This window comes from Anguilla anguilla, chromosome 6 (assembly GCF_013347855.1).
Source record: "Anguilla anguilla isolate fAngAng1 chromosome 6, fAngAng1.pri, whole genome shotgun sequence".
NCBI lineage: Eukaryota > Metazoa > Chordata > Actinopteri > Anguilliformes > Anguillidae > Anguilla > Anguilla anguilla.
Genome location: NC_049206.1, coordinates 12947101 through 13185249, shown reverse-complemented (window position 1 = coordinate 13185249; position 238149 = coordinate 12947101). Strand labels below are relative to the sequence as shown.

At 46.0% G+C, this 238149-nt stretch overlaps 3 protein-coding genes and 4 non-coding genes across 15 annotated transcripts; 2 read left to right on the top strand and 5 right to left on the bottom strand.

Moving 5' to 3' along the window:
- Window positions 1-5212: 5212 nt before the first annotated feature.
- Window positions 5213-72464, bottom strand: LOC118230656 (glypican-1-like). Its single transcript, XM_035423864.1, has 9 exons — window positions 71633-72464; window positions 37045-37203; window positions 22198-22589; window positions 10481-10646; window positions 9625-9755; window positions 8310-8450; window positions 7519-7652; window positions 6421-6596; window positions 5213-5484 (listed from the first exon to the last, which is right to left on the bottom strand). Exons 1-9 carry the CDS (start codon window positions 71784-71786, stop codon window positions 5282-5284), a joined length of 1656 nt encoding a protein of 551 aa, XP_035279755.1. The 5' UTR covers window positions 71787-72464; the 3' UTR covers window positions 5213-5281.
- An 18921-nt stretch (window positions 72465-91385) lies between these two features.
- LOC118230602 (glypican-5-like) lies at window positions 91386-204155 on the bottom strand. 2 transcript variants are annotated; one of them, XM_035423743.1, is made up of 9 exons: window positions 203634-204155; window positions 195061-195222; window positions 180113-180807; window positions 165248-165390; window positions 163486-163545; window positions 162342-162470; window positions 135632-135752; window positions 119871-120006; window positions 91387-91979 (listed from the first exon to the last, which is right to left on the bottom strand). In XM_035423743.1, the coding sequence occupies exons 1-9, from the start codon at window positions 203800-203802 to the stop codon at window positions 91780-91782; spliced, it is 1815 nt and encodes a 604-aa protein (XP_035279634.1). In that variant the 5' UTR covers window positions 203803-204155; the 3' UTR covers window positions 91387-91779. The 2 variants fall into 2 exon arrangements, with proteins under 2 accessions (XP_035279635.1, XP_035279634.1); XM_035423744.1 differs by lacking the exon at window positions 163486-163545 and having other exon boundaries at window positions 91386-91979.
- A 3431-nt stretch (window positions 204156-207586) lies between these two features.
- trnag-ucc lies at window positions 207587-207658 on the bottom strand. The gene has a single exon. It is a non-coding gene; the product is annotated as a tRNA-Gly (tRNA).
- A 1691-nt stretch (window positions 207659-209349) lies between these two features.
- trnai-aau lies at window positions 209350-209423 on the bottom strand. Its single transcript has one exon. It is a non-coding gene; the product is annotated as a tRNA-Ile (tRNA).
- Window positions 209424-209519: 96 nt separating this feature from the next.
- Window positions 209520-209591, top strand: trnaw-cca. Its single transcript has one exon. It is a non-coding gene; the product is annotated as a tRNA-Trp (tRNA).
- A 285-nt stretch (window positions 209592-209876) lies between these two features.
- Window positions 209877-209948, bottom strand: trnap-agg. Its single transcript has one exon. It is a non-coding gene; the product is annotated as a tRNA-Pro (tRNA).
- A 400-nt stretch (window positions 209949-210348) lies between these two features.
- Window positions 210349-231783, top strand: LOC118230231 (GRB10-interacting GYF protein 2-like). 8 transcript variants are annotated; one of them, XM_035423053.1, is made up of 29 exons: window positions 210349-210422; window positions 212208-212259; window positions 212710-212866; window positions 213365-213460; window positions 213835-213943; window positions 214258-214366; window positions 214863-214902; window positions 215128-215167; window positions 215593-215775; window positions 215886-216106; window positions 217137-217275; window positions 217587-217814; window positions 217903-218072; window positions 218314-218458; window positions 220395-220561; window positions 221265-221359; window positions 221726-221848; window positions 222301-222434; window positions 222998-223101; window positions 223565-223705; window positions 224146-224292; window positions 224456-224653; window positions 225738-225866; window positions 226898-227131; window positions 228371-228585; window positions 228757-228905; window positions 229168-229394; window positions 229811-229958; window positions 230607-231783. In XM_035423053.1, the coding sequence occupies exons 2-29, from the start codon at window positions 212222-212224 to the stop codon at window positions 230672-230674; spliced, it is 3954 nt and encodes a 1317-aa protein (XP_035278944.1). In that variant the 5' UTR covers window positions 210349-210422; window positions 212208-212221; the 3' UTR covers window positions 230675-231783. The 8 variants fall into 8 exon arrangements, with proteins under 8 accessions (XP_035278944.1, XP_035278943.1, XP_035278941.1 ...); XM_035423052.1 differs by having other exon boundaries at window positions 215590-215775; window positions 217140-217275; XM_035423050.1 differs by having other exon boundaries at window positions 215590-215775.
- The last annotated feature ends 6366 nt before the right edge of the window (window positions 231784-238149 follow it).

Here is a 238149-nt window from a genome sequence, read left to right as displayed (position 1 = left end):
TATCAGAACTGATTAGTGCACACCCCCTTTTGATCGACACTACCATACATTTTTGCTGGAAGCTCCACCTTTCCACACAGATTCATTGGAGTTGAGATTTCAGGTGGAATCATCGTTAATTGTTATAATGTACAATTTTAAAATAATTTTATATTTAATAATGCATAACTAATGATTGACTATAGAAACCATTTCAGAACAATGAAAACAATATGAATTAATAATAAGCACAGCATAACTTTCATGTTGAGGATGGGTGACCTCATGTTTTTTGCTGCCACTGAAATACTTCATTTCAGGGAATTCAGAGGCTAAAGAATTCCATGCCAAGCAAGGTTCTAATCACGAATAAATTAAAGGCCTTGCAAGAGGCAAAAACAATCCTTTTCAGTTTTTATCTCCTAAAAAATAAAAAATCTACAACTCTGGTGCAAAAAGAAAGGGACGTGTCCAGGCTCTCGGCCAATACCAGGAGTTGTATTCCTGTCACAAAGAGAAACCGTGTGAAGATTCAAACAGATTGGTGCCCCTGAGAAAGGGCACTCAATGGCACTTGGATGAGGTACAATAAAGATGCAAGACTTGTAGTGAACAGACATCTGGTTAGAAGAGGCACCAAGGACAGCAGGGCAAGGACGAGTTAGATGGACTTTGCCCTCCTCGCACTCCACTGCAAGCAAATTAAGAATTTGCATTCCAGTCTACTTAATAATTTGAATGTTTAACACATAATTATTTAAAATAATGAGGCTATTTTAGATAGCGTTCATGGGCCATACTCCTGGTCGTTGAAAATAATGTGCACAAAAACCACAAGGTGAGGAGTTAATGATTAACGCACATTTCCCCCCTCGCACTGAATAAGGAACGCTTGCATTTTCGTGGCCTAAAGGTACGCAGGGTAACCCAGCGAAGCCAACGTCCTTCGTTAGGACGCGTCTCTGAAATAGCAACTAGCTCGTGCCTCTTATTCCGTCCGCGCTGTGCCCAAAGGTCAGGAGACGCAATCATCAATCTCCTCAATTAGAATGTCGAAGCCGGTGTACGGCAGTCATCCCTCTGACATTTAGATTACCATTTCGTTGTGACGTGGTGTGTTTCCTCAATACGAGCTGCCGTACGCTATTTTCGAACTGGAGAGAGCGGAGGGGGGGCGATCTATACTTTGGGGGTCGATGACGAAGAGGATGGATTCGGTCCCGTGTTGGATTTGCTCGAAACGAAAGGGGGGCTTCTCCGGAAGGCTACGGTGAATCAACAAACTGCCTTTGCCCCGCAAAAAAAAAAAGGCCCAGGTTCAGTGGCACAGTATCCATCACAGAAAATTCTAGAAAGATCAATGCGTAACCTGCAATGGAAACATTGCTCCTCTTAGGAGGAGGGCTGTTGAATGTGACATCACCAATACAATCAGCTTTGTTTGGCCATCAAAATGAGGTCATGTTGTACTATACTGTATATAAATGTTATTACGCAAATGAAAGTCTAATTGACAAAAAACTTTAAAGCAGTCAAAAGAATCAATAGCCCTAAAGGTTACCCTAGAGAGCCCTAAAGCAACATACTGTATAAACAACAACACAAAATTTACTCAAGCATGAACATTCATCTCAAAATGTGAAGTGAAACAAAATGCAAAACTCACTTTTGATCGCCTGACTTCACACCGGTGTCCTGTCCATTGAGAAAAAGCAGTTCAGTTGCCTCAGAAGTGGCTTCTCTTTGTTTTTCTCTTCTCTCAGAAAATACTGCAGGAATGCTATATGAATTCATTCAATATAGTAAAATAATCTCACAAGTTTATTTAGGGCCAGAACAATAAAGTTTACACCTGAGTTGGAGCAATATGGCCGTCTAAAACTAAGACAGAGTAGCGCATTGCATGGTGATACTCCGTGTACCCTTGATGAAGCAGGGACACAAGGCTTGTGTGGTACAGTGCACACAATACAGAAATGACAACAGACTTGGACACAGAGAGAAGTTAGCCCACAGTTACGGCTTTACTGAGAAATAGATTTATTTACATCACACAATTAGAAACATACTGATGGGTTTCTCGGTTGTTGAAAATCAATTGTGTACTGTGTTGTGACATGAAACACCCTTCTCTGCAAATCACAGTTTTGTCAGTGCAGAGGATTTCTGGTGTGGACTGCTAGGAGAGCAGGATGAAGAGCAAGAGAGAGAAAAAGAAAGGGATGAGGGAGAGAGCAGTCTATTGATCGTGTCAGATTTGTTCCATTCCTCAGCAGCTTAAATTTGGAGCAAAGAAATATTCTCATTAGCAAAAAAGACTGTCTTCCTACATGTTCATCCTCAATTTCATCCTCACTAAACATGTGTCTGACATAACTGACAGATGAAAACATGTATTATTTCTCCAAATGAATTCAATCAGACACCTGAAATATGAACAAAGTCAAAAGGTAACCACTGCATCAAGACGAACAAAACAAACTACCTGATTTTGTATTTGCATGTACACACAATCTCTACGTGAGGGATCAGGTTGTTTTTACTGTCTTTTAAAAAAAATGTTTATTGTAAATGTGCATACATGCTATGCTAACGTTTCCCAGCTATTACGGTGAAGAGGGTTTTTTTTGTGGAAATTTCTCTTTACAAGGAAAGAATGAGAGTAAAAAGCATTAGTGCTTTGTGTGAGATTGTGAATGAGTGGTCCTTGATAAATGTGATTTAATGAATCGCAGAGGTGAATATTGAATTTCAGAGAGAAGAGGCAGAGACAGAGGAAGAGTGACTGGAATTAATCTCCATCTCTTCAGGGTTTGGCAGCGTCTTTTGTCCACCAGGGCCACTGACGATAGAAAAACCTTGGAATGGTTACACAGACATCTTAAAAATCTTATCACATACTCTATATTAATCAACACAAGGTTCCAGGTACAAACAACAGCAATTGATACACGTTTCAATCAAATCTCCATCTCTCCTAGTGCTGCTCTTTGCAGCCATGAAACTGAAATTAAGGTTTTTTTAAAGTCATATTTCAATGACACCAGCCACATTCATGGTTTGACAGCGTCAGTCCAAGGGCCCTTGATTTATGTCTATTAATTTTCCATTTTAATTAATTTGCTTTAAAACTGTCCACCTCCATCAGCATCGGGGATCCAAAACCTCATCAATCGTGACTCGGAGCAGGCGACTCCCAAGTATTGTACATTTCCATCTGTGTCCACAGTCCAAGTCCTCATCAGTCACCACTCGTGACAGTCCCCAGTACTGGTCTTCATCATTCCGTTTTGTTCTAACCATCCATCCATCCGTGAAGGCCAACCACACTGCACGCAAAAGCGTTTGTAAGGAAGAACACAGCCTTGATAAAGGAGGATAAAAAGCTGAGCGGAGGTGTGGAGCTGTGGGGGTGTCGAGTAAGGGCGGGGGGAAGCTGTTCAGACGTAAGGCAAGTCCAATCTATTAGCGCAGGTCATGAACTCATCTCATGTCACTGTAGCGTGAGTAACCCTACAGGTGCTTTGGGCAAACAAACATCATCAGACATGTACAGGGGTATGTCACTGCATTGTGATAGGGACAAAACAATCATTGACATACACTTGGGCATTCAAACATACAAGCACCCCACCCCTGTTTTGTTTGTTCCAACCACCAAGTGTCACCATGGCAACAATAACAACAACCAATTATTTTACACCCCCTTCTGTCCCCCTCCCCGCATTATCACACACTGCCAATCCCGCGAAAACTGTCATCAGTAGCATCCTCTCCAACCCTCCTACAACAATTCTTTATTTTTTTTTAAATTCACATACTGTATATATTACTTCTCCAGTATCCTGTCTGAATTCTGACTGGCACGCATATTTCTGTGAAGCTAAGGTGTGGTGTTACAGCTAGTTATGTCACCACGACATCAACAGCAGTGTTGGCTCTAAAACATATATGCATCGTGGAAATGGACTGAGAGGCTTGTACACAATATATTTCATTAAAAGTGGATATATGGCGCAGCACTGGCTAATCTGGGGCTCAGAGACAGAATTGTACCTCCATTTTACATCCAAGTCTTTCATATCCATCCCTCACTGCCAAAGTTACCAAAAAGCCCAAACATAAAAAAAATTCTGTTTGTGTGTCAAAAACGATAAGAATCCCCCCAAAAAACTGGCGCCAAATCTAACCTCCCCACTTTCACAGCCACTGCTACTAGAATGTGTACTGTATGTGGTAAGTACAGTCATTCTTAAGAGTGTGCCAGTTTGGCCATCTCTAATGGGGAAAGCTGAGCAGACACTTTAGGTTTTCAAAACCCTTCCTATTGTTGATATCTCTTTGCCAGCACGGAGAGAGAGAGAGAGAGAGAGAGAGAGAGTGAGAGAGAGAGAGAAAGTGAGAGTGAGAGTAAGAGAGAGAGAGAGAGAGAGACAGAGAGAAGAAGAGAGAGAGGCCATTAGATATGCAGCACTGCCTCTACCAAAGATAAGTCTCTCCATGTAGAGTTTACTGCATCCAGCACTTACTCAGTGGGTACTGATCTATAAAACTGCAGTCTCATCTTTATTTTTCCGTTTTTCTCAATGTAATGTTTGCGCTAATGTAGCTTTTATGGGTTTTGCTGTAGCCAAGAAGGTCATTATAATCTTCCTCAAAATCCATCAACTGGCATTTGTTGCAAGTGTAAGATTCGCACACTTTGGACAAGAAAATAAATGAGTCAGTAATTTACCCAGCCTTCCTAATGCTCCTAATTTATTATTCTTTGTTATAATAAATAAATACCTAATTTAATAGAGAAAAAATATAAGTTTGGCTCAGCACTACTGTAAAGCCAGCTCCCTCTGTGCAGACACAACTTTCATATATAGATATACTGTATATATATAAATATATAAATATATATATATATATATATATATATATATATATATATGTGTGTGTGTGTGTGTATTTATATATATATATATATATCTGTAGATTTTCTTTTGACATTTCTTAGGTACAGAATTTCCAGAGAACCCAAACACCAGAAACAAGAAGATGCGCAAAACCAGCTCTAATCGTGCCATATATTAAAAATAATAACAAAGAAACAGAAAAAAGGAGTAATCATTATTCCATTTTTTTTTCTTCTCCAGGATGAAAGGCAGTCCATTCATTTATTCTTGAATTTCTTTTTTGTTTTTGGCAAAGTTACTAGCCCAGCCATTTTCTCCCTCCCTCCCTCCCTCTCTCCCTCCCTCCCCTACCACAGCCCGTCCCACACACAGTCCCAATTGGTGCTGGAGCCTGCAGATTATCGCCTTAACAGCAGCATGGCCAATGAGAGGAGGAGAAGGGCGCTGCAGGGGCGGAGCCGGCTGCCCGTGGCTTTCACCTTCTTTTCGGAAGGGGAGGCAATCAGTATGGGCTGGACTGTGTCGGGGGTGATGTCATGGGGTCCGCGGGGACACAATTCATCCGCACACATCCCACTTCCTGACCCGCTGACATCATCACCTGCAGGGGAAAAGACAGCTGATGACTCATGAAGCCTAGACAACCTAGCCTAGAGTGGCTGTCCCTTCACAAGAAGGCTGCAGGTTCAACCAAACCATTCAAAAAAAAAATCAATCTTCTTCCTGACTGACCAAAACATTGATGCAGGGGTGGATTCAACCAATATCCCTGCACTGGAGTTCTCTCAAGGCAAGCTGCTGTAATCATAGCCTGTTAAATTGCAATTAAAATAAACTTGGACCCTGCTAGCCCTAAATCCTCTCAACGGCAGCTAAATACAAACGGGTGAAGATGTTAACTATTAGTCATTGTATGTTTTTAATTGGTACTGCCATCAAAGACCTCAAGGGGGTGCTCATGTTCTCAGGCAAAGCATAAAATCCCATCTTGGCACCAGACATAAATATGTGATTTTAATCTTGGCCTTAATTGGTCCCGGCTTTAATAATAAGTGCTATCGGCCCCCCAGAGACAATACTCTAGCTCAAAGAGATAAGACCAAGATGAAAAGGGTTTCAGAGCGACTAAGAATCACATAGGATCACAGTAAGACTTTTGTTGCCTTTCTGGTATTTATTATTAAACTAGCATCATTAGCCAGGAGAAATTCCATCTTCCTTCGGTTCACATCAATGTCGAGAGGAGTTATTTTAATGCCTTACTTTTTAAGTTCTGTGTACATGCCAGTAGGTATCTTTGACTTAGTAGTCTGAAATACATCGTAGGTTTCCTCACTGGTTTTAACTGTGGTTTTAACTGAACAATGTATACATTAAAAAGCAAGCTGAGATTTTTAAAAAGAATTTTAAAAAGACCAACTAGTCCAGTCCAAGTGTATAAGTCCCAGCTGTACACATGTTACATGATCTGCAATTAGTAAACAGTCAGTACTGATTAGCGACATGCCTAGCCACTAGAGGGCGCTGCGCCACTCACTGGTGTCCTGGAAATCAACATCGTTGCCATTGAAGGCGTTCTTCAGGCGATTTGTCATGATCTTGAGCTGCATGATCTGCTGGCGGATGATCATGTCGGGCTTGGTGATGTCGATCTCCACTTCGGGGTTGTTGATCTGACTGGCCAGACCGTCCCCCATAACCTCAGGAAGATAACTGTGAAAGAGGACAGAGTCAGGCGTAAGCACCCTGGTTTTCAACATACAAACAGGCAAGCACAAGGCAAAGGTTCCCTTTGGCTGGAACATCCCATAACCTAATATTCTTGTGTTGGTGTGGAAACGTGTAGGCGCCTAGTTTCTCTTTCTAGTTCACACAGCATTTTTCACAAGAATAACTCTCCTTCTGTGTATCTCTGTGTATTAAATCACATTGTGTTCTACCTGCCAGTACATTGCTACTTACACCACCCAGGCTGGCCTACTTACGACAGAAGTAAACCTTTACAATCTTCAGGTTATTTCATTATATATTTGCTTGGCAGAGGCATTAATCTCTATCTCCCATATGACAGATCAACTGTTCACATTGTTGGATACTGCCCACAGCAATTTGAGCTAAGCGCCTTCTGTAAGGATACAACAGCAAAAAGAAACCCACCAGAGACTCAAACCTGCAACCTTTTGGATTACAGGTCATCTTTGTAGAGATGAGGCAAACAATAGCAATAATGGGAGGAGAGTATGGCAGAGTAGGAAGCATAGAAAGATGTGCATAGAAAGGATTTAGGACTATAAGCAACAGGTGAGTTTCCTCCGGGTACTCCGGTCATCTCCCACAGTCCAAAGACATGCAGATAGGCTAACTGGAGACTCTAAATTGCCCATAGTGAATGGTGTGTGTGACCTGCGATAGGTTGATGGCCTGTCCAGTGTGTATTCCTGCCTCTCACCCAATGCACGCTGGGATAGGCTCCAGCACCCCCCCGCGACCCTGCTCAGGATAAGCGGGTATAGATAATGGATGGATGGAGTAATAACAAAGGTGCTGAAAAATAGAATATATATTTGTGACCAGAAACCCAATTAGAATGAAATTCCCGAAGCGCTAATCCGCGCTGCACCCTGGTCAGACTCACCTGGCCCTCGTCATGCCGTTCCAGCACTTGTCCTCATTGGCCGGCCCGGCCACCACCTTGTCGCTGCAGAGGGTACCGGGCAGCTGGACCCAGTACTGCTGCACGTCCTTCAGCTTCGCTGTCACATTAAAGACCTACGGAGAAGGCAAGCCCACGCGGTCACATCGTAGCGCTAGCAAAGCGCGTGGGCTTCAAGGCCCACGCACCCCTCTCTCTCTGCTTCAGGGTAAAAAGCTGGCCAGCAGATCCCACATTCATTCATTCATTCATTCAGATTCTGTGCACTCCTCTAATTGGTATTCTGTTTTTCAACATCGGTTTCTTTTGATAGTGCCAGGCCTTTAGACGGGCTCTTCAATTAAGCCTTTCTTGTGGGTCCTACTGTAGTTTATCACAGAGATGTCAGATTTCAGTCCTGAAGGGCTGCACTGTCTGCTGGTTTTTTTTAGTCCGTTTTAGCATTTGTGTGTTTCATTCAAACCATTGATTGGGCTAAGAGGCCATGTACTTTGTTTCCAAGGCCTATATTGGCTGCCGATCAAAAGGAAATCTTGAAAAAACACTCAGGCCCTCCAGGATTTGAGTCTGACACTCAGTTTATCACAGAAACATAGGAAAATGAATCTTTCCTATTGGACTCTAAACTAGGGTTAAATGTAGCCCTCTTTCAGAGGAAGCAGACCACGTCCAAACAGCACATTAGGCTTAAAGACTTGGAGGCACTGGAGAGGTTATGAATGGCCAACATATTTGCTGTACTGGGGGATGAGGAGAGAGAGGATGACACTGACCAGCTTTTCCAGCCTGGCTCCAGTGGTGCTGCTGGTGGTGAAGGCAGTCCTGTCCTCTGTGATTTTCTCTCTCTTCTGGATCTCTTCGGTCGCTGAGCTATGAGTTCCAGCCATCCTGGGATTCCCACAAGCCTGGAACACCTAGAGAGAGATGAAAAATGATCTCACGTCAGACGCACCTGCAGGCCGTCAGACGCACCGGGAGACCAAGACACGCCTGGAAGCCAAGACGCACATAGAGACTAATAGACACACCTGGAGGCTGGCAGACACTCCCAGACATGAAGTCACACCAAGAGACTCGCCATCACTCCTAGAGACTTAACAGCTGGAGACTATAATGGGTGCAAATTAGTCAAATGCGAGCTGGCTGAGTCAGTCAGATTGCAATGTAAACAGCAGAAATCCCACTGAGGGTACGATAAATAATGATGGGTGATCCATTAGATTCATCCATTACCACCCTGATAGTCCAATAATGGGTCTTCGGCAAACAGCAATTCCACCTCGCAGAATGAAATATTTTACTCCCCGATGGTTCCCAACACAATTTTCACCAGCAGTTCCAATAATTGCGCTCTCCAAAAAAGTATAATGCTACATGATTGTGTGTTCAATCCTGGTCTGTTAGCAAAACCTGAAACTGTTGTAAAAGCTGGTCTCTTAGCAAATTCAGTTTGGATACAGTACAGAAATGTATAACTGCCCAAATCGTGGTTCAGCCATGGATTCACTGAAAACACAGAGGGCCTCCAGGGAACCGTCACTGATTTCTACACGCACAAACACCTTGTTTCCCAGTTTAAGGTGTGGGGGGTGAGGAACAGGACAGAGAAGTCTTTGTTATCTGGTCTTATTCTTTGGAGTGTTCTGCCTTTCATTTCATAAAAATGTTTCATTGCTCTTGAAGCCTTTTAAAATGATGCAATAAAGCTCCAGTCCCACACAATAAAATTCAAGTGCCGTGTGGAGTGAAGGACATTTCGTTATTGCTGCATGAAGTATGTAAACCGTAAATATGAGGCATTAGAGCTTTTTACACAATGAGAACATCTCTTATGATAATAATGCTTTCAGAAAAAAGTGGGCACATACATTGCACACACACACGCACACATCCGCACATACACATACGCACACACGCACACACACACGCACACACTCACACAAGCACAGACACGCGCACATGCACACACACGCACAGACACACACGCAATAGTTACATTGCGAGGGGAAGCTCATGAGTATCTATAACCTACGAATGAGATGGGAGGCGGAGCATGAGGATGTGGGGCTGGCCATTGGTTGAGCTTACCTTGCTTGTAAAGGCCTCTAAATTCTCCTGCATGGTCATAATGGCTTCTGAAATACGAGTGGGAAAAGAGGCCATGACCATGTCTATGCTGGCTGGCCCTTTAAACCGTTCGGCAACCTGCAACATGGCGTCTGCAATGTGGAGTGGCAGTCAGGGTCAGAGGGAGGGAGATGGAGACAGAGAAAGAGAGAAAGAGTTTTCAGAGGTATTCTTCACAGGAAAGTGACACCGTACCTTTCAATTTATTCAAAATTTATAACCAGACACAGATCTTTGTGTTGCTGAGCATGAAACACATTTTGACAATACACTTACGATATATCAAATATTAAAAACAGTGCCTGCATTTCAAAATCATACATCCTGCTGCTATTTTGGGACACTCAAGCCATAATATAATACCATGGGTGCGTACCACCTTCTCTTTGTTAAAATCTAGTGTGTCTGTACAGTATGTACTGTACATTTGGCTGTGTTTGTGTACAAGTGAGCGTGCGTGCACGCATGTGTACGTACTGTATGTATGTACGTATGTTTGGCTGTGTTTGTGTACAAGTGAGCATGCGTGCACGCATGTGTACGTACTGTATGTACGTATGTTTGGCTGTGTTTGTGTATAAGTGAGCGTGCGTGCATGCGTGTGTACGTACTGTATGTAGGTATGTCTGGCTGTGTTTGTGTATAAGTGAGCGTGCGTGCATGCGTGTGTATGTACTGTATGTAGGTATGTCTGGCTGTGTTTGTGTATAAGTGAGCGTGCGTGCATGCGTGTGTATGTGCTCATGCATGTGAGAGAGACCCGCTCTCCTCCTCCCGTACAGCAGTACGGTCGCCCGATGCAGAAGGCTTCACTCACCGACCAGGTTCCTCCACTCGGTGTCCAGGTCGGCCTGGTTGGCCAGGCAGCCCTTCATCACGTTCCGGCAGTAGTTGGCGCAGGGTTTGGCGGAGCCCATTCCGCGGCAGTGCGGGCAGTACGTCAGCTTCATGATGGCCCGCATGCACTCCGGGCTCAGGGGAACCTGGCACAGGGGAACCACAGAGATATGTGCAAACAGTAATTAGAGCACAGAGTTGGAGCAGTGCTAGTGATGAAGGTAAATGTAGAAGACGAAAGACCCAAAGCAGGCCAGTGATGAACCACACTATATGCACACACAGTAAAGGCTGGGATGTTCTTGCTAACAATGACCGTTTCTGTTACGTTCCCTAGATCTGTGGGCAACAAGGGATCTATAAACCACAGCGTGTCTCACAAATTTATTTAGTGTATAAATCAAGCAAAAAGATCTAAAAGAAAAAAGAAGAAGAAAGTTAGGAGCCTGCATGTATATTTTTAGACTCCCCTACTTTAAGCTGAGGAACACTACACTAGAGCATTAACCACTGCAGGGATGAGCTCTCCTTCAGCACCACGGACAGCGAACAGCAGCACCTGTATAAGACATGAAAACTGAGCCTCATCCTTCCACAGTGACAACCCCCTTTCTCACATGTATGACAGCGTTATTCAGTTTGAAAATGCTGAAAATTTGAGAGGTTTTTCGGTTTTAGTGTTCCTGATATACACTAATATGAAAGTGCAAAACTTCATTTCTTATTTTGGTTTTAAAATCGCAGTTTGGTATTCTGCTACAAATTCTAATTCATTCTGTTTTTGTCATTGTGGCTGATGATACGTTAAGTATTCGGTGCTGTAAATTGTTCGTAACTCAATCATTTGTTTTAAAACCCCATTATTTGCACATCCAGAGAATTCCTGCCACATAGTTACAACTTCCATTTAATGGGTATACCTAATGGTACTACGGCATTTTCTAGAGAAAGAGTGAATACTTGGGAACATTGTCAGCTGGGTACACTTAAATAAGTACACACCGAGTCAATGGGTCTTAAAAGCCGGTTATAAATGCATGTACATCCAACAGATTCCCAGGGTTTTATTTCCTTGTCCAAGCACGCCGAGCGCCTTTTAAAGGTGTTCTGAGTCACACGTTCAGATTGATGGGTCTGTGGCTTTCTCCAGAGCTGGCTCTGCGTGCCCGGTTGTCAGGGTAGAGCCATGGCGATAAGCCTGGCAGATTGCTAGACAGGCCCTGTGGTATCCACGCCAACATCCCGCCGACGACCTCGCATTAGCCGCCCGCCAGGTGCCAAGAGTACAGATGTCACCTTCACCTCAGATCTCTCCGGCAGCCAATTAAAAGCATGAAGCTTTACCTCAAACCAGACTCCCCCAAATATGCAAACGGAGCCAAGCAGGTTATCCAACTCCACTGCCTTGGGAAAAAGAGAGACTTTTTCTTCCCCCACATTTTTCAGTGGATCCACAAAACCTGCTTCGCCAATGTGCGCCAACTTACTTTCACACATGCTTCAAACAATCAAGCAGTGGACCAGCTAAACAAAGATAAGTCCAAAAGTCTTCATTTTTTGGGGGAAATGGATCCTGTTTAAAGATGTATGTGCATATTTGAGGTTTCAGATGATCCATCTCTCTCAAAATCAAAATATCTGTCTCTTTGTTGTCATTACAGAAATTGAGTACATTTGCCAGTTTTAGCTGGACACATCCAACTCTCTGCAAACAGGTAACCAACTGAGATACCTTTTCTCAGTGCCGTGATGCATGCGACATTGCGACTCAACTCAAGACTGTGGAAGGAGTCTCCCGGAAGACACATTAGCATTGACAACTGGCACCACTGCTGCCCTGGGAAAGTGTGTTTCAGGCAGCAGGGTATCACCCACCTCACATTTCGACACCGACTCCTCTGGCCTCTCAGGGGCCAGCTTTTGATGACTACGTAAATTGCACAGTGCTCCAGCACAGTGACAGCACAGCTCAGCCTAAAGGCTGCAGTGTACCTTCCGGAATGGGTAGAAGAATGAGGCGGCAAAAAGAAGATGAGATCACAAATATGTGATTAGAACTGAACGTTCTAATGCTGGTGTAACAATCACTACTGGTAACTGAAAACAACTGAGTTCTAGAACCCTGGCTTAGAATATTGAAGAAAAAAAAACATTCCTTCAAGGGGATAAACTGGGAACGAAGCTAGTCTACTGTTCACAGACATTTCTGAATAATGGAAAATTATTCTAAAATATCTGTGAACAGTAGCCTTGAACGTCTCCTAGGTAAACATTATCATATAAATAATATATGCAGTGAAGCATGAATCACTCTGATGCAGCGCGTGATATTCTGCAAATAACTGAGCACAACTAAGCACAGGGGAGGGTAATGGCGGCCACCTCCATTTCAAAGTGTCCCTCGAACAGGGCTGGAAGAGAAGGAGACAGATAAAACACTGCAAAATAATACCGCAAAAATCGAATCATGGATCTACATCTGAGTTGGTTTATTTTAGCCCTTTAGATTAAATTATTATATTATTTGGGGAAAAAAGCCATACACTCAAAAAGGGGGAGAAAATGCAAAACTAAACGTAATTGTGGCCGAGCTATTTCTGGAACCCATTTCAGTGGAAAGCAAACACCATCTGTGTTTATCGAATACGCAACCAAAAAAAAGAAGAAAAAAAAAACTGTGAAAACAAACTGGGGATCCCTGGTCTCCGGCGCGCTTGTTGGTTTTACCCCGCAGACGCGCTCGCTATCTCAGAACAGCTGTCTGATTTCCCAGCCTGATGTGGCCGACAGGGCGGAGGGATCTCATTGGGCGAAGAGTCCCCACATCAAAGCGAGGGGAGCCTCAGTGGCTCATTATAACCCAGCAGGCCCAGGCGAGAGGCCTGGAGCGACTCAGCTCTAATGTGAGGGGACTACAGAGCCCTCGTATAAAATGCCCCCCTCACCTAGCACAGTAGAGCCCCGCCCACCTGGCCACAGATTGGATGGTGTACCGTGCTAGGGGCCTGTCAAAATGGAGGGGGACGGGGCTGGGGGTGTGGCTACCATCGGCGACATCACCACTGTCACCATCGCAGCAATCAGATCATGGTGCTCCAGAGCAGTCAGTTAGCCATGGGTAATCAGGGGACATTTCTGAGAGATTCAGAGCACCACTGCCCTGTGGAGTAACAGAATTGCAACAGAGGATGGGCGGGGCTTCTATGCAATGAGCAGCGAGAGAGATGCACAAGGAAATGACAGAAGAGCACAAATAATACTTTTCGATATTCCATTATCGAGGGAATGGTACATGACTCAAACAGTGTCATTTTCACAGCTGGGTGTTCACTTAAGTAACGCAGCGATAGGTGTCGCTTTCTTTAAACAGCATGCTTTGCACACCTCTGCTTGCTTATACTTAACACTTAATTGCACCCTTTGGGAAATCTGTATTGTGGCATCAAGGAAACACAATAACACAAACAAAAAAACAGCACATAATACACAGTTCTGTGGACTAGCCCGCTGGGACTTTAATCAGGAAGAAAAGTCTATAAAATGAACTACAAGTTCACTGAATTTAAATGATCTGGAATTGTAGTTTCAACAATTTCGGATCCCACTATTCCAGCACGTTCCAGTTTCTTTCCTAAAGTGACTCTTGGATGCTGAGGTCAAATTGTCAGTCGGCCTATTTAAAATACCCCTACAGATATTCAATAAAGCCTTAATATTCTATATTGAACAATAATTTGTTTAAGAAGGTTTTTTCACCAAAAGAATTTTCAGTAAACTGAAAACTAATGAAAATGGCTTAGTAGCAACTCTATACCTGTATCCTCATTGAGAATAAAGGTATAGAATCTATGAATGTGCAAATTGCCAACGCTTGCTGTGGTCCTGAAATATGTAGTACAGGCACTGCATCCGGATTCGAAATCAATTTCTTTACTGAACCCATCAACTTCTACATGCGGTTCTGGAAGCAGTCGTCTGTAAATTGTGCACTACAAACACAGATTCCCTCTATGCTGTCAAATACATCTATGCGATTTTTATAGACAAATTCCACCCATTTTTGTTTTAGAATGGGCTCCTTTGGTAATGAGTGGAACAAAGTTCCTACCTCGGGATTGCATCCTAAAGCTGTGTAGTCTGCCATGTTCAACACACCGACTGTCACAACAATGTCACTAACTAGTCAGTTATCTGTGCGCTGAGGTTTCAGTTTACCACTGCTCTCCTGCAATTTGCATATTTTTGCATAGTGGGCCATTATTGGTTTGAAATATTTGTGACATCACAAATTTTGCATGTACATACGCGTTTCCAACTCAGTGAACAGGGAAGTATGGAAAAGCTCTCCATCTACAGTGGGCCAATGTAATAAAGGCGCCCTGGTGACAATTTCTGCACAACAAAAATCTACCTGTATAGAGAAAGTCAAGCTTCCAAGAGAAGTTGACCATTAAAAAAACACGTTTTTGTATAGAGGGGCAGTAAAAATGATAGACACTACCCTTGTGTCCCATTTCCAGCTGTTACTGCAGTCATCGTAATGACATTGCATTTATACTTATTTATGCTGATTACGGCAATGGGAAAGATAGGCGCTGCACGCCGGGACAACAGACCCTTTGTCATTAGAAACTGCTCCACAGCTCCGATTGTGTGAGATTCCCTCTGAAGACTCACTGCATTCTCAAGTGGCACGGCCAACAAAGCAAGCCAATGTTCCTTCTAAATTAAGACCGACAACACCATCCGCGACTGCACTGTAGCGAGGCCAGCTGCGTTAGCGCAAACAGCCGTTAAAACCACCAGATACGCTCCTCTCTCTCTCTCTCTCTCTCTCTCTCTCTCTCTCTCTCCCCGCAAAAGGAAAAACGGCCGTAAATGGAAGCGGGCTGTCTGAAGTGGAACGTGCAGAGAGGAACAGGATAAAGGTCTAAAACTGGTGGCCGATGTTACAGGCGGAGCAGAATCAATCTCGCGCGTGTCGGCCCTTGTGGATGCCGCTTGTTTGAAAGTGCCACTTAAGAGATCTCTCCAGGAATCAAAGGAAGCAGGCTGTTCACATTGATCTGGCATGTGTGCGTGTAATCCTCTTACTGGGGTACGGGTGAGGATTGTGGGGGGATATCCACGTTCCAGAAGCGAGATTAGCTGACATATTTTAATACATGCTGACTAAAGATTCTGGGGAGAAAAACAAGCAACTGTTATGGCAGGAATTTAGACCATTCCCCTCTTATTCTGTGGTGCATGTCGAAATCTCTGCTGGACCTTTGTGTGCTAGTGTGTGTGTGTGTGTGTGTGTTCGTGACTCTTCGTCTAACATCTGTGTATGTCAGATTCCTATGTAAGTGCTTGCACTCCTGTTTTTACCATGTTTTTCATTTAAAAGGGGAACATTGCTCTTGCTATTTTATGTTCTGTTGTTTCTTGGTCTTGTCTCTCCCTGTGATAGTGCGCAGATGATGTGAGGAGGTCAGCAGAGGCTAGAGAAGACTGCGAAGCCCTGCTTCTCCTCCTCCTCCAAACCTCCAGCCCTGAAAGAGTAAGTACGTGGCGCGTGGCCTACTTATAACAGCTCGCCCCCCTGGGACAGGAATGTTCCGGAGAGGTAAAGGACACTGGCAACTGGTGCAGTCAGAGCGGGAATCAGCAGCCACCGCTAATAGATCTCTCTACTTCTCTCTTCTTCTTTTCCTCTCAGTTGATTTCTCTCCCCCTTCTTTCCCCTTTCAATGATTCCCTCAATCTTTATCAACATTCTACCCCCATTCTCCCCCTCTCTTGCTTTCCCGCTTTCACTGTCCCCATCTTTCTTGTCTTTCTCTCCCTTGGTTATCTCCGTCTCAGCCAGATTATGTTTTTTAATGGCCAGAATGTCCCCTCAGCTCATCCAAGTGAAATGGATTTTGTTTATTTCTGTCACATCTACTGTGTCCAAACCATTGCCTGGGACGCATCAGGCGCTGAACGATTTACAGCTGTGAGAGAATCAGTATTTAAACAGAGGGACTGAGGTCATTAAGCAGTTTATTCCAAAGGGAGAAGAAAAATTCAGATCATTCAGTGCATTCAGCCTGGAAAAAGCCCATCACCACTTGTAAATCTCCTTTACAAGCATCTTAAGGAGTCGCAGTATCTTTTAAATCATAAAGAATACCCAAATTCCACCAAACCACAATGCAATTCTCCTCAACGCTGAATAGTGAATGAGTCATTTTTTCCACATTTTGCTCACAAAATTAATCTTTTCACCAGCAAACTTGTGTTGTTGAGGTCTTGATGGGAGAAGTGACTGCTTGCTTGAATAGGTCACTTAATGACAAAGCGCATTGCGGTTAGACTGATACGGGCCCTAACGTGAACATAAAAGGGAACTGAGGTTTGTTATGGACCTGCAGAGCTATCAGCCTTTATTTGTTCAGTTCTGGCTGCAGACTATGGCCCACTCCACAATGAGGGGCAGATTTCCACATTGTGAGGCAAACACTCTCGGTCACCTCCCCATTAATGACCTATAAATAGGGCTGCTCAACTCTTCACAAAGCAATCAATTCCAGATTAAATTACTGCGTAAGCAGGGACATGAAAATAATTCACTCTTCCCTGCCAACAAAATAAAAGCAAGAACAAAAGAGAAAAACAGCACCTGACCTACAAATGATCCCGGCAACAAGCACAGGGACAGCGCGAGCGTTCTAACAAGCAAACCATCAGACCAGAAACTGTTGTGCTGCTGGAAGTTTATTGGACAGTTGGGAATAGAACATTTCAACTGAATGTTTTGATGCATATGTTGAGGAGGGTTTTATGTGAGTTGTGTGTGCCTGCATGTGTAAATTATTGTTATACCGTGAATTATTATGCAGTCGGGACAGGCGCAGAGGGCTGGGAGGATGTGTTCGGAGCCCATGTTAATAAGACGGATATGCCAGACTATTTTGTAATACAAATGAAAATGAAGCATGGAAGTTATATTAAAACAAGGAAGCAGTCCGCGTACCACGGAACACTCCACAATGACTGCATTTCACCTCCGCGAGAACAAACGAGTTTTATATCCACCCTTCCTTCAAGCCCAAACAACGCCAATCAGTAACAATCGTTACAGCTGCTGAAAAATATCACTACTCGCAATATCCGAAGTATGAATTCTCTGAATGGTTTTAAGACAAAATGCCCTTTAGGCTAATTTCACCATCGTGTCTTTTTTCAGAACACCATAAATGTAATACATTTATACATTCACAAGTCTGATTTTTTCCCCAACTAGTCAAACTTTTCAAACGGACGGCTGTCAGTCAGAATCAAATTACTATGTTGTATGAGTAGACTACTCAGTATTTTGACTGATTAGTGATGATTGCCACACATTTGTAGAAAGTTTTTGAGAAACTCAGATGTACAAATGGGCTAAAGGACCGCAGCTTTGGGTAGGTATCTTATGTACTAGGACACTTTCTGAGTACAGTCTGGTCACTTAAAAGAAATTTGTAAAACCTAATCACTATTTAAATTAAAAAAAAACATCAATGCTGGAGACAGAAAATGCCCAGTAGCAATATTACAGAATTGGTAATCAAATCAAACTGAGCTTATTGGTGCTGCAGTGTAGCTTGATCTGCCCTGATTCCATTGGTTGTTACATAAAGCTGTACGTACATAAATGTAAAGGGACATTATAGACTATATCGCTACATAATGGATAATGGAGCAACTTCATAACTGGAATACTTTTTACAGGATTGCTCAGGGACAGTAAACAACTGCATCCACAGTTCAATTAGTGTTAAACAGGTGCATAAAATGTCCCCGGGTGCAGACCAAAGTGCAGACGAGTGCCTCTTTAGTTTGAATTCACTCTAAATTTAATAATTCATCATCGGAGTGTACCGTGGTCTAACCTCCAAAAAGGCCTTAAAATGCATCAACGGACTATAAAACGACCCACAAATTAATTTATCCCGTTCTCCATGGAAACAACACCGCACAGTGCTATAACATTTAAAAGGTCATTTTCGGTAATGTGGAATATTTCTAGCTATAAAACTGTACTTTCAAACTCAAAACAATCTACTCCCAGAAATCTTCACAATCATTTGCTCAATGCTAAATAGATCAATAAGACATCAACATAATACTATCCCCAACTTCGGAAATGATGAAAGGAATACATTCTTCAGTCATAATACTACCATCTGGAACTTGCTAACTTTAAATTAGTTGTTTTCCAACACCTCTTCAAATAACAAGCCCTAATAATCAAATGCTCTAATTGTTTTTCCCAAATAAGGTTTTCTCCCATTAAAAACTTTCCAGATAGCATTCCTGGAAATGCATTTTCTTCTTGTGACTCTAACTTTTCTCTCACCGGAGGACAATAATATCCCATTGGTGTGGCCTAATGCAAATGTTTCTTCTCAATATACACAAGTATTTTCTCTGTATATATAAATAAATAAAAGTCAGGTGAGCAATTAATCATGCCACTATGGAAACAACACCAGTGAGGACAGAGCTAGGTCAGTCGCACCAGAAACCGACCCGCGCATGGCTAACGCAACGCTACGAAAACAGCGGGAGGACCCGCCCACCCGCCGCTGAATTAGGAGCTCGGCCCCGCCCCGCACTTTCATCTGGCGAAAAGAATCATTAGATCGGCTGATCTTGACCTTACCAAAGAAGGTCATCCGCACACACAGGCGGTCCCCCCCACCGTCCTCTGAGAAAGCTACGGCTCGCGGTGGGGGAGTGGCCTGTCAGCACGGCATGACAAAGTGCCCCTTCTTAACATGCAGAACGCATTCAGGTAAAGGGTGGTCCAGGGTCGATGAAGAGGTAGCAAGCGCAACCAGGAAAAGATGAAGGCCCCCCAGCCCACCGATCTGATGTTTGTAAATGTTTGTAACGTCCCTTTACATTTATGTACGTACAAGCACTCCCCCTTAAAAAAGATGACTACAGGGTGGTTGGGTTAATGTGCCACTCCTAAGCTTATGTGTGGCAAGGGTGGTTAATTGGCACCTAAGTGCACCAATATCCTATGAAAAGAGTAGTAGCCAAGCGTGTTCAAAGTTCAGCATTGTAACTTAGATTGGAACCATGTGTTATGGTCAGATGAGGCCAAAATTGGGGGTTTTTTTGGCCGTGCAAACCATCAGTGGGTTGAGCATTGGAAGAAGGACACTAACGCTAAAAAGAATGTCATTCTTATGGTGAAATGTGGTGTTGGATTTTTGATGTTAGGGGGATACTTTCATCTTGGGTCTTTCGTTAAGGTCAATGGAATAATGAATTCCAGCAAGGAAAAAAATAGAGTATTCCCCCCAGGAATCCAAAACCTGGCATGACCCCAAGCATACCTCAAAATCAATCAAGAAATGGTAAACCGACAACAGAATTCCTGTTTTTCCATGTTTTTCCAATTTCATCTAAGATAAAAATAAGTGGTTTCAACTGAAGAGGGAATCTGAAGGGTTTTCAATTTAAACCCCCTATTTTTATCAGGTTCAGGTTTAGAGACTGAGACAACCATGGCCGCAGTGTTATTTCATATAGCCATTTTTATATCTTTGTCAAGGGTGCCAATAATTCTGAACCTGAGTGCACATATATGCATATGAAGTTTACTTTAACGTGGGAAGTAGGGTGGCTCTATTATTATACCACTGAACATTATCAGAGCAGATGACCATATGCGACAGCAGTGTGTGGGAGCTTCACGGGCTCTAACAGACCAGCAGTGGCCAGTCCCTACTGCCAGCGAATCAGAGAAGTTCTGCGGGAAAAGCTACCCTAATCACAGACAGGCTTTCAGCCGCTCTTCCCCAATTTACTGAAAACAGATTTCAGCTGGCCTCGGAGCGTAAGTCATGAAGCACACAGAGCGGGAAGGGGAGGGGAAGTCAGCGGCTGGAGGCGCTGTAGCGCGTTTCCTTAATGCGCCGCACCCCGGGCGTGCTGGCAGCCAGCGGACCGTGCGGGGGGGGGGGGGGTCGGAGAGCCGCTTAGGGGACGCTACGGGGATGAGCTGGCAGGAGCGGCAGAAGAGGTGTCAGCTCCACACACCTTCCCCCGGTATCTGCCATTGACTTGGCGCCACGCGTCGGGGGAAGATCTACGGTCCCGCTCTAATTGATTCCGAGGCCCCCTGCTCGGCTGCTGGGGGCTCCGTGTCCCCGCTCTCGCGGCTGTCTGCGGGAAGGGCGCGGACATCCCTCACTGCAGGGAGACACTGACCGCCATCCCGGTGACAAGCCGGCCCTGTACCAAGGCCACCGCGCTTTCACTCGACCCGCTTGCTTCCGGCAGCAACGGTAACGCGCTGTACTGGTTATCATTCGCAAGTGTGTGAAAGTCTGCACCTGTGCCTCTGTGTGTGTGTGTGTGCGTATGCGTGTGTGTGTGTGTGTGCGCATGTGTGCGTGTGTGTATGTGTGTGTGTGTGTGTGTGCGCGTGCGTGTGTGTGTTGGCGCATACATAGTTTCCGTATGAATAATTTTAAAGGGCTTGTTTCCTCAATTTTACTGTACTCACTATATTTAGTTCCCTGACTTAAATTGTTAAATAAATTGCTGTACATTTGCATTACATTCATATTTAATACATGCATAATTATGCAGAATGGAGGAAATAAAATGGGCAAAAAAAAACTTCTATTACCAAAGCATGTGCCCCCCAAAAAAGGTGCTGATGGAGATTATTAACCTCTTTATTAGGTTAATAAATTATTTTAATATTCAGAACCCACTGGTCACCCAGCAGAGAAAGCAGAGTAGAAATGTGGGACACTGGAACAATAGGAGTGGTGGAGAGAGGTCAGGAACACTAATGCGAATGCTGTAGGCACTCCAGTAAAATACGATTACTATGGGAATAAAATACATATGAGGCAATGTTTTTGTGCCAGAGGTACAATACGTTCTAAGATGGATGTTCTCACAGAGAAACAAAGACCTTTTCATTGAGCAAACATTCGAGCGTATGTGCGTACGCTGGGAGCTTTTATAGACAATCAATTCTGGAAAGCGAGCACGAACTGTACTTTCTCCTCACAAACCTTATGCCTTCTCCCTGAAACCCTGAAGATGACTTCACCGCTGTCTTCGATGGGAATGCTGCTGACATCTGCAGCTCCTTCAAAATGGTATCTCCCTCTGACATGCCGATTAGTGCCATCCACAGGCTCTACTCCTCCTCTCCTCCTCTTACCTCTTTCAACTCCTGCTATCCCGCCATCCAACTCTCTGTCCTTTACAAACAGACTTGCCTCATCCCCCTATTCAAGAAACCAACTCTTGATGTCTCTGTCATCCAGAACTAGTTTTCCATCTCTCTTCAGAACTTCAGCTCTCTGCTTTTTTCACTTAAAACGACTCCCTAGAGCCCCTAAAGCCTAAATTCAGGGCTGAGCGCTCAACAGAGGCGGGCCTCCGTGCAGTCAGGGAGGAAACTCCACTCTGCAAAGGCAAATTCCATCTCCTCCACACCAATCCTCCTCAAGCTCTCTGATGCATTTGACTTAGCTGAAGACCACCTCTCACTGTCTACCCACACTACCCCTGGGATCTGCAGCACAGCTCACAACTGGTTCGCTTCCTACCTCAAAGGTGAGAAAATGAACCTGCATTTAAGTATCAAGTCAAAGTTAAGGGCCGAGGCCACAGAGGCAGACAGCAGTAGAGGGACAGAGAGCGTACCAGGGACACCTTGCGCACCACCTCCCCGCTGACCACCAGGCCCTGGACGAAGGAGCGGGCGGCGACGAAGGCGTGCGTGACCTTGAGCTTGAGGTCGCGGGGCGTGTCCCCGAAGGGCCGCAGCGTCTCCGCCTGCTTGACGGCGCACTCCAGGTACTCGTCCCCGATGGTGTACTGCGGGTTGGAGTCTTTGAACAGCCGCTCCAGCAGGCGGGCCCAGAAGTCGTTGAGCGCCTCCTCCAGGTTGACGGCGGAGCCGCGGTAGTAGCGGCGGAGGTCGCCGTACAGGTCGTGGAAGACGCGCACGTTCCGGGTGTAGAGTGAGCCGTAGGCGACCCGGAAGAACTCCGGCAGGGAGCTCTCAGAACGGTTCATCAAGTCCACAAAGTGACCTGCAATGACAGAAAGGGGGATTTTAACTCTACACTCTGCTTCATACCACATTCAATCAGACTGGTGGCATTTCACTGGGGAGTGATTATGAAAGTTTTATTTGTCCAAGAACATTCGAAATGTTCAAGGAAATTGAGTGAAATGAACGATGAAAACGTCACATTCGCTTTGGAAAAAACATTTCCTTTGTCTTTTTTAAAAGCTAAAATACTGAGGTGGTACAGGCACAACTGAGGCCACCCGTAATGCGTTTCTTTAATCACAGTTCCAGCTGAAAAGCAGTCCTGTCTCAGTAATTTGCTCCTCTCTGAGTCGATGCCACACTTAATTTCAGTCATCATTACGTTTGAGGTTTTGGGAGCAAACATGAAAAGACTGGGAAAAGAATGATTTTCTTATTTTTTAATCCCAGTAGTGACAACAGTATTATTGCACAGGAAATGAGTCGCAGTCTGTATTATAATTCCCTGTTACCCACAGTAATTTATCAGTGAAAAATATTGTGTTCGGCACTGATGCTTCTATCACACCTGTGAAATATATTGCAGAAGTTAATTTTTTCTTGTAATGCAGTGTTTCAAACAGAAAAAAAACATAAAAAGTGCTCTAGCAGAAAATATGCATATAAACACAAAGACAACCAAAATCAAGGTGCAGACATGCAAGCTAACATCTACACTGTCCCAGATAGGATTGTAACCTTGGACAAATGGATCAGTGTAGACCTCATCTCTGTCAATGCAAGGGCTTAGCTTGTTTTGAGGATATCTTGTCTCTCCGTAAATGACACCTCATATGGCTGGATCAGGAGTTCTGGATCACTGATTCACCCTCCTACCCTCCTGCCCCCCCCATGTGCACGCGCACACACACACACACACACACAGCCCCTGAGGAAATGAGTAGGGAACGAGTTGCGTAACATGTTAATAACATAAGCCTGCCATGACCCAGCTGCAAAAAATTATTCCTGGATAGCCTCACCCAATATCTGTCACAGATCAAGCACCTTCTGCTTCTTCCTTATCAAAACACAACCGCACACTGATATGGAGTCAACATGGAGCCAACTGACGAAACACAGAGGCCATGTGACAGCCACTAAGCCTATGGGATGTCACTCTGACAGTGTGAATTTGCTATTTCCAGTGCTTCCTGGAATTACTTGTGTTTCCCATCATCTTGGTGGTGAGGTGGCGCATGTAGTCCAGAAGCACAGTCACAGACTTCGACTGTCAACACAATAGGCTCCATCTCTCTTTAATTATGCACAGCTAGGTGAGGCGCTTCTGTCACCATGGTGTCCAAGAAGAGTATCATTCAAAGCAACGTTCCCCTATTTTTAATACAATATCAGGGCTCTCATTTCACAGGAAAATGATACTGAACAGAAGCTTGGCAACTTGAGCTCGTAAATTGCTTTACATTCATTTATAGTCAGGCTTTTATCCAGCAGCTTGCCTCGCTAATCACTCATTACATCACAGCATTTACTTAACGGATGTCCCTCTGTGTGTTACGTGCACAGATTCGGGAAAGCAGTGACCTTTCTTCGGGACTGCCTGGAACTTTCCGATACACTGATGATGCACAACACAGCAGTTTTTCAAAAGCGAACGGGTACGCTTTCCAGAGGGGACTGAAAAGCCAGAATACTCTTAGCTAATTGGGCAATTCTCTCACCGGAAGAAAGAGCAGCCATGCAATGCACAAGGCAAAAGAGAAAAGACATAAATTCAGAAAATGTAGAACAGGCACATACAGTTCTGGAACAGTTTGGGTCCAAACATATAAACTGGGTTACTGAGACCAGTGGGCAAAGCTTTAATGTCCCTGCATTATGATGAAAAAACGATCGCCAGAACAGCACGGCCTTCGGGTCGTCTGACTGACTGGTGCACTGACCCCACAAGTCTTCCCCTCAAAGCCAGTTCCTGCAAGACGCCGAGTACACAGAACGAGTCTGCCACACGGTAGGAGTGTCAAAACCCCAGGGAGGTCACAGTGCAGCTGGGTTTTACAGGTTCCTTTCAATCACCAGGCAATTTAAGCCTCGGAAACAAGATGTGTGGGCTCTAACCAATCAGCGGCTTACATTAATCACTGAAGTGCTGAAACGCACCAAACCCTCCAGACACTGTGGCCCCTGAAGGCTGGAGTCGGACACCCCCGACTAAGAGGAGCAGGTGCATGGATCACTTAAGCCAGACATCGCTCAGCACAGACTGGGACCAGTGTGCACCACTCCCCCCCCCCCCCCCAATTGATCGGGGAAGATGGATCTGGACCACTGCAGAATGAATACCGCACGGCTCTTTGGGGGGATACACATAAAAGTTTATTGCGACAATAAAGCTGACATGAACGCAGATACCGGTTTCAGCAGTGCGTGAAAGTGTAATACTGGGAGTTTTTATGGTCGATTTGGCATTACCTGTCGCAGACCAAAACGCGCCTATTCAAGAACTTGCATTAATAAAAGCGCGGCACAAAGCACGGCGTCGCTCGCGTTCGGCCGTCGGCAGCGCCGGGCCTCGGGCGAGCAGCGAGTCGGGTGCGATGCTGGTGAAGGGGTGCAAATATTCTGTTTCAGGGTGCCGGTGCAAAACCAGCTCACTGGAGTGCTCTCGGGTGTCTTTTGCGAACACAGACATGGACCCCGGAGAATTCTTTTACACAATGCCATCTTCAAAGATAACAAAAAAAACAGCACACCTGAAACTAGGTACATTGTGTCAAATGAGCAGTACAGTCCATTCAGAGCTGTGATTAAAACCCCACAGCCAGAAAAATCAATCCCCATCACAGCAGGGGAAAATTAAGGGAAAAATCTATTTTTATTTTACAGGCAGTAATATATCTGTGAGAGAAGTGGGCTTGTCATTGTGGGTTCTCTGCTGAACCGAGAGAGGACAACACATTTACACACACATAGGCATAGATATTCACACACCAACACACATCGAGAAACACAAGCATTCCCATAGTAAAAGGTATATAAGGAAACATCCAACACAATCGGCAACCATACTCGATTTACATCTTCATACAGCTGGATCTTTGCCGCAGCAACTGCTTCAAGTTACCTTGTTCAGCAATGCCACAGCAGTGGTCCACTTGGGATTTGAACCTGCAACTTTCTAATTGAGTCTGACGCTTTCACCACAGCTTCAAACTTCTGCCTTGATCAACCAATACTGAATTAGGATCAAGCACAATGGAGCAACCCTAACCAGAATGCTTTGCAGGATGACTAAAAGCACTGTTTTTTAAAATCACTTCTGGACATTTTTGATAAGGTCTACAGCTGGTATACAGTCAAGGCTGTACCACACAGCTCCACTACTCCATTATACTGGAGGAAGACACGGTTCAGTGCATTACAGTGACCGTGCCTCCACAACACTTCTGTGGGAACTGCAGAGAAAGCATTTCTGTCAACACTCAGAAATGTGAAGACCACATTTTTTTTGATCTGCTTAATCAACAATGTTAACGGAGCAAATGAGCAGCTTCTCCTTTTTCTGCAACCCCCGCATGCACATGCACATGCACACCCACAAGCTTTCGCAGATAAGCTTGATGACTTTTTCCAATGGGGAGAGACTCAATGATTTCACTTGTAATTATGCTGAGCAACAGGACCAAGCCAGCGAGAAAGTATCAAATTCGAACGACTTTAACAATGATATTGAAATGAGCAAAAGCATTGTAAATGTACTCTGCAACTCCCACTGACTGTGACTCTCTCTGATTTAAAATGCAAACTAGCTACCCTTCAATTAGAGCTCTGCTTTCCCAACCTCCATTCCCTGTTCAGCATCCTGTCCTCTGCTCTTTAACCCTGTGAGTGATTTCACTGTGTAACACTCCAAGTGTAAAGAATGCATCCTCTCAGTGTGTTCACAGCAGACAAGACCGTTACCCAGCAGACAGCAGACCCGGCTGAGAGAAAGAAACATCCAATCAAAGAATGCTTCTTTTTTTCTGAACTGAGACAGGCCGGACACACGTACAAAGGCAAACTGCAAGACATACGGACACACACAAACGAAGGAAGAGGCAGACCCACAGACTGAGAGGTACACAGAAACTGTACTTAAATTATTCAATGTGGCGCTGAACTATCTTTGGACCCCTGCCTATAAAAGTGGAATATAATAGACACCGATCATTAGAGGCATCTGTAAACCGCAGCAATCTAGGGAATATTTTCAGTTTAGCTTGTTAAAACTGTATTCCAACATTTGAACTCTGTCAAATGAAGCTTTGACATTTGTAGCAAGCCTGAAGTGGGAAATATCTAGCAAGCACTTACAAGTGTGACTGTGACTTAATGTTGTGACTTCAGTTTAGAAACCGTTTAACATACAGCCATAAACAGGTTATGCCTTCGTAAGTGCAATGTCTACACACAGTAATTAAACTGTAAATGCTGTAGTTTCAGTGCAATTAAACAGGTATTATAACCCCCTAATGTGAAGAGGGACGTATTCTGTAGTATTCTGAACAGAGAAATACAGTGTCTCGAGTCAAGGCCAAATTAGTTTTATTCAAAATCACCTCCGTACTGAGCATGTTTACAACCTACCTGTGGTGAAAAATAGACCCTTCCACAAAGCAAAATATCTCTCTGTGCCTCTGAATGTGAATTCAAAGGATAAAGAGCGTGTGGTGACCATGCATTATGCACACATCCTCTCACTTTTCTGAAAGCACTGCAATTATTTTCTGTGATTTCTGTGAAATATTTATTAGCCACTCGTCACATTGCTGTTTATCAAGTTTATGGACAACGCCGCTTGGCGCTACGCTTGGAGGTTGATCATTGACCCTGGCAGTGTTGCATGCTCTATCCTGATGCTGTACTATGTAAGTCGCTTTGGATAAGAGTATCCGCTAAACACCAAATTGCAATTGTAAACACTGCTATTTAAGTGTGGCACATCAGCTGATTTTATGGACCAATGTCACGTTTATTGATGAGTGACAAGCGCTTTAACGATGGGCTAATGGACGGCTCTGTTTAAATGTCATCCAGAGGCCTCGCTAATTAACGGTGCTGGAGGACTCTCTGTGTCGCCGGCACTTCTCATTACAGCCCATGCCAGTGTTACACCAGCCTCGTAATCCCCCCCCCCCCCCGTCATTGGAGCATAAATATTTGAGATGTGTACATTTGTCCCCATGTGAAAAGGAGCACGGTTTCTCTTGGTGCAGCATGGTCTCTCCCGCGGTCCATGCAGGACTGGGGTCATGTTTTAAGTTTGCTTAGCAGTCCTCCTGGCTTAAGCTGCCAGGTTCACTCCTATGTATTTACAGCTGTGACATATTGCAATACCTGGACTCTCAGCTCTGACTGTAGCACTAGAATGACTCTTGACAGTCTTGGCTGGTTGATGCCGTCCCAGAGTCCTGATATCAGGATGACTGTTGAATCTATGTATATGACGGTGGATTAACCCAGGATTAACTCAATGTGTCTATCCTAAATATATTCATTTGTGCTCACATGGAAACTACTCGATTCCTCAGTAGCTTCTGTGTGCATAGATCTCTATTAAGACTGAGTAAGAGCTGAATTCAGTCGAACCAAGTCTCAATTAATTCCACAAGGTTTGATTCTCCTTTGCACTTTGAAACCCTCAGAGGATATAGTGTTCCAGCTCAAGAGAGGAAGCCCATGTCTGTCTGAGACGTGTGAACAGAGCCCTTCTCTGACACTTAGAGAGGAGAAAACCGATGAAACGGAACCTGCAACGGAGAGAGAAATGCAGGGGTGTGATTCCTGCTGCAGCCTCCCTCTCTACCTCCTTCTGCTCCCCCCATCGCCCCCCCTTCCCCCTCCCCTCCACTGCACATGCTCACCAGCCCATCGCTCTCTCTGACAGATGTGGAGACGTAATGACATTAATGGCCTTGTAACAGGATTGGCCCTGCTGTTAATTTGTGATAGGACGAGAGAGAGAGGGGGTGGATGCAAGAAGGAGAACGAGGAGATGGAGATAGATTCAGAGAGAGTAGGAAAAGATGGAGAGAGTGAGGGAGAGAGAAAGAAGCAAAGGAAAGATCAATTCGGAGTGTGGAAGAGACAGAGGAAAATATAAAATGAGGAAGAGTAGGACAAGAGATCAAGAGTCAAAATGAGAGAAAGGAGGAAAATAATGGGGAGATCCTGAAAAGAGAGAGAGAGAGACACAAAGTTAGAGTGACAGGGAAGATGTCTTGGAAGAGCTGAGGTAAACTCTGCCATCTCAGGAAATGGATCAGACACCACTGGTCGGTACTTGTAGATTTTGATGCGACCGGAAGAGATAGTAGTAACAAAATGCGCAGGGGTCACTGAAGGTCAGGCAGAGCCTGCTTACTGCCGCTCCCCCGTCCGGTCCTGCTGACGTGGGCGTCCGCAGGCTATCGGCTCGTCTCCGCGGGAACGCGGCTTTGATGGACAGCAGCAGATGGCCCTTTTGTCTTTTCATTTCCACTGCTTCTTCCCCCTTCCGCCTTCAGTTTCTCTTCCATGGGGCACAGGCACTTTGCACAACCTGCTACAAATCCCATCCCGACAGGTAATAAAGGTATCACACAGAGGCTTTTTTCTAATTTAGCTAGTATCAACTGCCCAGCCAGGGAAGAGGAAGGTTTATGCACACAGTTAGAGATAGAATCTCACAGTAACTTATTCTGACATTTGAAACGTTCCACACTTGCACAAACCCCTGGCTGCAGACGCAATGTGGCGATTGGTCAGACAGCTTTGCTGCCTCAGTCACTAATAGGCCTCAGTCACCACTGTCGTACCACATCTGCCAACCAGTGAAGTACCAAACCATGCACAACACACAAAATGTCTTGTGAGGACTTAATGTGATTTACAGTGATCAGAGCACCCGACTCCAGAGTATTACCGTTTGAATTCCAGTGTAAACTAAAGAAGCAAAACTGGGTAAGGTAAGATACATTTAGTACTCCATTAAAGCAATGTTAAAATGGTCTATAGAATGCCTAACGTGTAAGGTGCCAGGGTTTAAAACAAGTTAATAAACCTGTGTAATATTATGGAAATTGTCCTTTAAGACATCAGTGTCTGCAGACCATTTAACAGTAAAAAAATAAAGTTAAATCAGAATCCACCAGTAATGAATACAGTAGCACCGAGGTGAATGAGATGGCACCTGTGCTTGGAAACATGAAGACTCTGAAGTGTGCATTTGTCACAGGAAACTGTGCATCCATCAGAACGCTTATCAGACCTCCCTCTTCGCCAGAAGACTCGTTGAAAGCCTTAAGAAGCATTTAGATGCCATTAAAATCCCTGTATATTAAAAAAGCAGACGTATCGGACGACAACTAGGGATGATTCATCGCGCGTCACTCCTCCACTAATGTCCCTCTCTCCCTCTCTCTTTCTCCCTCTCCCCGTCATAAAAGGCAAGTGCGCACACTGAGTAATTCCACAGGCATAATTGCACCGGTGTTGAAATCCAACCTCATTTGCATGTGTGCCAAAACGACTGCATAATGGCACAGATGTCCTTGTTACTAATGACACAATCAGAGGTGACCCTGCGTCAGGTGTCCCATCTCTAATGAGATGCACGCATCTTCACATATGAATTTCTTCCCGTGAAAATCCGCCATCTATCTACATCGGTTCCCATATCCCTCTACTGCACAATGCTGCCCTCAGTCAACAGAAAAAACTTCCTGCCCAAATACCTATTTCATTTCATTTTTTAAACACAGTAGCGTTTGTTGCTGACATGTCTGCAATCAATCCAATGAGGTGCTGAAGACAGGGAGTGCTATGCGTCTATGACCAATTTAGGGGACAGTGCTGCAGTTCCCCCCTTTTTTAGCCATATAAACGAGTCAGTTTTCAAAAAGAGCGCTCTGCACTCGTATCTGTAGTCTCTGTGAAGAAAGAAATGTGAACGAATCTGAACAGCGGCTTTTAATAACAAGCCCAACCATCTGAAAATGAAGTGCTCTGTCAGCCAGCAGTGGTGATCAAATCCAATTAAACTCACTGACAAGTGATTCGCATCTCCTCCAATACAGACCTACGAGAGCAGTACATCTGATTTCTCCACGGCTGGCACAGGAGATGCTGCAGTCTGATACACAAAAGTTAATGGACAGAAACACAAATTCTCTCACATGCACACACACACACACTCACATCTACACCTACACACTACCACATGCACTCACGCACCCACACACACATTCACACATTCACTCACGCACACACACCTACACACACACACGGCAACAGTGTAGCATAATGGTTACGGAACACAAACACACACACACACATATACACACCTACACACACACACGCAGGCACATATGCATGCACGCACACACGCATTCACACACACACACACACGGCAGCAGTGTACCATAATGGTTAGGGAGCTAGGACTCCGGGACACTCCAAGGTTGTGGGTTCGATTCCCAGGTGGGGCACTGCTGTTGCACCCTTGAGGTACTTGAATTGCCAAAGGCACGTAAAAGAATGCAAGCTCCGCATAAGCAGCTGCTGAATGTAAAAATGTACATGCACACGCCACACGCTGCACAGGCATTCACAGCACACACAGAGCGGCGCGTCATTCAGACACCCTGAATGGCATACGCACTGCGCAGTGTCTGCCTGAGTGAATCCAGACGTGGGACTCAACACTGTGAACCTGGCTGCCACCTGTCTGACAAACAGCACCTTCTGGCTGGAACACCTGTCTGTGGGCTGGCTCCAAACTGCAAACATCCAGCATACACATCACACACACACACACACACACACACACTACTCCATCCATCATACATGCTACACATGCACACTATATATGCACATATGTACACACATGCACACTGCACATGCACATATAAACATACATACACACTGCACATACACATATGCACACACATACCCACTGTGCATACACATATGCACACACATACACACTGTGCATACACATATACAGTACACATACACACAACTACACATTGCATACACACTACACATATACCTAAACATACCTTTGACCCCACCTAGCATACACATACAAGTATGCATACATATACACACTACTCCCTCCAGCATGCAGTGCACATACTGTAGACACTCAGACGTCCGAGACAATTCTGTGCTTTTCAACTCAAGCACATTTACTTAAGTCCAACAGATACAAAATGTACTCAAGTGCTACAAGTACATTCAGAGTAGATATTACAAAGAACATTTCGCTGTGTATGTTCCCTCTACCAGCATCACACTCTCACACGCACACACCTACGCACACAAACGCAGACACACACACACACACACACACAGACAGACGCTCAAATGTACCCAGTTTGCGCTGCCAACAGGGCGTGAGTCTAAAATAGCCACGCGAGGGAAGAGGCTGGCACGCGTAGTGTGGCACAGTGGGAAGGAATCTGCTCTCGTAACTAAAGGTCGGCAGGTAGAAATCCCAGAGTGCCGCTGACATACCCTCGAGCCGAGTACTTAACCTGAATTTTTCCACTATTAAAACACAACACGTGAGAGCCAGCGCCGTGTAAGTCACCCTGAATGAAGGGCGTCAGCTAGGCAAATAAATAATTAAACATAAATAAATAATGAATAGAGAGAGAGAGCAGTGTGCAGGAGACATTGCCAGCAGGGTCTCCTATTTGCCCAATAATTCCGCTGGCTTATTTAAATATTTGGTGGATAACCACTCGTCTGTTTTGCAGCATCAATCACAAACACCTTAAAAGCACTGCCAATCAACACGGCGTGACACAGAGGTGCAGCCGGCGGTATCCGCTAATATAAGCTCAAAAAAAAACGCCTGTCAGGATAACAGGATGACTGTCTGGAGAGAGGCACGTTCTGTCTCCTACAGCAGGAAGACGTCAGGAGATTTTGCGCACGCTGTGATGTGAATATAGGAACGTCTAAAGAACGCATAGACAAAAAGATGTGGGCTGCCTTTTTTTTTTTTTCACCGGATGCCACTCAGTTGACCGATAACTCCGGTGCAAATCGAGCCCTCCAGGGGAGGATGTTTGTTTAAGGAACCGGATGTGTACTGGATCCTCTGAGAAGGTTAAACTGCCAGAATTATGCAAATCGCCAAATTCTGTAACTGACCTGACAGGAGTGGAAAACAAAGGCTGCTATGGCTGGCATTCCACCTCCAGCCACAAATACACAGAATGCTGAACCTTGTGAAGCGCAAAGGTTTCCACTGAAGAGACCTGTCATTCTCTCGGGTGAATCCAGTACGCTTGAATGGAGTGTTTAAACAGGGTTGATGGGGAATGCAAAAGGAGAGAAGGGGGCAGGGCCAAAAATCAAAAGGGACCAGGCAGGAGACTCTGCCTGGCAGGCTGCTGTCAACGCTACGACACGGCGCTGAGGTAGACTGGGCGTGTGCGGCGTGGCTCGACGTTTTCTTCCCGTCCCATAAATCACCAAGCCACATCAGTCACCCGCGCTAAAAAGCCCCGCCCTCCACATCTCCTTTCCTGCTGTGATAAATCAGATTCCCCCATCCGCTACAAAAGCACAACGAGGGAAAAAAACAGGGCTCCTTCAGACCACAAAAACACAACACGAGCCTTTTCCCATGACAACCCCTGTCCTATATAGGGATTATGCTGGAGCAGAGCGACAGGGCTGAATCTCTACACCGCCTCACAGGGTTTATCCTGCATTTGGACCCAGCTTACAGCAGGACACAGTGTGGTCGGTACCTGCCAGCTTCCCTTGACGTCTACAGACACAGCCGAGAATCCTAAGGTTTTCAATTCTGTCTCACTCTCTTTGTGTCCCTCTCTCACTTTCTCAGTCTCTCTCTCGCTCTCACTCTCTCTCTCTCAGTACTATAAGCACATTCTAAAACATTTATGTTCTGAAATGTAGAAAAAAAAAAACATTTCTGAATGTGCCTTCCAGTAATTCAAATACACTACAATATTCTGTGTCTCTCTGGATAAGAGCGTCTTCTAATTGCCGAAATTTAATGTAACGTAACGAAAGCCTAGAGGTATTCAATTCCAGGCTCGACAGGTTGTTAAATACTTTAATAGCGGAATGGATTATTCCAAACAAACATTCCTATAAGAGAATATCATTACGTTCTTACAAACATAACAGTTGCGGGAGGGGAAAAGTCAGCATATCTCTGACCTCGGCAAACCTTTAATTCTCGGATTGCGAGGGCTAAACACTGGCAGAGTCCTATTTGCTGTGGTGGGGGAGTGATTTTGGATTCTCTGTATTCTGGATCGACTGGCTGGGTTTGTTTGCATGGCCGGAGCACAGCCTGAATGACTCCCTATGACCTTGAAGATGACGATAGTATTTGGCGCATTGTTGTGGTGTAAAGATGTCCAGGACACAGGGACTGTTTCTGGGATTTCCTAACGTGTGGTTTGCCCCCTTTGCCTTTGTGCGGTTTGGCGGCACCGGCTCCTGGCCAGACGGCGGCATCGCGGGCAGCGGTGGGGGAAATCACAGGCGGTGGGGAGTGCCAGGACGTTTAGTACCATCGCAGAGCTGTTTATCACCACAAGGACAGAGGGCCAGGCTGATAAATGGATCACAGATGCGCAGAGCAGGCACCCAGACACACCAGAGCAGGGGGACCAAAAGCATCACAGACACGCAGATCAGACGGACGAAACACATCACAGACACCCAGACAGGTCTTATCAAAGACAGACAGAGCAGACAGCAGGCACATCACAGACACACAAACCAGAGGCAGAGAAATTGATAACCGGTCTGGTATTAGTACTACGACAGGAAAACTGATCATTAACGGGCAAACTGCGGGTGTCAAAAGAGTGAAGAGCTAGGAAACTAAAAGTGGCAGCAAAGACCACAAATAAAATGTGTCTGTCATCACATCGTTCCATTAAATTCCCCCAGCACTAATGTACCAACATCCAGTTAATAACTGCAGGCGGCAATTAAATGATAATATGCACATTAACGCTCTAATTATCACAGTGGCTGATTGTTAAGATCTGCGGGTTGTCTCACTATCACTCTCTGGTGGAATAAGGTACCGGTGACCACAAATAAACACAAATGAAATATATGGCTGAAAGAATAACCTTTATGTTCACAAGCCTCCTCAGGCATAAGGCCATTCATCAAAGGTACATGACCAAGCAAAACCTGTGCTGTGAGAGTTTGCGTATGTATGTGCGTGCATGCAGGGCTTGCATATAATTATGACAGTGTGTGTGTGTGTGTGTGTGTGTGTGTGCGTGTGTGTGCATTCTTCAAGCATTTCCAACATCATTTTCATCCAAGTGTGTTTTCATCCATAGTCATGCGTGCACACGTGAGAGTGTTTGCATCTCATGTGTGGGTGCGTGTGTGTGTGTGTCTGCGTGTGTGTGTGTGTGCCTGCGCGTGTGTGTGCATTCTTCAAGCATTTCCAACATCATTTTCATCCAAGTGTGTGTGTGTGTGTGTGTGTGTGTGTCTCCATTCTTCTAGGAACTCCAACATTATTTTCATCCAAGTCTCCAACTGGTGCCAAGTGGTGCCAGAATTCAAAGAGTGGACTGCTGTGAAGCCTTTTTTTACACTTCAGAAGGTCTCAGCCTTTTCTGTTGTTGATGGCATTGTTAAAACCCCATGCCCCACAGGGAAATCATCATTAGAAAAGTGTACCACCGCAGAATTTTCCAGCGTTTGTAATTTCATCTCCCCCAGGTCTTCTCCCCAGCAGAACACTCTGAGCATCTCAGTGTTATTTAAGCCGTGGGTTCTTCTGAGATGAAGATGGACTGCAAGGCGTTAACATTCGTAAGCCATCATGTCATCCTTCGCAATGCCACTCTCTGTGCAGCACATGCTGTGGAATGCTAGGGTAGCTATTCGCTCAATACAGTAATATTTTCAGTGGTACTGTAATTCTGCTCTAAACTCCATCAGTGTTTAATATGTATTCTATATGAGCTGAGTTTACACAGTGCTTTTGCTGTCTAACCACTATAATGCTTTGTCTTTAAATTAGAGTAATACATTTGAGCCGCTTTTACGTTTTTATTCATACACAATATTTTAGTCCCAAGTGAACTTATGAGGATGAGCAAGAATCAAATTATTAAAATATCACTTGCTTATATTCATACTCTGTGTTCACTGAAGACAGATTTAATACCGCCCAGGGTTTTTTTTTTGTCAAAAGAGTATTTAGGAGCCAACAGAAGTGTGCCTTGCTTTGTTGATGACAGGAACATGACTGATGTAGTGTGGGCTGTTTAAACAGGAGATGAAACTGGGAGTAAAACAACTGATAATGAGAAGGGCTGTTCATTTGAAGGATGGAGAGAAACACACATATTACTCACTGCACACAAAATAAAGAGCCACTCAGCCCTGCTGCCTGGCAACAAACACTTCATTCTGACACGGACAGGTATGGATGTATGTACGCACCCCCAGTGCAATTTGTGTAACTGCTTAATTTGCTCCACTGATTTAAAACCTTCTTCCAACAGGAAAAAGTAATAATTCAAAATTGAAAACACACAAACTGAATGAATTGCTATGAATAAAATTCATTAGCAAACATAACTGTCAAATTAAGAGACAAGGAACAGAAAGATTTTATAGTGTGTGAGTGTGAGTGTGTGTGTGTGTGTGTGTGTGTGCGCGTGCGTGTGTGTGTATGTGTGTGCGTGTATGTATGTGGGTGGGTGTGTGTGTGTGTGTGGTTGGGTGTGTGTGCGTCACTCCTCATCTTTCAATCTGACAGCTTTAAGAAGAGAGATGCCCATGCACTGAGCAATAGGGCGGAAAGAGAACTGCTGTTCCAAGCAGTTTATATTACAGTGTCAAAACATGAAGTTTACTGAGTGTGACAGAGCAGACAAATGAATGCAGCTATATTAGGGAGAAAATATGCCATACCGTCAACAAGGCCAGAACTCTGTTAGTGGTCATGGTAACAGCTCCATACACACAGAGATACAGGGATACAGACACATACAGACACATGCACACACACACAGAAACTCAAGCACGCACACACACACACACACACAGAAACTCAAACACACACACATGCACACACACAGAAACTCAAGCACGCACACACACACACACACATAAACTCAAACACACACACACACGTGTCCATATGCAGGTATTGTCACACTGTGAGTGTGGCAGGGTGTGTGAGCAAGTCTTTAACTCTGAAGGTCATAGGTTTAATTCCCAGATGGGACCCTCTGACTGTGCACCCTTGGAAGAAGTTCTTCATATGAATTGAGACACTGATCCAACAGTAGAAAAGTAAAATGTATAAAAATATGACTTACGCAGGCGTCCACGTACAGCAGCATCTGCTACATTAAGAAATGATGCATCACGTGGGGGTTTGGTTTTCAGAACCAGCCCCTCTGGGTGTAATATGCTTCAGGATCACTGACCTTCGAAGCTCTTGTACTGGCCGCTGAGGGAGATCTGGAGCGACCGGCCCGCCTCCTTGACCAGCCCCTCCACCTCCCGCTGGCCCAGGCCGGCCAGCTCATCCTCCATCACGCTGGTGCAGCAGGTGTATCCCTGGGAGCAGATCCGCAGGTGCTCGCCTGGGGAGGGGAACGACACGGAACCCAGGTTAGCGCACGGATTGGGCGGCCCCGCCCGGTAACCACGGCGCCCACGCGGACAGCCGACAGAGGCGGGCGGAACCGAGGCTGTTATCGTCCCGTTCTCAAGAGACCGCCAGCGTCTTCAAGAGCGGCTTACCCAGAGCCAAAGATAATATGAAATAAGAACAAGAACATCTTAACATTTAAAAAGAGACTGACATTTGGTAATGTGCTGATATTTTGTTAAGTGCGGTCACTAAGAATAATGCCATTTGTTTGCTAAATTCAAGAGCCAGTTTGTAACATGAGCCAATGAGGGGCTTTCAGTTGTGACTACAGAATATACATTGCCTTACAGCACGCGTCCTGTGCACTATTTAAGACTGATTTTTGTAATCCAATGAAAACACCTGCACTGAGCTGCATCGTTTTAATGATGTTTCTAAATTATGCACATGCTGTGTCAAAGAATGAGCTTTACAGAGTGTGACGGACTAGAAAAGTGAACGAAGCCGTATTTCTGCAAATTCATCCTCTGCTGGGAAAGAAAGAAGACCAGCGATCTAATTAGTAATTACAATGCCTATTACGCACACATGCACAAGCACAAGCACGCAGCACGAGCATGTGTGTTCATGTGCATGAGCAGAGCATGTGTGAATGCACATGCTCACAGCAGGGACACATGGGGACAATGGCAGCAGGTGAACTGGTGTGTGAAAGAACACAGTTTCCATGCATTTTGAATAATCTCTTCTGAGTAAAAGAGAGAAAGAGCAGAAAAATAATCAGAAATGTTGCCTGTTGAGGCTGCTGGGTGGCTTATTCTATTAAGGCACTGTTCTAGTGCATGGATAGGCCCCATGGCATGATATGAATGAATGGACCACATGCAAATCCTGGTATCTGGTCCAAATCTGAGAACAATTACATGTAGAGTAGGGATGTTCAGCCTAAATACACCAAAAAAGGCTGAACATCCCAACCATCTTTTTATATTTTCATAAGCCACTTATGCCACTATGGCTATTATATCACATTATTTTAGTCCATATTATAAAGAAATAATAAGCAAATACATAAACTGTTGAATTCTTGGGTACACCAATTTTCAGTGTGAGATTTGGACGGATTCTCTCTTTCTTTTTATTTGACAATGTGTGCAGACCTTTTGTATAACATTTGCTATTTAAAATGTTAAGAACATTTGTTTGAAATTATGATCTGGAGTTTTATGATCTACCTATCTAAAATAAAGCTGTAAAATGAACAATGAGGAGATGGAGGGAGAAATAGGCTCCCGTCTCTTGAAATTTCAAATCCCCTCTGTCCCACTGGAAACACCACTATCCACCCATTTTACAATTCAATGCGTATTCGTTGACTTATTATATGTCTGCTTTCGAACAGTGTTAGTAATTCAAGCGAGCCTTTGTTTGCGTGGTCTGATTTACACTGCGGAACATGGTCGAACAGGAACACGTAAGAGGAACATGGTCGAACAGGAACACGTAAGAGGTGTGATGCACCGAGATCATTTTGCGCATTGGTGTCTCTCTTGCACCTCGATGACCTCATTTGCCATCTCATCAAAACCGACCTATGCGCAGAGATTCACGCACCAGCTCAGGATGGTCATGAGCAACAGGCGAGCGAGCAAGCGTGATTCGGGCCTGCATCCGTGCCAGCTGTCGGCCAGCCAGCATTCCGTGAACCAGCAACAGAACGGGCTGCTAGCAGTAGGACTGTTTTATTTGCGTTCTCTCAATAGCTGATCCTCATCTCAACTGCCTCCGCTCAACCGTCCACTGGCGGACCTTTTGTAGCACCTATCTGTAAAACTCTGGCAGACAGACAGCAGTGCCAGCCATGCGTTACTAGTGGACCGCAGTATATTTGCAAGCTAGGTACCACGAGGCTGCTGATCGCGCGTCAATGAATATACTTTGGCTGCCAAAGGGAGCCTGCTATACCGACTGACAGAGTGATGGAGAGAGAGACAGGTAACCAGGCCTACAAATAGATATGCAAGCAGACAGAGAGAGAAACAGGCAGGCAGAAAAAAGAGGTACAAAGACTGACAGGCAAATCGACAAACAGGGAAAGATATAGACATCAAAGCAGACATACAGACAGACAGACAGACAGACAGGTATACAATGACAGTACAGTTTTGTTTCTGTTGGAAATCTTCAATCTATTTTATGTTATGTTATAGGCTTATGACAACTGGTTTCCTGTTCTTTTCAAAGAAAATAAGAAAGTATATGCCTTTTCTGTGAGCAACTTTCCTTCTTCTGACAGCCAATTGAATATTGATCTGGGAGACAACATGAAAAAAATGAGGCAGCACAACTTTTTGCTGCCAATACTGTTGAGCAAACGTACACCTCAACACACCCAGGGTGTTGACAAAGAGCCTTTTTAACTTTCCATAAATCAATTCCTCTGTGTATCGGTAATGAAGCATTACCCATTAACCTCTGCACAGAGACAGGGGGATTAAATCACACTTAGGTTTATGATCCATACACGGAATAACCACATTTGATCTGTAGGGGGGGGAGGGCATAAATGAAATCAAATCAAGACCTAGCCCATTATGCCACACACACTTACTGCCCCCCTCTCCATCCCACCCCACACACAAACACACACATTCCACACCTTTTACACCTGTATCACACTTGCCTGAACTCAAATGACCTGCACAATTCTTAAGGGTCAAAATACTCCCCCACCCTCACCCCCCGCCTTGGCCCAGGGCCAAGGAAGCCAAAGCCCAGCAGGGGGGGGGCAGCCGAACAGACCGTGACCGCCGAGGGCGCAGCCGTCTCCACAGGAGGCCTGAGCCGCATCGATCGGAACGCGAGCGATCGATCGAGCGGACGAGAGCGTGCGAGACCGCGCGCCTGCGTTCACCTCGACCGCAAAATCCCTCTTCGTAACAGCATCCCGCCAGCTGCAGAGGAGTGGGGAAAGAGAAATAAAGCCGGCGAGCGCTCAGTTGCCCTCGGACCGTCAAAGGTATGACTTATAGATAAAATGGACAGATAGACAGACCATTTAGACTGAAGATTAAGAGTCTAATCCTGAGTAGGGTAACTGTCCAGACTGATTGCATTTGTTTAACTGACTGCACTGTGCAGACACATCTGGGAGACTCTATTTTGGCTCTGTCCATGTCAACAGCAGCCTCAGCCTCTCTCAGGGACAAACAGTAGGCTGGCCAAAGCAGTCACTCTACGCTGACAGGGACATCCAACGTTTGGCCTCCACTCTATTCTGTCACTGAATGTCAAGGATAATCTCTCGCACTCTCTCTCTCTCTCTCTCTCTCTTTGCAATCTGTCACCCACAGGACAGTTACTCTAAACAGCTGGGACCCAGGCCATCACGCCACCATGTCCCACAATATCAGGCTGGAGGACGTCTGAGGTGAGCTGGCATTCTGTCACGTCTGGGGACAAACGAGATAGCAGACAGCCGCCCCCCCCCCCCCCCCCCCCCGGCCCGACCCATCTCCACCTTGAACGCGTGTGTCTGAGTGTCTGCTCATTTCCATGCCAAAGGAAGCATGGAAGGACTGACCTGTTACGTGCCATTACAGTATTACATCATGCACTTATATAGGGAATAGACCTATATACAGCATCCAGATAAATAAGAAGTGAGTACTAGCAGATCCCCATGTGCTAAAGCATTTAAACTCGCTCTTAAACCTGGTTAACAGGCAGTCGCCTGATTACTGTGACACGCTGACACCCAGATGACATGCCGGCGGTCTCCCAAAGACCGGTGAAAATCGTCCTAATAAATTATAGAGGGCACTGGATAAACCGCTGCGTGTCATTTTCATATTAGAGGAGACACTCCTTTGCTCTCTCTCCAGCACTGGTTAGAAACGACATGGGGCTGGGTCAGGCATTAAGGGCATTTGCCACGGGTGCAGGCTCAGTCCCGATGAAGGCACTGCTACCTCACCCTATCGAGGGATCTGTCACACAGTAAAGGTAAAGGAATCTGCGAGCCGATCGCGGGGCGTCGCACGTCACCATGGCACCAGCCTCGCTGATCCCGCTGTCTCCACCTCACCGAGGAGCTGCCCTCCTTAATTAAACAGGAGACCTGTAAAAGCAGGAGAGGAGCCCCGCGCCTCCCCGGACCGTCACCGCGGATTACCCACGCTCCCCTGGACCAACATGCCGTGCAGAATGAGGCGGAGCTGCGCAGACGCGAATGAGAAACGTATGTTGCGCAGCCGATGCGCAGCGCTAGGCAGACCTGCTATGCACAGACATTAATTGTATCAATGCATCCGGATCACATGCAGTAAATGCACAGCATATAGACCTGCTCTGCACGCAGATACATTTGTGAACACAGGCAGCCCCTTAAGACAGTGGCTCCCAAATCTGGACCTGCAGACTCACTGTGTGCGCAGGCTTTTGTTACAGCCAGCCTCCTAATTAAATTAAAATGAAGCATTGTTATTACTCAGTTAGAGAACAGGAATGAAAACATTTGGAATACCAATGCTGTTCACATAAATTAGTAAACCAGAGCTAATTGCTACCTCTGAGCTTGATAGTGTGTGCATAAACTGCACAGAAGCCAATCTCTACATCGCTGCAATAAATTTTTATTTAGCTTCTGTTTTTTACCTCATAAATTTTTACTTGTTGAAACGGACTGTGCTGCTGCTGTTGAATCACTCCACTGCGGAATAAATCTATAAACGCTGCTCGTCTCCTTTATGGCTTTTATTTGGCTCCATCATTATGCAGAGGTTAGCAGGAAACAGGCTGGGGAGTGTGATGGAGGATCAGCTGAATGCAAACTGTCAAGGCAAACACGGAAAATATTCATCAAATGTCAAAACATGCCACCTGCATTCCTCGGGTTCCAATGACATGAAACAAGCTAATCATTCTCAGCTATTACCACTTCTGTGCATGTCGAAGTTGACCAAAATGTATGTGCCATAAAGGTACGCTCTCCAGACACACTGAGATACAGGTGAAAACAGGGTCTCAAAAGTAGATTGAGTACCAAATGGCAGGTGGACAAAGTTGAAAAAAAGGGGCGATGTAAAACCACAAAAATCTAAGCTGTATATATCACATGTGTACATCTCCACCCCCACACCATTCACCATTTACCACACCATTCACACACCAACCCCCTCAATATAGGCAGGAACACAGGAACAGTTCCATTGAGGGTGGTGTAGAGGTTAAGGACTTCAACCTATCTTGATGGACATAGGCTCAAATCATGAAAGAGAGCCTTTTTTTAGTTCTGGGCCAGTCATAAACTGCACAGCATTAGTAAAGAGGCTGATCTAGGCGAAGGAGCAGCCCTAGACAAGAGCATCATCCTCTAAACTAAATTTTACAGCATCTAGACCGTCATCAATCGACAATGTAACCCTGCGTTTGGGCGAAGGGTAAGCCGTAGGATTCGGCGATTGGGTGGCCTTTGAAACGTGTAATGATCCAGTCTGACCACAACACGCCTGACGCGCGTAAGCTAACGAAAAGGTTTCGAGGTGGCCGTGTCTCTTTTTCTCCCGGCTGGAAAGAGGGTTTTCTGCACCTACGTTCTCTATTTTAAGCTCTTACCCGCTTTGATTGACGGGAGCAACCCTCTGCCCATTAGCTCATCAAAAGACTCTGGGGATGGAGCCTTCCATTAAAGTGCGATCGAGAGAAGTGGAATTAGAACTGCGCTCCTGTAAAGCCCACAAGCGGGAGGCATTTACGCTCCTGGAGGATTAAGGAAGGAGAGGCCGTAATTACACGCCGGGCAAGGCGGCGGGTTTTCTCTCAGCGCTGTTTCTCAGGGCGTAGCGGACGCCCCAGCCTGCACAGAGGGCCCGTGCCTCACAGGGAAATTCAACAAGACGCATAGCTCAGGACGGTAACGGCCCACCATCGGCATAGCGATGGCACTGCCCCCCCTCCCCCCCCCCATTCGGAGAATTATCCATGAAAGCTTGCAGAAGCAAACTATTTATTTCTAATTTTTAAACCCAATAGATACATTCCATGTCTTCTGCAAAATTAACAAGGGAGAAAAATTTAAAAATGAAAAACCTTTTTAAGAGACGCCACCGTGAAAGGTATAAAAGAGAACATTTAAAAAGGAGCCATCCGCTTTGCTGGCCTTAGAGAGAGAGAGAGAGAGAGAGAGAGAGAGAGAGAGAGAGAGAGAGAGAGAGAGAGAGAGAGAGAGAGAGAGAGAGAGAGAGAGAGAGAGAGAGAGAGAGAGAGAGAGAGAGAGAGAGAGAGAGAGAGAGAGAGAGAGAGAGAGAGAGAGAGAGAGAGACAGAGTCATTTCCAGTATGCATTTTACCAGCAGAAACTCTTGAAATTCAATTCATGACTATTGACCTTATTTTTCAAACAGAGTCAGGGTTTCAGTTAATAAAAGAAATCTGTTTCCAAGTAAGCAGCAGTCTCAGATACTCATCTCCTGATAATGACCTTTGGTTTTCAGTGAATTAAAACCTTATCTCCCCCTCGCTTTGATTTCTGTAATTTCTCATCCTGTGGATTTCCATTAAGGCCCTCCACTGCACAGCTTACAGCCTTGATCTGCAGGTCCTCTCGCACAGACCAAGTCGACTTTTCTTTTTAACTTTCTCTATTCTTTTCAACTCACTTACTCCCCCCCCCCCCACAGCGTTTGATTTTTTTGTGGGAGAATGCAGAAGAAAAAAAAGAGAGAGAAAAAGAAGCCCTGTTCCAGACACCCTGGCTGACCCCGGAGACCCGGGACAAGTGCAAGGTCATGGGCACAGCGCTGTGGCGGGTGGAGAGCACTCAGCTGATTGTCCCCGGTAGGTAACTGCTCAACGCCACAGAGAAGGCGTTAGCGCTGGCACCGCGGGCGCGGCCCAATCGGCCCAGAGGTCCCTAATCCTAATCCCCGCGCAGATGGGCGGATTACCAGCGGGCGATCGGGCCCAGAGGAGGCGTGACCGGACGGATCGCCGGTGCTGACGCAGTTTGTGTCCGGTCCTGCTGTTGCCCAATCACAAACATCGATATGATCAGCAGAAGGAAACGGTTTGACTGTGCACACAAAACGCATAATGAGACAGCGTGTTTGTGCGTTAGCTGGCGGGGACACAGCGTGGAGTCGTGCTCAGAGCGCCCGACTCTGGAAAACACTCAGGGAAGCACAGTGTAATCATTTTAAAAGAGGAGAGACACTGTTGTTATTGCCTTGAGGCTTTGCTTCAATGCTTCTGTTGAAAAATCCACTTCAGTAAATGTAACGTATAAAATTATCTTGAGAACTATGGGTCTCCATGGATGAGGTAGCTGGATTGTTAAGTTTTAATAGTTTAGAGAATACTTTCATGCTATTATTATATTTTCCCATGCTACACACACACACACACACACACACATGCACACACACACACACACAGGAACAGATATCCACGCACATGCACACATACACACACACAGATATGCACGCACTCACAAACTCATACTGTACAAGCATACTGTATGCGCACGTTAGTGCACATGCACCACACGAGAGACGTACAGAAGAGCCTGGGCAGCTGACAGTGCCAGCAGCGAGAGGACATCTTTAGAAAATGAGATAACTGATATGGCACATTAATAGCCTCCTGAAGCCCTTCCAAATGTGCTATAACCTGAACCTGCAACGGTTCCAGCGAATGACCTTCGAGGTATGCTCTCCCAGTCTAACCCAAATCCCAAACTGGTGCCTTCCTTAATAACTACTGCACCTCCAGCCCTTCCATCCCACCATTCCTGCTTCCCAAGGTTGGTCCAGGGACCGCTCATGTAATGCTGCCATTAGCTGCTGTTAATCAGTTAAGGCTGGCGAACACAAACAACCGTTTTCCTTAATTTGTTTTAATTTGAATTCTTCATTTTCCCTAAATTGATTCATTTCAGCAACCTGGTTTCTACAATTTGAGCATTTAGCACCACCGATTTCAGTTCTCAGCCTCAGAACTGCTCTGACTAATTACATGCCCTGAAATCTGAATATGGGACGTTCGTGCTTTATGGCATGCCTACTGCAGCTATTTCTGTCTGAATGTGGCCTTAAGAGAGAGATTTATTCCTCAACAGAAATTAAGAAATGAAGTGTCTAATTGAGAGCGATTAACAGCGTGCAACAATTGAGCAATTGCAATTATGGATAGAATGACAATCGGCATACGGGTGGGGTGGTGGTGGTGGGAGTGGGGTGGGAGGTTGGGGGGGGGGGGGGGGGTAGAGTACTGAGTTTGGGAATTTGTGCCCTGCCAGTACTCTGTGAAACATTAGAGTGTGAGTTTCATCGGCACTGCTGCTTGAACTCGCCGTTCACACTAAAACGGCTGCAGCGGGCTTGAGTTGACAGCAGCAAACAGCACTCAGTGTTCGCAAAGAGCTCTGTCAGTCCTCAGAGGAGGCGGAGAGTTATCAGGAGCATGACGGATTACATGCATTCTCCAATTAAGTTGCCAAAGCTTTCAAAAAAAAAAAAAAGGGTGGCCAACGTCCACAACAGGCAATGTGCCACGTGGATAAGAAAATCCAGCTGGCCATTTCCACAACACAAATCATCATCACACAGCTTATCAGCCACCGCCACGGTTAACGTAGAAACCACAAACCCTCTCCAGCACATTCCTGGTGCCAAAACCACGGCACTGGAAATCCAGCGCCAGGTGTGTTTTGGTAGACGCAGGTAGTCTTTCACAAACTCCACTTTAATTCCTGAAGCGCTTATATTCAACTCACTGCACTTCACAAGGCTCTCGATTTCTGCACCGACCGACGCAAGCGCAAGGAATTCAAATTGATTTTCAAATGTAACTTTAAAGCTAATGTCAGGCACCGATGAATAATGGCACCTTAACAGCTGCCTGCCAAGCCAAGCCTAGCCCAGTTTTTACTGTCTATAAATACACTGTCGGTGTGCTAATCTTACTGATGGGTGATGGTGGTGGGGGGGGGGTTACAGTCCTGGAACCATTCCACCTTGGTATTTATATTAATGAGCAGTGAGGGTTGACCAGATCTTAGAGAAAACTGAATGTCTGTGTTTTAAAACTGCCCTATATAGCTTGAAGCTCCTGGCTGTCAACAAGACATGGCAGAGTTTTCAAAACAAAGCCCAGAGATGAGTGCATTAAACAACCGCAGACCTCTTTAGCACAACAGAGCAGAGTGTCAGCGCTTAGTCTGGCTCTCCCCCTGTACGGTAAACACTGTTTATTGACGGTGCGAGGCGTCCTTGCAGACGGCTCAGGGGTCGGGTCAGTGTCAGACCCGACCGGAGTGCGGAGTCTGGGTGGGTCGGTCGGTCACCTCTGGGGTCGCTGCAGGACGTGCCGGCCCTCGTTTGTGAGGTCATTAGACCTGCACTGGCAGGGAGGGGCAGATTTAGAAATGATGGCCTCTCTCACTCCACCCCGCCTCCGCACCCACATCAACTTAAAATAGGACTATATTGAGGCTATTACAGTATTTCTATCTGAGCGGCTGATAAAAAAGAAAATAAATTGTGCATTGATTTTACATTTGTTACTGTTAAATCTCTTTGAAGGAAGAAAAGAATTATATCCATACAATTATATACAGCCGTCTCTTCAGTAATTGAGTGACACTCCGCAAAGTCATGTATTCATTCAGTTCACATAAATGCAGCGTATAAATCATTTGTAAAATTGAATTAATTATGAGTTAAAAAATGAATGGTACGCATATCAATTTGTGGTGATCGATACAGTGCAATACATCAAAGTGTGACATGGAGGCTGTAAAATGTAAAACTCAGAGAGTAAAATTGATGTGCCAGAGTAAAAGAGATTGTACAAGTAACGTCCTTTCAAAAGGAGACTAAAGATTTAAAAAAAGGGATTTAAATCAGAGGACACACTCTAGTCTTGCGTCTGTTCAGGCTGTCCTCCGGGCTTTCAACGGTGTCTCCAGCCATCAATCACCGCAAGTCTGTGACTTTCTTCTGACATCGTCCTAAAATGGACCAGTGCTCAACTGAGACGCCAACCATTTCTTGTCAGATCAAAGTAAAGAAAACTCTTTTTCTCTCCCTCCCTCCTCACCCCCATCACCTCGAGGTCGTAATCTCTTCTTAAAACACTCCCGGCTCCAACAAGTTACCATTTCTCATACGTCCGAGTCGTTGAATGCCCATTTGTTTATGTCTTAGCCCTTCATCCACCTCAGGTTGAAAAGACTGCCATTGATGCTCAGTGGCAATCATCTAGCACTTCCCTCTTTAAGTTGTTTTCACATGGTGCTGAAGCCGTTCTCAAAGGATATTTATGTCTTTTGTTGGCAGTGTGAATGCTAGCCTGGGGGCTCACTACATTTCCCCCAAGGTCTGAATAGATTGGTGGAAAATTCCTTCTGTACAAAAAAAAGTGGCGACATTGCACATTCAGACCTCGGCCATGTCATTAACTAACAGTCCCCAACGGTAGGACACAACTGGCTTCAATCCCACCTGGGGCTGGGTAGTTAAAAGCACCGAGGGCTTTTTGGGTAACCGCTGTATTTGCTTTGCCCACATTTGTCCTGCAGAATGCTGACTGTAGTGTGCAAATGTCACTAGCTGCCACTGGCTTGCTGGAACCAGGTTCAACTGCACTGCCCATTGAAAAAGTACACATTGCACAGTTGCATGACTGGAAAGGTAATTCCAAATGAGAGAGGAAAAGGGGCAAAAATAAAATCCAACTCCCCTGGTAAGAGAGACCTGCTGGGGTGGATCTCTGTAAGACCCTGAGAACTGAGACAGGTCTAATTACAGCAAATCCCAGCCAAAATCTCAGAAACAGACTAAAATAACATGGGAGACTCATGTTCAAGGATGAAGGATGTGCTTTACAATGAAGTGATTTACAACGTGAAGAGTTAGCAAGATTAATTGAAGTAATTTTGCTTAATGGGGACATCTCACAATCTAAATGTCTAATAATTTTCTTCCTAATGCTGAAACCTTAAGGCATGAGCCATTCCAGGCTGAGGTTCTGAACATATTCAGCTCATATACTGCTAAACTAGAATAACTAATCGATTTTTATTATAAATTTGTTGCTATACACGTTTACTATGCAGCAGATGAAAGTACGGGCAGGTCAAGAGAGAACAAAAGTGTCACGTGTTCACCACAATGAGACTAAATGATGCAAAGAAGCCCTTTATCAGCCAAAAAAGACCGTGCATCACTTTGTTCAACATTGTCAACAGGAAGTGATGTAACCTGCAGTGTTAAGGTCATGTGGCGTGGGTGAGTTTTTCAGTGAAAGGCAAGAGTTCAGTGGTGAAAGGGCCTGTGTCTTGCAGCAGTCCCAGGTCAAATTGCTTTACAGGGCCTACTGAGAAGTTGAGTCATCTGACCTTTAAGATGTTTTTTGAAGGGGAGCTTGGCTATGACTTAAGCTAACAGTGTCTGATTGTTGGGATTCTGAGTACACGCGATGGTGACAGTGTAAGGTCAGTGTGAGTTACGGGGAAATCCAGATGCTCAGCTCTCTCACCCATTTCTTTTCTCCTACCCCTGAAGTAAAAGCAAACGTGAGGACATTTGATAGCAGTGGAGCGTATTATGTTTTAGAGACCATTCTCATGTTTTCCCCATTAATGCAGATGAGAATTGAGTTGTTACACTACATGTTTAAATAAAGGCACATAAAAAAAATTTTCTGAGGACCCACCGATCAATCTCACATATACATCCATAACTCATTTATGAAGCCATTCTGACTGCACGATTCCTCGATGTCCACAGAGCGTTGGTCAAAACACCAATCTCTAGCAGCCTAGGAAGGCATCTGGTAAACAAGAGCTGCATACACATATGTATATAAAAATTTCCCTCCCTCACCAAGTCGGCTTAGCCCTTCTTGTGCATTTGTTTGGTCTGCCACTTGTCAGCAGTCTTTTGAGAGCGTTAAGGCGCTCTTGCGTAGCACTCTTGTGCTTGCTGCTCCTGACTTCACACTGCTGTTTTAAGCTTGAGGTGGATGTTAGTGCTGCCGGGTGTCAGAGCAGTGCTGCAGCAGGTGGATGAAAACGAGCCTGATCATCCCATGTGATACTTTTCCAGGAACATCAGTTGAATGACTCCGGCATCAAACAGGAAACACTGGCACTGTTACGGGCGCTTCTGAATTTTGAGGAGTATCTCGGGTCGAGTCCTCAGCCTATTATTGCATACGCCAACCATAACCCTTTGATGTTTTGGCCCACCTGTGCGAAACCAATGGATGATGAGGTGGAACTTGTTGGTGCAGAATTACCACCAAGACATTTAGAAGGGCTCAGAAAATGTGTTGGCAGACACCCTGTCACATACGTAATTATTATTTTTTGTAACAAACATTAATGGATGCTTGACTTGGGTGGGGGTATTACGTGCCAGTGCCTGTTTTTCCCTGTCTTTGTATTCTCTCTCTTTAAACTCAGGCATACAGCTCACCACATGATTGGTGGAGCAGGAGGAATGAGGGCTGCTTCTGCCCAATCATGTTCCGTTCCGAGTTCTGCTGTGTACCGATTCTGGACTTGATTCTAGAATTCATATTACTGGGTCTGTGTATTGGGCTTGTTTGCCGGTTGCTACCGGGGAAAAAGGCGGGGAAGTCAGATAAAGTCTTTATTTATTATATAGATGTATTTATTGTATAGTGAGGTAGTGGGTACCACCCTTTGTTTCTTTTCTGGTAATGTCCATTGTTTCCCCTTCTGTTTTATGGTGTTCCTTGTTTCTTTAAACTCATTGTTGTAAATTAATAACCAGCTTCAGTCTGAAACCTTTGCAGTTATCTTAATCACTAATAATTAGTACTTTTTGTTACAGCCTTGTACCCCTAGACCACCAGGGGACATACCACACACACACACACACACACACACAGGGGTATACTGTATACTCTGCAGTATTAATGTATGGGAATACTTAACAGGAGATGGTTGTGAGGCACATATGAATACTCGGGACAAAAAAAAGGCAGGTTCAAAAGACACCCACGTGAAACGGGGCTTTCTCAAATTCTCTGACGGATAAGTACACAAGGTGCGCAGAAGAATGCGAGGCACCGCTTCCGTCTAATCCCCTCTCGACAAAGCGCTGAAAGACAGCTTTTCATTGATATTCCTTTGAAAAAATGAACATTCAACAGACCTGAACTTACTCTGAACTACAGTACAGCACAATACCCTGTCAGTTCAGAGCTGGCTTTGTCTGTCTGCCTTTTCTTTTTGCCCTCAGCATCTGTCCCTCAACCTTTCTCCCACTTTCATTCCATACCTCTCCCTCTCCCTAAATCCCTCTCTAAAGCACACTCCCCATTCCTCCCTTTCAATTCCTTTCTCCTTGACTTTTACTCCACCCGTCTTTCTGTTCCTTGCACTCTGTAAATCCCTAACTCTTTCTTCATAGCACTGCCCCCTCTATACTTTTCTCATACACTCTCTCCCCCCACCCGGCTCAGTAGGGAACCCCTGCTTGTCACATGACTCTCAGCCCCCTCTAACTGAGTCAGCACTCAACAGTAGTTGAATGTGTGACACAATATGTGTGCCTTTACAGGTTTGGTCGCTTGTTTAGCTACCCCAACCTTGATGCCCCCTACAAAGACAACCTGCTTGGCTAACCAAGATTATTATCAAGAGAAAGTCCATCAAAGTGAGCCTGGTATGTGCCATAAAAGGTGTAAACCTGCAGCTTAATTTATTTCTTTCTTTCTTTCTTAACTGCCAGTCCCTGCTGGCTCAGTAAATGAGCATATCAGTTAAGTGCCCTTCACACTTAGGGGAGGGGCCCCCAGCTTCCCTCTCTTAGACCCAGTGGTGGGCCCGGTACTCCACATGTGTAACTGATTTGGAATTCATACGCCCTGTCTCAGTGATTATGTTTTTTTTCTGAAGTACCCAAACATGTCAGAAACCGTGATCTCCAGCAGGGGGAACTATACAGAAACAATGCACCAAATTAAACCCAAAAAGTTAAGCCTCTTTACATATACGATACCTCTCAACAAAACAATTTCTCTCTCACAAAGAAAGAATGGCTTCAAAGGACTCCTTGACTGTGATATTGCTTGGCAAACAGTGGGTCTTAAATATTCCAATCGCTTTGAAATCTGAAACACACAAAATTAGGACATGCTTCCTCCTCAATAATGAGAAAATATGAATCTATTTATAAAGTAGAGGGACAGAGAGAACACTAAAATGAAACAAAGGGATTCATTGCAAGTAAAAAAGCCTGTTAATGGAATGGTCACAAAGAGGGAATATAAGGTACATGGCTCAGTGATAAATACTTTGTTAAATCACTTGCAACAGTTTTTTACAAATATGACAGGGACCACATGCAGTGTGTCTGAGTGAAAAGTACTTGATCAGAGTTCAGTTTACATTGAACATTTTGTTGTGTGTATGAAAGTGGCTAAATCTATTCAGAAGAACACAGCCGAGATACAGTATGCATCCCGAATGACCTTAGTATTAAAGCAAAAGTCATTTCTTATTTAGCATGACATACTGAAGCATATTTATCATCTGTCACCACCTCAGGCTGAAAAGACAGGCCACCAGTTGAGCCAAGGATTTCTTCATATTGGAAAATTGTTACAGTAGTGTCAGTCCAAGGCAAAATACCGAGTAAACCAAATGGCGATGCTTCAGCTTAATAGCTAAATAGAAAGTATTGATTTTTTTCCAGCGTAAATGGCAGTTTATCCTTGAGAAAAACATTTCATTTCAGGGTGTAAAAAGGACTGATAAAAAACAGTAAAAATCAACATTGTGAATTACTTTTCCATTAGGTTTACGTTTTATACAGTTTAACAGTGGCTTCTGTACCGAATGTAAGTATTTTTAAATTCTAGCAATATTTGTGCCGTATAATTTAAAAATATATTTTGACATTATTTTATAGTTATTCCTTAGCACTCCCACCAGAAAATCTAATTCTATTTCTTGTAATCATCTATGTACAATTGTGAACACCACTGAAGAAAACCTTATTTCATGCACATCTGCAAATACATGTCACAGCTTGGTGTGGAGGCTAACCACAGCCCGTTTCGACATGTAATTTAAGTCTGTATAATTTTATCAGCAGTTCCAGCCATTTCAGGAATGAGCCAACTAGCATTTTATCCTCTGCCTTGTTTCATGTGCCATAAAATGGGCGTGTGCAGCCAAGAAGGACCCTGGGTGTCAGCTTCAGCACTGCCAGACTGCAGTCTGGATATTTTTAGTCCTACAGACATTAGCTGCTGCACATTTCTGCACACACTAACTGTCTAGCTGCATGTGGAGTCATATCTGAAGCCCAGGAAAGGCACAGCTATATTGAGGTGCTAGACTGTATACAGTATGACAGCGTTGTCTCAGTTACGCACCTCAATGTACCAAATGGGAGTAGGCACAGAAAATATATTTGGTGACTGCTAAAGGACCCCATTTTAGATATGTGGGAAAGGTTGGATTCAACTGTCGGTTGAGCTTTAGCACAACCTATGGAAAAATTGGAGTGCTCCACAGCGCCCCCTGGACTTCTCTTAAGGCCCTGCAGTGCCATGCCAGTGAATAAACATACTATTTGCTTGTTAAATAACATGTCCTCCGCACAGCATGTTTAAATAAATCCAACTTTTCACACACTCGTCATGCAGTACTTCTCAGCAAGCTCACTCAATTTCGAATGCACCGCGCTCCCACAGGACAAAGACGGTATTAGGAGCTGTCGTTACACCGATCAAAACCCTCATTAGAGCGATGCGGCAGCCTCTCGGGGAGGCGATGGTTATCGCCGTACGCATGCCAGCCAGCCAGAGTCGAGTCAGACCTTCGGCCCTGGCGTCTATCCCTCAGTCTGCTATCTGCAGCTCAGATGAAGGTAATAAATGGGTCGTTGATTGGCGGTGTCTTCGTCCGAGGGCAGGGGCCTCTTGATCCCGGGCTGTCTGGGAGCGCAAGTAACACTGGCATGATAGGAGTGTGGGGGGAGGGAGGAGGGGGGTGGGGGGGCGGTTTGTGTGGTAACAGCCAGCACTCATCTGACGTTATCTCACCCCTGGCCCTCGACACAGTCACCACAATGGCCCCCTTTGTGCGACCCCCCCGACCCCTCCCCACCCCAGCCCAGCCCTCCCCGGCCATCCCTGCCCCGGGTGAAGTGAATGGACAAAAAGACTCATTTTTCAATTGACTGGAGGTCCGTCAGCCAGCGCCGCTACCCGCGAAGAGATCTTGTCAAATCGTGCAGCTTTTGATCTTTACAGAGAACGGGATTTTCCCTCGATTTCCTTTCCTTTACATAAGAACAAATACCATGGGAAAGGGTTGAAAATGAAACGATAAAAATCACATATTACACTTCCTATACGCAGATTCTCTCCACCATATATCTCGGTCCCTCTCTCTTTCCCTATCTGACTCGCTCCTTCACAGTTTTGGCTCTCTGTATCTATCTCTATTCGTATTTATTCGGTGGCAGTCCCTGTTTAGTTTTTTACTTCAAAAGCCGTGATCCTGCGTGTTCCAGATGGTATCGGATGGCAGAGTTTGGTCTTTATGTTCTCCACAGGAGAAGGCAGAGTCGTGATCAACATGTGTTAATGGAACTGCCCTCCCTGTGGTGGTATTGTAAATTGTGTAACTGAGTCGTGATGCATGTCAGTACGCCTTTTATCTTTAGAGCAAAGACGAACCCATTAAATGCATTTTTAAGTATTTATGCACCTTGTCAATTAGACTCCCAGGATACAACTTAAATGGGATAATAGCCTTTCATATGCAATTTATTTGAATCAGGTCATAAACAAGCAAGCTAGTGGTTAACTATACTTAATGCCAGCACAAACGCTGGTGTATGTTTAAGACATTTTTACATTTTTCAATAAAATCAGAAAACTGTTTTGCAAGCCGAATGAAATGAGCAAACTGAAATGATCAATTTTCTTAAACATGACTGAATCTTTTTGCACATGAAATGTCCATCTGAGCACAGATTGCATGCAAGCAGAACATTCTGCAGGTGCATGTGTGTAGGAGGGCTCCAGTAATCGGCTATTTATGACAGTGATAACGCAGGTGAGGAGTAACAAGCCTTAAAATACACGCCCATTTCAACGCTGTGCCAACACACCTGGAGGCCAGCTACGGGCACTTGCACACTGAGAAAGTGAAAAACACAGGGTGCCATGGAAACCGCTTCAGGGGTCACGAAACCTGAAAAGCACGCGCACCTGCACCAAACCACGCCGACTCGCTGGCGCATTGAGATCAGAGTCCGCTAATCGCAGCGCCGGGCCCAGGTGACACACCTGCAGGCCCACGGCGGCCTGTGGAGGACCGCAGGTGTTTAATAATGGCGGCAGGCACAAAAATATGACGAGCAATCTAAACACAGAGGAACCCAACTGCGGTTCCCATGAATCTCTGGGTCTGGTCAGATGAAAGCCACAGCAAGTTCCGGGGATGGCATCACACTGGTTCCCATAACAACAGTACACCGTTAGTCATACATGCTAACCACCACCCCACACACAGACCCTGTTCCTGGCCCTGACCCTGCCTCTTCCCCCACTCTGCCCCGCCCCAGTGGATTTGAGCCATGGCCCACAGTTTGAGTTTTCCAGACACGCGCTCGGAGGCCACGAATCGCACCGTACGAGGCCTGGTCGAACATTACACTCTCTCACTTTTATAGATTTGTCCTTGTGAGAGGATGCGTTCCTCAATGAGGAGAAAGTGACATCAGTCATCTCCTTCCTGGAGGGCACTGCCCCCCTCTTCTCAATCTATTCTCATTGCTTGTGCTGGCCATGACTTCAGGCCCAGTGTTCTATATGAATCCCCAAGTGTACTTGTGTTGGCTGGGATGGTATACTGTTCTACGACAACCATCAGCTAAAAATCAAAAAATACTTTGAAAAAGAAATTGCATTTCTTTCATGTCGTCAGAACACAACAACATTGAACTGAAGAGAGCCGTTATGCAAAGGACATGTTCCTCCCACATCGCATATCAAGACAAAGAGAGATGGGTTGAACGAAAGTTGGTGGTCCTGAAACAGAAAGAAATATGGAAGCATTTACTTGAAAAAAAATTGTTTAAATCAGAAACATCGATGCGATTCGACCATTTTCAGTGCCTTGATTTGGTGGTACTGAGAAAAAAAAAAAACATAAAATAAATCAACAACGCAACTCCAGGGAACTCCAAACCCAGGGAAATATTATTTATGCAGAAATACCTACATATCTTAGCTGCGACACTTGGGCCAACTGGCAGCATGACAAACTCTACAGAAACGCTGTGAGAAGGAGCAGGGAGAGAGCACCACACGCTAACAGAAAGAGCAAAGTGCTGCGACTTCCCAAGAGAAAACATATACTGTATATATCTTTTTCATTTTGTTTGTTTTACTATTATACTTATGTAGCCTATAATACAGCACAGCACAGAGGATAATCTCATTATCATGTACAATCAGAAAAACTGATTATTGAACCCTTGTAATATTGAAAAAGGTTATATCTCTCAGCCTAACAATGCCAATGGTTCCCAGGTTTTCAGTGTATGTCATGATTGTTCCATATAAGTGTTATTTTTTTGGCACATTCAGTACACTGAGGAAGGCTTAGGCCAAAATGTTTGTGCATATCGTGCCCTCATACATGGATGCAACAGAACAATAGTGTATTGTATTCTCGTGAGTGCTGTCCGTTTTTCTCTTTCATTCTGTCTATCTAGCCACGCAGTCACTTAGAGCTTGTGATGCACTATATGACCAAAAGTATGTGGACACTCCTTGGTCTGGGGCTGTTCTTCATGGTTTGGGCTTGGCCCCTTAGTTCCAGTGAAGGCAAACCTTAATGCTGCAGCATACAATCACATTCTGTAGGATTCTGTGCTTCCCCAACAGTTCAGGGAAGGCCCCTCCCTGTTTCAGTATGACAATACCCCCGGGCACACAGCGATGTCCATATAAAATGATTTTGTCGAGAACGGTGCAGAAGAACTTGACTGGCCTGCACAGAGCCCTGACCTCAACCCCATCCAACACCTTTGGGATCAGTTGGAAAGCCAACTGCAAGCCAGGTCTAATTGCCCAATCAGTGCTCGACCTCTTCTGGCTGAACGGAAGCAAAACCCTGCAGCAATGCTCCAACATCTAGTATAAAGCCTGTTATAGCAGCAATGGGTGGACCAACTCCATGTCAATGCCCATAATTTTGGATGAGATGTTGGATGTCAGGTGTCCACATACTTTTGGCCATGTAGTACAGATCTCTAGACTCTTAACTTGAAGATTCAGGGTTTCAAGCCCATTGTAACCAAATCACACCAGCATTGTTCAAATAACAGTTACAGTTACATGAAAAATGGTGGTGTTTATTAATCAGTGTGTTAAAAAAAAATGCTTTTCAGGTTGCTCTAGATAAAGGACCGCAAAAAATACCGTCACATGATGTTTTCAATAGATGCATTTGTGTCTCCTGAAAATGCTAATGCGCTGAGGATAATATTTTTTGTAGCATGACAGAAATGCTGCCCTATATCTTCAGTATTTCTTTACAAGAAAAAGAAATATAATTACAAGGCTTCACTGTCCTAGAAATATAATAAGCCTAAGCCAGTCACGGCTAAATCCAGGGAAGGCTGCCCCAGGCGTGGTTAATGAAAGCGTTTCACTTTAGAAAGGTCTGGGGGGAACATTCTACTTAGAGAGGGATTATGACCTTGACATTCCTGGGAAATGCAATTTCTTAAAGACGTCCAAATCCCAAGGTAAACACAGTTACCAGGCCGTATTAATGACATAATCTTTAGCCCCTCCCTGTCTCCCATATACCCCCCAGCCCCGCACCCTACTGCCTCCACAGCTGTGCAGACCTTATGAAACCTAATTAGGGTACAATCCATTAAATTATTTCCATTAGAGCCCCATTATACTGTACTTTATATACTCCAAAATGAATCAATTATTGTGTGTGCTACTTTATACGCTGTAATATAATATTGTGGAATATATCATACTTTTTCATTGTTCTCTTGCATATCTTAGGCTTGCCATTTCTACACTGATATCTAGAATGCTTCAAACGCAAGAAGCCGAAGGAATAGGGCACGGGGACTTGTCCTCTCCTCAGAGGGCCACGGCCAGTGCAATAAGGCTTCACTGCATTTACAGGGCCTTCTCAATCAGCCGTGGACTGGCCCAATGCGGAGGGGGTCCGCTCGTGCTCTAAGGTTCTGAATGAGACTTTACAAAACCGGATTAAATCAAGGATACTCACAATCCCCTGCTGGCCTTAGGCAGCCACTGTGTGGGACTGCTGCATTCTGCAATCAGCCCTTCCTGTTAAATTAAATCTCATCCCATAGTTCATTTCCTGTTACATCACATTTTCTGAAAAAAAAAGTACTTACAGTACATATGTTGACACATATTGAACCTACTCAGAGAGCTGATCGCTAGTTGAAATGAAGAGATTCTACCTCTCTAAGCTCTAAGCTCTTTCTTATACCGTGAGCTTAAAGCACTGAATTCAAACAAATGCCTTCAAGGGCACCCGGGGCTGTTATTTTACCTTAAGCTCTACATCTACACACTTCGTGCAGTTGTCGCAGTATGGGGTCCTTAGTCCTTGCGAATGAGGTGAAAAGGGCTGACTATTTTCAAGCTTCGACAGGAATTACTATTCCAAATACTGAGTCTTCAGACAGACATTCGATTGAACATGAACATGCTTGTTTGTGGGTTGTCATGTTTGAGCTATAAATTAGCCATGAAATTTCAGCCTAGCTGAATTTACATTCTTATGAAGATCCAACAGAAAGAGAGATGGAGTACTAGGGTGGTACAAGCAAATACTACCGAATAAATATAACTCTGCCCACCACTTTACAGCAGGTGTTCATGAGCCTGGAGACTGAGCTGGACTTCATAGCCTCTACTTCATGAATATTAATGCAAAAAAAGTAACTGCCTTTTTCTTTGTCTCTTTTTAACAAATGTTGCATACATACCACAGTAATTGACTACTGATGTCATATTAAACATTAAAATCAGTAACCAAATCATGGTCAAGTATTCACATGATCAAATAACCAGCTTTCTTCATTTTCTACAGTCCTTCAGTGAACTATAGTAGAGTAGAGCCAGAGAGGAGCACAGACTGCCAGTATTTATATGAAAGGAAAAATATTATATAATAATCTTTTAAAAAAAAAGACATTAACAACCCACTCGCTCTTTGGTATTTATGGTACAGTAATGGAACGTTAGCACTTAGCTGATCAGCGAGAGCAAGTATAATACCTGACACAGCTGCAATCGAATGCGGTTTAGAGGATGGGTCCCCCCAAGCCAGTCAGGAGCAATATCCATCTTCGTTTGTTACAAACACGAAATTCATATCAGGGCACGGGTGGGATGAAGGTGCGGTATGTTTCAAAGGGCTGCAGAACCATAGGATTCCTTCAACGGAAATACGCCAGTCCCCAGGTTCATCAAGCACCTGATTCAAGAGATTTTTCGAAACCTTGTTTTTTTTCTAATGTATTCAGTAGGTTATCTTTCAATGCAATGCACCTCATCGCTAAAACTTCCTGTGAAGCACATGCTAAAATCCAAATCTGGAAACCTAACTATGCCCCATTGAAACAAATGCCAAATTACAACTAATTGCAGTGCTCAGGTGGATGTCACACATTGAGGGTTAGAAGGTGAATTCCTGTACCTCACTGTATAGTCATTATCCAGACCATAAAGTTCCTTGGAGGATCAAATCGAGGGGAATTAGGTACCTCATTACACCGGTCTAAAAAGATTATGACCCTCCAACCTCTTGAATCTAATGAAGTGTGCCAGTATTGATTTGGCATCAGCCTGATAAGTCCCGCCCTCTCATTCCAAATAGCCAATCAGACACCGCAGGCAGAACCGGCATGCGAGATGGCATGAGAATGGGAAACCCTATGTCTGAATACGGCTCACAGTCTTCTGTTCACCTGGGTCAGCTTTGGCCTCACTCTAAACTCCCTACTGCAGGGAGCTGTCAATTGGCCGAACGTACATTCAGTATTTCAGAGCAGCGTTTGAACATTAAAACATTAAAATTAGAACAGTAAAAATTTGGCCAATTTATAAGCAAGGAACTCATTTGATATCAGGTAAAAATCAATAGGGAGGTGCAACAGAGAGTGAGTTCACACAGCTACGTGATACAGTAAGAGGGTGGTGCGGTGCTGAGTGACGCACGCAGCAGCTGCAGTCAGCCAAGCGTGGTCAAGGGGAGACAGGAAAGACTGAGGCGGCAGGAGAGACTGAGGCGGCAAGCCGAACAACCCATCCGCTCATTAAAACCACAGGAAGGAGAACCATGTCGACAGGCACCTCTTTTTCTGGGTGAATCCGGTCAACCTCTTCTCCTCTGTTTGACGTCATGGCTGACTCACATTCCAGCCCCCCATCACCCCCATCCCCCGCCCCCCCAAAATCCTCCATGCTGCCTAATTTCGTGGAGGGACGCGCTCCAGTCTGAGCAGGATGCCACAACCTTGTTTCACGGCCAGGAACCAATTCAATTTGCAGGCTGGCCGAATCTCAGACCGTCTCAGTTTTTCCTCTGGTTATTTATTCATTTCTTTCTTTTTTTATTTAAACATCTATGCAATTCTATTTCTCAAATATTATCGGTCTGACTACATTTGATTGTGAAGACAAAGTCCAGTGACCCAGGTGACAAATCCAGCCCACAGCCCACACACCATGGAGAAGATGAAAATACCTCCTTTCACAGAAGGCCTCATTGTGCTCTGCTCTTTGTTGATTTCTATTGGATTTCTGTTGGTTCTATTCTAGCATCAAACTGCCTCTTTTTTCTAGCTTTTGAGAATTTTTCATTAGGGAAACAGTATTTTACCACCTCATTAAAACAACCAGAGAACTGTCTGACAATAATTTGCACCCACGATAATAATAATAATACCCATTATGCCTCAATGAAACAACATCGTATCACAAACTACATTGAGTAAATTGCCAGTTTGGAGGCTGGATGCATTTTAATGCCTCTGGATCTGGAGCAGAAGAGTCTGAGGCCACAGAGAGAAAAGCAGAGACAGAGGGATCTACAGAAAGAGGGACTGCAGATCTAAAGACAGCAGAGATGGATAGATGGAATAATAATAGAATAAAATAAAATGGGGGACAAGAATGTGTCAGAGGACCATCAGTATACTCAGATGATCGGAAATTGGGAGTGAAACAGGAGGAGAAAAAATGAGGGGTTAAAATATGGAAAGAACTAAAGAACTAGAGAGGATTAGACAGACATTAACAGCAAGAGAGAGAATTGAAAAGCGGTAGATATATATAGAGAAAGAGAGATAGAGAGAGAGACAATAAAAGAGAAAGAGTGAGAAGACTTGGAAGCTGTCTGGCCTCCTTCGTCCCAACAACAGGAGCCTTTCCCTGAGGATGAAGGCTTCAGACTGCATGAATGATTTATGGTGAGGGGCTTTTAAACCCACACTTCCTGCACATCATCCCAAGCCTCCACCCCCATCAAAATGCAGGCCTGTTACCCAACACCAACCTCCCAAATCCAAATTTTTAAACACCCCAATCCCAAGCGCAGGCCCACTATCAATCTCAGATCACCGCCCACCCCCCCCCACCCCAAACCCAACCCAGCTCACCCCAGGTAAGACCTATGCAGCATGACTACCAGAACTGCACAGGCATGCAAACACAGAAACGTACACTTACACGCCGCCCAACACAATGCTGGGTTTGTTTGGGCATTGTGAAATATTCATGAGGGCAGACGCCACAGGAGTATGGAAAGAGCAAGAAAAAGAGAAAGTGAAAGAGACAGGAGGAAAATAAAGATGCAGAGAGAGCTGCTCCTTTTACCATCTGAACACACAAACACAAAAACAAACCCAGTCCAGTCACTGCGCCTCACATAGATTCTATGCTAACAGTTCTTCTGTATGCATGTTAGGTACGTCTCCCAACATCTCCTGATGCTCGCATCCTCGCTCGCGCTGACCAATCATGTCACGCCAACCAGATCTCATCAGACTCTGCAGTATCACTGTTGAAGAGCAGTATTCTATTCATTGGAGGACCAGGCTGCAGTATCAGAGAGGGAGTGTTCCTACTCATTTGGATGTGCTCCTGTTCTCCATCACAGTCCCAGTGAGTCAAACCCACATGCACAAAAATAAAACCACGCCTTGAAAAAAAAAAAAAAAAAGAAAACAACAATGGCTAATGCTCTGTCGGGCTTCGGCTTAACCTGTGCAGACTGCCCTACGTCACCCACAGGGCAACATTACAGCAGGTGCAGCCAAAGCACAGGCTTAGGACCGATGTCTGCATTCCTCTGACATTTCCTTTAATGGTAGTGCTTTACTCCGTCTCAGACAGGCCCCTCAGTGACGGGGGAGCATTAGGCCTGATCTACTTTCTGCTTTCTTTTCCTTTCAGCCAAAAAGACACCGAGAAGACACCGCTGGAAATCGGGCAGATGACTTCTTTTTGCCGTTTGATTTACTTTTTAATTACAGCAACGGTGGGGGGTGGGGGTGGGGGGGAAGAGAGCCGCAGCCGAATTTACAGAGCCGCCAGCTACCGCCACCGACCCGCAGGAGACGAGTCTCGCGCCCTCGCCAGACAGATCGACACCCGGGAAGCGCTTCGCGCCTTCGCTCCCGCGCTCGAAACCGCGGCTCTCGCTAATCACCTTGAAGTGTTACGCCCGTACGCGCCTTAGCGACGCGGGTGCCAGGGCTCCACCGAGAGTCGCTTAGCACGGAGGAAACCGCCGGGGTGCCAAGGAAAAACTTTATCATCCGCGCTGTGGTTTTCAGCTCCACGTAAATCAGTGTTTTAATCTGACAGGACGCGCGGTCGCTAATTTGCGAGTTGCTTTGCATTTGGAATTTCTGGCCTACAGAGCGCAAAAATGAAAATGTGATGAATTTCACAACAGGACATTTAAAAAAAATCACATGGTTTAAGACATCTTAATCTTTCTTTATCCCAGTCTATTTTCTCAGTTACTGGACAGCCACAATTTTCATATTTCATATAAGGGTCATATTCTCTACTCCACACAGTATGAAAGGCATGTTTTGACTTTCAGTAAATAACACTTTCGTTCTTATTCACACATGTAATTAGAATTGCCAATCATCAGCTTAACTGAGACAATTCATATGCTGAGATAGCCTAATGTGTGATAAATTTGTGGTAAAGAAATCCTTTGGCATTTTAATTACTTGGCTACACAGAAACCAAACACTTTTTTATTATCATACCAGTAGATATCACATCATATGAATGACCTTAAAGTGCTGTCTAAAATTAGGGAATGCCACTAATGTGGGTGAGCTGTTCAGTTTCAGTGTGTGTGTGTGTATGTATGTGCTTATGTGTGATTGCAGTTTTGATTATGTGTGTGTGTGTGTGCATGTGTGTGCGCTTATTTTGTGTGAGAGGTAAGAGAGCAGCTCACAGCCCCTGTGTGGCCTATAGTCTCCCACACTTCCTGTAGTGACTGATGAGACGCAGGGCTGTAGTCGTCCCATGGGTGTGCTGTATCCGGCAGCTGGACAGCGGCTCCGCCCCCCTCTCTCCTCCCCACAGCCTGGCTCACCCCAAACGCTCACCCAGCTGCCCCTCCCCTCCCACAGTCCGCCCGCCGTCCGCGTGCGTTTAGGGAGCCTTCCTGCGCGTCTGAGCGTATCGAAGCGGAGAGGAGGGGCTGCACAAAGCCCACGCTGCGAGGAGGGTTCGCCGCGCTCAGGGGAACGGCACGCGCACCCCATCTCCCCCCCCCCCCCCTCCCTCCCCCGCAGCGCGCCTGCGCGGGCTTCGTTTGCGACCCCGCGCACGTCTGACTGATCGCCTCCTCTCCCGCTGTTTGCCCAGCACGTGTGCTTTCATCTGCTACAAGATAAAAATAACTCCCCGGGATGAAAGGCAGCGACGAGGCAAAGTCCCCCATCTCTATCACAGGCAAAGCGCCACTTTGACTGACTACCTGCGATGTACGCCTTGTCCCATTTGCATGCTCCTCTGGCACGCGGCATGCCACTCACTGCATGTCAGAGTGGGCGCAGAGGAGCCGGTTTACAATGTCACCTCTGTACCAAAATGCTCAAGCAGTATTCCCTTATTGAATCCCTGAACTGAATGTAGAGTATGTGCTGCAACATAAGATTCCTGCATAAGATGTATGCATATGCAGAATCTGTCAGAGCATTAGAATTCTCATCCCTCCCTCGATGATGCACAGAAACGGAATCCTGCAGTGGATTAGACGGGATCTTTGCGGTGTTGTGCCCATCCTCGGTGAAGCGCATTATCATGCTTGGGTCGTCCCTGGAGGTGGAGGCAGGGTGCTTCGTCAGCACCATCCCCCGGCCCCCCTCGCTGGGCAGACACACGGAGACGGAGAGAACACGTTCCGGTCTGGAGGCCTGATTAAGAGAGCTCGGGAGGAGAGGGAGCTAGATGGGCTTTCTGCACGTGTGTGAGTGTACAAGAGCATGTGTGTGTGTGTGTGTGTGTGTGTGTGTGTGTGTGTGAAAGAGAGGGTTAATATGTGCAAAGCAGAGGGACCTCCTAGCTCTGAAAACCACATGCACTGAGATCAGGGTTTTGGCAGGAATGTGGGCTGTGGGTGGTGGGTGGGTGCAGTGGGCACAGCGAACGGTGGATGGTGGAGGGTGTTTAGCAGTGGGCGTGGCCCACGTCCGGGGGCTTGCCTCAAGGTCTTTTGTCTGGGAGGGAGGGCACGGCTGCTATGGTAACAGCGAGCCCAGCACAAGCCCCGTCCAAACCCGCCCAGCCCAGTCTAGCCAGAGCCCGCGCGGTATTTATGGAGCCGGAGACAGGGGGCTAGCGCTAACGAGGCCCCGTGAGCTCTGAGAAGCGCGAGGGTCCGAGCCGACGGACGCCGGCGCACTCCTGACACGGCGAGACCGCTCCGCGCGCCTGACGAACGCTGCCGACACCCTCTCCCCGGCTCGATTCCAACGGGCGGGTCAGAGGCGGGGGGGCTGAGAAAGCCGGCCTGTCACCGCGCGCGAGACGGCCAGACCGGGGGAACACACTCGCGGCTCTTCGACGACGGTCATTCGCGCCGTTCAGAAAGGTCACAGATCAGCACTCAGTATCCGCTTCTGCAGATCCGTCAGCGCGCTTGGGACTCCAGCTGAAGAGTGAACGCTCCTAACGCGGCGAAGAATGCACTGGAGTGAGTAGCTCAGAGACCACGTCTCCCCCCCCCCCCCCAACCGCTCATCCCACCGGCCTCTCCTCGCAACCCCACCCCCCCACACCCGGCCCCACACACATTTTCAGTCTGCAAGATAACAGCTGCCTCTCTGTTGCTGTAATTTTACATAATTTCTACCTTCGATCAGAGCTTTTAAAAAAAATAAAATAAAAAAAATAAACATTTTCAGGTAATTGAGCCCACCTCCGAACAGAAAAAGAGAACAGAGGCGCTGCCAAGCGCCGGAGAGCTAATGAGAACGGCGCTCAGACGGGCGAAACGCTGATACCGTAGCGATCGCTGCCGATACCAACCGGCGCGGCGTTATTTATCCACGCTCATCCATCTCCCCGCTCCCCGCAGAAGTAGACGATTTCTCGGTAATCCGGGGGAAGGCAAATGTGATTAAAATTCATACATATTTAAACAAGGCAGGTAAGCAGCTCACTGTGTTCAGAGCCTGCAGTCACAAAATCACCAACCAACAGCTTCCAATATCACTGCCGTGCGATGGGCAGACCATTTCCCCGTTTAAGGCCAAAAGGAAGTAGAGTGGGAGTTGAACACCACTGTTGCTGCCATTTACTCACTATATTAACAAAAACCTTTTTAAAAAATGCCAGGGGGAAAACTGTGAAACAGTTCTTGGAGGATGGGATTTTGCATTCCAAAGCTTCTGTGGGTTTTGACTTTAAAAGACCGATCCTTAAGCTCGATTGGTAAGGACTGCTGGCCTATCAACCGCACTGCCCACAAATAATGAAGTGTGGCTGCACCACAAGGGCACGGCAGGCATTCCTCAGCACTGGGGCCTACATATTTTACAATGGAAAATGAATTAGCGCTGGTGTTAATGGATAAGGCCCCCGGAGTGCATTTCATTTCATTACTGGACATCTGCCACGCCTTAAGACATTGGTTGCAGAAAACAGTAGTTTGCGGTTTATCCTCTGTAATCCTTTAATTCTGTTGACAGCGTAACCAAACAGTTCAGGCTATGTTAATGACCGTTCTTGCTTTCTGCTGAATTCTGAACATTCTTTTGGAACCGTTGTAACTGCACATAAACCGAGCACAGCCATGGTACTTTGACACAGATGAGCCATACTTCAGCCTCACAGAGACACTGTGAGCTCTGTGTGTTTACTGTCTGTACTGTGGATTAGACAGAATGTGACACACCAAACTTCAAACCATGGACAATGAGATCAATCAATTGCTTGGATTGGTATGCAAATTCTTTTCAATTAACAAAAAATATATAAAGTGAAATGGACCATTTTATTCCTTATTATCAGTATTCATTAAGGAAGCCAAAGAACCTAGTGCAAACTAATTAGCTAAATATAATTAATCAATATTTTCCATTTGCATGCCTGATAGTGTCAGTAAATGCAAATCTCTGCAGTGAGTCATTGTTTATACAGACAGGACACACATACACACGCACTGTTTGGAGGGAAAAGTTTGCATCAAGTTAAATAAATATTCAACCTTGGGAGCCAGAGAATATTTGAATATCAAAGTTATTTAAATGTGCATCTCTAATTTGCGTACGCACAGTATCGACCTCAAATCAAAGCACAGCTATTCATGCGTCAAAGACACGGTGTCTGAGGTAACGGGGTAGCGATGGTAGCACAACTCACTGGAAAGTTTATTTAACCAGCTCCAAGGACTGATGGGACATGTAGTCTGGGCCGACTCAGGACCAACAAGACTCAAATCGGTTAACAAAAGCTTTCAAGCAGGCTCGGGAATGCGCAGCGACTTCAGGTCTTGTACAACAGCAGAGCAGCACAAGTGGACAGTGAGACAGCCATGGCCAGCTTGTGGTGGGTCTGTGTAACCAGGGGCTGTAGTTAGGCATCTACTATCACCACCGTCACAGAGAGCGTCCTCCATCGCCTCTCGAAAGCCTCGGCACAGAGGGCCGCGTGGGCGGGGGTTAGACAGTCTGAGCGCCCCTCTTATCTGCAAAGCCCTGATAAATGTGCAGCGGGGGGCCGGACAGATTCGCTCTCATCACGTCGGCTGCTTCTCAGCCCTCGTGAGTCATGTGCTTACCGATCATATCGCGCCATAACTCCAATTAACACTAATTAGAGGCCGCGCTGATCTGCGGCCCCGCTGCGATGACTTTCGGCCGCTCTCTCTCTCTCCGTTTCTGCTCCTCTGTTCCTTTTTCTCTACCCTTTTTCTCAACTGAAAGGCAATCAAACCCCCGGGTCTTTTAGGTGCGTGGAGGTGAAGCACAAAACCGCTTCAATGTCACTGCTTTTTTTTTTTTTTTTTTTTTTTAAAAGCATTATAAGCGTACTGCCCACCCATAATCGCGGTAGAACAGGGTACAGAAAAGACATCAGAGGTGCTGGATGGGAGACGGGAGCACTGTAGTTCAAATCAAGGGGTCAATTTTTGGGGCGAAGCTAGTGCTGTTTTTGGAATTTGGCTATACTCCACAGGAAGCACCAGTTAGCCAAGTCATGTGATCTGTGTCCGTGTTCAGAGTGACTACCTGGGCACTGATACAACTAGTGTGCACTGTGTTGATTCTCAAACATGCACAGGCTCAAATGCTCTTGACTGGCTATAGCTGGACCACAGTGAGACCTCCTCAAAAACCTCACACGGGGGAAGACCATTTTCAGTTCATTCACTGCTGTATAATGTAGTTATATTTAATTCTGGATTTGTTACCAACAGTGTATCTGCATGGCAGTTTGGACAATCGTTTGATCATCTCATTTAAGAACATCTGAATGCCAGTAGAAGGGAAAGAAGTTTTCAAAACCACATGCAAGTACATAAATAAAAGCTAGCAAAGAAGATTTAAAGAACAGAATTGGTCATTTAAAAAAAAGGAAAAATGATTTTATAACGAACAGAACGATGGTGGTCCCACCTCCACCAGTCTCCAACCACATAATCCCTCATATTTCTGGCCAATTATAATTTGCTGAACCACAGTTCTGTTATATAGATTGCTAGCCATTCCGCAGCCTTCTCCGTTTCATGCTAACAGCCCTGTGGTAACAGCAGCTCCTGAGATGAATAACCAAATAGAGACCCAGGCTAATGGATTTCAAATTGACATCTCCTTATCCAGCACACTTCCCCTCTCTCGTCCAATCAACTATGAAACTTGGTGACATCACAGCACCGGAACAAGTAGGGTACAAGAACAAAGGTGTGAATAACTGTGAACAAAGTCAGGGACTTCACTGACATCAGCGTTCACAAATTTTTTGCACAGTACATTTTAAGTGCAAATACTGTACAATATGGCAAGAGTATTGTGGATTATTACAAAAACCGAGGATTCCTAACTTCCATTTCAAAATTGAGGGATCACATTCATTAAGTTCACATCAAAAATGTACAGACGCAGGCCTACGTGTCACTCAGAAATACTTTTGCGCCTGGACAAATGCACAAAGTGCTTAATACTGAAGCGTTTTACGCGTCTGACAGCCAATGAACCACTCTCCTTTAAAAAAATCAATATTGGCTAATCACTGCCAAGACGGCCTGATAAAAAGAGAAAGGAGGAAAGACAATCTCGATAGCGAAGCGAGGAGGTGTCTTATCAGGAAAACTAATTTAGGCAACGGTCACGTGCCTTGGCTGAGCAACAAAACGGCCCAAAATGCTCCTGCGGGACGGACATCTGTTTGGCAGACCGCAGGATACCAGCAGCGATGAATTAGTGACATTTGGCTCAAATGGGAGCTCAATAGCTGTGTAATATCAGCTGGTTATCATTGATTGACAAAACAATCTCCCTCGCTGCAAAATGGCTAACCTTTGATGTGAACTCGCATGCAGACAGCAGGCACTGCAGAGTCCTTTATTAGGAAAAGGGGAAGGGGGGGTGAAATATAGGTGTGTTTTCAGACTTCTCTGACTCAGAGGAGACAGTGTGGGGATTTTTTTTTTCTAAAGCCCTGTTTACAAGCACCATGGAGGAGAGCCCAAGGGCACAGACATTTCAAACCAAGGGCTGCAAGGCTAAACATAAATGGAGGTTTACAAACACAGGGCTGCAGAATAAGTCTTGTGCCTCTGGATGGTACTGCTCCCCAAGTACTCATCTAGGATGACCCGAATCCTAACCCCAACAATTCTGCACATAAACCTGGTACCGATCCATGTTTCAGTATTTCTCGGCACTACACAATTCCACCAGTGTTATCTATAACAAGGAGGCTGTACACACAGTAAAGACATGCCATTTATGACACTATGTAAATGTCCAATTCAAGCAGGCTGTGAGGAGTCAGATACAGTACGGAGGAAAGTTACATAGAGAGAAATATAGAGGAAAAAAAAGAGACAGACAGCAGGAGAGCAGGACAGAGAGGCATAACCGAGAGGAAATGAGAGAGAAAGAGAGGGGTGGAAGGACATGGAAAACGAAAGGCAGTGATGGGGGAAAGTGAGTGAAAAAAAAACCAAAAGAGAGTGAAAGGGCAAACAGCATGCTATTCCTGCCCCCTGTCCGGTGTGACATCACCTAGGATGTATGGCCATGCCAACACACCAGCAGTCTGTTCACAGAGCCAGCGAATGAAATGGGGGAAAAGGTGTGCTATGAGTTCATTCTCAGTCACCTGACAACATGCCCAGCAGCAGATAAATGACTCACTATTGCTGTGGGGAAATGAAGTGTATGGAAATACATTGGATGAATAAATAATTATTATTATATAATGCATTATATAATAACAATGATAATAATAATAATAATAATAATAATAATACTAATAATAATATCTGAGTGTAACAGAATGTGATTCAAAATATGAATTTAGTGCCAGTGGTGCACAATGCACTGTTATGGTCATGAATAAGATATGACAGGGCCTCTGAATGATTTACTAGAATGGACTCTTCATCGCATCCTGCATATGTTGGCTTCCACTGTGTTACTGAGAAAGAATAGAATGACCTTCCCAGCCTCTACCTCGTCAACTTGCAATCTTCTATGTCCTTGGCATCGCAATCAAGCCACTTCCATCCGTGCAGAAATAACTACGCTCTCATCCAGATCTGAATCCCTCTAGTGTGCCAACTGCAGCAGAAATTGAGCTTACAGGTGTATATATAACCCGTGGCACACATTCTAACTGAATAAGAAATTGTTATATAAATACACCACAAACCATCACACATGTTGCAAGGGTTGTGGAGTCATCTTTGTGCAGCCATCTGTGAACAACCAATCACAGACTGGCAATCTTTTTTTTTTTAGGTTTTGCATTTAATTTTTCAAACTCAAGTAACATTCTGGAATGTCTCACTTGAGACATTTTACTCTCAAAATAATAAATTGGGAAACTAAGACATTAAAAGATCTAACTACAGCAGTAAAATAAAGCCAATGAATAACACACAACTGATTCAAGACAATCCCAACAAATGATTGATGTTCTATGGTTTACCAATAGTTTTAACAGTGCTGCAATTCTGAAGCAGCTGCTTTAAAAATATAGCGTAGATAAGTCAGATCAATAATTAGTTTCACTGAATGACAGTCTGTTGGCACCAATGGTGCAGGTTTTTTTTTTTTTTTTTTTTTGCTCAAATATAAATTAGAATTTGGTCAGAATAGACACTGCAGCTTTGCAGAATCCCAGACATGATAAATTCTGACATTCACAGGACCACTTATCAGTCCGTTCAGACTGTTAAAATGATAAGGTAGGTTCGGATGAGTCACCTTTTCACACAGAATGTTGTGCGAAATGATCATTAAGATCATTCTGTGTCATTACAATGGGTGTGTTCAGCATGACGGCTCTCCCGTTTCAGTGGCTTCTTTGCACCGGTGAGAAAGTTATTCTAAGAAATGAGGGAATTGCATGAGATGACAGCAGGTGATCTGCGGTAAATCCTTGTTTGTGAATCAATTCCCTGAAAGCAGACACTGAGACCTGCGCTGACGTCACATCTGTGAAGTTCTCGTGCATTGAAGCAGCCTGAAAACGTGTCTTGGCCGGTCTGGAAATAAAGGAGGACCAAAAAAAAAACGCAGATATCTCATGGCTAGTGGAACTTTTTGTAAATGCGCTGTAAAATCCACAGTTCACAGAACCCTCAGAATTGATCTCAGACTCATTTCTGCTCAAATGAATTAGCCGCGAGCCAGTGTGAATAACCCTCGGAACGTATCCGATCAGGACACAAAAGTGTGAAAATCGTGATTTTCTAATAGCTTCTTCAATCCAACTGTATTTTGTCTGTTGTCATTGGCAATGTGCAAAATGTCCTGGAGAATTCACATTTTATTAACTGGATTGGTAGCCTATGTAAAGAGTTTATATTTTAAAAGTGACCAAGAAGACTGTCATGACAACTACCAGAGACCTTTTTGTATGCAAGCCGTGAAAGACCAGAGGCCCCACGGGGTAATATACTGGGAGAGAGAATGAGAGGGAACTGCCTTGATGTGCAAATATGTGATCATGAGCACAAGTGGTCTGTGCCTTCCCTGACAATAATTGCAATAAGTCTCATAGCAGTGCTATGGCGGAGGTGCCAATCGTATATCAAATACATCTCGGCTCAATCACTCGTCTCATGCGACAAAAAAAAAAAAAAAAAAGATTGACGCCGATTTATTACTTTCATTTTTTAATTACAACGTCATCATCATTATGAGCAGAAGCAATATTACGATTCCTGCTTGTATTAGCGTTATTTGGATGCCTCAAAAGTCGAGAGTAGCCTAAAGCATGCGTCACACTGAGTTGAACAATGTTTTGAAAATGTGTCTCGGGTAATAATTTCATTTTAACAATCCTGAAAAGTTTGAGTGGGAGCTGTTGGTGCACCTACGAGACAAGCTGAGGTGATGCAAAAACAGTTTTCCTGGATGCTGTGCCTATAGCAAGATTCAGAAAAAAATCAGATTGATAAACGAATGAGATATAGCACACTAAAGCACACATACTAATACATTATGGGCATGTCATACAAGCAAATGTTATTGGCTGCGACGCTATTAAAATATATAGCCTAACTAAGCAAAAAATAAATAAAAAATCCAAACTGTACGGGAAAAATATTGATTTCAGAATGAAAATTTCTCTTACCAGATATTTCGGCCTGAGGAACTCCGCTCAGGCTAAAACCCTTGCCGTTGTAGAACTGCCTGACATCCGAACAGCTGCGGGCTTTGCTGCTCACATTGTCCCCGAAAACCGGACCGATGAAGACGCAAAAAAGAAAAGCCCACAGTATATCCATTTTACAGGGGGGCGAAATGACCACCACACGGTTAAGTGCAAATCCGAGAACAAGTGAGAGTAATATTGAAAAGTCCTAAACTGCGAGAGGCATCCGCTCGGCTGACTGTCCGGTAACGGGGTGGTAAGCGCTGCAGCACGCCTCTAGCTAGCGGTGGTCGAGGACATGTAATACCAGCCTGTTCTTCTGAAATCTGAAACGAATTGCAAGTGTATCCGGAGACTGACTGCAAGAGTTTCAATCCTTCCAAAGGCAGTTTTGCTTCCGCACTCTATACAAATGAATCAGGTTACTCAAATGCGTCAGTTGCAATGAATCATGCCAGTATACAGACAACAATTTTGTTATTTTGGAGAGGACGTGAAATAGCCTAAGCGAAGAGGGGGAAATAATTATGTAAAACGAAATGCATATACAATTCAACAGAAAAAAACGAGCCAATACAACATCAAATTAAACGGGTTTTGATATTAAACGAGAAAGAGCAATCCAACACAGAAATACGATATTCTGCTGCAGTTAAGGTATTTGGGTGCACGTGCCAGAGCGCAAGGAGTGAGTGTAGTTGCGTTTTCCAGTCGGCTTTATTGCGGAGATGCTCTCGCGGCACTGCCTTGTGGACAAGTGAAGGAGAAGGGAAGACACCACCTGCAGGGCATGGAGTTCGTGTTTCTGCGCGAGGCTTTCTGAGGAGCTTCCCTGCAGGAAATTGAATCAAACCAGCGGGTCGGCCAATAGAGGGGGTTATTTTTTGCCACTACTCAATGGGGTTTTAAGGTTGGGGCTGTTTTCAGGGTGTTCTGCCGACCTGTCTATTCACTGACTCTACATAGGCTACAGTGCCTTGAGAAAGAAGCCTATTTGCCCCCTTCCGTATTTCCTTATTGCTTATTTGTCACACTGAATGGTTTCATATCTTCAGACAAAACGTAATATTAGACAAAGGTTATAAAACACCCAAAACCGCGTGAAAAAGTAATTGCTTCCTTAATCCTAATAACTGATTGCACCTTTAGCAGCAATAACTGCAACCAAACGCTTCCTATAATTTCAATCTTTCCCATCGTTATGGTTTTTGAGCATGAACTGCTCGTTTCAGTTCCTGCCACAGCATCTCTATTGGGTTCAAGTTGGAGATAACGGCTCTCACTGTGGTTTGGTGGAGTCCCATAGCCTTAGAAATGGCTTTGTAGCCCTTTCCAGACTGAAATATTTAAACAAATTTTCTCATCTTTTCTGGAATTTCCTTTGATCATGGCATAGTGTGCTTGTAGAAACTTTGTGGTGACTAGCTCACTCTGATGATAAGATGTTATATGACTGAGATTTAGATTAACCAGGGCTGGCTGCAATCAAGCCTGGCTGTTCAGTCAGCTGAATCAAATGATCAATTAAATTTGTTTAATTGGTTGATTGAGTACCTAAGGGATAATGACATTTTCACATGGGTGATATGGGTGTTTGTTATCTTTTTTCATTAAATAGATTAAATAATTTTAACTTGTTTAAGCTGAAATGTGTTTTTGTGTTTACTCCATTTCCATTTTGTCTAATATTAAATTTTGTCTAAAGATTTAAAACCATTCAGTGTGACAAATATGCAATAATAGAGTCAATCAGGAAGGCGGCAAATCCAACCATTATATAAATTCCACAAATTAAACAAAACTAGCAGCACACAACTAGACACCCCAACAAACGTTTCTCTTACCTCTGTCTTTATTTATTAACTGTAAGATAAATAACTACGGTTCATTGCCAGTATTAGCAATTGTAACAAAATAAAGCAACTCAAGAGACTTTAAATTGATTGCACTCACCATATGTTACAAGTAAAACGAGTTGCTAGCAGAAACAGCTTTATAAATTAATTTTTAAAAGAGCTTGCCTATCCTAAACTCGCCAGGCTGCATGCACATACATTTTTCCTCCGAACCGTATATTTTTCAGGAAAACTATGAAATTCAAAGTAGCATATGGTTGCTTTCTTCAAGAAATAGTGCACTGAGGCATAGATAAAGTCCACTTTGGGGAAAAATTCAGCCACCGTTTGACCCACCACAAAAAAACTTTCAGTTCTGTGAGAAATGACCAAGAGTTGAACTGGCTCCGCATCCACTCAAGCGTTCCTGGAAGTGTGAAACAGGCTAATTGGGCACTTTAAAAAAATTCACGCCTGCAGGATACTGGGTGCATGTGTGTGTGTGAGAGAGAGCATGTGTGTGTGTGTGTGTGTGTGTCAAAGAATGTATATATCCCTGTTTCAGATAGGGGAAGTAAGAGTTTTAACCGGATGCACTACTGTCACAGAAATTATTTAGTGTGTAACATTACATTGACATAAGTACACATTTCAGTGAACGTTGTCGTGAATACTGGGGGGCAGTGCCCCTTAATTATTGAGGGGCCATCGACCTGGCTTTGACCCCTCTCACCAATATCCACAAATGGCACGCTTTTTAAAATTAATGCTCAATTCATCTAAGGTATATTTGCATCATCATAATCATATATTGCATGGCTCTACATGTGACCCAATATTCTGGTTATTTAAAATGTTGTTTATGGAAGTTTTTGTATGTTCTCCTGTCACATATCAAAGGAAACAATATAAATGATATTACAATATTTCATGGTTTAAATATCATTTGCGATCTATAAACTGGTATGCGGCAGTAACAACAGCCACCATATTATGAGTCAGCGTGAGACATTTCTGTATTTAAAGAACTGTTGAGCCACATTCACAGCAGCCCCTGAATAACCCTGAAACTCACATCAAATTTTAGAGGAAGACCATTGGGAAAATATATGACATGACTTAGACCCACACCAGCAATACAAATAAGTAAAATAAGACATGCTAACTCCCTGTACACAGCACAACTGGCAATCATAGTAGGTAATGTGACAGATAATATGATTAACCATCAAAATCTGACAGTGATCTAGACTTTCTTTCACATGAGTGTGACATGTAATCATGGAGTGGCCAGGAAGTGATCCTCAGATCTACATTATACATGTGTATAGGCGTGCTAGTGCAGTATGGGCATATATCTTTCTTTGGCTGCTGGCCTATTGCACTGTTCTGTGCATGCGAGTAGTGTAGATTTTATTTCACCCTTGTTAACCACCTGCGTCAGTGAGTATGTGTATCTGGGGAAAGTTTTCCTGGTGCTGCAAATGCAGTGCAAGTTTTTACTCGTTCAATGCCCTTTGTCCTCCCGTCTTTGTGAAAGAATCAATCCTCACCACAGACACAGCTGTGATTGTACTTCAGAATCACGCCAACCACAAGCTTTTTTTTTTTTACTCTGCACAGAAACATCTACAGTGCAGCTTCTCCCACCGGGCTTTCCCTCCATTCTTTACATATATGATGTAAAGGTATGTAACAGGTACTGTATTTGAATTAATTGAATACATTACCATGAAAAATTGTTCCAAATGTTAATCAACAACATTCACTTATTTAATCAGAATGGTATGTACAATATTTATTTATGGTTTAAAATTAATCTTAATTAAAAAGAATGATAAAGTTGACAAAAGCAATAGGGTAGTTTCGATGCTTGTCCCCCCCCCCCCCCCCCCCCCTCCCCCCCCAACCAGAAAGAACCAACAAAACAATGTAAATACCTGAAACATTGGTATATATTATATTCCATAAACCACATTTTCCAGTTTGCATTTCCCTTGTCTGCCATATTAGATTTCTTGCCATTTTCTTATCAGTAAAGTGATGCTTCTTCTCATTTGCATGGAACATGGTGCAAAATAATGTATGCAATGAAGCTATCAAGCATAATTTGTTAAAATTAAATATTTAAATAAAACAGGACTGTTGAAATATGCAAATGTGTGAATCTCATCCACTGTCAAACCTTCTGAAAATAGGAATGTAGGTGTTATTTACAGTACCTTATTACAATGTATGGCAGTGCGAGTGACAAGCACTGATGAGCGCATGAGCTAAAATGTTTACTTTACTGCTTTGACAACCACAGAGCACTTTCTACATCTTTCAGTTTAGTACTTATGCAAGAATACGTGAGGATACTGGCAATTTGACTTCAGTCCATTTCTGCAGGAGTGTGTGGACAGCGTTCTTTTCGATTTTCAGTGCCTTATCACTGCACCACATTTGAAACAAATCCCATAAAATGCATGTTTCATTTATTTATTTAGTTAGTTATCAAATATTTGATATTAAAGCTAGTGCTTCTCACAGGCTCACCAGCGTGAATGACATTTAGCATGCATGATCATTGTATTAGAAGTTTGCCAATAAAGCATATGTCACCACAGCCAATAAAATTGCATATGTAGCCAAAAGCTCATAATTCTCAACAAATATTTAGAAATATGAACTTTTTGAGTGAGGAGAAGACTTATATTGCACAGCAATTTTCAAGAAATTAAAAATAACTAGTACATTGCAATAAACTACTGGAAATGGCATAGTAGCATCTATGTAACAGAATCTTTGAATATGCAAATTGACAACGCTTGCCACTATGTGTCCTGGAATATGTAGTATCGGCTCGGAATCTGAATTCAAAATCAATTTCTTTACTGAACCCATAGACTTCTGAATATGGTTCTGGAAGCAGTCATCTGTAAATTGTGCACTACAAACACAGATTCCCTCTATGCTGTCAAATACATCTATGTGATTTTTATAAACAAATTCCACCCATTTTTGTTTTAGAATGGCCTCCTTTGGTAACAAGTGGAATGAAGTTCCGACTTCCGGGTTGCATCCTTAAAACTCCGTAGTCTGCCATGTTTAACACACCATCTGTCACAACAATGTCAGTAACAAGTTAGCTTTCTGCGCGCTAACCGTACAGCTACACTGGTGCATTTGCGTTGTGTTCGCGTTGCGTTTGCCATCAGTGCTGGATCCATGTCCCGTTATACCTGCTCCACAGCGCTTTCTGAGCGCGTTGCAATTCAATGTTTTGAAAAAGGGAGCACCGGGGAAATGGCTGCAAACTGTTCCATACAGTTCCATTTGCATATTTATGCATGGTGGACCATGATAGGTTCAACATATTTGTGACATCACAAATTTTGCTTGTACATGCAAGCTTCCAACTCAGATTTCAGGGAAGTGCAGTGAAGCTAATTCATCTACAGTGGACCAATGTGAAAAAGGCACTAACCTAATACTCTATTGATCCCAAAACGTGTCACTTCATGATTCAGTGACATTACAGCTCTGATTTTGCTGCAGAATTTTTGATTTTTCCTTCCAAAAATTGCAACAACCACTCATAAAATCTTATGTTTGGCCCCCGGTTATTGCTCCTTCCAGTTATATTTATACAGAAGCATGGTGGTGTTTCCACCTCTTGGAAATGCTCTGTCATTAAAATGTCCAGTACAGACAGGAAAAAGTGTAAGTTGAGGGAATATTAATACACTGCATTTCTCCTTCCCTCACATGAGCAGTTCAAACGCAGAGCATTTTCAAGCTTTGATTTCAATGCATTCCTTACTACATGGCACAGCAAGCCATTCTGAGGCAGCTGACAGGGTGCTCTGTTTGGAGTGTAACTAATGCAGATCCTGACAGAGTCCCACGGTCTCTGAGCGAGTCCGTTTATCTGCTGTCTGTGTGCTTACACTCTGCCCTCTCGTGCCAAAATGTCTCAGTGTATCATTAAGGTGCCCAGTGCCAGCCCCCGCCTCCCCCCCACCACCCCTCCACCCGGTCAAATAAACTGACCTGCCTCAGCTGTCAGTATCTAGGAAACTGTGTGTGTGTGTGTGTGTGTGTGTGTGTGTGTGTTTTAGTGTGTGAGAGATTTTGTATGTACAATTGCATGTGCATATGCATGTATTTGTTTGTGTCTGTGCCGGCAGTGCCAATTTAGCCTTGTATGGAAGAAACTTTTGTTTAAAAAATACGTTTGAAGCTCACTCACTGACATAAAGCAATCAAAATGAATAACTGTATATTTGTCTGAACATTGTTGTACATTTTTCTTCAATTGTTCATTGTTTTTCTTTTTACAATTATTTCAAAATTGATGATTATGTCATGTTTGCACACTCCCAGGAGGGACAGCTTCAGCCCACAGCATCTCCCGCATTACTCAATAGCACCTCCTCTGGTCAATCCAATCCCTGCACTCTCCTTGACAGACCCATTTGGCACAATGACTGCATTGTGGAGCTGATGGATTGCACAGGTGGCTGGCAGTTACGGGACATTCCTCTAATTGCAGTGGCACATTTCAAATTAGGGGAGAAAAAAGGAAATGTGGGGCTGTCATATTTTTCCAACAGACCAATCCAGTATCATGATATGAGCACTCAGAATTTCTCTTGCTTCGCTTTTGCTGAATGTACTCGGGCAGTAGTCATATTTTGAAACGAATATATTTTGGTAATGACAACATATAGTGTGAACCTGAGGTAAAGCCACCTTACATGGTGCACTAGTTTTTGGGATCTCTTTCTGTTCCTGGAAGATGAAAGTGAGGCCCCACTGTGGCTGGAATCAGAAGGGGTGTGATGGGTATAAATATTGTGTGGGGAGTGTTTTCAGACTGGGTGGAAACTGTCCCCAGTTGGGCTATTTTTTATGTTATTGTGTGGGGGGAAATGGCTTTTGGTGGTTTGTCATAATTTGGGCTATTTTCTTTTGTATTGCTTGGGCCTTTTATCTCCCTCCTTCAATGAATCATTCACAATAATCAGTGAAGTTTGTTTCACCTCTGCCTATTCCTTGATTGGTATTCTACCTGAAGCCTGTCAATGGGCCTCACAAGTAGTGTTGTCATTCTCTTTGATTTTGCTACCATTTTCAAGACTTCCAGTTTAAAAAAATAGACTGCCTGTGGGAGAAATGAATTGTGTCTTCCTCATTCCTCTCAAAATAGTTTATGACATTACAATGTTTAATTGTATTTGAAAAATAAAAATAATAATTTGTATATGATAAATAATCTGTGCAATTTTAAAAAGCAAATAGCTAACAGCTAAGTGGTTAGTATTTTTAACTGTTAACTCCATAATTTAGAGAACTGTGATTGCATATTCTAGACAGTTATATAACTTGCTAATTTGCTAGAAATAAACAAATCTGTGATTACCACAGATTCTATACAGTTACATAACTTGTTAACGTGCTAACAGTAAACAAAAGACTTGACAAGCTAGCCAGTGTTAGCTAGGGTGGCTTGCCAGCTTGCACTCACTTGCCCCCTCAGCTACAGTACCAGTTCAAGTAGAGTCTCACAATCTCATGTCGGGTAGCATTAGCCGATGCTATATGACATTCACTCACTGTTATCCTGTATCTAGCAAGTTTACTAGCTTGCTTAGATAATCAATGCTGGTTTGCTAACAGCAGATTAGTGTACTTGGTGACAATCAACTGCACGTGCCTTACAAAAGCAGACCAGCATCACATGAACCCAATTCTCTTTAGGCACCTTTAAAGGTGGCGTTCTTGTCATCAGTATATACATAATGAACCAACTGGCATTCAGTAGGCATTTAGAAATTTAGAAATTTGACTTGCCTATCAGGCTATTGTTCCTCATATCAGAACCATGTGATACACTCACCACTGGGGAGTCAGTGAACAGAATTTCCAGCTCTGTATAAATGACTGCTGTATATGGTCTACGTATGGGCATTTCAATACAATAGTCTGTTCATAGGGTACAACAGAAGCACTGCATGATTCGTCTCTGGAAATGTTCAGACCCAGAATCTATGGTACAATAGTGCATGTGAACTCCATGCCTGGAAATCAATTCTCAGGATGTTTTTCTGCAGAAATCAAGTGGCAGCATTGCAGACAGAATGACTGTGACCAGAGACCACATCTCGGTTTCCACCCTCCCATCTGTCCAAAGCACCCCAGTGTTTTCACACAGACAATGTTCACACTCTCATTTCATTTGCATATTCATATTAGTCCACTTTATAATATGGGATCATCGGTTTTATGAGGATAGTTAGGAATTTAGACGTTTATCCTATTTTCTACCTACCCAAGATGTTGTCGATTGATAAATATTGCAACGGTGGCCCACTCACCAGGTCCCTGACCCTGTAATTTGCACCTGTTCTGTTGGTTAGCAACATGTATGGTAGCCACCTTCAGCTACCTCCAGCTACTAACTGTTAGCTGACCTTGTAGAAATTGTAATCTGATGGGATATTGTAATCAGAGTAATGTGAGCAATTTTACTAGCCTATTTGCTGCTACATAAAGAAAGACAGTCAGCAAAATGGCTGCCACAAACAAAAAGGTCACATGACTGAGACAGATTGATTTCCTGTAGATGGGGTGACATCACAGTATGTATCTGCCTAGCAGATTCATGTACCAACATGCTACATTTTTGTTCTTATTTTGTATTTAAATAAGAGTGATTGAGAGAAAAGAACCCAAAGGTTGGGTCTAACCAAAGATTGAAACCTATAACCTTTCCATGCTTCACTGAAGGGTGTTCTTGATGACTTGTGTACGGACACCAAGGTGACATTGTGAGTCAGTCCTGCCAGTATAGGAGATATTTTATGTATAATACACAACAGGCACGCTCCACTCCTCTGAGTTCATGGTGGATCCTAATGTGCTACATGCTCATTGAGTCCAGTAGTGCAACAATTGACCAGTAATGAATTGCATTACCAGTATTTCAGAAACTTACTGAGACAATCAGTTTTTAAAACATTCCTGTACAAATAAGCTTGTGGCGAGGTGGACAACACTAACAACAAAAACTGCCTCAAAAGAATTTTAAAAGGTTCAAATGAACAACAACAACAATCTGAAAACGGTCAAATCCTTTCTTAGCTTTTCTTAAGTTTTGTCAGATTGTTAAAGGGGAAGAGTTACCTTTGCTCAGCCCTTTGACAGGAGCTCACCAGCAAATGTCAGCGGGACACCTCATTGTTATTGTCCGCATACAGTAAGCCTGCACAAAAGAACAGCGCTACGGCAAACAGGCGTTGAACCACACTGTGACCTATCAATAAATTAAACCGGCAGAGATCAAGACCTTTCGCAGATTTCCTTTTTCAAATAAGAGTAATCACAATGAAAGAAGCGCAGCTCTACCAGGAGGAGATTGAAAACATATGGTGAGCATTTAAAAAAAACTGGATGGATTTCCGACTGTGGAATCAGCTGTGCTACATCGCATTTTCATGGTCGATTGTGAGCTTGTTCCTGCACAGTGGCCACATATTTCTGGGTAACACTGAAAGCCAACCGGGGTGACTAGGCAGCACATGCATTCCTTTCCCAGGGTTCGCCATGGTTGGGCTTAATGGGAAGCCATTGTTGGGATAAAAATGCACTTGGGACTGAATAGCATTTTGTCAGCTATTCATCCGCAACGTGTTTCTTGGAACCGTCTCTTACGTAATCACAAATCTAAGCACACTCTCGCTGTCTAAATACTAGGAATTTGTAAGTAATCTTTTGTAAGTTTCTAATCAATCACCACAACTTCTGGTAAACACAGAAGACATAGGTCTACACAACAAGAAGAGAGAGAGAGAGAAACAGGGAGGAAGGCAAATAAAACAGGCAGGAAAAACATGGAGGGAGTTATATAGAGAGGAAAGAGAATGAGGAGACTGGTAAAAAAAACCGCTGGTAGATGATGTTTCTTGTCAAACTGAGGTCAGACTGCTCTCCAGCTACATTGTTGCATACATCATTATGCAATCGTTCCCTTCTCTCTCGTGCACGCAGTTATCTTCCAAATGTCACTTTCCTTCCTCGTTATGAAAACACAATTATAAGTATCGAAAGCGGATTAAGACACGAGTCCGTGGAGGAAAATGTAGCGTCTCCCTCGCAATGTCTCGGGGAGTGTGATTGACGGAGTGCCTGTATTAACGCCACGAATTTCAACCATTTCGCTTTTTGTGTAAAGACGAAACGGGGGCCGTCTGTGCTGTGAATGTGGCGGGGACTCGGGGAGACCCCCTGGTGGAATTTGAGCCAGGCGTCTTTTTCTCTCCGGGATCGGTCACAGTGAAATAACTGCAAAAGCGTAAACTCCGCTCACACCTGCGGGTCACCTCACCACCGCGAAACCACCGCGTGGAACGGGAACACGTTTAGCGCTCGGCTCGTGCATATTGCCGGTTCCTCCTCTGTTCTCAGCTATTATTTTTTCACAGCTTCTTAAGGCTCTGAGTACCCGTGAGTGACAGCTCTCCGTCCTAGCGATTTTATTCACCAGACATTTAAAATATTACGTTCATTTAGTAGACACTCAAATCCAGAGCAATTTACAATATAGGAGAAACATAACTAGCCTACGTTCATCTGTTTAAATGCAATTACAGGCAGATCATCATCTATTAATTACTTAGTGTTTCTTAATTTTTCTTTATTTTAATTTGCTAATTTGCTGTGTCTTTCTCTCTTTCATGACAAATTAACTGTTGATTGATGTCATTGCAGTTTCTACACATGGATCACACAGGCTACCTTAAATGCCATTAATGGGAATTTGACCAAGACACACATTTCATTTAACAACCTAGTGTACATGCACAACAAACCTCATAGGAATGTTCTTGTAGGTCAGTTAAGAAATTCATCAATGTTTACCATAATTCTTGATTGTTCAATGTTTTTCACTGTCGACTAATATATTATCTTAAGTGTTGCTAAAATGTAAATGTATAAAATCTATGAAATGCAAGTAAACAAAATCTATTGAAAATAATAAATGACACAGCACTAAATATAAAATATTAAGAAGCTGTGATGTGACAAAATAAGCCCATATATGGTATTGTGAAATTATGCAATAAATTATTCAAAACATGCATACAATGACATGAAATGTGTGTGCATTGTACGTATATAACTGTAATGAATAAGTTATGCAGTAATGGCACACGAGTTCAACAGATGTCAGAAATATATCCCTGATATTTTCACGTTTCCATAGAAACACATGAACACGCATGAATTTTGCATTAATGCCTATTCTGTGGCAGAGCAACTGGACCTTTTCCAGAGGAATCCTGTCCCTGCGTCCCGCTATCCCATAAAGGCTTAGAGTAAGTGCTGTTTTAAATTTCACAGAGATTCCATGCACGAGTGTAAGCCTCCTACATCATTGATTTCCTATCATCACCACCCCTGCTATGTGACACCCTGGCAAGATGTACTGAATTTTCAATTGCTCTTGATCAATGAGCTCCTGTTTAGTTAGGATAGCCCACCAGAATCCCCCCCCTCCCCATCCCATAATGAGAGAGAGAGAGAGAAAGAGCGGATAAATGTTCTGTTCTTCGTTTGTCGGTGGGGGGGGGGGGTTGTTAATACCGTCTGTGTATCAAATGAAAACTGGATAGATAAAGTGAGAAAGGAGGGGAAAATGAGAAAGTAACAGAAGAAAAGGGGAGAAAGAAGGGAGGGAGAAAGGGAAGCTGCATGAGAGAGGGACTGGGAGGTGGGTGGATAGAGTAGGTGGAGGTGGGGGGCGGGGGGGGGGGGATAGAGCAATGACAAAGGAGACCCGGTAGGCTCATGAAGGGTCAGCAAAGCAGCCTATCACTGAATCTCCTCATACGATTACTGTGACATCTATCCTGTCTCAAAAACAGCACAAACCACCCCCCCACCCCCCCCTCCCCCACACACACACACGCTCTCTCTCTCTAATCCACACCTTCAAACCAGACAGCTCCCAGGATACACTGCATTTTCAATCTGCCTTCTCTACCAAGACGGTATCACCCAGGAGACACGCAACCTAGCACGGAGCCCGCGTCGGGCTACCAATCGGATCCAGCGCGAGACGTCCTCCGATGCATTTTCAATCTCTCAGCGCTGCTCGGCGGCGCGTGACAAGCCTCGCGCAGGTGACGGCTGAGCGCCGAGCCAGATTTAATGTACGCTTCCAGATTAAACTCTCATACGTTTATTGCAAAAAAATCAATGGGCGGGTCTGGATTTAGCGGAAGAGAGAGGGGTAGTAAAGGAGAGACAGAGTGTGATAACGGGAACGGCGGCGGCGGGACGCGCGGGGATGTTTTGGAGAAAAGAAATGATCGCTCCCAGTGGGATCCACAGAAGAGTGAATCGGAGAACGCTTGTCATAGGCGGGAAAGAATCGGCCATCTTTACTGTATTCAGCCGCATCCCCCGGGACTCAATGGTCAGGACGAACCAGATAAAGCCTTCTCAACAAAAGGGCTGTGGGGTGCCTTAGTCATTTGGTTTCGCATGTAATTGCAACGGGCTGAATGGTACGTCCTGCTCAGAGCTGTGCAGACCAAGTTTAAGTAACGCTGAAGGCCATTCAAAGACCTCAATGCCCTTGAGAGAAGCTGGAGGTTCGCTAGTGTCCGGATTAAGACGCCAACCTGGCATTCTAAATCTGGCCATCGTTACATCCCCAGTTTCCTTGGCTAAATAAAACCTTTAATCTTCACCTCAGCTGGTGAGCGTTCCGGTGCAAAACGGTTCCTGTGCGTCACGCAGGTTGAGGGGTGGGTGAGGTGAGCCGGTTACCCTTCACAAAAAAAATAAATAAACAGATCATGATTACAGCCACTATGTAAAAGAAGTTTATTATGATTATTTTAGCATTACTACATTACATGTCACAATAAACTCCTGTTTTTCTTACATTCACCTCTGTCCACATTGATCCTCTAAGGCTGTAGCTTGTAGCTTTTGCTGACTGGTGTAATCAAACATCAAAATGGCCACATTCATAAACTGTTGCGCAATATTTTTTTATACTTCTTTTAACTCATAACCAGGGTTATATGCTGAAAATAACTCCTCATTTAGGAGACGACTTATGCAATTTCTGAAAAAGACGCGCTTAAACAGCAACAGAAAGTAAGAATTTGGCATTTGTATTTTAATGTATCAATGTGAATCATTTATCCTGGTATGCTGCAGTGTAAATACTGCAACAGGATTTAGCAAGTGTATAGGCCCAGTGTCATTAGAAGGATCTGTGTCTCATCATAATTCAGTTGTTACAAGAGACAGAGTCATAACAGAGTGCTGTGCCTCCTCATCAACCAATGGGATGTCTTCAGGACCTTGGAGAGAAGCAGCATGTGAAGCTACATTCCCCCAAACCTCAGAACAACAAAAGAGGAGCCATTTAAATTGTCTTTGTCCCAAATTGTGGAAAGGGTTCGACCAACATCATGTTTAAATAAATCTGTGAACATGCGTGGTGCAGTGACAAGTGTGGCAGTGTCTCTGTTCTATTTTGAGAGCTCCATATAAATATGGAGCCCGGCTGATGTAGCAAGTGCATTTTATCCCATAGCAATAAAGTACCACTAGTCATGACAAAGCAGCAGTGTTTGCTTTGTGGTCAGAAGTTCTCTTCCCCCTCTTTCTCCTGCCACAGGCTTAACTCACCAGTAAAGTAATTTCCAGATTCCTGTCTTTGGATATGAGGTCTTACTACCACTCTGTTTTCATTTAATAATGCAAAAATGGCCTTGAATTCCACAGAGATTTTGAATTATTATGAATCTTAGCTGTTTATCTGAAGGAGGCTGTTGTCATATTTCTTTACAGGAGGCCATTGTAAATTTACCAGGGGATACTGCTGCATATTGTACATGATGATGCATTTGTGTGATCTGACGATGCACACACAAAACACGCATGCACATACACATACAAACATTCATGCACGCTCAATATATCTGCTGAAATATCTACAGATACTAGAATCCTGACAAAGAACAGTGGAGGATAAAAAACAAAAAGGGAACTGGGGAAAGAAAATGAATTTAATGCTGGCAAAACACTTTTTTCTGCCACTTGCCTCACTTTGAGAATGTGGACACCCCTAATGTGGCTTGTATCAGCATCCTCCTGTCCCAGATTTGCTCCTGAGCAGGTGGTCTCTCCTCTTCTGTTCGCACCCGGGAAGCCGCCAGTCACACCATTTGTCCGCAGCCAGCGGTTGGCCAGTGCGAACGGATGGAGGGTGAAGTGTGGTGACGCAGCTCTCACGAAGCAAGGAATCTCTGCTATTTATGGAAAATAATTGCCGAGCAGTGCCTACCAGAAATAAAACTAAAAAAAAAATGAACTGGCCCAGCTTCGCTCTAGACTCCAGCCACCGGACAGGAATTCCAGCCAGCCCAGGGTTGTGTGTCCTTGTCAGAGTTCAGAACAGCAGCCAGTTGACAGCAATGTGTGCGTCATCATGCCCCCCTCCTCCCATCAGCTATTCTGTATTAGCATCCTGTATTAGCATCGAAGGCTGCTTGAAGGTCTGATATGTGAACAATTGTTTTGATTATATGTTAGCTATGTATTGACTTACGTGGATTTAAAACGATTTGAAAAATTAAGTTCTGTTCAACGAAATCCCTAAATACCAGATAGTTTCTCACACAGATGTGCGCACACACACACACCTCCCAACACACTTACCGTCACAATGACTCACTGCTGAATGAAATGTAGCTATTGACCTCCGCCATTCTTGTTGTATTCACTATGGCTATGTGAATCAGATCTCCACAGCTGAATTTTCTGTTGTACAAATCGGAGAGCCAACAGCACAAGTTCCACAGCAGAGCTGAGGTCCTGGGCCTCAGTGTAGAGCAAAGCAGGAGCCACTGCTTGGAGCTGAGAACATGAACCCTCCATGCAGCAGACTGTATGTGTCCAAGAGTACAACAGAGATAATTAGCTCCATTGTGGAGCAGAGTATAAGCCCCAGTGTGCAGCAGAGAGCATGAGCCCCATTGTGGAGCAGAGTATGAGCCCTGTTGTGGAGCACAGGGAATGAGGCCCATTGTGGAGCAGAGCACCTGAGACCATAAAAAATTGTATTTGATAAGAAACAAGGCACTTCTACCCAGACTGGACATGAGCAGGGAGCCAGTGTCATAACAGCTGTCTGTTTTCAGAGCTATTTTAAAATCCTCCTTGCCTCAGCATTTTGGGAATGGCACCGGCTGCTCTTCAATTAGCTCCTGTTCCTGTCTAAGCTGATCTGGCACAGTGGCGTACAGTCTGGACTGTCAGCAGTTTGGGGGCGGGGTTTTTTTTTACAGAAATGACAGGTCCAGTGATTGACACTCCTTTTCTGCTGGGGGAGGGGAGGGGGGGGGCAGAGTGAAAGAGGAAGATGGGGAAAGAGCTAGCCATTTGCAGCATGATCATTTCACAGGATAAAGTATAATGTGCTACAGCAATTTAAAGTGTAATTTGCCCTGTTTTATTGTAGGTTTCCTTTTAATGTCAGGCCAAAATTAATTTGACTCAACAATTCTCCCATGGTTTTTCATATGATGCCAGTCTAGCTTGACCACATCATTTTGAAACAATAAGCTGCTATGTAGAGATAAGCGCGATACTGTTTGAAAGTTGCATACAACTGGAATGGACCATCAAGCTGAATTGCTTTGGGTAAATATCCAGCTTTGTGAATGAATAACAGAGAAATGAATACCATACACTCCGAATAAGAGTCTGCCAAGCAAAGCATTGTAATCATCATCAGTGGCGCACAAACGCAGAACACAAAACAAACACAGAGACAGTTCGGTGTTGGAGAAATTGAGTGGATTGTGAGACTGAGCAGCAGCATGTATTGTGTATTTTTCCCTGTGACCTGTGCTCACTAGCTGGCAGCTGCTTTCAGGTTTAGGGAGAAAATCAAAAGACAAAGACTCCGGTACAGTACACGGCCAAGCAGACCCTTATACATTTATTGAAGTATCAACTGAAGTCTAGTAATAAATGTTTCATCCATTCCACTCGAGGGACAGTGGCATTTCAATCTTTTGCTTGAGTGAAAAGACTCATTACAGGTAAGGCTTTTTAAAGATCGGACTCCTCCGTACTTTTGTAGTGGAGGCTGAGGTGTACCCCCTGCCCCTCCCCCTCCCCCCCCCACCCCAGCCCCATTTCTGTTGAAGATGCCATTCTGACTATCACATTGTGTATACCAATGGTACAAATTCATAACATTGTGGGAACATTAATCAAGCTGGAAGACGTTCTCCTAGTCCAGCGGTGGTTGGCTGATTCAGGCTTGGCACATTCAGCTTCCCCTATCAACAGTCTCAGTTATTTCAGTTACAAATTGAACAACTGCAGATCCAGCAGCTACTGTGGCTCTCGTCTGTAAACCCCGGACCTGCCCCAGCCTGTTGGTTATGTGATGGGTGAGAAGCTGGGCTTGTAGCCCACAGACCCCTGGTGGAACACTGCCATTGTTCTCTTGAACAAGATACTAAAGCACTAATAATCCAGACCTACAAAGGTATGATGGTATGCAACATGTAGCCAGTCATCCTAGATATAGGAAACTTCTAGCATAAGTAAATCAATAAAGCCATGCAAAAACATCAGATCTGAGGGCCCTGGATGTTCACATTGGCAGCAACACAAGAGTCTTCTGGGTTCTGCAGTTGTGTAAATAAAGCAAGTGTCCATAATTTCAGCTAGCCAGGTGAAGCTAATATTGCTCAGGTTAGACAACACACTGGCCGTTGTGTATGTCTAAAACACAGAATGCTCACTCATCTTATACACAGATAAGAGACAGATGCCTGGGACCTGTCAATCCCGCTGCTCTCCTTGAAGCTAAAAGTTGATGATCACAAAGTCAAATTAAAAAGACAAAACAGAATCAGCTGCAGTATTACCATGTACAAAGCAAAAATATGGGGCCTGCAACGGCACAAAAGCTGACCAAGAAGCGAGTTATTAAATATTTTTAAAAAACGCTATTTTTCAAACTGAGACAGTGAGATTTGTGTTCAATGCATATTAAAACAGAAATTTTGAATCTATCACCCTGTGCACAGTTCAGTATGGACAAAAATGTAACTTAATCATGTTTTGTGCAGTGTGATGACAGTCATTTTTCAACTTTAATATAGTGTTAAGTGACGTACCATGGATGAAAAAACTCCAATAAAAAGTCATTTCTTATTATAGGGGATACTTAAGTAAGGTAGAAAAATCAATGTTTTCATTTTACACAAAGGAGATTTTCTGGAAAAAAGACCAAGTGCACCCTTAAAAAGCCTTACCAAGCTACACTTACCCACACTTAAAACTCAGCATTAAAAAAGAAAGCAAAGAAGAAAAAAAGTGATGTAAAATATATACATTTATACACATGCTATATGAGAGTTCTTTGTGCATTTGATGCAAGTTAAGGATGCCAACAAAAACAGACAGGGATAGGAAAGAGATGTCATGGTATAATCTACTGAGCACACTCAGCAAGGACAAATTGTGTTGCAAAAAAGCAAAAAACCCATACATTGCTATAATATCCTAAGCATTGTACGTTCTGCTAGTACTGCACCTTACCCAAGTCTAAACCCTGTCAGTACAAACATATATAAGATCCTGTTTACATTCGCTTACAATACTAAGTCACAAGCACTCCACAAGCTCTGATGCTGAAGAAAAACATTCAGTCCTTATCAACAATTCAAATACACTTTCATGCATTCACATTCACTAATATGAACATATTTGTATGATACACACACGGTTGTGTGTAACCATGGCAACAGTTTATGACAGTTGATTCACAAAACCAATAGCTAAGGTTAAATATGCAAGTAATTTCATATATGTGTTTCATATACGTATATATGAAACATATTACAAGACTGAAAAGAATTACAGTTGGCAAAGCTAATTGTTAACTGAGCTTTTCTCCAGACATTTGTGAAGAAAGTAAACATTTGAAAAAGTTAAATGGTTTTGAAGTGCAAGAGCTTGCTAACATAAACACAGCACCTGTTCAGTGATCTTGATAGGCAAGAAGATAGGAACTGGTATTATCCTGTTATGGGGATGTGAACATAATATTAACAGGAACCACCACAGCAAGTCTGGTCTGGAGTGTTTGAAGAAACAGAGAGACAGACAGTGACAGAGGAAGAAAAGACAACAGAAAGAGTGATGTGTGCTTGTATGTGTGAATTTTACAACAGCACCAAAATGGCAAAAGAGGCCAAAAAAAAGCAGAAAAGTTTGCACAACAAAAATGTACAGACAGGGTTTGACATCGGTTCCCTTGTAGAAAAAAAACAAATCTCAACAAAAATGAAAATATTACATCCACAAGTGGCAATAAGTGTATTTCTGCAATATTATATCAATATTGGCATGTTTTTTGGCATTATGTCAAGAATATTTATCCTATCTGCTGGATGCTATGTTGTAATATATACTGCTTTCTCAGGGGGTGAACACTGTCTCTCACAAACTATTCCAAAGATACTGTCACTTGAGGACCCATCAGCTCAGTGTGAAGTCTAGAGGACACGCAGTCAATGTAGGATCCATAATGCAGACCTTCACATTACTCTGGCAACCAACCATTACTGTGTACCAATAACAATCCTACATCTGAAGTGCGCTGCTACCAGCTACCGAAGTGGAAACATTTACAGGGTCGACCAGTGGATGTCAACTTTTTTTAACCTTGGTTTTGACCAGATAAGTATCCATCTTTTATGCTGCAGTGCTTTGTAGCCTACAGAAGTGCCTGTGGAGAGAACTGCAGTAAGAATTCACAGTGATGGGTGGCTGTTGATTTCTCCTGACAACAGTGGACTCTACCCGGGTAAACCCTACCTCACACATTCACAGAACCAACCCAAATACAGACACAACACAATCAACAGCACACCAGCAGTAGCCTGTCCTCGTTTGCCGTACATTACGTATTCATACTAGGCTAAGCACTAAATAAGCAGACAAGAACGGCAGACAAATTTGTCTTTCCTTCCCCTGTTAAAATGTGCTGGGCTCACACTGTTTAAGGTCGAGTGAATGGGGGGGGGGGGTTGAAGCAGTGAGAGAGGTGCCTCTTTCGCTAGGAATCAACTCTAGGCAAAGATAAGACACAGAATCTGAATTCTGTGTGTACATGTGTACAGGTGTACATGAGAGTGTATGTATGTGGTTTGTGTGTGCGTGTACGTGATGTATGTGTGCATGATGTGCACGTCTGCCATGTACTGTGTGTGCATACGTAAGTATGCACGTGTCTACATGCGTATGTGTGTACAAGTTAAAGAAGACTCACAATCCTCACTGTTGAGCATCCCTTCTCTGTTGTATTGAAGCTTTCAGAATCCAAACTCTTGTTTTGCGTTTTTTACACACATATTGTGCATACCATTCAATCCTCTGCCATCAGCATGAAATAAGCCCAAAAACATGCAAGAGTTTTATAAAAAGCTGTGGTTGAAAAGGCAGGATCAAATTATATTTGTATGGCCTCATTCGGTGATTGTTTAAAAAATATATTAGGGATTCCACGAGTTTGAAAATACATTTCACAAATCTATAAAACTTCCTGGATTAAAATGGAACTGATTCACTGCCATGCAGGCAGCCAGTGCAAAGGTCAAAGCTTTGGGCCAGTGCAGTATGCGGTGGCGGTGGATCTTGAATACATACACCTGTGCGAGCTAGTGCGTGTGTGTATGTAAGTGTGTATGTGTAGGTGTGTGTGCATGTATATATGTGTGTGTGTGTGTGTGAGTGCATGTGTGTGTGTGCATGTGTGTGTGTGTGTGTGTGTGAGTGCATGTGTATGTGAATGTGTGTGTGTATATGTGTGTGTGTGTGTGTATGTGTGTGTGTGTGTGTGTGTGTGTGTGTGTGTGTGTGCGTATGTGTGCGCTGAGGGGGACAGATGCAGTCCATTACAGTGAGGAATTACAGTACAGCAGCTGAAGAGCAAACAATAGGCCTTAAATCAGCCCGAGAGGCACTGAGTTCCCAAGCTAACGCAGAACAGCCCAAAGAGAAGTAGCGGGATAAGAGCCAACCGGCCTCTGGAGCTCACGCACACTGCAGCACGACCCACAGTCTGTCCCGTAAGCGACCGCTCCCCCACCCATCCTCCTGTTCCTCGTCCCCCTCCAGTCCAGTCCCGTGCTCTGGAGGCGTGGCCCACACTGCGTGTGGAGGGGAGTGGCCTGGGGTTCAGGGGGGAGGGGCTTAGAGCAGGGTCCACTGCGACCCCAGGGTGGACAGAAGGAGGAGGAGGAGCAGGACCAGGGCGGGCGGTGCCATGCAGGTCGCGGGGGCACTGCCCTTCGCATTGGGGATGAGCTGCCGAGGGGGGTTGGGCGTGGACCGGCGTGGGGGCTCCTGCTCCTGAGAGACCCCTTTACTGGAGACAATCTGCTCCTCACGGGCTGAGAGAGAGAGAGAGAGAGAGAGAGGGGAGAGGGAGAGAGAGAGGGAGAAAGAGAGAGAGAGAGAGAGAGAGAGAGAGAGAGAGAGAGAGAGAGAGAGAGAGAGAGAGAGAAACATTGATAAAGCAATGGGACTCCCAACTACCTGAGGAGGGCTTTGAACAAGGTAACCAAGTTATTATATAAAATCCATAACAATCACAAGCCCATAATGGCAGAGAATAATGAGAATGTTTGATCAAATAATGAGACAGGAACTGACCAGATGGAGATAAGAATCTGTGACCGTGAGATGACACTGGATCATTTTAAAACCACAGTACATCATATGCTACATACAGAAAGAATGATATTTTTAAATGGAAGTAATGCATTTAACTGCATGTTCTTAGCATAACTTTAAAAATGCCCCAAACTGGACTCCAAAGCTGGTTTTTTCTTACTTAATTTGTAACAAAATCAAATATGCACACACACATACACACGCACACACACTCACACACAACATACCCTGTCTCAGTTTTATTTTAAATTGACAGTTTCTTAAGCAGTTGCCAACATTCTGCCAAGTATAAGAGGCTTTTTTGAGGCCTTTGCCACTATAATTAAAGCGCTCTATAAGGAGCCTGTCATCGCCCTAACAGGGGTCCGTTTGACAACTTCCAAGCATTATTACCGTCAATCACAGAATAACCGCGCTAACAGGGTGTGCGGATTGAAAGCCTCCCGGTCTCCGGGTCTCCCCGGTTCTGCCAGTGTGCAGACCGAAGTGCGCTCGGTGAATTAAGAGCTTACTCGGGTGCCCGCAGCCCCGCGGCCCGCCCTGTCAGCGCGGCGGATGCTTTAAATCAGCCCGATCGAACCGCGTTAGCGCTCCACCCAGGCCCGCGACTGAAGCCCTCTCTTCATCTGCCCAAACAGTGGATTAGGGGAGATTACTCCGGAGCCCCAGAGAGTCCTCCTCTGCAGCCCCCTCCGAACCTTCCTCTCTGATCCCGGGTCAGCCCTGGAGACAAGTCAGCCGTATGCTCTACTGGCGTCCAGCGACTACTCCGTTTCATGGGTTCTAGTTTTGGGGGAATGTGTGATGTTTCAGCACTTTTGAAAAGGCCACTATTTAGGAAAGTTAAAAAAAACAACGATAATACTGTGATGTTCTGGGTTGTACACATAGCATCGATAGCTTCTGTTACCAAAACCCAGTTAGCAAAAGCCGGACATCTACAGCAATCTAGGTGGAGAGACACTTTGACATAGATGGACGTGGATATCCTCAATATAACTCAGGTTTTACCCGTATATAGCCTGTCTACATCCTAGTTTGCAAAAAAAAAAACCTCCCAAATTTCTCCTGAATACCTAGGCATTTCACTGACAAAAAATGTTCACAGATAATCTCCTGTTGTTACATAGGAGACAGGATGAGGAATGCAGGAAATGAACATATGGTTAGCCTATAGAACCTGTGGTGCTATCAGCCTGTTCCTATATGGCAATTAAACCGCACTGCATCATGGAAAATTGAGTTTAAAATCATACAGAAAGTGCATCCTGATCCTGACATCTATTTCTATTTGGGTATATCTGTGAAAGCAGGTAAGAATAAGTCTTTAACATATCTATAACATGTCTGTATTAAGAGCCAGAATGGTCACAGGAATGCATGTAATAGCACAGATAAAATTCAATCAAAGTCACAAGGATGTCACATTGTCAGCTTTTACATATGAAGGGCAGGACACTGTCACTGTCATATTCTCATATTTCATGAGATGTGTCAATCAAAGCTTGTAATTACCATCATCCAGCCAAGAACATTTTTGTAGCAAGACATCAATCATGTGCAGAGCTGGATACACCAGTTATCCAATCAGATGCATCAGCCTTTTGCCCTCAATGGTACTGATTCCAAACATCAAAATCCACTGTAGAATGGTGTCTCGATTTTTGGTGACTTCTGTTCCCAATTCACTGATTACAGTGATTACACTGATTATCAGTTTAAACTGCATTGTTCTGATCTGAGAAGGACCCGTGGGTTCAAACATGCTTTGTGTGTGGTGACATTAAGCACTCAGGCTCTGCTGCTGATGTGGGGAAAACAGGCAAACCTAGCGGGGCTGTAATCTGCTCCCACATCACAATGGACGTGTGTTCCTAGAGAGCAGCAGACAAAGGTCTCACTGATCTCCAGTCCAGATGGGGTCATTGTGTATGCCACGATCACAAATCTGACTTAAACCAAACAGAGTTCTGAATCCTTTGATACTTTTACAAGGTTGCATTGCCTCCCCCCCCCACTGTATTTCAGGTCTTCCTTTCTGTTTTTACCCACATTTGCATTCCCCGGTTTGTTCTTAATAATGTAGGTCAGGTGCACCCCTGCAGTATCTTCCCTCAGCGTGTGATGGACCGCACTTGCACATACATCCTCTGAAACGCACTGCAGCCAGCCACCATGCCTCCTCCAGCACAGCTGGAGTCGCTACAGCGGAGAGCTGCGCTAATGGTGCTCACTAGTGCAGGTTAATGGACCAGAGGGGCCGCTACTGTGCACTGATGCTGGAAATAGCCTGCTGAGTGAAACCCCGCCTCCCTGGGCAATGCTACTGCAAGCTATGCATCACGCTGCAGGGCTTCCAGCTACAGCCAGGATCGCCATTACAATACTAATAACAAGTACCTTAGCAAGATACACCGACCGACAGCTCCCCTCTCTTTATGGTAGTTGTTTTTTTTGTCTTTTTCTGTTTTGGGAGGTGAGAGCACTTGTGCCAGAGTGTGTTTATAAAGACTTCTGTGATGTGATTATGACTGATATACACATGCACCCTTCAACTACTAGCTCATTACATACAATTCACATTTGCGATATAGTGGCAAGCAGATGGGCCGAATGGCACCATTTATGTGAAGCTTTATGACAGGATGGACAGTTTCTCATGCGCTGTCCCTTTAAGAGATTTTGCAGAAGAGAGAGAGAATAAGCCAGTCTGCAGGTTAACAGAGTCCATTTTACACCAGGAAATCTATGTACAGAGTGTATGTGCCAGTCCAGGGGTAACTCACTTTCCTATGGGCTTCTATATGCATTAGTCTGTCTTCCCAGAAACTGTGCTTGCTTAATGCGGTATAATTGTCCAATTATCTGCTTATGCTGACAGAGCAGCATTTTCCAAAAAAGAACAATCTGCAGGAAGTGAAGAGGTTGCAGCAAGCCCAGCCCACACATGGCCCTCAAATAACTTGACTCACTAGGGTTAATCTCTTAAACAGAGTAGAAGCGGAAATGTGCCTATGTCCAGAAGACAGCGTAAATTAAGACGTGGTCACAAATGTATTTATTTTCCAAAGAGTGAAGGCACTCTTGACTGAAGAAAGACACTTTGAAGCTTAAAAAGCTTCTTAAAGTTGTTAGGCACATCCATCGATACATTAAAAGAGACAAACATCAATTAAAAAAATTACAGGGTAGCAAGCTTTAGCTTAGTAATGGAATGGAAATACATTAGCCAATGCTAGCACAGCACCACAGGTTTTCAGTCTACTCTAGCCTGCCTGGAAGCATGGCAAAATTGTGTTACTTAAGCACACACATGCACAAACACATCAATTAATCGCACTTTCATTTTAATTAATTTTTGCCTTTACATAGTCTAGTTGTGTGAATCCTGGTTGCTTTATAATATTTTCAAGGTGAAAATCCTGCATAGTATGTCTTTAAACACCATGGGAATATACAGATCATTCTGTCATTTTTTCCTCAAGGTTTTTATGTCACTTGAAAAAATTAACAAAGGACAGATTGAGACAGTCATTTTTTTTGATAGTGACTTCAATCAAAATCCATGCTTTTTCCTCATACTGTACATGCTAATCAATACGAGCAACAGCACAAAATAAAACTGAAAGAGTCTGATGCGTCTGGCCATGATGAATTGCCTTTATTTTTATCCTGTGCATCACAAGTGCAGCTCTTCTGAAGTTCACAAAAAAGGTTATCAGTGGGTACCGTCCATCTGGGCCCTGCGTTTAGAGGGGCTGTATGAAGGCAGCCTCTAAAAACCTGCCATTTTAGTCAAAGAGGCAGATGGTAGTGCAGAAAGAGACAATCCAGAATGACAATCTTTCATTCTGAGCTTTTTTCCGGAAGCATCCGCACTCACACGGGAGACTCCTCGGCATCAATCGGTGGGCGTGTGTGTACCTCTCAGCTGTCTGCGCGCCGAAACCTCTGGGACGAGGGGGCGGGGAATAAATTGCCGTGCATCGCAAATGGCCGACAAGCGCCAAACATAGCCTTACGGGACCCCTATAAAATCCATGAATCAAAAGTTGGAGAGATATCGACTTCTAAAGTGAGATTCGCAGCCAGATCAGCCATCACAGGAACATTAACAGCCAAGATGATCCTCTTTGTAGTAGAGGATTGCAGAGTTGCACCACTGCAACTCTGCAACCCCCCATTGCCCCCCCCCCCCCCCCCCCCCCCCCGCCCCAAAAAAAGAAAAAAAAACAAAAAAACAAATCGTTTCATGCCATCCAGTCCTCAGGGCCTTTACCTCCATATCAAGTCGTTTCATACCTTCCTGTCACAGACATAATTACAAGACAAGCTCTGACCGCTGTGCGACATCCAGGTTTGGACGTCCCCGCCACTCAGATTCAACCCGAATTCATTACCGGCGCTTTGAGCCATTCAAGGAGTCTGTTTGTGAAGACGTTCCAATTTGGCTGACATTTCCGCTTTATCTGAAAAGGCAATCATTTACGAAGGCCGCGGCTATGGGAGGCGATTGGCGGCCCGGGGTAATTGAATTTCAGATTGGAGACGGTAATTCCCCGGTTTGACGTTTATTCTGCCCGCAGCGCACGCAATGGCGGTTGGAGGTCGGTCAACTTGCGGTCCTCCCCGCAGATACTGTAGATTCAAGGCACGCTCCACCCTGCTTGTCTTCTCCATAGAGCTCTGTGGTTTTTCTCGTGCTCGGGACCCCCTCCTCTATGCTCAGAGGTGATTCTGAACATCCTGGTTCGCTAGAAGGGAGGGGACAGAGCCGAGCTCCCACAGACACAGGCACCGGCCTAAGGCTCAGCCAACCTGGGTGTGGCGTGCGAGAGGCCGCTCTGGTGCTCCTTCCATCCAAACCCACCGGATCAATAATTAATGTAGCTGACCATCCCCCTGGATTCAATCAAGATGGTTCAATTGTGAGGGGAAAAGCAATTCAATCAAAAATTTAAACAGATTTACAACAAAGTGACTGCTTGCCTAAAGATGTGGTATTGACTGATTAACTGGACAGCTGTATTGAAATACTGCGGCAGATTAATCTGGGAGGGGTAATTATCCTTCATGAAATGGCATTTTCCTTTAAAAATGACCCTGCCAGTTCTAATTGATTCCAGGGGCTCATGGTGAAGGTCTTCTGCGTTTTGTTCAGGAAGTCTCCGGGAACATTAGAGAAAACAGAACAGAACTGAACGACACAGATAACCGAAGCAGCAGGATGCTTCACTTTCATTTTTCTTAAAGCAACTTACTTTATGCCATTTTTAAATACACTCTGATGCACCGTAGGCAGCGGTAACATACAGCCAGCTTTGATGGTGACTGACAGTTAATAACTAATAAAATGAAAGTACTAACTTGCAGGGACTGTGGTTTTGAGTGTCTGATTTAAGACTTTATAGATTTAACTTCAGCTCTGATCCTGGGTAGTGTATTTAGCCAGATAAATACGGCATAGAACAAAGAGGCTGTAGCTCTTGCCGCTCATGGTCTATGAGTCATCGCACTCTATAAAGGGCTGAGGCATCTCTTCGTCTCTCCGCGGAAATGGACCTGACCCTATTAGTGGGTGTTAGGAAGAGAAAGAGTCATAAAATCTGGATTCTCAGGTTCCCCGAGACGCTGGCGAACTGCTAGGGATGCAGCTGGACCGTTGGTCTCGGCCCAGTTCTCTCCTAACGAGGATCGGGGTGGCGGCCCGGCCTAGCCCGGCCCAACATTTACGAGGCCTGCCCACACCCTCTCATTTCAACACGGTGACTAAGACTTAGTCATGCGCTTGAGAGGGAGAGGGAGTGAGCGTGTGCGCCATAACGAACACGCAACGTACTGAAAATAGACCGAAATAAAATATATGTCTTCAAGACATCGCAACACTTCACAATATACAGGCAACTGCACAAATTATTACCACTTTCAGATACTGCAATATATGTTTGTCTACAATATATAGTGTGTGCAGCAGCACAGTAGCGGGAGTCTGTGCTATGTAAGATTGATACAGCAGTGTGGGGGGGTGGGGTGGGGTGGGGCTACAGAGCCCCATCGATACTGTGAGTGGCAGGGCAGATCAGTCACTGTCCTGTAAAGGCCACGGCATTGGCCAAAAGCCTGCCCCCCACCTCACCGGCCCCCACATTACTCAACTATTCATCCCCTCTCAAGGATGCCCCCCCCCCCCCCCACCAGCCCCAGCCAAACACACTGTTATTCCCTTTCACAAGGGCCCCCCCGTCCCTTTTTTTCTTTTCACCAGGAGTCTTTCGGACCCGAAGGCCAGAGGCATCAAAAACACAAGGCATCCCCACCCTGCTTCCCCCCCCAGGAGCAGTGACAGCCATGGCTGTAACCCCCCCTCCCCCCCTCCCCTGGGGCACTGAGTCTCACAGCACACGACAGCAGCAGAGGAAAATTAATTCAACACAATTATGCGCCGCGCCGCTGACAAAATGATGACATGAGCGTCTGACACGGCGCGTCGGGGGAGACGGAGAGACGTGTGCGGACTCCGGCGGCCCGATATCGGCTTATTACGGCTTTCCGCCGTGCCGCCGGGGTGACGGCGGCGGCGGCTGAGGGGCTGATTCGCCACCCTGAAGATTAAACCTCTGGAATACAAAATACAAGCGCAGGTGTGGGGAGAGGAAGCGCTTTTAATTTCTCCCACAACCGAAAGTGCCTCTGTAGGAAAAATGACAGGAACTGCCGGGCCTGCGGACGGCTGGGTGACCGCAGAGAGGTCAGAACTGTGCGGATATTGCACTGGCCCTGGATCAGTCACCGGCTTTAATGCATAACGCGGGGTGCAATGCGTTAAAGCCAAGATTCTCATTAGGGTTGAGTCAGGTGATCCTGGATCAGTTTTTTTTTTATGGTTATGAAGTTTCCAAAGCTCCAAATGGCCGAGTGTGGAACAGCGGGTAATAAAAAAAAACATGAGGTGATCTCCTTTGTCTGATCCATCCCTTTGTGGGAATGCAGTTCAGTCCCAAGCTTAAAACGGAGCTGGCTAATCACAAAGTGTCCATATGAGCATCGCATGGCTTCTCTCCATCTCTCACTTCTCTCTCCCTCCTCCCCCTCTCTTTTTTCTCTCTCACTCACTCACCTTCAAATTTCACCATTCACCATCTCTCTTTGATTCTCCCCTCTATCTCCATCTTCTTTTTCTCCATCTCCCTTTAATCCCTCTCTTCCCTTCTCTCTTCCTCTCTCTCACCCCTCCCCCTCACTCCTTCTCTTCTATCACTCTGCTTAGTCCGTCCAGTTTAGAAAATACAGAACACAGTACAGTGAGAAAATCACTATTACATTACAAACAATTGCCACAGATGAGAGAATACACACGTGTGTATGCAGTGCCGTGTTTGCCCGTGGTTGCCCGTGGTTCAATTTTGGCCGATCAAGTACACATTTTGGGGTAACAAATCAGGGAGGTCTGGTAGGTGTGTGAGTACTGATGATCTTTTGAAAATATAACAGGTCTGCACTTTTAGCCGCCCTACAGGCTAGCACCAAGGTTTTGCATTTTATGTGAGCTTATATAGGCAGTCAGATGAGAGTGACATGTCTGGAATGATTAGAAGTATTCAGATATTGCACAGCCCTGTGTTGTGCTATTCGGTATTAATTTGATAGTGGTCTCAGTTCTGTCAAAATTTGTCTTTAACTATGTTTTGCAAATAACAGCACTCTAAGTGTTCAATTTTCACAGTTTACTCGGCCTGGTAAATTCAATAATCACCTAAATTAATCTGTCTTAACCATTCAAGAAGAAAAATCAATCCTGCATTTATTCGTTGGTCACGATCGCGGATAAACATCGACTGAATTCACGCCAGTGGCAAACCATTTTTTATCTCTGCTCTATAATATCGTTCTATCACCAATCCGAGATAACACCCTGTTATCTACCAGCATATAAATCATCTTAATTTGATTGTGAAATACTTCATTCAATAGAAATCACTTCACTTGCTTTGAAAAGAGGTCTGCAAATCACATTCTGGAGGACACATTTCATAATGAGTTTTGATTGATTTAAGGATTGATTTATTGAGTCACTGACAATCTGCTGTGGAGTCGATGTGGCGTGTTGAAGGCCTTTGGGTCTATTAAACACACCCCTATATCCACGCCTACAGAAACACACATTTAAATTAATCATTTGAAACTGTACCTAAATATACAACAAAGGGCACTATATGTTTAAATGTCAAGGATGTCAAGACCTTGTAGATACTCCATGCATTTAATATTTGTCCATGCATTTAATATTTTTCAAAAAAATTATAAAATAATAAGTACCTCAGATCAGTCATTTTATATAAAGCAATGCTTACTCCAGACTGAGCAATGCTTACTCTGTGCCCACAAAAGCTGAAACAGAGCAGCACACACACATGCACAAACAGACACACGTACGCGTACACACAGGCACACACACACACACACACATTGCATGAAGTGAGCTCTCACCATATACAATGTCATATCATGTTATATTAATTCATCTTTAAATCAAAAAAGGCAAGTTTTCCCAACAATTTGGAAATTCATGAGGACATCTATAAATGCCATCTTCAGTAACCGTGCTCTCAGTACCCTTGTTAACACGTATGGGCAGAACATTTGAGCAAAACCCCAGTCCATAAGCTTCCATAAAGGCAGCACGGCACAGGGGCGGAGCTCCAGCTCCTTCAATCACTTTGACTGACACCTCCTCATTAGTCACAACCCCTGAAGAGCAACCTGGGAAGTCCCTTGGGAACGAGACAAAATGGCAGCAATCTCGCAAGGCAGCCAGAGCACGCTGACATCAATCAAATTCTCATTCGTTTTTCGGTTCAGAAAAATGGCCGTTTTCAGAAAAAGAATGAAACATAACAGCAGAGTAATCCCACGATGAGGAAGTGAATCTCCTGATTGGCGTCCTAAAGGATTTACCACTATTGGTTTAACAAGGTGTTCCTGCATGTATTGTTCTTGTCGGAAACCACTTTATTGCTTCAAGAACCTCTGAGGGCCTTCTTTTAATCACTGGCAATTATGTTTCCGCTGTTGACTGACACTGGAACACACTAAATGAAATGCATACAGGCCCCCTGGGCACTCTGCGAATATTCTGCATACCGCCTGAATGAGCACCAGGTGAAACTGTCACCTGGGATTACAGATTATTAAACGGGGAAGATAAAAGCATTCAGTTCAATGCAAGGAGGCAGGCTGGTAGGGTCCCTCAAAGCACGAGCGGTTTTCAAAGGCATGCCCCTTTCAAAGGCATACATGCTGATGTAGGCGTTTGAGCCTGCCTCTTTAGACACATGCACACACACACATACACACACATACGCACACATACACGCGCATACACACACACACGCGCGCGCATACACACACACCCACACACATATATATATATATGTGACATGCATGTACAGTTCACATAAGCGCAAACACACAGAGCCAGGCTATGGATAATAAACATGCAGAATTCAAAGGCGTGCTGATGAGCTGAGCTCTCTGGTGGTGTAAGAGAGGGTGTGAGAAAGGCCATAGAAAGAGCCGGAACAATACGCTGATAAATGAGTACCCCACGCTCTCAAAACGACAACCTTAAACCTCAGAGATCTGCACTGACTTTGCCTTAAGCGTCACACTTCCTGTTTCGTGACTGTTCGGGTTTCTCATTATTGCCTCACACCTGTAGCACCGAGTCCTCAGGAAAGAAAGATTCGGCCTTGGTGAGAACATGACGTCAACCGCAATCAGCTAATGAAGCATATTTATATCCTGGGCCTTTGTGTGCTGATAGCAGCACGCTGGCTGCAGATGACATAGATGGCAAGTCCACCTTCTGCTCTGCCGCCAGTCCTTTGTGCTGCACTAAAGATACTGCACTACAGATTAAACGCAGAAGTCATTTCCTGCGATGCAGAACGACCGCGGCGTCTGCAGGCTCCACGATGCAGGGGACACGCCGGCGAGAGAAAAGGCCTATTTTTGTTTTTAATTAAGAAGGTCACGGACATTAATGGCCGCAAACGCAGACACAATTAATCTAGTCACCATGTCGCTGAGCCAGCAAGCCAGGGGCGACCACCTTCCCCCTTTCCTTCTCCCTCTGTCAGGTGTGACAGATAAATATGTTTTTGCTCATTTTCTTTGCCTGGTTGTTGGACATGACTGTATTGTCGGTGTGGTACGGAGGAGCTAGCTGCAATAGCATGCTAATTACTGGAGGGGGCGCCAGTCCACATTGGGGGTGTTTCCCTTCCACATCCATCTCTGTCACAAAGAGTCCAGCAGACCACATTTATAGATATCTCCCATGAATATTCACATTTCTGTGAACACTCACCATTTTTAACATGAGCCCAGGCCCTAACTCGTGGAACAACCTGACAGTTTTCTCTTACAAAAAAAAAAAAGGTTAACGCACACAAGGTCAGGTGACTTTGTTCACAATACCACCAAGGACACAATGCAGAAAGGAGGCCTTGATTGGGCTTATGTATAATGAGGAGCGAGCTGCCCTTTCCTCCACGTGTGCCGGGCAAGGCTGGGAAACACAATCAAGCGCATAATTGCGCACGTGAAGCCCGGGCCACCCTTTCAGAGCTTGAATGAGTGATAAGGCCCTTTTTGAGCAGCCAGCGAGGGGTTGATTGGGCCCTTCTGAGGCCGCGGTGTGAACGCGCGGCGCGGTTCGGACCCCGGCGGCGTACCCGTTCGGGCAGGCGTGGTGCTCGCTGCCAGGCCCTCTCTTACAGGGCATCTTAATTACAGCGGGGCCCAAAGACACCTTTTTTTTACTTTGGCAGAATGAGCTGCTGCCAACTGCCTTAGGAACTGACTTCAAGATATAAGAGAGAAGTGTGTGTGTGTGTGTGTGTGTGTGTGTGTGTGAGAGAGAGAAAGAGAGAGAGAGAGAGAGAGAGAGAGAGAGCCTGTGTGTGTGTGTGTGTGTGTGTGTGAGAGAGAGAGAGAGAGCCTGTGTGTGTGTGAGCCTGTACGTGTGTGTGTGTGTGTGTGTGCGTATACGTGTGCGTGTGAGAGAGAGCCTATTTGTGTGTGTGTGTGTGAGCCTGTTTGTGTGTGCGTGCATGTATGTGTGTGTGTGAGCCTGAGAGCGCGCGGGCATGCATGCCTTTGTGTGAGGTTAGGGTTGCATTTTCTATTCTACGGGGATTTCCGGGGAGATTTCAAGGAGAGGATGGCCATTTCAGAGAGATCCTGTCAGGAGATAAACAGGCAGTATTCTCCTAAGGACTCTTTTGGATTTGTTTTTGCCTCAGGTTATTTTTATTGAGTTTAGAAAAAAAAGATGCAGCGAACCATCAGGTTTTATTAGTATGTCATAAACAGAGTTTGGCATAACTGTTCTAAAAATAAAGTGAAAACCCCATTCAATAAATGCACACGCAGGGATTGAATGGCTTCTTATGTTATTGGCCAACAAAAATTCCCTCATAAATCACTGATTAATTTCTCAGCACGATACTATGCTTATTTTTAAATAGTATTGTTTTTTCTCATTATAAAACCCGTTTTATCTCGAAAAAATCATCTCTCATCAAGAATTAATACCTCACCATGCTGTGCACTCTATCATAATCAAGTAATTGCCGCCAAACTGGAAAGATCCAACTGCGACTACAAACTGCAAAACAGAATAATGAACCGTGTGTGTAAAAGAAACAGGTATCATGAATTTTTTAAAACATTCTGTAAAAATATTTGATAGAATGGTTGATACTTTAAATTCAAGCCTGTGTTGCAGTAGGAAACATAGGGTATGCAGTGCTGTGACAAATGGTACTGTATGCTGTGGTCCCAGCACAGGAGACAATAAGAGAAACTGAGAACGCACAGCTTAACATCAGCTTTAGGGTATCAGCAGTCGCAGTGGTAAACACAGAAATACACCTCAGACCCTTTATCAAGTGGCATCTTCCTTTCTCCCAGTGAAACAGACACTCTCTTAGAGCCATTCAGCTTATTCACGCGGCACACAAAACGGTTATTAAATACAATATGCAGTAGCTGCTTATGGCTGCACTTCCGAAAGGTCCACTCTTTTCAATATCTAATTGGTTCGTTAACATTCAGCATGTTTGCGTAATGTCTTCATTTAAAAAGAGCCACGCAATGTATTTTCTATTTATATCTGGAGAGGGAATAATGGACCAGAAGCCTTTTGCTGGAGGCATGGGGGGCTGTTGGGGAAAACAGTCTGTTTTCAAGAAAAAAGCTGCTGTTGGTCTGTCCAATCAGATCTCAGCGTATTGTCACATCAAAAGGTTTTTCTGTATCAGGCAAAAAAAAAAAAAAAAACAGCCTTCAAAGAAGTTTTGCCAATTAGGAATGTACACAGTCTTTTTTTAACAGCAAAAAAAGATGCTGTTGTGCTGTTGTGCTGTCCAGTTTAATCTCAGTGCATTGGCATGTGAAGACCATAAGCTTTACTGTATCAGGCAAAAAAAGTCCCTTCATTACACAGAGATTATCTGCTGAAACAATACTCCCAGGATATGGATATGACCATCACTTAACACAAAAATATTCTTATTTCAATGCTTATTAATGTCTTTATACTCACATTAGTTTCATTTAAAAGTATAGACAGTAACTCATTAGCTCAATGTACGTATGTCAGTACACTTGAGACTTAAATAACCACCAGCATCAACAGGTGACAATCAGTGGTTCACAAGAGAAAAGACTGAAATATGACCAGAAACAGCCCTGGTTACTATCTCAAATGTGCTCTCTCACAATCTGTCTTCTCTTCGCTGTCTCTTCTTTCTCTTTCCATATTTACCTCATTTGCACTCTCTCTTTTTTACTTTGTATTTACTTTGTAAGTACATTGAAAGCATTTTCTTTTGTTTTTGTGAAGACTGTTGTTTTTTAAAAAAGGTTTTAAGTGATCTCATGCTGAAGCCTAATAGACATATTTTCATACGTGCTTGTACGTTTCTAAAATGCCAATGCCTATTACCTTCTGGGTCCTGCTAAGGTAGCAATAATGTGGCATAAAATATCTGTTGTGTCAATGCCTAATATTTTTTCAAATACAATTAAAGCTGCAGTGGATTTGAACTTTCGCAAAATAACTCCCAAAAATTGCATGTCAGTGGAGTGCTGTGCTTGCCAAGATTAAGAGCTATCCATTTAATCTCCCATTTAGAGCTGCCAGGAATATATCAACCCTGCGACTGAGCTGTTTGATCAGTAAAGTTCAAAAGCAAAGGAAAATTTCCAATAATACTCCCTCAAGGAAAATTTCCTCCATCAGCTAATACTGCCTAGGATGTAGAGCTAACCACATGACTGGGGTAGATTCACCAGCACTCCAGAGTAGGCAATGAGATAATTCAGCGACAGTCATAGAATAATACAAAAGGGTTCCCAAGTGCATTACAAACCACATATGGAATCGAGGTCTGGCAAAACGTCTTCATGTCCTACTGTCATATTTGTGTCACAGCGACAAGGTCGGTCGAGAGGCAGAACTGGGATACGGTATTCACGGCTGCCACCTCCCCCCCCCCCAGCCCCCACCCTCCACCCTCCCAGAGGCGGCTTCGCTGAGCGCAGATTAAACAGAAGCCCATTTGGAACCGAACAAAAATAAACAAACCGAATGGCCCACGGAAGCCTTAGCAACGTGGCGGGCATGTAAAATAAATCAGGCGCCCGTCTCCGTGGAAGCCCGAAACGGCACGGCGCGGCGCGGCTGGGGCGCCTGGCAACGGGCCGGCCCGCGCGGCGTACGGTGACCCCGCTCCGGAGTTAGCGGGATTAGGGTGCCGCGCCGCGCGCGCTGGAGAGGCCGCTGCCGCAGCACGCACCTGGCTTTCAAACGGAGAAGCGGGACGCGAGAGAGCCTGGCAGACGACGGCCCCGCCCGAGCCGATGACCCCCCCCCCCCCCCAGCCTTGCGGCCGAAGCGGGAATTGTGGGTCGGCGCTGATATTACGGTCAGAGCCGCTGATTTCCTGTCTCATCGCGTTCGGGCGTGGCGAGGCGGTTCGTGCCTCGTGGCCCGGGACTGGCTCAAAATAATTATTTTCATAATCAAAAAAGCTGCAACGAGCGAATGTTGTTTTTTCCAGTCGCAAACAGCAATGGCAACTTCAATCTCAGTTCAGTCTGACACCACTGAAAACTGACTTGATCCTTACCTGCGCACTGCGGTCTGTGGTGCTCTGTTTCCGCTTGTGCAGAATAAGAAAGTCATCATTATTTTGTGAGCTCTGAGACTTGTTAGGATTGGGTTCTTTGATTTGATACATAATTGAAACATTCTCTTGAGATGGCAATATGATCACAGGGTCAAGGTAGATTAGCAGGAAACCTCCTAATGCAAATGCTCATGCTAATTTCTTTTGAAAAAGAGTCTCTTTAGTCAGTGTGAAACATAGATCAAGGGGTTTTTTTTTGTAACTTGGCAGCATTTTGATACCAATTATTTTGTAGGCAGTGCAATTTCAGCAATATAACCAACTACAGTGTTTGTTTTGTATATGCAAGCAAATGGGTTTTGCAACATTAAAAACATTTTGTTGTTAGATTTGAGCTGGCAGAGTGGTGTATTAATTAAAGAACTGGGCATATACTTATGTAATTATGTACTAATTATTGGGGTACTGCTACTATACCTATAACCAAGGTAAAAGATTCTGCTGTATTAATGGATTTTGTATTTAAAAAAAAAAAAAAACAATGTACATCACTCTGGGTAATGTTCAAATAAAATAATTATTTATTTTCCTGCTGAGTAAAAGCATTGTTATGCGTATCTACTAACAGATGTTGGCTCAATTTTTCACATGGTCCCAGAAGAAGCTGCCCCAAATACTGGCAGCGAAACAAAGAGAAGGCTCTCTCCCACTCCTGCTGAACTCCACAAAATAGAACAGGCTACATGTCTCTCCTCAATTTCTCGAAACTGCTAATCCCCAGTTATTATGATCAGCGGTATTTTACGACTCCTCAAGGCCACTAATCAGCAGAGGATTTTGGGCGGATTAGCACATTCAGAAACGCCCTTTTTTACTGGACGAACGCCACGCTAACGCTATTCGTGGCGTAAAGATCATCGGGAGCTGAAAACGTTTCGCCGTTTCTCAGTTTCTTCCTCTCCTGTCTGGTTTACTGCTTTCACCTCAGAAATGCAGAGATTGTTTCCGCTAAGGCTCTCAGAACACAACCTCTCCGTAAACCAGGTCATTAAGCCTGACAGATTTACATTGCAAGCAGCATTTTAATTGGATTTAAAAACAGCTTTACGATTCGCAGACAGCCGCCATGCCCCCACCGTAGGCCCCACCTCATCGTGCGGGATGGCTGAAGCAAAGCGGGGTTAGGCTTTTTAAAAAAATGCTTCAATGGGAGGCCTCCTGGGAAAGATTTGTTACTGCTGTGTGTTGTGTTGGTGGGTCAGTTGGGAGTGGTCTTCCATCCGGACAGTGAAGGCCAACGCCCCAATAGAGTGACAGGGACATTCAGCTGAATAATGCTGCCTTTTCAGATGAGACTGAGTTTCCTAATCATTGATTGTCATTAACAATCCTCAGCACTTGTCAAAATCATTAGTTGCAGGTACTGAAATTATCTACACCTGGCATCATCCTCCTAAAAGTTGACTTATGATGCTGTGACTCGCATCCTCCACCCATTTTGTTTCCAATGACACACAATAAATGGGAAATCACCTCTCAGCTTGTCTTGTCTAGTTCAATCAATGGTTATTATTATTATTATTATTATGATTATTATTATTATTATTATTATTCACTATGTTCAAATCTTATTTTTGCTATACTTTTTGTGCAAAATGCAAAATATGGCACACAGCTGGTTAGCTGTGGAAAGTAGTTCTGTAAGGGAAATAACATGAGAAATAACATCTGGCATTACTGAGACAATATTCTATTGTGTCCACCTAATTTGAATGACTTTCCCACACACACAGCTCATCAGCTAAAAGGCCCTGCCCTTGGAGAAGTATTTAGCCTCAATCATTAAGCGATCTTTCTTTCAGCTCCACGGATGAGTTATGCAAGTCACATGCTTGCTCCTCTTGGCCCTAAGCTCCGCCCATGTCTCCGGGCGAAATTCATCGATCGCAGGCCATTAAGGGCAGAACTGACTACCACCAATAAACCATGAGGAGTTCCAAAACAACTCCTCCATTCAGAGGAGCAGGGCAGGGACGAGCAAGGGCACACATTAAAATGTTCACTTCGAATTAAACTCAAACTCGGTTTATGTGAATGCAAATGGTATGAAAAAGAACTCTGTCAAAGCTGATTTAGCCCTGAAAACCTGCGCAATATGAAAAATAAAAGTGAAATAATCGCTCGGTACACATGACACTGCAACCGTGCCCCTCTACAGCTATCAATGCCTCCGCACCCTCCCTTAAATTCCTCCCCATCAGCACCACAACGTTACTGCGTCCTCCATAGGTAACATATTGCATGACAGAAAGAGTAGTGACAGTAGTACTACAGCATTGCTATAAATACGTTCTTCCTGTCAGAGACAGAAGGGCTAAAATCAGGTGTCTTGTCTCTAAACTCCACCATACTCCCGTCACACGCTGGTCAAGCTGGAGAAAGGCTGGAGAAAGGTTGGAGAAAGGCGACTAAGGTTCACCCCACTCGCTATACAGCTGAGCCGCCAGCGGGGGCCCTCGGATTCCAGAACGAAGGCCAGCAGTGGGCGTTAGACACTCGCCGTTATGAACACAGGGGCGGTTATTAACACAGGGGCGGTTATTAACACAGGGGCGGTTATGAACACAGGGGCTGTTATTAACACAGGGGCCGTTATTAACACAGGGGCCGTTATTAACACAGGGGCTGTTATTAACACAGGGGCCGTTATTAACACACAGGCTGTTATTAACACAGGGGCTGTTATTAACACAGGGGCCGTTATTAACACAGGGGCTGTTATTAACACAGGGGCTGTTATTAACACAGGGGCTGTTATTAGCACAGGGGCCGTTATTAACACACGGGCTGTTATTAACACACGGGCTGTTATTAACACAGGGGCCGTTATTAACACAGGGGCTGTTATTAACACACAGGGGCTGTTATGAACACAGGGGCTGTTATTAACACAGGGGCTGTTATTAACACACAGGCTGTTATTAACACAGGGGCCGTTATTAACACAGGGGCTGTTATGAACACAGGGGCTGTTATTAACACACAGGGGCTGTTATGAACACAGGGGCTGTTATTAACACAGGGGCTGTTATTAACACACAGGCTGTTATTAACACACAGGCTGTTATTAACACAGGGGCTGTTATTAACACGCAGGCTGTTATTAACACAGGGGCCATTATTAACACAGGGGCTGTTATGAACACAGGGGCTGTTATTAACACAGGGGCTGTTATTAACACACAAGCTGTTATTAACACAGGGGCCATTATTAACACAGGGGCTGTTATGAACACAGGGGCTGTTATTAACACAGGGGCTGTTATTAACACACAGGCTGTTATTAACACAGGGGCCGTTATTAACACAGGGGCCGTTACTAACACAGGGGCTGTTATTAACACACAGGCTGTTATTAACACAGGGGCTGTTATTAACACACAGGCTGTTATTAACACAGGGACCGTTATTAACACAGGGGCCGTTACTAACACACGGGCTGTTATTAACACAGGGGCCGTTACTAACACAGGGGCTGTTATTAACACAGGGGCTGTTATTAACACACAGGGGCTGTTATGAACACAGGGGCTGTTAGTAACACACACGGGCTGTTATTAACACAGGAGCCGTTATTAACACAGGACAAACGCTGTCAGGAGCACCAGGCCTTCAGAGCCGGTTATTATCAAACCATCGGTGCTCGCGAGGAGAGAAGGCAGAGGCTGCCGTTATCACAGTCAGCGCTGTCAGGCGCCAGGCATCAGATACACGGACCAAACAGGACATTTGACCCCCGTCCTTTAGCCCGCTTGCCCCTCTCACCCATTATACGGTCTCCGGTCAGTGGAGGCCCTGCACTGTGCAGGCCCTTGCTAATTAGCCTCTGATCAGGAGTGCTGTCATCCCAACGGTACTCAATCACCAGCGATTAGCATCAACGTCATGCCACGTCTTCAAAAAGCACCTCAGAGTGCGTTTCCCCTGTCAAAATCGTGACCTTGTCCTTGAAGAGCCGAGACCAATCAGAAACCAACACTCCTACCCGTGAGATACTTTATGAATAACCTCTTGTGCTGCCAGCAGAGAAAAATATATATTTTTTGTTGACATAATACAAGTGTCTTGAATGGAAAAAAACACGTTGCAGTGAAAATATATCCGAAAATATTTTTGTTGAGTGTCCCTTGTAGTGTTGTTTCAGCAGAGTAGAACATTTAGTTCATGACTCCTGTCCCCTTGAGGAGACAAAAAACGAATTGCCGGGTCTTAGGAGAATTTGGGCCCAGGTCTCTTTTTCAACTCCATAACATAGTTTTCGTAACAGATGGCTGCTTGTTACTTGTTACTAATTTTTTTTTTTTTGAATGGTCAGGAGCTTTCGATATTTTAGGATAACCGTGCAAAGTGAAGCACACAAATTTGCGTGCTTGGAATTTTACATGGTACTTTCTGGCCAGGCTGAAAGTAATTCATTTAGCATTACTAATTCTCTGGTTAGAGTCCCATTGCCTTGGATACCGGATGTCCGGCATTAGATGTATCAATCCTGACTCCCAGGGGATTCTGGGAGCATAGTCCCCTGAGTTGGTATGCCAGTTCAGCGCTGCTATTCCTCCAATTACTTTATAAGCAAAGAAAACATTCCTTCAATATTAAGAAATACATTGTCCAAACACAGGGGGCTCAAGATCCACTTTGGCAGATCCCAGAACTCATTAAAAAAGAGAGATAAAGATATTCAGTGGTTTTAGAAAGTTGATTTCTCCCCAAGCACAGCCTCTTTCAGACAGAGCCTCAAACCAGCCTTTCAGCACCAACAAAGCGGGAGCAAGACACACAAACAAGCAAAGAAGAAACAAAGCTCTTTTCAGAGCTGCTCAATGTGGATCGCATACAATAAATACAGAATCACAGGGCCAGGCAGTGTGTTGTTTTACTGCCAGGGTGCTACAGTGTGTTGTTTTAGACCCAGGCTGCAGTGTGTTGTTTTACAGCCAGGGTGCTACAGTGTGTTGTTTTAGACCAAGGGTGCTACAGTGTGTTGTTTTAGAGCCAGGCTACAGTGTGTTGTTTTACAGCCAGGGTGCTACAGTGTGTTGTTTTAGACCAAGGGTGCTACAGTGTGTTGTTTTAGAGCCAGGCTACAGTGTGTTGTTTTAGAGCCAGGGTGCTACAGTGTGTTGTTTTAGACCAAGGATGCTACAGTGTGTTGTTTTAGACCAAGGGTGCAGTGAGTTGTTTTACAGCCAGGGTGCTACAGTGTGTTGTTTTAGAGCCAGGGTGCTACAGTTTGTTGTTTTACAGCCAGGGTGCTACAGTGTGTCGATTTAGAGACAGGGTGCTTTGTCATCATTGTTGTCATCATCATCATCATCACCATCACCATCATCTTAATCAGGCAGCTGAGGGCTTCTGCGTTGTGTACCCACTGGTGTGGCGTGCAGGGTAAATTGGTCATGAGGTCCTGATTAAATGTGATGCATGCCAGGCGTTGATTGCGGCTGGGAGCCTCATTGGGCAGTGATTGGCGGTATCGCCACCTGGTTTCAGTTAGGAGAGCGCGACACCTCGGGCGGATCAGGGACCTGCGGCCTACGTTCGTCAGCTGTCCCAACTACACAGCCCTCAGTGGCGTGTGATTAACCACCAAACTTACATGACCAAACAGGGCAGCCTACATTTGGCACTTCATATATGCACGTACTTGGACACTGAAGCTATTCAAGGGTACACTTGTGGGTTCACCTTGGGAGGGAACCTCCAATATTCTGGTTGCAGGCCATGCTGGTGCTGTGAGTTGTGCTCAGTCAGTGTGAGGCTGTCCTGTTCTCTCTCAGTGAAGCAGCATGGCCGGGCCCTTGTGGCCCCTCCCAGTGGCCCTCAGCGGGGACGGGGCTGAGGGTACACAATGAGGACCTCTGTGCTGATCTGTGCTGACCTCAGAGCCCCGCCTCGGGCCTCCCCGGATCCCCTGGAAGGATGGATGAAAGGATGGATGAACCTCCAGCGCTTTCATGTCGCCCTCCGCACGCTAACTGGCGGGGCATCAGAGAGCGAGGCCGGGCCGGGTCGGGACGAAGCGTTCCGGTACAAATCGCACACCATGTGAACACATCGCGGACGCTGGATCCCCTCGCCGTTGTCCCAAACGCTAACGGCCTGTCAAAATAAACGCGCTAGCGATCGTTCGCACGTCCGCAAACATTCGCTCTCACCGACAGTCCCCCTCTCTCGTTCACGTGAACGCGTTCGCACGCTCCCACATCCTCTTACACAAAACAGATTTGCATAGGGCTCAAACACACAAGCACAAAATATCATCAGATAATTTCAATTGCTGTCTCTTACTGAAATACTGTGAACAGGATAATCTTTAACTTTCGCTATCGCTCACTTTCTTTATTTTTCATAACATTTCTATAACTCTCTTTCTCTCTCTCCCACTCTATCCCTCTCTATCTCTCCCTACTTGCTCACTTTCTTCCACACTTCCTCTCAGCACAGAAATGAAGCTGATAAGCCTGGCATGAGGCTGTGTGGCAGTGTGAAGTGGGGGTGGGGGACGGGGGGGGGATGAAACCATTATCCCGTCATCTCTCCGTCTGTTATCACACCCTTTCACAATGGTTGCTAAAAAGTCGCTATAGCAATCTGGCGATTAATTATCTCTAATTACGCATTTAAGAATTACACTTGTTTCCCACTTAAACATCTGGCCCTGTTTCACTGTCCTCAGCGATACCCTGATAACCCAACAGCAGGTTTATACGGCATATACAATTAGCGCTGACTACAGGAAGTGCTGATATTTTACAAGATGATAATTAAATAATAATTTTTATCTTTGACATAATGACTTTAGAGGAGCCCGCATGCGTTTCAGTGCGTGTTTGGATGGATTGGGCCTGGATAAAGACCCAGTCGCTTGTGTGCCAGTGGAGACGGGAACGCTCCGCGGTGCGCTAAGAGCCGCGCACAAAGCCCTTCCTCCCTCATCCGAAGAGCGCATCCGAACCCAGGAGCTCGGCGAATGGCGGGCCGGCGCTCAGCGCGCACAAAGCGGGCCGCGGCTTCCTCGGCTCCCAGCGCTATTCAGACCCCGCGCTGGAGAAGGTGAAGCGGGATTGATTTCAATCAGCCAGAGGGGGGGGGAATGACTTCCCCCGTAGCGTCAATGGGAGTGCGCCGCCAGCACAATGGCCAATATCCTGTGGCGGCGGTGTCGTCTCGTGGCTGCGGAAGAGCTCGCCATTCAACCCGTCTTCCTGAACCTGGTTCTCGGAGATGAATCGCGATTCAAGTGCGGCTCTCCCCGCGCCCGCTCGCTGAAGACGAGCTCGCGATTCAATCTTCCTCCTGCTATCTGCTCCTTGTGAAAGCGCTCGGATAAATAAATGCAATTCAAATCCTTCCTCCTGTATCGGTGAGTGACAGATAAGCTTTCCTTTCAAATCTTTCTCTCACATACAATGTTTGTAGAAGGAAGGATTCATAGCCTCTCTTTGGCCTGGATTTGTAAGCCATGTCTTGAGCGATTGTGGCTTGCCATTATACACTTCCTTTTCAGAAGACGGGGGAAGTATAAAGTCATGACTCTTTTCTGGGACAAGAAAAGAGGCACGTGTCCTTGTCCCCACTTACAGAGACGCAGTCCACAGCTGCCTGTCGACATGGAGCACATTGCTTGCATTGAGATACATCGGCTATAGTCATCTGTACCCGTCTCCTTCAGATCTGGGAAAATCTGCTGGGTTTTTTTTCTCTCTGATGACACAACACAATGACTGACAGGTACCGTGGGAGCGCTGACTCAGATATTCAAAGGCAGACCTGCCCCTGAGGTAATCCACATAAACCGGCACGAAGCACAATTCTGAAGAGTGCTTAGCAAATCTCTACAGGGGGAATTGTCAGTCTGGTCAGATAGGCCATGCTCCAACACTTTACGAATAATATTTTGCTCTGCAGGCTCCTGTCTGCTTCGAACAGCAAACAGATTTACAGAGCGGGTCGATCTGGTCTTAGGACTCTGCTTTCTGAGATGCGGAAAACGTGGACTGAATTTCAGAATTCAGTAATCAACACAGAAAAAATTATTAATGCGGAATCCTGCATATCTTGAAAATACGAGGGTATCTCACTGAAAATTAAGGACACAATGCCTGAAACTGTAAAATTCACAAAAACTGGCTAAAATCCTAACGTATGTCTCCTATATTTGAGGCAAAGCGACTGCGTGCTGTAATACTGCAGCTCTGTTTAGCAGCTTTTCATGCAATAGTAAGGGATTAAAACCTGTGGGAGTTGTTTAAAAATAAAAGTTCAATACAAGTTCAATACAACAATGTGAATACAGCAAATAATTATGCATATAAATAAATGTATCTTACATGATAAGCATGAAATCTGAAATCAGGAATAAATTTTTTATGGATTTTATAGGGCCTTACTATGAGCTCCACTCTGTTAGAGAGCTCGTCTGAGAGGTCAGGCGTTCATGTGGACAGGAGCTTGACTGACTAAGGCTGAAATGGATAACAGTTCCAGGTCACAACCTCAGCTGTAGGAGCTGGGGGCACATCGGCGAGCTCCCTGGAGTCCACGTGAGTTTCGCCTGAGGGGAAGACGGCCCAATCAGGAGCCAGCGCTCCTCGCCTGGAGACCCCCTCGGTCCCGTCAGGCATCTGCTTGCTCTCGGGACCCAGCAGAACCGAGGCGGACTCGCGCATTGTCCCCCCGCTGAGGCTAATTCCTCCTAAGCTCTCACTGTCCCTCCTCTGCAGCGGGCAGACATTTGCTCTTTCACCACCCGCTCCAGTTCCCACAACCCCTTTCAGCCTCCCCCTGCTCTCCTGCCAGTGGCACACTACAGGCCGTTGCTAGGAGATTTAGAAATGCAATGCCCACCACCCCCCAACCACCCACCCCCCCACCCCCACACCACCACCAATATTCTTTCCCCCGCGGTATTCTGGGTAAGGTCCTGTCCTGTTTTCCCAGCTCGGGTTGCCAGCGAACGTGAACTTTGAGAATAAAAACGAGGGCGCCATTGAAGACACAGGACCAGCCGGTTTTCTCCGCGGGAGAGCAGAACAAGCAATTCGCTGCCATCCATCTTCTGGCCCCTTACTCCATTAGCGTTCGGTTCGCACAAAAGGGACGCAGGGATTGATGGGCTGTAATGAGGTGTCTGAAATGGCATCCAACTCCTTTTGGCCCCCATAAAAGAAAAGTGGGGATGAATGCGTAAAAGAGGAGAGGAGCGGGAGGAGAGTGGATTTCGTCTTTAAAGCAGTGACAGGTTCACAGCTGTTTGGACATTCCTGTTAGGATTACTCTACAGGATGGATATATCAGCATCACTTAACATTCATTTACTACATAGTGGACATGCTCTCAATAATAATAACAATAATAATAATAATAATCATCATCATCATCATCATAATAATACAGTGCCTTTAAAAGCTCTTTACAGTAGTGATGGGACATCTCAATCTAACGTTGATTAAACATAACTGCTGCTACTGGTATTAGTGTTGTAGGTAATACTGACTACGACTACTATAGCACTATGACTACTTCTAACACTACCTCTGGCTTAGTTTCTACTAGTATTGGTGTTACTTCTACTCCTATTTCAACTGCCTCATACTACATCTCGTGCTAGAAGTACTACTACTGTAGCTACTTCTAAGGTTGTTTCTATCATCAAGTTTGCTTCTGCTATGAATACTACAACTGCTAGTATTATAAATTGCACCATAGATACTGCTACAGGCATGACTACTAACTACTACTAGTGCTATGTCTACCACAGCTGCTGTGTGTAACTATTAAGCTAGGGGGTTTTTCTCCTCACCACTTTGCCACTATAGGCATTGCATTAGTGTAACTTTCAGGCTGATATGCTGTGAAACATATTGGTACAAAACATGAAGTAAAATAATGCTTGAACAGTTTGCTATCATTGCTATGGTTACTACTAATACTAGTGTAGGTAACTGATATTAGTGCAACCTGTATTACAACCAAATGACAACTACACCTGAATGAAGAATGAGTTGAAAAGAATGAATTGAATTTGTACAGTACAATGGACAGATTTTCATCACACTCGAGTAATGCATGAAATGCACTCTCCCTAGCGACCACTGACCCTCCTTACATTATTTAGAGAGGCCAGCTCTTGTGTGTGGGACAGCAGGGTGTGTAACAATATAAGGAATGAATACAGAAGGTCAAACCCGCACAGAGACCGCACTGTAGTGGGAAACACATGCCTGGCAGCCCTCCAGCCACATATAACTAAACTGAGGCCTGGTTCGAATCTGCTCAGCAGTTGCAGATAATGTTAACCTGGTGCCGCTGCAAAGTCGCAGTCAGTCTCTGGGACGACACCGTGGCCAAATTTCGGAGACCCCAAATCGCAATAACGTCCCCCGCGGCCTCGGGTTCCGTGCCAGACAGCCGGCGGTTCGGCGCTGCCCAGCCGCGAGATGAAACGCCTCAGCGCGTCCCCATTTAAAATTCGCTCCCCGCTTTATGCATTACAATCCGCGCATTTATCATCGCGTTCATTCATTTCGGCCAATGAAAGGCCACTAAAAACGACATGAAGATTAACTGTCTAGCTATCTAACTGTCCCCCCTCGAACACAAAAGCTTGCGCGCCAGCTCTGACGCCGCCATAAAAATAGCGGGCTGGTCACCGCGCAGGAATGACAGTGAATGTGTCTGACGGGGGGTTCAGGACCAGTGAGTAATAAGCCCGATGACGCGGCCCATGGGAATGCGTCTTTAGGCGCTGCAGTCGGCCTGCGGCTGGTCCGCGCCGCCGGTGCCAGATCCGTCCGCAGCGGGCGGCCGTGACTTTGAAGTCTGCCCGTAGCGTGTCTGCCTCTGCGCCGCGTGCCAACGGAGCGGAACGGATTTCAGCGGTCTCTGAATTAGGCGGGGACGGCGGCGCCCGCGCCCTCCGCGCCAAATAACTTCCCTCAAATGGCCTCCCTCGGACGTGTAATGTCTGGGATCCATCTCGCGAACGAATTTTACGGTTGTCGGGGGAGTCAAAGGTGACCCCGCTTAGACGGAACGCGCCTTGGGGGCAGGTCCGGGAGCCGCTCGTCAATCCCCCCCCCCCCCCGTTTCCCGTCCCCGCGGCGACACTTCTGCAAGCCAGTGGCTCCAAAGTCAAGGGGGAGGCGTGTGACCGGGGGCACGGGGGTCGCGACCTTCGACCTCCGAAGGGCCCTGTGAGCTGCTAATCAAAATCTCATGACCTCCTGAGCCAAGGACAGAGAACGGGACACTGGGAGAGATACATAGAGCAAGTTTGCGTGCGTGCGTGTGGGTGTGTGTGTTATTGAACATGTGTGCGTATGCATTTTGTTTCTGAAAAAGTGCACATTTTCATGAGTTATCCCTGAGAGTGTTCTTTATCTGAATATCAGCGAAAGCAGATGCTTCTTTTAAAATGATGAATATTCTTCAGGAAGTGTACTGTGTCTACAAGGGTTTTCACATATTTCAAAGAGAGTATTTGACCCTGGTTTAGTGTGAGTGATACTGAACATCTGTGTGCTCATATGTGGGTGTGAACACGGATGGAGAGGCATGTACCCAGAGGCATGGGGTTGTGGCATCCAATCTCTGCAAAGCCCTTCGAGCAGCAAATCAAATGTTTATAAGCCCCGAGGCCAGTTACAGAGCATTAGCGTAAGGGCAATAAAATTCTGAGGAAATGTGGGAGCGTATGTGTCTGTGTGTGTGTGTGTGTGTGTGTGTGTGTATGAGCACGCACGCGTACATGCGCGTGTTTGTGTGATGACCTTTATTACTTGCCCCTTAAAGGAATGTGCAATGAAGTGCGATTATAAAAAGGGCTTTAGGAGAGAAACGCAGGCTATGAATCAGTCTGTTTGGAGCCAGATGGCTCCAGTCCTCCGTGGACCTCAGTGTACAGCGATGGCCAGGGGATTTCTGCGGAGAGCCAACCAATGTCACATAATGCAGCTCATTCTCATCAGTGTGAAGAACCCCGATACGCAAGAACTGACTGGGAAAGCAGAGGAAGGAAACTCAGTCCAACGCGAGCGTGCATCCGCCTCCCTACATGTTTTTTCCTTGATAATCCTGTTTGTCTGGCTCCGCGGCCCCCATTCATTCTGAGTTATTACTCCAGAGAAAACAAAACCCTATAACAAATAAACATATTTTGCATTTACATGCAGTCCTTGGCATTTCAAAACCCTACAGTAGAGTCAGGCGCTTTTTTTTTTTCGGTTCATCCGAGGTGCGTTTTTTTTTTGGAGAAATTTATTCTAAACAAGACAGAAGCAGAAACAAACCAGAACGCAGGCTCGGTCTCTCGCTTTCCCACATCTTCTACCAAACACAACCTTCCACGTTTCCGCCAAGGTCTTTTATTTACATTTTCGGGATGCGGGAGGCAAGGAAAATAAACGCTATCGGCGAGGAACAGGACGAGGGCTTTTGGAGACTCGGGCATTTCCCCAGCTTGCACAAGGTCTGAAGATTTCAGTCGAAGTTCTATCGCGCTGAAGACATACGGGATCTGGCAGAGCCGCAGGACGCTGGAACCCTCACACAGCGCATGAGACGCAATGGTCTGCCATTTTAGGCTCATCCAAAGAAGGGCCCTGTGTTTTGTTTTTCATTTTGTTGCTTATTCTTTTTTTGTTTTGTTTCTTACTTTCCTTTTTTCCCATGAGCCTTCAGACACGTCAGTCTGCTGCGCGGCCTTGCTGTTGAGTACCTGGCCCGCGGGGTGCATTAGTCATGGCCGCCCGTTTGCAGCGGCTGATCCGAGCGGTAATTAGCCGGTCGGCGTTGTTCTGCCGCGAGTCCGACTGCAAAGTCGATGCGCTGTTAACCGCTTCGTCGATGCCGCTGCTGCGCTGTGGTGTTCTGCCTGTCCCCGGGACATTTTCTCACCGCCTCAATAAAATCATGAACCTTCAGACCAGCAGTGAGGGGAAAATGACCCCCGGCGAATATGGATATGATGAAACTGGGTCTCTGAACTGCGCCTGTGGTGTGCACTCTCAGCCCTGGGTCACTGTCACTAGCTTTGGCTGAGAGTGCGACAAGCACACAGCAGCAAATCACAATATGTGTGTGTGTGTGTGTGTGGGGGGGGGGGGGGGGGGGCTGTGAGTGTGTGTGTGCATGAGTGTGGGTGTGCGTGTGTGAGTGTATGCGCATTTGTGAGTGCTGCTGAGAGTATGAGATATGCAGGGAGGACGAGGAGTGGATGAGAAACAGTGAGGAGTCAGGGTGAAAGAGGGCTGAGCGGAAACGTGTGAGCAGTGCAGTGATTGGTGAAGAGAGGTGTGAGGGCCGCAGGATGAAGGACGGCACAGAGAGCGCGTAGCGAGGACTCACCGGTCTCCACGTTCCCTTCCCCAGAGCCTCGGCACCCGTCCTCGTCGTCGCAGTCGGCGCTGCCCTCCGCCACCCCGCTGCCGGCCTCCATCAGCGCCCCTCGGGTCCCCCACCCGGGCGAGCTGTCCTCCATCTCCTGCAGCAACAAACACAGCAGGGCGGGGTCAGCCGAACGGGCCAGCTCATAAACACACTAAAACCACAAATGAAGCCCGGGCGAGGACACCCCAGCAGGACGGACCGGGAAGCTACTCAAAAAGTCAAAGCGAGGACAAGAACTTCACCTTAAAGGTTTTACCTTAAAACGGGTAATAAGTAAACAGGAAATCTCAGCCGTGGGACACTGAATTTAAAAAATAAAAGAGCACAGAAAAGACACGGGATGAGGACTCATTCCTGGTGTTTCCAGGGGAAAGAATTTGTCAACACCCCACTAGCGCCTGACATGGGGAGGGGGGGGCGGGTTGCACGGGGGGTGATGTTTCTATGGAAATCTCAGCGGCAGCCCATCTGTGGCAAACGGGACAGTAAATGAGAAGGCGCTGGATGCGGTCTGTGTTTGGCGCGTCCTGGTGTGAGGGGCGCTACTCCCGAACCGCAGGCTTCCTGTGAGAGAAACGGCTCGGCTCGGCTTCCTGCGGGCGAGAAAGCGCTTATGCAAAACACACCGCCGTTGTGGAAATCCGCGGCTCCGAGCCGGGGGAGCCAGCAGCAGCCGCGCGGTTCATGTGCTCGGCTCCCTGGGAATTTCAATTAAGACAGACGAGCGGCTTAAAAATGAGACGGGGCTCTCCGAAAAAAAGTCCCGGTCACGGACCAGCGGAGCGTGACCGGATAACGACCGCGAGCCTGCGGTAACAGTTTCTCTGAGAATAATGCAGGAAGTCCACGACCAAAGTCAGGCGCATCTCTCAAACAACCAGCCGTTTCTCCGTTTTCCTATTTTGACTGAGCGTAAAGCCAATACTGTGGCCTTTTGCTATTGTGAATTCACACGTTTAATGTGAATTTGATTAATCAAACAGCCCTAGACTGTACACACATTAATTATGACTAAACAGTTATAAATATTAGTAAATATGACCAACAAGGAACTCAGCATACACATTCCAGAGAAAGTACCATTTCACCACCCCGTGTTTGTTGATAACAGAGAAACTGAAAGCTATTGTCCAAGGAAAGTTCCAGAAGGATACATCAGCCAAACCACAAGTTCAAAGCAAGCAAGTTAGGGATGGCATGCTAATCATAAAAACAAGGCATCAGTGAGGGACCCCTGATAAGTGGAGCAGCAGTCTGTGGACGAACAGGCAGAGTCTGACCACTTAGCTCAACTTAATGGTTTCCAGCACTGTTCATGAATAAACTCATGTGCCAGTACATCAAGAATCGCATTAAACCATGCACTATATTTTGCAAGAAAAAGTGCCACTGTTTTAGTTTCCTTATGTTTAGTTTCCAGAAACCTACTCCCAGACCAGCTCCCGTTTTACTGAAACCTAAAATGCAGTTTCAGGTGCATTTTATTCATGGAAAAAAATGTGACACATTTCTATTTACTGCTCACTTTTTTTGCTACAGTGATAATAAAAAAGAGGATTTATGTATTGCATATGGAATTGTTCATGCTACTTCTGTGTTCATAGAGTATCTCAGTTTGGCTGATGGCTATATAACTATTTTCTTTACATAATATATAACAATAGCATGTGAATATTTTCGACTGGTTTTAGTATGCTACGGGTTCAGATGCAAAAACTGATTCTCCAAAGTTTGAATGTGAATTACATTTACATTATATTTCCTGATCTACATTTCCCAGAGTGTATCTAATAAATGTTTCTGCAGAAAAAACAATCGTGCACTAGATTTAAATTTGCAATTCTGTCCCTCACTACTGCTATTACCACAGAGCAGAACCACGAAACAATAATAAACAAATACATAATGCAATAAGTGCAACAGGGCAACATTTAGATCATAGATGATGTCAGCAGATATAGTTATATGTCAGAGTTCCCTAAACAAGTTAATACCATAATGTGGTGTAATGATATGAGAAATGAGGAAAAATGCTGACCTGGACAGAGTTCAAAACACAGAGACCAAAGTACAGTTTGTGTGTGCATGTGCGTTTTTGTGCTTGTGCGTGAATGTGTGTGTGTGTCTGTGCATGTGTGTGCATGCATCTGTGCATGTGTGCGTGCATTTGTGTCCACAGTTGCTCTCAGTGGCATGAATTACTGACAATCCAAGTCATTTATAACTTGAAACCCCCTTTTTTCCCTGATGTGGAAGCTGATTGGATGCCATGTCACGTACTATTACAGCACAGCATTCAAAGGTACAAGAGAAAGATGCTGAATTCGCTTTAAAAAATCCCCTTGTAAATGGGAGGAGAGGGGGATTCAGCAGTGCTGGAGGTAGTAATATTCAGAGCAAGTAGCCAGTGCAGTAAAACGGCTCAGCAAAGGCTTTGTTCCCAAAAGAAACAGGGGTTTGATATGAAATTATTCCAGTTTTCCCCATGAATAAAGCCATCAATTTTTATCTCGTCGCGCAGGGATTCTTGATGTAGAATCACAGGAATTCAAAGGCTTCATTCATCAGGCAGAAACATAATTACTGACCTCAAGTAAAAAGATTTTCCGATTCCATTTTGTCAACACGAGGCTAAGTGCACACAGCGCTGGCCTGAAATTAATTGAACTGACTATTATCACTTTTTTTGACGCTGTACGTGCTTAGCAAACATTCCCCAGGCTTCAGAGACAAGAAGGCGAACACACAGGCCGCGAATTATCAAGCAATTGCAGACTTTCAATAAAACAGGCTTCAAAAAGGCTGCTTTCAAAGGATGACCTAGCATCCCTCTGAGGAGGACGAGCGCCAGAACTTCAGCAGAAACTGTCCTGTCCTGTCGCCATGGCAAAGCTTTAACAGAATTTCATTTTTCTACCGGCTTTGTCTGACCTTGCTTTCATCAAGACGTACATGAGGACGTTAAACAAACTCCACCAACCTGCTGTCCCCCTGGGCCTTATTTAACCGTCAAAACACGAGTGTCTCTTTGGAACTTGTCCTTGTGCGTAGTTCCCAAAGCTGGGGTTTTAAAGGAGACGCACTGGAGGAAACACCACCACAGGCAGAGAGACGGAGTGCGACGGAAACCTCGTGTCCTAGGGCGAAATGCCTCAGAGAGATAAGTGTTTTGTGCTTTTGTTTTTTTTTTTCTATCAAAGTTGAGCGTGTACCTACAGTGTTCCTGAGGCGCATACGGCCTGCTTTGCATTTCATAAGAGGCGCTTCCGCGAGCTAACGGCGGCACTTTAGCCACGGGCCGCCTCCTCTCCGTTACCGGGTGGGTTTTTGTTTTCCCTGCCTTCGCCCTCGTCTTCGGCGAGGCCGAGGCCTCCGCCGCCGTGGCCCGGCTCACGCCGGGGAAGCAGACGAAGAAATCTCAGAGGTGATCAGACCGCGGCCCACTCAAGCGTGCTCCGGCTGCGATTTCGTTCACCTCCTCCGCTGGTGCCATCGACCTCCCGTTATCACTCGAGGAACATGTAAGAATACGTAATTGGGCACCTCCACCACCCCTCCTCCTCCTCCAGCCAGCCTGCTTGAACTGTAGCCATAATGCACATAATCTCGCATTAGGGGAGGGGCGTGGAGGAGCATCCATAATCAGCGGCACTGGAAACTTCTCCCAAAAGATTTCAGGTAGAAGGAGAAAGAGAGGTATTATACCATAGATACTGACACGGAAGGATTCTGAAAACCCACAATTTCCATAAGAGGGGGATGCCATGAAGGAGCTATAGGTGGCAAGAAAATAGTGAGACCTGTCAACCTGTCAATCATGCAGAGGAATCTATGGCAACTTATGCAGAATATGGAGACAAGCTGCTATGCTGACAGGAACCCACAGATGAAGACTGACAGAAAAAAAGACCAACAGTCAGCCCTTCCACTCCCCTAAATATTTCTCTATTTTCCATAGAATCCAGGCAGACAACATACCCAGACTTTGCTCCAACAGCAAACTTCATTCTGCCAGAAGATATTATTTTTTTGTAATAAAGAATTGCGGGATGTTTCGCTTCAGAGAGTTCACATTCATCAAAAGTCAGAGCTTGCACTTTTTTTCAGCGTCTACTTCTTCCTCTTCCTCCCCAGCTGGTGTCTCTGCATCAGAATGAGAAAGCTCGCTGCAGTCAGACGAAATCTGGGCCTGTCTTTCAGAAGCTGTTTCCACACCAGCCTCTTTTCCCAAATGCACCCGTTAACTCCAACTGGCAGCAACCGTGACGGCGTCCTCCGAGTGGTGGGTTCTCCATTCTCTGAGAACCAATCAGAATAGGACTCTTATGTAAGGCCTGTTTTCAGATCTGGAAGTTCAGGCCAGGTAAGAGACTCCGGTACATTTTAACATGGATTGTTCTAAATACCCAGCTTTATGAATGGGATCCAACCTTTTTGTATAACAGGATAAACTATTAAAATTTACTGGGTTTTGTATTTTACAGGGTTATACTTTCACATGTAGTGCTTCTCTCTAAGGACCACCGAACATGCTTTATGGTAGCATAATAAACTGTAGCATACAATAACTCTGCGAGGGCAAATCTAATAATATAGTTAAATCACTTCTGTAGACCAATGGAGTACCCACTTCAGTCAGGACTGGGGGTGGAGTGCTACATTCAGCAATAGATGATACCACTACATTTTCCTTTATTGAAGATGTTCTTTACAGAACCATGCATAGGCAAATTATAACAATGCCACATAATAGCTTACATAAAACATTTTCAACCCAACAATAGAGCCCATTGGACGGCAGTAGGAAACAATCATACGCACCATTTAATGCTAATTTGGCTCAATGCCTCTGGCTACCACCCCATCAGTACCCCCACACCTCTATCTTTTCTGTTCTGAATTGTGAGTCTCTCTATTGCCACCACTAACCCAACCCTGGGCTGGGAGAGACTGAGGATGACAAGACCTGTCTGAGAGCCCTGACTTCAACCCCCATCGAACACGTTTGGGATGCACTGAAACGCAGACTGGGCACCAGGCCTTATCGCCCAGCATCAGTTCCCAACCTCACTAATGCTCTTGTGGCTGAATGGAAGCAAATCCCCGCAGCCATGTTCCAAAATCTGGTAAAAAGCTTTCCCTGAAGAGTGGAGACTGCAAAGGGGGGGGGACCAACTCCAAATGAACGCCCATGGTTTTGGAACGAGATGTTCAACAAGCACATATGGGTGTGATGTTCAGGTGTCCACATACTTTTGGCCACGTAGTGCACCTACGCAATTAGAACAGCCAGTTACAACATAACAGGCAATAGCTGTAACAATATTACTTTAACCGTAGCAGCAGCGTTATCCCTCATCCCATAATGCTAATCCTAATCCTAACCATGAACCTCAATGAATTTGCAACTGTGTGATTGCACAATGGTAGCACAGTATTAGCAACTAGCAATCAATTTATTTCCAGTGCACGTACTGTACTGCCTACTTTATACAGAAAGAATATGTACCTGGCACAAATCAAGGAGGGAATTTGTACTCGCTGTGAGCGAAGCACAACATAGCTCATCCAGTGCGCACGTTAAATCTCCTGCAATGGCTAAATGTTTACTCTGAAAACACATGCAGAGCTAGAGGTGCACTTAATTCATTAATGGATCATTTCTGCTTAGGGAAAGACCTTTCCTCTGATGCTCTATTATCATCATTATAATGCAATGTAGACAGGACTGGGAAGCCTGTTTGTTTTGGCGCGTGGCCTCAAAGTGAATAGAATTAAGAATGTTACCCACCGAGGACACTGAAAAAATTGCCCATTGCCATGAAAGAGGCATTCCGTCGATACCATCCTAAGCTCATTAGCCACTAATTGTGCGAAGAAACCAAGGCAAATGTCTAATTCAATAAGCATATTCATGAGTCAATCAATAATTGCCCGATAGCCAAAAGGGCATTCATCTATCAATCAAGGAATGAAAGACATTAAATCACAATGAGCCTGGCCCACTCAACTCTCAGGGCTTGATTGGAGACTGAATAACCTCAGACCAAGCACTGCCTCCGCAGAGACCATGGTAGCCCTTTGTAGTCCGTGGGCAGGCTCAGGTGGTCCTCTGTTGATTTGTTGCATTTAAACTTTCATAACTGAAAAGTACACCAGACATAGCTGAGGTTTTAGACCATAATGCTTACACTCAATTTAACAGCCTTTTCTTTAGCTTCCGGCAATCACAGGATGGCTCTGGTAATACCAACAGAGCTGCAAAAAAACAGTTTCTAATTCTAGATAGAGTGCTATCCTTATGCAGTATGGTCACCTGCCTCCAAGGATATTTCCAGTCTAGTCATTTAATATCTATGTAAGGTGTTCTCTCTCAGCCAGAAAAAGGAGACGGTTTACTGTCTCCACTCTCCGGTCTGCCGAGCCCTCTCTCGCCTCCACAGTGCACACAATGCCAATACATCTGAGGAATGAGGCCAGTTGTGTTGCGTATCATTTTTATTATCCAATTGCTTGACCTTTATTCAGTGAGTCTAAAATAACTTTTTTTTTTTATTATTTCCATCTGAAAATCAAGGTTCTGGTCCAGATTCGTAAATGCCAATGGTTGCGTGACCACTCAGGTATAAAGTGCAGGATCGGGGCAAATAGTAAAAAAAATTGGGGGGAGCCAGGAATGAGTATAGCTATGTTGGGCTGGGTCACTGACAGACTGCACAAAGAGGCTTCCCTACTCTGCACTCGAACCAGCCGTTTCCAGTTCACAGTCACGCTATCAGCAAGAGATCAAGGGCACAACCTGACTTTCAGTCAGTCTCTCGCTCTCTCTCTCTCTCTCTCACTCTTCCCATCTCTCTCTCTCTCTCTTTCTCTCTCTCTCTCTCGCAGGATGTTTGGAGCCCTGCTGAGCTAAGACCAGTGACCTACGCTGTATCCTGATTAGTTCGCTTCCTCAACCTACAAGGCGCTGAAAACCTTCCAGGGTCTCTCTCCCCCGCTAAGCCTGACCCCGTATCGGAGATCAGCGTGTTCTACAGGCCCGCTCGGCGATAAGCAGACCCGAGTGCTCCTCCACAGAGGAAGCCGCGCGATAGAGCAGAGCATGACTGACACCCTCGCCCCGCCCCGCCCTCCTCCACGTCCGCATCCCCGGCCCCTGAAGGAAGATAACCTCGCTGGAGGGACGTGCGGCTTTGTGATTTCCCACTTAAATCGCCAGCATCTCAGACGAGACCTCCTTCTTGGCTCCTGCGGTCTTTGCTATGCAGCAGACATTCTGCAAGGCCACTTAGCCTTAGCCCTGGAGGGCCACAGTATCTCCAGGCCTTAATTACTAACAGGCAATGATGTAAATCATTGTCTTAATTCAACTAATTTAGCTTCCCTCCAAAGTCCGGAAAGTAAATGTGATTTTAAAAGAGCCTGCACTGCAGGCCTCCAGGACTGGAAAAAATTAGCTCTGTCTTTATTATTATGCAAGGTGCAAGGTGAAAGTTACACATTATTATATGATACCCATATTTTCTTGTATTTTGGGAGGCAAAGGTTAATTCGCACACACCATACACCAGAGAATGGTGCCTGGTGTATTTTTTATAATGTGGATTTGAGACACTGCTGAAGTGTGAGAATCGTGTCTTTTGCTCCAGCACTCCCACATTTCTTTGCTCAAGAACCACACCCCAGCGGATGAAAACATATAAAAACACACCTGGTCAAACCTCTGTGTTTTTATTGAATAAAAACTCAACTCTTTTCCCTCCTTATCTGGTATGTCAGGCATGGACCTTGGCACGGAAGCTAATACGATAGCAACTTTGCATATCTCCAGGCCTTGCGGCGTTTGCTTACCACGTGAAATGCACTTTTGTCAGCTGCCTTGGATGAAAGTGCCTGCCAAATCGCTAAATTGTTAATTGCAATAAGGCAGTTGTGCAATCTCGGGACATCCCCAGGAGGCAGAGGGCAGAGTTATCCTCCTGGCCGAGATGCTGATTCACGGAGGAGAAGCGGAGCCATTGCGCAGTTCAGTGGACCAATCCCAGCCCTCGGTTAAGTCCCATACCCCATGTCAGCCTGTGCACTGAGAAAAGCAGCTCGTAAAGGGACAGAAGGTTTATTGTGCTCTTTAGGAAAGTGGAGGTGCATTCTCGGGACTGTGCGAGGGTGTGAGGCCAGATAAATCTTCATCTGCTTTCTCTCCCTGCCAGCCCCTGTGTTTCCCGGGTTCTGTTTGGCGCTGTACGCCAGTGTGTGACCGCTTTTCTCAGAAAGCCAATTAACTCGCTCATCCTGTTTGCTGCTAGTGGTTCACTGCTGCCACGAGTACCCCCACATCACCTTATCTCCACACACACCATCACTCTCTCTCTCGCTCTCACACACACACACACACACACACAGACACCATCGCTCTCTCTCTCACACACACACGCACACAAAGACACACACACACACACACCATCGCTCTCTCTCTCACACACACACGCACAAAGACACACACACACACACACACACACACACCATCGCTCTCTCTCTCACACACACACGCACAAAGACACACACACACACACACCATCGCTCTCTCTCTCACACACACACGCACAAAGACACACACAAACACACACACACACACCATCGCTCTCTCTCTCACACACACGCACACAAAGACACACATACACACACACACACACACCTTCACTCTATCTCTCTCTCACACACACACACACACACTCAATCACACACACACAAAGACACACAGACACAGGCACACACAATCATACACACATGCGCACACACACACACATGCACATGCGCACACACACACACACACACACACACACCCAGCAGCAGCTGTGCTGGTCCATGAGGCAGAGAGGCAAAAACAATCCAACTTCTTGACAGAGCAATAGCTTTGGTATCCAGAGTCAGATAATGTATTTATTTTCATTATCTTTTTTATTGTAATGCCGATTCCCCGAGCAGAAAACACAACACCGACACCCCTTTTCGTCATTCCCAACCGAGCGTGCCACAGTGTAGCTACCTGCGTCGCTGGTATGCAACAGATTCATTTTTCTTACGTTGTCTAGTCGATCCTATTCAATGCAAATCCCAGTTGCCAGGAGACACCCTCCCCGCTCAACTATTGCCTGGCCCCCTAGGGATGAGTTTGGGGCTGCAATAACACAGAGGGGGCCTGATTAGCTTAGAACTGGGGTCCCAAACACATTCCTGCTTTATTTGAGAAAGAGGGGGGTGTGGCGGGAAAGTACCAGCACTCCGGGAGTCCTACGCCGAAACACGATTCTGCTTAAAACTCGAGACAGGCAAAAACAGAAGAAAAAAAGAGCTTGCCATATCTTTGCTTCTGGGAACAGGCACTCAAGAGTACGCCACAAGCCAAATGGCACATAGAGACAAGCGTAAGTGATTGCGTTTTATTGCAACAGCGTGCACCGGGGTTTTCTAGCCAGGGCACATCTCGTTCCATTTAACCGCACCCCTCCCTCCGCCACGGCATCTGGCCCTCCACGATCCGGGACACTTCTGTGACTCAGGAGGGGGGAGGGGGGGGCTGGTCCCAAAGGCCCTTTCCAGGTCTGTTTCCAGCGGTCGGGCTACCGTGACCTCCTGCACGACCGTGCGGGACGGTCAGGGCGAGGCAGAGATGCAGGACCGAGCGAGCGAACTCAATTTCAGTCCGGCGCCAGCAGGCCACCTCTGCCACTCCGGTGACCTGTGAAGCCCACCGGTCCCATTGGACCGATTCGACAGGGAGAGACATTGTTTCCTTCAGAAACGCCACACCAAAAACACCCAGAGCAGAGCCAACCTCGAAAAAGGAGCGGAAAGGAAACAGATTTGCAGTCGCCGCGTTCTCCGCGGATGTGAAGCGCATCTGTTCACGTCGGGGACGTGGGGAGGCCAGTCGCTCTGCCCGTAATTACATTCCTTGTTTGGCTCCTCGGATTATTTTTTGTGTTTTTTTTTTTTTTTTTTTAAATATAATTCTCAGGAAGTTACCAGGGGAGCTTTAACACAAGGAAACAAAATGTGCTGTCCGGGCCCTGAGACTCCCTGAATAGCGTTTCTCATTCAGACGTATCCCACGGCAGCACTTGGTAATTAATTTTTGAAAGTACACATGTGATTAGATGCTGGCCGAGGGGGCTGTTGACAGGCCCAAAGCATTCCTCTCCGTCTGCGTGTGTGTGAGCACGTCGGGTGTGCGCTGTAAGCGTGCACGGGTGTGAGCGCTCGACATGCCAATGTTCTCCAAGGCCAGGCCGCCATCAGCTTACCTCTGAGATGAACAAAATAACACCGAACGCAGTGTCCCTGGCAAAAACATTCCTCCCTTACCTCCCAAAGAAGGTACTGAAAACAAACAAACAACGGTTTTAACAAACAACTCCGGGACTGGACACTGGTTGTCCGCAGCACACTGTTGTGTCAGAGCAACATTTTCCATAATAAAAGGTTCCACACTGACAGATCTAAATTGTGTCCATTTCAGGAGCACATCAAAATATTTTAATTGTTTTCCTTCAAATTCGATCTTATTTGGTTTCTGTCACTGATGTCAGTTGCGACGATCATTTAAAATACAACAACTGTCATTTTTAGTATGACCGATGTCTTTCATTTTATTTTTTATTATTACACGTGTTCAGACCCACAATTACATTGTTATATAAGTGTAATAGATGTAGAAATACATACCAGAAGACTAAGGACAAATGCCCCTGGGATGCATGAGCCCTGAATACTGTACCATCGCTGTGCAGCCACTGTTTTGTAAAACACGCTTTTTCACTCTCTAGCCTTACAGCCTTACTGTGCGTGCTGCTCATTCGAATGAGTTTGTAAATGTGTGGCGGGACACTGCTGTCTAAGACTGCTTTTAGCCGTCACAGCAAAAATGATTAATCTTCAGCTCACTGTGGCACTGATGTGGAGGGCCTTCCCTGGCAGTACCTCTAAATGTGCATCTCTAGCTTACTCTCACTGTCTCTCTCTGAGGAAGTAGGCCATTAGCCATTAGCCAGCCCAAGTTCAGCCACTGTACCCCATAACTCAGGGATAAAAAAAAACCTTAAGCATTGTCGATGTGGCACAACCAAACACCCTGCTAAACGGGCACACTCTCTTCATTGCGCTAACTTCAACCAACAAAAAAGTTTACAGTTACACGTACACTAATGTGCTTTCCAAGCCTGACGATCAACCTTTAAAAGAATGTTTAATCTGCCATTTTTATAGTTCTGTTGCACTGTTGCTGACCTTTTTGCTCTTTGCACTTTGCGGAGACATACAGCGCATCCGAATTCAGACAAATTCCCAAGCCCTGCTCCCTGCCTGCAGACAAAACATCATTTGGATAATTATTGTGACGGAAATGTGGCCGCTTCCTTTGGGACAAAGGAAATGTAAATGACATTACACCCTGGGCAATGCATTCTTCAGGAAATCAAATGGTATCAGCGCTACTCAATGAAACTGACCTTTGAAAATTAAGCTATCCCTAAATAACCGGACGCCGAGAAGTTCAGGATTTAGAGCTCTCTCGCTGAGAAGAAAGAAATGGTAAGTTAGCAGGAGCTATACTGAGAAATAAATACTGTAAAGCAACTCAGTATCCATCCTATCACTCCCAGTCTTTGTCAGTCCGGTTCCTGGGCTTAATGCACTCATATAGTATCATATAAAGCTTCCACTCTCTATCCGATGCAATTCTAGAGCCCACCATCTTGTCTGACGGAAAGCAGAAAAACTGCGGCTTCGAAAAAAGAGGTTTTAATGGACCAATAACAGGGGTCTCGGAGCGAACGGGCTTTGGTGCATCTCCACCCGAAAGCAGCTGCGAGGATGGCCTGCAATCAAGACCCCTCCTTTTAAATATTTACACTTCACATTAGACGCCTTTATGATGTGCCGGAGGAGGCTGAGGCAGAACTGCTCCACAGAGAGTCATACGCTAACCTCCATTATATATTAAATCATCGAGCGATCTTTACCTGCAGCTCTTTAACACCCATTACATCCAGAACAGTGTACCCAGACCAGTGAGGGGGTGGGGGAGCACTTTTATTTTGTTGCCTGAAGATTTAATATAAAAATTCTTAATAAATCCTAAAGTCTTGTGTGCATCTGGAAATGACTAAAACGCGTATTCCGGTGCTGCTGACTTGAATACAAATTTCTTGCAGGTTTAAATGTGGAGACAGAATTCAGTGTCCTTGCGCTCAACAATTATGTGAAAATAACCATGGGAAGTCCACAGGTTTTACTTGGAGTGCAGCTTCACAGCTCAACAACTTTCATCTCTAATCACCAGAGAACTCTCACAGTATGGCTTGATTATACAGTAATTGCCTTTGCACACTGGCATTTTTTTATAGTTAAAGCTCTTCCCTGTGTGTGTGTGTGCGTGTGTGTGTGTGTGTGTGTGTGTGTGTGTGTGTGGGTGTGCGTGTGTGTGTGTGTGTGTGTGTGTGTGTGTGTGTGTGCGTACATGTGCTCTTCTTGAGGCTGCAGCAGACAAACCTGTTTGACACGGCGGTCGAGTTGCCACCCCCTCCCTTATCTTCAATGAGCACGAAAGGTCTCAGGGAAGGGATGTGGAGGCTTCGCTAAATATTTCACACCTGATGGTAAAAGGGAGGAAAGGCCTCACAAGTGTCAACAAGACTGTGGCGCTCTCCTACATTTCCATGACAACGCAACCTTCATCACCCTGAACTCCACGCAAAAAAAAAAGCGGTGGGCGTCGCTCAGAAAAGAAGGTGCCGATATGTCACTTACGGAAGTGGATCTCAGAGCTGAAGGAGAGGAAGAGAGAAAGAGAGAGAGCGAGAGGAAGTGGAGGGACAAAGATGGAGAGCTTTATGTCTCACTGTTATGTCCTCATTGTGAATGGCTTTGGCCCAAATTGTGGTACACAGTCATCAGTCCACAGTTATTTATTTTTATATGGCACCACTCGGAAACAGGTGCAGGTTGCCACACAGCCATTCACAATAGATATGCAGCATGTGTCATTTTTCTGGTTGGCCCATTTCATGGCAATAAAGCATTACTGAATTCAGTGACAGAGAGAGAGAGAGGGAGAGAGAGAGAGAGAGAGAGAGAGAGAGAGAGAGAGAGAGAGAGGGGAGAGGGAAAAAGAGAGATAGGTAGATAGATAAAGAGAGAGAGAGAGAGAGAGAGAGAGCACTGTGTGAGCAGCTAAAATGAGTCGGGGAGGAACCTTAATCTGTCCCTGTTTATCTTCTGAATGGGTCCCCAGGGCGTCTGGGGAAGTGGCTGTTTATCTGGGGGCCTATTCAGATTTAATCACATTTGCATGACAAAATGCTCAAAAGTACACAATCGCTTTAAAGTAGCTTGTGTCGTCTCCACTTTCTCAGCAGCCCAATCCTGACCCGTGGCTGCATCCTATTGGTCTTTGACACCTCTCTCTGAATGGTCAGCTTGGGAAAATTCCAGAGTTAAACTGGGCAAGGAAGCGTATTATTTCCGCACATCACTCCTTATCACTGCAAGGAAAAGCAGGCCAGTATGGCTAAGATCCACCAGCATGGGGCACATGAAATGACAATGTGATTGAAATACAAACACTGCATGGAGGGTGCACATCTACTTATTTCCTTTTATCTGGGAACTTAACTATTATTCCAGTGGTTACCTGGGGGATCAAAGCAGGTAGGGAGCACAAGGGATTTCGCAACCAAATCAGATTTAGGGGAAGGGTCAGATTTGTTTGTTTCCCATTCCCGGACACTGTACTTTTCCCCATTCCCCACTGTTTGATCTGGTCCAGTGGGAAGAGTGGCCACTGCTGGACACACGAGGGCTCTTCGGGCAGACAAACAAGCCCGGCGTCCGCTGAGCTCTCCAGGGAGGGGCCTCTGTGGTCATTACGGCCTCCCCCGCCTGTCACACAACGCTGGCCCGGGCTAACGGGCCCGTGAGAGCTTCCGCAGGGAGAGCCAGGCTCTGACACAAGCAGCGCTCCAGCGTTAGCCGTCAAATGAACAGGCGTCGAGACAGCCCTGCGTCCTGAGCAGAACCAACTGTCTGCTCCTCATTTTCTCCCTCCCCCCCCCCCCAAAAAAAAAAGAGAAGAGAAGAAAATAAGAAGAAACGGGGGCAGGGAAGGAGCCCAGCAGGGTGCAGAGACGCCGTGTTCCGTGTGCGGAGACGCCGTCTGCGCCAGCGCCGCTCGCAGGACGGGCTGCAGCATTCCTGCGGCCCGCGCCGTGACCCGCACCCCAGCCTCGCTCATTTCACGGGTCCGCTCCCTCGCCAGGAGCGTGTGACCAAACACGCCATTCCCACTGCTGAGTCACCCTCCAGGGACACGAAGAGGATACACAACCCCTCTCCCACACACACACACACACACACACACACACACACACACACTCACTCACAGGCACACACACACACACACACACACACACACTCACTCACAGGCACACACACACACACACACACATACACACACACACACGCACACTCCCACACACACACACACGCACACACACACACACACACTCACACACACTCACACAGGCACACATATATGCACACACACTTATTCTCACACGCACACACACATACACGCACACACACTCACAGGCACACACACACACACACACACTCACAGGCACACACACACACACACACACGCTCACTCACAGGCACACACACATACACGCACACACACTCACTCACAGGCACACACACATACACACACACACACACATACACACTCACTCACACACACACACACACTCACAGGCACACACACACACACACACACACTCACTCATACACACACACACACACACACACGCTCACTCACAGGCACACACACATACACGCACACACACTCACTCACAGGCGTACACACACATACGCACACACACACACACACACACACACACATACATACAGTTTTCATGCAGATTTACAGCTCTATCTGGGCCTCCATGACCCCCATCACCCAGCCTGCACAGAGCCAACAGCCCAGCCACTGTCTGCACAAGGCAAGAACAAACGCTTCCCTTAAAAAAGATTTACAGCATTCCTGGCTGATATACAGCTTTACAACAGACACCAACTGATGAATGCTGAGATTTAGCAAATAGAGGAAATGGTTTCATTTTGCCAATAGTGTTGCCATGTTAACAGTTTACCAAGTTTTGTGCCTGTTTCCCATGCTTTTTACCTATTTTTGTTGATAGGTAACAAATCTTATATTGCAGCCTTATCACAGGATCTAGTGATATGAAAATCACTGTGGCCATCACTGCCAGAGCAAAGAGACTGCATAACTTCAAGGCAGCCATGTATTTTTGAAATACATATTTTTGAAAATATGTATTTGGAGTGTGTGGAAGGGTTATACCAATAATTCCACCCCTTACAATTGCAGTATTGGTGAGATATTAGTGACAGAGAGACTGTATGCATGTGTGCTTGAGTCTGAGAAAAGAGCGTTAAATCGAATGTATTGTGAGTGTGTGGGTCTGTGTGTGTGTGTGCTTGTATATGCGTGTGTGTGTTGTGTGCGTGTGCGTGTGTGTGTTGTGTGTGTGTGTGCGTGTGCGTGTGTTTGGGTGTACGTGTGTGTGTGCGTGTGCGTGTGTGTGTGTGTGTGTGGTGTGTGTGATTTCTGGTTGGGTGTGAGGCTCCAGGTGCCAGCTTACCTGGTTGAAGCGCTCCAGCATCTCCTTCGCTTCAGTCAGCACGGCGTCGATACTCCGCACTTTGACCTCTGGGTTCTGTCTCTGGGCCTGCAGGCCACTGTCTACCACACGGGTGCTATAACTGAGACAGAAGGAGAGACACAGAGAGAGGAAGTGAAGAGCCGTTGGTTAAAACAGTTGATCTAAAGACAATCACTGCATTTTCCTTCCTGTATCCTTGTTTCAACAGGCACCACCTACAGACATACTACTAGCAGTTGCCATGCCAGATGATGCCAATTCCACCTGCTATCCCCCACCCCAGACAGCAAACTTTGGAAAGATGTTCAGTGTTACTGATGCATATCAGCCAAGACAATACATTCACAGATCAAATGCATGCATTTCACAAAGGTCAGCAGCCATCGTGAGAAAAACATACATTTCAGCCCTGATAAAAAAATTCTTTGTGTGGTTTGTGTCCGTTCGATTGTACGCTCTTGTTAGACATTTTAAATAACACTTTTGTCAGCTTATGACACAATAATGCCATTAATCGTGCCTGAAATGGGACTGAGGAATGACATTCTAAAAAATAAAATAAAAAAATGGTTTTGGACTGTCTTTTGTACAATAACAGCCATATTTGGAATACAGGATGCAAAATGACAAGTGATCAGACTTGTTTCCATTGACTGCATATACAGGAGCACATTGACGGGAACAAAGAGAGGAAGAGCTCTAGACATAAAGACGAATAAGACCAATCCATGGTCACTTTTGAAAATCTATTAGATTAATTTATGGCCTCCTGTTTTTCTTTTACATTAGTAGCCTGCCTATTTTGAGAAGCAGCATGCGATATGTTGCTTCCAGTATTTTTAATATTTCTGAAATTTGATGAAGTACCCCGCCTTTACACACGCGCAGCACAGGCAGTACGTGTATAAAGGCGATAAGAGTTTGAGTGCATCGGTTTTCTGTCTCTGGCAACCTGGCTCTGCAGCTTAGCAGCCGGCTCTGCAATATAATGGTGCCGCCAGGTTGGAATCCACTCAAAGCATCCATTTTGGCTGCTCTCAGTCAGCACTCAGCGCAATACCATCCTTTTCTGTCCGAGGCCCTTTCTCTAAGCTGGCCCAAGAACCGTGCGAAACTCCCCACCAAACTCCGCAGGAAACCCATCAATACCAGAAGCCTCGTCGAGATGTTATGCGCTAATAACAGGCGCTACATCAGTGCAGAAAAGGAGCTAGGTGCTTAGGAAGCTTTTAGCCGCGGCGCTCTGCGTACAGGGTTCTCCAATAAAAGAAACTCAAGAAGTGATGCTGTATTCTTGCTTTAAAATGTAAAAGAAAATAAAAAAACTTTTAAGGGGGTCAGATCAGGCCACCAAAAAGTTTCATGACCAAAAAGAAGGAAGTTGGCGCCACTATCAAACTGCCATTGTTAGCGATACCCTTGCTAGCCTTGCAGAAAACTTAGCCAGAGGAAATAAAAATAATCCTGTTGGAAATATAAGAAACGAAAAGTCAAACAATGCAAGAAAAGTGAAAAACGAATAAACAAAATCCCGCCTGGACCGCAGCTGTCAGTGAATTTGGTAGACAATGTGAAAGATTTCAAGCAAAGTGCTTCATGATACGCCCATGAGTGGTGAAACAGAAGAAGACAGTGAAATAACCACTTTATTCTTCCAGCATGTAACGGAAAGACATGACATACGTTTTCTATTGCTTTCAACTAAAAGAGGAAACCTTACTTTGAGTGCAGTAACGCTAATATTTTGTGCTGAAACAAGTTAGGGTATACTTGAAAGGTAAGCATTTTCCACATGCGATTAGAGAGAGCGAGACTGTTTCGATTGCTAGAGACAGAATCCATCATTAGAGATAGATGCAGAACTCATGATAATGCCTCCGGAGAAATGGAAAGATGGAAAGACTTAAATGTGTGACAGAGCTATGGATGCGCGCATAGCAACTGAAACGGCTAAAATGTGAACAACGAGAGCTTGTGTGAAGAAGCAGAAGTAGTGTGCGTACAGTGAGAAAAGTTCACCCACACCAAAAACACCAAAGCAGCAAAGTGAGCTCAATAAACACAAACCATGTGTGAAATGTCCAAATATTTACGGTCCCAGAACCTGCTCCACGTAAGGCATGCAAGAATGCAAGTGAGAAGGCCAACCTGGTCGAAATGCGCTAATGGTGACATCACAGACTGACAAGGAAAGCAAATAATGCAGCAGGATTTTGTGTACGAAGGTCCAAGATGTGTGATATTTGAGCACTGTTTCAGGTGCGGAAACCGCGATGGATAACATAATCATGAGGCTCAGCTACAGAAGAACTGAGGCCAATCCTGGATCTGACAAGGCAGGCCAACCCAGAGCTCAGGGGAGACAAATGTAAACAAAGCGGGAGCGATCTGACCTTTGTAGATGTTGCGTCAGGGCAGGAAATTAAACTCGTACTTCCAGCTGAATATCAGAGTACAGCGCTATATATCAATCCAATCGCTGCCTTTTCAACTCAATCGCTGTCTTTCAAATATAAACAGTTCATGTCTATCCATTCATGGTTATCACCATTTAATTATTCCCCAGCCCTAAGAATAAATTGGAAGGGGCGTTATAAAGAATCCTGGTTCTTACCAATGCCCCATCTGTCCCTCGTAAGCCTGTCTGTGATGCTGTTTTTTGGAGAGCCGCAGTTTGCTCTCAGTCGTGAGGTGGTTGTCAGTAAATGGTGGTGACACTGAGAGCACACTGCTAGCAGATTCGCCTCGTTTGTATATTTTCCCAGCCGTTCGGAGTGGAGAGATAACATACCTTTTTAGCTATCAACTCGTGCCAGGAGATGGTAAAACATTATTTAAACTTGAATCATTTGTGTCGGTAATGTGATTGTGTCCGCAGTATCGGGACCGTTCCTTTCTCGACAGCAAATTAAGCACCTGGTTGAAGGAAGACGACCGTCTTCTCGAGAGACAAGATCAATAGTTTTCGGGCAGCCCACTTTACTGACAGAAATGATTAATTAAAAAGCCAGATCGCTTGCGTGCTGTGAAATGACTGAGCGTGCTTCAACTGCAAATCCAAATATTGACCGCATAACTGGTAAGTGGGGGGAGGAGGGGGCGGGGGAGCGTTATTAGGGTAATGAAACAAAAAACTCTGACCACTGCATCCGCTACCTCATTATAGTCATTTGAAGTGGGAGAACATGGCAGCCTGCTCTGCCAGGAGCATAGCCGTTGACTTCTTTAATTGATTTTGCACTGATATATGCCAGCTAATTACCGAGCACCAGACACCATGATGGAGCACCCTCAATCAGAACCGCCCTCCCCCCTTCCTCCCAATCTGTCTTTTCTTCTCTCGTCTTCTCTTAACTTATCTCCCTGTCAATCTCCCTCCCTCTGTCTCTTACTCTTGCCTATTCAATCCCCACTTTCTAGTGATCTTTTTTGAAAAAATAAAATTAAGAAAAAATAAATAACTTGGTGCTGGCCAAATCAACTTGCCTCCAGAAGATCAAGGAACAGTCTCTAAAAGTAATTTGTCTCACATTTCAATTATTTGCATCTCAGGTCAAAACTTCAAAAGCCCACCTAAGCAATGACAGGTCCATTTCTGAACTTAGCGAGCATTCAAGCAGAATCTCATTCATTTCGCCCTTCGCTGCTATTTTGAAGTTAACAGCAATTTTCCACTGCGCGCACCAAAAGATCTAAACGTTGAACTAAGGAAGCTTAAAGAGATGTTAAAAGTCACATTTTTATTATGCTTGACTGCTTACAATTTTCCAATACCTATGATGTTTATGTTAGTGGAAAGCACTATGCCATTAAAGTGATGTATAACATTCCATTTAGCAGTACTATATCATGAATATTGGCACTGCAAGGACGGTTGATTGACCATTATGCATCCAGGACATTTAAACGTTTACAGCATTGGGTATTAGGGGAGAACACAGTAAGGATATACTGTACTCTCTTCGTGCAGTCTTACTGCACTACTCTGATTCTATCTTTGAAGTAAACTAAGACTAGTCATCAATTGAGCCCAAACATGAAGATGTACATGCACATCTACCATCTCTGTGACATCTATTGTACAGTATAGTATACATAAAATGTTGTTGCTGCAAATAGTCCCTGGACTGTACTTACAGTGATAATTAGTCTTAGGTCATATACTCTTATATCGATATGGCAAGTGAATATGAGTTCCGTGTCTGTTTCTGTAATGTGGAGAATATAGACGGAATCACGGAATTCAGTAATCAGCTTGGAAATCTGGTGATTAATATGGAATCCTGAACATTTTTACAGTGTCAGTGTATTTAATTAAAATGCGTTTGATTTAAAAGGACATAATGCGTGCAAATGCATTATGGAGTTCTGAAACATCATTCCATAGCTGAAAGATGAGCAAACTGAACTGCCCCTAGCAGAGTCATGCTACAGCAGCATGTCATAGCAACCGCATACTGCAAAAACTCTGACAGCCTAACAGTGTTAAAGATGACACATTGCAGATTCTTTGTACCATTCTTTGGATGGTTATTATTTGTGAAACCAGTGAACTGTAGTACAGAGTATTGTGTCATGAAGATCCCCGCTATTCAAAAACTACAAAAACAAACATGAAGTGGAAACTAATTCGCATGGCGGATTTTGGTCCTCGGATTTACGAGCAACATTCGAAATATGTTGAAATACTCACCACCAAAATGGCAACACTGTTTGAAAAGGACATGCCTTTCTCACAGGAATTTATGGTTAGAACACACATAAAGAGAGCTTGGATGCCCTCCTCAAATAAACACATTAATACGGAAAAGCCACCAAGATAAACATTTAATCAGCGAAGAGCAAAGTTGCTGGGACATGGCAGGCACTTGGACGGTAGAGAGCTCGTTTTATTTTTACATTGTGCAGAACAGGCAGGGTGCAGTCCAGCGGAGCTTGTGCTGACTTAATCCCGTTTGAAGGACGTTGACGATAAAGATCCCGGAGCGTTTATCGGACCTAAACGGAACGCTTGGCTGCGGCGTGTCGTTATCCTTCTGCTCCAGAGCCGCGCCGCGCCGTTCCCCCCGTCAGGCCCGGGAGCCCCAAACGGGCCCTTCCCCAGCCTTGCTCTCGGCTCGGAGCCACAACAAACGGGCACCCGGGGAGACCTCTCAGAAGACCTTCCTGCAGGCCCGCTCTCCCACAGTCCTGCTCTGCGCCGAGTGCATGTTTACAAGGCACTCCTTAAAGGCAAGGCCTTCCTCTCGGACCAGAAGAAAATGTGCCTCTCGACGCGGTTGACTCACAGCAAGTTGAGCAGGCACAGACCACAGTGCTACAACACTGATTTTGCTATTTCAGGTGTTGTTATTGGTCAACTTTGACCAGGAGTTTGCAACAGCATGACATAAACGGTTCCATCCTGCCAAGAACGGACAAGCTTCTTGGGCCACCTACTGCCTCTGATTTGCCAGTTTGCCAGACACCTTAACGCTATTGGTTGTCATCAGTGCGATCTGCTCCTCCTCCAACTGAGCTAAGTCTCCTGTAGCACACTGCGTGCACATGCATAATGTCTCCTGGGTAAGCACAGGACATGGTGAGTCACTCATCTAATCAAAACCCTGGGTTTCAGAGTGTGATGCCTGGTACGGAATCCTGACTATACCAGTGGCAATAGGGCCAAATAGCTGCACAGGGAGGTGTTGTATGATTGATTAGTGTGGTCTGTGGAGTAAAATTCGGAGCCAGATACCAATGTTAGACAAAACTTTAGGCAAAGAGTTTTCTTCCATATGTACTGTCACACATTCAAACAGCAGAAGCTGTGATTCGAGAGCTGCATGGCCAGTCCTTGCACATGTCCATTTGGGATAGCACACCGGCTTGACAAATGCTCTTGTACTTCTGTATTTTTCGTCCGCATTCTCCAGTCGAACAATGGAAATCTGGAGGGCAGTATATAAGGCACAATGCGGTAAGCAGCAGGCTGTAATTACAGTGGGAAGAGAGAGAAAAATTAAATCAGACCACTAGAATGTCCAAATCGAATCTGGCAAATAGCAGGCTTGGCACATTCTGCAACTAAACACCATTTTAGACAGACCTAAATTGCAAGATATAAGTCCAGTTGATGTCAGTGAATTCTGTCCTGGAAGCTCCTACGTATGAAACAGAAACAGAGCTTGTATTAAAAGCATTCTCCTCTTGACGGACAGAAAGGGTTATATAAGAGAACTGGGGACCACAATCGCGCATTTTTTACATTTAATTGGGACTCTGAGCTGGCCAAAGGAGGACAAGCTGCTTCGACCGAGTCTGGTTCCTCTCAAGGTTTTTTCTACATGCCATCCAGGGAGTTTTTTTTATTCCACGGTCATCTTTGGCTTGCTTTGTGGGGGTTTAGACCTGGGTATACTGTGAAAGATTCTCTGTAAAATATGCTATATAAATAAAATGTGATTGATTGTTTGCAACCTCTGATACATCCCTGTAATGCCGTGTAGCCAGCAGAGGTATGTCGCTGGTGTGCGATGTACAGTGTTTGTTATTATTACCCTGCGGTGTCAGAGAGTGCATTTACGCATTTGTTCTGAAGCCTCCTAAGATCTATCATGTTACTTTCCAGCTCTGCCGTCACAAAGCGGGACTGAGCTCGGTGACAGAAGGTGTGGTTTGGGACGAGGTGGGGGGGGGAGGATGGGGGTGGGGAGGCCTTGAACCCAGACAATTTCCCGGCTGCGTTTCTGATCTGCGAGCCGCGGGGTGAGGGGGAGGCGGGGGAGGGGGGGTTGTACTGAGCCAGCGAAACCCGGGGGGGAAGCAGGGGCGCGGTGCAGGCGTCAACCTGTGGGCAGGGGCGCGGGGCCAAGCCCGCGTCCCAGAGGACCGTGGGATGGGTCGGCGTGCTGCTGGAGCCCATGTGGACGGCAGCTGTCTGGCGGTGGGAGAGCGGAGGCTCGCTCGCGACGGGAGAGGCGCGCAGACGGGCCGTCGCCCGGTGGACAGCGACCCGTCCGAGGACACAGACCGCGTACGCGCTACGCCGGCTGCTTCACGGAGCGATGCTGAAACGGACCCGTCTCTTCCTCATTTGGAAATAACGGAACGTTTCTTCGGTTTGTTTTTTTTGTCTCCTCCCGTGTCTTTCGCAAAAAAAACAAGACGATGAGGGGGTGCTGTGATTGTATCAGCATCCTTTATGAGTTTTAGCTCCTCGGTACACTGAGAACAGAACACTGAGTCTCCAATCAGTTCCCTGTGGCTCAGCCTTTGGGCTCTAGCCATGATGTGAGGTACATATAGCATGTGTGTCCCTGCGAGAGAGCGAGAGAGAGAGAGAGAGAGAGAGTGTGTGTGTGTGTGTGTGTGTGAGCATACAGATATATTTAGATTCCTAAACCATACAATCAGTGTCAGAGTTTTTGTCTTGATTCCAGCATCACAGGGTCTCAAACATGCACACACTCACATGCACACGCGCACACACTCACACACACACACACACACACACACACACACACACACACACACACACACACATTCGTAATTGAGGTAATCAAGTTCCTTTATGGTCACGCTCTTTAAATACCTCATGTCAGTCATATTACAGTCTGTCGGTTCAAGCTCGTTTAAAAGGCCAGACATGTTCTCTGGGGGAGGATTCTTATCATTAAGTTATTACAGTCCTCAGCAGCTCTGGTCCCGTGCTCAACATTTAAAACACGTCTTCCTCAAACCGGGCTGGGCTCCTGGAGGGAATGAATGCATATTGATTTTTTTTTTTGGGACTTGGAGGTTTATTGGTGACTGGAAGTCTTTACTACACGTAAGCAATGTATTCCCTGAAATTCGACTGTCAATACCTGCTCAGCAAAAAAAAGAAGACCAAAAAAAAAAAGAATTGGGAAAGCAAAGAGGGACAAGGGTGGAAAATGTCCCACAGGAAGCCTTATGAAGCTGCTAATTGCTATTGAAGTACATGTAACCCATCGAAGTGAGGGAACGGTTAGAGGAGGTAAAGATAGCATGGCCCTCAAACAGACCAGCTGAAGGGGACACTGAACCAAAATTCACATAGAGGGATGAACCCATATATCTATGGTAAAGAACAGCTGTCACTGTTATAGCACAGCTTTGTGGCTGTCAAAGGCAGTCAAAGGATCAGCCCCAGCATACCTCCACAAGATATTCAAACCCTACATGCCAGCCAGATTCCTCCGTTCTGCTACCTCAGGACGCCTAGCACCTCCCCCTCTTCGCACCTGCACTTCCAGAACACATCTCCTGTCTGTTCTGGCCCCACGATGGTGGAATGACCTCCCTGTGGAGGTCAGAACAGCTGAGACACTGACCCATTTCAAACGACGACTGAAGACCCACCTCTTCAGCTGCACCTCTCCCCATCCCTCCCTACCCCCCTGTAAATGACTGTGAGCTTAGGGTTGTAACTAGGCAGCTGTTTCGTAGGTGACTTAGGTGCATTAACTGTCTTAACTACTGCTTGTACTTTTTCCATAGACTGCGTTGTTGCCGTTCTCGTTGTTAGTGTTAATCAGTTTAACCTTCAGGGTCCAAGTTGAACTATGCGGTTGTTCCCTGCACTTGGACCGGTACTTCTCTCTAGGGGTTTCGTCATACTTGTTCCTGGTTATGGTTATACACTTTGTTGTACGTCGCTCTGGATAAGAGCGTCTGCCAAATGCCTGTAATGTAATGTAATGTAATGTAATGTAATGTAGTGCTTTGTCCACTCTCAGTGCAGCATTACACTGTGGCCACATTAGTCCCGTTCAGATGCTAGCAGCGCTGATGCTTTGTTGTTTAACCCATGGTAATGATTCTTGTCTATTTGGACGTTGCTGTTGTTACCACCTGCTACCCCTCCCACTGCCAAGGCCCCCACTAAAACTAGAGGTTTTAACTTCTATCCCAAATTAACAGAAACATGTCTACTACAAAAAGCTCCTGGTCATCGGTCAAACACAGTTTGACCTTAGTGCCATGGTCTTACGTACAACTTCACTCTTGGCAAAGGCTGGGGAGAAGTCTGGCTTCCCTCAATGCTGGTCCCACACTGCCATCTGTTGGCACCAACCGGGATGTCACTCCCATGCCTGCTTCAGAGTCGGGGTGGGGCGGTTCCCTGGAGTCTATCCCAGCATGCATTGGGCAAGTGGTCAAGAGGCAGGAATACACCCTGGATAGGTCGCCAATACCTACGGCCAAACAATTCACACTCTTCAATTAGCCTAACCTGCATGTCTTTTGGTCAGCACTCTCTAGTTGAACAATGAAGTATCGGAGTACCCAGAGGAAACCCACGTGAGCATGGGAGAGAATGTGCAAACACCACACAGAAAGGCTCCAGTGCTATCCATTGCACCACCGTCCCGTCCCCCCAATCTACTGAAACAGGCCAAACTCTCAGAGCATCACATCACAGGAGCCCTCAGTGCTGCCCCCGGAGGTCAGCACAGGACTCATCGATCACAGTAATTGCAGAAGAGATGCCAAGAGAAATGGCAAGACAGGAGCGAAAACCTTATTATAGCAACAGAGGACGAGCTCCTCTCATCCTAGTTACAGTTAAAATGGTAAGAAGCTTGGCGGAAGAGTCGAACGGGTACCCGGAGGCGGAAATGCCACTGGGGATGGAAGGATGTGAGAATCCCCCCCCCCTCGAACCTCAGACACTGACCTTCGCTGATACGAGTGGTATTTCACATTCAGGCCAAAGAGACCCATTATTTTCTCCTTGTCTTTTGAATCTGCATGCAGTACTCTTTCGCCTTGAGCTTGGAAAACACGCAAATTCCCTGCGGTGAATACAAGAACTGCTTCCCACAATCCCGCGGGAAAACATGCACATAATCCAGCCAAACCTCTACGAACAGTACGTTTAATAGAATTCCAAATATGTGCTTTATAATTTCAGCTTCTCTTGCCCGGGCAGCAGACTGCACAATTCAACTTGCTGCCATTGCCAATTTTGCCCCTACTTTCCAAATTGACAGTGGGTGAAAATTAGTCAATATAAATTAAAATATTAAGAAAATTTTTTAAAAACTGCACGGAAACTAACAAAGAATTATCGTTAAAAAGCTGAGTACAGCTATTCTCTCTTTATCTTCCAAGTGAAATGTTACTCCATAGATGAGGCCGCCCTTATGTGAACAGTCAAATTCTTTAATGCCTGGTTGGACTGCCATCCCCTTTTATCTAACAAATGCTTATGCTACCAAAACAGAAAACAGGCAGACTGTAATGTGGGATGGAAACAATTCTGCAGTTCCTCAGTGCATGCATTCCTATGGCAACAAGAGAGCAATGCCAGAGATAAAATAGTACAGTTTCAGCATCCAGCTTTAAATTTTGTGACATGCTAAGCAACAAACATGATAACTTGAATAAATGTAGCTGTTATTTATACACAGACCAGATGGTGTAACTCCCTAATCCAACACTAGCTTGGATCTCAGGCTCCCTCTAGTGGCCACTGTTCATAGTATATAGTGAGCCCTGTTCACATCACCCTTGACAACCCTGCGTGAACCGCATAACACTATGATGCATAATTCAAATTACATGTGGTACTTAAGATTTTAAAACAATACGTCCCAATTCTCATAGGGGTATCCAGCCTTGAGCACAGTTTGTGCTCCTCATTGCACAACAAGGTCAAACGCTGTGCCAAATTAGCGAACCACGCACCCACGGCCAAATTGTTAGCGAGAGCAGTATGTTCCGTTTGTGGTTGCGAAATGTTTTTGTATCTTTTGTGCTGCATTCATTTACATTTAAGGCTGCTCCTAGTCTCAGTTGTCTGAGCACAATTATTTTGTAGCTCACAAATGGGTCTCGGATGAAGTTACCTTCGAATGAACAAACAAAGCAAAAGGCGAGACACCTATTATAAGTTGAGCAAATGCTGATTCAATACTTAATTGGAAACTTGAAGGTCACTGTACAAGGGATGCACTTTAATTGGGTGCATGACTTCTTTAGGATATATATGAACAACACCTCAATTCAGAGAATTTGACTATTTCAAATAAATTATTTTTATTTAAGTAACATGGCTATTGGAAGTGTCTAAATATTTGTTTCTATGCAATGAAATAGCCTAATTAAATTATAGAAGAAAACTAATTACAGAGGGCAGGCTCAATGTCATCTTTGTTGTCAAGCAATTCTCTTCTGTATGCACAATAATTTCTCTCTCTGTTCTGCTCTCTTGCAAGCTTAACGTTAGCGGTGTCTTCCTCTGGAAACGATGACAGCTCCCACCGTCGCTGGCAAGTTCACGCATTGTACGGCTCTTAAATGGACTGTGCCAATTTACTGCCAGGTTTCTGCTTCTCTTGAAAAAAACCCTTACTGCAAGTGGTAATTTGCATCATCTTTGTGTATTGAACACATCCAACATTGCACTCCATTTGCATAAAAATGAGTCATTCTGGCACTGACGTTAATGCAGATAGCGCTCTAGTTATAGACGCATGACCCAGACGGCGTACCGTGTCACCATCTCCCTGATAATGTAGTCGTAAGCACTTTCCACCCACGGCGGGCGCTTTGTGAATTGTACGCATTTTCACCGCTACTCGCGGCAGTTTGACGGCTGAAAAAGCATCCCACCTGAGGTAGCTACGTTTTTCATGCCCTCGCTGTCCCCGGCTGCAAGCTGTGGGACAGAACTGCAGGCCATGGGAACCACAGAAATGTCTGGAGATTGGAGAAGTAGGACAGCAGGTGCGCTAATGACGCTAAAGGCCTACCGCGCTACGCACGACGTCCTGCGCTAACGTTACCCAAACTTCCCCCGAAGCGCCGTCCCTCGTTATTGAACCTATTGTAGGACTCTGCTTAATAGAGATAAACACCCTATCCATTCTTCTTTTCCTCTTGTTTTTGTATCTCATTCCCTTGTGACCAACGTGGCTTTGTTCTTACGCAGCTCGACCCAGATCCGTAACTCTGTGGTATGTGGCGGGCGGTAACTGCGGTACAGCAGCGATGTGCTACACTGATTTAGCGCGTGAGAAATAAACAGTTCCGCTCCACACGCTGGACTCAGTCCATCAGCTGAGCAGGACACAGAAAAAGGAATAGAACTAAGCACACCAAGGAGAATCTGGCCTGTGCTTGAAGACACGAAAGGTTACTGCCAGTGACCACATGGTGCCTGGCTCTCACTCGACAGTTACCTGCAGGGTCTTCATGTTCCTAAACTCTGCGGTCAGTAAGAAGCCCCCTTCAGAATAAGGGAGAGCTTCCCATTCAGCTCGTGGGCCAGTGTGTGGCCAGTGTGTTCATTTAATGCCCTCACATTTCCTTTGCTCTGGCCCATATTGCTACTGCTTAATCGCAATGTCACCCTTCCGCAGTCTGCTGCCACTGTAAATCAGTGCCGAAAATGAGCTGATCGTATTTCTACATTACGTATTTGTATAGCACCCAGTTGGGTGTGTCCGTGTGTGCCTGCAGTTTGAACGTGACTGAGTTTTGTCCCAAGGTGAGTCATAAACAGCAAAATGCAACTCCAACAGAGTACATTTAACTCTACCAGAGAACATTTGGCCCCTGTTTGGCTCATATAATAACTGTCAGAGTTGATTCAGTGACGGGAGTTTTGGTTTGTGCAGGCATATGGAATGTACTCGTTCTTCGCACGCCTCTCTCCCCTCCCTCGACCTTGTGAAAGCGCATCCTCGCTGTTACTCATTATAACCGGGGTTGAGGAAGTGCCCGTCTGTAATTAAAAAGGAAAATAAAAGGAGCGGGTTCGGTCTTTTTGAGGACGGGACTCGGACGGGCTTGAAAGGGCCCTGGGGCCAGGCTCCTCCGGAGAATGAGTGATCTTCCCTGATCATCAGGGCAGGCCGAGGACAGCCTTTAATCACTTCAGACAGACAGAGAGATACAGAGTCAGAGAGGGGAAATGCACTCCGTAAGCCTGGATGGCTTTTTAATGGCTGTTTACTGCACAGTCACATGTGAAGACGGGACTCGGGGAAGCAGCTTCGTGCGGACGCGCAAATCCGCCGCATGACCTCATCGGCCTCTTCGCCAAACCCTCAGAGGATGAGGCAGCAAACGCGCCGAGTCGGATGAGGGGAAAACCGCTGGCCCGAGGGGCGACTTCCTGAAAAGACGTCTCATGAAAAGAAACAGGGGCGACGTGTCGCCTAGGACAGATACACACACACACACACACACAGGCATGAGAATGGCTGAAGAGGCACGCGCGTACATGAATGCTGTGGAATTTTTGCAGGACGTTCCATCGGATCGAGAGGAAAATTACGTGGAAAGAGGACAGAAAGAAGTGCCTGGCCTGGGGTCTAGCCAGCCGAGCCTCGAACCCTGAGTCTGACAGCGATTAACGAGCCCAGGAGCCAATGGGAAGCCAGGAACGGACCGGAGTCCTCCTTGGGTTTGATGGGTTTGGAATGGGAGACATTGTTTTAATTCCAGATTCAGTTCTTTAGTAACAAAGTCAGCACATTGTTCCAAACCATGTAGCTGCCCCTCTTCCATCAACCCATATGAGAAAATGATTAAAGAAAAGGTGTTGTCTTTATATAAACCCATGCATTTTGATGTTAAAACCACATCTTGACTCTTTAATAACATTTTTCATTACACAAAATGCAAGGCAAGTCATTTATTTTGGGAGAAAATCATACCATCTGTGGTAATAATAATGTTAATTAGAATTATAATAATTGGTATCGGTCAGTAATAGCTATATCAAAATAGCCAATTATAATAATTATTACGATAATTATGTACTGTTAAAAAAAAACGTTAAAGCTGTTTTACTTTGGTATGTGAAGAGAACTTTTTTGAGCAAAGCTATCATTAACAATGCTATCATTATTGTTATTGAGCAACTCACTGAGCATGTGTGAAAAAACACATCAGTCTCACCACTGGCGCCTCTCTGGGAGACGCTACTGAATCTTTGGCAGCTGTCTGTCCTGTGTGTAGCACATGCGTCCACAAGGTGGCGGTGTTGACCACTACGCGTGAGACTGTGGTGAACAGAGATCAAGAGGAAAGGCCACTGGTACTTCTCTACATAAACAACCTGCCTGACACTTGCAGGGTCTTGACATTCTTCAAAGCCTAAGGGTTGGAGGTCAGGCGCCGGACTTTTGGGGGCTGGAGGTTGGGGGGGGGGGTTTGAGTTTGGGGGGCTGGGGGTTGGGGGACAGGGGAGAGGGGGCACGGTGTTGAACTCAGAGTCATCAGACTAAATTTTACAGATTGCCCCCGGAGTCCTCCCATCCGCATGCTGTGAAGGCCCAGGATTGCTTAGGTCTGGGTCTGGCTGGGTGGTAAGAGCACAAGTCTCAGAGTGGAAACAGCCTGTATATCAGACACACACACGCACACAAACACACACACACACACACACACACATGCATGCATGCTCACACGCACATACACATATACACGCACATGCTCACATGCATGCTCACACATGCATAGACATATACACACACACACAGGCATATTGTAGAGCTTAGGGGTTACAGTGAGGAAAGATGGGAACAGGAAGGACGGGAGAGAACAGGAGCTGTCCGAGTTGTCTCTAATCACTTTGGCTGCACTTATATGATTAGATATACAGCATATTCAATCCCAAGGGAGAAAATCTCTTATGGAGATTAAAAAAAAATAAGGGGAGGGGGGTTGGAGCCTCCTCCATAGAGTACAGTAACCTGATATAGGTTCATAAGTTGGTAACGCGGGGGTGGGGGGGGGGGGGGGGGGGGGGGGTGGGGGGGGGGGGGGGTGGGGAGGGCTGGGGGGGGCTACAGTATGGGGTACATTCACAAAGGGGAGAGCTAAAAGATCAAAGGCTAAATCATTCAGAATTTCTTCTGAACTGGAGCTTGCAACTCTGAACTATACATCCACAAATAACTGCATGAGTATTTTCCATTATACTGTGGCTATTTTAAAGCAGATTTACTCCCAAACCTTTCTATTATATTCGAAGAAACATAGCTGGATATAGCTGAAATAATCCGTTTATTGCATTATACTATGAATGCTATGAGAAAGATGGAATAAAACAATAATAAAACCAAAGTCTCCTTGGAGGGTGAAACCACAAATGTTCCAATTCATAAAAAAACAGGACTTTTTATTATTTCAGCTGTTTCCAGTGCAAACAATGAAACAATAATCACTGCTGTCAGTGAAAGCCACAGGCTCTCTCCAAAACCTCTTAATTATGGTACAAGTTATATCCTAATTAGGATATGTTATGCACATCACAGGGGATTATATCTCCTACTTAGCAGAGAAGAGTCTTCTTTTATTTTTCCCATGATCCTGCTTCTGCACACCTCACAAATGAATACATCTGAATATATATGTATGTCCACAATATAATATATAGTTTATGTAAATCCAGGCCTGTCTTATATCTCCTACATCTTCAGGCCATTCAAAACTTTCAAGCACCTCAAGAATATCTTTTAAAAATATCTGATCACAGTCGTTTCAAGCCAGGCTCAAAATGGGTGACCTTCTGCTTTAAGGAAAATTAGCTCTTTGCTCCCATTGTGAATCTTAGTAAATTCCAGGGCACGGGTCCTGTGGCAGGAGTATAAACCCTTGTCTGTAAATTTGTTACACCTGGGAGAGCCGGGCAGGTCCACGTCCTAGAAAAAACAAGGCAAAAAGTGTCCCCAGTGCAGCACTTGGCAGGGCCCCAAACCGCAAACAAACCCTCTTGTACAGGAGACTCGGGTACAAGGCCGTTCTGCTAGCTGAACCTCAAACCCATCTCATGGACTTGAATTCTCCATTAGTCAAGTCTTCCTGAAATTCTACACTTTGATCAGAACACATGTAAGAGGGAGTTGTGTGGACACTGGGCAGAGTTAAAGATCACTTATCCATCACTGAATTCAGCAGCGCTGTATCTAGCAAACACTAAGATGTGACGCATGACCATTTTTGAGTGGGGTTCTATTATTTTTGCAGGTATATTGGGAGGGTGTCAAATTAACACCTCTGCAAGGCCACTGAAAGGAGTCTTTCATTGAAAGAAATGGCAGGAAATGGCATTAAAACATTAACAAAAAACCCACCGGCCGGCGGGAAATAAAAGAAAAAACATTCCCGGAATTCCACCCCGGTCCGAGAGCCGCGCACGAAATGCCCCTCTGAGGTGGCGAAGGAATGCGGGCCCCGATCCGCGAAGCTCGGGAGCAACCGTAAAATCACACCTCGTTCCCGTGACAACGCCACATCGGTTAGCTTGACGGGAGGTGCCCGAGGACGCGTGTCCATCGGTTAAAGCTACACTACAAATATGACAAATATGAGCGTCTGATATTCTGTTAATGTCTACTAGTTAGAACATAATACATCATTGTCATTAGCTTTTTTACAACTGACAGTTAAAGGTTTTCTGGAAACTTTGTGACAGTTCATGTTCAAAGGTATTTGTGTAAGAGCACTCTACATTAAAGGGGTAAAATTAGGAGGACCGTACGTGTCCCCCTTGCATGATTCCCTTGCAAGATTTTACTGTCAGAGCAGCATAAATCCTAAGTAGCAGAGCCCAATAATGATTTGGAAAAGCAAGCATTACCTTCAATAACAGGGTGATGAACAACTAGCCACAATAGCAATGCCTACTAGCATTGTGCCTCCATTGTGATATTGACCAAGAATGATCTGGAACAGTATGGCTACCCCTGGTCCAGGAGAGCCACAGGCCATGCTGAGTTTATTACACAGTTATCTAACTCGCCTCACTTGGTTTCCTGGGTCACAATTGGTAGCTCGTTCAGAAATTCAGCGGACTTTGTGACTCCATGACTATGACTGGAGACCCTTGATCTGGAAGAACTAGACCAGACTTAAACCACCAGGATTCACTGGTCCGATCCATTATGCTGTCCATTTGCTTTGCCTTAGCAGATGGCCGCACTCAGGGAAAATGAACTTATAGTCTTGCATTAGAGCTTTGCATCAGATCCTCAGGATATTAATAAATATGATCCAAGCCAGATTAATAAAAAGCATAATTTTAATTATGAAGGCTTCCTGGCTGAAATCCATTATAGTCTCCAACCAACCACCCTGCGGCAGTTACACAATAATTGGCTCCCGGCTGAAATGCGTTATGGTCCCTCCCCCCCCTCCCAACCCCCCCTACAGCCCCCCACCTTCTGCAGTGACACAAGAAGGCCGTCCTCTCCAGGGGTAGCACCCACCTCGGGGACTGCACCCCAAATAGGCCGACGGGACATACGTAACCCTCACCTCCACCTTATGCCCCAGACAGGAGCCCCAGTCGGGAGGGAGCGGTGGTGTGTGTGTGGGTGGGGGGGGGGGGGGCGTGTACGGTTAGCATGCACAGGCCTGCGTAGAGTTAGAGTCCTGCCCCACCCCCACCCCCTCCCCGGCCAGGCACCCCTGATTTAATGGGACGTGCAGTTTAAGTTCCTGGCCACCTGCTGGCTGAGCGTGCCAGGCAGAAATCCCCGGGAAGATGAAACTGCAGTGACAGCATTCCTGCTGCTCAGGCCTAATGCACAGCGGTGATGTCCCACTCAGACTATGGAGGTGGGGGGGGGTCACAGGGAGGGGGAGGGGGTGTGAATCAGGTGGTGTCTGGGGAGGCATGTGACAGACTGAAGGTCAATTTAATCCTGAACGCTGAGCTGCAAGCGCAACTCCTGCCGTTCGGTTTCTCAAGTGACATCTCGCTAGAATGTCACTGGGAGATACGTGCCCCCCCCCTCCAAGAGATCCCCCTCGGCCTTCCTTAGCCTGCCTCTTTCTTTATACTTTCTTTTCTGTTCTTTTATTTATTCTCTTCACCTTCTACTAACTGGGAAGGTCGACCGAGAATTAATGTTTCATCTGTAGAGACGTCCTGAGGAGGTAAGACAGGACGTAAGAGGGATTGCGTAGCTTGTGACTGGTGGTGGAGGGGGGTGGGGGTGGTATGGGGACAGGGGGTACAGGAGGGTGTGTCTAGAGGAAGAGTCAGAAGAGTCAGTTCATTCATTTTACCCGGCCGTGGGGGTTAATGTCCCCACTAGTCTTACATGCGGGACCAAAGTGAATCAGGAGATCCTTTTAATTTCTTCTCTAAAAGGTTACCATTAGCATGTGCACTAGACTCCTGTTAGATTCAGAAGAAAGAGTGCCCCCTACTGGCACACCACCTGACTCCCTCTCAGGGTTTTTGACTATAGGTTTTAACATTGTTTAAGTGTTTCCACTAGACCTACAGTAAATTAAGTATAGTAAGTAAACATGGCTTGAGGGAAATCAGCATTGTGCACAAAACATTTGAGTGGGAAACACATCGATGAGAAAGCAAAGATGAGGCTCATTTGGCCTCTGTCGCTTGTGGGTTTCCCAGGTGCAGAGAGCGAGGCTCTTTCAGGCTGACACCCCGATCGACCCTGACTCCACATCACCAGGAGGTCAGCCAAGGACACAGTTACAGATTGCAGGTTAAAGATTTCTTCTCTTTGTGCCCAAATGTCAGGCAGACAAGAATGAGAGAAATACTGGCATCCTGCTGAAGGAAGGACAAGGTAATAACAGAAAGCTACAGAGACTAAGGCGCAACTTCAGTGTGTTTGCATGCATTGAGGAGAAAATGCATGTGTGTATAAATGTGTGTGTGTGTGTGTGTGTGTGTGCGTGTGTGTGTGTTTCAGATGTGTCATCTTATTTGCATGACAACAGCCTTTAGCTTTTCTGGACCCACTATTTCCCAAAACGATCTATGGCCATGCTGCCAAAATCCATGGTAACCACTGCTCAGACTCGGGGGGCTGGGGGGGCGTGAGCGGAATAAAGTCCATCTTTGTTGTTGTTGTTAGTTTTTTTTTTTTTAAATCCAACAAGAGGCGGGGTTATTGCCACGGCGACCGGTTCAAGTCAAGTCCTCAGTTCAACCTCTAACTCAAGCCCTGATAAATAGCCATTATGTTCAGGCCTATAAAAAAGAACGGGGGAAAATATCTCCCTCCCCCTCGCGACTGATCTGTGTTCCTCTCGTTAAAACGTCTCGTTTGTTGGTAGCCCCTCCCTCAGTACTGTGGGTCTGCATCCAGCCCCCACCTGCTACACTTATCCGGCTGGCTGGCAGTGCCATATCGTCTCTGGTGGCACAATCCTGTGGCACAATGGATGTACGCAGCCAGTGATTTATCTGGGCTTTGATCCTGCAAAGTGCTGGATGAAGGTGCCAGCAGGTTTGAGTTTGCAAAAGGGGTAAGGTGGCACTGGCTGGGTTCTGTGCCCACTATCCAATGTTACTGGTTCCAAAGAAAGCAGTCAAAAGCAACAGAATCTGCTGGTATTTGATGTTACTCAGCAAGCAATTAATTGCACAAAGCAGTGGGTTAAACCGTGAACTCACCTCACCTCACCTGGTGTCAAGGGTCTAAGCAGCTCGCTGATGCTGATTTAAAGGTGAAAATTTGAATTGAAAAACTGTGAATTAAACACAATGAAGGCTGTGAACTGCTGCTGTAAGCACTCTGTAGGCTAAACTGTATGTGCTTTTAGGCCATACTGCCCCTTCACATCAAATAAAATCAAATCAAAATGTATTTATATAGTGCATTTCACAAACAATTGTCACAATATGCTTCACAGACAAACCTGGCCTAAAACCCCACAGGAGCAAGCCTAAGGCAACGGTGGCAGGGAAAATCTAGCTGGTAACAGATAGGAAGAAACCTTGGAAGGAACCAGACTCAGTGGGGAAGAACCCTTCCTCCTCTGGTCAGCTCAGGGGGTACGTTCTAATGACCAACCCGGTCAGTCAGTCAATGTTCATACCGTTAGAGAAACGCGCCGCTTTTCTGCAGAACGCAAGCGGTCCTGACGCATGACGACGTGTTGTTTTCATAAGAGCCGCAACCTACAATTTGTCACTTTGTTCTTTCCAACATTCGTCTAATTCTCGTTTTGTTTTTCTGGTACTTCTTCCCCTCAGACTTGTCACTCTATCTGCCCATTTTTGCATCAGTCTAATTAGAGTCAGGCTCTTTCGTACAAAAGAGACGGTTATGCGCTCCCTCCAGAAGTTCCAGGCCCCCGCTCCCACAGACCCGGCGAGAACAAAGGGGGGGGGAATGTCAGCCGCTCGTACCCGGCTCGGCTGGCAGCGGGGAGACGCTGGCCTCAAAGAGGGCCCTTCAAAGAGCTTCACACAGCCCGCCGAGCCACGTGAGGTGCCCTCCGAAAAAACCAACCGGGATCGGAACGCCCCCGGACGGCCCTCGCCTCGCCTCGCCTCGCCTCGCGCTCCTCCTGTCGGAATGTCGCGGTTACGTCGCGCGGCGCTCTGATGTGCCGTCGCGCGAAAGCTCGCCCCGCCGCGCTTGGCAGACCCGCAGAGCGGCGAAGCCTCGGCCGAAGCCTCTGTGCTCTGTGCTTCAGTGGATTTAACAGGCCGCTTCCACAATCGTACCCGTCTGTAAAATCTACGCTCGCGCAGACGTGCGTCAGCAGGTATGCAAACACGCGCGCAAACGCGCAGGAAGAGAGCGGATATTCGGTGCTCTGATCTCTGAGGACTGCAGTGACAGGGACAAAGGCTACCTTTCTGTGGTATTCTACAAGAAAGTGTAGAATCTGGCCACTGACACATATGCTATAAACTGTGTGATCCGGGCAATGTGTGATACAAATAAAGATAAAATAAGGAGAAACTTCCTGTTTGATTTGCACTGATTAATGTAAGGGTGCCAGACAGGTGAAACAAGTGACACCCAGCTAGCGAATTAACATTCGTTAACCATTTATTTGTGATTAATGGTGTACAACATTATTAAACTCAACCAAAAATACACTTACAGAACCTAGTTGGAAAAAACTGCACATTCACATTCTGTTCTGATCATTACCCTTAAACAACTGTGCAAAACACTGTCATTGTGGCAAAAAGCCATATGTGCCCCCCGCCCCATCATCACCTAAACTGCCCCAAAGAAGCACTTCAACCCCCCCCCCCTCCCCCCACACAGGGCACAGCCCTGAATTCACCCCAGTCGGAGGGTGGCACCCAGACGGGACCCAGCCCGAAAAACGAGCAGCGCTTACGGGAACCGGACGGAGTTCAGACGGGAGCTCTCATCGCAGTGCTATGTACCAGCCCTCTGGCGGGGCGTGGACCCAGCACTAAGACGCAAGGCCAGAGCTGGCGAGCCACTGGCGACAGTGCGTCACGCGGCGCGATGCAGTCGCCATTACCAATAACCTGGACCCGGGCTCGTCTGGATTCAGAGACACTGCAAATACCGCGAAACCTCGCGGCCAGGAACGGAACTTCTGAATAATAGCCGCTCATTAACATTGCATTAACTCACAGCTTAAGATTGTGAAGTGTGCTGGCAAGCTGTGCACAGTAAAAAGTCTGGTGTTATTAATTCAACTCTAACAGAGTACATATGAGTTCAATAGGGACCGTATGTACTCTGTAAGAGTTTATTTACAACTGATCATTTAACTGTGTGGCTCAGTATCCCACCAGTTATACTTAATAATACTTATACTATAATAATAATAATAATAATAATAATAATAATAATAATAATAATAATCCCTCTTTCTCTCCCTTCGTACCCAGATATCCGTAGGGGATGAGCAGAGCTCTGTAACAGCAGGCCACTCCTCTCTGGATAACAAGATCATCAGTGCTGATGAGCTAGAGCTTTGCTTCCGTTGACTCTATTGGCCACACATCCAAGCATGTCTCCGCCCACTTTCTGCCTCTCTCTCTCTCTCTCAGGAGGCTCCGCCCTGCTCCAAGGAGCCAGGCAGTGGAAGCGCCGGCCACACAGTGAGATCCACCACAGCCCTGTCTCTTAGCCTATCATTTCATCTTTCTCTCTCCTTCACCCTCTCCCTCCTAGTCTCTCCGTTCCAATCGTATTCTCGTGTTCCTTCTTTGTCCCTTTCTTACTCACGCTCTCCATCTGAACTCATACACACACGCATCCTCTCACAAGCGTGCACACATACACACACACACACACACACACACACACACACACACACAAGCATACATGCACACACACACACACACACGCACACACACATATATTTTGCTCTTGTCCTCTCTCCTGCTCTCCTGTCAGTCAGGACGGTAGTCGTCCAAGAAAGAGCCGCAGCACTGGAGCTGTTAATGTAGCGCGTCGCTACCTGGGGTAGGTGGTTTCAGAGGGCCTCGAGCTGGAGTACAGGTGAATGTTCCACTATTATTAAGCCAGTGACAACAGCAGGGAGCCCCGAGTAAGCACAGAGGATAACAAGGTCATATCAAGCCACTGCAAGCCCCTTCCCCCCCCCCCCCCCCCGCCACACACACATAAGCAGAGATGCCAGAATTGATTCCAGATGTCAGGATGATAAACACACAGATTGTCGTAACCTGATAAAGAGAGCAAACCCATTCCGACAGACTCTTTCTGTCTTCTGTTACAAACACATGAATTATGAGTTCACGCCCCTAAAAGAAGACCCGTGAGAGCACACGTCCGATACCATCTGCGCGGAGAGCCAGTTCCGTTACTCCCATTAACTTTTCATAACGCTCACGTGTAAAACATCATCCACGGGGCTCAAGAAACAGACGCGGCGGATTTAAAGGTGTACGCGATTAAGACGATGACACACAGATTGGCAAGCTGTCCACTTAGGATGAGAAAAGCGTGCAACGGCAATTTTGTTTCGTTTGTTCCCTCCGCGAGTTCGCAGGACAAACAGATTTGAATATCCTGCTGGCTGCACTCAAAAATAACACTTAACCAAATCAATCCAATCTCTACCACGACCTCTACATTCTTGGCTGCGGCTTTGAGAAAGGTTTCTTCTGCCAAGGGAATACAGCACACACAAACACCCAAGCATTTCTTCTTCTTAACCTCAAAATATTTAGACATTCAGCAAACTTACAAGAAACAGCAGAATGGCACAGACATATTTTGTCCTTTTTTTGGCAACAGCTCATGATTTTTGAGTTTTGACAAAGTGGTCAATGCCTGGAACTATTTGAATGCTGCCTTTCACAAAACGTGTTCTAAACCTTCTCTACCGTTGTCGACGCCCTAGACATCTTGGGCCATATCATGCTGTGTTCTGAGATAAGATACACAGACTTCACTATCTCTCTCTCTCTCTCAATATAAAATATCATAATAAATTTGTATCAAAATTCACTCCAAATTTCTTTATGTAGAATTTAAAGAATTTGTCACAATACATGTACCCTGCAGAGTATACCCTGGCTTAAACCCCCACAAAGCAAGCCAGAGCTGACAATGGCAAGGGAAACCTCCCTGGAGAAGCTTGGGAGGGACAGACGACCCACCTGGGTAACACAGTTCACCTGTGGGGAATTCCTTAATAAGCGGCAGTCTGCCGGCGCTAACATTCGGCGTTAGCGTTTAGCGATGCCCTGCCCCCAGTGCAGGGCTGCTGAGCAAACGCAGGGCTAGCCCGCGTAGCGGAGGACCAGAGGCCCTCAGGTCCTGACAGGGAAACAAAGAGCACACGCTCCTGCAGTGCCACAGGGGGGGGACTGCAGCGTGTTAGGGGAGCCCGGGGTGGGATGAGGGAGGGTGGTCTGAGGCGTCTTCAGGCCAGGCTGCAGCCTCTGTGAGCGCACATGCTCAGAGATGAGCTTCAGCGGCGGGAAGGCGGGCGGGCGGGCGTTTGATGCGCTCCTAGGGCTCCCTGCTGGTTGAGGGCACATTCCCTGTCTGGGTGGGGAGGGGCCGAGGCTCTTCTTCTGACACGGAGGGCCAACAGGAGAGCCATTGTTTCACTCCACGCTTTCGGGTATCCAGGGCAGGGTGTATCCCATAATACACCCGTATTGACCCACCCTTCTCACGGACGAGCCTCAAACGAGAGGTATGGGAAGGCTGGGATGGGCTACTCAGCCACAGCAAACCACAAGTACAAGACAATCCCCATGTAATCAGCATCTCTGTCTTTGACACATACACACACACGTGCACGTATTGTACACACCCATGAGAAAAAATAGTATACTCAGCATACGTGAAATACACTTCAATTATACTTCAAGTATTCTTAAGTTGAACTATTTTATCACATGAGCATGCTATGACATACTGTACAGTTGCACCCCACACGCATGTATACACAACGGGACACACACACACACACACACACGGACACAAGCATACATTTCCTACAGGCATGTCCACACAATGACAACATACCAGGCTATTATGTTCTAATGTGCTGGGCCGGTGGGGGAGGACAAAGCAGTGAAATCGGCCAGATCCCAGCCCCTCTCCGCAGAGCGTGTGGGTTCTGGAACAGGCCCAGTCCAAACAGCCTGTTCCGGCCGGCCTCAGAGGGCTACGGCGGGAGATAAAAAGGAAGCAGCACACATACCACACCCACTGGGGGGGGGCCACAGTTAGCATGCTGGATCCCACTTCCACACAAGTTCACTGGACGCTGCAACCGCACGCATATCAATTGTTCCTGTTATAATAATAATAATAATAATAATAATAATAATAATAATAATAATAATAATAAACTTATAATAAAAAGGATAAGGAAAGGCTTCTATGACAAGGGTTATTAGATATGAGCATGGTCTAGGTTTCTGAGAAGTAGAACCAAGGGTTTGGCAGAAACACAGCCACCACACTGCTCCTCCTGGTGGCTTGAACTCCACCACAAACCAGTGAATGCCTGGCACAGGCCAACTGTCAAAATCCATTGAGCTCATTGAGGGGCTGACTCTCGGAATGGCACAAAATCAAAGGGACTAACACCACAGCGTCTCACTCTCTCTCTCTCTCTCTCTCGCTCTCTCCCTCCTGAATATGGCTTCACTTCTGCCGGGGGAAACAATGCATCTTTTGAAACTGAGCGTTGGACTGAGTCGTGTTCGTCTGACCACTCAATCCCCCACAATCCCCTGCCCTCACGTGTTCCTAATGAAGGATGGTGGCCGTTGGCCCGAGAGCGCTCTTTCAAGAAGAGCCACACCCGCCATCTTCCCGCTGTGATTAATGCGTGGTGTCGTTTCCCTCCCAGGCAACTGACCGCTGATCGATAACAACCTCCACGAGCCAAATGAAGAAATATTTATATTCATCCACTAAACGTCTCTAAGGGCGTTGGTTTGTGCCTCCAAACCCATCCCCTACCCAATCTTTAAATCCCTTTTATCCTAACGTCACCTCCCACCCCCCCCTCAACCTTATCACTTAACCCGAACTAAAATAGCCCATCATCCAAAATGATGACGGGGGAAATGGGGATGATGTCAGCGGCGCACTGATTTGGCCCGGACGTTCTGACAGGTCTGAATCAGCAGAAGTGGGCGAGCGGGGCCGGGAGCTCCCTCTCGCTCTCCACCCAGCAGGCTGGCGGGCTTAACGCGGGCACACTCGCCGCGAGCTCGTATTTTTAGCGCGCTTCCGGACGCCCAATGTGGAAGCGGAAGACATCTGAAGAGCTATGCCTTCAGACGACAGGTTTATTCAGGGCCTGACGCCACCCATCGCTCCGCACGTCGGGGCTGCCCTTTCTGAAATGCTCCTTTTAAACCGCGCAGTAAAATTCCACGTGTGCTTTCTCAACTGTACGCCTTTCAAATTTACTGCCCGCCCGACAGTGCCCGTTGTTAGAATTCAATTTCCAGAGAATTCATTTTCTTGTCAGGAAGTGCTTTGAGAGCCTCGGTTTCACACAGAAAGCTACATTTTCAAAGAGTTTCTTTCACTTCTATTCATTTGTACTGTGTAAACAAATTAGAAATCAATTAAGATTAGGCAGACGCTCAATCAACATCTGGGTCAAAACCAAATTGATTAAACTGTAGCTCGGTCTGGAATAAAAATCAACATAGAGTGAGCCCCAAGGATCAGGGCCTTAAAAGCTCACATATATTTGAGTGGTTCTGGATACACAGGCTATACGCAATCTATAAATCTATAAATCACAACATTTTTTATGGGGCGGATGTCAAGGGAAGGGATCAAGGATACTTTCAGCAATCTCCTTTGGCCTGTTGTTTTTACCACATACAGTAAACAAACCCGAAGCTATTAGGTATATCAGTGCCCATACAAATGAGAATATAGACCCAGGTGTCGTAGACAAATGACATCATGTCTTTTACCTATCAGTTAAGACAATTCTACCGTTAATCTGACACCATGGAAAAGAATAGAATTGTTACTGTCGCAATTATGGATGAAAGTGCATCTCCTGACAATCAGCATATTCTTATTGATGCTCACAAACCAAAGACACGGTCATAAATTACTTTGTGCGCGAGAGCTTGACTGAGGCTGCAAGCCATAAGCAGTTGTGACTTTCCAGCCACCTCCCTAAGCTCTCTGTGAGATAAATGCCTCGTAACTCAAAGACAGAGGAAAATTCTTCTCTTGACAGTGCCACCCATGTAGAGAGAGAGAAAGATACACAGAAAAAAACTCAGAAAAAAAGAAACTCCGCTTGTACTTTGTTGTACATTTGTAGAGGACATCAGAATAGTTTTAACCCCGTCCAATCTACCCCGTGCAATACACAAGTCTGCACGCTGTATCTTTGGACATTTCCAATTCAAATTCCAAAAGGTCTGCAAAATACTTTATAGTCTGTATCCATGGGAACTCCCTCCTCCCCCCTTTCGCCTTACCTCAAAGTCTCCACGACATCATCGCCACTCCAACAGGTGAAGTCGTCCACCACCATCTCCCCTTCACACAGCAAGTCAGGCAGGCTCGAGAAGAAGGACTTGTAGTTCTGAATGTAGCGCAGTAACTCTCTGTAACACAGTGGGGAGCACAACGTTTTACAAAGCAATAGTAATAATGCACATATAAATGAATACAATACCTTCGATAATTATCTGGAAAAAACAAGTGACTGATTATTGATGATCACAGCAAAAACCAAAAAATCAGTCACAACCTCAACAAGTATTTTAGCCTTATATTTAGACTTAAAACCCGATTTCTAGTTATTTTTGTTAAATGAGACAATAATATTTCCAATGAGGTCACAGTTTGACTCATTTCAAGATTTGCCAATGGGGTGAGGAAACTTCACTTGTCAAGCAGTAACAGTAACTTAAAACAAGCCAATGCTTTCTACTTGAGAGAGAAAAACAAGATTTTAAGCCTCATTACAAGACTAAAACACTTAAGTCAAACTTTTTTTGCAGTGATGATAATGTTGATAAATTAACAGTATTTTTCCTTAGACATTAATAATGCAAGGTAATCAACTGTAAATGTACTGTAAACTATAAAAGCAAAGCCATTAATGACAAGCAACCTCAAATGAAAACCACAGGGGATAAAAATACTGAGGGCAGTCAATAAAAATGTATTTATTAAAACCTCTTTACTTTGCGAAATGATAAAGTGCATGCAATTTCCCAACAATCAGTGAACATAAATTTCCAAAGATTAGAATAATGTGAAACCAATTCATACTTTTTTCAAAGCTTGCCAGGAGGAAAATTGGCATTGCAAAGACATGGCTGCTCTGTTTGCTGTTATGATGTTTTGAAGCCATGGTAAAACTTATCAGAATCCAAACAGGCATATGCTAGGCCACCCATCGATTAACGTGAACAGGTTCATCTAAGGTCACAGTTCAGATTAACTGAAGCTAAATCCAAGTCATGTGATCAAGGCAGTAATGCGGATTGCCTGTTTCACCGAAATTGGTAAAGGCATTAACAAAGAACACACAGACATTCACACTATGAAACACACACCAGACCCATTACAAAGAAACAGAGATGTGCTGGCATTTAGATGACCCATGCTTACCTAGATATCTTTTTGAGACCTTCAGGTTCATCTTTCTTGGAGGATTTCAGAGGTAAGGAGCTAGGAGCAGTCAAACACCATGGAGGGGAGGGGTGTTGCAAGCGGATGAGATGTGAGTAGGAAGGGGAAAAGAAAAGAAGAGAGGTAAGAAAAAAAAACATCCGATACCAAAGGGGGAGGGAAAACGAAACAGAAAATGGTGGAATCATAACCCTGGAAAAGGCACATCATGCACATGCAATGACAACATCACTAAGGGGCTGAGGGAAGTGGCGGCCGTTTACTTCCTGTATCCTGCTCCACTGAGCACGCTCAACACAACAGCACTCAGTCTCAGTTGCAATGAGACAGCTCATATCCATAATCATAATTAAAAGCTGTAAATACAGCACCCCACAGTCTGGAGTCCAATCCTGACCAAGCTGCTGCTGACATAATTGCAAATTCATCAATCAGGTAGGGAGATTTCAATCTGCAGCATTTTATTGTACAGTACTCATACTGTACTGGAACCTATTAGAGATGTTGAGGTATTGCATGTGATTTCATGTCACAAGCTTTGTTTTCACATGTGGAAATTTTCATTTACATGTGAAAAAAGCCAAAAACATGTGAAAATGTCCAGTTCACATGTGACATTTTCTTGTGAATATTTTAATTCACATGTAAACATGTTAAATTCTCAAGTGATTGTTTCATACGGGCAGGACCATTCAATCATATTTTAACAACTACATCAATTATATTTCCATTCAATTCAAATCAATTATAATTTTTTATCATACGTTTTTAATCAGTTATTTTTTCCACTTCCCTGCCCTAATTTTGAATCAGTGATTAAGCCAATTGTGACTGATCACTTCAAACTCCTGGTCATACTGTAATTAGCTAATGACATAGCCAATACTCGAAGCTGTGCCCATTGAAACGGTACTGTGGCGAGGCAGGGACACTTCCTGCTGCCACAGACTGCATTGTCACCTCCCTGCAGAAGCTGCCAGTCACACATGCTGCGTCTACACTGGCCACGGGTCGGGACTCTGGGTCACTGATGAAGTTCTGAGACAGAATGAGTGGCAGAGGCAGGGTAGGCTGGCAGACTGGGTCACCCTGTGCCAGTGGGTGGGATGGGATTGAGCAGTGACTGGCACAGTGCAGAGCCAGCCAGAGTGCACAGGAAGTTGAAGATGCTCGCTGGGCTGGCAGACAGATTGCTCAGTGCGCTCTTTTCTTCCCTCTCCTCACGCTCCTGTCAGCCACAGCGGGCAAGAGCAGCTTGGATGAAGGCACAGATAGAGCTCCACCAATCACAGAGTATGTTGTTGGGAACAACATGGACAGTGATTGGTGGATACTTTCTAGCTATTGTTCAGGAGGTGCTTTTTAAAAGGGAAGGGCTTACACCCAGACATTATCCACCAATTACTGTTCGACTTGTTTTTGGCTTTGTTCTATTCGTCTTTGCCAATGCAGTCTGTGATTGGTGTAGGGCAAAGTGATGGTGCCAGTGTCTTATCCCTATTTTACTGTCCCTGCAGGAGAGCAGGTAGAAGGCATCGCATCACATGCCCATTAGCCTGCCAATCACAAATTAAATTATGTAATCTAATCTTTTAATGTGATGCAGAATGATGCAGAAGACAGTTTGGTTTCCACTTTATGATCCAATAAGGATGTCAGCCAAATTCAAGAAAGCTTTGGATTAAAAGTAGAGGGGGGGCAGGGGGTTGGATGAGGAGGGTCCAAATCACCCGGTGCTCACCTCCTTAAATGGGCCAATCGGCCCAGCGGGGCCTGAGTCGGTGGTAGAGATGGAGCCGCGGAGATCGCGGGCGAAGTAGCCGTGTCAGGCGTGGGGCTTACGGTCGTGTCCGTTCCCGTGGGCTGCCCGCACACTTTGTCCACCTGGTGAAGGGGGAGGGAAAGAGGGAGGGAAATCACAAGCAGGGTTAAAACACAGTAGCGCAGAGTCATAAACTTCAAGCAGCGCTATGAACAGAGCGAGGGGTGGGTGTAGTGTTCTGACCACACTCTCTGTCCCTATTCAGATCAGCAGAGGAAGAAGAAAAGGAGCCGTGGCAGCGCTCTTCCAGGAACTAGCAGGGGATTGTGGGTTTGGAGAAGGCTCGCGGAATGGAACACTCGGGTTTTCCATGGTTTATAAGTTCAATAAGGGAGTAATAACAAACAGACCTGCAGTTACTGAGAGCTGCACACTGTTATTGTGATCGTGTCATTGTGGTCGCACGCACACACACAGGCAGAAGAACACAAACACTCAGGCACAAGCACACGCATATCATTTACACACACAGATAGACCACTCACACACTTAGACTACAGACTACAGACTACATAGTTGTCACAAGATACATTAATCAGACATATATTATTAATTATTATTAAGTATTACTTGTAAATCTGCAAACACTGCTCAATATGTGAAACGATAGCACATGTGTAAGAAAGGAAAGACGGAGAGAATAAAAGAGGGAAGTAGAGAGAGAGAGTGAGAGAGAGAGTGGATGTTGAGAGATTCTGATTGATTAAGAGAGACAGAGACAGAGAGGGTGAGGAATGAATGCTGAATAGACCGACAGGTGGGAAAGAAAGGGAGAGTTATGGCTTTGGAGCATCAGGGGTGGAATTTAATCCCCTGACAGCAGCTATAAAAACCCCTCTAACGAGATGAGCACAATCAGGCCTCCCTAATGATGATCAGTATGTGCGCAGAGCTATCGACCGACCCGGAGAGTCATACTCACCCCACGCTAATTAAAGGCCTGGCAGCTTATGAGGAAGGCTAACAATCCTGCCTGCAAAATCAATGCTGCCCAATAGGCTTAAAAGCACTTCAGGATATTAAGTGGCCTTAAATTTGAGTGAGCCTTTCACCTGCACAGAGCAAACTGACCAATTGCTTTATCAGTTCCTGCAGTAATGATATTTCACCACCAGAGGCACTACATGACACTAGCAGTGATTAGTAGTTAGGCAAAAGCAGTCACAGGTGCGGCCCTGCAATGGGACCATAGATACCGAACAGCTGTACTGTTATGGGGCAGGAATGGGCAATGGTAGAAGAAGACTTGATAATGTGTTACCACTAAAAACATGCAGCAGGATTTTGGTTCCATCAGTTGGTGCCGCAGGTCAAATTTACATCTTTATACTTAAATTTGTCACATAAGAGCAAAATATGTGCATATTTATACTAAAATAAGCTAATGATGCTAACCAGCTTGTAAAATCAGATGCAATCAAGTTAATTCTGATCCAACCTCATAATACGAACATCCACCACACAATTTATATGAACTTTTTGTAATTCCAAAACGAAACGTGTTCATGTTTACATTGAAAATAAATTATACGACCAGATGTTTTGTTAAGCTGAAAGTAGAATCAGATAAACTCGAAGCAACGGGAAAATTGGAATAGGCAGCTACTGGTCCCTCAGCAAAGAGACGTTTATGTTTATATAACCGTCTAATAGCCTCATTCATTGTGTTTGCTTAATGTGAAAATCCAATCATCAAACGCGATGCCTGAATTAATATATCTGTTTTACATACAAAGAAAATGGTCCTTAGATGTGTGCTTGTGTTAACAGCAGGATTTTTTAGATGGCAATCTGTTGCGAACTATTACTGGAAACAGAAAAACCGCTGCAGAAGAGGTCTGTTGAATGTGGGTGGGAAAAAAAAAACATTAAAGGTTTTTTTTTCTAATTCATATTTTTCCCTATTTCACAATTCAGAAAACAGAATGGTTATTTGAGACCCATCCAATCACTGCAGCATCCTCTGCCCGTTTGGTATGTACACACAATTACTTGTACCCCCCTTAAGGCAGCATATCCTTAGACTACTGCCCTTTCCTTTCTTTCTGATGTCTTTGAGCCCAGCCACAGAGGCACTGGGGATGAGCTGCAGATGCATGACCCACCAGAGGGGTCGCTATTGCGAAGCATCATGGGGAAATGCCATTCTGACTGAAACCCTCTTTCCCTGGGCAACATTAAATCCAATGATAGCCAATTATTCCCTCCCTCTTTGGGGCTTCCAGCCACAGGCAGCAGTGAAAGTCTCAGGATGTGATCTGGACCAAAAGCCGTATGATCGCTGCTGCACTAAGAACAAGCTCTCTGAGAAGCACCACTCTGTATCTCGATAAGGACTTTTTCCAAACAGACAAACACTGCAATCTGCAGCAACTCCGGGGCTGGAAAAGAAACTACCTTAATGCAAAACATGAAATACTTTTTGCAAAGGGCTTGTGGTTTTGGATTAGCAGGTGGGCCCTTTTGATTAGCAGTTCCAGCCCTCTGTCTTTAGAACCTCGCTGCCTGTGGCGGGGGTCCGTGGGCGGAGTTGTACATGTTTCCGTGCCGACCGTATCGATGAGTGAAGTCGTTCCACAGAAAACCGAACCCCGCAGCTTGGTCTTGTTTGCTTAAAGAATGCCTCGGTTGGCTTTATAAATACCTTCCTAATTCATTAAGGCTACTTGTGGCGGCCTCAGTACCATGCTAACTGTGGCAATCTAGATCTCGCTCGTAAGCAAGGGAAGGGGTTGAGGGGACTTTATAGATGCGGTGGGTGCTCGAAAAATGGAAAGGATAAACATGTCTTTGCCCTATACCACAGACAGAAAAATCTGCAAACAGTGGAGGTGGGGACAGTAACAAACACAGCTGGTAAAAAAAAAAAACCTGCAGCAATTACTGAACCGCAGGCTGTCAGAAGCCATATGCTAAACAGACACAGATCCTTTCATTCCAGGCAAACAGGGAGCCGGCTCCTCAAAGAGGTCACGCCAATCACAAAATATGGTGAAACCAGAACAAAGGGGACACGTGATGCAGGCTGCGAGGACGTCGCTTCGCGTTCGTCAGCATTAAAGGAGAAGCACACATCACAGGGACCTGATCAGCCAATGGGATGCCTTCTGGAGATTTGGAGTGCGCCAACATTGGTAGCATTTTAGGATTCACAAAATGTCACCTTGGGACAGCGGTTCTAAACCAGTGGTCAAGAACTACTTAGAGCGTCTTGCGAAAACTACAAAGCAACACTAGATATAGCATTGTTGGTGAAAGCAAGAAAGTGATAACAGTTCTGTAGTTTCAGGAGAGACACACAGTTTTAAAGAGGCACAGTCAGCACAACCAAATATGTTAGAGGCGAACGGCGTGTTAGCCATGTTAGCAGCCTGCAACACTTTTTATGTACATGTGCACGCAGCTTAATGAATTGAAAAGCAGGAGTCTATGAAAGTCCATCCAGGTAGATAGCTGCTTACATTGGGCTCTCCCTGAATAACATTAGTACAACAAGAGAAGCAGAGACAGGAGTGATAGTTTCCATATGTTACAGAAGCCTTGCATGACTTTTCATTTCAAATGCACAAAACTTCAGGGACACAAATGACCAGCATGCAGAATATGGCTCTTTTACACAACAGTGGATTAGAGTTCTCATATTTATATTTATACATTATATTACCATATTTTGATTTTTTTTTTTGGTGGCCTTACCTTTTTACTACAAACCCCATTCTATTTACCAAGTTCATTATCCACAGTGCACAATAATAATAACAATAACAATAATAATAATAATAATAATAATAGTAATAATAATAATCAACTATTATGTGGTGAGCATTCAAGCAATTGCAAAATAGCTACTGTGTATCACCCTGTTAGCTGCCAAACACCAATGAAGGTCAAGGTGAGCTTCCTCCATCACGGTAAAGTACCTTAAGATCATCAAATAAGTAATATAAATTTGATACAATATCATTAATAGTTGGCGGGAGGGTACTTCTGGAATGAGTACGTTAACAGCAGGAAAGGTGCTAGGCTGGAAATATCACTCTCGTTTTGCTTTCTGTGCACTATTTCCCTGAACTGATATAAAAGAATAAAAAGAACCAGACCGCCCACAAAGACAGCCTCTTCTTTCGCCCTGAACCCTTCAGCTTTATTGTTAATGGGTGGTTTTGCTGCATATGAGATATCTTCTGGAAGTTTCTAAGGAGAGGTAAGCAACATGGTGTAATTATGGGGGGAGGGCAGGGCCACTGCATTTGACAAGACAAGAGGCCAACGCCCTTCAGGGTACAGAGAAAGTAAGGGTGCTACACCCTTCTCCCTCGCCCCACCAGCTTTCACGCACCAGTAAGCTTCTCACAGACTCATTCCAGCACTCACTCAGACACCTCTCTGGCCAACAAATGCAGTGTAATGGTTTCCCTGCTTCTCTCCCATATCTAGGGTTGGGTTTTGTTTAGATTTCGCCGATACCAGTGCTAAAACAATGCTTTTAAATCAGTATTGGTGCCTAAATGCTGCCTGAACCGTATTTAAAATTAAGAACAAATGACAACAAAACTTATTTTTAGTGATAAGGCAAAATAAATTGAACAATTTAATAATTTTATTTGTTTAAAGAATACTCTGTTCTTATAAATTATTCCATTTCTCTTTTGGCATTATGACTGAGTTTAGCGTTAGCTAGCTTGCTAAAGGTACCTGCTTTTACTGACTGAGTCAACAGAGCAAGTGTAATGTTTAGCGGCTAATGCAAGTGTCCAAAACCAAGTGAAATGCCTTGCTGAAGCATATAGCAGTGCCATCTAACCCCCAACCACAAGATCTGAATCAGCCATAACGGCCCCCTGTAGCTAACAAGAACTACATTTTTGTATAGCTATATCACATAACCACATTCCTTAAGTTTCAATATTAATGTTTAATATATGTTTTTTCATGAGGGCTGTGAGCCTCCCTCCAAAGCAGCTCTCTGTTCAGACAGGCGGACCCCTCTGGGCCCCTCAGGGCCCCTCTGGGCAGCTGTAGGCGAGGGGCCTGCCGGGGTTTGGCCTGGGGGAGCAGGCAGGGCTGTGGGCAGGCCGGGTGGCGCTGCTGGGTCCACTGGTATTAATAAACAGGGCTATTACAGGCCTGGAATTCCTCAGTCACCCAGACTCATTGAGCGGGAGGGGGGAGGTGTTAAGAGTCTGAGCCCCTGGGCCCAATGCCATGGCCAGAGACCAGACAGCCCCATACCTGCAGCACACAAACAGGGCGTGTCCCACGCAGAGACTGAGCGCACTGGACCCACAGAGCGACTGAACACAGCGGCTTCACACAGAGACTGAGTGCACTGGACCCACAGAGCGACTGAACACAGCAGATCCACACAGCCATGAACCTACACAGTAACTGCACACAACTGACCCAAAGAGTGACTGAGCACACTCGCAAACACTCCCACTTATCGTGACTGACACCGCTGAACAGAACACTGGTCAATATTAGCCCCTCAGTGCTGAACACCGATAACGACCAACCTCAGTACTGAACACTGACCGTGATTAACACCTCAGTTCTGAAGTCTGGTCTCAATAGAGTGATCTTCAGAGTCCAGCCCTGACCCCCTGCTCTGATCCTTCAATTTAAGAGTAGTTCAATTTCCATTCGTTTTCATTCCAACCACTGGGTAAAAAATAGTTTTTTTCTTTACATTTAGTTAGAGGTGAGAGAAGAGAGAGAAAGAGAGAGACAGGCATATACTGGGAGTGACTGTGGCTGTCTGTATTTTAGATGTACATGGTAACAGAACGTCCCATTTGCTTATTTTAGAAATAACTTCATATCTCATCTTCCTGTGTACCACGGAAACAGCTGCCGTGTTGCAAAAGACAAGGATATAAAAAGATAAAACAGAGCAAGTGCTCCTTCAAAAGTATTTATAGCCCAATAAATTGTGCTTTTCATCCCATCATAAAGACGTCTCCCTGACGACAAAGCCTACACCAGTGACAAGCAAAGCAGGTAAAATTGACCCTGTCTGAACAAACATATAAATTTGGTTTTCTGTTCTCATCCTCATAACGTCTCCAGAAACAAGACGAGCAGCCTTCTCCCCTGCCCCCTTCCCCAGATCTATACAGAGTCCAAAATGAAGGTAGTCACTGTAACAAGGACCTTCTTCCAGGAATCAATAGCTGAAGGTGAAGCGTGATCAATTCTGGCCGTAGGCAACTGAAGAAGTACGATGCCTGAAAAAGACAATAACCAGTGCTTCTAGGAAAAGACAATAACCAGTGTTTCTAGGATAACACAAAGAAATTGAAGGAATCCAGCATTGGACCAACAATATTTTAGCTGCAGAGAATCGGTGTCAAGAAACCACAGTTTGTCCTTTTTTATGTGTGTGCATACATAATCAGCTGGATATCCATTTAATACAAATAACATCACATTAAGAGACAACACTGGCAACAGCACCATTCCCATTAGAAATAAGATACAGCATCTCCAAAATACCTCATGGTGAGTAAGATTAATCCAGTACACAAGTCACTAATACAGGTCAATCATTCAATCAATCAATTAGTCAATTATCTCTTATTGAAACCCTGAGCGTAAAGATCAATATTGCACCCAGCTATGGAATGTGTGTCATTTATCAGACCACCTGCTCATTGTTATTGTTTCTGATACATCTCAGGCATTCCATGTCTGATTGACTGATAACTAAATACTGGATGCCTGTGAAAAATAATCCATCCAAAGATTACATATCTGAGAGGATCCAATAAGTGTAGGATTTCTAAATGTCAATGAGAAATTGCTTGGATCGTATTTCTACATGCAGACTCAACAGGTGTCTGTGTGTGTGCATGTGTTTCTGTCATGGCCTGCGTCTGTCCACCCATAGTGCACTGGGCATGTGTGTTCCTATGTGTTTTCAATGTATGCGTCCACATTTGATTGCGAGTATATGTGTGCAAATATGTGTGTGAACATGCAAGTACGTGTGTGATCTGCATATGGACGTTCATGTATGTGTGTCCATCTACAAGTATACATGTGAAAATCACTTCAGTGTGTCCACACTTGACAGACCGCTTGTGTGTTTATGCGCGGATGCATTTGTCTGAGAGTTTCGTACGATGTGTGAGAAAGAAACAGCAAGAGAGAAAGAAAGAGACAAAGAGAGCGAGAAGGTCAAAGCGGGTCAAAGAGCAGGAGGATCCTCCCGCTGGTGTTTGAGTGTGTCTCCTCTTGGGGAGTATTCCCTTACAGTATCCACTGGTGGTCCAGTAAAGAGGTTTATTTGTCCAAGGATTCGGCTCAGAGGCGCAGGAACTTTCTCAGAGCTCTTCTGACTGTTGCACACCAGTGCATTGTGGGTACAGGGCTTGTCTACCCAGAGCTAACCCTTTATACACTGCTCAATTTGCATTCTACATGGGAGTATCACACGCACCCCCCCCCCCCCCCCCCCCCCTCATCTACAGCTAGAGCTCTCACAGCACACAACTCTCACGCGCTATTATAAATAACTTACCATATATGTAAGCTCTCAACCGCACTGGAGTGAGCGAAGCCAAACTCTTGTCTTAATATCTTTGTTGTATGATTTACTCAACTAAAAGTACACGTTGGCAACATTACTACAATTATCGGTCTACACTCAGCCGGAGAAGCGGCAAGTTAAGGTGCTAAAGGAGATTTATGCAAAACAGCACGCCGAACAGGACCTGACACAGAGTAAGTCCGCTGACATAATGTGACACAGCTCGGAGGAATGATGCATGCCCACTTATAGTTCCTGAGCGCAGCAGAAAAACTTCTTGGAGCCGAGCGCTCCCGTCGATCCGTGCCAGCATTGTCACCGGGGTAAGCAAGAACGCTGCCAGGCTAACCGCTTCATGCTAGCATGCGCCTGGCGATTGAGAAAGTTTAGCTCCATGGGCAATTTTGGTCAAACTAGAGTTTCTTGTGCTTCTGTGTTGGGAGAGGAGCGAAAGGTCAGAGCAAAGACTACAAGAAGGTCCTACCATGTGATCCGGTTACAAGGTCATATGATGAGTCTGATGTTATTTGTTTTTTCAGTTGTGTGGGTGTGTAAGCTACACAAACTCGTGAGGACCCTTATTAGTGTTGTAAACATTGTATTAGAGCATTGTAAAAGTTTGTGCCAGCTGTGCGAGAAGTGTGCAAAAATGTTGTATGAGTGTGTGCACAGGTTTTATGAGATTGTTGTATGCATGTGAGAGAGCTGAATGCATGCGTATGACAGTCCAGCGTGAAACAGTTCACTTGGCTGTATTTTTGTTTACCTCAGTGACAATGCTGGCAAGGATCGACAACAGCCTTCAGCCCAAGACATTTTTCAGCTGTGCTGAGAGACACTGTTCTTTAAGGCCACGTCAAACAATTTCAAGAGTTACATTACATTACATTACATTCATTTGGCAGACGCTTTTATCCAAAGTGACGTACAAAAAAGTCCATTTCATGGTCGTAGACAACTGCTGAACACGGGTTCAGTAAGGTACAATACTTATTTTGTACAGCTATTTCTAGCCGAGAACAGTGAACACTATTCTGGCCTAACATCTGCAAAGCCAACTAGGCAGAAGAATAAGCTACAGTATTAGGACAAATACAAATTACCAAGAAGTGCTGGGATAGTTATACACTCATATTGGCCAATCCATTAATGTAACGTCACCAGTGTGTATTTTCAGTTGAATTAATCCTACAACACAAATGTCGAGACAAGGACTTGACTGGCTCTACTCATTCTGTGAAATCCCATGCTGTATGTTTGTACACTGGAAATTAAATTTTCAATGCTTATCAGTCCCCGTTAAATGGCTTTAGAATGGCATCCTTTTATCTGTTATTTTAAATACAGCACTGATTCCAAAATGTATCAACTGTACCAGCTTTGCATATTTTAATCCAATTTCATACATGCCACAAGAAACCTATTTACAATCTCATTACATGACCCACCACTTTCTTCGCACCCCCAGGCACCAACATGGTCCAAGGTTGTGGTTTGGATGCTCCTTGTTTGTTTCCTGAAAGATGGCTTAACATTTTAATTTCCCATGAACCCCTCTGTCATGGTTCGCTGATTTACAGCGGCCTCAGTCTCCACCTCTTCTCTCACATGTGGCTGCCATTTCCCTTTCTGTGACTATCTGACTGACTCAGCTCCAGTCCTCCATGTTAGGCTCACTCCACTTCCTGTCTCTTCTGAATGATGTCAACAGCAATTAGGGAAAAACCTCTCCCTTCATAACTCACTATAAATAGTCAAAACATCTGAGTAAATTGACCAACAAACACAGCTGAATACAGATGCTTTTGCCTTTTCCCCCTCTGTGATCGTTGTTTACCATGTTCTAATCACTTGCATATGGCCTCAAAGAATGGTACAAAAATATGTCTCTATAACTGACCTTTGGTGGGCATTCAAATGTCATCTCCATACGGGTAGTAAACGGATTCGTAAAAAGGACAGCCACGACCATGGGAGCATCTCAAATGGCAGGAAGTATAACATGGAGGAGCAAGTGAACTACAACTCTGAACTACAAGACAGTATAACACAAAGAACTGTGTGGGGCAGAGACCGTGTGATCACATGACTGACACGCACCCAATCGAATGGCTCCAGCGACAATACGGTCGCAGCTTTTGTGAAACTAAAAACCTTGCAACGTCAAGATGGCACCATGTAAATGTGGCTCTGAGGGTGGGGCTTTTGGGGGGTTGACTCTATGAGCAGCTGTTAACAGCGGGCAGCGTACCAAAACACCAGCGCTTCTCAGCGTCACACACCTGGTGTACAGCAGTGAGGTGCAGCCCCATTGGACACTGCAGTGAAAGGAGCTATATTTGTCCCAATGGAGAGGGTCTGATTTGTGAACTGTGGGCATGTCGGGACCTGCCCCAGCCATTACAGGCAGGAAGGGGGTTGGGGGCTGGGGGGCGAAAGGGGTTGGGTTTGCCCGGCGGGGAGAAGCTGGTCTGAATCAAATCATCTCGCATTCTGGGCACTAAAACAACAGGGCTTATGAATGGAGTCATCATCACAAACCAGCCAAGCAACTCCATTAACCCACGACTATTAACAGTGAGCAGCAATAATGCCTCCACAACCTCAGTCTGTGAGTTTAATTCTTATCAGGACCCTGCACAAATCCCTCACCCAATCACGTTCAATAAACAGAACAGGCTCTGTGGTTAGGGGATCATGCTGGCCGTGGAAATTCATAGCAGGCGGATTGGCCGGTATCGTAAGCAAGGTGAAAGAGATGAACCATCCAGATGATTTAAAGACCTGCTCACCTGCACTCTTTAAAGAGCTACACAGCTGACAGCGTGGCACTTCTAAATGAACGGGAGAAAACCCTATCAATTCTCAGTCTTGCTTTTCTGCTTGACCTTCTCTGTATTTAGATATACAGGCCTACTGGTTATGAGATCAGCACGCTACAAAGAAAATGGTCAGCCGGAAAAAAAAAAAGAAAAGAAATATGATGTGTTACCGTGCCAAGCGATCAGCACATAAAGTTGAGTTCAAAGGATATGGATTCTGTCAATGGACTCGAACATAAAAGAGAGAGACAAATTATTTTAACAAAATACTTGCAGTATGACACAATGTATTGTTACGCCAATAAAACATGTCTGAATTTTAATCTGGGGGGGGGGGGGGGTGGGGAAGGAATGGAGAAGGAGAGAGAAAACTGAAGCAGAACTGTGAAAACTGAACCTGGAGAGAGCTCGTAAAGACTAGTCTCAGCCCACTAAGCTTGATGGAAGGCCTGCAGGCTCAAAGGCCCAGTCCTTGCCGAATGTCCTCTGCGCAGAAATGTACCAGCCGCCTCCCGAGCGCAGTTTACGACTTTTTGGTGCAGGACGCATATTATCAGCAGATAGAGACAAATTGGCGGCGTGGAAGGAAGTGGGAGAATTTCCCTGTCCAAGCGTCTCTGCTGTGTCAGTGCAGCGGAGGACTGTATCAGCTAATGAACTCTTGGACTTGCTGAGGAAGCAGTCCGGCCAGGCCTGGACGCTCGGGCCAGAAACACCCGCCCGGGCTCACAGCGTTCGACCACTGTTGGCCTCCATCAAAAAATAGAGCCCAGTACAATTTGTGTTATCTAAAACAGCTGTTATTAACCTTTTTCTCTTCTTCTTCTGTGAATAAGGGAATAATTAGAATGTTTGCTTAAACCTCAGAAGAACAGGGTCTAACGGCACATTAATTCAGCTATCCCTGCGATGGTGATTTCATCCGAATGCGCGCATTCTTAGAATAGCTTTCCGTCACGCACTGGAAACCGTTAATCACAGCGGCCACAGGCAATCAGTCTGTCCTTGGTTTAATCTTGGAACGGGAGCCGGGGAATGCATCTTTCTTGTCTTCCTTGTTCCTTCGCTTGCTTCGACAGTGTCGAGCCCTGATCAGGCAGCGAGGGCGTGGTCGGGTGGGGCCACATCGCAAACCATTCTGCATCGTTGGTCACCAAGTGGACACTTTGCACGCTGAGAACTGCACTGGGCAGTAAGGATCATGGGAGCAGGGAGTAACAGAGAGAAGAAAACGAAAAGAAGGTAAATGAGCATTTCTCTCGATGGGAGCTGGGAGTGAGAGAAGACGCAGAAGTCATCAGCAAGAAAAAGAAATTGAGGTTTGAGCTGTGGCTCGACTCTTTTCTATGTAACAGGGGACGTGGAAGCACTACATGCAACCCCTCCTTCCTTCACGGATCCCTTGACCCACCCCCCACCCTACCCCCACCCCCACCCCCAGAACCCCAATGTGAAAATATCACCACAGCTGGGTAAAATGACACCCAGCCATCTCAGTCATGTGTAAGCACCGAGTGTGAGAAACGATGTATGTTTTGTTATCCGCACACTCTGCCACTGGAATGGAGAAGACCACACCCCCCCCCCCAAAAAAAAAAAACTCTGGCTTTCTCCCTCGTACCCCCAACACCACCCTCTGGCCCCTTGACCCCCCTACCCAAGCTTTTTGGACAAGAAAGGGAATGTGTTCCCCTCAACGCGACTGTCAACACCTGCCTTCCAGCCTCGCGTCTCTACAGTAACTTCACAGGAGCCGCACAGCCGCACTCCCAACCATCAAAAACCAAAGTAGGGGCATATCTGACGAGGCGGGGGGCGGGGGGCGGGGGGCGAGGGACGGGGGGTTGTAACGCAGTATGCCACGGGCCAACTGTCCTTTCGGCAGCTGTTAAACATAAGAGTTTGAGGGGAAGCGCGGAGTGGAGCGGAGGCTGGCCTCCCTGCGGCTGCATGGCTCGCGCTGCCTCCGCGACGCATGCCTGAGGAACTGCGCTACACTGCAATGCGCCGCCCGGGCGAAGCCGAGGCAGCGTCCAACGCAGAGCTGCGCCGACGGGCCAATTACCCTCACAGCAAATTACGGGGAACGGGGAACCATGGAAACCTAATAAATCATGGATGCGGGCCACGGGCACGTCTGAAACTCAAGACGAACCAAATCGTTTGCTAACCTTTTCCCCCTCTTTTCTAGCGCGGAAAACAAATACTGCAAAAGAAACAACACATTTTTAAAATCCTTCCAAAATAAACAGAGGAGGGGCGACATTAAGGCTGAACTGAAAGGATAGTCTTGCGGTTTTGAGATTTACATTTTTCTTCATTGGCCATAAGCACCAGGGCTCAGCGTTGAAGCTGCAGCTCTGAGCTTCGGACACCCAGAGGCCACCGCATGGATCAGACCCCAGCAGTGCTCCATAGGGGGGGTCCCTTCCTTTGCCAGGAACAATTTTCCGGCCCTTTCCACCTCAGTGGACCCAGTCTGAATGGATGGCTGGAACTCAGTGGGCTTTGTCAAATTCGTCCCTTTCTCCTCTGTGTCAGGCCCCTGCTTAATGAATACCAAGCAGGCTGCCAGCCCCCAGCCTCAAGACCTGCGTGTTTGGCCAGGGTCGGCCTCCGAACCCAGCAACCCCCCACCCCCCCCCCCCCCCCCCCCCCCTCCCCTCCCCGCTTTCCCGGCACCGTGGGCCCAATTAACCAAAGATCGACCTGCCGCGACACGCAAACGCCCTGGGGGAGGCGGCCCCCGAGCCGGGCACAGGCGTTAACCCCGCCTCCAGACACACGTGTGTCCTGGGGGGGGAGGGCAGGCGGGGGGAGCTTTGGGATGATTGGAGGGTGTGTGGGGGTGGGGGGGGGGCGCTGTGAAGGTGAACAGGCGGGGGAAGGGAGGGAAGGGGACTGCGCCTATGGGATTATCAATGGGGGATGATACTGAAAGCTGAGAATAGAACACTTGTTCATCCCAGGGCATACACACACACACACACACACACACACACACACACACACGCATGTAAAAATGCACACGCCCACACACACACGCCTGCACAAACGCACACACCCACACAGACACACAAAAACACACACACACACACACACACACACACACACACTTAAATTTGTGTGTTGCAGAGTCTGATACAGCAGTGAGTGAGAAGCTCATTGTTCAGAAAGTGAACAGAGAGCACAATCAAAGAGATCTTATCAAGGGCTCCACTAAACAAAAAAGCATAGTTTCGCATTAGCTGTGCCTAGAACCCCTCACTCACTTTTGGTGATTATGAAATCTCTGGGGGTCATTGTCATGTCAAGAGAGACCTGGCCTGGTTTTGTTCACAAACCCACTCTAACTTCTGTGCTCAAACTTCAGCTGTTTGGACCAGCCGTTACATGCTAATCAATCAAAATTATACGTATGAAAGGAATGAAATTACATGAAAGGGCATGTTTTAAGAATCATGGCGCCTAGTAATGCTTTGTTCATAACTGTTCAAATTCTTGGCAGTGGATTGTAAAATCTCACAGATGGTTAGCCTTGTGTGGAACTGCTTGTTTAGACTCTGAAAAAGATGTGCTGTACTGGTTGTCAAGCTTGAAAACTTGTACACTTTGGCAGCATAGAGAAATGCTGCTCTTGTCAATACAGCTCTTTGAATGCGGTTCTGATTTTGAGTGAGGGACACAGGTGGCGTGAGCAGATAGAGTGAAAGCCAGAAGCGAGAGACGAGAATGAGAAAGAGGGAGAGAGGGAGGAGGGAAGAGCAGAGAGGAAATAGAAAAAAGAGGGACGGAGACAGCAAGAGACGGAAGATAAAGCAGCGGACAGCAAATGACATATGGGTGACATATTCCCCCTCAAGAGAGAAGAGAAAGAGAGAGATAGCTATGGTAACAGAGGGAATGAGAAAAAGATGAAGAGGGAAGGCAAAAAATAGGAGATAAAGCAGGAGAGGAAAGCCTAGAAAGAGAGAGAGAGATTGAGAGAGAGCGAGAGAGAGAGAGAGAGAGAGATTGAGAGAGAGAGAGAGAGATTGAGAGAGAGAGAGAGAGAGAGAGAGAGAGAGAGATTGAGAGAGAGCGAGAGAGAGAGAGAGAGAGAGATTGAGAGAGAGAGAGAGAGATTGAGAGAGAGTAAGAGAGAGAGAGAGAGAGAGATTGAGAGACAGCGAGAGAGAGAGAGAGCGAGTGAGAGAGAGGGAGGGAGAGGGAGAGAGATTGAGAGAGAGCGAGAGAGAGAGATTGAGAGAGAGCGAGAGAGAGATAGAGAGGGACAGAGAGAGAGCGAGAGACCTTGGCCTAAGGACTCTCCAGCAGTATCCCTCTCATTCCCGGCTCTGCCCAGGAATCCCTCCCTCAGCTGAGATCAGGAGCGAGAGCGCGCAACGCGTCAGGCATGCAGGCTAAGCGGGCCGGGCTGGGTCTGCTCACCGTGGCGACGAGGCGGGGCCTGTGCAGCAGGGCGTACTCCACGGCCCTGGCGACCTGGGAGCGGACGCCCAGCAGGGCCAGCTCCAGGTCGTGCGCCCCCGCCATGGAGCCGCCGGCGTCCTGCAGCACGGCGAAGTAGCGGCGCCAGGGCCGGTCCAGCTCCGACAGGCCGGCCAGGCAGCCGCGCATCACGTTGAGGCAGTAGCCCACGCAGGGCTTGATGAGCGTGAGCCCGCGGCAGTGCGAGCAGTACTGCATGCGCACCAGCGCCCGGGCGCACTCCCGCGACAGCCCCGCCCGCTCCACCGCGTCCATGGCCTCCTCGCCCGCGCCCAGCGCCCGGCTCAGGGCCCGCCCCGCCTGCAGGGCCCGCGCCAGCTCCTGCGCCAGCTCGCCCGGGTGCGGCCCGAACGGGTTGACGTCCTGCCGGGTCATGCGGAGGCAGTCGTCCCGCTCCGCGCTGGGCTCGGCCGTCCCGGGCCTCAGCAGCCGCCGGTACACCGCCGGGAAGAGGCCGTCGTAGAAGCGGTGGACGGCCGACTCCACGGTGGCGTTGCCGCCGCGGATGAACAGCGAGAGGTCGGAGAAGAGCTCGCCGACGGGGCCGCTGGCATCCGAGGCCAGGGCCGGGTAGGAGCTGTCGAACAGAGAGCTGACGTGACTCTTGGAGAAGGACACCACAGACTGGAGGGTATCTGAGGAGAGAGAGAGAGAGAGAGAGACAGAGAGAGAGCAAGATAGAATTAGTAACACATTTATTTTAACAAATTTATTTGCAAGTAGCAAATAAGATCGACAAAAATGTTTGCAGAAGAAACACATATAAGCAAATATAAAAAATGTCAAAAAAAAATGGAAAAGACCAAAGGAAAAGATACCAAAATCCTAAACGTTTCACTTAAAAAATGCAAGACAGAGAATGACATTGTGTTTACACTTTCTAAGTCAATTCAGTTTGAGCATAAGCTTGTGGTCATTTTAAAAGAGCGCATTTAAAAGGGGAAAAGGGCCTTCCATTTCCCCTCAGCACCACTCCACTTGCCTTCCATCACGCATTAATCTTCATGAGCACGGAGCAGATTACCGCCATTTAAAAACCGCACATCCAACCTTAACCGCTTTAATCCTCCCCCCGCACAGTCCTCAACTCCCCAAACAGCAGTGAGGTATGCAAATGATCAATCAGCGCGCCGCACTCTGGCGCTTGGCCCCCGCACACGTACGGAGACCTCACCTTTAAACGCCTTCACCCCGTGACTGCCCCTGCCCAGAAGAATCGCGACATAGCTCAGGAGGTAAGAGCGGTTGTCTGGCAGTCGGAGGGTTGCCGGTTCGATCCCCCGCCCTAGGCGTGTCGAAGTGTCCCTGAGCAAGACACCTAACCCCTAATTGCTCCCAACGAGCTGATTGGTACCTTGCATGGCAGCCTTTCACCGTTGGTGTGTGAGTGTGTGTGTGAATGGGTGAATGAGAGGCATCAATTGTAAAGCGCTTTGGATAAAAGCGCTATATAAATGCAGTCCATTTACAAAGGTGGACAGTAGCGAAAGACAGAGGGAATATTGACCAGCTCTGGAAAAAAAACACCATAAGCTGCAGAGTGAGGACATCTGCCAAATTTCAAAGGGTTTTTTTTCCCGTGCAGGAGGTGAACTGAAGCTGTCTAAGAGCGCGTACGTTTCAACACTACCCTTTCAACCGAGGCACTCACGGCAGGCCATGGTATTTATCTTGGACGTCGGTGCCATAGCGTGCATGCAAATCAATTCCACATTCAGTACGTTTTTATGAGACTGCTAAATTCTTTGGGCAAGAAGAAGGAAAAGAATAATGCATCAGCTTCGCAAGTACTCCCAAGGGTCCAATCAACGTTACCAAAAGGCTTAAATATAACATCCAACAAAAAATAAAAATAACACCACCCCCAATATCCTCTATATTTAATATATAAGCGGGTGACTAGTCTCGGTATAATTCAGCAGTAATAAACTCCATGAATATAAAGAACTTTCAATAAAGGTCTTTGTCACATCCAATATTTTTTGACTGAAACCTGAACCCTTTGACTAGTTCACATATTATACGGCACATTATGGTGAAATTTCCAAATAATAAAGCGAGTAAATAGCATTCTTTAAATAAAAGAAACCCAGAAAACTGACTGCGTGAAACAGCTAGGGGGACTAATTCCAGCCTGTGACATAAGTGGTGCTAAAACTACATCTGGGTGTGATAAATTCAAATGAATTAATTCCAGAGGGGCTGGAAGCCAAGCGAATGACGGAAGAGCCGCCTGGCTGTGTATGCGCAGCGTTCAGACTGCTACTAAGCGTGAACACCCTCAGACAGACAGAGCGGCAGACAGGTGGAAGTAGTTCTGAGACGCGGGTCAAGCCTGTGGCCATTTCACGAGCTCGGACATGTTTTCGCAGAGGACGGCACGCGTTCCTCGGACCGGCTTGTCTGCTCAGCTATGATGTCACCCTGCCCCGCCCACCCTGCCCTGCCCCGCCCCGCCCCCTCCTCTCCATGTCCTAGCCAGGAAGTCCTCCTCAGGCACTGATGTATGTCTGGCAGATGGAGAAACAGCAGCAACTGGAAGAAACCTCTAGAGATACACACACACACACACACAGACAGACACATATGCACACACATACACACACACACATGCATGCAGACACACACAAACACAGACAAGCATAGACATAGAAGACAAATTAACTAAGAAGCACAGACACATTTATCATACACAAAGATTTGCGCTGTCTCTCCCAAACACACACACACACACACACACACAAACACACACATAAACACAGACGAACACACATATAGAAGACAAATCCACAAAGAAACAGACACATGAATCATGCATTAATCATGTATAGAGATTCCCCCTGTCTCTCACAAGTGCACACACACAGACACACACACACACACGCACTTTCTCTCTCTCCCTCCCACAGCACAGACAAAATCAACAGCAGCCATCTCATACACAACAGCTGCAATAACTACCATTACTCAAGAAGGAGCAGTGAAACAATTCAATTACTTCCTGTAACAAAACAGCAATGAGACCACTTAATCACAGGCCACTGAAATCAATCCTCCTTTTCATTCTTTGTGAAGCAGCCATTTCAGTTTGACACACCAAAGCACGTTTCAAATGAGATGTTCAGAAATGAGCAATATAATGAGAGGGAGTCACAGGGAGAAGGAGAGAGAAAATGAGTATGGTATGATTAAAATACAATTTGCACGGCCAATAAATTAAATGAGACATGATCGTTTACTGTAATTCAGAAGGGAGTCAGAATAGTCACTGAGTATCAAGTCCTGGAAGTCCTTTGAATAATATCAAATCAAAACTGACCTTTGTTACTGGTTTGAACTGTGGCTTTTATTTGCGTAAATTTGCAGCAAATTAATCCGAAACAATAATCAACCAACCTCACGGGATAGTTAAAAAGAGATAATGCGCGTGAGAGAGAGAGAGACCTGTCGAAAACGATAAAGAAACGAGACGGTGGAGATGACGGACGGCGTCGCCCTCGTGCCAGGCGGCCCGGCTGAATGTCAGCGCGCGCGTGTGCGGATGAGCGGGGTTTTTGGCCTGAAAGCCGAGACCACAGAGCGCTTTCTCTGGCCGCGCATGCCAGGGTCACGTTACGCCCGTCCCGGAGGCCGTCTGGTGCCACGGAGCCTCCGTAATGAGGCCAAAAGGGACAGGGAGCGCCGCGGGGATCGCGCGCCGGCCCCCGACCGCCGCGGGAGAGCAGAGGGACGCGGGGTCGCGGCCAGCAGGGGCGGGGGGCGCAGTGGGTTAAACAGCAGCAGGGGCGAGGCGCTTTGCTCTGCTGGTGTCTGAAAGGCACGGTTTAGCAGTCATCCCCGATAGACATGACTCACAGATGGGTGAAAGCTCTCCTGTAGTACTGCGTTCCCCCGTAGTGTGTAAATGCTTGCGTGCGTCGCAGGAGTGCGCGCACTTTGTGTTCAGTGCCACGCGGATGGCACAAAGGTGACTCAACAGCCACAACTGTCAGGTCCATATAGGGGAGAAAAACAAAGCTGGAAAAAACAAGACTCAATTTGAATCTGAGTCGACGACAAGGTAATTTCCATGGAAAAGTATCTAGCGCTTATTGCCCTGGGAAAAGGTGAATTAAGAAAACCGAGATAAGCAGAGCTTTGGATGGAGAGATAAGAAGCAGCCTCTGCTCCGGAGCGCTGGGGATGCGGCCCATTGCATGGACCGCCCAAAACGAGCTGCTGGAGAGGAGGGACTGTGACGCCATGAAGTCATTGTCTACAACCACAAAGGCTCCTGGGAAAAAATCTACCCTCCTCGGGGGGGGGGGGGGGGGGGGGGGGAAGCACATAAAACTATCAAGTGTTTGTGTGAAGGAGCAATTACAGATGCAGGGAGGAATTCTGGACTTTGAGAACATGAATCATCTGCTAAACACATTCGGCTGATATTCGCTCTCCCCCCCCCCCCCCCCCCCCCCCCCCCCCCCCCCCCCGTCTGGACATTTATTTCTGTGGTAGCGTTCTGCTAACGCCCCACTAATGCGAAAGAAGTTAAGTTTACTGTTTTACTGCAGCCCAAAATGTCACTGCCCCCAATGCCACCGTGTAAATCACACGAGAGAGGAGCTGCTTTTCATTTCTGGTTTCCGCGACCACAGCTGACCACAAGAGGAGTTTCGAGGAGCGCTCGGTTCTAATGCCCTGAACCCTAGCGCACACATACAGTACAGAGGCCATAAAACTCTTGTTAGGGCAAGGCTAACGCGAGGGTGCGACAGAGGAGGAAAGGGGGTGCCTGGATTTACAACGCTGCAATTCAGAGGTTACACAGCCTCTTAAAATTGCCGCCACAACGCCACCGTAAATGACTTCAGCTTAATCGCGACAGCTATTTTTAATCTCAATTGCCTGGGAGTCACCGGGCTCCTACAGTAATGACTACGCTGATCGCCACGGCTCCACCGCAACAAAAAAAAATTTGAAAAATAAGAGCGGTCGACGTTTCCGTGGCTCTCGACCGCGATAACGGAAACTCTCCGACCGTTCCCCATCCCGCTCGAGGACAGAGCGAGGTGACGGCGGAGTTTTTTTCCCGACGCCTAACGGGCAGGATCGTTAGCGCCCTGAGCCAGGCGGGGCACGTGGCCCTGCCCAGAGGGGGCGGGGGGGGCGATAATAAGGAAGGAGACACTGGTCTCGAAATGCGCCGCTGCGGTCCGCCCTGAGCCGCAAGTTTGGACAGCGATGCCGGGCGCGGGTTCGGCTTGCATGCCCATAAAGCATTTAATCCCGGAGAGGTCTTGTGTTTCACGCGGCTCCCAGCCCAGATATGCGCTGCAGCGGAGGCGCATGCTTGCAGATTAAATATCATGTTTTAATTAGTAAAAATGCATAGCGCAGAAGGTATAACTTCGCAATTCGTAAACCGAACCCCCAAAAGAATCCAATGACACAAAATAAATGCATAAATCATAGTGATGCGATTGGACGTCGTGGCGGTATTAACGGTCAGTCATTCTGACCACCGGCCTCGACTTTGACTTGAATTCAACTAAGCAATTCTCTTACTGATAGTATTTGACCTGAGGGGTGAGGCACCATGACCACATCTGTGAGACGTCTTCTGACCCCCAACCCCCCGCCCGCCTCCACCCGCTCGCTGACGCTGTTCTTTCAGGGGGTTAGCAGGTGGGGTGCAGGAGGGGGAGGGGGGTGGGGGCACAGGAATGCGCAGTCCATATCTCCATCAGCTTGGCTGTAATTAAGATGGCAGCCCAGCTAGCGCAAAACTCTCCAACATAAACAATTCCATGGATGCCGAGGGTATAACCATGACCTGAAAGAGAGGGGGCGGTGGGGGGGCAGCCAGGGGGGTCCAAAACCCAGCGTCCAGCAAGTAGAGAGGTCAGGGGCAGCTTACGGAGCCTTCGCCCAACCCCCGGGCCCAACAGGCTGTCACTCATTCACACACCCGTTTACCGAGTGGGAAACTCCACACACTCCAGGCTCCAAGCTGGCAGAAAAATAAAAACATGAAAGATGGCTGCGAAAACAGGGCTTGGGCCTGCTCCGCACGCAACTACAACAACAACAAAGCGAGCGGGCGTGGCAGGGAGGCAGCGACGTCCAAATATGGGAGCTTGTGGCTAAACAGGTGCTCCGCCTTTTCCAGACAGAGATTAACCAGGCTGCTGAAGTGAAGAGAGAGATGTGGGGAACACAAAACGCTCCCCCAGCTCACGGGCGCAACTGCTCTGATCCTGACAGGCCAGGATTACCGGCAATACCCACTTCCTTTCCTCACCCGAAAATGTAACTGACCCCCCGGTCACAGACTCAGAAGGCCGGCGAATCACAGACACAAGAGCACAGCAGCACATCTGTCACAAAGATACTCAGCACCGCCCCCGCCCTGCCCCCACATACAGTATCGCTCTGCGTTGGAAAAGTAATACAGTCTAAATGCTTTCCCATGCGTGACAACACATCGGCATAATATCAGCGGCCTTCCTGGTGCGTTCGTCTGAGATGTTGCCGTGACGCTCGATGCGGCCAGCCCTCGCAGAGCTCAGCAGTTTGGGCCGAGATCGCGCCTGCTTAGCGAGCCGTGTGAAATGCTCCAAAGCAGCCGCCTGGCGCTCCACCAGAATCCTAATTCATCTGGGGGGACTGACAGATCTCTTTTACGCTAACAAATGACCGCATCGCGCGGAGCCAAGCGCGCCCGTGCTTTCCAGAGACGTCTCTCCGGAGGAGGGACGGGGGACGACCAAGAAACCCAGATGTGGATCCCAGACAGAGGGCCGCCGAGCCGGGGCTCAGGCGCGGCGGAGGCTGCAGCCCGAGCGCCCGAAAAACAGGAAGGATTAATCAGGAAATGATTGTTTTGGGGGGGAGAGGACGGCCTGTCCCGGCCTACCAGCTGAGGCGGAGCTGAGGTAATGCTTCTGAGCCCCGGCCCGCGGCCGTTCCCTGGACTCGGACCCGGGCGGCCGCCCCGAGGGCTGAGCGTGTGAACACCGCGGTGAAGGCGGTACTCCCGGGGACGGGGGGCCACGCCCGCTCACCTTCCAGAGCCCACCGGGTCTCTCTCTCCGCTGACTCATGCTCCCGGGCCCGCCGCTCGTTTCCGTCGCTCGCTCGCTCGCTCGCGCGCTCGCTTGTTTTCCTTCTGTTTTTCCTCTGCTTTTTCTCTCACGCCTTGTCATCCCTCCCTTCCCTCTCTGCCCCTGAGAGCAAAAGCCCGAAAACCGACCGTAAACACTTTCAGTGTAATTACATTTCTCAAAGTGAAAAATGTTTTACCGAAAGGCTTCTTTTTTTTTTTTTTTTTTTTTTTTGCTTTCCGCATGGATTCAAAACCTGCTTCCTGCCGTATATTTAAGTTAAAGGAGAGCGAACCGCGGTAAAAGCCGCGTTCTTTCAACGGGCATTTCTATCTCCCCATGAGCCACTTTTTTCCCACATGGGGCCATATGACCAACAAGAACGAATCGGTAAATATGGGCAGTAACTTAGGTCTAAACCAGGTGTATCAACGTTACATAGTCTGAGAGCTCTGCGCTTAACACTGCTCAACTCTCTTTGTTTGGGGGCATGAGAAAAGCAACAAGCAAGGCTCAGCAACCAGAGCTAGCCTCACTACACCCTTAAAAAGATAGAGTAGGTGCAATGAAAGGCATTGACACTGATGCCATGTTTAGGTTCTGATAGCACAAAGGGGCTTCCTGTTTTCAGCACTGACCTGTAACAAGCGCATGTGTTTCGTAACCTTCAGTCAGACTGTGAGAAACTTTCCTCAAAGGCAGCTGTAGCACATTAAAATCATTAATTACTATTACTGGGGCCTTGCAAAGAAAAGAATATAAGAAAAAATCATTTGTCACCCTCAGTTAAAGTGCAGAGGGGCTAAACACATACATCTGCCCACGTTCAGAAGGTGATTCATCGACAGCTGATGCGCCAATTAATTCTGAGTTGGGATGTTGGGATATTTGCAGATTTATGTCTGATTCTCAATCACACACCCTTCAAGCCCCGCACACATGCATATGCATCATACACACCCTGTACAGAAAAGCACTCAATAATGCTTCCTCCATTCATCAATGGGGCTTTCCTTCGCTCTCACACACACACACACAGACACACACACACACACACATACACACATACACACATACACACATACACACACACACACACACACCCAGAAATTACTTAGCGTAGCGTACCGACCAGGGATGACAGAACTGGATGCAGTGGGAAAGGCCTGTCCAATTAAGCGGGAAGCAGCCATCATCTCATGAATCACGCTGTCGGAAAGTATTTGAGAACGCGCGGCTATTCTCCGCAGTTCTTACGACAGCGGGCGTCTCCACACAATGAATTAGGCGCTAGAAAAGGAGGAGAGCGGGAGGACCGGGGCGCCGACAGCACCGGAGAAAATGAAAGGGGCTCGGGAGGAGAGAGAGGAATGCGCTCGTTTTACGGTTGTCCTTTGCGGCGTGTGGTCTTGGCAGCCGCCGCGTCTTTGAGACGGGACCGAGCGGCTCCCCGTCGGCCAGGGAACTCCTGGCGCGACGCCCTTCTCACAGGGCTGCTGTGCGTACGATAAAGCCGCACTTCATACATGACAAACACAAGTCAAAACACATCACTTACCGCATGCTATGGGTCATTTATTGAAACTCTCAAGTGAACAAAAACATATTTAATATACAGACATAAGCTGTCAGGAATCGTTCTGAAAGGGAGAGAGAGGTGATCGTGATTGGGAAACTCTGTTCTCTCCTCTCAGACCACGCCTTCACTCTGGCGAGCACAGCCTTATGTAAAGTTGTCCTGTTTTCTTCTGTCGTGACCTTTGACCCCGCTGCAGGTATAGATTCCGTACAGAATGTGGAGAGTACACACACGTCCTTTTTTCGCTGTTCATCTTACAAAAACAAACGTATCTCATACTGTGACGGGAACACTGCACATCAGGGCACAAGAAATAATCAGCCACCAAAACTCGGCCAACCAAAATAGCACAGCAGAGTTGAAACAGAGTAGCTGGAAAGATCCAGCGATACTGAGAAAGCAGTGGAATTTCCCCGTGATTCTGAGGCAGTTCCCTCATAATCACAGGAGGGCCTTATGGGAAAGGCTGGCTCTGTGGGGGGGGGGGGTGCTGTGAATAGTGCACAGGTAAGGAGGGCAATGCCATGGGGTGTCAGGCTCCTCAGGATGAAACCCATCCAGGACGAGACTCCCAGCTCCAAAAACACCTGTTTTTTAAGCCAATTCTAATCCATCTAATCCAGGCAATTTTTTAGACTAGATTTATCAATTTGAGAGGAAGAGTTGAGTTGTCCAGTCATCACACTGGAGTTTTATAGTCACCACACCGAAGGAGTTAAATTCATAATCTGCTGGCAAAGGCTGACCGGAGGCTTGCTAAAAGAGTTTAGCGGTACTTCAGATTCACCCCAAATAACCCAAATTACAGGTTTTCCAGACCCCCCATGCCCCCACGTAAAAATGCCTTTCATTCCATTGAAATTATCCCGCAATTCTTGTGGAATACACACAATATCCCTTGCCCAGGCACACACACGCACACACTTCCATTTGGGGGTCTCACCTAATGCTATTTCTAATGGCAATAGTAGCATCACAAAATCCACTAACCTCTCGGTACTGGTAGGACGATATTTATCCATCTGTCTGTATTTACACCCACCTGAGCTAAACACACTTTGACTTGAAGTTGCACTCTTGGCAGCATTGTGACATTATTACTGCTGTCTGAGCAATACTGAAGCATGCCCATGGCTGTGTCATTACTACACCCTGGATACAGGAGTCTGGCCAGTGACTTTAAATCAGTGCGAGTGTTGTGCAGCATATAAAAACAAGGGAACAGAGAAAGCCTATTTCCTGTAAAAGCTATAAAAGGATGAGTGACAGGAACAGTGGTGCAGCAGGGGCGTGTCTCCCCTCACACAGCATGCATTCCTCCAGCCTTCGTAAGGCATCTGAAATGCCTTCGTTATCACTGTATAACACCTTTACAAATCATTCATAAGCACATGTTAAGGAGTTTCGGTCAAAGGGTTCGACTCAATTTAAGTGACATCATGTGTTATTTCAAAATTTAACATTCACTATACCAAATTTGAGATTAACATTTTGGTATGTCATAAATCACTGCTTAGGAATGATGTAAAAGATGCTATATCATGTTAATGAACAATACGTGCTTCATGAAGGCCTTGGGAATATCCTACACGTATCCTACGCATGAAGGATGACCGAGAATTCAGCCAGTAACTTCATTATCATCGGCTTTCTTTCAAGGCTGTTTCACATTCATTTCTTCGCCAATCAGCTACAACAGAAAAAAATGCTTCTGGTTTTCAGATTACCAGGTGATGTAATCAGTCAGTTTCTTTCACAAACCCAACTGGTCTGCAATTGTCAGCCAATTGAGACCAATCATGCTCTGATTGGGCAGTGACCAATCTGGTTGCCAAGATGACACTGATAGGTCAAGGCCCTCCTCCAAAAGCCCACTTACTGTAATGCCACACTAAAGTGGATCAGTTCGGCCTCGGGTCACAGCAGGCTTGGAGTTTCCTACCAGTGCTCCCTGTCACCCCCTTCACTTGCACTGGCAGAGGAGCTTTCTGACTGACTGTTATGGAAGAGCTACCCTTTCAGCCCACCGTGTCATCAAAAAGTCCATCTGAGACCTTAAGTGCTTTTCGTCTCCCAGACAAAGTGTTGAAAGGCGATTGATACCAAAGAGCAAATGACGGCACTCAAGCCAAACTGATAGTGACTTTAAACCACTTCACTGCTCTGCTCTCCCTGTGTCTGCTAAAAAAATTATTTGGCACCTCCAACAGTGCCAAAAAATGATGATTGCTTATGTACGGCACTTTTGGGCTTTATTGACGGTCCGATATCCGATACACCCTGCATAAAATAACAGATGAGTCATTGGGTTTCATATGGTGGGGGGAGGGCGGGCTGGATTATCAGAATATTCCGTCTTGGGAACCACAGAATACTGAACATAGAATTAAATAAATGCACGGGAAATTTAAGGGCTTGTGCCAAACCCATTTCCTGAGAGTAGCAGTAAACTGTCCCAGAGAAACAGGAGAAGTGTGTAAAATATTGGGAAGAGAACATATGGGCTACAAAACAGGCATTGTTACAGAATGGGATTCTGGGATGTTGCTCACTCCTCCAGCTTCCATAAGATATCCTAATTATTTATTTCTTTGGCAGCTGTCCCTACGCAAGGAGACATTCCCCATTCATACTTTTCATGTGTACCACTGGATATTTACCAAAGCACTTCAGGTTAAATACCTTGCTCCAGGGTACAAGGGCAGTACCTCATTTGGGAACTGATCCCATGACCTGTTGGTTAAAAGCCCCATTCCTTATTCCAAATACCACACTACTCATGCAAGCAACCATGTAGCACCTATCAACTCTATCAGTCATCAGACCCCCCTCCCTTTCAAACACATACACTAAACACACACACACATACACACGCGCACACACAACACACACATGAATCTGTGTGAAACTGACACATTACAAGGGAGGCTGCATTCCTACACTGAGGCAATTCCAGAGCAAGGACTGTCCCACGCTGGAGTGGGCACAGGGTGGGGGAGAGGGGGGTGGGACTGTTGCTGGGATCCAGGCCGCCTCAGACTGCAGAACATCCAGAAGCTGGTGGCTGAATGCCCCGGGCAATCGGTCAGGCCTCCAGAACCACACAGGGAAACCAAAGAAGGAAGCAACTTCTGGCCAGAAAGAGCTGGCTTATTGTCTTTTTGTGTGAGCTGAATTCCCTTTCTCAGCCCTCTGTGTGTGCATGTGTATGTGTGTGTGTTTGTGTAAGCGTGTGCGGTGACTGGTGGGAGGGAGGGTCCAATCTAGGCCCAAATAGACTGTGGGGCCTCCAGTGGTTAACCAGCAGGGGTTGGCCCCCAACTTCTTGTGAACCCCCCCTCCCACCCCGCCATGTTCAGACCACATCAAGACAACACAGTTCCAAAAGACTTAATCACCCAATTTGAGCCTCTTTCTAAAACAGGGCCCCTACATACATAATCTCAACATAAGGTAAATCTGGACACTATGGGAAAGCATTCTTAAGAGTGTTGCAGGTTCTTGTTTATTTTACAAGCAAAATGGATCAAAATAGCTACTGCAAATAACTTGCATGCTATCATGATAAATCCAATCCACCAAGTTAGATGTACCATTATAGAGCAAAAGGATGGCATCAGTCACAGAAGAAAATAACACATAAGCAACACTGCAAGATCATTCACAGAGCAAAACTGATTACTATCAGAACGTTCAAAGTCCGGACACATGCCGATCATCACACTAACACAACCCTTGTACTAACCATTCATTGAGTTAAAATTTAATTCCACGCTCACTATCAGAAGGAGACCCAGACTCCTATAGGCATGGTCTCTGCAGCCTCATAATGTTGGTAGAGATGGAGAAAATGTTCTTAACCTGTGCAGGCCTGGCGGACGACATCCTTTCTTTAGTCTGGGTTCCTGAGGGACTTCCACAAGCTCAGCTCTACACCACCCCACAGTAGAGATATGCATGCGTCAGCAAAGCTGTCAACCGAAAGTTCATGATATTTTTAAATTTCCCAGGATTACCTTCTGCTTCCACTATTGTATTGTATTTCAATAAAAAGCCAACAGAGAGCTGGAGTCACTGAGATATTACACATCAGGGAATGAGTTGACAGGATACTCAAAGATCCAGAGAGTAAACTGGGCATGTGCAGAGCTGGACACAGCAAACAGCAAACAGGTCGTACCCTTCTTAAAAAGACAATACCGGGGGACCAACCCAACCGCATTTTTCATCCCATTCAAACACCCTGTTTTTCAAACTAATTCATAAACATCCCCAAGGACATGAAAATGAAAACGTTTTTACATTATAAATGAGAGTGATGGAGAGAGATGGAGGAATTGAGAGACGTAAAAATATCGCCAGAACACTTTCTCAGTTGGCACGTGTCTCAAAAATCTACTGCAACCATTCTGACAGAAACAAATATGACCCCACAAAAAGAACAATTACCACAGATGAAGTCAACGGCCAGAAAGCTTTTGTGCTCCTCCAAAGCCCCAAATTTAAGATAATTGTTTAATCAGATAACCTGATCATTTTAGTGTCTGGGAAACCTTCACAGACTGGTCCAGAATGCAGAAACACAGACTGAAGGAGCCAGTATACCTAAAATATTTGTTCTTGGACAAACCAACCAGGATGGACACAAAGTACACAACAAATGGAGGCATGCATTGTTCAAGAGCTCCCTTTCTCTCCTGATGTTTCATTTCATATAGTGATTTAGATGCTTTTTGATTAAAGGAGCTAAAGACAGATGAACAACCTGAAGAGTCCTGAAGCAAATCATATTGTACAAGAATCACCAGAAATAGTTTGCCAGACTGATATTACTTGCGAGAGCCTCAGATCCCACTTGTGAATGAAGCCTGTCAAATATCACCTTGAATAAGCACTTCATAAAGCATGCATGGATCCAAGCCTCTGCATATTCATAAGTGTCAATGGCAGTTATGAATATGCAGAAGTTTCCACCCATGCATTCTTTATGATGTGTTAAACTGACAGCACAAGCCCCAAACATATATAAGCATACATTACAGCTGCCAACTGGTGCTCTTTCAAGTACAAATACAGTCCTTTTTGTCCTTTTCAAGTCTGTTAAAACATTCTGCTTGTGATTTCAAGTTAGCTGAAAGGGATTCAATGTAAATGGACCTAAGCGTATTATTACCCCGCTGAAATGTGTCTGCCAAGAAAAAGAGGCTAGTTTTGCTTTGCATTTTTAGAAATCTATTTATTTATGGGCCAATTGTTTCCAAATTCAAGTGACGTTTTTATTATTATTCAGCCGACTCTGAAAGAGAGAGGCGGCTTTGGAAACTGGGCTGCTTGCCTTCTTAGTTGGCCGTATAAATGTTTCCTTGGAAACTGGGGTACCCGTACAACGACCCCCACAGCATGGGTCAGAGTGCGGCAAAGCAACGAGGCTTCATGTGCCCTGCGTTCCCTCCACAAATCACAGGCCAGCAAACCCACAGAGAGCTCCCAATCCCAAATCCCCAACCAAGGGGGAGGAGCCAGTCGACCAAAACGACATCACCTCCCAAACTCACCCACTTCAAAAAAGCCTATAATGACACTGAATTTCATTAACATATATATCTATACTGATGAACCAAAAGTCTGTTGTAGTTATTGCTGTGGTAGCGACCATAGTAGCAAATGCACATAATAGGACATTTTCTAATATTAGAAATGAATGGGAATTTATTCAAAGAAAGAGGCTATGAAATGATTTTCTTAGGGATAAAAGTCAGGTGGGGGTCATCCCCAGTGCTGTCACGCTCTAACAGGGTGGGGGGTGTGTTTGGCAGGGAGATCACACTAGCTGGCCATCCAACCAGCTCAGAGGACATCAGCTCCCATTTGAAGAGTAGATGAGATTGATACCACATCACTTACAGATACTAGCACTGAAACAGCACACTGTACAGCCATTAAACCACTAACGTGTGTCTACAGACCTGTATACATACATGCATATGTCTGTGCATGTTTCCATGCTTTTGTATGTTCGGAAATGTAAGTGTATCTGTATGTGTAGGTGCGTGTGTGTGTATGCACGTGTGTCCATCTCTGTGTGTGTGTGCGTGTATGTGTGTGTGTGTGTGTGCATGCGTGTGTGTGTGTGAGTGTGTGTGTGTGTGTGTGTGTGTGAACAAAATCACAGATCATCTTGAAGACAGACACACAGTAGTGTCCAGTTCTAAGAGCTCTCTCACCCTGGAAGGCAGTGGCGTGGCTGGTTAAGAGGTATTTGACATCATAGCTGTAGGAGGCAATGCTCTGCAGGGTCTCAGCCTGGACAGCCACTCTGTAGCTCTCCTCCATCTTACGGGTGCAGCAGGTGGGGCCGCTGTGCTGGCAGATCTGTAGCTGCACATCTGAAGGGTGGAGCAAATGGAAAATTTGAGAATATCATATAAACATAAATATTGCAGAAGTAGCTATTTTTCATAAACTCTCTCTCTCATTAGGTGATGATATTATCCTTCTCAACAGTACTAGCCATAATAAGTCTGTTCCAGGGAAAACGAGAGATCTACTGACAAGGCCTACAAGTCAACATAACGTCAGTACTGACCCAAAATGAAATGCAAGGTCAATACATTCTCATATCTCTCACTCAAGAAATTACATGATGACATCAACCCCCCCATAATAAGTTTACTATTAAATCTCAGTGCTCAGGGGTGTGAGGCTGGGTGTCTTGTCCCCCCTGACTTGGTTTTGCTGTGAAACTGGAACCCGAGACTGTGGTCCCCGGGGGCCCCAGGGACCTGTGCCCCCCTTTCCAAATCCGTCCCTGAAACACAATAGGCTGCACCCCGAGTCGGAGCACCGCGGTCGCTTAATTACCCGCCGAGATTGCGCCCAAGCGCCAGCTGCGATCATCCCCGCAGAGTGAAGTCACCGCGACCCCCCCCCTCGCCCCGCCGCTCCCCCGCCCCCACGGCTGGCTCGCCGCCCCGTGTTATCTCCAGCGGGAAACTGATACTCGGGGACCTCGGCCCCACGATCCACGTCCGGAACCCGACGGAGAAAGTGTTTCAGAAATAGACCATGGCCTCACAGGCTGAAGCTCCAAAGAGGGGGGGGGGGGGGGGGGACAGAATTTTGTAAGCACGCTATAGCTAACAGTGAGCACTGGACCAATGGCCCTGAGGGGTCGCGTGGCTACAGAGCCCAAGGTCGTCATCTCCCAACGATTCATTTAGCATCGGTTCAAATTTAGCATTTCGTGGCAATGCCACACTTACATAATGCAGGTGGTTCTGCGGATTAGCTCATGAATACTGACAGCTTTTCGCAAATCATCAAGCAAAGTGTCATCGAACGAAGCAGTCCTGGCAATCGTGTTGCACAGAGAACCAAGAATATCAAGTATGTGATGTTTTCAGCATGGCGGTGGGATGAATTACACCATTCCAATGGCAGTCTGAGCAGTTAAAACGCCTTTTAAACACCCAGTTGCAGTTCAGACTGAAATAGACTCCACAGCCCTGACAAACCTGCCTCTAGTTTCTCAAACTTTGCACGATTAAAACACAGTCAGACACATACAGAGACTTGGCATGGCAGATGGTCAAATTGGTTTCCAGACTATTGTAAACCAGACTTACGCAAGCTGAGAATGGTTATTTTCTTTAACCCTTCTCAGGTTGCATAAGTCTTGTGATTAAATGCATTTGCAAGTATTTTACTGAGGTCAGATCTTAATGTAGCTTATAATGAATCCAATGTCAGAGGCACGACATGTTGGCCTGTAGAACTGAAAAAAAGACACAGGTCAAATGGTCAATATTGTAAAGACTCAGTTTGACCAAAATAAATGTGCTTTAAGGAAACAAGATTCAGTTACTGATCAAAGAGAAAAACAGAAATTTCTGCTAAGATGATAAGTGTACATATATATATTTCAAAAGAGCGCAATTTCCTGAAGTGGCTTTTTGATTCGCTCTCTGAGTGCAGGAATAAACTTCCATAAATGCAGGTAATTAATGCTGAATTTGGTCTCTCAGATGTCATTTTTTTTCTGCCTCGCCTCAGGAAGTGCTCCTCGCTTTGATGTGCTCGTCTCCTTCAAAGCCGCGGGGTATTTACTCAATATTGATTTGCTGCGCTTGGGAAAGGTCTTGTTTGAAAGAAAACACTTCTCCGGCAGGGTCTGCCGCATACCTGAACTTTTTGGATCCCCCTGAATCGCGGCTGAAATGTTTGGCTTCGGGACTTCAATCGAGCGATGACCACGGCGTACAGAGGCCAGGTTGGGGGCTGGAGGGGGGTAGGGGGGCCAGCTAGCGGCTCATTGGATGTGGTCGTGACAGTCTCCCCTGGGAGGTGTGTTATTGGGGAGGGTTACGCCACAGTGAGAGGTCTGTATCCAGACAGCTGTCTGACTGAGTGAGCCCTGATCTCGAGCTCTGAGACCACTTCTCCCTTCCTTATGTTATAGACCACCTCAGTCCCCTGGTCTCTGCTGCTGTTATAGACCCCCTCAGTCCCCTGGTCTCTGCTGCTGTTATAGACCCCCTCAGCCCCTGCTCTCTCCTGCTGTTATAGACCACCTCAGACTCCTGCTCCCTCTCTCCTCCTGTTATAGACTCACTCAGACTCCTGCTCCCTCTCTCCTGCTGTTATAGACTCACTCAGACTCCTGCTCCCTCTCTCCTCCTGTTATAGACTCACTCAGACTCCTGTTCCCTCTCTCCTCCTGTTATAGACTCACTCAGAATCCTGTTCCCTCTCTCCTCCTGTTATAGACTCACTCAGACTCCTGCTCCCTCTCTCCTCCTGTTATAGACTCACTCAGACTACTGTTCCCTCTCTCCTCCTGTTATAGACTCACTCAGACTCCTGCTCTCTCCTCCTGTTATAGACCCCCTCAGACTCCTGCTCCCTCTCTCCTCCTGTTATAGACTCACTCAGTCTCCTGCTCCCTCTCTCCTCCTGTTATAGACTCACTCAGACTCCTGCTCCCTCTCTCCTCCTGTTATAGACTACCTCAGACTCCTGTTCCCTCTCTCCTCCTGTTATAGACCACCTCAGACTCCTGTTCCCTCTCTCCTCCTGTTATAGACTCACTCAGTCTCCTGCTCTCTCCTCCTGTTATAGACTCACTCAGACTCCTGCCCTCTCTCTCCTCCTGTTATAGTCTCACTCAGACTCCTGTTCCCTCTCTCCTCCTGTTATAGACTCACTCAGTCTCCTGCTCTCTCCTCCTGTTATAGACTACCTCAGACTCCTGTTCCCTCTCTCCTCCTGTTATAGACTCACTCAGACTCCTGTTCCCTCTCTCTTCCTGTTATAGACTCACTCAGACTCCTGCTCTCTCCTCCTGTTATAGACTCACTCAGACTCCTGCTCCCTCTCTCCTCCTATTATAAATTCCATCACAGACTCCTGTTCCTTCTCTCCTCCTGTTATAAATTCCATCACAGACTCCTGTTCCCTCACTCCTGTTATAAATTCCATCACAGACTCCTGTTCCCTCACTCCTGTTATAAACTCCATCACAAACTCCTGTTTTCTCCTTCTCCGTGTTATAGACCCACTCACAGACTCCTGCTACTTGTCTCCAGCCTAGTGGAGGAACTCTCGCCTACCTGCCAAAAGAACAGCAGTTTGCCCAGAGAAAAACTTGATAATAAACTGGATAAAGCAATATTAAAGAGTTAATTCATTATCAACTGTTTACCAATAGATTCCATAGTCATCAGTGCAACTGATGTGTCCATTCACCATAATTAATATAACAGCATAGTTATTTCATAATATTAAACTGAATCCGTAAAAGGAATGACTAACCAGAGAGGCATTTCACACCTTCTCCTTGTGTATAGCATCCAGTTCTATCCTGTGTCAACCTTCAACATTAATACTATTTTAACAATGGTGGAACACTCCTATCACCAATCAAATCTCCAATGAACGTGAAATGGCATGGCAGCTGAAGGAACACACAATATTTAAAAGCAATGGAACTTAATCATATGCCTATTTGCACATGAACTCCAGATTGGGAAAATAATGCTCAGCATCCAGTCAATCCAAGCAGGTGGACCCAAACCTACTCATCTTAAATAGGAATGATCTATCACATCACACAGAGGTGCACTAACCCCTCAGACACACAAACCAATTCCGAGAAAAAAAACACAGGGGATGGTGCTCTCAGGCACTTAGGAAGACTGTACCTTAACTGAGCTTAAAAGCAGTGAAAAGAAGGGAAATCTATATAGGCATAGGAGAGCAGACTGGACTTGGTGGGTGAAACTAATGGAAGTGGGTAGTAGAAGATTCCAGATTGCTCTAAAAGCAGTCCAACTCCCATTAAGCGAATGCTAGGGTGTATGCATTAAGCTTGTCATTTGTGAGAATGGCAAGAAAGGGCAGATTTGGACAGTGGAATAAACGGTAGACAGTGAGCAGGTGTGTTCGTATGTGGGGGCAGGCCAGGCTGTCCAAGCTCACACAGCACAAGATGTATTTGTGTTCTTTACTCAGTTTAGCCAACTGTAGAACACCGCTATATGCAGGGGGGAAACTGGATAAAGAGTGGAGCTTTCTTGGCTACCTATCAAACAATACACAGAGAAAAGAGTCGCCATGAATTAAGAGATTTCACACTGCTGTATAAGCCATCTTAATGCCAGCTTTGACTCAACAGTGGCCTTTGCTTCAGTCTGAAAGAGGACCATTTGCAGGCTGTTAGGTGGCTTTTTAAAGCTGACTCTGCCTGAAATGGCTTAAAGCAGTCTGCAGTGTGAATAGAACATGTCAATCACTGCCGGCTTTGACCAGTACAGTGTGAATGGTTCTGGAAAGTTCTGGAGGTGTGAACACTGACCATAGGTTTAATCTTTTCAGCGGCAGCAAATCACAGGCTTGTTTTATGTTGAATGAAATTACAGAAGCTATTGAGCTTCAAATCAGCAGAAACGCAGAACACGGCGTCAAGGCTGTGAGCATAAAAACAGGGCTGCGTGTCCATCTATCACTTTTAGGACCCCTGTGATTCACCTGAGATGTCTGAGGCTCAGAGCTGCACAGATTTGATGACCGGGTTCGTTGTAAGAGGAACGTGACAGAACCAAATTGCACTATCTGCTGCAACCTTGTATTTATCAGTGAGGATTTGCCTCCCCACAGTCCTTCGATTGATACATTCCACATCACAAGATCAGCAGGTAATCTCTGCATGGTTCCCTTGGCTCAAAACCACAGCACGGGAACAGTCATAACTTTTAAAAATAATCCGTGCCTAAGCAACTTTGAAGCATTGCTCTTCTAAGGCATACACTGGCAGTGGTACAGACCAATTCTTCATTAATTGAAAGCCCTCAGAAGAAAAATTAAGTGCCTACAAGACTCCAAAAATCAAACTTGTACTGTAGTCAGTCAGAAACTCCTCATAACATTAAACTTTGACAATGACTAGTAACCATCTGCATTGTCTTATCTTTTCACAGATTATATGCGGTTTTCTTTCTAGGACAAGTGAGGCTTAGACTGACTCTTTCTCTCTCTCTGCAGTTTAAAATCTGCACTACTAGGGTACATTCCCTCCCCAAAAAAATACAAAAAAAAAAACTTTAAAAAGCTTAGGGGTCAGGTGTTTGTACAATTACTTATTTCTATGTTACCCTGTAACAGAACACAAAGCCAGTCAGAAAATAAGGCTGCTCTGGCGTGCTAGTTTGAAAATAACAATTGGTGACTTTCCCTTTCTGTCTAATGAAAGGCCAACTCATTAGGTTTCCCCTGCCCCTGCCCTGCTCCACCCTCAGCCCCAGCCCGCCTCTGACTCTGACCGGACTGGAGTTTCACAGCGTCAGAACTCCGGAGCTGCTTTACTTGGCGTTTGATCTGAAAAGTCACTCCAGAACCCCCCCGCCCCCTTCACCCCCAGTCCCCTGTGGAAGTGCTTTGAAGAGAGGCCTGCTCGGCTTTACCCAGGGCAAACTTCTCCAGATTCCTGAAAAAACAAGCAAACACCAAACAAGACGTGTGATGATCTTGAGGTGCACTTCAGCCAGACCCAGGTGCTCTAAATGAGAGCCGGAATGAGCAGAGGGTTGCAGCTCTTCAGCTCCAGAGTTCTGTCTGGGTGCTGTGATGTGGCGAAAGGAGAATTCACAGAGCAGTCCTGCCCTACACCATCACTTCACTGGCCAAAAAGGATCAAGTCACTGCCCACTCATTAGAGGCGACAGCGATTAGTCGACCACTCGTCACATCTAAATGATCACTGGCTGTAGAAATGAAAAAAAAGGAAAGCATTCTTTAAGGAGCGCCTATAAGAAAAAGAACTTAAAGCTGCGTGGGAAAAAAAATCAGGCTGAATATGCGGTCCATTTCCTGTTGGTAATAATATTATACATATGCAACGCTTGAGAAAGGTTAAAACTGTTCCAGTGTAAAGTCTTGGGAGCCATAGAATAACTGAATATCAAATTACTCGAAAGGAAGCTCTCCTGCAGTACAGCGTACGCTCTAGAGAGTAAAATAGACACTGACTCATAGGACAGTGCATCACAGGAGTGCACACACCACAGCTGCAGTGTCCTGGGTGCCTGTGGCACAGTGATAGCAAGGGAGAAAACTTTCAAAAATATAATACATTCACATCCCTACTCCTGCCAGCCCTCATTGGCCTTCCTACAATACATAATGACTAACTATGACATCTGTCATTTTGTGGCTTTTTTTGTTTTGCCTTTTTTGTTAACATCTCTCTAGACTAGATGGCTTCCCTCTAGCATTTTCTGTCTGCGGCCCTGCCATTCCTGACAGAGCAAGCCACAAGGACATCTCTGCCTGGTGAGCCGTCACGTAACCGTAGCAATGGCATAAAGCATACTGTAGTTTCAACTGTATCCCTAGACCCACTCCCTAGACCCCCCCCCCCCACCCCCACCCCCACCCCCACCCCCGCACTGAGACACGGCCATGACTTTAGCGTGTGATCCCCAACACTGCCCGGGGGTGGCTCATCCACAGGGATATTGCATGTCATATGACACTGATGGGTTTTTGGACAGACAATCCCATTATAATGTAAGGGACATGAAACCGACAGGCAAGCGAAGCCTGCTGGATCTGCCTGTTCAAGAACCGGCACAAATCAATTCCAATTCCAAGAAAGCAGCAGGCATAACTACATATAGGCTACCTTCAGAATTGTGGGAAACAGAAAAGGAAATGCTTTGAAAAACCTATTTCCCCAACTTCTCCTTGTGTCAAACATTCTCAATCATAGATAAAATAAGAAACTAATGCTACCACAAAAAAAAAAAAAAAAAAAAATGAAATTGCAAAATGCCACACCGCGTAGATTAGAGGTGGGGAGAGGGGCGTTAGCGCAGCCTTGGAAATGACAACCACCTCCGGTGCTTTTAAACTCAAACTCTCCAGGGAATGTTTTTCAGTCATGTCAACAGTGCTGTATTTAACCCCAACCACAGGACTGTGTCAGGCCTCAGTGGCATTACTGTGGCTGTCTGACGCTCAGACTGATGGCGAGACCCTGTTTTATTCCTGAACTGAATTAGATGTGGCCCATTCCAACTCCCTTTCCACTTCAAAATAGCTTCAAAGGGGCATCTTAATGCAGAGCGAAAGTACAGGTAGGCTTACAAACTCACACTGAGTGGAAAATAATAGGAACTTTTGGGTCTGGGGGAGGCCCACCCTTCAATCCCATTCCGCCTGACTGTCTGACATTTAGCCCCTTCTCTCTCTCTCAGTCCGACTCTGTTAGTTTCAGTTTAATTCTTGGGAAGAGCAGCTTCTAATGGCTCCTAATGGCTGCCAACGAAATCAGGCATGCAAGAGAAATGTGTTTGCATAAACAGTTTGTCAGAGGTGTACTTTGCTTTGTCACCGGTACTTAAGATGTTAGGTCTCCCTTTTGTTACACCATAAGAGAGTTGGAAAAAACGAATCAGTGCTCCGCTTTACTAGCTGCCGAAAAAACGCCGATTGAAACCACCAAATTTGATGGAATTTGTTGCGATTGTAATGTGCTACTTTTAAATTGGGAATTCCTCTCTTATTTTCCCCTGCCAGATTATATTACCATTTTGCAGAAGTAGCTATTTTTCTTCCCAATTGACATACTCAGAATACCACTGGAATTGTTGTATTTTGTTGCCCTGTCATCAACATCAATTATAAAGACCACGATCACATTATTCCCTTCCTAACTCTTGATGGCTCCTAGTCTCATTGTGTGGCAACAGTTAAACCAAAGAAACACGTTTATGTGTCATTCCTGGAATTATGCTCATATGTATTTTCTATTTTCTTTATGCGACATGAGGACATTAAGGTGTGTATTTCCAGCCGGTGAGCTCACTGAATTTCTTTTTAGCATCACCGGAGCTCGCTCTTGAGCGCTGAGTCATATGTCTGGAGTAGGCAAGTGGATGGATGTCTCTGTCATAATTTATCAAGTCGGCTTTCATAATGTAGCCTCAATTTACATTTCACAGCGCGAGTGGAACCACGAATCGTGCATTGGCTATTGAGCCAGGAGCAACAGCATCATATAGCCAAAGTTCGCAAGAATCACTTTAGCGTAAGTTTAAATATTTGTGCTTGGCCTCATTGCTGTGGTACTGAATTTAGGCAACCAAAATGTTACTTATTTAGAAATGTTTCATTCTGCCTGGATTACATTTGTCAGTTAGCCAACCTGGTTAGGAATACCGTACGTTTTGAAATAGCTGCGCGTTTGCACACCGAAAAGCTACAGCATCCAGGCAAGCACGAGTCTTTCTTACGCACTAACCTGTCCCAGGTGTTTCGGGTACCCATTTCAATGGACCAATGTGGTGTAGCTGGAAAGCCGTTTTCACTTCATGGCAGCTATGCGCGTTTACACTGGACACATTCGCCAGCAGCGTGGATGACACCAAAATCCACCAAAGGTTAACGCGTGAAAGTATTCCTCGGGACATTGCAGCATGTCAATCCACAGATATCCAGGAAGTATGTGGAAGAGATAGCTATGCCAATATGGTAAATTGTGTATTAATTAAACAACTGAGAGAGAGAGAGTGAGAGAGAGAGAAAGAGAGAGCGAGAGAGAGAGCTGTTGAACGGTTAAGAACGGTTAGCCCTTGTCTTCAAAAACGGTCTCTGACGGATTTTCACATAGTGGAGTTCAGAAGGGTAGACTAGAAATCGCTTTCTTGGAGTTAAAATCCTATGGAAAAACAATATTGAACACTGGTTTCCTTGCTGTCCCGTTTCTACTGCTAAGCGCGAGAGTAGGCTTGCTGAACTACTTGCATGCCTCTCTCTCTCTCTCGCTCTCTCTCTCTCTCTCTCACACGCACGCACGCACACACACACACACACACACACATTTGGATGACTCGGCTGACTCGGCAGAATCGAATAAGTGATACGGGTTCATTGGACCCTGTAGTAGGTTGTAAGGGGATTAATTCATAAACGATTGCTCGCTGAGGTGGCATTTTTACATTGGTGAACAATATTCAGGGTTTCTGGGGTATTTGGGTAGCGGGGGAATAACGATTTACGGTGAATGAGGAGAGGAAATTAAAACTACTGTTTTGAAGTCTTCGTAAGATTTATTTTCCGTAATTGTGTTTTTTAAATTTTTATTTGTGATGGTGTAGTTGTCTGTGTGTGTGGGGAGGGGGGAGAGAAAGTCCTCTCTCTCTCGCTCTCTCACACACACACACACACATTTGAAAAAAGACATGATTATTGGCTTTTCACTATAATTAGTCTGACACTTGTCACATCTCTTTTAAGGCTAGACTAATCAAATACAGACACCCTGCAATGAATTACTGTATTAAAACAGAGATTGCAGAAAGAGTAATATATCAATGATTATCATCATTTTATTCCTTGAAAAAATACAGTGCATAATTTCCCATAGTTTGCTCATAGCCCAAAGCAAAACTACCTGTTTAATTGAAAACTGGTATTATTATTATTATTATTATTATTATTATCTTTTTTGGATGTATGGAATTGGATGTAAGTGACTGAGAGGAGTTTATGTTATTCATGTTATATTTATTGTTGTTTCAAAATTGATTTCTTACAGCCCGGGCAGCAAACAGTGGCCACTAGCTGGCTGCCATCGGTACAGCTGTCCACCGGCCGACAGCTGACGGCACTCTGATTGATAGGTGCTTGCTTTCTGGAAGGTTTCGCCTGTAGGCTACATAAAACAATTATCTAATAGAAAAAGATGCTTTAAGTAAACAGTTCATAAATTGGGGATAAATGTGTTACCTACATGTTATTATTAGTCGCTCAGTGATAGGGCTACTTAATTAAATTCTGTTTGCTTGTTTGACATGGTTCTCCAGTGGCATCTAAGATACAGCTGAGGAACCAGGAGCTAGCCACACCGAGTGCAGCATAGCCATGAAGTATGGTATTACCAGAATACTTTCTGGCTTTAAGTGTTGAGGGCTACAGTCAAATACAGATTCTGCAGTTGCTAAGGTGAGAGGTGGAAGACAGACATGTGTAGCTGGCAGTTGAAGTGTCATCCTCCAACCTCAACACCACCTCCTCATCGAGGGAGTCTGACTGTTAGTGGTCACAATAACCAAATATTCTGTTCAAATTGTCAGATTCTGCAAAGGACATCTCATTAGATTGGCAGCGAGAGCATCCAGCCAGAGGCTCCTATAGATCTGGGGTAAATTAGATTTCTGCTGAGCTGCTAGGAGCCCTGAATATCTTGTATTTGTAACTGGAGCTGCGCCAGGTCTGCGCTTTTGTAACTTAGCCTTAAGCTCAAGGCCAATGTTAGTGAACAAGAACCAAGTGGTGTTTTAATTCCTCTAAGATGGCAAATCAAAAAAAGTCCATGTGGGGGGGGGGGGGGGGGCACTCTGTGAAGAATATCTGCACAGCGACTACATGGGTGTCACCTGCACACAATTGTTCAGTTCTATTCCTTTGATGTTTCAAGTCAGAGTTCTGTGAGTAGGCTACAGCTCAGCATCAAGTTTTTTTATGTCCTGCCAGCTGCATGTTATTGCACATGGGCCATGCAATTGCTCCGTGGTTCACATACATATTCACAATAAGTTTGTTCTGCTCCGACAAAATGCTGTGTTGTTGTATCCCTGTTGGCCTCGCAGATTGCATAGTTTTATTCAATGTCCTACAACACTGCAGAGAAATGTTACTCTTAGGACAGTGCCCCATGGGATTTCTTGGCACAATAGCATGGGTATATAATATATCCCTAACCCCCTTGGCTGTCCATTCCATTCCAAAACACTATGGTTAGCCAACTTTCCTGCAAGGCCTCAAGATCATTGTCTTGTTTAACGCCCACGTGCTGCTTGAATATTCATGTAATTCTTAATCGGTTAGCCTCAACGGTTCACCTGTCCTCGACGGACAAATCTGACCGCAATTTGCAGACACCGTTTTCAGCTGACTTGAAAACTAGCGTCTCTGTTTTACTCTGCAATAGAAATTAGATTCAATCAATTGATTCAAGCACTGAGATAGCATGATTGTTCCTGTACCAGTATAATGATAATATGCATCAGATTTTCAATATGTATAGGATATTTTAAATTTAGAATGCTAATTTGGTTAAACTAGCACGTGCAGAAGCATGAGGCAGAGGCTGAATATTATTTTTTGAAAGTGTGATGCGTTGAGCACTTGTCTGGCTTACGTTGTATATATTTTCTTTCCATGTATAAACGAAACCAATACGCTGAAACAATAATACATCGCGTTACAAATATAAAGCACAAGTTATAGATTTTCAACACAAAAAAGTCAAACGTAGCCAATATACCTGCTTTGCAAATCCCCAACTGACCTGATCGCATGGCAAGCCTGCCCCAGGATAAACTCTGCGGTGCCAAACTAGCTAGGCTAGCTCTGGACTGATAAATTATCTGCACTACGGACTGGGCACAGAAAATAAACTTTTGGCAACAAACCAGCGAACACAAAATGTACTGAACATCAACAAAACTCAGTTGGGTGAGTTACAATGTATTTCTTGTTTGCATGAGTGCTGTTACAATGCGGCTTGGCATATATCGCTTACTAAAGTGAAGAACGTTTACTGACCAGATTGGACAGGGAAATTAAGTTACCTGTGAATACAATAAAACTAATCTAGCTCGATGAACGCACGTTGTAGTCCCAATAGTCTACATGTAAATCAGTTCCATACTCAGTGCATTTAGCAAGTCTAGCTATGTCGAACTCCCTTTGACCATAATTATCGTGACATCTAACCTTGGAGACGATATATTTCACAGATAAACCTTGATCGTGCCACAAGTGATTGAATATAGGCTACATGAAGTCAGAGAAAAATAGTAGCACAATTACTGCTGAAGGCGACTGTATTCCGCACATCAAAAGCACCATATTTGTGCGTATTCCAATTTCGCTAACATAAGGACATTTTCCTTGAAAATATGGTGAGCGTTCTCTGTCTTTCACCGTATCATTCACTGAATACACTGACAAAGGACCACTGCACTGGTCCTGTGTTTATAAGCGCCAGTACATGGCTTAAACAGTACGTAGTCTATTAGTCCGATATGCGTGGGATAACGTCGCCCCCTAGTGTCCTAAAATGAAAATGCTCAATACAGTGGTTCGCTGTGCCAACATCTCAAGATCGTGTCGTAAACAGAGACTGTAAAAAAATAGGCCGTAAAGGACTGAACCGTTGGTCTTTGCTTTTGACGTTTCTAAAACGTTTGCGTTGGCCGGGAATCGAACCCGGGTCAACTGCTTGGAAGGCAGCTATGCTCACCACTATACCACCAACGCATGTGATATTGGAGTTTTTGCTGTCGGTTCAACTCTGCAGTTTTCTTTTAAAGATTTCCTTTTGCCTAAAAGAATTGGGATGTCAGGTATGTCATCCAGCCAAGTTACGCCTTTCATGTTAGCCAGCCCTATACATCCTCAACCGACACACAAACAATTACTAGGTTTGTCGTGTACAATAGCCCATTGAAAACGCTTCCATTTAAACATTTGAAATACATTTCATTTATTTCTCATTCATGGGAAAGGAAAAATGCTTCAATCCATATGTGTTTTTTCAGCTAGAACGTGTGTTTGCATGCATGTCTATGATGTATATCTCTCACTCTACAATAAAGATGAATTACTATTATCACTAACTCATAACAGAGTACAAAACGAAATAATATCTGATGAAAAACACGTTTTCAACGTACAGACATGCCAAGTGACTCACACATAAAGCACATACACTCACCGGCCACTTTATTAGGTACCCCTTGCTAGTACCGATTTGGTCTTCTGCTGCTGTAGCAGCTTCAAGGTTCGACATGTTGTGCCTTCAGAGATGCTCTTGGTTGTAACGGGTGGTTATTTGAGTTACTGTTACCTTTCTATCAGCTCGAACCAGTCTGGCCATTCTCCTCTGACCTTTGCCGTCAACAAGGCAGTTTTGCCCAGGGAACTGCCGCTCACTGGATATGTTTCCCTTTTTCGGACCATTCTCTGTAAACCCTAGAGCTGGTTGTGCGTGAAAATCCCAGTAGATCAGTTTCTGAAATACTCAAACCAGCCCGTCTGGCACCAACAACCATGCCATATTCAAAGTCACTTAAATCACCTTTCTTCCCCATTCTAATGCTTTGTTTGAACTTCAGCAGATCGTCTTGACCATGTCTACATACCTAAATGCATTTAGTTGCTGCCACGTGATTGGCTGCTTAGATGTTAGCATTAACGAGTAGTTGAACAGGTGTACCTAATAAAGTGTATAAGTCATTCATTCAAATCTAGGCCTGCCGTATTCCAAAGAAATGCTACCCAATGTCTCCTATATTCTTTCAATTAACTTGGCCCTGGGTTCTTAAAATCTGAAGACAATGACATCATTCAAAATTAGTGTCACAACAATGTCACTAAAAAATTGCCTCATGCAAGGCAATGTATGGACCAAAAGACAGGATATGTTTCTACTTCGTTCTCAAGTTTATTTTACAAAATGTAAAAGTCCTTATATATTTGAATCTTCAAATATATACTGATTGTAAAATAATACTGTACATACACACTTAGACAAATACATGGAATACTTAATTATCCTCATGGCAATATTTCCCTAGCAGCATGTACATTTGCATTTATAAACAGACATTTATAACAACAAAGATACAATCATTCACACTACAGAAGGGGGCAGAGCGGGTGTACATACATGAATACAGATTTAAAAATACACATATTAAATACATTTTACAAACATATCCAAACATATGTTTGCCCCATTAACGCTTGAACACACGGGGCCAAGCTACTGGAATACTTGAAGAATGTATGACACATTGGGTAGCATTGCTTTGGAATACGGCTTGTTTAATTTGAGTTAAGACAAGCAGTTTTGGAGGACAGGATATATTTTCGTTCTTACACCGCAGATGCATCAGTAATTACTAGGCTACGAATTGGTCATGACCGTCATGAAAGAAAAGTAGAGTTGGCCCGTACGGGGATCGAACCCGCGACCTTGGCGTTATTAGCACCACGCTCTAACCAACTGAGCTAACCGGCCATTTCCGTCGAAGGTTAAATATATTTGGAAAACGAATCTATAATTAAGCCTCGTGGATTCAAGTTGTAATGTCAATATTTCCGGGAATGATATCAGGACCTCGTGGCGCAACGGTAGCGCGTCTGACTCCAGATCAGAAGGTTGCGTGTTCAAATCACGTCGGGGTCACAATCTTTTGATTGTCTATTGCAAATCGTGCCGCGGGATTTCAGTTAATTTGTGGATCCGCTGCTGTTGCTTGTGGATTGGCTGCGGTTATTTGTGGATGAACAACATGTATTTGTGCAACTCTTACATTTATTTGTGTATGAATAATTGATACAAAATGTGTTGTACCTTATGGGACATATATGTGTTTTGTAGTTGTTCCAATTACCTCCGGTATGCACTTATTGTACGTCACTTTGGATAAAAAGGATTGTCAAATAAGTGTAATTCGCGGAACGAAAAGTTGGGCTCGTCCGGGATTTGAACCCGGGACCTCTCGCACCCTAAGCGAGAATCATACCCCTAGACCAACGAGCCACACTTCAAGAACTTTTGACTGGTTTAATTACCATTCTATGGCAGTACAATGCAAAGAAAGGCAAGGACATCAAAATTGCTAAATCAGTCGGTGTCTTCATTTTTGAACCGTGCACGTGTGCATTTATTTGACATGACAAAGCAACACGGTTTTCATCCTACTTTCAACGTACAGTTGTTTTCCGCTCTCACTGATATTTACATTTCACCATATCGCTAGATAATGTTAAGTGAAGTGGCGATATGGGTGTGTTATTCTGGTAAATTGCACACCATCTCCCAGTGCATGTTTCTCGTATGATAAATTTAATTGTGATTTGGAAATTGAAATAACAATTACATTAAAGTTATGGTAGCTAATCCATTGCCATCCGGGTCCCTGGTGGTCTTTATGTGGTCATGTGACCGTTTCTCAGCCATCTTGTCGAAACGAAAGGATTCGCATAGCAAAGCCTGCACTGTCAGTTAAAACAGGTAAGCAGTGGGTGGAAATTATTGTTATGGTTGTATAATAAAACTGAACGGTTGAAATATATACTCACTGTTGGTGTTGGCTCCGAAGTGATTGACAGTTGTGTTGAATCCCGCATGGTTGCTTGGCCGTAGAGCTTCGGTGTCTAGTATGGTATCAGAACCGTCGTGGGAATTATTATGGCCGCGGTAGGTAAATAGGAAAGTCCGATGTGGCAGCAGGCTGTGTAGGCCGCACGGAGCGTTCTGGGGTTTATGAGAAACTCATGTCAGCATACTTTCTTTTAGTTTTGCGACATTTTTTGACGTGCGTTTCGGGCACTTTGGTGAGATTCCCAAATACGACTTTGGCTTTGTGGAATGGAAGATACTGTGAAATAGTGATGTGATTCTTGTTTTTAAAAGTTGACAGTTTTTGTAGATGGCTAATGTTAGGTGGGCAGACAGCTATTTGGGTTTGTAGATGTGTTCTCCGTAATATTACATAATATTTTTAGCTTGTTAGCCGTAGCATGTGTGTAACTAGTTAGAGAGCTAGCTAGCATCTCGATGTACGCATCCGCTTGTAGCTATGAGTTGCTAAATGGCCAAATGAAGGAATTGAAAGTATTCCTATGGTGATGTGTGTTGTGCTTTGTCATGACTGTCACGGTTTTTCCAATTGAATTAAGTTTTGGAAAACCAGTGCCCTGGTCGCTGGTCAGCTACAAACCCATACTGGCTAGCTGCCTGTCGTAGCGAGGAAGACATCTAGCTATAACCAGTCGTAGTTTTCAGTTTTATGTCAGTTGTCCTGCAAGCTGAAAAGTTTAATTTGCTTGAGTTAGCCAAGGTTAGCCAGCGGAATACCCTTAGCTAAACAAAGTTTGTCCGCAAACATGGAATTAGGTGAGGATGATTTCCATATTGTCAGAATGTAATGAGCAAGCCAGCAAAGTAGCTAACATTAAGTGCGATCTGCGACGTTGGACTGGTTTAGATATTGCGTTCCATTGCTAACAGCTCTGTGAGCTAAGCAGAGACCGCAACACATGTTAAAGGTAACCTCAAGTTGGCTGACGTGGAGTAACGTTAAACCCAAGCACAACAAACACTTTGCACGGATTTATAGCAAATGCTAGTAATTCATTTTTATGCCAGGTGCAATTTATTCGTCTAAGCGGCTAACTACGTTCTTAATGAGTTAGTTACTCTTTCTTGCGAAATCGCTAGTTTATTGAGAGTTGCGGTGTCCTGATGCTGAAATAATAGACGAACCCTTCCCGTCTTCCCAAAATCTCGTCATCTTCATATATTTTGCTCTTGTATCGCCGTGAGAGGAATGACCAGCAGGGGGCACTGCCAGCAAGGGAAAGCCTCTTGTTGAATTAAGGGTGCCTGGAATACCCTTCCTAATTGGGCAAGAGCCTAAAATAGTTGTTGGGAATGAAACTATATACCATGAGTCTGTTGAGAAGGGTAGGGGGTATTCTGCTTTTGGCACTCTTGAAAAGAACTTTAATTTCTATATGGTGGTCCAGCCTTTGGAAGCCATGTGCCTATGAGCCCAGTTTCAATGGAATAATAAGCATAATAAATTATATATGGACCATATTTCTTACAGTTTTTTGCATAAAAAGAAGTATGAAAAGCTTTTATTTTTTTATTTTTACTAGCAATATTTGTTTTTCTATTGGTGGAGGTTACAAGTTGCCAAATAAATCAATGTTTGAAATTGTAATTTTTGAAAATAGATTAGAAAAAGCAGTTTTACAATGTTTAAGTGCAGTTATTTTCCTTTGCTTGTAGAATTTCAAGGAACAATGGCAGAAACCCAGATGCTGAACTTTGGACCCGAGTGGTGAGTAAATTGCTCCATGTACCCTCCTGGTTGGGGGATCAATGGTTTTTATCAGTTAAAATCTCAGCTGATTCTGGAGCAGTGTGCCGAGAAGCCGGTTATATTGATGTATCAGAAGAAAAAGCTTGCTTTTGGAGCATTAAATATATGCAAACACTGCCATCTCCTATGCAGTATGTGTCTGTGCTGAACACCTATGTGAGAGTCACTGGTTTATGTCCCAGCCAGCCCTTCCTTGGTCATCAGTAATTATTGTACGGCATGTCTCCTTTCCTTCTGCAGCGTGTCAAAACATAGAAGGTTAAAGAAATGGGGAACAATGAATTGTGCCAATTAAGTTTAGTGCAGAACGGAGCATGTACAGCGACTAACTGGGTAGTGTACAATAGGCTGGGATTCCCTGCCCTGAACGAGAGCGTTTAGCGGTTCCCCTCTCCTCCTCTGCTGCAGGCTTCGCGCCCTGTCCGGCGGTGGCAGCGGCGGCGGCGGCGGCAGCAGCAACAGCGTCGCCTCCCCTCCCCTCTCACCAGCGCTGCCAAAGTACAAGCTGGCGGATTACCGCTACGGCAGAGAGGAGATGTTAGCACTTTATGTAAAGGATAATAAGGTAAGGCCATCCGCCGAGGTGCCTGGCGGGTGTAGCGTGGTTTCAAACTGGACTGCATAGCAGTTTGAATTCACTTCCAACTGCCCTTCAAGTTCTGTTGTCAAACGCAATGGTGTTCGCCGTTTTTATTCGTTTTCGGCTAGATGGTATGTTCTGAAAGTTCTGGAGAGTTCTTGTATGTGCAAACTTATTTGACCAATATATCTGATTCTGATTCTGAATATCATTCCCTGAAAGCTCATTGAAATGTTAGTGTTGGTGGTAAAGGGAATTATTTTCCATTATTCCTGAAGCTTAGTTGTTAGTTCATTTCAGGAGGATGACCTTAAGTATACGAAACCTGGTTGAAAACTGATCTTCTGTGGCTGGGTCTTTAACTGCTAAAAGACAGCTTGGGTATTGTAGGAACAAAATACTTGAGTTACCAAAGTTCCCTTTGGTGATGGTTTCAAATTCTAGCAGAATTTGTCTTTAGTGTTCTCCTCCTCCTATTGGCAGATTCCTCTAGATCTGCATGATAAGGAGTTCCTCCCTATTTTACAAGAGGAGCCCCTCCCACCGTTGGCACTCGTACCATTTACAGAAGAGGAACAGGTGATTTCTTCCCGCAAACATGAAACCTCTTCATTACAATCGTCACAAGCAAGTGGCACTCACAATACCTGTTCTGTACAGAGAGCCAAATTTCTGTGAGCTCTGACCCGCATTGTGTTTATCAAGCAGTTCATCTTATATGAGCTCATGACCCAGCTGACACAAAATATTTTCACAATGTTCCTGGAATGTTTTGTCAGTGTTATAAGCTTGCAACTGCATCGCAACAGTACTGTGAGAACGTTTCAGCTGGGAAATCCTTTCCCATGAAAAACGTAAAACAAATTGCCCCTCATCATTGAAAAGTCGTTTTTGTGCCAGGCGTGTTGCAGGAGCCCTGTTGGTGATGTCTTTGTGTGCGTCTCCCTCCACAGAGAAATTTCTCCATGTCTGTGAACAGTGCAGCTGTGCTGCGACTCACAGGAAGGGGAGTGGGGACGGTGGTGGGGGCCCCGAGGGGCCGAAGTTCCTCGCGGGGTCGAGGTGAGTCCGGGCAGGCCCGCTTTCCCAAAGGTGCCGATTGACAGGAAGTGATCTTCAGACTTTAAGGCCCATCCGTAGCTACACTGTCATTTTCCACTGTGCAGCACATTACTGTTGGGTTTGAGTAGTGTGCGTTGTTCACGTGAGCAGTTCATCTGCAGGAAGATTACGTTCTTTCTGAGCCATTTCCACTCTGACCTACCGCAAATGAAGGAGCATGACAGAAACAGCTTAGCATAATACACAGAAGTTGTTATGACTACATTTCACTGTTACATGACCACTTGTATGTTTGTGTGTGTGTGTCCTCCCAGGACGAGGCCGAGGAGAAGGAGGCTTTTACCAAAGAAGCTTTGATGACGGTGAGGGAGGGTTTGGTCGCGGCGGGAGAGAGATGCACCGCTCACAGAGCTGGGAGGAAAGGTATCCTGTTCCCTCCTACAGTCAATTCAGAAGTGCAGTGCATGGGCGTGTATGGGTGGCTGTAGAAAGGTATCCCTTTCCCTCTGCAGTCAGTTCAGAAGTGCAGTGCATGGGCGTGTATGGGTGGCTGTAGAAAGGTATCCCTGTCCCTCTGCAGTCAGTTCAGAAGTGCAGTGCATGGGCGTGTATGGGTGGCTGTAGAAAGGTATCCCGTTCCCTCCTACAGTCAATTCAGAAGTGCAGTGCATGGGCGTGTATGGGTGGCTGTAGAAAGGTATCCCTTTCCCTCTGCAGTCAGTTCAGAAGTGCAGTCCTAGGGTGTGTATGGGTGATGGAATAAATTGTGTGATGTGCCTGTTTTGTTATAACCACTCGATGGGAAAAAGTTAGTGGTTCTGAGTTTCAGCTTGGTTGTTTATTACCGATCCCCCCCCCCGTAGGTTAAGTAATGTGTTTTTCTGTGACTCTTACCTTGACACTGTCTTTTTTTTTCAAGGGGAGACAAAAGATTTGAAAAACCAGGTCGAAAAGATCCAGGTAAGAGAAATGTTTCCTCAACTGGTGTTTTACTCATGATTTATTTTTATGTAATAAATGTTTGCGTAAATGTACTGTAGAAGAGTGCTGCGATTTTCTTGAATCCATGAAATGTGTGATTCCTTAGCCCTCTCAGGTTGTGGGCAAGTCGTCCCCAGGTCAAGTATATGAGTGCAGTCTGCTAATAGTTTTTTCTCTTTTCGGACCCCATCCTGTCACGTGACGCAGTAGATGTTGCAACAGCCCACTTCCAGCTGAATCACAGTAAGTGAGCTCCTTCTCTTTTCCTCCCAGAGCAGTCATGTACATGTCGCTTTTTAGCTTTAGCAAGCCTCTGCATTATTTCTGAAATTAATTGGCTTGCTAGCTGGTGAACAGTTTCACCAAAACTGAATTATGCGGTTTCCATGTGGAATAGAAATATTTGTTCCATAATGCTTTTCTGTGAGCATGACATTTTGTGATGTCTAAAGGGAGGGTTTGGGTCAAGTTCTTGTTCTGTTAAAGAAAAAAATTTTATGGGATGTGTTGGGCTGCAAATGTGTTGGTCTTTGTTCAGTCGAGGACGCCCTCTGCTTGTTGGAAATATGTGGAATAAATGGGTTCGAGAGGCGCGTTCCTATGCCCCAAATCCCAACCCCAAAACGAGCTCAGTCACAGCTTCCTGAAGCCCGCCCTCTCCCCAGCAGTTAGGGCGAACTACGAGGAGGGCGTGGCCGTCCCGGGCCGGAAACACGAGTTCACGCGCTCCGAGAGCGAGAACTGGCGGGTGTCCCGCGAGGAGCAGAACGGCGGCGACGACGACGAGGGGGGCTGGCGTCTGGCGGGCTCACGGCGGGACGGCAGCGACAGGTGGTGCCCCCCCAGCCCAGGTACGTCGGCCGAAAAAATCCCCTCCTACCCAGAGCCCGGTTTGAGCTCGTTTTCGGAAGTGACCCCGCAAACTCCCCCCTCCCCCCTCCCCCCCTTCCCCTTTCTGCAGAAGGCCCGCGCTCAGCCGGGTGGGACCAGCGGCGGCGCTTCCCGTTCGACGGGCGCGAGGAGGAGCGCGGGTACCGGCGGGCGCAGGACGACGAGCGGGACAGCCTGCCCGAGTGGTGCCTGGAGGACGCCGAGGAGGAGACGGGCACCTTCGACTCCTCCGGGGCCTTCCTGTCCCTCAAGGGCAGGGCCGCAGAGCTCTCGGGCCTCCCGCAGATGAAGGTAAGAGCGCCAGCCCCGACCCGCCCCACAGCGCCGCTTCTGATGGGCTCCAGCGTACGCTACTGAAATGTGCTAGCTTGGCAGGTACGAGCACATGCTCGAAAAGTCACTAGAAGTTTGTAAGTGACATTGTACATTAATTGGCATATTCATGACATTGTGTACTCATTTTCATATGAATATGTGTTACACAACAGAGGGAGATTCTCTGAAAAGCTGCCTATAACGGCATGGAATATTTTATTTTATGTATGTTGCTTGATTTGTCGCTAGGCTCTTTTTTGAAGTGGTCACGAAAGGGGCTGGGAAGTCGCTAAATCTAACAACAACAACATAGTGTTGGCAATATTGAGGTTTTTAAGGGTTTCTTACTGACAAGTGTATATGTATATATATACATATATATATATACACATATATATTTAACTTTAGATTGTTGAGATTTTATCTGATAGCAAGAGATCAATAATAAGATGCATTGTTCATAACAATCCATGTTATACTTTGACATTTAATATTTATTTTCATTTTCTGTTTCTGTCCTATCCTTGAAGGCATTTATACTATGCAAACGTTAGTTTGCATGTTGTTAGTTGTTTTGGTTTCTGTGTAACTGGATTTTTTTTCTTTTCCTTATCAGAAGATACTTTTTCTGATCAGTATGTGTGAATGTACCCCAGTGGGGATTTTGACAGCTAGATTTCCTGAGAAGACATTTTGTTCTCTTTGTGGGGCTTTGATTTCAAGGTTTAATTCAATTCTGGGCCTTATACTTGGCTTCTCATTCTGGGATTGTTACGATTAATGTGGTTCGGCAATTTCGCTCGCAGCTGGGATTTCTAGTAATGATTTTTTTTGGAGCGGAGCGTGCATTTCAATAGCAGAAAAAGCAGTAACTGAACGTTGACTGGGAAACCGGCTGTTGTGTTTAGTCAGCACAGCCCTCTGTGGTCACCTTGAGCTTTACGCTGTGCTGGGCTGACATGAGTCCCTCAGCCTTCCCACTCACATCCTCCCTCCCCCCCTCAAGCAGAAAGCCCCCAAGGAGCCCATCCTGGAGGAGGCGGAGCTGGACTTCCGACCCGCGGAGGACTGCGAGGCACACGTCGACCCAGACGAGACCAAAGAAACGGACACCCCCGCTGGGAAGGAGGCGGACGGGAGGGAGGGTGAGCGCGCGGGCGCGGTGCATTGCATACATTATAGCTTGAGTCATTTAGTGAATCATGCAGATAACTGAGGAATTGGCTCGCTTGGTATCCCTGGCATATCAAACCGTAGATTACAGAAACTCAATTAGCAGTTCAACACTTATAAGGCGCACCTTCAAAAGACTTGCGTCAGAGATCATAAGGACGATACTTGCCGATATTGCTGTCGTATGAAGCTGGGCGAGGCTGAGTTAAAGCATTTTTGCTTTTTTGTCGGTTTGTTCTGCGTGAACTCATGACCCCGCCCATAACACGGTCCCGCCCTGCAGACTCTGGGAAGTCGGAAGAAGAGGCAGCCCCTCCCCTGTCGACGCCCCCATGTCCAGCAGAGCCCCAGCTCCTGCGCCCCACGCCCTCTCCCCCCCATCAGCCCGAGAGGGAGGAGGACACGCCTCCTGCCCCCGAGGCGTGGCCGGTGCCCAGTAAAGCCCCGCCCGCCATCGCCCCTCCTGCCAGCACAGTCGCACAGCAGCAGCTGGCTCCCCCCTCCCTCCCAGGTAAGTCATGTGACTGAAGCGTACCAATCAGGCCTTTGGTCCTAACCGTGCCGCAGGCCGTGACCTCTGTGGTTCTGCGGTCTTGCAGAAACCTCCACCCCCACGTTTGCTGCCGCGCAGCAGCGGCGGCCCCCCGACATGCCCCAGCTGGTCCCCGGGCCCCTCCCATTTCCGGCAGGCATCATTGCCGCCATCGGGCAGCCAGAGGCCTTGCCACACGACGCGGATGACGACGAGGGACTGAAGCACTTTGAGCAGGTGTGGGGAGGTGCAGAAATACCAGACTGTGTCTCGCTGCTTTGAAACCTGATTTAAATCCGTGGCTCAAGGCCATCTCACCTTCGATTTCATTTAATTTTTTTTATTTAATCATCCGAGTGGATTCTATCAGTTTCCCAATTACCAAAGTTAATTGCCTCCTTTCCTCCTCCGCTGTGCCTCCACCTCCCCTCTCTTTCTCTGTGGGCCTCTCGTGGGGTCTTCGTTGTCGCTGCCCCAGGAAGCGGAGAAGATGGTGGCGTACCTCCAGGAGGACGACAAGCTTTCCGCGTCAGGCCTGGAGCCGGCCAAGCCCGCCGCCCTCCCTCTCTCCCACGAGGCTGCGCTCAAGTGGTTTTACAAAGACCCTCAGGGAGAGATACAGGGTGAGAGAGCCTGCCCCAGCCTGCCCTACAGGGGAACAGAGAGCCGCTAGCCTGCCCTACAGGGGAACAGAGAGCCGCTAGCCTGCCCTACAGGGGTACAGAGAGCCGCTAGCCTGCCCTACAGGGGTACAGAGAGCCGTTAGCCTGCCCTACAGGGGTACAGAGAGCCGCTAGCCTGCCCTACAGGGGTACAGAGAGCCGCTAGCCTGCCCTACAGGGGAACAGAGAGCCGCTAGCCTGCCCTACAGGGGTACAGAGAGCCGCTAGCCTGCCCTACAGGGGTACAGAGAGCCGTTAGCCTGCCCTACAGGGGTACAGAGAGCCGCTAGCCTGCCCTACAGGGGAACAGAGAGCCGCTAGCCTGCCCTACAGGGGAACAGAGAGCCGCTAGCCTGCCCTACAGGGGTACAGAGAGCCGCTAGCCTGCCCTACAGGGGTACAGAGTGCCGCTAGCCTGCCCTACAGGGGTACAGAGAGCCGCTAGCCTGCCCTACAGGGGTACAGAGAGCCGTTAGCCTGCCCTACAGGGGTACAGAGAGCCGCTAGCCTGCCCTACAGGGGTACAGAGAGCCGTTAGCCTGCCCTACAGGGGTACAGAGAGCCGCTAGCCTGCCCTACAGGGGTACAGAGAGCCGTTAGCCTGCCCTACAGGGGTACAGAGAGCCGTTAGCCTGCCCTACAGGGGTACAGAGAGCCGCTAGCCTGCCCTACAGGGGTACCGTTAGCCTGCCCTACAGGGGTACAGAGAGCCGCTAGCCTGCCCTACAGGGGTACAGAGAGCCGCTAGCCTGCCCTACAGGGGTACAGAGAGCCGCTAGCCTGCCCTACAGGGGTACAGAGAGCCGCTAGCCTGCCCTACAGGGGTACAGAGAGCCGTTAGCCTGCCCTACAGGAGTACAGAGAGCCGCTAGCCTGCCCTACAGGGGTACAGAGAGCCGCTAGCCTGCCCTACAGGGGAACAGAGAGCCGCTAGCCTGCCCTACAGGGGTACAGAGAGCCGCTAGCCTGCCCTACAGGGGTACAGAGAGCCGCTAGCCTGCCCTACAGGGGTACAGAGAGCCGTTAGCCTGCCCTACAGGGGTACAGAGAGCCGTTAGCCTGCCCTACAGGGGTACAGAGAGCCGCTAGCCTGCCCTACAGGGGTACCGTTAGCCTGCCCTACAGGGGTACAGAGAGCCGCTAGCCTGCCCTACAGGGGTACAGAGAGCCGCTAGCCTGCCCTACAGGGGTACAGAGAGCCGCTAGCCTGCCCTACAGGGGTACAGAGAGCCGCTAGCCTGCCCTACAGGGGTACAGAGAGCCGCTAGCCTGCCCTACAGGGGTACAGAGAGCCGTTAGCCTGCCCTACAGGGGTACAGAGAGCCGCTAGCCTGCCCTACAGGGGTACAGAGAGCCGCTAGCCTGCCCTACAGGGGTACCGTTAGCCTGCCCTACAGGGGTACAGAGAGCCGCTAGCCTGCCCTACAGGGGTACAGAGAGCCGCTAGCCTGCCCTACAGGGGTACAGAGAGCCGTTAGCCTGCCCTACAGGGGTACCGTTAGCCTGCCCTACAGGGGTACAGAGAGCCGCTAGCCTGCCCTACAGGGGTACAGAGAGCCGCTAGCCTGCCCTACAGGGGTACAGAGAGCCGTTAGCCTGCCCTACAGGGGTACAGAGAGCCGCTAGCCTGCCCTACAGGGGTACAGAGAGCCGTTAGCCTGCCCTACAGGGGTACAGAGAGCCGCTAGCCTGCCCTACAGGGGTACAGAGAGCCGCTAGCCTGCCCTACAGGGGTACAGAGAGCCGTTAGCCTGCCCTACCGCGGTACAGTGACGCTAGCCTCCCCTAAATGGCACATTCTCTTGCCTGGCTGCATTGTAGCCGTCGGTAAAATGTCGCCAGGATTGTTAGCAGAGTTAGTTCTGAAACGCCCATCCCCTCTCTCTCTCTGTCTCAGGGCCCTTCTCCAACCAGGAGATGATGGAGTGGTTCCAGGCCGGGTACTTCACCATGACCCTGCTGGTGAAGAGGGGGTGTGACGAGCTCTTCCAGCCACTCGGCGAGATCATCAAGATGTGGGGGCGGGTCCCCTTCACACCTGGCCCCTCCCCCCCGCCCATGCTGGTAAAAACAGAGCTCTGTGGGCACCTCTTAATTTCAGTCAGGTCATTACTTTACTGCTTGTACCAGTCCACACACAATGGAGGGCAAGTTGAGTTTGCAGCATTATCCCATTTGTCATAATATTAGCCCTTTATCCTGAGATTTGAAGTAAAGCATGACCGCCTTACTCGCGGTTATGTTGCGCTCTGTTTGTGACACCGCTAGCTGTTTGTTCCACAATTCAGTGCTGTATTGTAGCTTAGCTCAATGAATGATGTGCTGATTGTTCAGATAACCAATATCTAGAATGTCTCACACTGATAGTGTTATTAAGTAAATAAGTACTTGAAGTACTTTTCTTCAGAAGAAAGGAGCTGTACCCTCAGAATTCCTTAATCTTACATTTTCACTTACATCATCACATTTTTTTGTCCTGTTGAAATAGATTTAAATGCATTGAACCGAACCCATATTTTTCTAGAATAAAATGCATGCAGCACGTGTAGCACTGTCTGTTTTCACTGCAGTCTAGCTGCACTGCGCAAGCAGCCGGTGCAGTCGGTTTGCAGTCAGTCTGCGGGCAGTGATGAGCCTAGTGTGTGTGCTGCCAGGCACGATCACGACTGACACAGCTCTGCCCCAGAGGACGGGTCAGTGCCGTACGCCCCTCTCCCTCCAGCCATTCCCTGACCGCGCTGTGTGTTTCTCTGGCCGCTGTGCGCAGGGCGACGTGGACCAGGCGAGGCTGAAGAGACAGCAGGAGCTCACAGCCCTCAACCTGTACCAGCTGCAGCAGCTGCAGTACCAGTACCTCATCAGGTAGGCCCAGTCTGAGCCTGTGTGTGTCTGTGCGTGTCAGTGGCACTCTGAGTACGTGTGCCTGTGTGTATGTACAAATGTGCTTATCTCTGTGTGTTTGAGTACAGCAGCACCTCACAGTAGTAATATGTAATCCATTATGTAACCAGCTGAGAACATAGACAGAACATATTCACTTTCACAGTAATAACTTGGTCAAGAGGCTCACTCTACAAATATATGATTTTCATTGTCTAGCACAGGTATTCCTCTTACCTCACTGAGCCAAATTAAAGCAAACCTGTCAGAAAGAGGCGCTGAGTCATGTGAAAATGTAGGCTCTGTAAATCCATGCCAGTCGGTGATGTAATCTGGCGCCCCCTTCAGGCAGCAGTATGCACAGGCCCTGGCCCAGCAGCAGAAGGCCGCGGCCCTGGGGGCCCCACAGCAGCCACAGCAGCAGCAGCACCTCAACCTCCTGCTCCAGCAGTACCAGGCCCTCAAGATGAGGTAATGCACCACAGAAACAAGGGACGCTAGAATGCATACTCTGCAGTAGTCATGTGATTGCCGCAAGCAGGCAGCCATTCTGGCTTAGGATGGAAAGTTAATCCACTGCGTGGGTGTTGTGTGGTGCATTAGCGGTCAGGACACCGTTTACATGACCTTGAAAGTCATATGCAGTCATGCTGGTGTGGTTAGCTTTTAATGCAGTGGCTGACTATTGAAAAAGGAACGTGGGTGTAGGTGTGTGAGAAAGAGATCTCAGTCTTCCTTGCTGACTAAACTAATGATTGAGCCATCAAAGGAAGGCCAGCTTTTTGGATGGGTTGTAATGTTAAAAACATTAACTACAGGCCTCACTTAAAAAGAGTAGAAGAGTAAAGTTAATGTTGATATGAACCGTACAGGCCTGGGCCTGGCTCCTCCTCACCTCGCTCTCCCTCCTCCTCCTCTTTCAGGACGTCTGAACAGAGCCTGGTCCCGCCCGTCACGCGCTCCATGTCCGTACCGGACTCGGGTTCGGTCTGGGAACTGCAGAACCCGTCCCCGCAGGCCTCGGCGTCGGCCACCGTCGCGCACGCGGCCCGCAGCGGTAAGCCGCCGTCCGCAGGGGGACCGATCAGCGGCCCGCTCGCCCCGTGTGCTAGCGCTAGCGCTGCCGCCGCCGAACCTGCGCGACGATGCTAACGCGCAGACTTCAGGCTACGGCCAGCAGCAGACTGCTGAAGTGGGTGCGCAGTCACGCCCAGCGAGAGCTGTGTGTGTGTGTGTGTGTGTGTAGCCGCCTCAGCAGTGGGATGCATTGAGAGTGAAGGGCTCATTTAGTCAGTGATTCAGCACGCTGCTCTTCAGCCTTAGGAGGCGTTGGCAAGGTGCAATTCCTGCCGCTCGCGCTGAATTCATCTGTCACCGGACGGGATTTGTCACCAGGATTTGTTCTCTGCGTTTTAACCCGAGGGCACCTCCTCCTTAATGCCAATTCAAATGAGATTGGTTGGCGGGAGCGTTGCCGTAGCGGCGAGCTGAGTCACCGCGCGCGGCGTAAGCAGGCTGGGCGGCGCGGCGGTGGCGAGGTGTTGGCACGCCGGCGGCGCTGACGCGCTGCGTGTGTGTAGCCTAACGGAGTGTGGTGCTCTCTTCCATGTCGTGCGTCAGCGTGGGAAGGGGGAAGCGTGTGGGATCTTCCGGGCGACTCCGTGGCGCAGGCTCCCTCCCTGGAGCAAATCCAGCAGCTGGAGAAGGCCAAAGCCGCGGCGAAGGTAGGACTCTGCGGCCGCGCGACCGGAAAGCAATGGAGCTGTGCTCCAGGACCTGCAGTCACTGGGCAGAAATCGCTGTGGAAGTGTTTTCTCAGGGTGTCATTTTCACTGATGTTTCTATTATGTAACACAGTGGAAACCAGCCCTGTTCCTAGAGATCTACCATCCTGTAGATTTTCATTTCTACCCTAATTTGGCACACTTGACTATACTAATTAGCATCTCTAGAGATCACTAGCAGTTGAATGTGGTGTGCTTTGTTAGGGTTGGAGTGAAAACCTAGAGGATGGTATATCTCCAGGAACAGGGTTGGTTACCACTGATGAAACACATCCACTGTTAGACTTTGCTAGTGGCTGCAGGGCTTAGCCTGTGCTGGGCCGTACCGCATTGCATTAGCCAGCAGCTCTGGGACCTCATGTCCGACATTGGGTATGACGAGACCTTCCCTTGGCCCTCGCAGCTGGAGCAGGAGCGCAAGGAGGCGGAGCTGCGGGCTAAGAGGGAGGAAGAGGAGCGCAAACGTCGGGAGGAGGCCCTTCTGGCTCAGCAGGAGGAAGAGCGCAAACGCAGGGAGGAAGATGAGCTGGCCCGACGGCAACAGGTAAGAGACCGCGAGCAGAAGAGAACTAATGTTTTTTTTTTTTTTTAAATGTTTTTAAAATTAATTTCTGTATAGTGTGTGGCAGCTTTACTCGAAACATGGTCCTCGAGTGCTGGGAACTGCTGGTTTTTCACCCTCCCTTTACCTGGGAGTCAGGTGTGAAGACAGTCTGGTCAATCTGTAGCACTAGCTGTTCAGTGAAGAGAGAAGAAAACCGGGGCCAGATTTGGATTTGAGGTCCGGTTTTGAGTATCTATAGCATTAGCCATTGCCTCTGTAAATGCTTTGCTAGCCTTTTCAGCATTAAGTCGCATTGAGGTAGTCGCTTTCTCATTGTGAGTGAGCTGGGGATGATTGGTGATTGGAAGCTCTTAAGTTTTTGGGTGAGGGGTTTAAGGGCAGTGCTGAATGGAAACTGAGTGGAGGAGGTGTGTGAACAGGAGGAGGCTCTGAGGCTGCAGCAGGAGCAGGAGGAGGCGCTGCGCAGGCAGAAGGAAGAGGAGGAAGAGGAGGCGCGCCGTCTGCAGGAGAGGAAGAGGCGGGAGGAGGAAGAGAGGAGGCAAAGGGAAGAGCTGCTACGCAAGCAGGTGGGCATGTCCCTCTCTGTCTGTCTGTCTGTCTGTCCCTCTGCCTCTCTCTCTGTCTGTCTGTCTGTCTGTCCCTCTGCCTCTCTGTGTCTGTCTGTCTGCATGTCCATCCCTCTGTGTGTCCATGCCTGTTAATATGCGTTTGCTCCCGGGTCTGGCTCAGGAGGAGGAGCGCAAGAAACAGGAGGAGCTGGAGGCACTGCGCCGGCTGGAGGAGGAGAAGCGCCTGGAGGAGGAGGCGCGGCTGCTGCAGCAGGAGGAGCAGAAGAAGCGAGAGCAGGACGTGCAGCGGCAGAGGCAGCAGGAGGCGCTGCGGAGGCTGCAGCAGCAGCAGCAGCAGCAGCAGCTGGCTCAGATGAAGGTGAGGAGCTGAGGGGTAGCACTGCTCTCTGGTTCAGCAGCAGTCCTGTCAATGGAGTCTGCTCAGACTGCTGAAGATGAAAAAGCCCCTCAGTACTAAAAGATTACTGCTGATAACCTGACATTTGTGTTTATTGATCATAAAATTTACACAGCCTTTGCACACAGCATTGCAAGAGAACGCTTGATTTGAATTGTCACGCTTGATTTGTCAAAACAAGATGTCACGCTAGCTTGATTGTTCAACATGAGCAGATTAAAGCCGAAATTGCTCCTGGGGTTTTTTAATATTATTGGCCTGTGTGGCAAAAAAATTATTATCGGAATGACAAAACATAATTTGCAGCTTATTAAATCACACTAATCCTGTTATATCATCCTGTTTCTGTCACAGCTATCTTAGTAAAATAATGAGTGAAGTTAATTGTTATTTTCGTGAGTTGGCATATTTGGCAAAAAATAGTTATTTTTATCATAATGCAAGTGTATTCATGTAAAGCACAGATTTTGAAATTTGAAATGTCCTCTCTTCCAAACACGTAGCATTCTGGTTTATACTTAGTCGCACGACCCTTTCAACAAGTGTTGCATGGCTTAAATGACTTATTCTCAGTTGGGGAAAAAGTGTCCCGCGCCTCTTGAATTTTGTTTTGTCACAGAACATCATACTTTGTCGCGCAGTGATTGGACAGCCAAATGGAATGCCGAAATTCATTGGCTTGGATATGTGATATGTTACGTGTATGATATGTTGTTTTCCCCCCCCTCCACTTCATTATGTTTCGTTTATCTGAGCGACAGACCGCCTCATTTCTGCCATTCAGGATGTATTCCTCCCTTATTTCTCAATAGTTTCTCCTGGTGCCGCCATGTTCTCTCAAATGTAAACGTCAGCAGAGGCTCATGTATTTGTAGAGTGAGCCTCTTGGCCAAGTGTAAACATCAACAGAACCCTCCCCACAGACCTTCGCCAAAGTACGAATGAGGAACGTCGTGCGGCACTTTTGTATTTGTCGCACGACACTCGACGAAAGGGTCGTGCGACAGAGTATAAATCGGGCCCTACGCTCTCCTCCTCTCCACAGCTCCCTTCTTCCTCCAAGTGGGGCCAGCAGGCGGCCGGCTCCCTGCCGCTGTGCCAGGCCCAGAGCGCGCTGTCGCTGGCCGAGATCCAGAAGCTGGAGGAGGAGAGGGAGCGGCAAGCCCTGGAGGAGGTGAGTGAGCCTCCGATTCCCCCCTGCTGCTCTTTCACTTCCCCCGCCCCGTTCAGCATTGTTCATTTTCAGGGTCGTCTCCAGAGATTTGCCAAGCGCCCGTCTAGCCCCGATGAGGGCAGAAACGGGCTCATTTACTGTGTTTTCTGGTTTTTTTTTAACTGCATTAGACCTTGAAATGTGCTTTTCTGTGTGTGAGTGTGTGTGCGTGTGTGTGTGTCTACCGGAAGTGGCTCTGGAGCGTGAGTTGCTTTGCAAAACAAATAGCTTTTGAAGCGTGCTGTTAGTGAGCTGTGCTGATTTGGTGTGTCAGTGCTGCGCAGTATATCATATTAAGCGGTTAGGCTCTCTTCACGATTCGTTGGACGTCATGGTTCATTCACGAAAGGGTGCAAGTAGCTTATCTGGAGGCGTACATTTAAATGAGAACAGATAATCCGATCCAAATGAAAATAAATTGTTGCACATTGGCTGGGTGATATGGCATAAAAAGGTACACAGTATTTTTTACAATAGATCCAAAATATTGAGTGGGCTCTGTGGGACGTGCAAATTAACGGAAAATTGGCTTCTTTGAGCACAGTCATTTTTCCAAGTATTCCTTTTTTATGTTGGTGTTCCTTTTTTATATTTGCATCCTGACTCCTGTGTAAGGGAAACTTGTAGTAGCTTAATTTTGTATCCCCTGATAAATTGTATTTAATATTAGAATGATATTCACTGCGTGTATGTATGAGTTTGAGAGTGTTGTATATGCCTGTGTATGAGAGAGCTGTATGCACAGTTTGCACGCAGTGCGGATGGGTGTGGTCATCTATTTATGCACACCAGTTGTATCTGCCTGAGAGAGGGTTGTATACACGCGTGTGTGGGAGAGCTGTGTACATGTACGCACACACGCACACTCACACACACACACACACTTACACGTACACACACACACACACACACACACACACACACACACACACACACTCTCACACTCCCTGCATACGGCTGACAGCGTGTGACCGGGCCTGCTGTCCCCACAGAGGCATCAGCAGCAGCAGGAGCTGATGAGAGTCATCCAGCAGCAGCAGCAGCAGCAGCAGCAGCAGGCTCAGTCCCAGTCCCAGCCCCAGTCCCGCCTCCCAGGCTGGGGCTCCGCCTCCCGCCAGCCCTCCGCCACGCCCAAGTCCCTGCTGGAGATCCAGAGGGAGGAGGCCCAGCAGATGAAGCAGAGGAAGGAAGCGCCGCAGCCAGGCTGCCCCCAGCAGACCCGAACCGTAAGCCCCGGCTGCCCCCAGCAGACCCGAACCGTAAGCCCCGGCTGCCCCCAGCAGACCCGAACCGTAAGCCCCGGCTGCCCCCAGCAGACCCGAACCGTAAGCCCCGGCTGCCCCCAGCAGACCCGAACCGTAAGCCCCGGCTGCCCCCAGCAGACCCGAACCGTAAGCCCCGGCTGCCCCCAGCAGACCCGAACCGTAAGCCCCGGCTGCCCCCAGCAGACCCGAACCGTAAGCCCCGGCTGCCCCCAGCAGACCCGAACCGTAAGCCCCGGCTGCCCCCAGCAGACCCGAATCGTAAGCCTCGTCTGACCCAGAGCTGTACCGAGTGCCGGTGTGGAACACGTTCACGGTCCGGAACGCGTTCGCGGTCCCTGCTGCCAAGCTGCTGTACGTGGGCATAGAGGCACTTACTATCTGCCAGTGACTCCCGTACAAACAGTAGTAACGTTAACTGATTATGCCATAATATGCCAAATTGAATTGACACAATCAACGTATATCATTTTTTATTTTATTATGACCATTTCAACAGAACTGGGATGAGACGATGGAATTATAACGGGATTGTAATAAGCTACAAATTATGACGATGACCATTTTTGCCACACAGGCTGATAATATTTTTTAAAACCCTGGGAGAGATTTCGGTTTTAATTTACTCATGATGAGCAGGAGTGACTCTGTTTAAACTTCATTCAAATTTAAATTTTGTCTTTGCATCTCGTAAGACTTGAACCACAACAAAATGATTACCTTGATTGAGCCAATCTTTCAGCCGCTGATATTTATGTTGTTTATTGATTAATATTTACACAACACAAATGTCACACAAAGACGATTGGCTCAAAGAAACGGGAGTGCTTATTTCGTTGGGTTTAAGTCTGGGTCATCGCCCATTTTAATCTTTATAAAGAAAGATGACCTCTAGCTGCTTTTATAGAATGCAGTGTAATTGTGTGACTCATTCTTTGTTTAAAAAAAAAAGTAAATAAATAAAACCTCAGAATCCTGCGATAACGCGAGCCATGATAGATAAAATAAATCTGTTGGTTTATAAAACTTGCTTTGAAAAAAGATGTTTGTCCTGACCTCTGTGTGTAACTGTTCTCGTACTGGGTCGTCTGTGTTTGGTGTTAAATTTATCAAAGCTGGCAGACTGTCCCTCAGGGCTGAGCGGAGCTGACCTCTCGGTTTGAACCTCCTGTTTTTGTGTTGTTTTTGTTGCTGTGGAAACAGAGCAGCAGCAGCAGCAGCAGCAGTGTGGGCTCCGTGTGGGGCTCGGCGAGCAGCGGCAGCCTGCAGTGGGGCACCGACGCGGGGAGCATCTGGAGCAGCCCGGCGGACGCCAGCAACGCCAACCTGGGCTTCTGGGACGAGGCTGCGAAGGAGGCCGCCACAACCCCCCCGCAGAAGAACCCCGCCAAGAAGAACAAGAGCAACGCCAACCTCAGGTAGCGCACACTCGCGCACTCGCTCGCTCACTGTGAAAGCGCGCGGTCGAGCGGCGCTAGCGTTCGCGTGCGGGCGCGGCGCTCGCTGGGCTGTGACGCAGGGAGGGAGTGACGCAGCGGTCGGCTAGCTGGCTAACCCTGCGGCGTCTGTGTGCCCGTGTGCGTGTGCAGCCACTCATCGAGCGGCCGAGCCAATAAGAAGGCGGAGGAGGAGGAGAAGCTGCTGAAGCTGTTCCAGGGCGTGAATCAGACTCAGGACGGGTTCACACAGTGGTGTGAACAGGCCCTGCACACACTCAACACCGCCAACAACCTGGATGGTGAGTTACGCACGCACGCACACGCACATGCCCTCCCCCCACACATGCGCACACACCACACAAACCCCCCCTCCCACACACACATACACACACACACACACACACACACACACACACACACACACTGCACTCAAAAACGTTCATGTACACACTGCGACAGTTGCGATTTTTGCTTGGTTCTTTCTACACTGATTCTTCCTTGGCATTGCCCTCAGTGTGAGAGAATGAGCCTGCTCTCAGCCCGTCTGCTCTGCCCCAGCAGTTCCCACGTTCACATCGTTCCTGAAGGAGGTGGAGTCTCCCTACGAGGTGCACGACTACGTCAGGGCCTACCTCGGAGACACGCCCGAGTCCAAGGAGTTCGCCAAGCACTTTCTGGAGCGCCGTGCCAAACAGAACGCCAACCACCAGACAGCGCCGCCGCAACCGCCGCTGCAGCCAGCGCAGCCAGCGCAGCCAGCGCCACAGCAGAAAGCACAGCAGCAGCCGGTGAGGGGGGGGAGGGTTTCCCAGGGAACCAAGAGAGCTGTTAGAACCGGCACACAGCCGACCTTTTGACATTAAATCCAAAAACGTTGTTCCACGGGGTATTGTGTCACATAATTTGAAGTACTAATGTTCTATTTCTGTTTTTAAAAAATGTGTATTAAAGACCAAGACAAGGGTTTTTGGGTACATTGATAACCTGAAGCGTTTCTGAAAACAGCTCCTGATGTGCACGTGTAATGGTGGAGCTAGATAATTAACTTCCCCTGACAATATAGTCTAAGTGTGTGTGACAATTCCAGAGAGGTGCCACAAAATACTTAGATTTCTGTGCTTCGGAGCTGTTTATAAGTTGATTACTGGATCATGTGGGGAAATGCCTGCCCCTCTGACCCGACTGACTATCCACTATATTCCAGGATTCCGTGTGGGGTGGGACCCAGCCAGGACGTCAGTCAATTTTTCAGTCCAATCACAGCAGCCTGCAGCAGGCCCGCTTTGAGACGGTCACATCAGGGAAGAAGAAGAAGAAGCAGAAGATGGTACGAGCCGACCCAAGCCTGCTAGGTAAGAACTGAGGCTCGGCAGACCTCGGACCAGGACCTTGCCCTCGGGTTGCCAGAGAAACTCAGATTTACAGCCACACTATTATTGTAAATTGGCCAGGAAAGCAAATCCTTCCCACCCCACTAACCCCAAAACAAGACTGATCTCGAGGCGCATCGGTGAATTTAAAAAAAAGAGAGAAACTGTATATCTATCAGAATTTGAGCTGGTGTTCACAGCATATTGGTGGACAGGGGACAGTCTTTCTGCTGAATCAAATCAGTCCTAATGCCTCAGTGTAGTTACACAGTGCTATAGGCCATGCTGTCTTTCTGATAAGACATTAAAATCCCCGACCTAGATTTCTCAACCTGGGGGCCTCTCAATCCCCCAGTTTTTCTGGCTCAGTAATTTCCTTCTTGTGTGTGGTGAGCATTTTTGCGAAATGGCTGCCGTGCTTTACCCAAGCAGGTGCACCACATAGCTGGTGGTTGAGATGAGGTTTCTCCTTCATCGTGAAACACTTCAGATCGGTTTTCTTCTAGTTTGGCTTATGATACCCGACAACCCTGTGAAGTACAGGTGCATTTAAAAAGCTGTTCTCCTATTGCTGAATGTACTGAGATCCCTTTGTGATCATGTGACTGAATGTGCTCTCTGATTCGGCAGGTTTTTCTGTGAACGCCTCATCAGAACGGTTGAACATGGGGGAGATAGAGACGGTAGAGGACTTTTGAGGCGGTGGGACGGGACTGGTGCCAAGCCCGCCAAATATTTCTGCTCCCAGACAACTGACATGTCGTCCCATCACCAGTTTTTTTTTTTTTTGTTGTTGTTGTTTTTTAAAAATTTTCCCACTTTTTTAAGTTGATTGTCTGGTGGGGGGGATGCAACCGCTCCTCCCCCCAGTCAGAAGGGCCTGCGACAGCATCGTGTTTTCGGTGAAGTGACGACAGACCAGCCAGTCGGAGGCGAACTGGACTGGAACTGTGGCTTTACAGAGGACGCGGATCTGCTGGCCCGAGCCGCCAGATGTTCTGGATGTGGTTCTCCTGGAAGATCGAAACCCACTTCCCACCTCACAGGGAAGGTTGAAAGGGAGGGTTGGGGTTACAGTACACAGTGGGGAGAGGAGGTGGAGTCAACATCCCATTTTTTTTTGGAAGTAGCGTAGTGGGTTGTGGTCAATTTGGACGGGGGTAGAAAGAACATTAGAGAAAGGAAGAACCCCCTTTGCTATATTTATTGGAAGATTTTCAGCTGCCCTTTTTTATTTTATTTTAATTTCAGTTTACCCCCCCCCCCCCCCCCTTTCCCATTTTCTGCCAGTTGTTCGTGGGAGACGATTTGCAAACTGATCAAAATGGTGTCCTGTTTTAAGGACATATGCAACGGTTCCAATAGTTATCCATTTCCTTGTAAAATACTAGCCTGTTTAAAAGAATAAACTTTCAATTCTGCAACTGTATAATAGAGTATGGAAATGAGGTGTCATACTTTTTTATTTGGAAGAGGCTATCCTCTTGAATGGGTTTACAGAAGCTGACTTTGTATAAAAAAAGAGTATATACTCCCATTTTATGCATGGGTGTGTGCAATTGTATCAATTTTTTTATGTGCTGAATATTTTCAAAAATGAAATTTAAAAAAGGAAAAAATGTTATTTTGGGGAATGTGGGTTTTCCACAGCTCCGGTGCACCCTGTGCTACAGAACAGACTTGAACGGCACACACAAACGTCACAAAACTGTAGGAGGGGCTTTGCGGTCCGGTATATAAACCCTGACCTTTTTTATTCAAGCCACTGTTTACCTTTTCTATAGGAAATAAAACTATTGGAAATATTCAGAGTATCACTTGTTACTGTGTCATTTCCAAGCATTCAGTTCTTAGTCATCGTAGTCGTACGTAAACGGGAGTCGTACGCGTAGGCTATGAAAATATTTCAAGTGCTTACTGAGCGTTTTCCGTCTGAAACCTGCACACACACTCACGGTGAAAAACAGTCAGAGCTGGAGTGGAATAGCCCCGCCTTTTTTTTCTTTCTTGTTTTCTTTTTGCCTCACCGGACCTAATTTGCGAATGTTCAACAAGAAAACGTGTTGTATTGTAATGAAACCTCTGTGCTCCCTTTGGCTGAACCCTCCTCACGCACGCTCTCACAGAAGCGCGCTCTCACAGAAGCGCGCGCACACAGGAGTTCTTTCTCCCGCTCAGGCTTTCCAACAGCAAGGCCTTCATTTGTTCAGTTGCCTTCACACTGTTTCGGGAGTTAATGACCAGTCGTATAAAGGACTGCTTTAAGGGGGTTGTCAGTAGGTCGCCCCACAGCCACAGGAGGTTCTGAGCGAGTCTTCTGAGGTGGCTGTTCATCATCGGCAGGGCAGCACTTCAAGAAAACGGGGAATTTAATAGGTTGTAAAGTTGTCATGTGGTGTCAAGATCTCACCTGGGTCCACTTAAAGTTCTGCCAGTTCTTATCGCCTCAAGTTTTCTGCTAGGTAGTGTGCCATTTTAGGGAGTGGGGGGAAAAAAGTTGGTAAGCTAAGTGCATGGTAGGTTTTGGTTCTTTGGTTCTTTAATGCCTGTAATATTAAACTTGCCAACAGTTTAATGCTACAGGCACTAATTAATGCTAAGGCGGACTGCAGGCTGGACACATTACCTCCAAAGTCAGAGTTCCCTGAACTTTACCCCTTCAGAGACTCAGGGTTTGCAGAAACAAAACATTTTGGCCTAAAGGAGGATCTACTGTAATGTGTGAATACCAGACTATATACCTCAATATCAAATTTTCAAATTTACCTCACTACTTCATGTATTGACAATATGTATTTGTACTATGTAGTAATTATATCCATAGAAAATGAGTGTGTGAATTCAGGTGAATGTGTACAGTACAGTATGTGTAGCAGCCCTTATTTCACAGAAGCCACTGTGTGCTGGGTGAAATCCGCCATTTTGTTTTGAGCGTTTCATATTTGCATGTAAAGTGGGAATGTTTGATCACACACACAGTCTTTACAAACCAAAGTGCTGGGAGCCACTAAATGAGCATTGATGGGAATTTGGAGGTGATGAAAATGCCCAGTAACGTTTCGTTTTTTGCTGAGCGTGTGTCCCAGGACTTTGAGTGTGGGGCTGGTCACTGCAGGTACTGACAAGGTTCGTATTGTACGGTCAGTGCCCCTCCCCTTCTCTCTCTTTCCTTTCTTTTTCAGCCCCTTTCTATCCCTCCCTCCCTCTCCTTCTCCCGCCCTCTCCACTTCACCCTTTCCAGGACGGTCTTCACGGACGTGCGCGTCGAAAGCAGAGGAGATTCCATCCAGGCTCCACACAGCAAACATGGCTCCCAGCAGTGTTCTCGGTCTCTTCATACTGGCCCTCCTGAGTCTGCGTTTGGACCCCATTCATTCAGGTAGGGCTGTTATTTGTTCATGCGTGAGGAGAGAGATTGGTGGATGTGCGGTGTCGCTCTTACAAAGTACCAATTACTTCCCTCTCAATTTTTCAATAGGGCCTTCTTTGAAAATCGGATAATGATTTGATGTGTGGAAAATTAGATCAAAATCTTTCTAGATGGGTTTTGGATTTTTTGTAAAAAGTAATTTGTTTTCCTATCCCAAATCTTTAAGCTTTAGGTCATTCTTGTTTTTTGTTTGTTGTCAGAATTTTAAAATGTGCTTCATAATTCTGCTGTACTGGTAGCCATTTGTATTATAAGGACTTCAAGGTTTCAGCTGATTTTGGTTGCTGGACGCTACTGTATTACTGCACTGCATGCAGTTGTGTGCTCACAAGTTTGAATTGTGAAGACCGTCTCTTGACCGTAGATGAGGGGGCCATTCAGTCGCTGTCGTAGTTCAGGACTAGAAAGAGTAGAAACTATCTAATGTGAATACTTTAGATGAATCCCCTGTGGACTGGCTGTTCTCTGCCTAGCGTAAAATTTTGTTGTAATCTGAAAGTCCTTATATTACTGTATCTCATGACAACATTCTACATTAGGTGTTCTGGAAAAAGATATAGCCTTTTTTGGAATTATTACGTTGTGTAAATGAAGGTTGTTATCTCATTTTTAGTGAGTGATGTACGGACATATCACTTTACAGCGCTCCCTCAGTGCAACTATTAAGAATCTAATTGGTTAAAAAGGAATACTGGAATTGTGCAGTAGTTAGTCTCAGAGTTGTCACTATTGCCATTGGCCGGTGACAGTTGAGTCAGTCTTTGAATCTAATAGGACAGCAAATAGGACTGATCAGTTATTTTCAAAATGAATTCTGAATAAATGTTCTCATTATTTCGGTGTGAAGAAAAGGCAATTACTTAAAAATGGATGAATGGTGACTCAAGCAAATTTCTTGTGCTCTCCCTTAAATATTGTCCTACCCCAAAATTCTATTCAGACATCGGGTCTCTGGTTGTGTGCCCACACTACTAGAACACAGTTTCCTGACAGCATTGTGATGTCATAGCAATGTTACAGACGCTTAGTGGACGTTGTTCACCAGGCAGACAGGCTGCTTGTGTTGTCATTTTTCTGTGGTAACTAAAAACCATAAACTCGAACCATCAACCATCAACAAAATGGAGGTTCTTTGTGATATTATAAATAAAATGGTTGAAAGTGTTTTAGCTAGACATGAAGCAAGCTGGTGGGAAGAGACTCCACCAATCTCCTGCTTGGGAGTGAAACCGTTCAAATATTTACTGTGGCCAATATGTGTCAGCTACTGGAGCAACAGGAGCCAACAGTATGAGCTGGAATGAATGTTCAGACCGGCTCAGTTAAGTTTTTCCCCAGCAGCATGCCAAAATCTAGTTTCTTTGTTCCAGACAATGATATATTTGTTCACTTGTTTATTTACATGCGTATACAAGTTTTTACATTTGTACACGCAATGTATGTATAAGTGGGCCACGTATGTATGCTTGCATACAATCATACGCACGTTTCCCACTCATAGAGACGAAATGGCTTGTATGTTTGCTCCTTGCTTCGACCTTGGGTTAATGCGGAGGTGGGGCACAGTCTGCCAGGGAAGGGTAGACAGGGCATTTGCCAGCCTCATAGTAGTGACAACTAGTCTGGAATTTCCCCCCCCCCCCCCCCCACCCTGTAGGGTGAGCTGAGGACATGGGACACCTCGTCGGTGAGTGTCACTACGGTGATGGACTGGTTTCTGACACGTGGAGCTTGCCCCCCTGAGCTCTGAGTCGCTCAGATCCTAGCCAATGACACGCCAACAACATCCTTTCATCGGCTCTCTGTCCATCCATCCCCGTATCTGTCCAAATGGCTCTTTCTAGGGCCTTTCCTATTGTTATGAGGAAAAGCAGATTAACGGGTCTGGTTCATTGCACTGGTTTTGAAGCAATTTGAAACTGTGCCTAGTTGGTAGTGTGTCTCTGTTCTTGTGATTATTTTGGTGCTTCCTAGTTCTGTTCTCAAGGTTTCTCTGTGGATGGTCAGACCCTCTGGCTTTCAGACACCATGTAGGGTAGGATGATTTTGTTTATTTTATTTACTTGCTTACTTTTTTTTTTACACACAAGCTGTATCTGTATCTACAGTACATGTAATATTGTTACTTAAAAATGATTACCACCTGCAGAATAGGCCATTTGTAGTGAACCAGTCATGTATATTTATTGGTGGTAGGAAAGTAAAAAAAATAATGTTGAATTAAAGAAGAATGTGAATAAAATATATGTATGAGCGAGCTTCGATGTGTGTAGGAAAATCACAGTTGGGAGGGGAATGAAATCGGCAGGGGTGGGTAGTGATCTGTCTAAGAGCCGTTACTCGGAAATAGCCAACGAGAAGCAGAAAAAGCTGGTGGCAACACAAACAGGAACGCTTGTTTGCGCAAGGCTGCCACAGTAACACTCAGAGTTCCACAGATTTTCATCCTTTCATAAGCGAGCGCGTCGGGGCACACCGCCCCCTCTGGCACAAGCGCCCTTTTGTGCCCGTCCAGTGAAGGCTGCATTGATAGGGTGGCTGGCCAGGGGTGGGGGGGCAGGGGGGAGAAACTCGGGAAACATACCTGCAGCCTCTTCCAACACAGGAAGCCTGCACAGCAGAGTAAACATGTTATTAATAAAAATACTCCGCTGGTCAGTGAGTCAGACTGGCTGCAAACATTGGGCCCGGTTTGATTGTAAGCAGGCTTTGGAGGGATGCGAAAAACGGTAGAAGGCAAAATGGCTGTAGTCGCCTGTAGTCGTCAGTGTCAGAGGCCGTCCTCAGGTAGCTTTCCTCAGGCTGCCAGACAATAAATTATGGATTTTCATTTCATATCTTATTTGCATATTTCAAAATGTGTGGTCACTCACTAAAGCTGTATCAATATTTTGTATAATGTAGCATATATAGTCGAATATATGAATATAGCTGCTTGTGTATGTGTGTATAAAGCCCTCGCGCACATACACGCGCACACAAACACACACAATGTTTACATGCATGAGCTCCAGAACCGTTAAACTTGGGACAGAGAGAGAGTGCTATGAAGGTTACCTGTGGTCTGCACCAAATGGTTCTCTACAAAGACCTCTTTCATCAACGGCTCCCGTGCTTCCTTGGAGGGCGGGAACTTTGCACGGCTTCGCACTGCATCATCAAAGTGCTTGACCAATGCTTGTACAAGTTGCGGCTACATTTCAAATAAAGCTGGCCTGAATCTCTCCCAACTACTACTACTACTACTACTATCTGCCAGTTGGCACACTACACGCTATTGAGATTTGTTCACAGCAAACCACAGCAAAGTAGTCATTTCTTGAAAGCTTTGGAAGCCCCTCCCCCTTCCCTGATGGTTTCCAAGCCAACCCTGAAGCTACAGGATGGTTCTTAGTTTGTTACTGAATTCAAAACCCATTCATTCCAGTCCCCCTCTTTTGTCTTGGTTTGTGCATTTCATTTTATGTGTTTCAGTTTGAGTTCATGCTACATTCTTTGGTAGAATTAACCAGAGCCCTGAACCATTTATCTATCAGTTGGCCTGACGGCATTTCATGATGTGCAGACTTAGTAAAAGGAAATGACTCTCTTAATAAGGGTATCAATCCATTGATGCTTTTGAATAGAAACAGTGGCAGATGCTGCACCCACCCCACACAAGGATAGCCAGGACACGTCGTCGGGGGGTGACGCATTTGATGTCACTACGAAGGACCCCTTCCACGACCTCACGGACAACGCCTTCACCTTTGAGTATGAGGACAACACCCGTTTCCAGCCACTGGATGAGGACAACGGTAAGGGTGCGGCTGTTTTTGTGCTTGTTATCAGACCGCATTCTCACTCACCAGTAGTTACTTTACTCAATAAACAGACGAAGATAACCGCCCCGCCCCCCCCGTCACTGTTGAATTGGTGAATCTCCAATCCATGTTGAATTGCACTATGTTGATTTGCACTATTTGTATGGTCATGTTGTATGTGGGTGATGTATATTGTATATGTATATATGTTTGGGTATATTGTAAGTCTTGCACCAAATGAGGTGCCTTCTACACTTGTATTGATGTATGTTCTTTGCTGAACTACCAAGTTGAATTGCTGTGTAGTCCATACATTTGGTGAATAGTGATTCTGAACAAATCCATGGAAGTGTAAAGTCACTTAAGAGGCGTTTCGCAGTCAGTTCAGCCTGTATGTTCAGTGGCATAGAGGATATGGCCGGAATGTGGAATTCTGCAGGAGGAACATCACACTGCTCTTCCACCGGAATGTCAGTCAGCTCACACTTAGTCGATGGGAGCTGAAATCGCTGTCTCAGGAATCATTGAAGAGTGTTGCATACATCATTGATTAGGTTGAAATCTTGTGACTTATCAGCCTGTGACATGTGTATCAGTGTCATGCTGCTCAAACCACAGGGTAACTACTTGTGCTCTGTGGACGGGGGAAGTGACATTTAATTAAACACTGATAGTGACCTTGTGTTGCATTTGTGAGTGATCCCAATCGTGCAAGGAAGAAGCGCCCCGCACTGTTGCCGGACCTGCGGATCCCCTCACTCTTAGAGCACCGTGGTGGATCCATTTTATCGTTCACAACCTGTATTTTTAGCAAACACTTAAAATGTATTTATCCCAGCGATAGATATTTTGTTCCTGATCCGTACAACTTGCCTGCAGTCGTTTAGCGTTCCTAATGTGTTTATGTGTATGATCTCTGCAGAAGTGCTGGGTCCGGGCG

Excerpts from the sequence above, each read along its gene's own strand:
- LOC118230656 (XM_035423864.1), bottom strand. The coding sequence starts at position 71,786 with ATGGATATACTGTGGGCTTTTCTTTTTTGCGTCTTCATCGGTCCGGTT. Across the intron at positions 37,204-71,632 it reads TCCTCAGGCCGAAATATCTG|GCGAGCACCTGCGGATCTGC; the intron begins GTAAGAGAAATT and ends TCCCCTCCCCAG. Across the intron at positions 22,590-37,044 it reads CCAGTACAAGAGCTTCGAAG|GTCACTTTGTGGACTTGATG; the intron begins GTCAGTGATCCT and ends CTGTCATTGCAG.
- LOC118230602 (XM_035423743.1), bottom strand. The coding sequence starts at position 203,802 with ATGTCCCGAGGAATACTTTCACGCGTTAACCTTTGGTGGATTTTGGTG. Across the intron at positions 180,808-195,060 it reads CCACGCCACTGCCTTCCAGG|ATACCCTCCAGTCTGTGGTG; the intron begins GTGAGAGAGCTC and ends CTCTCTCCTCAG. Across the intron at positions 135,753-162,341 it reads GATGTCGTGGAGACTTTGAG|TTATAGCACCCGTGTGGTAG; the intron begins GTAAGGCGAAAG and ends CTTCTGTCTCAG.
- LOC118230231 (XM_035423050.1), top strand. The coding sequence starts at position 212,222 with ATGGCAGAAACCCAGATGCTGAACTTTGGACCCGAGTG. Across the intron at positions 212,260-212,709 it reads CTGAACTTTGGACCCGAGTG|GCTTCGCGCCCTGTCCGGCG; the intron begins GTGAGTAAATTG and ends CCTCTGCTGCAG. Across the intron at positions 218,459-220,394 it reads CCCTCAGGGAGAGATACAGG|GGCCCTTCTCCAACCAGGAG; the intron begins GTGAGAGAGCCT and ends TCTCTGTCTCAG.